Here is a 283846-nt window from a genome sequence, read left to right on the forward strand (position 1 = left end):
TTGGACAAGGTTAAAAAAAAGATGTAATTTTGTCTGCTGCCACTAGACGGTGTGAGCGGTGGTGGGGGGGCTAAATGACTGCCCATAATAACCACCAGACATGACTCATTCAGCGTGGAATACCACAGCAGCTACAGACAGGTCTCTGGCAGACAAGGAGCAGAAATCTGACCCTGTAGCAGAGTTTGTGAATGGGACAGGAATGAGCAAAACCAGGGTAGATTTAATAGAGCTCCAATGGGTTTCAAAGATTTAGGAGTTTTAAAAATTCATCAAGTGTTTGGTTTGGCTTATTTATGAAAGTCAAGTGTCTAAGAGGTTAAATACTGATAAGATCAGTTTGACAAATAAGAAGCTCCTTTCTCTCTCACAGTTTCTTTTTATTTCAATTATTTAATTTCCCCATTGGTTCAACGATTCTCTTGGCAAAAATCCGGCTCATCAAGTCATCATGTAGAGCTCCTAAAGGACAGCACAGGAACAACATATCACCTTGTCAGATATGATTGTAGCTCTGATCATCGTCATTCTTGCCCAGACTTCCCCGTGGAGAGCACCACTCAGTTTGAAGACTAACACATGTTGGACAGTCGAATCCTTATTTGCTTATGTGGAGTCCATCCAAGGCTGGAGGGCCTGGAGGGCCGTGAGTCTAATCTGTGGGCATAACATAGAAATAACATATTGTACAACTTAAAGTATGGCAGGGGAGCACACTGTGAGCGGTCACATTACATGAAAACAGCAGGCAGGAAGTGTTTTGCAACAGCGGAAAATCTTCAGGTCCAGTGTGACCACCAGACGGTCACACTTCATCTGGCCTGGAGGCTGCGGTCAGTGGATGGATACCTTCCCTACCGTAAGGGTTGGATGCTTTGTCATACATTTGTCCATTGCTCCCTCTCACACTTTTTTCTCTCTCCTCTGACAAACTTAACACGTATCTTCTTATAAACCTTTCTCCTCTTTTTATTCTTTCTTCCTCCTTTTCCTCTCAACTTTCTCTGCCTTTCATCTCCTGTCTGTCTGTCTGTCTTTTCTTTCTTTCCTTCTTAGCAACCTTACCTCATCGTGTTTTTGACACCCCCCTTCTCCTACCTTCCCCTTCAAACTTTCTCATTCCTCCCTCCCTCACTCTCTTTCTCTCTGTTTGTGGTCAGTCACACTTAATCTAGCTCCATCCATCTGTTTCTCTTCATTCGTTTAGTCCGGTCTGCTTTCGATTAAGATTACATCAGGCTTTGACCTATTAGTGTGCCGTGATCCTTTTGAAGTCATTCTGTGGTTACAGGTTAAGCTCAAAGCCCACCACTCTTCTTACTCAACATAATACAGACAGTATTTGGAGGGGGAAGGTTCTTAAAACTTTTCAGCCAGGGACCAAAATGACTTTTTTCCCCCACAGGATCATTAAATCATACGATTTCATTCTTGTCATGTGGAGACCCACTGGAGGAGGGCCTGCGACCCATTTTGGGTCCCAACCCATAATCTAACCTAGCAATCTGTGAACTGGAATATATTGTTCATTTAACCTCATATCCTGAGGATTTTGATTATATTTTAAAGGTAACTTTTCCAACCAGAGCATTTCTGTTCCTTATTAGGGTTGCTGTTTAAAGTCGAGTTCAGATTCCGCACTAAACATAATCCAGACCTCTTTTTTTTTGCAGAACAAAATTATGTTGTTTTTTTTAGAGGGAGTCCTGATAGCCTAATGGTTAAGCCACATACCACATCATCACAACGTCCACGGTTTTGTCTACGGTGCATCTATAACCCCTCTCTCTTCCCTTGTTTCCTGTCTACCTCTATACCATCCTATCTAATAAAGGGGAAAATGCCAAAAAATCATCCTCAAAAAGCGTGATTGTTTTTAGGACCCACATAAGGAACATTTTGTGTCTTACCTATTAACCTAATACTCAATAAAACCACTAATGTTCCTGTTGTTTTTATGTGAAGCCGACCAACAATTTTGAGGCTTGCGGATCCTAAAGTCTAGCAGGATATAAATCGGACATACATCCATGTTTTCTAACATCAGCATTGATCCCTTATATTGCCCCCCTCCATCATTTTTGATTAGTCGGCTAATAAGTAAGTCAGCGTTCATTTCCAGATGTAGATCAAGATATCATCTCCGAAACCTTAAAGTTAACCCCCCCTTCTTTCCCTGACTTGGATGCCTTTGAATAGAGATTGACTGAAATGTTAAACTGTACATCATCATTACTCCTAGGTCAAAGCTGGGGTAAGTAGCCAATTGGCCGAGTCGTGATGCTAAACTGACATCTATTGGCCAAGTTGTGGCAGGGTAGGATGTTAAAGTCATTTAGACTCATCAGGCTAAGTGGACACAGTTGACTGAGAGGTCTCGAACCTCCCCACGCCTAGTTGTGGGTAGTTTTCTGTGCCAACAATTCTCATTTAGAGCAGTGGATGAGAGGACATCTGGGCTGCCGAGTCAATGTCTGCTTGACTTATGTATATTAATGTACGCCAAGAGGCCTGAATTCATTTAACAAATGAACCATACATGTCTGCCTTTCTAACAGTCAGTCAATCATGATGGTCAAAGTTTGCACCAATATTGTGTCAATGTCAGAGTAGAGTGAAGACTGACTCGCTTTTACAGTGCAATAAATCTGATCACTGAATATTCTGCATGTCTATTGACCAGGATGAATATTTAGTTAAAGGGACAGTTCACCCCCAAATCAAAAATACATATTTTTCCTCTTACCTGTAGTGCAATTTATCCATCTAGATTGTTTTGGTGTGAGTTGCCGAGTTTTGGAGATATCGGCCGTAGAGATGTCTGCATTTTTGAATATAATAGGACTATATAGCACTCGGCTTGTGGTGCTCAAAGTGGCAAAAAAATACATTTGAAAAACTCAACAGCAATGTCTCTTTCCAGAAATCATGACCCGGTTACTCAAGATAATCCAGAGACCTTGTTGTTTCAGTTTCATGTAGGAACTATTTTCTTTCTACCAATAGGTCCTACATGAAACTGCTCACAACAAATCTGTGTTTATGGTTAATCCATAATTAATGTTTCTTTGAGACACTTTGAATCAAAACACTGAATCTTTTGCTGTAATGTGAGATTGCTTGATAACATATTTTACTGACTACAGGTTAATGACATTCAGTTAGAAGAGACAGTTGTAAAAGTGACAAGATCACAAGGCTGTCACATTTTCACAATAACACAAAGTAGGAAACCAGTCATTACATCATTGACCTTAAAAAGCAGTTTCAGTGGGAGAAGTGGAAAAAATTGAAAATAGAAACAGTTCAAAGTTCAAAAGATGGAATACAGGAAGGTAGCTGAAGTAATTTCCTCCTCCTCCTTCTGCCCCTTCCACTCCTCCTCCCATTTCCTACCGACCGATTCTGATCACCATGCAACTCTCACCGCTATAGAAAATCACCTCCATCACTGTTCGGGTCGCACGCATCCCTCAAACCCTGTTCTGTCTGACTGACTGAGGTGAATGACGATACTTTAAGGGGTGAGTGCTCCACATTTAATCTGCTGGATGGAGTTTATCCTGATAAATGTTTTGTTCACCTCTCTGTCTCCCTGTGCTTTTCTCCTTCTCCGGTGACATTACAGAGCTTGTGTCAGCGGAGATGTTGGCAGGTGCATTAGTTCTGGGCATCATCCTTACATCTTTACCAGGTAAGAGAAAAACACATCTGAAATTATAACTTTCTTTCATCATGAGGTGTAAAACTTAACTGAACAAGGTTTGATTAAATATTCTTATTACTTAAGGGGATGAGAGATGAACTGGCAGGCTCCTTAATTGTCTGATATTTGTATTGTATTCCCGATATTTCATAAATGTGTCACACATACTGTAAAACAATAGTTAAAAATTGAATGACTGACTTATTTGATCCATTATGCACATAAGGTCCTGCAGCCAGGTGCCCTTGCCTTTACGCTCAGGTTATTTATAAGTATTGATTGCCTTTTGTGCAAGGTAGTCAGCCAGGCAGGCAGTTAGCAGCACAGGACGACACCACGGCTGCACACTGAGGCTCACTCTCACTGCTTCAGTTTTATGAGTCACTCTTCTCTGAGCTGATTAGAGCTGTGGTTTGACAAGTTTTTCTCTGAGGAGCCACATTGAAGGAAAACTTTTACTTGTGGGCAATTTACACTTCTTTTCGTCTTCAAGTATGTACTCCCGGCCTAGACCTTTGGTAGCCAATGTTAAATGGCAAGCAATTTGTGGGTGTGACAGCCTGTAGATATGGATGCTTATTTGTTTGGAAACCTGAATTGGTCCTTGATAAAAACATGAGAACAAATGGTGAAAAGTGTGAAAATACTGCTGAGTGTAGACATCTATCGGCCTGGTCTGCTTTGCATACATTTGTAGGTGAATCATAACAAATGTTTGGTTATTGTGTGCATGCTGTGCTCAGGTATACAGAGCAGGTGGAGTGTGTCATTTTCTAGGAGGGAGATCTGTGTGTGGGCAGGAACAACTGTCACTCTGCCCTGCCGTTATGACTACCCATCAGGTATCAAATCACTGTATAAACCTTCTCTGTTCTATTGTGTCATTTCATTTTTGTATTTTAAAAATCTAGTTTTTATTTATAAAGCCAAAAAATGCTCTGGGTGCTACATGTGTCCTAGTTCCAAGCAATTAAGGTGAGCTCAAAAACCTAAACCTTGTTATATTTTGCCACTTTTTTCCTCCATAATTTTTCTTCTTCATCATCATCATCATCATCATCAATACAGTGTTCCTTGCATTAGATACTATAATTTTGGAAGAGTTTGAATTTTGCTGTGGTTTTCTTTAACTTTACAGGTCACACTGTGAAGCGGGTCATGTGGTTCCGTGTGTCTGCAGAAGGTCGCAGGGAGTTCACTCACCACACTGACCCGAACCAGATCAGCCTGTCGTACCGTGGACGTACCCGGTAGGAGAAACATACAGTGGTTTTTGAAAGCTGACATACTGTAATTGTGAAATAATCCAATAAATGTATGACAAATGAATCATGGCTTCCAGCTACATCGGGGGCAGCTATTCAAGCTGTTCAGTCCAGATTCGAGTTGTGAAGCTGAGTGATGCAGGCCAGTACCACTTCAGGTTTGAGACAGACCAACCACTGGGGAGATGGACCTCCCCTAACACCATCACTCTCGATGTAACAGGTAGGCTCATACTAACTAAAACGGCTGTCTCAGCTATGACAAATGTTTTGGCTCATATCAGTCCTGCACTGGACTCATGCAGCCAGTGTTTTTTTTGCATGTATGAATGTCTGTGTGTGTTTCAGACCTCCAGGTCCAGGTGCATCCAGCAAGGCTCGCCAACATGTTTGGCCTCGGAGAGACTGTGTTTGTAGGCTGCCAGGCCAGAGGATGTGCTGCTCCAGGAAGGAGCCTTGCACTGTACAGGTTTGTTTTCGTACATGTGAGTGTATTATTGGTCACCCAGACAGTGGTTCAGAGCATATATTGTAGTTAATATTTAAAAAGCATACTGTGTGTTACACTGTCGATATGATATGATGCTCTGCACACAGAAATGGACTAAACCTCGGCTCCTATGAGAAATGGATGATTATCAACCGCTTTGACCAGCAGCATGCTGGAGCGTACGCCTGTCGACCGATCCCGCCACAGAACGTCCAGTCACCATCCCTCTCCCTGGCTCTGGGACGTGAGTAATCTCAGTCAACCAATCAAGCCGACCAAAACAGAAAGTTTTCACAAAACTTGCTCACATCTTAACAAGCTTTCAGAGGGTGCATCTGGAACTAGTATTGCTCTGATGTGTGTGAACACAGAAGCACAAGTAGCTAAAACTTAGACAGGTAGAGATTTTCTGAATATGTACTCATTTCTTCCTCAAATATCTTTCTTATCTCTCACCCCCGTTTTCACTCTCTTCCCCTCCAGATGGCCCTCGCTCCACCTCCATAGCAGTCTTCCCAGTAGGGGAGGTGTCGGAGGGGGAGTCGGTCACGCTGACCTGCAGTAGTGACGCAGCTCCACCTGTAGAGAGCTTTGCATGGTTCAAAGGTACAGGACAGCATGTTGCCGTTTACCAATTACACAGCACATGATGATACTTACTGTTCAGTGTGCACATTCACTGGCTGTGTCGTGGATTTGAGCTAACTGATGACAGTGAAGGTCCTTTAATGATTTGTTGAAAGATCATGTTTTCCTATGAACAGCTGAAGTTTTGGAAGTTTCCTCTAGAATTAAAGGACCTTTGAAGACAAAAAAGTAATTTTTCAAGTAGAGTATGCAAATCTTTTTATCCACTTGTCTTTAGATTATGCTAGTAGTGTGAATTAATGTGTGCACTAATCTGCACGTGTGTCTTTGTCTGCTCTCCAGACATGGAGAGTGGCAGCATCCCAGACAGTTTTAGGCCTCAGCTCCGCCTGTCCCACCTCAAATACACAGACAGAGGAGAGTACTTCTGTGTAGCACGTAACTCACTGGGAACAGACCGCTCCAAACCACTTCTACTCAATGTCTCTTGTAAGTTTGTTGGATGTATTTATTATTATCACAGGCAGGGTGTCTTCGCTTTCAAACACTTGCACAGTTTAGAATCCAAACTACATGCTTAGATCAGAATTAAATTTTGAAAGCTAAAATCCTTTGGAAACCTTGTTTCTATCTTAGGTCCTGTTGTGTAACTCTGCCAGAGGTTAGTCTGGGTTAAACTGATTAGGCAACAACTCTATTTTAAACTCTGGTCATGATGGGAATGTTCTATCATATGGATTCAGTTGGAAGTCATACAAACAAACAAACTGCTGATTTTTCATACTTTTACTTTACTTTTGTTTCTAAGAATATGCAACAAAATGCAGTAGAGCTGAAAAGATTCATCAGTTAATCTGAAACTATTTTGATCGTCAGTTTTTTTAAGCAAAAATGTCAAGCCTTCACTGGTTCCACCTGCTCAGATGTGAGGATTTGCTGATGTTCTTTGTCATATATGATAATTAACTAATATATTATCAACCAACAGTCAAAAACCCAAAAATATTTACAGTGTTTTTCCTGACTCTGGTCCTGCTTAATGGCTACTTTCCTTACTTACCTTCATACCAATACTAAAAGGTCCGCAGGCTGTCACTATATCTACCATTTTTACTTGTGATTAGCTGACTTTATCAGCCACACAGCACGTTCGGTAGGCAGCAGTGCTGGGGAACATAATAATAAAGGTGCTCCTGCTTTTCCCTCTGTCTGTTTGTCTGTCTGCCTCTTTAGACTCTCCAAAGAACACACGTGTGCTGCTGAGTCCTCCAGGTGACATCAGAGAAGGCTCATACGTAAACCTGAGCTGTGTCAGCCACGCCCACCCTCCTGCCAGCAGGTCTGACAAATACCTCTCCTCCAGGTTTATCAACAAGCTTTCTACCAAGTAATACATGATGCTGATGCTGAACTGAGTTTATGATGCTGTTTTTCAAGTGTTTTGCTGTTTTTGTCATCATTATCATGATTCTTGCATTTGTCATTGCCATCTTGAAATGTTCTCTTTTTCTATCTAATTTATTACATTTTTAAATTCAGACTTTCACTTTCCTTTAAGGTATTGTAAATAAGGACTGGGCATATGGACAAAACCATTTAAATAATGATAAATATTCACCTATATAAAATCCAGCATTATATAATCTAATTATTAAGGAAAGCATGTTAAGTATATCATTGCAAATTGTCCAGTCCAATAATCATTTTCATCATCATCATCATCATCATCATCATCATCATCTTCACCATCCTCCCTCCTGCAGGTATGCTTGGTATCGTATCCTAGGTGACCAGGTGTTGGCTAAAGGAGCCTTCCAGAATCTGACATTCCCCTTAGTGCGTGCTCACCATGCTGGTCAGTACTACTGTACAGCGTGGAACCGGTTCGGATACCAAACCTCTCCTGTTGCTACACTCACTGTACTTTGTAAGTAGTGGCTGTGTTGTTTGTGTGTGTATGTACGTCATCGTTTGGGAGTCTCCTGGATTGAGATGATTTTTATCAGAGCTAGGTTTGCCTGTTAGTTATAAATACATATATTTAACTGAGGGCATGCTACTCAGTGACAGTGTCAAATGTTCTGATACACAGCCTCTTCTCTCCTCTACACATCAATACCTCTAAAGTTTGTCTCTTTCTCTCCCTATCTGTCTTTCCAGCCACCTCTTCTCAATCTCCACTTGCTCTTCTCTTTGTCCTGTCTCTGTCCTGGAGAGATTTTTCTTTCACAAATGATGAGAATCTCCAACTTTCCTTGTCTTCAGTCTTTGTTACTGTACTCTTTGTTAAACCTAAATTCAATACATACTGTATATTATAATCAACATAAGATTTGACCATGGGGTTCCCTCAAACTCCCCAAACAACAGGTGGTATCTCCATACCTTGATCTTCTTCATACAGTACAAATTACTGTCATATTACATTTGCAGAACATAATTTACATGACAAAACCTTCCTTAACCCTCTGTATCTATCTGTCTCTTCCTCTCTCTCCAGATCCTCCTAAGAACACCTCGGTTCTGGCTCGTCCCTCCAGTGTGGTGGATGCTGGCCGACCTTTGACCTTGACCTGCAGCAGTCAGGCCAACCCAGCAGTGGACAACTTCACATGGCACCGCTTAGCTCTGCATGGGGGCTCTGTACAATGTTAGCATCGTAAAAATGTGGTTCCTCTCAAGGTTAACATTACCAAATCATCAATACCTAACTCTATAACCTGTGGTAAATGTTTGTAGTCAGTAAGGTGTCATGCTCTGTGTGCCTGTGGACTGTCTGTTGGTTTGTGTCCTCCATCACTCTCTGAAACAGTAAGTGGATCTTCTCCCTTTCTGTGCTCCGTGCAGCATGGGGCACCAAGTCCGGTCCTGTCTTCACCTTCTCAGAGGTCGGCCCTGGGGAGAGCGGTCAGTACTACTGTGAGGCCAGGAATCGAATCGGAGCCCACAGCTCCCCCGTCCTCACCGTACGAGTCAGAGGTACATAATGATTCATGCACAGACTGTTCTTTATTTTTCAGACTGCCTTCTGTCGTGTTTTGGCAATATGAAAAGAAAGCAATTTTTGTTTGTTAGTAAAGTTATAGAGTGAAATATCTCAACAACAATTGCCAGAGATTGTTGTACAGACATTTATGTTCTCCAGAGGATGAATCCCACTGACTTTGGTGATCCTCTGACTTTTCCTCTAGCGCCACCATGAGGTTCACATTTGTGATTTTGAGTTACATGTCTCTAAAGCTATTGGATGGATTGCTATAACATTTGGTACACACATTCATGTCCCCCTCAGGATGAACTGTGATCACTTTTGGGGTGATCCCATAACTTTTCATTTAGCGTCATCATCAGGTCAAATGTTTAATTTGTCCTATATTTTGGTTTATGAACATAAAGCTTCAAGACTAACAACATTCCCATCAGCCTCAGCTGTACTTTGTGTTCAGTGCTAATTAGCAAATGTTAGCATGCTAACATGCTAAACTAAGATGTTAAACAACACCAACATTATACCTACTAAATATCAGCATGTTAGAATTGTCAATGTGAGCATGTTAGCATGCTGATGTTAGCATGTAGCTCAAACTGTGCCTTAATACAGCCTCACAGAGCCACTACAAGGGCTATATTCTCTTGTAAAATATATACTCCACTAGCTAGACCTGCAAATGTAGCAAACATTAAAAGGCATTAATGAAGTGGTTATATGCTGACTTACTTATTTCAACTGGCAGTAGAAAGTAGCAAATCTCTACTATTTCTATAAAAATGTAATGGTTAAGTTAACAGTAGAAGTTCGGACACTTGCAAGAAGAATGAGGAAACTTTACGTGGTGAGCTCTTTAATATTATAGCAACCTTTGAGACTAAAAAATGTTACAATGGATATATTTATGTGGTGATTTTCATGAGTTGTGAAGGTGTCAGGCCTTTAGTGGTTCATCTCTGCTGACAACTGTTCCATTCCCCTTTACAGTAGAAGGTTGTACCATGACTTTTCTCCTTTTTTCTGAGTCATGGTGCATGACATTGTCATTTTTAGAAGTGTAATGGAAGAGATGAGGTGTCACTGATAAGCTTAGTGAAACACCCCTGCCCCATTTTTATATCTATGTTTCTAATTATCTCAGACAATGACCCAAAAAAAAGTTTCAAGTGTTTCTCTGAGTTTATAGCACAAGGGATGTTTGGATAGGTTTCTGTGCATTTGAAATGATGAGTGATGAAACCTCCCTGTCACTATCGCAGCATGAGGTCCCTAGTCTTGGTTGTGTATGGTCTTATGGTTTCTGACTGTTTTTCTATGAGTCATGGTGAGTCATGTAAAGCCATTTCACTATGAGGGGAGAGGAAGGGGTGATGAGGTGTTGTGGAAAACTACTATTTGGGTCTAGACAGCTGAAGAAGTGGAGTTAGGTTTGGAAATGACAACTGGAAACACAATTCTCAAGTCTAGACGCCTGCAAGATGATGCACAGCCTTTTTCCCGTTCCTCTGTTTCTATTTTTATGTTTATAGTTCTTTTTTTAGCTTGTTTTTTTATTCATCTCATGTTATCTCTCATTCCCTCTCCTTTCTTCTTGTTTCTAGTCATGCTGATAACCTTTATTAACCTCCCAATGGCAGGTCGTCTTAAGGTCATTGCCTTGGCATCAGCAGTAGGCGTGTCTGCTGGACTCATCACTCTCACAGTGGCCATTATGATCAGGTGACAGGAAGCACACTGCTATTTACTCACTGCTAGATGAGCTAGTTCTGTACTCTTCCACATAATAAAAAAAATGTTTGCAGGAGGCTGATCTTCAAACAGCCAGTTCCATGGTTTATATGCATTACTTTTAAGGTAGGAGTCACCATTTGGTAATGGTTTGATAATATTGTCCCTGTGTCTTCACAGTAAGAACATGCACAGAGTAGACATGGAGTCAGGAGAAGTAGCAAACAAGGTAAAGTACTTATTGTTATTATTATTTAACATTTTTATTAAAATTACTCAACATCCTCAGTTTTTGTTTAACCTGCAGCTCATAGTTCAAAAACATGCTTCATCCAACAATAGTCAGGATAGTTTCAGTTATGTACCATTGCAATTTAATCAACAGTTAGACTTGTTAATTCAAAACAACAAGTTTGAACCTTTCCCTTGTTCTATGTGTGTGTGTGTGTGTGTGTGTGTGTGTGTGTGTGTGTGTGTGTGTGTGTGTGTGTGTGTGTGTGACCCCAGCGTCCGTCAGTGACAGCTGACACCATGTTCTATGAGTCAGCCCAACAGACCTTTCCAGTGAGAAAGGGCAAGATGTCGGACATACCGGTACGCAACTCAGTGCAAAATTTGAAAGTCTTATATAACTATGGAAAATAATGACGATATGTTACAAATTATCGTAATTTTTGATGTATCTATGTGTGTATATGTGTGTGTGGGGGGGTGGGTATTACTAATGTTGTGGGACATAAATCTGTTTACACAGTCACATTGTGGGGACTGGCCTTCCTTATGTGGACAAAATGCAAGTCCCCATAATGTAAATCATATAATTCTAGGGTGAAGACTTGGTTTAAGGTTAGGTTTGGTTTAGGCAAGCAGTGGTTATGGTTATGGTTATGGTTAGGGTAAGTCTCCAGGGAATGACTGTCCAAGTCAATGTAATGTCCCCAAAAGTGATGGAAACATCTGTGTGTGTGTGTGCGTGCACGCACGCAGGAGGAGCCAGAGGACTTGAGTGACAGCTCCCACCCCGCCATCGTTCCTCTGAAGGATGCTCCACCAATCACAGAAGTTGAAAGTCACAGTCCTGCCCCCAACTGCGTCACTGTCCACTACTCTAAGTTGTCCAGGTGAACACCATCTTACTCTGTCTCTGCCACTTTCTGTCTCTTCTCCTCTCAACTACACCCATCTCGCTGTCTGTTTCGCTTTCCGTCTTTCTTCTTCCTTTTTTCACTTGGCAACATTCTGTCATTTTTTGTCTCCCATCTACACCAGCTGTCTCCCTACAGAGCTGTTGACCACAGCAGCAATCTACTGTTTCATGTCTTGCATGTCACAGATTTTATTTTACAACTACACTGGCCCTCTTGCTTTCTTCTTTATCTTCCTTTCATCACCTTCTCTCTAGTCTATTCCTTACACGTTCCACTCCTTGTCTTTTCCTCTGTCTTTGCTCTCTTCTGTGATATCCAACACCTTCTCCTGTTTATGACAGGACAGTAAATTTCTCATCCCAGTTTTGGACATTAAAAACATTTTAATGGTTCTGGAGCAAAATGAAGGCCTGTTTTTATGATTTGATCTGAGTCAGATGTCTAGATGGACTCATATGGTTGCTGTTTGTTGTTGATGTTGGTTCAGTAGGGACCAGGTGCAGATCCACAGCCTGCCACTGGGGGGTGATAAAAAGCCAAAGGATTGCTCCAAAGTTGTTTACACTTTACTGCCCCAGCCTCGCCAGTGACCGGGAGAAAAAGGCAAATCAGGTATGACACTTTACAACTCTTAGTTTTGTCATTTAAAAACCTCAGAGGTACAGTTTTGTCTAGTTTTGTGTATTTTTTCACTTGAAATGGTCCCTACATAATTTTTATACATGGGTGTGTCAGGACTATGATCACCCCACATACAGCAGGACGCTCAAAATGGATGAGGTTTTCCATTAATCCAGCAATGTTGTGCTCCTGAAAGAAAAACATGGCGCAAAAAAAGGATTAAAAAAACCTAAGTTTGGCGTTTGACGGAGTTTACCTGTTTAGCATAATAATGTAGAAAATACCTCATTGGTGCAACAACCAAAACCATGCAAGAATGCAAGAATAAAGAACCAAAAATAATTTAAACAGTTTAATGACATGATAATTCAATTATTATGATCAAATTGTGTTTTATTGTTTTGTAATCCAATAATTTGCATTCAGTTGTGTTTCTGCTCTTGTCATTCTAAACTATTCTATTTTCTCCCACTGTCCTTTCCCACAGCTGAACAACACATCAGCCTTTTCTATGTGAACCAGTCACTTTACTTCCATTCACCCAGAGAGGACTGTGGGACAGGAAACGACTCCTTGTGAACTCTGACGATGCCTTACGCTGTTCCGGGTCAGCCATGTTGGTATGGATTTTCCACAGTTCACCAGACCATGAGGACAACATGTGGTCCAGGTGCTGACTAGGAGACCAGCTCCTAAACTATGTTGCATGTCCTTTTTTTTCTATGCATTTTACCACTGTATGCTGCCTGATGAACCAGAAATGCTTCAAAACAATTTTTCAAAACAAAACAAAAAAGGGAAAAAGTAACATTCACACTGTTGGTCATTTTGCTTGCATTCATATCCACAGTACAGGCTGTATCTACTGCTGCTTTTTAGTTGATAGTTGACACTGAAATTCCCAACCAAGTAAATGTAGATGACACAAGTCATCTACATGTGGTTTCTACAGCATCATTTGCATCCTCTGACCACTGAAAAGTGATAATCATTTGTATTCAACATAATTGTCTCCAATAAAACGAAGACATACTAGTGGAAAAAAACCTGTAGAAAATGATTTGACATCTATAAAAAAAATTCAATATTTGAAACATACATATTTCCACACTGTATTCAACAATGTTCTGAATTGTTAACAAGCTTATTTTGATTGCTGATGCTGCAACATGTATTCACTTGATAGGGCTTGCTTCCATTAAACCTTTCCATTTTTATGTGGAGTAGGCAAAGCCAGCAATAATGCAAAGTACATTTCGTAGTTTGTTACACTAAAGAAAAATAAAACCAACATATCTTGTAGCTCGAATGTATGTTGCAATTTTTTTCCACAGCCTGTTGAGAGTGAGGAAGCTGTATGTCAGCAGTTAGATCAGAGGGATTCAGTAAATGGTTTTAGATGAATTTAGACCAGAAATAAAAATCGGATTGTGATTTTCTCTCACAGTAGTAAAGACTTTTTCTGGCTTTGTGAAAAGCATCTTACAGTCATTCGAATCAGCTAAACTTATGCCATATTAACTTAACAGCTTCTTTCATATCAATAAAAGTGACTTACAGTAAATGTTATCTGTTTTGGTATGCTGGTGATATAAAAGATGTTTGGTTGTTTAGCAAGCACTGTTAACAAAAAAATACGGTGACAATAAAGACCTGTTATCAAAAACAGCAACACGCACATTTTTTTTTCCTGTGTTAAATCCATCGCAGACTACTAATTTGAGTGTCACATTTAATAAATGTTCTCTTTCTCCTGCTTCCTCTATTCATTTTGTCTTTCATTCCTCTTTGTTTTTCCAACGTACTACTGATACAGAGATGTTATTTGACCAGTTTATAATGAAAATAAATCCATTGCAAAGAAGTTACTCATGGCAAAAATCATGGCTAATCTACTCATTTAGTACTGATGTGGGACAGAGGATTGTGGCATTTTACCTCACACATTTGAGAATTTTCAGCTCAAGAGGGTGTTGCTACTGTCACGGATACGCCAGGCTCCACCATCTGTTAATCATCCACACCTGCTCCCTATCACACTCCTGCTCCTAATCACGGCCAACATATAAAGCCCAGCACTCACCTCAGCCAGTTGTCCGACCTCGTTTGGTGCAAGGACTCCCCATGCTACACAGCATATTTCCTACGTCCCTTCTCCAGCAATCTCCCTCTCCAGCGATCCCCACACCAGCAAGTCTTCCCTCCAGTGGACTTCCCCATCTCCATACCAGCACACCTGTCTTCACCTACTAAATGCTAATAAAGAACCCTCTGTTTCCATATCGGTGTCTCCTGCCTGTCTGTCCATAACAGAAGGTCGGACCAATACCGAAGGACTAATACCAGCACTCCCTCAGTCACTCCGTCACCTCCCGTTACGCCATGCCAAGGGCCAGACCGGCGCCCATCTTTGATTCGGTGGTGGAGAGCAACAGCGTCCTGTGGCTCTATCCATTGGCGCCAGAAAAGCAGTCCACAGGGCAAAATCCATACCGGGGCACCAGTCTGGCTCAAGGTGGTCCACGCAGTCACCAGATTGCTCTCCGGTCTGCCAATCATCAACCTACACCCCGATCTGCCTTGTCGATCTGATCTGTCTTCAGCCTACTAACCAGCTACTCACCCGCACCGCTGCCCAGCTGCCCAGCTGCCCAACCGCTCGCCTGTATCGCCGCCCAGCCGCTCACCTGTACCGCAGCCCAACCACTCGCCTGTATCGCCGCCCAGCCGCTCACCTGTACCGCAGCCCAACCGCTCGCCTGTATCGCCGCCCAGCCGCTCACCTGTACCGCAGCCCAACCACTCGCCTGTATCGCCGCCCAGCCGCTCACCTGTACCGCAGCCCAACCGCTCGCCTGTATCGCCACCCAGCTGTTCGCCTGTACCACCACCCAGCGGCTCGCCAGCTTCTCCGCCAGCGGTTTGTCAGCTCTGCCAACCCCTCTGCTCGCCGGCTCCGCCGCCCAGCAACCAGCCAGCTCCACTGACCTGCTGGATTGCAGCAGACAGCACTCCCTGCTGAATTTCAGCAGACAGCACCCCCTTCTGGATGGCAGCAACTCCTCGCTCCCGGACTCGACTCCCAGCCGGCTCGCAACAGCATCCTGGCCCCGGACTCCCTGCTGGATCGCAGTCGCCTCCTTTCCCGGCTGGATCACACCTTCCCATCACCAGCTCCCTGTCCAGCTGTCCTGTTGCCTGCTCCCTGTCTGGCTGTCCCGCCGCCGGCTCATGATCTGGTTTGCCGGCCTCCAGAGGGTTCCCGCCTTCGCCTCAGGCCTCTAAGGGGTTCGCCTTCGCCTTGAGCAGACTTTTTGTCTGGCCCCGGGTAGTCCACCCAATGGTCCACAGCTCCGCGCCAGGCCAGTCCCTGGGTCGTCCACCTGAGGTCCTCTGAACCCTCTGTTTCCATATCGGTGTCTTCTGCCTATCTGTCCATAACAGCTACATTGGTGGTTTCATTTTTGATCCATCTTTCAATCACGGTATCTTGCACCACAGACATGATCTTACGGCTATAAACCTGCTGGTCAAACCTGAAAATAAAAACAACCGCACACAATGACTACGAATTCTACTTCCTCCAGTTGTCACAACACAATATTGAAACCTCAATCTTTTTCTCGCTTTACATATCACTCACCATCACAATCAGTTACTAAAGCATTACTTATTGTGACATTTCCTCTCTTTATGTGGCTGCACTGGAAATATTTGGTGCCTAAAGTTATAAGACAACAATAAAAACGTACTTTCTCATGATGTTACAATAATCCATTTCTACAGTTTTTACTCCTCTTTTCTCCATCTCTTTCTCTTTATCAGCCACCTCATATCAGGTAGTGATGAGGAGAGGAATGGAGCAGAGGTGAGGAGGGCGCAAGAGAAAGGAGGCTCATTTGGGACCATCAGGCTTGTGCTATGGTGTTACAGTGTAGAGACCTACACAGATAAACACCTGTAGAATGTGGAGTATCTGGAGGTCATCATAGTCAACACATTAAACATGATGCGAAAGAAAGAAACATCCCATGGAGAAAGATATGAAAACAGGAAGAATGCTCCTGTTTAAAAGTAGTGTTTGTGAATCAGTTGTATTCAGTCAGCAGTTTCTTATTGTAAACCACCAATGATTTGCATTACCTACATCAGTTGCATAGTCCAGTAACACCACCGTGTGGACAAGCATAGATCATGTTAGCAATGACAAAGAGACACCAGCTGCATGGACCTCTGTTTCCTGGCCAGATTAAAAATTACTTTTAAATAACCATCAGTTGAAATGATCTCTCTCATTCTCTCACTCTCTGAGTGTTTCATTGCACCATCACTCTCTTTGACTGGCAGTGGCACATGTCACTACAAAATCGTAAAAATTTGAAGAATTTTGGGCATCTACGATAGAACACTCCTAGACGAATGAGGGACTACAGCGTCACTACAAAATGTTTAATGCATCATCAGTCTGTGAACTTTCAACATGTCCCACAGACACCCAGTAAGGGACATTTGGAAACCCATGGCAGGAGAAACTGAGACTAAATTGTCAGTAAAGTCTCCAGTGAAGCGCCACCCTTAGTTTGTGCATGTAGCCACTTTGCAACAGCTGTGCGCTTTGAGATACTGAGCATACACAGTACTGTGTTGCCTGTTGTGCCTCAATAGCATGGTGTATGACCAGTCTTTTTTCCTCACATCCCAAATACCTTTCATGTCTGTGTGTGTTCAGATTCAGACTGTAGTATGTGAGGCTTTCTAACTAACTTTATTTAATCAGCGCTCTGAATGTGTGACGATATGATGGGAGGAAGCAGAGAGTGGACAACCGCCCACTTCTGCTTTTCACTCCACAAAATCACCTCCAGGAATGTACATAGCAATAAGTCCGCTTGCTTTAGTTGGTGAGTACTAATGACTTTGTACACAGTGTGTATCAATGTGTTTCTATTTTGAAATTAGTATATTAATCTGTGTCCTGTGTCATGATGTTGCAGGTTGATTTTAATAATGCAAAGTTTGATTCTGGTCATTCTGGTAATGATGCCAGGTAAGGAAACATGTATGGGAAATGTGGTGACTGTAATCAAATAATCATACAACTTCTGCCTAGAACTGAAATACAATTACTACATTTCATACAGTCTAATTTGAGTATTTTCTGGATGTTATTTACCAAATCCTGTGGGGGAAAGAGCTACAATTAAACATAATTGACTGCATCTTTTTTATTTTTCCCAAAGATGTCTGGTGTGGAGACTGGAGGATGACTTTCAAAAATCAGTGTGCTTTGAAAGGGACGTCAGTAGTTATAAAGTGCGAGTATGACTATCCTTTGGGTCATATTGTCACTTCAGTCGGTTGGTATAAAGCCCAGCGTGTATCTGACCAGTGGAGGTTGTTTCCCCTGTCAAACCTTCCTTCACCCCCAGACCACTTTAGATATGTGGGCAACTACCGGAATGACTGTAGTCTGGAGATCAATGATGTACAATACACGGACAATGGAGCATATGTTTTTACACACAAGTGGAGAAATGAAACATTTGCTCAATTGTCAGTAAAAGGTAATGATAAAAGAATGGAAAAGGTACATTTCTCATTAATTAAATGCATTTTAGTCAAATTAATCAGTTTCTGCTTCTGTTTCTGAATCAGAGCTGACCACTGTTGTACAGCCGAACACTGTGACAGAGGGAGATAATGTCAGGCTGATCTGTGTGTCAGGTTGTCCTACACCTACAGCCATAGTCTGGTTCAGAGATGGGCAAGCTGTACCAAATTCAGTCTTCCAGGCGAGGAGAGAGGATGCTGGGAGGTACTACTGTGCCGTGTTGGGGCAAGAGACAGTCAGATCTGCCTCTGTGGCTCTGAATGTTCAATGTAAATGCATGATTAACATTTACGCAAAACATTTCAAAGTCATCTCAACATCTCAATTTATGCTATTTTCTTATGTCTTGAAGCCTAAATCACCTTTTAATCTGTCTCCTTTACATCTCCTTTTTGTCTATATAGTTGATTTATTAGGTGAAGTCAACAACTGACCACAGTTAACACCTGGATGTCTACTTCAATAAACATGGAAATTATACGATTACATTAAATTTTTGTAGCATTTAGACATGTTTTTATGCTGCCTTGCTGCAAAATTAATTCCTCTTGTGTTACAATAAAAAGACCTGAACATGAAGACACAATATATTAAAATACTCTGATGTTTTGGCTGAGTGACCCATTAAAATGAAACAATTGTAACCCCTTCTCACAGGGTATGGTCTTATTTGCGAGCAGTTAAACCAAAGGATTTTTTTTCCTACCTTAGATAGTTTCATAAGAAAAAAGCAAAAATAAAGGCAAATTTGTGTATAACCTCTCAGATTTATCCCACAAGGGACCCCAGGTTGGGAACTACTGCTCTAGTAGATTATCTTTTTGATACAGCAGTACTATTGTGAGAGCACTTATGATTTCTCTCTCATTTTGGAAACTGATAACATGTGCAGTGTTTGTTACTTTTTTCAGACCGTCCAGTGAACATTTCTGTTGCAATGGACCCACCACATGTTGTTGAGGGCAGCAGCGTGAATCTGACCTGCAGCAGTGCTGCTAACCCTGCAGCAGACAACTACACCTGGTACAAGACTGCTTCTCCCAGCTCCAGCTCCATGCTCCAGGTGGGCTCAGGACAGGTGCTGTCTCTCCCCTCTGTGGAGGCGTCCCACACTGGACTCTACCTCTGCCAGGCCAGGAACCAACTGGGGGAAAGCAACTCAACTGAGGTGCTGCTAGCCATGAAGGAAGAGGAGCATGGTTTGTGTCACTTTACTGTCAAAAATAATTATTTACAATCATGGACTGCTAAAAATTCCTAGATTTCTACTACAGCTGCTTTGTTCTTATAGAAAACTGAATATTTCATCTTCACTTTGTATTTAAAGTGGCAAATGGCAAAAGTGCTTCATTTTCCAGTGTACCAACAGTGATCTAACCATACAGTGTGTTTGTCCTCAGGTGGCATGTCCCTCCCAATCTTAGCTGGACTTGGAGTCTCACTTTTTGTGACACTTGTGTTAGTTAAATTTTTGTTCTGGTGAGTCAATGAATGATGGAAAGAGTGAGTGTGACTGAATGACTCATGTCATTTTTACTGTTAGCCGCTGACTTATATGTGCATCTTTGAATCATCTTTGCATCTCTTTTCCACATGTTGTGTAACCTTTTGGATGTGTTTCACCCAGTGTTGTCATGGTGTCTATGTGTGCCATCTTAATTTCCATTCTGTTGCCACTTTTAACCCCTTACTCAGTTTTTATGCCACGGCCATCGCTGGCGCGGAGGCATTATGTTTTTGGGGTTGTCCGTCCGTCCCGTTCTCATGAACACGATATCTCAGGAACGCCTTGAGGGAATTTGGCACAAATGTCCACTTGGACTCACAGATGAACTGATTAGAATTTGGTGGTCAACGGTCAAGGTCACTGTGACCTCACAAAACCCGTTTTTGACCATAAGAATTGATGTCCATATTTCACAGTTGGTCAAACAACGAATAGGTGACACTTTTGACTCAAAGGTCATTGTGACCTCAAAATAGGTTTTAGCCATAATTTAAGAATGATATGGACTGGGACTAGCAGTACGGGCTTTCCTCCATCTCGTCCATTCTGCCTTTCACTTCCTGCCTTATTCTGAATTTCGAGCATCACATGACTGCAAACAACGTATTGGAGCGGTCCTAGCTTATCGTGATCCTGTGAGTGAGTTTCACCTACAGCTCATAGAGAGGCTTCACATCTAAAAATGCCAGGAGAAAACAAAAGCACCACATTTTGTGTAGCTCTATAAGAATCCATCTTTACATAGTAATCAAGTACCTGTGTACCTGTTTAGCCAATTACATCTATGATAATACTTCATTAATCAGTTCAACAATGTATATTCACTGGAATCATACATATGTATCATCAATATAGCGATACCTTCCATATAACAAAAAATACACTTAATAGCTTTTTATTTAATTCCTTCCAAGTACTCATAACACATATTATGAGTCTGGATATGGATGTAAAGTGCAACTTGACTGGTTGGTGGAGGCATACAGCCGCAGGGGGGTAATTCTAGTTATACATGCCATTGGCTCAGATTTATTGTTATATTGAATATGTTGATTATGTTTTAAAATTTGAGTTGTCTTTTTTGTTTTAATATATTGAATGATGATCTGAAGTAAGGGGGGAAACTTTTAATGTCAGTTTCGTGAGTATCATGTCATTATAGATATACAGAATTCTGCATACTGTACACTGTGTACTGTATTCTCTGTACTGACTGCATTTGCAAAGAGACATATTATTGTGAAATACGATGGGTTAAGAAACATCTGAAAAAGCTGTTTTTTTTTCCATACACTAATCATTTTCTACAGCTCACCTCTAACACAGTGAAAAACAGTGATGGTCAGTGAAGATCTGTGTGTTCTGAGCAGCAGTTTATAGAAGTGTCAAGCTGCTGGGTTTCCCATTATTACCGAACAACTTCTCTAAAATGTAACATCAAAGATTGAGCAAAAATTAAGAATGCTCTGTTCTGAGTGGTGCAACATTAATGTTTCTTCATATTTATGTATTGATTTATTTTGTTTTTTGTTGTCTTGGTAGCAGGAAACAGAGGACCTGTGCAGAGAAAAAAGTGAGTACATTTAATATAAGTCATTAAATAACTCATGAATCTGATTAAACTCTAATGATTAAGTGTCAGTGTTGATGGATTTGGGGGAATTTAAAGTTCCCTCTCAAGCGCACATCTAGTAGCACTTAAAGCCCCCTTTAAAATGGGGATATAAACCATTTTAATAACATGTTCATTCTCTGTGCTTTAGCAAGAGCCCTAACAATGATTTAAGTGAAATAGCTCATTTTGGTTTTCCTGTGGTGTTTCCTATTATGAATTGTTCTTTCTAACCCAAACTTCACATTATTTTCACATACCAAAACAGAAACTTTAGTTGAGCCAAAGCATGTGCTTACAAGTTCCCAATGGGCACTTACAGTAAACCCAATCTGACTTTTGTTGTGTCGCCTCCAGCAGACTGTGTTTCACTTCAGGCACAGTGGGAGAGGCTCCAGCTCTTCAGCCACTGAAGATCAGTCAAACAGTATTTATGTCAATATCCACATGTTGCCATCCTCTCCTCCACCTGTTACTGACATCACTCCTCATTCACAGAGGAACTCGCGCCGTGAACATGATGTAAATATGGTGCACAAACATGAATGTTCAACATAACATCTCCACTCACAACAGTCAAATGTCCAATGCAGATTTTGAATAAATGGACTCCTCTCCTCTCCCCTCAGGCTCCCACATCTTCTGAAGATGAGGTTACCTACTCAACAGTGACCATCAAACCCAGAAACCCCAGTCTTCCACATGACATAAATACCAGCAGAGCCCCACAGGACTCCTCGTAGGTTCACTGTCCGAACGTTGACCTGATCACAGCACTATAGTGTCACTGCACTTTATTACGCACTGACGGTCAAGTCAAGTTCGTATGTGTAGCCTTTAGTCACTGTACAGTAATAAATAACCAAGTTACGAAATAATACATGAATATGATAAAAGAACACTTCAGGACCTTTGACCTTCACTGAGGAAAATTAATAATTCTCATATATTCTCTCTGTTCATAACTCGGGCTGTAGACAGGAGTTTACAATAACTGAGGTCATGAGTGCAAATTCCTCCCTACCATAACCTAACCCACTGAAGACTGACTGACTGGCCTCAGAAAAACTCATTTCCCTTTGTCTCAGTGAAATCATTTGGGATTAGTGCAATTATTTATTTATTTTTTTGCTCAAATGTTTATTAATTGATCTATGTCCCAATTCAACCAGATTTCATCATTTCCATCACTCGCATCTTTGCATTGACTTTATATGCAATCGCACTGCCTGTGAATCAAATTGAATTTGCTTTACCTTCAGTCTGAAAACACCATAAATCAAAAATATAAAAAATGCTCAGAATTAAACTACAATTGGTTATTTATTCATTTAACTTTTCAATGGTGTTTTTTTGTACATTTTTATCTCCCAACATTTAAGATACTACTAAGATAAGTATAAATATCTAGTCTAATTTAAAATATCAGAATCCACCTTAAAAACCCAGCATGTGCCGTATGTGTATGATCATAGAATGTAAACTTCTCGTCAGGTCATTAAAACCCACAAATTCCCAGAAATATTATTACATAGGACAAGACCTCGGTGTCCTTAATAGTAGCTACAGCCTACCTGTAACAAAAGTGAAATTCAGTGCAGTAATAAAAAGAGTTTATGAGTAAAAAGAATGCTTGGCTGAAGCATCTGTATGTGGGGTAAGGCATCAATGCTGCTATCACCATGTCATATTCACAAATACTATAATTTCCTCCTCAGGTCCAAAGCAGGAGAGAATGACGACTCTGTGATCTACGCTACAGTGGCTAAATCCAGATGAGTTTGATTGAAACCTTTTACTCCTTTGAGTGCAGGTTCATCATCATCAAGAAACCTATGCTGTCTTCCTCTAAAGATAGTTATGGAAAGTTCAAAGCTCAGTCCCTCAGGAAGGTTACACTGAGATCTTAGAGCATGTGCAATATTCTGTTTTCACAAGTTTTATACTACTGTGTTTTTGTAAGGGTTTTTACTTTTTATAGTTTGTACAGTCATAACAATGTAGGTATTTCATTTTACCTTAAATATTTTTAACTAAAAGGATTGTTGTGAAAAGACATCAGATTTCTTTCTGTTATGTTTAGGATTCTTTACTGCAGTCTGTACAGTTAATATTATAGATTTATGAAAATAAATGTGATATTAAGACACAAGCAATTATTTAATTAAGGCTTTATTTCAAGACTCAGTGCGACAATTTACACATCGTAATTGTTAAAAATGTACATACATGTATTTTATTTCAAAGGGGGAACTGGTGGTGAGTAGTTATGAATGCAAATTACATCGTTTAGTCAGGAGCTAAAAATCTGTGCCAGAAAGGGTTCAAATCTATTTTGCATAAAGTTTGTTGTATTCACATACCATCCTTTATTTAGGCCAGTGCAGGATACAGATTCAGTGATATCTACAATACTATTCTACATTACATTTTTGATCATGTATCTTGACGGCTGTATTGTAAATATTGTACAGCATATTTTGTGTTTGATCATGACATCAGCAGGATGCAGCACTCTTCTTTTAATGCGTAAGTTAATTGTCTTGTAAAACAAATACAGTAGTATAGTGACCTCTTTGTGTCCTGATGCCACTGTAATCTGAACCGTACGAGTAAGTAAGTAATAATCCGAAATGTAGCACATGAAATATTTTTTGTGGTCTATGTTAAATATGACTGTAGGGAATTTTAGTATATAACACTGCACTTTGGTACTGGATGAGTACACACTCATGCCAGTTAATGTGATGTCATTAGCATTTGAAATCTGGAAATCTTGACTTTAAGATCTGTGGATCATGAATCATCATCTGTAACATGTCTCAAATAAACATCTACATAAACAAGACACTGACTAATATTTACAAAACAACAACAAATGACTGATTTCAATGTAAGCATTATCTTCACCTATTCATGTGGAAATTTGATAAAGTCAGACATTGTATGAATATTTATTTTTAATACAAAACTCAGGCTACTGCATATAACGACATGACATGTTTCACACAAGTAAGAATTTAATGATGAAAGAATGCTTCCTATGTGAAAAGTTTGATATGTGTAATTTTACTAAATAAAGCTCACCAAGGAATGTTTGAGTTATTCATTAGCATTACTCATAGATTACTGACATTTTAGATCATTAGTTGTCTGCGTATAAGCCTGCGTCTTAGTGTTGCACAATGTAAAAGTACTAAAAGAGTTGAGTTTGCACAAGATTTTTTACTGATCTTTATTACAAATCGACTCATTGTGGCTTACTGCGCACACTGGCTGCAGGAAGTCCGACACTGAAGACACTGACTCATGTGGAACAAGATAAAACCTCCACATAAGGAATGTAAGACTCTTATTGTATGAATCCTTGCAATTGCATCTAGAATGCTTAAGATGAACCTGAGCCTTTACAAGTCTTAAAGGTACTGTGTGGAGTTTTTTACATATATAAATCGCTTTTTATTGCCACTGTGTGAACAGATTGCAACGTAACTTTAAAAATGAGACCTTCCCCAACTTTGGCAATTGCCTATAACTGTGCACTGATTTCTATGTAAAGGACTTGGGACCATTTTTCCACAAAAATCCAATGGATGTGAAGTTTATGAGCGCTCTCGAGTGCCTTGCCTCTCTTCAGCTCCTCTACAAAGCCAACAGTGTGCAACAATAGCTAATGTTAGCTTAGAAATGGGGTCCGCTAAGACATGGGGTCCGCTAATGTCAACAAGCGACTGGCACCCACCCATGACAGCTACAGTAGCTTAAAATAGCTATAGCGATGTGGGGCACTGAATTTGCTGAATTTACTGTTCATCAGACCACAAATGAGACAAGTATTAGTTTGGAAAAATGACAGACCCGGCCCCGGTCCAGCTGTGTTGACTGCAGTTCATTTAATGGCCATCGGTGACATAAATAACAAGGATTTTCTGAAAACTCCACACAGTACTTTTAATGCTCTTTAGCTCATAAGTTATAGTGGTTATGTCTAACTTGACTTCTGGTGACATTGCAGTTTAATGCAACAAAAAAATGTAAGACGAGAAAAAAAAGTTATCCCAGAAAAATAATCTTATTATATTTTACAAAACTGGCATCTTAAATCCAGTACAGTATAGTAATTCTAATGTTATTTCACTTTTGCCCATTTATCAATATTTAACTTCAGAATAAAAAGTTAGTCAACTCCAATAACTCTTTGGTGATGAGTTTAAAACTTCATGTCTCTTAAAGAGCTCTGTCTGTGTATCTCTGCAAAGATACAGGGTATCTATTAAGAGTATGGTATTCGTGGACATTTGACAAGGTTAAATGAGAAGGTTCAGGAAATGGTTAAATCCTCACTATAAAAAGTTTTGGGTAAGAAGGGGAATCTAGAACCATGATATGAGGGGAACATCACAGCCTTTCATCCCCCCGTTGAACAGTCCCCGTTGACATCTAGGAGCTCTGTTGTCATCCAAGAGTAGAAAAAGTAGAAACATGGGAGCAGGAATCTCATGTCCGGGCCATTTTGTGAACCCCCGGTGAGTTGTGATAGTTCTGGAGGAGAGAGATGAGAGCAGAAATTGTTAAAACACATCTGTAATGTTACAAGAAGAAATTATAGATGTAGATGACAAAACTTCAACTCCAATCTTGAAGCACGTATGTAACATTAGTTACATAACTCTGAGCATAATTGTTTGCACATTTGGTGGCGGCAAAACACGTTATTAAGACATTTTGCTTCTTGAATTTGGCAATTACATGTTTTGTGTGTGTGTGTGTGAGAGAGAGAGAAATTTCCATGCTTTATACAAATATTTTTCTGATGCCAAATGCTTTGCTTTTAAAATGTTACAGCTTAATACACCAGATGATATTTTTGTTAATGAGAATGGTACAAAAGTGACTGTTTTGGAAGTGGAGTGCTGTTTTCACAGTGGTCCAAAGGACAGATTCCTCACAACCTTAATATTAACACAGACTGCTTGTATTTGTATGTGGAAGTGTGGGCAATGTCCATACATTGGTGGTGAGTAGAAATACAGTAATACATTAAATATACAATAAAATAAAAAGTGTCCAGTCTGTCACCCTCATGGCCGTAGATATCCAGGGCAGAAATCGGGAGACTCTGGTGTAGACGCCAGGTTTCTTGGCCATGGCACAGCCTGTTCCCCAGCTCACCACCCCCAGCAGACGATACCGAGTGGTCTTAGACAGACAGTCATCTGCCACAAAAGGCCCGCCGCTGTCTCCCTGAAACCACAGAGGATTATAGCAGTTTACACACACTATAACTACCAATTTTAGGCATATTCAGAAATTCGAGTAAATAGGAATGCAATAACATATCAAACAACCTGGTATATGCACTGGGCACACATTCAGGCATTCAGATTATAGGCATAAAGACATCAGATTAAACAAAGTAGACACGCAAAGAAGGACATATCAGAGAATACAGTTCCCTAATTAGAAAGCCAAACACATAAACACAGCCTTTATGCATCAGAATGCATAAGCGCAGGCACACCCTGACCTGACAGGCATCAGTGCCTCCTTTCTCATAACCAGCACAGAACATACTGGTGGTGATCTGATTGTCATAGTAATCAGGAGCGTTACAGACAGTGTCACTGATGATGGGGACGTTTGCTTCCTGGAGAACATCTGCTAGATGACCTGAAAGTGACAAATATCAAACAGTTAAAAACAACAACACTGTGGAGGGGTTTTATCTAAAAAGAAGCATTTATGGATCAATATGTATCAGTTGCTATCTGTCCTATTGTTAAGACTCAATTACTCCATTCTCACATTTCTATGTATTTATGTAGATCAAAGTGTACACTAGTGCTGTTAGTTATAATAGCAAATTGAGCACATTGATAAGTTTAAATCCAAAAAACAACTACTGGAAAACAAAAAGAGGATGGGAATGCAAAAAAGTCAAGGAATGCAAAAAATATCATCCAACATGTAATTTTCTGCACTGTATTACAGTACAGCTGTAATGAAATGTAGACTCACCATAGTATCCTACATTTCCCCAGCCTGTTACTGTTCCCATCTGTCCGTCTATCAGTCTTTGACCGTATGCTGGCAGGCAAATAGGCTGGATGTATTCTACACACAAACATGTGTATTAACATATAAGCAAACACATGTACAAACTAATACTTCACCATCAAACACACACACACAATCATCCAAAATGTACTCCTAATAAAACGCATAAGAAGCCACTGCAACATGTGTCAGGACAGGGCGACAGTGGAAGTGGTGAAATACAATGTTCCTGATCAGTGAAACAAACACTTACATACTCTAAGCATGATAAGTAACAGTGAAGATACATGAGTTCCAGCCTATTACGTTCTTGCATTCAGTCATTGCAAACTGAAGCCTGGAGTGATCAATGGCCTTCAATGAGAGGGACTGGGACGGACTAGACTCACCATTCTTACCATATACAGTATTAATGAACTGAAACTGTAGATGTAGTTAGTTTAGTTAATTACTTCTACTTACTTACGTCTATTTTTAGGTTACCTCCTGTGTGGTTCTCACTCCCATTTAAGATATGTAATATGATTGCTGTTATTGTCATCTGTACACAGGGTAAAACAGAACAATTCTTATTGGACCACGCTGTCTAAGTCGAGGGTGATTTAATGAACGAAATATGTATGAAACAGGTAATTCATCATCCACAACATGAGAAAAAAACAGAAAAGAAAGAAGGAGCTTAAGGCTATAAACCACATGTTTTCTATTAGTCTAGCAACAACATTGAAACAGCGCATTGTACAGAGATTTATTCTTAAACTATCCTTTGTTTTATTTTCACTCCAGTGAACTTCATGCTTTGGTTGCAATTATGAATGTCAAACACTAGATGTCAGACTTGACCTACTGCTTTTAGAGTTTCTACTACAAGTTTCTTCTACAGCAAGATATGACATGTTATCAATCATTATACATTTATTATTTTATACAGCCCAATATCACAAACTTGAGCCACTGCCTTGTTCCTCTACATCCATCTCTGCACAGGGCGTCATCATTTTGTTTTCTCTTCTTGATCAGTCTTGTTATATTTGCATTTAGATATTTATAATTTCCTCGAAATATTTGCCTACAACCCATTAAGTATGTTGATTTAGTTATATTTGCTGGACTGTTAAAAATTTGTGCAGAGCGGTGATATACGCCGTAACACAAAGCTAACCTCTGTCTCTCTCAAACCTTTAATGCTAGTGTAAATCACACGTATTTCTCCTCATCCTTTTGCCTGCTGATGAATCTTGTAAGAACTACTATACCTTTCTCATTATTAAAGTGTGGATATTTTACTGAAGGAGGTGGTTACAGGTGGTTCCATCCTGTTCAGTGCTAATATAATCTTGTTGAATAAAATAACTTTTGTCCTGATGACTGAAATCTGGGAAACAGGAAACCTAAAGCCGGAAATTACCATAATGACTGACTCTGTAGCTCTCTGACTCCATTTCTTTGCCATTCTTCCTCATCTCTAATCATTGTCATCATGCAATCAAATACTCAGGTGTGTGTAGATGAGTGTGTCTCCTATTTGATGAATATGTGTGTATGCCCTTGTGTGCCCTACCGTTGAAAGCGAGTGGCTGGGTGAGGGCCAGAACAGCGATATCCCTGCTGTTGTCATCAATGTTAGCATCTACAAAGGGCAGGTAGCTGCTGTGGTAAACGATGGTCTTCACCTCTGCCACGTTGGCGTTGACTGGCTTATTATAGATGGACCCCAGCAGCACACGCCAGCGGTTAACGAAGCGATACCGTCTAGCATGGAAAGAGTGAATAAGAAAGAAGCGACGATGTCTAGCAAGAGTTTTATCCATTTTAAGCTTTTTCACAAACACAAACGTGTATACAGTAATTAACACGATTCTGCTTGTGTCTCAATCATCATTTTAACTGTGTTTTTGAGTTTGTAGTACACTCAAGTACAAAATTAAGTATACCTAAAAATGCCAGCATGCATTTTATGTATGGCAATTTATGTAGACCCTGAATCTTAAAAATAATCCAATTTGTCCATCATGTGCTTAAAAATTAAATATGATATCTGTATAAATTCAGGCTTGATTACATACTCAGGGAAGCAGTGAGCTGCTGAGATAATCCAGCGGTTTGAGATGATGGATCCTCCACACTGATGAACTCCATCGTACTGCAAGCTGACCTGCCAAGGCCAACTGCCCTGCCTAGCATCCACACCACCAACTATACGGTCTGCTGCAAAACTACGCCTGCCACAGTCTGCCGAGGACAGAGAGGAGAGAGCGATTGACAGAGGGGGAGAACAATAATTTACTGTCTGTGTAAATGGTAGGTGAAAGAATTAAACATATATAGACAGGAGAAACAGAGCAAAGACAGATGAGACAAAAATGAGTGAAAGAGTAGAAAATCAGAGCAATAAAAAGGATGAGGATGACAAGCCCAGCAAGTGGAAAAAGATGAGAGGTGGGTGTAAGGTATCAGAGTATAAAGTGTGCCAGTGTGTCAGACAGAATGAATGCAGATCTGAGCTCACATCTTACCTTGGCACAACAGTGTGAGAACCTCCCTGCTCTCGCAGTCACTGAAACAAAGACAGACAGAGTTAGTAACAGCCTGGCAGAGGAAAAGAAATCATCCAAACTAAGTTACTGTTCAGCTTTCTCTATGTTAACCGAGTAGACAAGTGACAGAAAAGGCAGGAAGAGCAACAGAGAGGACAGTGTAGTAGAAGGTTAGACTGCTGTGAGACAGGTGCAGGATCAAACAGACAGGTGTTTGTTACCATGGGAACAATGAGTCTTTGATTTTCTTGCCGTAGCTGAGCTCTTCCTGTCTGACACAGAAGAACTCCCCACCATCTCCACTGGCCTCTGGCACTGACGTGACTGAGTAATTCACCGCACTAAAACAAACACACACACACTTTAGTCCTGTATCATACTATGCCGCATGAAATCATTGAGATGTAATTGTAAAAATATCTCACCTGACAAAACCCACTTCCTCACAGCTGATGCTAGCTAGCAGCTCATTGGCTGAGGAGGAACACACCTGACGCCACCTCCTCTGGGCGGAGTCAAAGACTCTGAGATGTTGGTCAGCAGAATTTACCTGGACTGCAGGGAATGATGTGGGAGTACTTTTAAAACAAGCTTGGTACAATCACACACACTTTTGCTTACCTGTAACATATATTTCTATTTTCTTCTCTCACTGTGATGATGTTTGTGGGGGGTTTATGAGCCCAGAGATAGTTGTCTGTTTATTTCCTGCTCCTATTGAGCAACATGTGACCTAGAAAACACCACAAATCTAACTTTCTCTTGCTTGTTGTAAACCTCTGAGTTGAGCCTGTTCTAATTGGCAGTGCAGCTACTTCAGTTTCATCTACTGTAGAATCTTGTTTATAAATATCTTAAATGTTTTAATTTTGTTATTTTATTTTGATAATACACATTAAAAAAATCTGCAACTGGACCTGAATCCGCATCAAATGCATATACTGTAGAAAAGACAGTCATTAGATATATTTCTTTTTTTCACTCAAGTAACTACAGTATTACCCTGTCAATGTCAAGAAAATCCTGGATCCGCACCAAAATGAATCACTATTTCTTGGGCCATGGCCTAACTTTCTGAGTAAAGTTTTTGTTTTGTTTCTGCTAACACTCAAACAAGACCAAAAACATACAGTATCCTCCTTGATGGTAGTAAAAAATGTGTAATTAAAGTTCAGGTGGCATTTTCTTTCTTAATATAATAATCCGAAATCTACAGCTCTTCTGTAGACAATAAGACTAGTCTGAGGTCACAGTGACATCTGATGTTTATTGTAGGCCTACCAGTACTTAAAATGTGGTATAACTACTTCCATGAATTTGAAACCATCACCCTGTCGTCTCTTACTCACCATCATACAGTCCTGTGTCTTCCTCCATTGTGCAATACGTAACTACAGAAGGGTTATAAAAAACAACAGGCATTTGTTAACTCAATGATATGTATGATAGCAAATAATGAAACTTTTGTTCATCGGATTTTTGATAGTGAACTACAAAACAGAAACACCATGAAATCAACAAACAACAAGATTATGGTCATCATATGTTGGACAAAAATGTGTGTCTCCATGTGTATGTGTGAAAGCATGTGGTCTGACCTACGGCCCAGACGGCTGCTCCGATGGCTCCCAAGGTCATCAGCATCACACACACGCCAATCACACGGCAGGGGGTCAACACACAGGTCAGAGATATTCCCCTGTTCCCTGCAGACACACACACACACACACATATACATGAGTGTTCATACGCTCATTTGACAGTCACAGAGACACACACATGAATGCATACATGCCAGTGCACATATATAGCAGCACTGAAGCCTTCAACGTTACTTAACATACCAACAAAATCAGGTGGCTGAAGAAAAATAATACATGGCAAAAGTTCAGACTGCTAGTATTTATTTTGGGCTCTTTTTCTGGACTCTTAAGCCACCCTACAACAAACATCAACAAAATGACCAGTTACAGCTCGCTGTCCCAATTTGAAGGGGCATACAGCACATTTCCTGGCACAGACTGAAAAGTACAAATGACACTGATTGGATCAATAGTCCAAAGTCTAGCATTTCTCCACAAAGCAAGAACAAACTAGCATATGGTGCCATGTCTGTCCCACGTACACGTACAGTATGTGTATGCACCCGCATGCGAGTGTTGTTCTCAGTGTGTCCCTTTCTACCCCTGTTATCTATGGAGTTAGATCAGTCTCACTAATAATGAATGCACAGATTTATAAATGACTCTCTCCACAAAAATATTTTTCAATGCACACAAAAATACTTAATGCACCTCTAAGCTTGTTTGCCAACCGCCGCAGAAAAGAAGAAAACATGGAGGAGGAGAGTGAAATCGTAAATACAGAGCAGGAGGAGTTGTTTTTGTTTGTATGGAAGTTCCAAATAAGAGAAGTAATCAAATGTGATGTACGGTATGGTTATTTTAAACTATTTCTTAATTGGCCGAAGTCAATTTTTACTTGCCCCTATACAAATAGTTTTATTTATTAGCAGTTATCAAATAACAACAATAACTAAAGTTAATTGTTAATTAAGTCATGTTTAATCGTTATAAATAAAGTAAATGAATCAGAACAGATGCAAAGCAACAAACACATATCGAAAATGGTATGACAACACCCCCGTCCTTCTCCCCAGAGATGGACTCGTTAACTGTGAGTGAGTGATAAAATATCAAAATAAATGTTGTCTTTACCCACCACCATTTTCTCGTGAGTAGGGATGGGTTTTGTTAAGATGTTATTGATACCACTATTATCGGTTCTTTTTCATTACTAAATAATTGCTTTTTAAAAAACATATTATTTAAAAAAAGAATAAATTCATAACAGGATTAGAATTGAATATTTTAAATATAACTAAATGTTTCTAGAGCAGCAACAGTGTTTACAACAGCAAAGTCACTTTATAAACCTAATAATATCTCACTGGAAACAAATCTAAAATGTCAATAAAATAAATCACATTCCTGACGTCAAAATACTGAGTGATGTCTGTGTTCTTCATTCTGTCTAAACATCAGTCAGTATCCGTCCCTCCTCCTGTCCTCTGTCCTCCTCCCTCGGCTGGTTTGTCTCAGCCAGCAGTAAGTTTACAAGAATTTTCATGGCAAACTAAGCTAAACAGTTAGACTACATACAGACAGCTTCGTTTTAGCTTGTTTGTAACAATTCACTATTAGCCAAGCTAGCTCGCTGTGCTTGTGTGAAACATGAAAGACCGCAGACATGTTTAGGCTTGTTGAACAGGTATATCGATAAAGTATTGGCTTTTTACTCACGGAGGTTATGTTGCACTTACTTACAGTAAAGAGCATAGTTATTGTCAACTCGAGTAATCTCCACCGCAGCCTCTCTGATCTGCTTGCTCTGCCATTATGCGCATTAACTCTTTTTCGAAAAAGGCAAAAATCACCTCAAAAGAGCGTATATAAACTCTGATGCATATATGAGGAAATTTTTTGCCGTTTCCATCAACATTTTCTAATGTGATACTTCAAAATTCCCATTAAAATACATTATGGAAACACGGCTAGTGTGACAGTAAGCCAGCATGCACAATACTAAGAGCCTGAAACTGAAGCAGCTAAATGGAATTCAGCCAAAATTAAATGTATTATTTACACCTGTGTAGAGCCTTTAAAATGTATCATTTTTCCCTGTACCAGTGGTAGACAAGTCATTGTTACAGGTATTTTACACAGCACGAATGTTTGACTTGCATGTTGACTAGCAGGAAAAGCAGGCGTCACTAATATCATCAACGATTACCTTACTACATTTAAACTGTGACAATGAACACGCATGCACATGCCCTGGCCAATATGTTATTAATTACACCTGTGTCAAAATGTCTGCTGTAAAAAAGACCTGCTGGAGTGACAAATTGAATTTCTGTCAAATAAACCTATATGACTAACACTCTCATAAAGAAGAGTTCCAGAGGGTTCGCCACAGAGAAACAGCCTTGTAGCCATAACTTCTCATTACATTGCTTGAGACAGTCAGGGTGGTAATAATAATACTTTCCATCAATGTGCCAGGAAACAACTGGAGATAGTGTATACGAGTGTTTCCTATCGAATCAGAGAAAACATTCTACATGCCTAGTTTCCTTCCTGCCACTGTCTCCCATTAACTTTTTCCCTCCTCTCTCACATCGCTGTCTTTCTCATTTTCTGTGAAAAAAATTGAAAAAAGTAAACAAAATAAAAAACAATTCCATTAAAATGTTTTGATGGAATTGTAACATTAGGCCTATCAAATATAAATGTTCATAGGGAAGGTGTTTTGTGCTGCTGGACAGTTTTTCAGGATAGTACCCATATCAGCAAGTTTTTACCAACTCAAAGACTCAAAGTTTCCTCAGCTTATATGTAGACTCCTGAGTCTCGTGTCTTGATCTGTGCAAGTAAACAACTCAAGAAATGACAAGGAACCAGTGTTGCACAGAACCACTTACACTGCTTGGTCCTATTTCTATGTTGTTATCAAGAAACGTGATAGCTGTGTAGACCTGCTAATCCAGTGACCTTAACCTCCTTCTCAGCTATCTCCTTACATCTGCTCCCTCCCTCTACACTCCAACCTCTCCCTGACCAACTCTACCTGCACCTTAACTGCATTCCTCTGAAATTTCCCTACCTTTCCTTGCCTCCCTCTACACCCATCTCTCTCCTTCCTCTCTTCCCCTCTTTGTGCCTCATGTCTGCTCCTCCTCCCCTTTTGTACCTGTCCTCTCTTCCCCCTCCCATCCTCAGGCTTCACCTCCAAACATCCAGTCAGCATGATAATGGTGTTATTGTCCCTTGGGTTGTAAAATTGTCAGAGAGAGACTAAGTATCTGATCAGTGTCACTGGACATATTATCAGGCGGACACTACAGGCTCGTGGTACATTCTTTCAGATTTTGTTTTCCAGGAAATACCTCAACGTTTCCTCCACACACCTCAACTCCAGCACATACACACCTACACTGATGCTGCCCACCCCCCTTGTTCCCAAACTCCTATTTTCTTCATCATTTCCTGCTCTCTTCCCCCCAACACTGCACTCGTCACAATCACATTGCAGAACAGAACAAGCACTCTATTGTGTCAATGTCTACCTGAGACCACCTTCTCCTGTGTGTATGTGTGTGTGTCTGCATGTGTGTGTTATGAGGCAGGTTCTTTTGAAATCACTGTGGTATTATGTGCTGACGAGTAGACTGCAATAGTAAAAGTTGGTGGACACTTGTGAGTGTACTTCATATGTTGTATATCTTGTTTTATAATACAAATACTAAAGAACTTTTTGCATTATGTTCAAAGATTCAAACAGAGTTCTCCATAGTGAGACAGAGTTGTAAGAGTGGATTAAGTTTATAGTATAACATACTTAAACTTAAATGTTTTAATTTTTAAAACAGCTATAATTTCACTATAAAAGTGAACTAACAGGCACATACTATTTAAGCACTGACCCACAGTGGGTGATGTATTGTATTATAAACGTTGATTAACGTTTTATTCTGGATTAGATGTTGATAACATTAACTCTGTCTGGGTTATGTAAAACAATTCTACTAATTATATTTAATATATGACAACATTCACGTATAATGTCCCACACGTTTCTCTGACGAGTCAGACGACTGTTGACGTTACAGCCTATTCATTTAAAAAATGTATTGCAATTTGGCAGCTTGATCAAAACATATGATCTAATAAAAAAGGTTTCTCTAAGATGCTGTGTCACAATGCTATTAAATATTTGTCAGACTTTCAACAAGCTCGTAAACAACAAACTTACTTAAGCTTAATTAATGCTCGCTGTTGTTCTACTGGAATATTTCACAATGCAGTCAACATTTACGGCTTTCCCACAGGGAGACCGGATAGTTTGTTGCCACTGCGGTAAATGAGGCTGGCACGAGAGGTAAGAATGAATCAGCTCTTACTGTTTGTGACCCATCCACACAGACATACTGTACATACATATATTTTATTTTGGGTTATTTCTATCCTCATCCATGAGTCACATGACCAGCCAGAAGCAGCACGATGGAACAAGTTTACTGTGTCATTACTCATTCTCTGAGATGTTGGGAGGGATACCCTTAACTTTGCACTCATTACGCCCTTCCTCTGTAGCGCCTCACTGTTGGGTGAAAAGAAGCAGCTGTGTAGCAGATGAGATATCTGGCTGCCCACACACTTCCCATACCAAAACTGAGAGAAAAACATGAAAATGCACAGACAACACATTCTGTATTAAGAAAAATTTTCATTCAGCCAAGTTTTCTACTAAATGATAGTTCATCTGAAATTAAAGATTATCAAATTACACAACATAAGGTATTTCTTGAAATCTAATTTTCTTTTGTCTGAAGGAACTTTCTAAACAAGCTAATATCTAGTAATCTAAAGACCTACCCCAAAAAGTGTTACTAATATACTGTAACTGTTTGTCTTTGAAAAAGCCTTTCCAAGGGCTTATAAACAGAAAACGTTTTCTGAGAAGTCATGGCTACAAGACTGTTTCTCTGGGTTAGTCTTATAGGTTTATTTGACAAAACAATCCCAACTAATTGTCTATTTACTAGTTTTTTTCCATCCAGCGCTTCCAACTGTATCACACGGTCTTCATCAGCGGCAGATAGTTTGTTCTGTTGTCATGGAGATGGATCTCCATGACAACCTTTATGACTTCTCGTCCATGTTGGCTTAAAGTTGCGCATGAAAGTTTGTTCTTGACCTTGAAAACAGTAGCTTGACAAATAATTCTAACTCAGGGTACATGTACTATCTTAATAGCTAACTGCATAGTCAGCATCTACTGTATTATCCTTTGTCCTGGTGTATTATCCTTTGTCCTCTTAGAGGCACTGATATTTGGAATTTGGGAAACAGATTCCAACACTACTTTCAAAACAGGAAGATCAGATTTTTATGTATCTGGTCCATCAAAAACAGGGCTGAGCTTAATTCAACATACATTCACTCCAATTTAAATAGGAAAAGGGGCTTAAAGGGTTTTCAAAATGGATACTGAAGAATATCCCCTTCCTAAGTAGACTGAAGTGAACCTAGGTGTGGTAAGAGTGGGGTGAAACAAAGACAACAGTGCAGAAGCAGAAGGAGACCACACACACACACAGATGAAGACACAGCAGAAGCTATGACTCAGACGTGTAGTGGTTGTCATAGCGGGAAAGTAAAAATAAACACAATCATACTGTGCAGTAAATATTAGCCTGATTAGAAAGATACCCTGCCCACAGGAGTGCTTGCGTGTAAATGTGCATATTTGTGTTTCTCTTCTTGTTCACACATGTATTGTGTATAAGAATGCACAATTAAAGTAAACACTGCTTGTTTCTGAAAATAGATGATGTTCCACCTAATCTAAGCACAGCCATACACAAAATAAGCCACACCATATGTGCCACTCCTTGGCTAGACTGTGTTTATCTTGTAATTACACACACCAAAGACATAGCCTGATTCATTGCATCTGGGTGGACTCCCTTCAGTCAGGCATCAGAAACTACAAAACCAAACGTCTAGCTGACCACGTTCAGACACAGAAAGTAACACAAGAAGCACAAGAAGGACACAATAGCCAAAGAAGACCTGTTGATGAGAAGAGCAGAAGATGTGATGATGATGTCAGTTTTCAACTAAAGACTTCATTGTATCCCTGCAATGTAAGGTAGGTACTTATACTGTTGTCTAGCATCGTTACGGGGTAAAAAAAACATATAAAGGGTGTTGTCTCTGCAAAGTTGGAAGATTTGAACGATTGTAAAAAGTTTTAAACACCAGTCGAAAAGGCAGACACAGGCTTTCAAGATACCACAGGAAAACGTAAGTGGGCAACACATATTTGTACACATCACAAGCATAGACTTCACAGTTCACACTGACAGGAGTGCTTTCTAGCAACAGTAAAATACAGCAAGTAATCTTATCTTTACTTCCATAACAGCATCATATAATTAGCAGTTAACTGATTAGGAGTTGCAAAACAGCAGACGCTGAGTAACAGGAGGACAGATGTGGATTCTCTGGTTTCCCGTTAAGTAATGCTGATGGGAGTGTGTTTGCTGGAAAAAGGTAGGAGAGCTTCATATTGACAGTGACGGGGGTACAGTGAGTTGTTTGTTAATGGCTGCCAGGAGAGTGTGTTGTTAATCCTGTACAAGATACAAGATAGATTTATTGATCATTTTACAACACAGGGTTGTATAATGGGATTTTGTTTATATAATGTGCTTCAATGAAGTGTAATTTAGTGTAAAAGACGGCAGTTATTTCTGGTCCCACTTATCAACATCACTACCACATTTCTACTTGGGTTAGGACTCATTGTTATTGGATGAAAAAAATATTACAAGTGTATGTTTTCCAAGCCTTAAAAAAATAAGCCCAGTGAACAGAGAGACAGTCAGCCAGCTTTAAACAAACCAGTTAATGGTTAACTGTCATGTGGACTGATGTCTGGTCCCACATACAGAAAACAGGCAGCATAACCACTGGCCAGCACAGCATTTTAATCTGTGTGTGTGTGTGTGTGTGTGTGTGTGTGTGTGTGTGTGTGTGTGTGTGTGTGTGTGTGAAGGAGTAGGGAGGGGTGGGGCAAATGAGAGCAAGAGCAACGGTGTATGTGATCTGTGCACTCACCCATCTTCCCCTCTGTCACAACTTTCTCAGCATACATCTGTATACAGTATGAAGCAGAGGGCAACAATAGACAATGATCTGTCTCCTTCCTTCCTTCCTTCTTTCTCTCCTTGACTCCTCAGGGCAGGTGGTCTACGCCCTTGGTAGTCACTTTTGCCTGTTAAGATAATATTGACAAACAATCATATTGTAGGTCATACTTACATTTTTTTCAATAAACATTTATCAAAGAGATAGCCAGGTAGACAGAGATATATGAGATTAAGTTTGAAAAACATACATTATATAAAGCGAGAGCACTAACTAGTCTTGCCACAAACTAGAATCTTAATTCATAATACTACACATACTCACTACACTTTAACTAATAGTATTACTTATATTTTTGATTGATATGCTCTAAAATACAAGTAGGTTATATCACATGTTTGTTTCACTTTGTGTTTAGTTAGTTCACTCACTCACTCACTCACTCACTCACTCACTCACACACACACACACACACACACACACACATGCGCCATGCATTTACACTCAAGTCCCACCCAGTCAAGAGCCCACTCCTCCAGATAGCCAGGTCTACTAACAAGTTCTCCTTGTGTAACTAACTGTGTAACTAATTTCTAAGAGGGAAAACTAACAATGAACTTGTCAGTCCATATGAGACATGACTTTGTATTCTAACTGAGCTGCTTTTCCTAATAATTATATCTTAATTTTCCACGTGAACAAGCTTCTTCTGCCACTACATATAGAAGACTTTTGTCTTTAGTAACCATTACCAAAGGTTAAACCAGTTACAGTATTAACCGCCCTGCAAACAGGAGGACAAGTCATATGAGACCACTGGGAGCAAATGAAAAATCATATTCTTATAGGGAGTTAAAGTGTATCTTCAGCCTATAGTTAGTTCATTTAAAGTTTCTATTGTATCACTATACAATAATAATAATTTACAGTTTTATTGTTGTTATATTGTTGATGTATTTATAGGCCTATAAAATCTATAAAATAAAAATGTTGCTATGATATTTGTATCACTTTAGTAACTTTGTTAGGTTAATTTCGACTGCAGAGATCTGAGATGGTTAAACAGGTTCATCAGGTTCAGCAAGAAAGACTGTAATCTTGAAATCATTCAAATGATACAAATGGTAACTTTATTTTACTGAACATTTTTCAATTTCAAACAGCTAACTATTAGTTTTTAGCAGTAGCCTATCGCCTGCAGCAAGGTTACTAGCTAGCTAATGGTTTGTTTTCAGAGTTAGCATAAAATCACAGGGCTGAAATAAACTTAAAGTAGCCTTCCAGAAAGTGACTCACCTGTCTTTTCTTGCCACAGGTGGAGCCCCGGCCTTCTCCGTTAGTGACAAATATTATTTTTTGTTCGCTTTGAAAAATAGAAAAAGAAAACACAAAACTTCTGCCTCGACGACAGGCGACAATACTTTTTAAACGCCACCACAGATAAATCCCAGTTTTCAGTAAAACCTTTTTTTCTTTTTTTTTGCTCTCTTCACAGGTTACTGACCTCAAACATAGAAGGAGGGGGGAAAAAGGTAGAAAAGCGACCGTTTCGATCAACCAAACCCACCGGCGCCCGCTTCTAATAGAAAAGAGAGACACATTTGGAAGAGTGGACTAACTGAAACAAAGTTAGTGAAAGTTTATCCGAAGTTTGTCGGTTTGTGTGGTCGTCCTGTGTGCGGTCAGCTGCGCAGACTAGAGGGGGCGCGAGTGACGTCAGTTTACGTTTCTGAGTGGACTAACGAAGCACGAGATCTCTCACAGGCTGTCTGACCCTGTAGACCTGCTACAGGTGAACACACTGTCCTACAAGCGTGGATAATCATAATATTACACTACTTAATAGGGACTGGAACTAATTTAAGCATGTCAGCTACTGTTTTGGTCTGGAGGTTACTCTCAGCAAGTGTGATGTAAGAAAACACATACAGTGTCCCCCAACCACCACCTACACACACATATTTATAGTTGCCTAAGTTCCCTTTGGTGACATGAAAGCCGAGTCACCCCCAGTTCCTTGTTGGCAAAAGGGAAGTTGGACAATCTGATCTATAAATCTTTGTTCTGGACCAAGAGAAGCACGCACATCACTGACTTAACTAAAGAGTAGAGGAGGGTCGATAGGTAGATAAAGGACCACAGAGTCACAGAGAGGGGTGAGAAGGAGAGAAGAGGTGAAGCCAAAGGAGGAGAGCGGGTGACTGAGGGAGGAAGGTCAGGAGACCACAAGAAAACATGGGTGGACGAGTGGCACAGAGCTGCTGGCTGCTTCTCACACTCTCTCTGAAAGGTAAGACCTTGTTTGAAAGCACCAGCAGCACTCATGGTGGCATCCACTTCAACTGAGCCCAACATCTGTCTGTAGTTTCAACACTGACTGAACAGAATTAACTTGTTGAGCTTGACAGTTCATTCTTAGTGCGACATTAAAAATCATAAAGCTGACGTGTGGTCACAACAGCTTGGAGGATTATTTTAGTGTCAGGTGTACGATAGTGCACTAAGTGTCATGTTATATTGCATATTGTATCTATCTTCTTGTAGGCAGTAAAACATTTTAATATTTCTCCTTGTGGTTTACTTTGTTGCTTTTTTTCCAATCATTACCTGCTAAAACCATCTGTGAAGTACAGTCCAGACACATTCCTATTCCTATAAAGTATTTTTTTTAGAGTTCAAAAAATGTCCAAATAAGCCTTAACGCCTGGAAAACAAAATAAATACAATGTTGAGAACAATGTTGTAACAGTCCTGTAGCTGTAACATGGGTTGTCAGTTATGTCAGTTACTTTGATCTTGTTTTCACTCTGTCTCTGGATAATGTTATTTTAATACTGAAAATAAGTTAGTAAACTAATACAGTAACTTCATAAAATATATATTTTATTATCATTATTCATATATGTCTAATTATGTGTTAAAGTGTTAAATACTCTCACAGTGCAACAGAGATTTTTTTAACCATTAATCTGTAAAATCATAGCACAACTAATTCTTGAGGAAACTTTGCATCATTTGAATGTACCTTGGTGGTTATAACATAGTAACTCGCTATATTTAAACACGTAACCTCTGCCCGTCAGGTATTCTTGCTGGTGATTGGTCAGTTCAACTCCCCTCCAGTCCTATCTGCGCTGTGACTGGTTCCTCTGTGGTTCTCCCTTGTTCCTATGACTACCCCCAAAGTTCTAATGAAACCAAGGAAGAGGGACGGCTCTCTCCTCAGGTAATTCGATAAAGAAGGCATTGTTAGCAGTTGCAGTATATCCTGCAGTGTGTGTTTAACCAGAAAACTTTTTTTCTGCCAGGGCTAAAACCTGTAATCACAATGAATAGAAACATGCAGCTATAGGGGATTGATTAAGGGTAACTGCAGTGAACTATTTCAAGCTTGCAATTAAAGTGGTTTGAACATCTAGAGTCAGGTTAATATAAACATAGCATCTGCTGTTTTGCAGTACTACTTGCTATTCCTATTTTTTTAGCAACTCTGTTTATTTTTCTCTATTAGGGTGGAGGAGGAGAACAAGAACAACAGTATAAAGTTTTGTCTGAGATGTGGTGTCTCGAAGGCAGCCGCTGTGTCACACCAAGGTATTGTGTAAGACAACACAGAAACACGCTCAAGACCAGACCTGCGGTTAATTAGAGCAAAGAGCTCATAGCACAGGGTTTAGACAACCATAGTAAGAATCTAAGTCTGTCTGTCTGTCCTTCTCAGCTATGTCTACCACAGTGCTGGCATCTTCCCAGATCCATCCTACCAGAACAGGGTGAAGTACCTGGGACAGCGAGGAACAAAAAACTGTTCTGTGAGGATTTCTGATCTGAGACAGTCGGACAGTGGAGCATACGTGTTTTACCTCATCACCAGCCACCCTACGCAGAAGATGCCAGAGCAGAATGGTATACAGCTGCTGGTGACAGGTGGGACTATTTCATTTACAACTGATACTACAACGGATCATAATCAACATGATCATCACCACCACCATCATCATCAAAGTTTACATCTGGTCCCACAAACAGGAATCTTGTATGTTTTTGCCAACATGGTGTTTATGTCAATTTATTATCTTAAATACAAAGTAGGGAGCTGATTTTTATCAATCAATCATCTCAAAATCTTAAAGAAAAAGCTGGCAGTCTCAAGTCTGTTTGCACTGACAAACCACAAAGTCTTTTTATTTGCCCTTCCTCTATGTTTTGTCCATCTTTGTGTCTCTCTCACTGGCACACTGTCTGTCTGATGCTCCATGCCTGTCTGCCTGGGAGTAACTGCCCACTTACAAGTACTAGTACAAGCAGTACTAAGTGGAAGCTGTTTAGTAGTAATTGTTCAAGAAATAAACAGAAAACTTTTTCTACTTTGCTAACTTGTATTACTTTAATACTTGGATAACAAGTGTTGGTGTTTTAGCACCATTAACTACTTCCTTTATACAACCCTCTATTTGACACTTTGTGCTATTTATGAGAAGTAGAACCGAAACTGACCACTATATAAATACTGTATAAGTTTAGCTTGACATTATAATCAGTTTCATAATGTCAAAGGCCAGTTTGCAGCAAAATCACACCCAGCCAAACACATAGTGACAAACTGTAACTTGTCTTTACTGAACCTTTTTAAAGAAGGCGGGGGGGATTTAGAGCAATTTAAGGTGTTAGAGCCTGTTGCAAAGCAATCTCATTGGTCCACTCATTGGTGTTGGGAAGTACTGTTGTTTCACCACAAAGATACTCTTAAGAAATTCTTGAGAAACATCTGTGTGAAGTCACATTCTTTCCATTAAATACTGGTAACCTGTTGGATGAACAAAACAACCAAAAATGGTAGAATACAGTAGAAGAACGGCAAAAAAATATTGGAGAAAAGTTGGATACTCTGTATTCGCCTGAAAGATTTTCAACTCAGATCGGGTACAAATTGTCACGTCACATTGTGTTGTTCATGACAGCCGTACAGGAATAGTAAAAAATAAAAAGAGGTTGCGGTTTGGCCATGAAGAGTTGAGTCCAGTTAGTCACACCCAATGATAAGTTAGAGGGTCAGTGAGTGGCTTTGCAATTCAAAACTTATTAAAATGTTAAATGAATAGAGACTTGTGAAAATCAACCTGGTGGCCAGAATTTACTTTTATGGTCAACTAGTCCCCACAGAGGTCATGTCCCCAATGTGGGGTTTTTTCTGAGAATATGCGCACCTGAAGCGCATTTTCCTCTCCATTCTCATTAGTAAACATCACAGTGGGTTTAAAAATGTTTTTTACACCCAGTGACCTTAAATTTGATAAATTTTAAGTCAAGAATAATTCAAATGAGTGAATACAACAGTTTAACCATTTTTCCCACCAGAGTTGGGTATTTCTTGTTGGGTAGAGAACAAAGCAGCTTTTACCATCATATACTATAGAGAAACTCTGCAACACAACTGTTGTTTTTTTTTTAAATGGAACAGTTGAAGGAATTAAACAGGGGGAAATATCCCAAATTTTGTTGGAATTTTGACCACAGTATTTTTAAAATCCTGGCCAGGAAAGAGAGCGCCATACAGTTGTTGGTTTAGGCTCACAAATCACTAAACTTCTGGAAACAGTCCTGCAGAAACATGATTACAAGAGAGCAATGCACTGAATGTCAATATTTCCATAAAGGTAAAATACACACAGGGAATTTTAATTTAATTTAATTAATTTTGTCTACATTTTCCTGTTTTCTCCAGACTCTTCCAATGCAGTCACAGTGTCAGCAAGTCCCTCCAGTTACATCACTGAGGGCACGGCCTTACGTCTGGCCTGCTGCAGCCCTGCCGCTGGTCCTCAGGCCCGTTTCAGATGGTACAAGAGCACAAGCACCAGCTCAAGACACACTGGACAGGTGTGGAACATCGGTGAAGTTACGTCTGATGACTCTGGCAGCTACTACTGTCAGGTACAGACTGGAGATAAAGTGCAGAACTCAACAGTGCTGTCCATAGATGTGGAGTGTAAGTGAAGTTTAATTGAATTCATTTCAAAATTAATAATAAATTCATATTGTCATGCCATGTAATAGAATGTGCTCTGTTCAAATCTACCGTCTTCAAGCTAGGATAAACAGGCATCTACAAAGTCATCCACTAACATCCATTCACCTATCAATTTGTTCTATCATACATGTGACTCAAAAAAGCAGAAGAAAAGAGTAATTTAACCTATTGCTGTGCCTAACATAAACATAAGTTAAGCAAGGTGCTGCTGACAGGGGATTTCAACAAAGAATTTCTTGAAAAATTCATCACTGGATAAAGACACTTCCCCACACAGTCTGATTACTGTGTTCAAATTTAGTTTGATAACTGGGTTAAAAGCAGTCAGTGTTTTGACAGAATCTCATATGACTTGAAGTCAGGCGTAACTGACCTTTGATCCCCTTCCTGTCTAGACTCTCCTCGAAACACAGCTGTCTCAGTCTCTCCTACTGGAGAGCTACAGGACAGGCATCCTGTGACTTTGACCTGCAGCAGCGATGCTAACCCACCTGTCCACGCATACTCCTGGTACCAGGGTGCATTATGTCACCCGACAGCAGACAAAAGCTTTCATCCAGCAAGACAATCCCTGGCTACACCCACAGGAAGAGGCCCGACACTCAGCAGAGCCAACATCACCACTGAGGAATATGGGCAGCACTGCTGTGTAGCACGCAATAGACATGGATCACAGACTTATAGTGTAACACTCAGAAGTTCCACAGGTAGGTGAATGAAGAGCCTGTCTTTCACAGAATATGAGTTTTCAGTGGCAACCATGTTTGCTCCACAATCCTGCAGAAAATAGTCCCAGAGTAACACCTGGCCAAATGTAAACCAAATACAGGGTTGTGCAGGTTTTTACAATTACAATTGCAAATATTAGTACGAAACAGACACTAATTTTAAATTTTTCAAAAAACCAGGCAGTGCTTACATGACGGAGGTGACGGACTGAGTCATAAATACTGTAGTGGGTTTGGCCACTAAGATATTACAAATCAAGGGGGTACATTTTTATTATCCAAAGAGTTTTGTATATTGCGTAATAGACAGGAAAGTAGTAATCTCACAAATCTGAGTTTTGGATTACTTCAATTTGTCCAAAGTGACTTTTTTTCTCCCATGTATAAATGGGGGGCAATTTGGGGTTCATAGTCTTGCTCAAAAACATTTCGATATGTGGAGGGCAGGAGATAGAACCACCAACCCTGCGATTAATGGCTGCCCCAAATATTTTGCTTATTTTGCATTTCATTCAGTAAGAAGAAAAAAACAAATCAACCACAACATTGTTGCATTGTATTCAATTCAAACATTATCTTTACTTTGTACATACTCAGCACCAGGATGTTCTTGGTCCAAGGTCCAGCCATTCACATGCACATGGTATTAAAAAAAAATGCCAGAGACAGTTTGACCAACAGTAAGTTCTGTCTCTCATCCTTTTTCTGTCCACTACAGCAACGGCCCCATCTGACACTGCAGGAAACAGATTGCTGTTTATCGGCGTGACCATCGGTGTTCTACTGGCTGTTATAGCCATAGTGGCCTTTCTCATGACAAGGTGAGTTCTTCACTTTTCCTACAGCTGATCAGTATTATTATATTTATTTATTTCCTGTTATATTTATCTATCAGCATTTCAGCATTGAGAATCATAAGAGGTACTATAGTTAGATTGGTGGACAATATAAGTAAAATAATGCCATTTAAAAAAAAAAAGGGTGCAATAGTCACTGCTTTGGTACTCTAATAAACATCACTAATAACAAAAGACCTCATATTTATCGAAAGTGTGTGGTTCAAAAAGGTCCAGTATGTGACACACAGCCAAACAAGAAGTGATACTGTGTGTGAAATCACAAAAAGATCTTCAGTGTCTGGGTTTGGGTTACATACAGTGTTACATACATGAATAAATGATTTATTATATATCAAGAAAATAAATAAGGATTGAAATCTCACTGTATTTACATGAGTTCTTTGTCTGTCCTTTCAGGAGACGGAAGTCATCCAGACATCAGTCGTATGTCCTCACTGAGACAACTGCTATAACACCTTAAGGACTCAGCCAGACCAGGACTTCTGCCTGTCCTGGTCGAAGTACAAAACAAAGTACAAACCCCTTACAACCACCAAGAACAGAAGAGACCTTTTTATTATATTCAAGTAACTCAAGATCGGTAGAGCTCAATACCCTCGGACACTCTTGTGCATTTACCTTCACGCCTCATGTTGCCACATAAGCCGTTATAACACAAGCAGACATCTTAAAATTAGTATTGTATCACATGCTGTAGCACATTGTGGCCTGCTTGAGTCCTGAAATCATGTACACAGAAGAAAAAACAATTTCCAAGACTGTTGACAATGGTGCAGATTCACAAACAGTGTGAGAACCTGAAGATCTTATGATAAACGTTACTGTACATTTAAGGAAGCAGGACACAACACTGAAACCCCCTGGATTTCAATGCACTGAGCTGAACGAGAATGAACTGAATTTTAAAATCGGCAGAAGTGAAGCGAAGGAAAAACTGTCGGGATATCTTTAATCTGTTGGCTCGTGGCTATGTGATCATTTGTTCTATTTGTTTCACTGCAATTGTACTGTGGGATGAGCTAAATGCTGCTGTCAGGAATTAACCAAGCAATATTCAAGAAATATTTATCATAACATAGAAAAGCTTCTGTTACCGCTTCTCATTACCGAACTCCTTCTACTTTGTGCTCTAGTCTGTTGAAGTGTTGCAGTGACAGATGTGAATTTGAATACACATACTGTATGAAGACCACAGATGACATCCGGAGTTGTTGTTAGCACTGATACTCTTACTGGAGTTTAACAACACGCTACAGAGCGCACCAAGTACTGTAATAATAATAAAAATAATAATAATAAAACTTATTATTACTATTTATAGAGCACTTATCAAAACAAATTACAAAGTGCTTCACAACAAGAGAAATAAAATACCACAGTGAATGACAAAATATTAAGAAATAAAATACACAAAATACACAAAAGCAATAAAATGAACAATAAAATAAACAGCCAGTTCAGGTAAAATCAGGAAATGCTTTTAGATAAAAATGTGTTTTGAGAAGAGACTTAAACAAAGACACTGACTCAGACAACCTAATGTCTTCGGGCAAGTTGTTCCAGAGCCTCGGGGCCCTGATAGCAAAAGCTCTGTCCCCCTTAGTTTTCATCCTGGACTCAGTAACAGACAGGAGACCCCTGCCCGAAGATCTCAAACTCTCAAAATCTTTTGCAATGTTTCTGAGGTGATAAAAACATGATTGGACGAGCTTAGTGATATGTTGCTCAAAACATAAATTGCTATCAAACAGTATAAGCCATGTCCAGAAACAGAAAACACTGAAGCAGCGATTACTGAAAGCCTGTTAGTGATGATGATGATCAGCATGAAGATGATGACAGAAAATAGTCGTAATGATCCAATTAAGAGCTGTTTGCATTTGGGACTGGGTCGCAGCTGTGTGGTTTTGAGTAAACGCTTCAGTGTGATAAGGCTCTAACAGATACTGACCAGAGCCTGAGGAGACGTGGAAGAGGATGAAAACCAAGAGGACAGTGACTCTGACACCAGGACATCCATTTACAAAATGTACTTGTATCTCATTAGTCTATTTTTAGAACTTTGCTTGTGTCTGATTTATCATATTAGAGTGAGAATAGCTGAGTAAAGTGGTGCACACGTCTTCGATTTTCAAATGACTAATTAAGTCATAACAAGGAAGTACAGTGCTTCATTTCCCAAACATTTAAAGAGACAGTTTCACGTATGTGCACATCACTTCAAGAGCTGTTTTGTTCGGTTGCCTTCACTGTACATTTCTAACGTTTATATGATGTTTTAACAAGAAATAGAGGTAATTAGTGGTGCACATATTGTAATGCTACTGATTCCAACATGCATATTAAGCTTCAAATTTTAACTGTTGTAAGCTACCGCGCACGTCATCTGGGATGTTTTAAATGCGATGTATTTAGCATACCGATACCAAGATTTACAAAATGTGTGATATGTTAGATTTAATGAAAAGCTTTTTGTACTTCCCATTTTCCAAGACTTCACTGCTTGAAAAGAAACGTGCCTTGGAAACAAGAGAGTTTATTGATAATCAAGAGGGCATGATAATATGCCTCACAAAAACATGTTCTATATAGTTATTACAGCAGCCAGCATTTATTCAAGTTTAAAATGCTAGTTCTTATGCATTCAGCAGGTGTGAAATGTGTATACAGGTGTCAGTAGTTTTCATCAGAAGGTACACAATAAGACTAATGAATAGCGATCACTGATTACTATCATATTAACCAAAGTTTTGCCATGCCTGTGTGTGTGAGGCACATGTGAAACAAAACAACTTATAAATGCATTGATCCAATAAAAACTATACTGTTGTATGGTGTTTCTGTTGCAATTCAAAACACAGAATATTATAAAATCTAAATATTAAACCTTAAAAAGCCTATGGCTTAGGTTAATAATGTAAATAATTCTATTAAGTTGGTAGACTGAACAACAACAACAACAAAGCATTTACAAGTTCACCAGAACATAATGTGCAGTATATCGTGGTTTGACCACAGTGATTCTGGATACAGTCCGCTGTACCAGTAGTGAACCATTCACACCACTGAAAAATGTTCAGCAACAATAGACACTGTTTAAAATGGGAATGAGAGCTGTTGCAAACTTGCCGCTCAACTCCAGCTGCTTTTTGGTCGAGCTCAGTTGAACTCCAGGCAGCATACAAATCACATCGGTGCCACGTCATGTGTCTATTGTGGTGAAATGCTTAGACATTAGACATTTCTGTCTGTGTAACCCTGTTTTTAGACCCATTAAGCAGTTCTGATGTTTTCATAATCATGGCCGTTCTCCTGAAACATGACAGCAGAACATTAGACATTTTGTGAGAAAATGTCATTAATTTTTTAAAAACAGAGTTGGGTCCTTCTCACTTCTTTGTCCACACAGAGTCTCTGCCTCCTTTAACAATGAAATAAGAAAAGTGTGTAGATTGATCTCTTCATGACAGTCATAATAAAATTGACCATGTCCAATGTTGTGTATAACTTCACTTACCAAGCCCAGACAATAACCAGTGTAAGCAACAGCACAATAACGACTTTGACTCCAGTACCAACAAGGAGGATGAAACAGTTAACTGAGGCAGAAAAAAATGAGAAAATAAACTACCAGGATCTCAGATTTTCCTCTATAAACAAACAAATATTATTTAAAAAAAACACATTGATGTTTAAATTCCTCATAACTGTATTTTCTAAAATCAGCCCATTTTAACAAGCAATTTTGGACCTAACCCCAGATTTATGTTTGCTGCTTTGTTGCTTTCCTTCTCAAATTTCTTTACTGCATTACCTTTCATGGTGGAAACTTCAAATTTTTTCTTTTTTCATTTTCTCCATCAAAACTAAAGCTAAAAACACCAGACAGCTTTTTAAAGGGTAGAGTCTCCTGCTTCAACAGGGACAGCATCTGGAAATCACGCTTCAACCTCATCACTGAGATGTTTATCACTACTTGACATATCAGTTTGGTAGTCAGTCACTGGTCCATGTCAAAAATGAAGGGATGGATTGTCATGAAATTTTGCACAGTAATGATCCCCAGAGGACAATTCACCGGCTTTTCCATAGCACCAACGCGTCAAAGTTTTCAGATATTCAGTGAAACAGACCTACACAATGTATTCTAATAACTTTGGTGATCTGCTGACTTTTCGTGTAGTGCCACTATGAGGGTGACATTTTTAGTTTTGAGTAAAATGTCTCTTGACAACTGTTGGATGCATTGAGGTGAAATGTGCTACAGATAGCCTATTCAAGGTCCCTAGAGCATAAATTCTAATGAGCCCCTGCCTTTTCATCTATCCTGCAAAATACCCTCAAAACTAATTAACATTAGTTGCACTTAAGACAAGTTGGCATGGTAACAAGCTAAACTTAGATGGTGAACCTGGTCGACAAACCTGCCAAACATCAGCACGTTAGCATTAACATTGTGAGTATGTTAGCATGCTGATGTTAGCATTTAGCTCAAACCACCGTTGTGCATAAGTACAGCCTCACAGAGCTGCTGACATGGCTGTGGACTCGTAGTTTAAGCAGCGCCTAAATGTGATCGTCGTCTTTCAACTTTATAGAAAATGTTGTCTCAACATCTAACAATAAACAACACACTATAATTAATTGGCACAGGGCATTCAAACACAACAAGTGCAAGAGAAAGTATGTGGTGAAAAGCGATGCAATTTCTGCTGCAATGGCAGCAGGTCAACCTGCGCGTCCTTCACAAAGAAAGAACTTATTTGAAAGTAAAATTTGTTATCCTTGTATTTACAGCTCTTTCTCCAAGACTGAGAGAAAGTAAGGGAGACTGGAGGTGGATGAGGGATAACAGCTATCTGTGTGTGTGTGTGTGTGTGTGTGTGTGTGTGTGTGTGTATGTGTGTGACAGAGAGAGAAAGTAAATGGGGGAGAAGAAAAGCCTTTCACCCGGCAACTATTATTGGCTCAAGCCAGGCCTGCTCAACCTGTTTGTTTCTCATTCGCAGAAATGCATCTTGTAAATCAGGAAGACGTTCCACGTTCCGTCAGGTGCCTTGTTGTTCCTAACTTCCCACCTGGTTGGAGTAGGAGGATGACGTGAGACAGAGAGAGGCGAAGAGAGAGTCAGAGCATTGTGTGGAGACATTGACAGCATCTGTTTATTGAGACACTGGCAGTAGATATATGTCAGACATCATCTGACAATAAACAGGATTTATTTTTAAAGGACCACTGTCATGATCTTCAAATAAGGAAGCTGCCTGCAGACCTGCTGGGGAATTTACAGTTCATTTTTTGCGGTTAGTGCTAATAATCTCCCAGTTTTGTCTTTCTTTACTATATTTACTTTATTTTAAGGTACTTTTTCCATTTTACTTTATTTCTCATATTTACATAAACCTTAGTCAGATATGGGGACATGAGTCAGGATTATGAGTGATAAGTGAAAAATAAGATGAGTGAAAAATGCATTTGAAAACCAGTAAATATGGATGACAAAAGCTCAGTAAATAAAGTATGAGTGCATATAAAATGGTGATTGCTTTTATGTTTCTCCAAAGCAATGTTGTGACATAAAAGTTTGGTTTAAAATATTCCTATAGATGATACTAGTTCTCTATCAAATCAGTACTGGCAGCTCTTTCATATGAAGTAGTGACATATTGTGTCCGTATCTAAAATCATTTTAGTGTCAATAACCATTTGACTGGTTATTTGCCTTCAGGTAATAGTCATCAACACCAGCCTTTCACATTCAATAATTCACATCTATGTTTTAATCAGAATGAAAACAGAAGGGCTCTTGTACTATTACATGTATTGTATTCCTTTATTATTGTTTGAAAAGAAAAGCTACATTTGTTCAAACGTTTAACAGATTAACCCATAGGATAAGAGAGACTGAGTGGAGACAAAAATGGACAAGAGGAGGAAAGGAGAGATGTGGAAGAAGAGGAAGGTTTCTCATATCTGCTTGCTGCTGCTGGGTCTGCTCCAAAGCACCACACACACCTCAGGTAACTAATCACATCCAGGATTTCAAAATATAAGATTTATTTAAGTCATGCTTAGAGTTTCAAGCATCAGAAGTATCTGAGTAATGTTGTGCACATTGTGTTGTGCAAGAGCAGACTCCATGATGTGTGATCTGTTTGACCACTGTTACACTGGACATTTATTGGAGTCTGTCCTTGGTTCCTTAACTGGTTTCCCTACATTTCTGAGCATGCCAAGCTGCCTGCTTATCTCCATAGCAGTCTAAACAAATTGTATTTTAATGCTCCCTGATGTGATTGGGTTTTGTTGAAGTGCTGCAACAGGTTAAATCTGATCTTCTGTCAAAAATAATGAGCTGGATTCTAATTCAGTTTAGTAGTAGATTTTAAACCAGGTAATAAAAATGCATTTCATTTTCTGTAAATATAGTATATACATTGTTATAATTATTAGTGATTTCATCCAATTATTTCCACATTTTCTTTTTCTTCCTTATCTCTCACACACAAACACACACTGTCAACACTTAATCTCTGTTCCAGCTGTAAACACTACCAGTGCCATCACCACCACCATTTCACCACCAAGCCCTGCAGCTCTCATTTACCGCACGCGCCCAGCTGACGTCACAGTGGCTGTGGGAAAACCTGCAGTGTTTCGCTGTGGAGTGCCCAAAGCTTCTCCAAACCTCACATTCACCTTCTATGGGAGTCACGGCAACTACAGCCTCACCTGCCCTTATGGCCACATGGAAGATATCCCCCAGGTGAGGTGATCGCCGTCTGACTCTGAATTTACTCTAATGCCTCACTTTATCCTCACTTTCTTCTCCTCCTTGGTAGGGGGGAGACTTAAACCATGTGACGTTAAAGACGTGGTAAACATTGTGAAACAGTCGCAGTTTGGTTAGGTTTGGGCAAAAAACTACTTGGTTAGGCATAGGAAAAGATCATGGTTTGGGTTAAAATAAGTAAGTTACTTAAGTTACGTAAGTCCCATACATACAAAGTACGTAACTTAAAACTTTGACTCTCGGTTTCACATGGGACACGAACCGGGTCCTGGGAGAAAATTCTTTGTTTGTTTGTCACATCCATCCACCGCACGACCGCCTGAAGCAGACTTTTTAGTCACCTGTCTTCCTGGTTTGCTCCCGTCACAATTACCACGGCCACTAGAGGTCGCATCCTACATTAAACGTAAACACGGGTCATAATAAGCTGTTTTTCTGGTGAGGACAGTCTGTTATTTCAATATTACAGGTTCCAGAAGTCCATTTGAAATGACACATGTACCACTGGGGGCAGCAAACATACTGAACTCATGATCGAATGTTGTCTTCTGCATTTTGTGAAATGTGTGTCTGCTCCATCCTCCTTTTGTTGAATTCTGTGCAGGAAAGGCGGACTCTGCCACTAACAATGAAAACAATTACAAAATGGCTTCCTTAAGAGCCATTCAATGTAAATAATCTCAAGGAATATAACTTTAAACTATCAACTATTACAGTTGCACTGGCCCTACAGTGGTATTGCTTTTCTTTAAAAGCTTAAAGGTATCCGGAGGTTTTGACGTCTAGTAGTGCTATCAAGCAGTTTTTCTATGAGTGGGTCCCTGTTTTGTTTGTCTTGTGCACGCACAGGAGCGCACACACACACACACACACGTGCACACAAGTGTTACATTCCTGCCAATGGTTTCACACAATTCCACTAATCTACAGGTAGGGGTAATGAAGCAAGAAATACAGCAATGTGCCAATAAAATCAGGAAAGAAGACTGCATGCTAATTAACATTGAATGTAAACAATATAGGTTTTGCAAGTGTTTTATGAGGAAGGAAACACATTCATCAGGTTTGTTAGACCTCAGGGATACGCAAAGTGAGTTTTGGTGAGTAACACTGAATGTAAACACAACTTTTGTTTGTTTTCCAGAAAACTCCACAGGGCACCTTCAATCACATTCGTGCAGTCTCTCTGTTCTGTTCCTTTTTCTCCATGTGCTAAACCACAAACCAAGCCAGATTCCAAAAATACACTTCAAATAGTTGTTGGTTTAGCTGTTGTATAATGTGATATAGTGCTCCCTCTTGATGGAAAAAGGCATGCAATGGAAAAAGCGGCTATTCTTTTCCTAGTGTGATGATCAGATTTCATTTAGCTGCTCTGAGAGCTGTTGTTTACTTCCTCAGCTTTGTGTCTCTGTGTGTGTGGCAACAAGCTAGTGTTACTGAGGGGAAGAATACAAAGAATACAAATCCACTATAAAATCCTCCATAGAACACACATCACTGTGCATAAAATGGGTCTCTCAAACACAGATAAATGTTCAAAATGCACTCTAGGCGCTACAGGCGACTACCCGTCCACCTGTACAACACTTTTAGGTTATGATAACACAGAAGCTTTCCTCAGTCTTGGGTTGCAGCATTCCCATCTCTCCCACGTTATGCATACTTGACAACTTATCCTCAGTTGAACTTCCACCAAAACACGCAAAACCCACACTGGTTGCCCTAGCTATCCCCAAGAAAGTCATCCTCACAAACTGGAAAACAAACAAACAATGTCAGTACCTTCAGTAGCATTTGGACCACCATTTATTCCAGCTGCAACACTCTACCCTCACCATCCATCCATCCGTCATTCATACCTGCTTATCCTGTCCAGGGGGGCTAGAGCATATCCCAGTTCAAATCAAGTTTATATTTCTGTTAATCTCTTATTCTTTCTTCTCTGTCCTCTCTTCTGAGCCATTTTTCACTCCCTTTCCTGTCTCTGTCCTCAGGTTCTCTATGGAAGTTGTGATATGAAGAAAGAAGAGTCGTTGGCTGTGTGGACCCTCAAGGGAACTACTTTCTCTGACAACAGCACAAGAGTCGTATGTCAGCAGTCAAAGAATCCTGATGCACCTGCTGCTGTCCTACATGTTTATGGTGAAGACTTAGTCATTCTATATATACATTAATATTGCCTAATCCCTCTAATCCCCCATAATCAGAGAAGAACACCCAAGAGTGGTCTCTTAGAGGTAGTTATAGTTTCTGACTGATCAGATTTTGTACAAGCTGGTCATTCTCGACCAAAACATCTGTGGTAAATGCTCCCCCGTGCTTTAAATATATTACACACCAGGGTTTGTGCTGCCTGATCTCTGAACACTTGGTAATAGATGTGGCATGATTAGATAAACACGAATGGGATACCATCATGGCACATATCTAAACTCTGCTTTACAGTATTAATAGTGAATATACTGTATCTTATACATTTGTTATACAGTATGTGTTCTCCTTCTCAGCAAAAAAACTTTAAAAACATCCAAGCTTGTTTTCATTCCTCACATCCTTCCAGCTCGCCATTTTTCTTGTTATCTTATTTTCTTTTTTCGCCCTTCTCCTCCCTCACTCTGTCCTGTTATCTTCACTCCTAGATAACAGCATCAGCTATGCCACTCTCATTGGCTGTACTATCGGGGGCTTCTTCGGCATCCTGTTGGTGTTTGGTTTATTGTATACCATGCTGAAGAGATCTGAGACCCTCCAGAAGTGCTTCAGTAAGTACATTGCTTCAATTCACAGGTGAAAAATGTAATGTGTAAGTAATGTGTGATGTCTTTGTGCTTTCAGGGGGAAATGAAACAGAAGATGATATGACTACAATAGTAACAAAGGGCTGAAAGGAGACAGAAAGCCAAGGAAGACGCTGATGCTTGATACTTGATGTTGCTTTGTTAAACATATCCAGAGTTGGGCTCCATTCACCTTCTAACCAACAGAGAATAGAAACAGAAATTAACTTTTCTTGTTTTCAAATCCTTTGAGCAATCTAAGAAAAGTGAATGCTGGATTTAGTTTGAAATGTTTGAGGCTGCATCCAGTCTGACCCCTGATATCTTCACTTCCTTGTTCTGCCCGTAGTAATTGGTCCTTGCATGCATTTTTCACAGCCTAACAGTGTATAATATAGTATCGAGCACTTCAAACAATACACAAAAAAATTAAGCCAGATTGCTTTCTCCACTTGTGCAGGGTCATGCATCAGTGTGCACGGTCTTTACCGTATATACCTTATAAATCATGTGTAAAATGTGTTGTTGGGTTCTGTAATGTGGCTAAAACAATTTAGTGTGCGTGTAGAAAGCAGAAGTCAGACTGTATGTAGCTTTTAAAAGCAATGATTTGAAGAACAGTCTGTCTAAAATATTAGTTTAAATGAATTATTTACTAAATGTTCAATAGTTTTAACAATGTAAGTGTTAAGTGCAGACAGTAGCAGTAAGTGGTCACAGAGATGTTGTGAAAGTGCTGAGTAAGTAAAAATATCGCCTGCAGACAGACGCTGCTTAAATGAGGAATAGAAGAGTAGCTGTTCTTTGTGCTAGCACGTGTTTTACAGCTGTATACCAACAAACTATTGAAGGTAAGATGCTCACTGATGAGGGTCCCAGTTCTGCTTCTGGTTAAGTCCGCTACACTTTCACCGTTTGTCCACTTGAGGGAAGCACTTACTCCACAGATAACGAGCCAGTTAGTTGCTGTAACACTACAGAGAGAAATATTCACTTTAAAATAACTGATTGTAAAAACCAAACACTCAAACAACAATTTCTGTTTCCACCAGAACGTGTTGCACTTTTTTTGGTCAAATTATTCAATGAAGAAATTCCTTTATTTGGGATTTAGTCAGTGAAGTAAGTTAGATGTGATAATGTTGTCATGCCAAGGGCTTTTATATATTTAGATTCTCAAGTAATTGGGCCTGATGTTGTCCGTTTGTGGTTACACAGGCATTGTCTTTGCATAAAGACAAAGCAGCTTATAGTGTTACAGTTACCAGAGGTAAACTCAGCAGTGTGTTGGTTTTTATGCTGTTACTGATGTTTGTTGTTTGTTGCACTCTCTTCTGTCTTTTAATTTCTTTAGATGTCTTTATGATTACATTACTGTAATATGTGCTTGTTTATTGTTTGCTCTCATTTTCTTGTTGCCTATTACAAATCAGAGCTTGCTGTCTATGTGTGGAACATGACCAAATTAAAGTTACGTGATGTCAAAACAAAAACTTAGCACGCTTAACATTTTTTGACAGTTAAGATTCTATCACCTATATGGATTCAAAGTTCCTCTCATGTGCGTGACTCTCCCTTCGGGTGTGCTGTTTGGATCACTCCTGTATAATCCTAGATGACTGGATGTTACAGGAGAGGGGACGTTGCAATATACACCATCATCAGTACATCATCAGATTGACACCTACTTCTTATAGGTCTTTTGCATGTTAAAAAATAAATTGTGCTTTAATTCAGGACTTGGATGTTTCTGTATTTCTATTTCTGTATCCCCTCTTCTTTAGAACTTGGGTGTCCTCTGCGGCAACATTGTGCTGCTGAATGGTGAGTTTCCTCTGGTGCTGCATCTGTACAGGGTTACATAATAAATGGTTTGGTTATTTTGCATGGTCACTTGTTAGGTAGACTTGCAACACCATGTGAAAGAGTAGAGCACATCGGGCAATGATGCACTTCTGACCACATGCGCACAACTTTGGTACGTCTCTTGCTTCCCTCTGGTGGTGAAGTCCTTACATGTCAGGTACTAGACCTTCACAGTCTTTCAGTGTTGCTGTCTTCTATCCTTCTATCCTTAAGTTGTTTTTTTGGTGGTATATTGCACAAAGTAACAAAACTAATAGGAGTTATTATCAGCTGCACGTACTTCAAAATGTAGTTAAAATATAAGTGTGAGGAAATGACTTTTTCCCTTGTTTGTCCTTGCCTCAAAATTATCTGAAGATCTGAAACTAATCTCAAATCCTGCTAATTTGTCCATGTTACACTATACCATCCACTTAAACTATGGTCTTGCACACTTCCCCCATTGTGTTACCACTGCAATAATGCTATTTTACTACTGTGGACAAATACATGGCCATTGTAAAGAAGCACACAGTCTCTACTTTCCATTATAATTCAATTAATTGAGCATTAATATGACAACTGGTACTTGTCTGCTTTTGACATCTCTTGGTCTTCATTCCCCTTACTGTGTGTTGTGACACCTGATAGAGCAGCATGGACAGCCAGAAAGACACACACACACACACGCACACATACAGGGCAATCAGCAGGAGAGAATTCTGCCTCGTCTTTTAGTTGATACAACAGAGGTAGTATGGAGCAACGTGTTGACTCAGCTGCTCAGCTACACCTCGGTTCGCTCCATGATAGGTTTCTGTCGTATTCTGGTGTCTGATTTCTTCATGTTCTCCACAACTGAATATAAAGTCATATAGTGATTAGTATACAGTGTGATTGGCTTTATTTGCTGTTTGCATGACAAAAGATGGAACAAGACAATAGTGTGCTGTATTTACAGCAGGAGTCAGTCGTTTGCTCTCGTCCTGTTCGTCATTTCTTGGCTCTGGTTGGGAAAAAGCCCTGTTCTGTAACCCTGTCTAAATACACAACACTCGTATCATGTGAGGACCTACCACTAACTCCCAAGGCTCTACATCCTTGAGTTTCCAAATGTGACTTTACAAGCAAGCAGATATTAAGAATTACTATCTATTGCATAGACGTTCCATAGGATCTTTTCAGCTCTAAGTGAAGCTCTGTTATCTGCCAACTGACTGGATCCAACTCACCACTATGTAAGCTAATCTAATCTTAGACCATTAGTTGTACTGTTTATGGACAAACACCCTGAATACCACCATGACAGAGATGCATGTGTGTGTGTGTGTGTGTGTGTGTGTGTGTGTGTGTGTGTGTCCACTGATAACCTACATTGTTCAGTGTGTGTTCTCAAGATGACCTTGAATCTGACAAGGAATCAGTTTAACTTGCTACACCTATCAACACCTGAGGAAAAGAAGGAAAGAAAAGGTCAGGACTTCAGTGGGCTTTCAGCCTGCTGTTAGTGGCTCCTCCGGCGACAAAGAAGAGCAATATATAATATTAAGCCTGGGTAATTCATATATATTTAAACATTAATGTCGTACTGTGCCTAATAATGTTGTCCTGAAAATGCTCAGTAATGGGGATGAGTTGATGTGTTGCTGAGAAAAGTAATACTGACAGAAATACCACACTGAGTATCCTCTCTATATATCCACTAGCTCCTCTGATACTATCAGTGACATTGGAACAACGTGACCTTTATTTAACTTCACATATGCAGACAGACACCAGCAACAACACACTGATACAGTGTGGCCATAGAGCCCTTCACTCTTTCCAGTATTATGTTTTTATAGACCAAATTTAAACTGAATAAAAGTCAATTTGAGGTAATTATCCATTTAGATTTAGGTTATAATTGGACATTGTGTGAAGATTAATGCCATAAAATTATTTTAAGTAATCCATGAAATTAAGCCTCTGTAAATTGTATTTCTATTATCTCTCTGCTTTGTCATCACCAGTTGCTACTCTGTCTGCTGTCAAATTATTGGATTATCACTTACACACACACACACACACACACACACACACATACATCAAGAACTATGGTATGTGTGTATGTTTTGTGTCTGTGTCTCTGTCATTCCCTATCTCCTCTGTCCTGACAGTATTATCATTTGTTAAGAGGCTGATGCATGCCTTGTCACAGATCACCACTGTGACCCACACATGCACTCACATATTTCTGCACACGTGCATTGTGCTGCTACATGCAAGAACAAACAATATCCTCCCAATTTAAATATATTCCCTTTCAAGCAAGGTCGTGAGTTTGAATCAGTCCTCATAGTTAATTAAAATCCCACCCTCCTGCCCAGGTTTTAGTACAAAAAGGAAAATGCCTGTCAACCATAAGACCAACACAGTGCAATCTGTTCCACAGAGAGAGGAGCACTGGGGGCGTACCTGCTCTGCACAACAACACACTCCCCTCCCTCCTCCTGTCTTTATCTCATCTAAAATTTACAAATACACTTGAGAAGAAAAACTGTGTTTATTTAAATAAAAGGAAGGAAAAACTACAAGATGATTTCATCTCATCATCTCATAGTTTTTCCTCTCTTCATTTCTTCCATGACTGATATACCATCTGATTTTACTACTTTGATCTGTTGTTTAAAGACTTCATTGACTGTCACTGGTGTGTTAAAGCAGTCTTGCTGGTGAATCACAAGCAGTGTGAAGCAGATTTAATACTACAATATTAATATGAACATCTGAATCTGTGTCTTAGTGTAGTTTTGACAGAGTATAGTGTATTAACTATACAAAATATGCCAATGTTTATGGAATAACATTGCCACTGGTGTCCTATACCTACGTAATGGTGTCACCCCTGCAACCTTCACACATTAACACTGGACATGTGCCCACATAAGTTTATATCCCAAACAAAGAGGAGGAGCAGACGCTACTTATTCAGGTAAAATAGAAAAATACACACTTTTGACCAGGCAGTGTCTTGGAACATTCACACACTCCTCTGCTCCTGAACCGTCAGCGCAGGTAAGCATAGGCAGGGTGGAGTAAGGCAGGATGGGAGTCGAGGGTAGGGCTCGAGGTCACCCTTTTGTGAAAAAGTTGATTGTAAGGGTTGTGATTGTTGTGTAATTATCCCTTGTGCTGAAGGTTTTAGTTTAAGAACAGAATGTTTTGCACTATCAAAGACAGAAGGAAATACATGTGATCGGTAGGGGCCATTTGAGGAATTTACTGAAAGATGAGCTTTTTCCTCCATTTGTACAAGGCATGTGGGGCTTCGGTTTATAATTTTTTTATTTCATTTTTTTAGACAACAGTACTTTTTGATTGGTTAAGAAAAGAGTAAAGAATGCAGGGGATGTTGACAGAACAGCAGTAAGATGTGAAGGACACTGAACTGTAGCGTCCACACTAAAGTGGGCGAAACCTAATTATTTTGTAAAACCACTTTAAACCCAAACAGAAAGTCTATTCTGCTCTATTCTGTCTCTTGCTGCCGTGTCATCTGAGATACGCATGGACGCATTTTAAGACATGGGATTTGAAAGACAAAAGCCTGTCCACAGTTTGACCTTGACTAATGTCACGCTAACTGCAATGACATTTTTTGACAGAGGACAGAGGCTATGATTGAAGATAAGTGACAAAAAATACATGATAAGGAGTCTCTGTGTTATCTTTGTTTTCATTTAATGTCCTTTTCTTGAAAAGTTGATGCAAACTGTATATTGGCAAGAAAAGAAGAAAAAATGCATTAAGCCAGTATTTGTTCTTCTTGTCAGACTTATCAAACATGTACAAAAAGCATGAAACATGTTTTGTCGCGGTCATATATGTCGTTTTGGGAGTCATTGGCAAACAACCTATTCTGTCGTTTAGGTATGAGGACGTTTTTTCTTTAGATACTGTAAAGCACATGACAGTGTTCGGTCCGATGCGATGAAGTCTTTCTGGAGTTTCAGTGGAGGCTGAAGGAAAGTTGTCTGGAAACCTGCTGGGTTTTGCCCCAAGACAAAAAATGATCCTCTGTTTACTCTCCAAACACCCAGAATGCATCCCTGCTGACGATACACTGACCTCTCACACAACAAGGACATTCTTCCTGGGGAGAGGGAGAAGTGTGTACTTTGTTGCTTGTACGCATATGTGTGTGTATGTGTGAGAAACAAGAGGAAAGTGATGGGAAAAAAATCTACACTTCACTTTTCCACTTTGCCTTTTATTCTCTCTCACAATCATGTTCCCTCTCCCTCTTTCTGTCTTTACCTGTTTCTCTTTCTATCTGACTCTCAGTTGTGCTCAAGATGGGACATCTCACTGTTGTGACTGTTATGGCAGGTAAATAAAACAGAAAACTTTGCACATATGTGCATACATAATTCCATGCCATCAGAAACAGAGCTGGCCTTTTAGCAGGAACTGAAAAAAAGCCCTTTGACTGTCTACTGCAAACAAGGATAACATTTGTATGTGGTGTCAAGGTCATGGATCGTTCTCTTTTCTTTGGGAGATTATGTTAGCAGTCAGTTGCAGAAAGATATTATGACGTTTTGACAAAACACTAACTGTACCAATCACTACTAAAACCCAAATCATTTTGAACCACTAAGCATACAAAAGCTCACTTGTTCAAAAAATATTCCATGACCATGACACCCGGCAACATTCAACTTGTTTTTAATAGAAAAAATGGCCATCTTTTCTTATTTCTTAAAACTGCTGACTGTGTGGTGAGACATATTCTAGCAGAGAACTGACTGTATGCATTAAAGCTTTTCATTTTATTATTATTGTATTTTCTTTATTTTATTTGTCTGACTTTCTTACAGTGCTCTTCACCCTTTTCATGGAAGCTGAAGCAAGTAAGGCCAAAATTGTACTTTCACCATATATTTCACTTGTTCTGAGATTGGTTTGTTGAGAAACTGGTTTAGGAAGAAATCAAGCACATTCACTTATTTTGTCTCCATAACAATAGCCTGATAAAGCCACTTTCTTAAACCAGAATTGGTCTTTTGTGTGATTGTTTGAAGAATGTCACTATTTTTTCTTTGCTCCTCCTCCTCCTGTGTTTGGTCTGCAGATCCATTTGTTTACAGTAAGTACAGACACTCTTATCTCCTAATTCTTCACAATATACAATCCATCGTCTCACTCATTTGTATGAATTCTAAAAATATTAGTGCAGTGTATCATGTGTTCAGATTATTGTAAACTGAAAAGGCAACCTCTGCCAATGTGTTAAAAAGCTATATTAAAAAAACATCTGTTATCTCTGTAAGTGTTAGACAGTTGATTCTCCAGTTCATTTTAGAATACATTTGCTTTGGATTTGAATTTTTGTTTTTCTTTGTCAAGTGCACCGGGACCATCTGAACTTGTAACATTATTCTCTAACAGACTATGAAAGGCTACGAATTGCAGGCATGGTCTTTACCGGCTTGTTGGTGGCTGGAGGAATCAGCGTTTTACTTTGTAAGTCCTGAAACCACACAGATAAGAGCTATGCCAATTTAAGAATGACAGTAGTAATAAAGACATAATTGTGTATTGAAGTGTGTGTAACCTCAGTAACACTTCCTACTTTGCCTTCATAGATAACAACTGCTCCAGGAAGAACTCGTATGTTTTTTTCTCTTATAACTAACTAACTAACTAACTCAGTGTGTGTGCATGTGTCTGTGTCTGAACTGTAACATGATACTTCCTCCCCCTTTATTTGTCTCCCTCTCATTGTCTCTCCATCTCGCTCTGTCTTTCTTACCAAACTGCCATGCTAACTGCCGCCCCACCACCCTCCTCTCTTACCTTGTAGAAAAGATGAAGATGGCAACAGTGAAGTCTGATATCATGCCTGACAAACCGGTTTTGGCCAGGACGAAGAGTTGACAGGCATGAGGTGGAGAGATTGAGTGCATGGTGGGCGGTTTGGAGGAAACACACCAGCTCAGATGATTATACCTGTACAGACCCCTGCAAAGAAAGACCATATATTTTAAAAAGTGAATTGCTGCTGAAATTATGCAAGATGTGAAAGCAGTCTCATAGATTGACATGTCATGAGTAAGATGAAATAAATGATGCACCCCTCAGGTTTTCTTGTTGTCTCAGTCATGTTGCATGTAGTTACTGAAATGGTGCATTGTGAGAAACATAATGTGATGTTTAGTCATTATCACCTGCTGTTCATTGCATCTTTTGCTGTATGATAAACTGTAGGGTTAGATTATCCATGTGGTCAACCATTTCAATACTGACAAGATTAGAAAAAAAACTATTTGTTGGAAACCTTCGGTGTGCACATCCAAAATTAAAATAACCGCCACTATGCTAAACCAAATTGTAATATTTCAGTGTTGTTTTTCACAGGTTTATAATGTAGATTAACTGGTTGACCTTTAAAAATGTCTTCTATAATTGAAGGGGGCAGTTATTGTTCTTCTAGAGCTTCCATTAAGTACAATAACTGTAATTGTTATATGTACCATATATTACATTATTATACCATATTATTATTAGTCTACTATGCATCTTTATTACAGCCGAGGTGTCATTTTGTTATGCATCAAATTGTTAATAGCTCATAACTAACATCCCAGTGTGGAAGTAAATCAGCCTAACTCGACAAACTTCGACATCTTCGTTCTCGACAAGCAAACATTACATTAGTGCTCCACTCCTCCTACCGGCTGAGTCCTGACTCTGGATCAGCTTCCGCGCCCAGCTCGTCTCCAGCCGTCTACTCTTCAGCTGCCAGCAGGGCCGCAGAAACCGACCCGGGATCAGGATTCACCGACAAAACTCAAGCATTTTAAACTCAGCCCCCTCTAAAACTAAGCCAACCTGTTGAGTGTCACAGTGGTGAAGGCAGGGTGTTGGCGCACTGTGTGGGGAAAAGTCGCTGGTTCTGAGTCAGATATCCGCCTGCTTGTGAGAAATTTCCTCGTTTTTGTCGCTGCTAAATACAACGTGTTAGAGGTAAGTGTTTTGCAAAGAAATTAGCTCATATTTCACAGAAGATTGTCTCCTGAAGTGTTTTCTTCATTTCTTCAGGCAATGTTTATGAAGTTAAAGTTTTCCAAATATGCTCGTGAGCATCTTTCTGGGCAACTGAAGCACAGTTTAGCTAACGTTAGGCTAATTTTGAGGATACATTTAACGATAGCTTCTAAACAGGTTTGTTTGCGATGGAAAACTTGTTAAATTACAGTATTTCTTACTAACTGGCTCATTCAGTTAAAACTCAAAAGGGCTCGAATAACATCTATACACGTTATTTTTCCCAGAGAAAAGTCTATCATTCTTTAAAATGCGAACGTACAATACAACATATATCATAAGCCAATAATGTTAAACGGCTGACATTGCTCCTCGAGCCCACCGGTGCCAGGTCAGTGGAACTGCACGCGCCCACGGGCCAACGTGCGTAACTGTCCGGGAATATTCCTTCACGCGCTTTGATGACACAGTTCATGTCAACTGGATTTTAAAAAATATACACTGCAGGCTTAAAGTGCACTGATCGACATAAAAAGGTTGTTCGGTGTCAGTTTGCAGCTTCAGTCCTTGTTTAAACCCGAGAAAATAAATCCGGATGACGTAGTCTGTATGTTTATATTTGATGCTAAGCCTTGGCCTCTTTAACAGCATTAAAAAACTAGTTACTACTAGTACTAGTACTATTAGTTAGCACGAGTTAGCAGTTTTGAGACATTTTACACCTCAAGCACACAGTCCCAATGAAGACCTCCCCTTGTAGAATTGTTCAATATTGTCATACAGTTACATGCTTTACGTGTGTGTGTGTGTGTGTGTGTGTGTGTGTGTGAGAGAGAGAGAGAGTGAGAAAAGGCCAGCTGATAAGAGCAGTGGTGATAACAGTTTGCTACTATGTGGCATAAGGACAGATTGGGATGAGGACAGTTTTCAAATTCTGCTGTATATCGTAGAACTGTAAGGAAGAAAGGACTGCAAAATACTGATCATTTGTTGGATTAATCAAGTTAATTATTTGGGCTACTTACAGTAAAAAACAAAACAAATTTACAATGGTAGGAAACAATCATATTCACATTTAAGGAGCTGTAATCTGCAAGAATCTTTATTGATCCATTACTGACTAATTCTTTCAGCACTAATGTAAGGGAGGTTTCTCCATAATTTCTACACTGTTTATGGGGGCACATTAAGGTGTCATTGAGCAATTAACTGATTATATGTTGGGGGGGTTTACATTATCAATGTGTTTCTGCGACCCATGGTTACAGAAACAGAGTGTGCATTGGTAAACAAGAAGCCATAGGTAAACATCAGGTTTTAATGTTCGTTCCTCAGAATCATGGAGCAAAAGTTAATTTCACACCAAAGTTTGACCCTTGTACAGGGAGAAATCAGTTGTACAGGAGCCACAGCATGACCATGGGCCAGAATGCACTGCAGTTGTAAAATATATTGCGTTTTGAGCAAGGGGTGTGGCCATGATCATAGACACTCGTTGGCAAGCTGTCTGCCGTTCTCTACACTGTGGCTGTCTTGCAACAAGTTGATGCCCCTTCTTTGGAGGTTTGTGAAAATTAGTAGCTTCAGTAACTGAAGTAGAACTAAATATGACATAGAGGTAAAGTGGGGGCACCAAAAAAGTAAATTATACCTACAAAACTCCTCATCATAATGAAGTTCTGGATACTAATATATCTCATAGATGATATTTAGCAGTGTAAGAGAAGATACCATTTAGTCTTCTTTGTATCCATGGATCATATATTGATATAAATAACAGGTAGCTTGTCTGCACAAATATTTCTGCCAAAACAAATCAATATTTTGTCATGCAGCATGTGAATATGCTTGATTAGCAATAAACAGATTTGATTTTAGAGTTTCCTCAAGAATTTATACTCAAACTACAGTCTCAAATGCATTTTGGGATATTTTAGTACTGTGAGATACTATGAAAATTGTTTCAGCTAAGATTAACATATATGGAAATGTTTCCCTGCAGTGTAATCTGTACTTGGTGACAAAAATAGACTACATTTCAAAATGACAAAATAGCCCTATAAGGGGCCAGATGTTATATCAGTATTATAGCAGTAAGAAAACTGTATCTGCATAGCATAATTGACTGACAATTTCAAAGAAATGCACAGAGAGAGAAAGATACAGTCACACATCCAACTCACACCTGTCTAACTGCAGAATATCTACTGTGTTTTGCTTATGACAGATTTAAATGCACCTTAATTCTACTCTTATGAACACAGTTTTTTAGAAAAGTAAGGCAGAGAGAGATGAGAGAGGTTACAAGGTGAGAGACAGCGATGGAGAGAGGGTGAACGAAGGTGGCGACAGACAGACTTGTCTTCTCTTTCTCAGGTGAAACAGACTTAGCTCGCTGTCCACACCTCGCCTCACAAGACCACAATTCTTAAAAAAGAAAACCAGAGCGCGTGAGGAAAACAGTTGAGAGAGATGGAGGGGAGAAAGCGAGAGCGCTCTTTGGCAAGTCACGCCTTCTCCTCACCTTTCTTCACATCACTTTGGTGGCTCACAAACACAAATTTAGAAACCTCAACAAGACATTGATTTTATATCAAGGGTGTGACTGTGACCTTCAGTGCTTTCCCTATGTAACCACAAAGCTTTTATTTACAGCTTAGCAGAGACACAGCATTTCTAATTTGTTAACCAGTCCAGATATGTTTATTTACAGCTCATAGCCATGTTATAAGAGTTTAATACAAAACAGTAATCATCTGAGAGTTGTATTAAAATGTGAACATGTTGGAAGTGCAACAAATGATTCAGGTCTTATACAAAGTTTATTAGAGCACTTGCTAGTCAATACGTGCAATATTAATAGTTTTATGGACGGAAAGTCATATGAAATGAGGGATATGTTCTCCATCCTTTTATCTGCTGATTATGACTGCAGAGTGAGGAGCGTGCAGTCTGTTGCTAGCCGCTCACTGCTAGCCTTGCGGTTACCATGTGTGACTCATGGCTCCAGTATGCTCCACTCCCTCTTACCCTCTGTCTGCCTCTATGTGTCCCTTCTCATTCCCTCTCTTTCCCAAAAACACTCTCCCTCGTCTTCCTGCCTCCCTCTCTCTTTGCCCAAGGCTTGAATTCTTCTTCTTCCTTCTCTCCCTCTTTTGCTCGCTCTTGAAATCTTGTTTGTACTTTCCTTTCTCTTTCCCTTTCTTCATCAGTGAACTGCTCCCACTTATTCCCCACCTTCTTCCTGTCTATCTCTCTTGCTCATTTTTCCTTTTACGTGTTAATGGAGTCAACACTTTAGTTGCATCTGTTAAAACTGTGCTTCGTCAATCCCATTTCCAGGCAGTCAGTTCCAGAGATAAATCATGTATTGTGGTCGTAAAATGACACATCTCTGAGTGCATTGGTAAATGGAAGGGAGGAACAAGTTAAGCTAAGTTCAACTGTGTCTCAGCTGAGATAAAAGCAAATTATTCATCACAGAGCGCAAAGCAGGTTCACACTGTGTATAGTGTCGGAGACTTACCTGTGTGTGTGTGTGTGTGTGTGTGTGTGTCTCATAATGGATGTGTTGCATACTAGAATCCAGTGCTGCTAATTTAGGAATAAAATAAGCCACTGAGAATAGGCAGCTGTCTTTGTAGTGTAGTACAGGAACACACACACACACACACACACACACCGGGGTCCAGCATTCAAACAGGTGGGTGGGGGAAGTGTTGGAAAAATAGAAATAGGGACTAAGTCACACACATGCTGTGCACACCACATCCCGTTACACACACAGTCATGTGCACACAAAATAGAGGAAGCACAACTTGCAGCTCTGGTTTTTGGGATAAAGTAGCATTAAGAAGACATAAAATGTGTACTTATATAAACACAATGTGTAAAACATGTAAGTTTTTTGACTTGATGAGTATTACATACACACATACACTTTATGTTATAGATTCCTATGATGCTTGGCACCTGTGACCCTGAACAGGCTAAGCAGTCTTAAGAATGGGAGGGTAACATTTGGCTGTTGAAGTAGAATGTCAGTTATTTAAAGTGACTTGACTGTGCGTGTTTGTGTGTGTACTGTATGTGCACGTAGGGGTGTCTGTATGTGTGCTGTCACCTAACTTAGTCACAAGGGAGAAACACTTGTCTCATATTCAAAGTCCACTGATATAGAGACATCTCAACGGCCGATATGTCCAAAACTAGCACTACAGGTAAGGAGGAAAAAGAAGTATTTTTGATTTTGGGGTGAACTTTTGGTTGGCCTTTTGTCATCTAGACATTCAGATAGTTTTGGTCTTATTTGACCAGATTTAGAAAAGGGTCTCTGATATTTCTGCCTCCAGGAAAGTACAATTGGGGTAAATTGATTTTCATTTGTGGTGCTGATGGAAACTACTTACTAGAGAAGAAGTAGTCTCTGAAAAGTTTTCACAGGCAAATATAAATATTTAAACTTAGTGAGTAAGTAGTGCGTGGATCCCTGACTGAGTGAAAGACAGAGTGACTGACTGATACATAGCTACATTTAAGAGTTATGACTCGTTAGAGGGCCGCGCAGCTTATTGTGTAGCCTTGCTGGTGGATAAGAGAGAAGAAGAGTGGGATGGAAAGAGAAGATAGTGTATGAGCGTGAGACGGGCATAGAGCGTAGAAAGCCTGTGCTCCAGGGAGTTTGTAAGGGAAGGGATAAATGAGTGGAAAAGACTTAACAAAAGGAGAAGAGAAGGAACGGGTGAAGGAGCAAGGACGTGCAGAAGTGTGTCACAAAAGGGAAGTAGTAGAGGAGCGGTTTAAAGAGGTTGGAGAGGAGACAGCAGCTCAACAAAAGCAGAAGAGCAGCATGAAACGGTGGTTTTAAACAAATGGGTGATTCTGAAAGCTTTTTACATAAGAGGAGTATCAGACGGAGCGAGAGAAGGCCAAATGAAAGACGCAGCAGAAGGTGTAGAGAGACAGTAAGAGAGCCAAAAAAGTGGGAAAAACAGTCCTAAAGACAGGAAGAAAAAGAGAAATGCAGCAAGAGCTGAAAACAAAAAACAAGGAACAGTCAGAGACAGGCAGAGTAGCATGACAAAGCCAGAACAGAAAAGTCTTTATCCCTGAACCAGGCGGAGCTGGAGAAGTGGCTCCACAGGAAATTTGTACGCATGGGGAAATAAATTACTCTTTACATGGTATGAGTCTGCAGAACATCTTTGGCTATATTTGTAATAAAGCTTTCTTTGGTATCAGCCCATATCAAACTTTTTGCTGGAGCTGAACATGATACTTGTTTGTTTTGTAAAAGTTGTATAAAACATGAAACTGTAACGATATTAGATCTGAAACAATTGCTGCATTGATTGGTCGATTGACAGAAAATGAATTGCTAATGCAACTATTTTGATCTATTAGTCTATTACTTGTCACTTAAAAGTCATTTTTCAAACAAAAATACCAAAAATGTGCTGGTTCCAGCGTCTCTGGTGTGAGGATTGGTTGCTTTTGTTTGTCTTATATGTTAGTATGCTGAATATCTTTGAGGTTTGGACTTGGTTAGTTGGACAAAACCAGCAATGTAAATATGTTACGTGCGCTCTGGGAAATTGTGATCTGCATTTTACACTGCTTTCTCACATTTTACAATCACAAAATGTTAATGTAGGAACACTTAGCCTTTGTCTTCTTACCTAACCATAAACACAATGATTTGAATACACACCTCCAGCACTCACCTTCTGGCTCCACCTTACACTAACATTTGCTTTAGAATATGATCTTCAAATAAGAAGAGGGAGGCGCCACCGCTTTTATCCCCTGCTTTCTGTTGCTCAGCCTGTTTCTTTACCCCCCTTCACTCTTCTCACTCCTCTCTGTCTCTCCTCTGCCTCCCCTAGTCTCACCCTCAGTTTGCCCTCTGTGTCTTCTTCTCTGTCCCTGTCCTTCTCTCTCCTGTTTTTGTCTTTTCCCTCCGTCTCTTCCTCCTCACTCTCCTCTCTACTCTCTGTGTGTTTTTCTCCTGAGGTAAACCATTCTCTAGTGGTTGTTGGCCAGTTTCCCATCCTCTACATTCCCCCTGCCTCGCCTTGGGTTGCTGTGGAGAGGCACCAGGAGAGAAGCACTAGTCCTGCTCTTCTGTTTCTCCCTCTCTGCCAAACTCCAAATACCAACAGGGAGACACATTGTTTTACTCACATCCTCCTTTATTGGGATGCCTGAGTCTCAAAGGTCACTGTTGTATGAGTATCCTTACAGATACTTTAAAAACTAAACTACCAAAAATGACTTATTGCTAGGAGCTGAATCTGTACTGTAAGTTTCCTCCAGAGAGATACACTGTCAGTCTGATCCTCAGAGCTTAAAGGTGGCCTCTGGAGTTTCATTGTAAACAAACACAAGTTGTGTTTACATTCAGTGTTACTCATCGCAATGCATTGTGTGTATCCTTGAGGTCTAACAAATTTGTTGAATTCATTTTTCTTTCTCATAAAACATTTGCAAAGACAATTTTGCTTATGTTTGAATCCTGCATAGTTTGCATCCATGTTTACTTGCTAGCAGTCTTCTTCTTCACTGCCTTTGTTGGTGCATTGGTCTGTATCTTGGCATAATACCGCCACCTGTAGATCAGTGTGAAACCAGTGACTGTTTTTTTTTTTTTCGTGTGCGTGCATGAGACAAAGAAAACACTCCATACTACCACCCTCCTCAAATAGGAAAAGCTTTGAGCTTCAAAAGAAAGATGAACATTTTTTCCAATTTCCCAAAAAAATTGTCATAAAGCTCAAGTTTAAGCAAACAGAGAGGGCAGACAGATCATACTGCTGTACAGGCTAAGCTGTAACCTCAGCAGGAACTCAGACCAGTGCAAGAGGCAAGCTAATTTGACTAGATACTCCCATACTGCTGGTGGCCAAGGCAAGATGTGTTCTGATCACCTCTTAGATAAAACAGTCAGTCAAACCCAATTTGAATTTGATGTCATCCAAATGATGCATTTCTATGCATGCATGTCAGTGTTTGTGGAGGTTTTCACTCACACGTGACTGTGCTTAAATGCCAGTATGAAATGTGCACAGGTGTGTTTGCTCTCCACTGTGGAGCGCTCTGAGCGGAAAAGTGCAGTAAGTGGAAAATCACTGCTGTGTTACTTGAGGTGTGTCTCCTCCCAGTGCACATGTCACCTCTGCTGCTGCTGCCTCAACATGGCAGCTAACACAGCGTGGACGCAGAGCCACTCATACAGTGAGTGGGATGTAATGGAAGCTGTCTAGAAAAGTACTTGTTCATTAAGGATGATATAAGTGAGATTATTGTAAATTCTGTCTCAGTGTCAGGGGAGAACTCTGACTGGAGAGCTTTTTGTCAGGTTTTAATAATTAGCAGGCAGTGGAAAATAAAAATATCTCCATTGACTGATGTCACTTCCAAAAGTTAAACATCTAATACACTAATGTACACTAGAAATAAGATTAAAATGACATTACAGACAGGAATAGCTTTGGAAGGGTGAGTGCACTTTGATAATATTTTCATGGATTTTTTTCATCAGCAAGTAAAAGCTAATTTTAAAAATCTGGACAGAAGCAGCACGTGACCACATGTACATGGATGCGTACATAGTGTACATTATGTATGGTGGATTACGCCTGTTGTGAATTAAAAGGTAACATTGAAATGAGAAAAAAGAATCTTGAAGCTTTGACGTGGCAGCAGTGTAATGCATTACCCTGAGAGATTTAGTTCTCCTGTTAAGGCTCCATTAAAGCACTTTCTACCCCTCAACATCAGATCAAGTTTCTGTGTGTCTGAGTGTGAAAGAGAGCGGGAGAGAGAGCACTTTGTGCCTATCTGAATTCGATCAGATTTCTTTGTGTGTGCTTCAGAGGGAAAGGAGGCATGTACTGTAAGAGTGACAAGTTCGTTTTATGTGTGTTTAAGACCTTTTAGTGCCCCTCAGAAAACACAGAAAGGCTAAATGTTGCATCAGGTCTCTGTTGACTCTGTTGGCTGGACCATACCAGCTTTCTAACATGCACACATTTAAAAATTGATTATCTGTGCCATTGGGACTGGAGATGAAGTTATTTACCCTGTGTTAATACAACTAGAGCCTGCAAATGGCCCCTCAGTGCACCCAGTTAGTCATTGATGTTTTCAATCCACATGCAAGCATAAGTCAAAATTAAAGGCACAGATTTTTAGTTAATACAAGTTTTAATATCTTTATTAGTGAGGGGTTTTGTCATGGTAACTAACTTAGAATGTAAAGACATCATCAGTGATATCAGTGTCTGTATTTATCATGCAGGTAAACAGCCTCAAGCTTGAAGATGTCAAAGATCTGTGCTTTGGTGTTGATGACACGTGAGTAAAACTCTTTAAAGGCTTTTCATTTAAAAAATCCTCAAGAACTCCTTCTTTAAATTAGTAGCTTCCCCTTTTTAAAAGTCAATCAATTTCATTTTTATCAGTTTTAGTCAACCAAAGAGTCACCTGACACTTAACACTTTTAATGTTACGTCAGTAAGTACTTGTGACCTGTCAGCTCCACATCCTCTTTACAGAGGAAATTCTGCCTGAAGGTCTGTCTTCCATCAGCACATTGCTCAAGTATTTAAATTTCTGTGATGCTAAGTAACATGTCTGAGTTGAGACAAAAGGCAGCAGGTGGATGAGTGGTTAGAGCGATCATCACTGACTGTCTGGTTGCCCCTTCACTCTAACTTTTAAACTGTCTGATGTGATTATGTGTCCTATAGAAAATACTGTAAGAAAGCAAATCCTTAACACTGTAAGTACGATGGCAAATGAAGCGTTCTGCACTTACAGTGCTGAAAAGGTGAGGGTAACAACATCCACAGCTCCTTCAGGTGTTGTAAAAGAGAAAAGATGGCGGGGACAAGGAGGAGGAGAGATGAAACAGACAGAGTTTTATGCAACATTTTTAAATGGATCTGTATTTCCAACAAACACAGTAAACATTTAAGAGCTTTTTAGAGGTGTTTCATTTATTAACACTGTTTAATTTGTCAATGATTCTAAATAACAGACATGGCAATTTACTTTCCTCAAAGTACTGAAAAATAAAAAGGAGAAAGCTACTACAATATTAAGTGCACAAAACCAATATTAATATTAACCAACTATTAAGAGAATTTTAACAGTTTTAAGACCTCATGAATCTGTACTTTCCAAATAAACCAACAGCAATGAAATATTTGTATTTTTTTCCACCCTCATGATCCCTGATATACAAATTGAGATGCCTCAAGCTGTGTTTCACTGTTGTAAAGTCTGTCTGTCCTTCTGAACTCTCGCAGTTGTGTCCGTGGTGTTTGCAGAAGAACAGAACTGTAAGTCCTCTAATATGTCTTTTTTTTTTTCCTCAATCAGCACATCTTAACTACAGTAATTATTTGAGTAATATGGTTAACAGGTTCTATCCAAAAAAGGACGTCTATATTTATATCTGAAAATAAGAGAACCGTAGAACCATAAGAGAGATCTTATTAATTTTTTTACATTTCTGATTCATATTGGGAGTATTGTTTGTTTTAAGTTGAAATGAATTGATTTGATGGTCAGCTATGTCAGTCATTAGCGAGAGAATGAAACTAGGCCATTGTGTTTGGTCATCTCACTTTGTACTGTTGACTTTATTATGTCATAGTTTGATATGTGGATGTATCTGTATATTTTCATTTATCTGCTGTTCAAACAAACTTTCAACTGACCCTCTTCATTTCTGTTCCTACAGTGGAAGATGACCCCTTTACCTTTGGTAAGTCATTGTTTTATAACTTATTTTCACTATCATTTATAAGTTGATGGAACTAGGAAGATGATGCTTTTTTTATTAGTTATATTTACAGTATTTATTTATTTTCAAATGGTAACCATGACCTCTTTGTGCAGACTACCACAGACTGCGTGTTGGAGGCCTGATTCTAGCTGCTGTCCTCTGTCTCATTGGCATCACCATCCTGCTCAGTAAGATGCAAATTACACACACACCCTGTCCACACATACATAGTCATAAACAGACACAAACAAGGCTCAAATACACACAGATATCGTAAAGAAAGCCGATGTGTCTTTTCTCTTGTTCCAGGTGGCCACTGCAGGTGCAAGTTCAACCAGGACAAGAGGTGATCCTTCATATAGTTAAACATGAAACACATTAGAGTAATTGCAGTGGAAACTCTAAAATAGGAACATTTTACATTTAATATTGTTTTGTAAAAGCAACTAAGTTCCAAATATGACTTATATGATTCCAAAAATCATAGAAGTCTACTGCTTTTCTCTTCTCTTACTCTCACCTTTCTTCTCTTTGCAGGAGGACAGGAAGCAATGCTCAGCAGATGCTCTCTGACCAAGGTAATGTTTGTTCACCTACCAGCAAACCCTTCTTTACCTTATTAACTGTCGTGGGTGTGAGATCCTATCTAAAAAAAACCAGCAGCCAAGACTATGTTGATGGCATTCTCAAGAGGTGAAACCTGGAACAGCTGAATGAATAAAAGTTATTCACCGGTTTCACTTCAGTTTACTGTATACTCAGTTCCACTAAAATATTTATTAATCCACAAAGGAAGCTGTGTTTGTAGTTATGGTTTATGAAAAGATGATCACCTGTAACCACAGCCACATGACAAGAGCAGTGAGGGCAACAGCTAAAACCAGAGCTGAGAATTTTTATTTTTCAGGTCACCACACGCTAGCTATTCTAAACAAATATACCTGTTTTCCCACTTCTGCTGTAATGCCTTTGTTTTCCAGAATAAAATACTGCATATGTAGTAGACATGTGTATGTAGACGTGTGTGCAGCAAGATACACAGGTTCTTATCTTCTGTAATATTGAAGATTTCATCACCCAGTTGGCATGCTGCTAAGGTCTAAAGTTATATTTACTCTGTCCATCTGTTTCACTGCAAACGGCCTCATGTCACACACACACTGACATAGTGTTGTACTCAGATGCCATGGACCTCGCTGTTCAACAGGTGGTGGGACTCTGGGTGTCTGGCAGGCAGAGAAGGAGGGAGAGGAAGGGTGGTGTTAGAGGCAGCTATACTCCTCCTTTATGTAAAAGATGCTCTGTTGGGTCTGAAACTTACACACAAATCAAGCATGGAATAGCTTCAGTAAAATATATGAACACATATGGCTTATATCATTGGGGGGGCAGGGTTATGACTTTAAGACAACTTAAGGTAACTTTAAGGTTCAAGGTTAACTCAACTACCTCAGGGCTTTATTGTTTGCTGCTCCAGGATCTTGTAAATGCATGATGGAGGACCTTTTAATATAGCTACTGTACCACGTCAGTAAAACAGCAAAGACTTCTTTCAGTCCTAGCACTTGCATGGGAAACACCTACACCTTTCAAACTCCACATCCCCACTTTGTAATGCAAACTTTCTTTTGTAAATGTGTATTTTCTGAGCCCGAGCTCTGATGACACTGATGATGCCAAATGCTACTGGGAAACCAAGCTAGTTTTATTTTAAATACTCAGGTGGCCCATAAGGAAAAACTGTGTGGGTGTGAGTGTGTGCAGTATGTATGTAACTCAGCAGGGGCCCACAGGGAGTGCACTGCACGCACACCCCTGCTCATTATCTGAGAATGAGTGGCAGTGTGTTCATCTCATTCTCCACATACAGAGAATGATTCTTATATTACAGTCAGTGCAAATTGAACTTAAATGTTAGCCTCACTTATCACGTCGTATATCAGCTAATAATATTTTAATGGTTGTCAGAGCCTAATACAAAAATGTCAATAAAAACTTAAGTAGCCTTCAGTTATGTCCAAAGTTTCTCACAATGGTATACCGTCAAAAGATTCTATTTGCATGGTTTGGGAATGCAAATAATAAATAAGGTATTTATATAACGGAATAAATACTTGAATGAGGTTATAGTGATGTGAGTACAAAAGGCTTGTAACTGTGATTTCTTGCAGGAAAAAAAAGAAGCATAATAACATCACAGATAGTGATATAAAGGAAAAGTCATACATTATAGAGATTCATACATTATAAAATATAAATAAAGCTTTGAATAGTAATGAAACCACAATTTGAATGGCGAATTAATTTAACTGTTCTTTAACTTAATTTTTTGAGAAAAAGAATCTATAAACAACTTTAGGTAGTAGATTCTCTGTTTGTATAACCCAGTGTATTATTGTCACGGATACGCCAGGGTCCACAATCTGTTAATCATCCACACCTGCTCCCTATCACACTCCTGCTCCCGATCAGCTCCTAATCACAGCCAGCATATAAAGCCCAGCACTCACCTCATCCAGTTGTCTGACCTCGTTTGATGCAAGGACTCCCCATGCAACAGTGCATGTTCCCTGCGCCCCTTCTCCAGTGATCTCCTTCTCTATCGATCTCTATCTCCACCGGCGCCCTTCTTCGATTCGGTGGTAGATGACAACGGTGTACTGTGGCTCTATCCATCAACGCTAGACAAGCAGCCCACAGGCCAAATCCATACCGGCGCACCCGCCTGGCTCGAGGTGGTCCACGCAGTCACCAGATTGCACACTGGCCTGCCAATCATCAGCCTACTAACCAGCTACTCGCCTGCACCGCCGCTTGCCTGCACCGCTGCCCAGCCGCTCACCTTTATCTCCACCCAGCGGTTCGTCGGCTCCGCCGCTCGCCTGCTCCGCTGCCCAGCGACCCGCCAGCTCCACTGCCGTCTCCAGTCCCAGCAGCGCTGGCAATCATCACTCCCTGCTGGATCGCAGCAGCATCCTGCTCCCGGACTCCCTGCTGGATCGCAGTCGTCTCCTTTCCTGGCTGCTCGCAGCAGCGCCAACCCCTAGCCAATGCTGGATCGCATTGGCTGGGAACCACCTCCTCTTCCGGTTGGATCGCAGCACGCCACGGGACCGTCTGCTGGGCCGCAGCAGCAGCAGTACCCTCCTTCTCTGGAAAGCCCAGCACTAACCTCATCCAGTTGTCCGACCTCGTTTGATGCAAGGACTCCCCATGCAACAGTGCATATTCCCTATGTCCCTTCTCCAGCAATCTCCTTCTCCAGCGATCTTCTTCCCCAGCGATCTCTATCTCCAACGATCTCCACGCCAGCGAGTCTTCCCCATCTCCATACCTGCACACCTGTCTTCAAATACTATAACCTAATAAAGAGCCATCTATCTCCATATCGGTGTCTCCTGCCTGTCTGTCCGTAAAAATTATGTTATTGATCACATTTTCAAGCAGAAAATGAACCACCTGAATTTAGAAACTCACCTTCCTGTTTGTCTGCAGGTCGTTCCTGCGACTGCTAGATGTAAACCAGAACACACACTGACTTCCCGAACCTGCAACCAACAGATAACACGGAGGAGCAGCAGCGGGATTTGATACGTCCAATGAGAGGCTTGTGTTTTATTGTTAGAGAGCAACAAAAAGTAATCTGTGTGTACCTGCTGGAAGGTGTGATGCTTTCTGCCTGATAACTGAGCTGCTCATCTGCATCCTGCACCTACACACACTCGGACCTACACACACTTTTTGTCACTTTCATTTCAATCACTTTTTGGTATTTAGAAGTTGAAAAGACTTTGACATGAAGAAACGGTCTTATCCAACCTTTTGAAAATTTCCTTCTATAAGTGAGCGTGAATGTTTTGTCATTCATTGTTGATATTTTGGTTGATTGAGCTGAAAGTGACTTCTTACAACGGTAACACAAACCTATTACCAAAAAACTCCTTAAGTGTCCACATACTGTATATGTATGCATACATACTGGTTGTGTCAATGTCCCGCACTACTTGTGTCGTCTGTACTGTGTGTGTAAGGTAAACACTGATGTAGATATTAGTCGCTTACTGTGACTAACCTAACCCACTGTCCATGCCTTCATGTCAAGTAGATGAAATCCACATAGTCATGAGTGTTTAGAGTGGTGTTGATAATTCATGATAATCTTTTAATTCCCATGTTTAGCTTTATGGAGGAAAGTAGTGGATTGCACTGTTCAGAGATACAGAAAGACTGTCATGTTTCTATAAAAGACTTATTAAAACAACTCTGAGCTATGGAATTTTATTTATGCACTTTAATTTTTAATACTTAATTTACGTTTACAGAATTTATCATTTGTGAAATTCTATCCTTCACATTTCTTTTTTCTAATCCTTATTTTTGTACTCTTATTCTAATTATTATTGCACACTAGTATTTTAGCACATCCTCTTGAGTATGCCACCCCATTTCACTGCACATATTGAAAATACGAGTATGCGACGAACAGAATATTTGAATCTTTAATGTACTAGTTTAAGTGCTATTGATTTTAAAGTTGGACTCTTGAAACTGGGTGGTTGTAAACTGAAGAGAGTCATTGCATTGTAACTGGGCTATTTTGAATGTACATTGTTAAGCAGTCATATTCCCCCATCAACTCTGAACTGACTTAAGAAGCGTCTTTTAATTGAACTCAATGCAAAAAGTATTATAAATAAATCACTGATTTATTACAAAACAAATTTATAAAAACTGAATGATAGAAATATTAAGCAATTCAGAAATACTGGCCTTATTTTAAAAAAAAGGAGGATGCCATAGTAATAGTTGTTGAGGATGAGTTGTGCTGTTAAATCACTGTATCTAGGGAGGAAGGTATGCAACCGATTACTTTTATCTTCTGAGAGCTTTTAAGTGTTGGCAGAGAGAGGTGCAGGGAGAGGAGGTCTAACCCGTCACAATAAGTGAAAACACCTGTGTAAGGATACCATGGATGTTTATGGGCTTTAAGTTGGAGCTTAATAGTCCTTTTTCAAGTTCTAATTTTTGTTTGTCATTTCAACTGTAAAAAATACAGTAAATCAGATCAACCGTATTAAACTGACAAAGCTTCAGACAAAATATTAAAGCATCAGGACGAGAACATAAAACATCTTGTATGGGTGTATGAAAGCCTGAGTGAAAAGATATAAATATAAATATGGCATGTAAACTACATGCACTTGTCATAACAGGAAAAGCACAGGTGCAATTATTACCATTTAAGGTGGTTACACCTGTGCCTTTTCTGTCAAGACATGCCTCAGTGTCTGCCTACTAGAGAGCCCTTTCTGTCTTAGAAAGGGCTCTGGCTCCACCTAGTGGACACTGTCATACGTACCTAGTTTCTATTCTATTTTCATACTCATCAAAGCGTTCAGATACATAGAGAGAAAAAAGGCAGCAATGAACTGCATGATGTGTGTAGAGAGGAGCATGACTTGACTGACTGCTTGTCTAAGAGGACTTATACTTAGGGGTGAGTACAAACCACATCACCATAACAGACCCAACGCAGGTTATTATTTGTAATTGTTTTCCAGTTAAAGATAGCCTGATTGTTGATAGAGGCCCGAACTCGCCTCCCTTGGCCACTCCCTCTTGATTTATTGGACCACTGTAATGAGGGAGATAACATCAAGACAGCCACTGGTAGCCAGATTAGGACCGGAAATTAGGCGAATCGGCATTAAAAATAAATGTCTAAAATATTCAAGAATAATTATAATGTGTATGAAATGTGTTGAAGCTACACTGGAAGTTTTATGTCACAGATTACAGGTTTTTTCACAACTTGACCTCCTTATAGTTTGAATTCTTTATATCAGTATCTGCAGTATATGGGACCAGCATCATTTGCATGCGGGAAATGCACATGATAATTTTTCTCTGGATGGGTTATTATTTTCTAGCTTTTTATGCTCTGTTTATTTCATGTTTGTTTCAGAATTACACATGTTTGCTTATGTTTTATGTGTGCGGAGGCGGAGGATGAAGAAGTGCTTTTGCTTATATTTAATTAACTTTAATGTTCTCAAGTGTCTGTTGATGTGTTTCAATGACCTCCTTCAGATGGTTGACTATCTGAAGGAGTTTGTCCTTGCAACAAATCTCATGACACACTACATGTGGAATTTTCTTGGAATAGTGCAAACATAGTGCGGAGTGGATTTAGATAGCAATAAAAGCCAACTGTTGACATTGTCCAGAGCCCTGTAAAAGCCACGTGACTAAACCAATTTTCCATCCCACAAGAAAACCTACTGACATTTTATAAATAAAATAAATAAATAAATTCTAACAAATTCCAAATTATTTTGTACATTTAGTAATCTGTTTTAATGAGTAATACAACTGCAGTAATTGTGGCAATTAGATTTAGGGCAAAATCCATGCTCTGCTATTAATTTTCCCCCTATACTTGGAATATATTCATTAGATTGCTTGTATTTACTTATTTTGCCATTATACTGAATCCCGCACCAGTGTTCACGGAAGGATGTCTTATCTTAGTTCATCTCATATTACCACGTACTGTAGCTTCAATACAATAGTCACCAATTTTCGTTACGCCGGATCGTGCTTTAATTTGAAACTCTTGACAGGAAGCTCCTTATTTACTCTGTGTGCCTTGACCACGGCTTGACACTAATGAGAAAATTTTATCAAGCCTCCTCAGCTCTTGGACAGTTCACCTTGTGGCAGCAGGGGTGGCTTTAAGAAAACTTGTCCGTGGTGGAAATTTTCCGTTAAACACTTAAGAAGAAAACAAGTGAGCCCGGCGGTAAAAAGGGAGATTTGTTTTTGTGAAAGCCCAGAGACCAAGCTGTTGTATTATGGACCCCAGTAAGTCTGCCAGCGCTCCTCCACCAGAATGGTCCACTGATAAGTCCTCCGTGGGCCAGGCGCCCCCTCCGCCCTACCACGACAACCCGAACCTTCAGGCCGGCCTGGGGTACCCACCACAGCCGCAGGTAAGCAGCCCAACACCGGCCCACAACTAACTACAACATGTAGTAATTTCACAGTTCAGTACACAGCTCAGCTTTTTGTTGTTCTTTCCCACTACGATGCTAAATATGATAACAAGCTAATGACTTCGATTTCGATAAAATGTTCTTAAATTTGTATTAATAATGTAACATAGACAAAAAAGAAGATTTCTTAAAGCAATTTGAACTGTATCACAATCATTTATCAATGGAAGTGAATTATTGCTGTACATTACAGTCCTTAGTTGCGGGGACTCCATGTTTCTTTTCTGTCCTATGGTAAACCATTGTGGTATTTACTGAAGTACACGTGAACATGTTAGTCTTGAAAGGGTTTTTGAAATTTCCCCCAGTATTAGGTTATTGTTCTTGGCGGATAAGCGCTTACTGTGAATATATTATTCACTTTGTTTAATTGGTAATTAGACGTGAACTTCGAATTTGGTCTTTCTGTAGGGTCTAAATATCAAAGTAAATGTCTTTTTCCCCCTCACTGTTTACAAAGAAATCAGCAGTAATGTCTGTGGCTGTGACCTGGCGTGTTTAATGTAATCACCACTGTGGTCACTAAAAGCACCAAAGAATCAATTCAAGAGACTTTGTACCTTAGTGGTAAAAATAGACTGTTTTTTACTACTTTTAACTCCACCCTCACGTATTCAATTCACTTTCATTTACTGTGCTCATTCACAAGTTAAGACTTGTTCTTGCCAAATCTGGTATAATTCTTTCATCATTAGCGCCTGCAGATAAACTGTAGTTTTGTTTAATGTCAAGTTTGAATTGTATTCCATGTGTGTGGCCTGCAGGGCTATGGAGCCCCGCCGCAGTATGGAGGTGCAGGACATGGGCAACAGGGATACCCCATGGGTCAGCCGTACCCAGCACAGCCGGCCACCGTCACTGTCCAGCCCACAGTGTACGTGACTCAAGGCCCGCTGGCAAACCCTGTCAACGACTACCTGTGCTACTCCATCTTCACCTTGCTGTGCTGCTGCCTGCCGCTTGGAATTGCTGCCCTCATCTACTCCATCGCAGTGAGTTGGAATCTCTAGTATTCATATTCTTTATGGACTGGTGCACACCAGCGGATACACAGAGCAAAGTTTCCCCTAACCCAGATCCAAGTCATTTAATTCTGAATATAGAGTCCATCCTACAGCTAAACAGTGCATATTTCAAAATACTACACCGTCATAATTCAAAATACATTTAAACTAGTACAAAACCCAAAATCCCACTTAGTGAGATAAACATCTGTATATATATTTCTGTATTACTTTACTTTTTTTTAAATCTAGCCAAATCATTGTAAGAACATAAATAGCTTTTACAAATAAAACTAAGTGCTGAACAAAAAGTCAGACTACTCCAAGGGATGACGGTAGGTCACTTCTCAAAATAAGAGTAAAAACCTACTCCTAATGAATTACTGTCTAATAACTCCAGTAGCACCGATACTGCAATAGTAGTGATTAAAGTACTTGGTGTCTCGTGGTAATGACTGCCAAAGTATGCATTCCAGCTGCAGACCAGATGATGGGTAAAAATGGAAAATCTTCTGTTGTAAACAGTTAATAAAGAGCCAGGATCTAGTCAAAAGGTAAATATGTACATTGTTATTTTGGCCTCTGAATGAGCTCTACCATGGTACTACTACTGTTCAGTTCAATTTCCAACACTTGTAAATTATTAATAGGGGCAACAGCAGAACTTGTTTTCATGAGTGGGTGGATGAGTGTGTGCACAAAGTGTTTGGGGAAGTGAACGAGGACCGTTGCTGGAATGGGTGGCGGTCTGTGAGGAAAAGGGTTGTCCTGTCAACAAAAAAATGGAGAAGCTGAATGTTGTATTAGCTGAGATGAACCCTTGAGGTCACCTGAGTCACGTATATATACTGTATATTGCCTCATGTTCCCATGTTGTTCCAAGATCTAGACTCAGACACAATGCTGACAGAGGCTTTGACTTACCTGACGAGATTATGGCAGCAGTTTTGATCTGTTCCTTTGTCTTTTTGAAAAGTAGTTCTAATACAGTGCAGTTCTCTCCTGTTTGATTAAAAGTCTGATTTCATCTGCCAACCATCACAGTATCAAGTTCCCCCTGCTGCTAAGGTAATTACAGTGGGGGAAATTAGTTATATAATACAAAAGAAATGCTGTTATGTATTGTGAAACTCCAATCCAGAGGTAAGCAAAATATGTAGTTTTGATACTTGAGATGGCTAGAAAAAACCTCACTTTAGGAGTGATTCTTTAGTTGATAGGTAGTCATGTATTTTTGTTGTGTGAGGAAAGTTAATGAGTTTGTTTTTGCACTGTGTCTCATTGGAGTGGTATCCTCCACAAGATATAAGATGTAGGAGGAGAAGTTGGTCGATTGTTTCCATGTGGTCGGGGTTTTATCCTCCGAGTGGAAAAAGACTCTTGTGTGACTTCATACACATTTCGTTAAACGAATTAAGAGCCGGATATAACATTTGTCCGGCCCTCAAACATTTAAGTACATTCACTGAGAGTCTTACTTGCCCGTGGAAAGTAGACTTTTCTCAAGCTTTCAAAGGTGTTATGAACTGTCTTTGATATGGTAAATGTCTCCTGTGGTTTGACTTGTTTCCGCAGTGTGTGGTACGGTGATTTTTTTTTTCGCTTAATGTTGCTTGTTTTCTTGAAACAAATGTAAAACTAGGTGAGATGTTTGTTTGTTTATATACACACGGACATACTGTATGTACTGTATACTTGTAACTAGGGATGCACCAATATATCAGCCGATACTCACCTTGTTGGCAGTGGCCGATGTTTATCTGTTGCTTGTCGCATCAATTTGCGCTAGCTAAATTTTGTATTGGTTATGCTTACTTAAAGACTATGTAATGAAGGGCTGAATGACTTTAAAACAGTTCAGTTATTTTTTTATAATGATTTCTTTGTTTCTGTGGCACAAAAAAACATTGGCATCGGCATCAGCCCAGAATTTCACAATCGGTGCACTCCTTCTTGTAACACATTAATTGCTAGCCCACTTAAGGTCAGTGTACTATACTGTGTTTAGACTGTGTGTGTGTGTGTCAGAGTGGCAAACAACTTACTGTAGCAAAGCTTCTATAACAGCAGTTTTTTTAACTATTTTTAGACTTTGTCTACATTTAGCATCCAGTATTTACCTTGATGTTTGAAAGCAACACACAGAATAGAGTCCCATAGCCAGACTGTTTACATGGCTGTTGTTTCTATGTATCAGTCCTCTGATCAGTAATAACACACAGCCTCTGTTGTTGCTACAGTATATTAGAGAACAGTCCCCTCCTGCTGTTTGTCGAACTCTGGTTGATATATACAGAGCAAAGTCCATTATAGAAGCCATCAATTCTTAAATTATGGGCAGTAGCTCGTTTGGCTGGTGCCCGTCTGCATCTTTAGAGGCAGAATACTGTGACTGTAATTTGGAACAGTCACTCAGTCAGCAACCTAATTTGGCCTCTGCTTCCGAGGCTATTACAGTAATTAACAGATACTATATGAGGCCCAAAGCTGCAGGACTGAGCTGACTAAGCCATGATGCAGTGAAAGGTAAACGAAACTCAGCTATCCCATACTTTGTTTGTGTGTACTACTCATCTATGTTGGTTACTGCATATAGGATTCACACGACTAACAGTTTGGCTCAGTAACAACAGATTGATACTTCAACATCAGACACGGATTTGGACCTAATCTGAATGGATTGTGCATATAAATGCTGTTTTATATATATATATTTAGTACAAATCTGTGAAATAGGCATTTGTATTGTTATTGGTACATCTGCACAAACACACTCCAATTGTAAATTTTATGAAATGACTGCCTTTTCCACAAAAAGTAACTGTGTGAGGCAGCTTTGCAGCTCAAAATGGAAGCAATGAGTAACTGTTTAGAAAACATGAACTTTAGCACGTAGAAAGTTATGCAAGATGATGTCTACAAACTTCACTCAGTATGTTTATATTGACCAGCTGGTCCAGTCTTTAAGTGTTAAAAGATTTAATGTTGGTCAGTCCAGCTTCCTTTTGAGGGAGGATGTTTTGCATTTCTGCATTGCAAGTTTTTGTTTCTTATTGGTCTTATTGAGCCCGATTGTTGTTAGCCAAAAGTTGTTTACATTTTGGCAAATGTGTGAGCTGCTAGCAGTTCCTGTTTGCACTGTTACTATGGATGTACAGATGACAATCCTTGCATTGCTTGATACTGGAGAAAAAGTCAGAATTTGGTCATTCTGAGGCCAGATCTGAAGCTTTAAGGAGCATTTTATTTATGTGACGTGTAAACACCGGACTGTCACTGATTTCAACAGTGTGTGGGTTCTACAGTTTAAGTTCTGATGAAGAAATGTGATTTCGTCATTTGGGTCAGAGTTCAAATGCTTTGTCAGGAGATTCTGTTAAAATGAATCATCTTGTCACAAGGTTTCTAAAGAGCACTGAGCACTTGCTAAGCTATATGTTGTGCTCTATCACACCGCCCACCTCCTCTCTCTCGTCCACTGTACACAGTGTAAAATACAGTGCATGTGGAAAGGCTGATGCGTTGGTTTGGGTGTCTATATTTGACACTTAGTAGATATCTGATATCAGCCTACCATGTAATAATATGTTTGTGACAACATTAAAAACATTTATAAAAAGTACACTTTTATATATATACCGTATATACTGTATATATATTTTACTAATAGTTCAGTTATGTATTTCACATTAATTATCAATTTGAAAACAATAATATGAGCCAGTTTTGATGAAGTGAAGAAGTGGTTTAATGAAGTGTCCCGTAATGGTCCTGAGAGGAATCACATTCAGTGGTAAAAATAAAATATTTATTATTCGGGGGGGCTTAAAGGGATGGTTTGCTGAAATTACAAAAAATGTAGATTTCACTGTCAGCAGTTTTCCGTGGAACTACTTTTATTTTGAAGAAATAATCCCTGTGAAAAGCGCATTCTGTCGTACAAAGTCATGTGGAAAATGTAAGCATCACACCAGAAATTAATTTCTCCTATGTTGTATTGAGGTAGAGGCAGATATCTCAAAACCTGTGTAAATAAACTAAAAGGTAGGTAGATACCACTAGATGCAGGGCTGGGTATCGAAACCTTAAAGCTTTTTGGTAGCGACCAAAACGTGTCCACAGCACAGCGTATCAAAAACTGTCAAATACTGAAAGCTGGCATCGAATGTCTAGTCAGATTTGTAGTGTTACTTATTCTTTAATCAGGGAGTTACTGATTTAAAATCTAAATTTTCATTTTAGAATTTTTTATTTTATTTTTTTTTTATCCAATCGACTGTTTTATATAGGCAAAGATTTTGTCAACTGCTCATGTTTACACAACATTTACATTTGGGAGATTTGACTTGTGGAAAAACATGTTCATATTTCTTAAAATAAAGTTTTGAAAAACGTTTTGGTAATCGGTACTGAAACTCAGGTATTGGAATTATTTGTTTATCTTTTTTTTTGTAATTTGGGTGAACTGAACCTTTGAAAAGGCTTTAATGATAGCTGAAAAGTACTGGTACTGGTGTTGGTAATGGCCTTCTCCACTTTCCTGCATTACATTAAAACAACTCTGTCTTTATTTCAACTGTACTGAAGCCTTTACCTGTCTGAATCACTCCTCCTGAGAAATCACTGGCACACAAACATCATAGCCTGTGCAGGTATAGCCACACATGTTAGTACATGACACTGCTGCGTATATATATCTCAGCAGCTTAGTGCGGGGACTAGGAAATAATCTGAGGTTTAACTCTTCTGCAGCATAGACCAAATCTTTAATTGCTCATCGAGTCATGGCTGTTGAACAGACATGGCAAGATCAAGCATGATCCTGAAAGGGTTAAAAACAGAATTTAAGTGTTGATGTACATTCAGCTTTAGCTCGTCTGAGTTGAGCCTCGTGGAAAACCCCAGTATGACTTAATTTGTTGCTGTACTTACTTATGTACAATCTGGATACCATGCCTTCTTCCTAATCTTCCTAGTTTCTTTTCTCTCTAAACAGTTACTCAACTTGTACTGTTCGATGAGGGCAGATTACATGCATTTAGATTTAGCAATAACAAACATATTTCACAAAAACGATTCATGTCTTTCTACGCTAACTTAACATACAACAGCTCTACCAGTACTGTATTTTCTAGAGATGAAGTCATAAGGTATGGCAGAGTCTCTTTCTACAACCAACACTTTTAATCCTTTAACAGTCATTTTGATTCCACCTACTGTCCAGGCAACCCTGTTTCCTCCTCGCCAACTCCAAAAATAATGGTCCACTAGAAGAACAGGTCATGACAGCAGTTTCTCTTTCATAACATCGCCTTGTAGAGTTAGATATTGGAGCAAGAGTCAAAAACACATGGGAACATCTCCAATATCAAATTATGTGTTTTTAAGAGAATTGTTCCATTCCTTTGGACACCCTCTTTGTAAGATCGTAGCTGCATGAATGAGTAGCAGAGCAGTGTTGAAACAGAACGTGTCCCAGAGTCACCTTCTCTGAGGTATTTTGGCCTGATGTGCCCTCAAAAAATAGATAAACTCACTAAAAGGGACAGTGAAATAAATGGGTTCATCCATAGTGCACATTGCTGTTATAGTAATATAATAATAGTATAATAGCTGATTCCATATGGTTCCACTCATTTAATGTACAGTGCAGAAGTAATAGAGACTAAATTAGATTTGCAGTCTGGGACAACAACAGAAACAATAAAAAGCCGTTGGTACAAAACTGTGTGCATACTTGGCTACTTGGCTGTTATGTACACAGCTGTAACAGACTGCAGTTTCCATGATACATTTACACACTTCATACTGGCTTTTGATAGATAAGACTAACACTTAACATTTCATTTATCTCAGCGTTAAGGATATAGTGGATGCAGGGTGACTTAAGAGCTGTTGTGATTGGGTGATTGGTTGGGAGTCAGTAAAGCTTTAGGTTATCATAGCAGGTGTCATGGCAACATGAATATCTGAAAATAAAAAGGCTATTTTAAACACTGGGATTGAAACATTTATACCTAAGAAACACAGAACTGATATACTGTAATTAATAATAAAATGACTATTACTTTCATTTGATGACTTTCACATGATGTTTTTTTTCATATGCATTAGATTGTGTCGACATTTTTGTTGTCTACAGAAGAATTTCTGCTTAAAATTACACCACCTTTGAGGTGGCAACCAGACTAAGAGTCTACAGCCATGCTAGCGGCTCTGTGAGACTATACTTAGGGTTTAATTAGCTAGCGTTAACGTTTGCTAATGTTGCATGTTAACAAAGTACAGCTGAGGCTGATGGGAAAATCATTAATTTTGCAAGTATTTGATCAAAATATTGGACACTAGATGAAAAGTCAAGGGATCACCAACATGATTAGAAGTTATCATCTAGGGACCTTGAATATGTGTTGTAATGTTATAGCGTTCCATTACAGATTTTGCACTCTGCTTCATTCATTTCACTTATTCTAAAAAAATATTTGGTCACACAGCTTATAAACTGCTATTTTAGCATGAAAAGTAATTGGAAGAAAGTTGATCCACTTATTTTGCTGTAATAAGCATTTAGCTACAACAGTTGTGTGGTAACATTAATGATATTAGGAGAAGGCGTCTTTGTTTCAGTCTTTGTAACGATTGTCCTCAGTATGCAAACACACAGGTGCACAAAGACACAAACATGCTAATCTTCCTGGGTTCCCACCTGTATTTTTTAGTGGTTAAAGGGAGTATATTTTGACATGTCTTCCTGGTAGGGCTGGGTATCGTTTAAAAAATTACGATACCAGTACCAATACCAGTACCCTTAAAGTGATACCGAATCGATACCAATAGAGTACCTCATTCATACCTTTTTTTTCCTACTTCATTCGATACCCATCATGTGAATGGAAGCATTCAGTTGCAATGCATTTTGAAAGTGTTCTCGAGATAAGGGTAGAGAACCTGCACAACAGACCAGCCTTGTTTATCAGAGTGTTGAGTAATGGGAAACGTTAATTCTGAAAGACTCAGTTAATAGTTTGTGTCAAGCGTAGAGGTTGTATTAGGCTATGTGCAGCGGATTGTGAGCTGTAGTTTCTCCGGTAAACACACTGATCTCTTCGCCTGTCACAATCCCTCCTGCCCGGCCTGCCTGCTGCTGCTGCTCTCGCGGTCACTTCTCCTCCAGAGCCTGCTTCGCTGCTTTTATGCTAGTTTATAGTTTTAACCATTAGTGAGGAGGCTGTTACATTTCATGACACTAGCTGTATTTTACGGGTGTGACGCGAGTTCTAGAGAGCTGCTTCTTCTCTCTCATGTGCCACTGTAGTGACAGTGCCCCCTGCTGGATAAATGTTATAGTGACACAAATATATTAACAGGCCTCTCTTTCTGCCTAATATACTGAAAAGAAAAAACTGTTTTGTATCGGCTCATATCGCATAACATATATACGCCAATACCGATTTATATGCGATAGGCCAATATCGGCCAATAATATCGGCTGACCAATAAGTCGGTCTGGCTCTAGTTCTCTCTTTGGCAGACTTTGATAATGTCGAGAATATGACAATAACTTTCTGTCGGGCCCAGGATGAGACTTGAGAGTTGACATTTTCAACACAGCAGCTACTGCAGTGCCTGGACAAGCAATGCTTTTGTCAGGATCAGGCATCTGCGCTCTGTGTCTCGAGCGCCAAGCCACTCCTCGCTCCTATGACGGCGTCATCAAACAGTCCTTTGTTTCCCAAAACATGATCTTTTCCTCACAGCTTATCTCGTATTGACAGTGGATGAACATCCACACAGTGACTTACAGCGTGAAGCCATGACTTGTACTTCCTGTCCCTCTGCTGCAACAATCATGAAATGTATCATAAAGTTTAGGAAAAATGTTTATCACACATTAGATTAGATAATTCACATGCAAAATAACATTTCGGACCTGAAAAAGATTATTCCACTACTGCCAAGAACATTGCTTCGATTTAAAACATACTCACTGCACACAGTTCACATTATTCCAGTAGCATTGCATTAAGGATTATTAGACAAATTTGAAGTGTCTGATGGAACTTAAATTCTAAGTCTGCAAATGATAAAATAACCCCACATCATGGTCCAGAAGAAAGCTATAACTGATAAAAGACATGATTGTTGCATTACACTTTGTTTATATTTCAGGGGTTTGTTTCACCACATTCACAACATGAGATCATTTCCTCTTGTCCTTCTTAACATCTTACACTCATCATCACAAATGCCATACATGTGACCCATGAATGAATGTGTGAGAGCTCCTGTGTGTGAGCTGACTGACAAAGTTTGCTGGCAATGAAAGGCTATCCAATATCACCTTATCCATCATAAGATTACTCACTTTCTCATTTCTAAACTGATGGGATTTCATATTTCCACGTGGATGAGAGATTTAATACAGCCATCTAAAACTTCCCAGCTGAAAATGAGGCCAAACATTATAACACTGAGGAATGCATTGCTTTTCTAGAGCATTGCATGCTGTTACGCTGCCTGTTTTAGGGATTCATGTCCTGGAGGCAGCTATGTGTTAAATCACAGAGCTGCAGAGAACAACATGAAGGCAAACACCTGTTGCCTGCCAGTCAGGATGGCTGTGAGGTCACTGAGTATTCTACAGCATGGAGTGCTGTAAGTGATACAAAGTGAAATGAAATACACCACAACAACTACATAGCAGGCTAAAGATAAAATTTAAGCTAAAGAAAATTCCCCTGACCTTCATAGACCTTGATGAAAAGCTCATCTTAATTTTAAGTAATATTCAACATTTCTCTTGTGTATATTTCAAATATAACTGTACATATTCTGTGTTACAGTTGAAGGCATAGTGAAATACTGAATAAACAAATAGCTGTGACCACAGTTAACGTAAATATTTGTTTAGCAGGGTTTTCCCTTCGTCAATATGACTAACTACCTGACTGCAACAGGATGTCATTGCTTTCCTTGATTATGTGCATTGGAGGTTTGAGATTCTCCCAAATGGAAAAACCCACCCAACCAGTGAACTGCTCTTCATCTGAGCAGTTCAGTGACTAACACTTACTGTAAGAGAGTCGCATTAAAAGCCGTAATCATGTCTTTACTGGAACACTTTAACTCTGAGGTACTGGTAGTGTTGAATTTCTGTTTACATGATATACATGAAATACAATTACCAAAAACTACTGTTAATTTCTGTATTTTCTCAATTTTGATAGGCAGAGAAAACTGCGTTCAACAACCGGAAATCATCAGCTTATGTTATAACTGCCATAAATTACCACTTTAAAAATGTACCCACCATTTATATTCTTATTTATTAAACCTGCTTCAATTGATTTTTTTGGCCAACAGTTGCCTATTTACACACACAGAGCAATATCAGCATTCATTTGGAGACGTGGACTTAATATTTGTGTCCTGACGAATTTAAGTCATATATTACTCAATATTCACTCTCCATTTAGCTCTATTGTAGTCTCACCTTTTGTTTCAGCAAAAGCCAAGGTTTGGCAATGTGACATGACTTCACAGAAATGCTCAGTGATGCTGTGATTTGAAAAATATGCATTTACCTAAAAGTTCATTTAAAAGCCAAGTCTACTGCATTCATTCAGGCCTATTGGTCTATGAGAAGAAAATAGACCTGTGATAGGTCCATAATATGCCCGTCAGTGAATGAGTGTAAGTGAGTGAACTTATGGAAGCACCTTGGACTCACTTCCCTGCAGCCACCACTGCCAGCCGGTAACCTATCTGCCTTTGCCTGTTTGTTGAACTGTCTGCCCACCGGTTTGTCTGCCTGTACCTGCCTGCATGCCACTTCACCCAATAAACACTGTAGTCGTCCGGCTACCTCATCCTCATACTCCTTCCTGATAATCTGCTTTTGGGTCCACATACCACTACACAGCATACGACAGTAGCCTGTTTATGCGGGTGTCTGGTAGATGGATTCGTATTGTCGGGTTGAGAGAGAGAGAAAGCTATGTAAGTGGAACCAATAAGTTGCACATCAAGCTAAATCAGATGGGGAAAGAGAGAGATAATGGAGGCTATGTCTTGCTGCTGTATTTCCTGAGTTTTGCTCATTACTGACTTATGATTGCAAATGATTATAAAAAGAAAAACAAAAGTGTTTTATTTATTTAAAAATACATGCCATACCTTGCCAAACCAAATTGAGGTCCATGCTTGACCTGCTCCTCAGAAAAAGATCTTTTAGCTGCTAAATGCTATGTGTGTTAGGTGCTGGATATATAGCGTACAGTTGGTTTATCAGAGCATTTTTGCTGAAAACAGCTGCCTGCTGTGGTCTGGAAAGGCTGGTGAGAGCTGGGTTAGGGTTAAATTACGCAGTAATCCATTTTTGATACAAAATATTGATTAGCGCAGCTTTAAGGTGAAATGAGTAATCCACTAATCCTAGTTATTTATCACTATGACGCCTGGTCTGTCATGGCCAATGTTTAAATATATCCAGTGTCTCACCCATGCTGATAACAACATGTAGTGTCTTTTTTTCTCTTGGAGCCCCTTATGGGTCTCATCCCAGAAAGCCAGACTATAATAGATCCCAGATGGGGGATTTTAAAGACCTACCTAGAGGACCTTTGAAGTTGAAAATCACACAGAGCGCACTTTGAGGAGGCAGGCGTCCCTTAAATAGGCTGTTTAGCCTACATTAAAAAAAATACCTGCAGAACACAGAGCCTGTGTCCCTGCATCTGTATGTAACTGTTAAGTATGAAAACGGACAACCAGAGGTACAGAGAGCAGTGTCAAAGAGTGGAATGCATTTACCCCGTTGACCTCACCATCAGCCAATCAGATGAAGGCTCAGGGAATCAGGGATCAAACTCGAGTTGGGCAGTCGTTTCTATTTTCATATCATTCAATCGTGGTTACTCAAGATTGCCGATAGGCGATCCGATCACCAGGGGGCGGTGGGAGTAGGAGGTGGTCGGGGGAGGAAAAAATGCAGCGACCGGCGATGGAAAAGTTGAAACAGAATCAACTTTTAGAGAAACACAACCCGACATCACGCTGTGGTGGCCAAACTGGTGATTAGACCGTTCAAACTGCTCACAGTTAGCCTGAAATATTACTGAAACCAGGCGCTATCCAGGCAGAGTTCATGGACCAAACTATGATACTCTCCCAGCTGTGTCCTCGCTTTTTCGTGTGTACCCAGCTTCCGATTGTCAATCGGCACAAGCCTAGGTCAAACTGTGGGAGTGAAGGTTGAGGATGGGGGATGTTTGGTAGACGTGTCGTAAACCCGCAAATGGTCGAATGACAGAGTGGAAGATAAAAAAACATATGACTGGGAGACAGAAATTTTACCATGTTGAATTAACAGGCTTGACTCCTCAGCCATCATGACTTTGTTTTTGTCTCATTGTGTGTGAGAAAGGCCCTGCAGGCTTTTGATATCTGTTCCATCCTCTCTTTCATCAGCTCTATTCAGTTCCGCTCTCTGCCATTTTCTCACCAATATCAGCCCACTGCTCTCTCGTCCCCATCGTTCCTCACAATGACTCAGACCGCTCTCATGCAGAGGAAGAAGGCAGCAAACCACAGACAGACACCCTGACAACCAGACAGGCCCACTCACTGAGACTGAGCACACAGACATGAAGCTAGACAGGCAGCTAATCAGGCAGCAGCAGGAAGGCTGGAGCCAATCTGCTAAAAGCATGCAATGCAATTTAAGCACCAGGCTTGCAGGATATGAAGATGCAATTCTAAAGAAGCACTTTACATTCACCCGAGTCAAGAGCTTTTATGTTCTTTGTATAAAACAGCCTCATTAACTAATACTACCATATAAAACATTTTGCATGACATTTCAGAATATTTAGTATTTTTCAAACGGGAAGTAGGCATTCTTTTATTTTTGTTGTTATTTTTCCTTTTTAACCAGAGATGCAAATAGAAGAGGGATCCCACCTCTGTTGCTCCTCCTGAGGTTTCTCCCCTTTTATTTCCTGTTAAAGAACTTCTTGGTAAAAAAGATTTTCCTAATAATTTCCTAGAAGTTTCTTGGAAAGAGTTCTGAAATTTGATACAAATGATAGCGAAAATGCTTTTTTCCTTGGAAGAAAAGCTCCATTTAAACCTAATATTAATTCATTATTTTTTAATTATCAGAAACTTTACTCTCCATATAGGTCGAATTGTATGCTTGCCTGTGGACAAACTTCCAATTTTTGCATGTTGTATTTCATATTTTTGCATGCTCAGCTGACTTGTTATGCACTTACTAAAGATGCTCTAGGTTATGCTAGCAAATAGTCGGAATTAATCAACTGGAAGTAAACCCATCGAACACTGCCTCTATTTCCCCATCATTAGTACCCTATTGCATACTTCTTAGGAAACCTCAAGAAAATTATTAGAAAATTATGGATTTCTTGGACTATGTAAAGAAAGTGGACTTGACTTGGGATAATTCTGTGATCTGCCGTACATTAACATCCCATTTTATAGTTTGAGAATAAATTTATGTAGAGCATTGGCTCGCATTAGGTGCTCGCATTATTTACTTGATAAAATGTAGCATACATTTTTTAATCTTTGAGCTACAAGCAGAGCTATGTTGAGTGTTTCTGACTCTGACCCCCATCAGATACCAGCTACTTTGGTGTAGAAGAGAAATGACCACACCCACTCACTCGGTTGTCATAACAGCTTTCAAGGGAGAAGTCACTAAGTGGAACTGCACAACTGGTTTTATTGATGGTTGTAAATTTAGTTTCACTTCCTGTAATATTAGCCTTTGAATGGGTAAGGTGTAAACGCCTACGTGATTCCCAGCAGTAGATTATCTTTTCCTTTGGTTCTGGGGTCTTTAATGTTTGGTTTATTCAACAGTATAGTTTGAATAACCAGTTGTGATTTGTAGCTTTTAAAGGGGCCAATTTCAGAGTTCCAGCATAAATTATAGTTTTAAATGAATATGTTCCTAAAACAAATACAGTTTTTTTAATTTTTCAGTAGGTTGTTTTGGCTCAAAGGGTCATTTTCTCTGCATGCAAAGGGCTATTAATTGATAGTCTTTTATTAAGTTTCTTAAAATCAAGTTTCTTCTGCTGCAGAAATAGTTTTAGTACATCACAGATCACTGAATGCAACCACTATTTACACAATGTGTCTGCACTTGTTATAACATTTTTACTTTCTGCAATCCAACTTTAAAATAATTATAGTTGCTGGAAGTGTCCAAAGGTCACTCCCCCCAGACTGTTTCACAAGTGTTTTTATTATTATTATTATTATTATAGGTTGCAATATAGTTTAATGGCAGTAAATATGAAGAATTGCCTGCTGACATGTTCCTGCCTTGTTCCTGCTAGATATTATGCAATATGTCCTTATGAAATTCAAGTCCTTCCTGAGCATTATGAATGGAGGATTGTGAAACAAATGCAGTTTCAAGTGTAGAGATTCTGATTGTCACAATTTTGGGAATTTCCACAACCTCACTGTATAAATACATACTGTACGTAGCAGTGATATACAGCACACATGATGGTCTGATTGCCCCTGACTTTAAGTGTTGCCCTGATGAAAAGACCTTTAACAAGGCTCTGAATACCAGCTCTGGCTGCTGCTGCCCAGCTGCTGACTTCTAAGCTCTCTGTGCAGTGGGGGGAGGGTCAGAGACACACTGATACATTTCTCTCTGGGACTTTCTACAGAAATATGGCTGTGTTTTCCTGCATCAAATTGTAACAGATGCCACAGCATACTCCAATACTGCCAATAATCTAATCGAGCTAACACATTTACTACATTTAATTTATACATTTCAAGTAGCAGTAAATTACAGCTGTAATCCCACTACTGTACTTCATAATCACTGACTACATGTTGTAGTAATGAAACAATGTAAAAAATATAATCTAGATGGAGGATAAAAGGGTAAATTGTATCTAATCGATCCCGTTAGGGGTGTTGGTTTTATTTGATTATAGTTGATGTTATATATAATCATAATTAGTAGGAAGCTTATATTGGGGCTGAATCAAGATGTTGAAAACATGACAATGCTACAACTGAAGACTGCTCTCACTGGGAACAGCTCCAGACAGCATCTTTCCCTGATTAAGGCTTGGGTACAGAATTGCTCTTGTTTGCACAAATTGATTGAACTGTCTAATCTTGTTGAAACATCACAAATCATGTTTAGATTTTTAATATACTGAAAGCAACTGGGAGTTTAAGAAGATAAGAAGAGAGCGGCTGTGACAACTTCATGATCCGGTTGTTGTTATGAGGATATGAGAACGCCCTTTGCCATGTTCCAGCCCCCAAAGATGTCCTTGTTCCTAATGACCATGAGCATTTAACTTTTCTGAAATAAAAAATATAGTCATTGACCAAAACGGTAACGTAGTGTAATTTGCCTCTTTGAAATATATGCTTAAATTGCTAATTTGCTTAAATTGAATTAATAAAGAAAAGAAAATTAGATTAGAGGAACAAGGTGATTGAGTTTGTTAAAGTAATAGTTTGACATTTTGGGAAATATGAATGAAACTACTATGAAGCTACAGCCAGAAGACTGTTAGCTTAGCTTAGCATAAACACTGGAAGCATAAACAGCTAGCCTGGCTCATTCTAAAGGTAACAAATTCTGCCTACCAAAATCTCTAAAGCTCACTAAGGTTAGCAAAGCTCACCATCTCCTTGCTGTAGCTTCATATTTAACATACAAATATGAGAGTGGTCTTTTCATCTAACTCTCAGTGTTATGGCCCAGCTCTGGGACCATTGCAAGTAATGGAAGCACACGTGAGGGATTAACTAAAAGAAAGGAATTTAACAAATGTAGCAAAAATGTAAATTTTAACAAATGAGACTGGCAGGAAAACATGCTAATACTAAATAAACTATACAGAAAATCACAAACTCCAAGGTGGTGCCAGGGGAGAGGAACCCTCTAGAATAGACCAGACCGGCACATACAGTACTTCATAAAACATCATGGCCATACCCCTTTTTGGGGGATAGAAAACGGAAATCCTATAGATGTCAATGCAATTTGATTTGTGTTTGGATTACAGTTTTGAAAAGTTTGTATGCATTCCTTTCGTGTTAAACAAACCTTTGTTTTATAGACATGTCTAATAGTTATTTCACTACCTTGCCTGAACCTGAGCATTCGCGATACCTTAATAAATTAATGATGATCGGTCAGCCGTCATGCCCCTTCAGTCTTCCCCTACCCAAATGGATCAATGACCCAACACAGTGGCCAGATATTGCTTATCCGGACTGTCATGGAATTTCCTACGTTGCACGTGTACTATTCCATTTTTTAAGTTGTTTCCCCTAGGCGTTATTGATAGAAATATGGATAACAGGTGAGGGACAGAAACAAGGCTAAAGTCAAGTAGGGTCAATGGCTACTCTGATGACCTCTGTGCTCTCAGCAGTAGCTCACTGCATTGTCTCCCGGAGCTGTCTTCTCAGGCTGGGAGGGAGCAGCTGGATAGATAGGAGAGGCTGTTACCTTGGCAACTTCAAGGTCACTCATAGAAGCTCTTGTCCTCTCCCATAAAGAGTTACTGATTTTATTTGCCTGAAGAATGCACCACAGTTATCCTGTGAACTCAAGTGTGACCATAGGTGAGATTTATTCTTTACCTTCCAATAGAAAGAGCACACGTATTTAGACTAAAGTTTCTAACCTTGTAAGGGAAGCACCATAGATAGTATAGCGTTGGCTAGGGATAAATATTGTGGGAGGCTTCAGACTTGGTTTGGCACTACACCAGGTTTCACCTTGTACTGCTGATACCATTGTATCCTTGACCAAGCCTCATAAAACATTGCTGTGGAAGACATCCAGAGTCTTCTTCACCAGAGTTGACCAGCTCACAACAATTTTCCATCACATGGACATCTATACATATTTGATTGAATCACCAGGTATCATTTGGCTAAGTGTTGTTTGTAAATAACACACCTTTTAATAGCCACCTGTTGGAGCTAGGCTAGGCTGAGATTTAGTTGGAGACCACAGTCATGTTTACTGACGCTACTATAACATTACTGTATAACTGCACTCCAGCAGCCTCTCACTCAAGCTAGCAGCTATCCATCAGTAGTAACTGTCACCAGCATCATTTAGCTATTTACCACACTGACAGTGAATATTCATATATCTTATGTGCCTCAAATCTGTGAAAGCCTTGGTTATTAATATGGTTGTTTTTAGTTTCTTATTTGGCATAATTTAAATGACAGAAGCTAATTCATATTTATTGTCATCAAAAAGGAATTTACAATGCTGCCAAAATGATGAAATTACCGTTTTTCGGAGGCTCATACATTCGTCAGCAGTAGATAGGTACAGGTTATTCTACATATAAAACCTGAGGGTTCAGACTGCAAAGATTGGGAACCAGAGATCCGGATTCGTATGTTTACTTGGCGCAAACTGCTACACAGCAGCTTCTCAGCATTTTCCTTTTTTCTCTCATTAGCTATGTGAGAAAAATAGCTTTCGGGGCGAAAGGCTGCTTCACCTTTTACCCCTAAAGGTGACGCGGCCTTGGCGCTTGATAACATGATGCCAATTATATAACCTAGACAGTTGCCAGCTGCCTCCATTTCCTTGATGGCCTCCAGCTCCAACCAGGAAGCAGCAACAGTGAAAGACAACACATAAAACACATCTCTCTCTCTCTCTCTCTCTCTCTCTGTCTCAAAACCTAACATGGCAGCGGCGAATGGCCACCCACCATTGAGTCTGGTTCTGTCCAAGGTTTCTGCCCTCTTAAAGGAAGTTTTTCCTTGCCACTGTCGCCAAATGCTTGTTCATGGTGGGATTTGTTGGGTCTCTGTAAATAATATTATAAAGAGTACGGCCTCGACCTGCTCTATAGGAAAAGTGCAATGAGATAACTTTTGTTATGAATTGGAGCTATATAAATAAAATAAATTGAATTTAACAACAACACAACACACATAAGCCCTGGCAGAAGCCCTGGGGCCATCACATTCAACAAGAAAGAGAATAAGTGCATTTCCTGAAATGTGGACCTATTTCTTTAAGATTGTAGATAATGCAAAACTTGTTTGTACATCAGGAAGTAAAGTTCTTAAATATTTTTGAAACTACATAAATACAGATAAAAAAATAAAACATCTACTACAACATTACAATTTAAAAAAGTGAAATCCTACTTGAGCTGCCTTTAAATGGTAAAGGACAATGTTGAATTGCGACAGCATCCTGGATGATGGCCGTGAGGACAGGGCCACAGCTTTAGGAACAGGACACGCAGCCGTGGTTGACAGTGAGCCAGACAACCACTAGTAATCATGACCAGCTGTACTATAGCAGACAGGGCCTTCTCACGACACCTACAAAACACACACACACATTCACAAGTCCTTGTGTTACTATAGTAGTGGGGATCCGTCCTTGTCGGACCCCACAAGGAAAGTAGGCTCCCGGTTTTTGGACCCCATGAATATAGTAAAACAAGCCAAGTCATATACACACAATCAGATACACTCAGAGATGTAATAGGGGTGTGGCCGTGTGAGAGTGGGAGATTGATTTGATTAAGACTGTGGGCCTCTTGTTAAAGGCACAGGACTGACTTATACTCTTTACTCTACACTCATTCTTTTAAAATGGACCACAGGCCACTTGCTTCATCAAATCTACATATGTTTTGATAAAATTGCACACCAGTGAAACCACCTTTACCATTTATTTTTAATAAAACAATCTTCTTATGTCCTTTTATGGAGTTTTGTCCCAATATTGAGGTGCATTTTTATTGTCACGTGTCAGTTTATCTGAAAACATCTGTATTCAATCTTCTCTTGTCTTCTCTCACTTCTATTTGAATTGTGGAAGCTTGGTTCAGCTGTTCAGTTTTTATTGCATGAAAAGAGAAGGCGTACTGTACTGTACCATATCATACCACAGGAACACATAACCAGCAGTGATTACTGTCAGTTCCTCCTCAGCAGCAGTTGGCATACAGGTTGTGTTGTGAGTGGGGTTTCAGCAACACCGACTGACTGAGGAACCGTTTGAACGGTCTGACTGGATTAGTCACCGCAGCGTGATGTCAGGTTGCGTTTCTGAAACCATAGTGTTTTCTATTCATTAGTAAGGAGAGCTTTTTAATATATTTTGTCCTTGTAGCTGTTCAATATAAAGCCATAAAGTCGTCTGCCTGCTACCTTGTAAATTCCACTGAATAAGTGTTTGAGAAAATGTTTAGGTTAGAATCTGGGATTATTTTACGTTGCTTGACGGTGCCAGTGTATGTATTTATTTTTATGCTTGTTGAAATTGCCAGTTTAAACCTACAGTTTTGCACTTTAATATGTAAACCTTTGTATAATGCAGCACAAAACAAAATGTCAACAGTGACATACAGTTTGTCAAAATAAAATGAACTCAAATTAAATGGTCAGTTTGATTTTTTGGAGGAAAATTAATTGTTTAGATTAATCGGTAAATAGTCAATAGATTAATCAATAGAAAAATAGTCGTTAGTGGCAGTCTTATGCAGGTCAGCTCAGACATACTTTGATAATATGATGCACATTTCTGGAACAGAGATTCAGTACAGCAATATAATCCTGTGTTTAAAAAATAAAAAGAACATTAGTTTGATTTTTTTTTTAAATTGCCACATTTTGTTTTTTAACCAAACTCATTTCTAATTTTAAATATTTTTTCTCACCTTCAGGCCCGTGAAGCCAACCACGTCGGGGACCAAATGTCAGCGGAGCGAAGCAGCAGGATGGCCAGGACACTGAACCATGTGGCCCTGGGACTCGGCATTGGGCTCACCATCCTCATCATTGTCTACGTAGTGGTTGTGGCGTCTGTGGTTGCCAACTAAATCTGTTTCACCATCTTTGCCATATTTCTAGTCCCTATTCTCATTCTATATCTGGTAATGAGACCACATTAGGAACATTACTGGTCATCGGGAAGGGTTTTTACTGAAAATTTGTAACCCTGAAGTCATCTAATTGGCTAAAAGTTGTTGATATTATTATCAACAGAAGATGACCATTTATTGTAAAGAGACTGCAGAAGGTCTTTACATGTAGTCCATTATTCTCAACACTGTAGTCAGTAACCACTACAACTTTCCAAAGATTTATAATACAGCAGCATTTTTTGTGTTTGTGATTTGCTTTCTGTTATCACACGTCACATGTTTTGACATGCCTTTCAATTTTGATGCCTTAGGAGTTCAGCCTGGTTCAGTGTTGCTCCACCACACATGCAGACTTCAAGTACTATCCAAAGAGAGTTTCATATTTCATGTTCAAATATTATCAACACAGTTTGTTTGAGTGTTAGATTTCATTTTGTGTTGAGTGAGGAGTTTTGTTCAGTTCTGTAATTGAAAAAAATTTGTCTGATTGTAGATGGATGAAATATTGCTGCCCATTTAACAGAATTGTTGGCTATATATATGCGCTAACACCCTCTAACCACCTTAAAAGTATGCTAACATAGTATTACGTTTAAAAAAAACTAATCAAGGATACTTCAAAAATACTCAGGAGAGACAGCTTTGTTTAGCTCATGCTGAACAAGGGGTGAACCTGTTTGTTTTTCTGATCTGAGATTGCATGCAACAACGGGATCTAGTTATTTTTTATCTTTATTCCAGTTGAACAGGTCTGCACAGCTTCTCACAAAATCAGTAGAGACCTAGCAACAGTGGAGCCAGTATGGCTGACACAGCCAGTTGCTCAAACTTGCCTATTTTGAAAGATGTCGTATGTTATGTATCACTGGCCTGGATGCTGTTTGCCATGCAATGTCTGTATGTTCTTTTCTTAATCAAAGCTAAAAAAGTCAGATTTTACTGTATACCAAATTTCTTTATAAATAAAGTTTTAAGTGTAGTGAAAGAAAAAGCATTTGTACTGCCTGATCTATTTAGACAATTTTTTTTGTCTACTCACCTCCCTCAAATTAATTTATACTACATGTTTATAGTAGCCTACATCGGAAATCCCATCTCTCCTCTCTCCAAACTTACCTTCTACCTTGTCTTTAGCTGTCTGTTTGATCCGTTTGTCTTTTACCCTGATTTGGTTTTACAGAAAGCTAAATTAGAGTTGAGACAGGAAATTGATGAACAGTATTCTTAGGAAAACCCACGTTCAATTTCAAGAACTGCATAAGTGTATATTTCTAGATATTTTATTCATGTGTGTCGGATAGAAAGAAAGCACTTGGCTGATGATGAAGCAAAGGCTGGCTCAAATAGTGGCAGCGGCAGCTAGCAGTGGCACTTCCAATGGCAGCCTCAGCTGCCACTGACCTGCCGCTGTTTGTGGCATCTGCTAGTGAGATGCCTAAGTTTATAGATTATGAATGTTAACAATCAATGTTGCATTAGACTCGCTAGAAGTAGCATTCCCATGCTGTGATTTTTGTCAGTGGCAGCTGCCGCAAACAGCAGCAGGTCAGTGCCACTGCTAGCTGCCGCTGCCACAATTTAAGATTGCTGTCTCTCTGATGATGAGTGGTCTTGACATTTAAAACAAAATGCAGGTGCAGGTCAAGTCTTGAAAAGTCTAAACAAGCATTGAATTTAGTTTCCCCAAGCAAAAGCCTTGGAAGATCTTAAAAAGGCTTCGATTTAATTTACAAAGGTCTGAAATATTTCCTCAAGCCTGCCATAGGGAGTAATGTTATAAAATGTTTTTGTATCCAATTGCAGGCTGTCGGGGGACTAAAAGTGGATTGTGCTGCAGGAGACTGGTCAATCCCTTTTTGTGGAGTTTCAGTCAGCACCATTAGACCTGTAGAAAGCACATCACTACTGCTAGCTACAAAAGCTAGGAAGCTAATTGTCTCATAATGAGCAAGTGTTGATTTTAGAAAAAACTTAATTAAGCTATTTATAATTTTTCATTAGTTAATCCATCCATTTTCTGCAGCTTATCTGGGTCCAAGTTGTGATGATTTAATTAATTATATCATTAAGAATTATAGGTCTACTATTGGGAAGCACTGGAAAAAATACATTTATTTTTGTTTATAATTATAATTATTATACATTTAACTTGAATCTGCAGAAACCCTGTTATGGAAGGAGATTTCTTCTTTTGTCCAGTCAATATGACAGGCCGGCCTGAAGCTGCAATAAGTACCCTTTGTTTTAAGATAAAGCATGTTTAAAGTTCATACATTTAAGCTGCTTCAGTGAGTTTAGTGTCAATACAGAATCGTTTTCCCACATTGCGTCAGATGTGTCAGAGAAAGAACTGACATGACTTCAATACATCAGTAGCTCTACGGCTTTGGAGTAGAGAACAGCCCTGGAGAGAAAAACGTTTGGGATTCATTATAAGTTACTGTGAGTGTGCCAGGGCTGTTACGGTAAATGTTTTGTCTCTTTCTCCTAGCCCCACCCTCACTTCCTCCTTTTACTTGCTCTCCCACTTTTATCACTTTTCTCTCCCTGCTCATTCCAAACCTTCCCCCACATATCATCTCACTCCCGTTTTTTTTACACTCCCCCATTGTTTTTCCTTCTTTTGCCCTCTCCTTACCTTACCTTACTCCATCCTTGCCTTTTCATCTCCTTTCTCTTACATCTTCTTGTATTCCTCCTCGTCTAATAATTTTTTGTAATTTCAAACCTGCCTTTTTATCATGGCCTCCATTCTTCATCGCTCCTCTAGGGTTTCCCTTTACAAAGCCATGACATGTAACTTGATGACTGACACACATACTGGTGAAGTCTTCCTTGGGCACAATTGGAGGAAAAATATACTGGCATAATTACTTTTTTTTCTTAACTTTTTTCTCCTACTTACCACTGTCCTAATCCGCCGCAGTGTTTCCTTTCATTCTCTGCATCCACATCACTATGGTAACCACCGTTAGGCTGACAACACTGAGCTCCAAACTGATGCTACTGTTGGGATTCAGGTAGGGCAGGTTTGGTTATTAGCAAAAATATCAAAGATATTACAATGCTCATAGAACAATCAGCAAGCATATAAGATGTGTGTGGGACAATAGAGGGGGGTGCAAGGAAGATGGCGGGTGTGACCTTGTGGGTCTTTATCACGCACAGAGCCAAAATTGTTGTTAGCTTCCACAGTGGTTAAAGCTAAGACAGTTAAACGTCCCAACGGCATGGTACCGATACAAATGGAACGTGCTAACCACAAAGAAAGACGCACAGCAATTAGGACACGGCGTCCGTTACTCTCCACAATAAACAAATAAACAAAGCACAGTTATAAAATAACCGGTGTATTTCACGTAGGAGTCCAATGAGATCTCGCGTTGGCTTCCAAATAACACACTCCTATGGCGCCAAATAACTCTTAGTGTATTCAGCTCTTCCAGGTAGGCCTGTCTTCGTCTCTCACACGTGGTGAGGCGAGGCGAGGCCCAACACCACGTTTATTACTGTAACACATTGGCTCCCCATTAACTGTCTGATTTAATGTTTTTCCTATTGATTTTAATTCTATCATCAATTTACTGCTGTTTAATACCAGACACCTGACTGGGGTCAGTACTCTTTCAGGTTAATCTTATTATTTTTTGTAGTTACAGTTTTTGCCATCACCCTAACCATAATTAGACCTTTTTGTTTGTGACCAAAAATGAGCATCTGGCCTGTTGACTGCTCAAACATGTTTAATATACTCCTTAAAATGTCTGCTCTGAATTGATTTGTTAATATGAGGAAGAAATGCAACTGGGTTGTCCCTATTTTTTTATGTATTAACAACTTATTGTGACAATTTGTATATGCAGACGTGGCTTTCTCTTTTCAGGGGAAGTTTTTACCCACAGAACTCAAAATGGATCATAACAACATTTAAAATCCAAGTTAAGAGGGGTTTTTTTATCGTGGAGCGTGATCAGGCATGTATTCATGGGTGATCGAGTGGCTTTCCTTTTGATTTAATCTACTGGTGGATTCATTATAATAAGTGTTTTCTATTTAAGTTGTGTTTGTATAGTTGTCTTATATGTATACATTTTCAGCTGCCGTGATATATCTGTCTTCTCTGCTGTGGACATGATTTTTCTTCCTCTTTCACTAGCTCAGTGCAGTTGTTTGTAATGAGTTATTCGCCACAGGCCTGGATCATCTGCCCTGGAAGCCATTAATAACAGCCAATATCTATTATTTAACCTTAAATGATTCAGCACAGGCTGACTGAGCATGCACGAGGCCCTGCTTCTGATGATGTGAACTGCTTTACAAAGAGGAGCAAGTTTCAGTGGTTTCTGTGGTTTGACCCATTTGTTTATAGCTGTGGAAATTTACAGTAAACATTTGTAAAGTACCTTGTAGCTTTATTATAAACAGTGCTTCTGGTTGCTTTACTCCAGTTGTTTTGAGACAGCAAATTTGAAAAAAACTACACTATGATAATAACACTGAACCTTCACACAATTTCAATTCATTTCAATTTTATTTAAATAGCGCCAATTTATAACAGAAGTTATCTCATTGCACTTTTCATATAGAGCAGGTCTAGACCGTACTCTTTATAATATTATTTACAGAGACCCAACAAATCCCACCATGAGCAAGCACTTGGCGACAGTGGCAAGAAAGAACTTCCGTATTAACAGGAAGAAATCTCAAGCAGAACCTACAAGCTCAAGGTGGGTGGCCATCTGCCCCGAACGGTTGTGTGTGTGTGGGGGGTATACAGTGACAATGATAATAGTAATAAGACTAATAATAATAATTGCAATAGCGACAGAAGAAGAGAGGAGAGAGAGACGAGAAAGCACAAAACCGCGGTAGAGAGAAGATGTGAGTTAATAACATGGATAAATGGGATAAGAATGCAAACAGATGGAGAGGGAGAGGAGGAAAGAGGTGCATCATGGGAAGTCTCCCAGCAGTCTAGGCCTATAGCAGCTTAACTAATAGTTCAGGACTCACCCAAGCCAGCCCTAACTATAAGCTTCATCAAAGAGGAAAGTCTTAAGCCTATTCTTAAATGTGGAGATGGTGTCTGCCTCCCGAACCCAAACTGGGACCTGATTCCACAGGAGAGGAGCTTGATAACTGAAGGCTCTGGCTCCCAGTCTACTTTTGGAGACTCTAGGAACCACAAGTAACCCTGCATCCTGGGAGCGTAGTGTTCTAGTCAGGTAAGAAGGTATTATGAGATCTTTAAGATACGATGGTGCCAGACCATTAAGAGCTTTGTAGGTGAGGAGAAGGATTTTAAATTCTATTCTGGATTTTACAGGAAGCCAGTGCAGAGAAGCTAATATTGGAGAAATATGATCTCTTTTGGAGATAACTCCGAGGTTCCTTACGGTGGTGCTGGGGGTCAGGGCAATGCCATCTAGAGCAACTATATCTTTAGATAATGTGTCTCTGAGGTGTTTGAGGCCAAGTACAATAACTTCAGTTTTGTCAGTTTAACATCAGAAAATTGTACAAACTGAGATCAGTCTGATAGACAGGATTTAAACCAGCTTATTGCGGTTCCTTTTACGCCAATTGAATGTTGCAGTCTCTGTAACAGGATGTGATGGTTAGTGGTGTCGAATGCAGCATTAAGATCTAACAAGACAAGTACAGAGACAAGTCCACTGTCTGATGCATTTAGAAGGTCATTTGTAATTTTCACCAGTGCTGTCTCTGTGCTATGATGCACTCTAAATCCTGACTGAAAATCCTCAAATAAACTATTGTTAATTAGAAAGTCACACAACTGATCTTAGAGGATCTTAGAGAGAAAGGGAAGGTTAGATATAGGTCTATTGTTGGCTGAAACCCCTGGATCAAGAGTGGACTTCTTTAAGAACCGGTTTAATTACAGCTACTTTAAAGGATTGTGGTTCATAGCCTGTTAATAAAGACAGATTGATCATATCTAGTAAAGAAGTGCTAAGTGTACAACTTTAAGCAGCCTAGTTGGAATGTGGTCTAAGAGACAGGTTGATGGCTTAGATGAAGAAATCGTTGAAGTTAGTTAAAGAAGGTCGATAGGAGAATAGCAGTCTAAATATATATCAGGTTTTTCAGCTGTTTCTCAGTTGCCTGTGTTTGAAGATAAATCGGTACCGGTTGAGGGCAGGACGTGATGAATTTTGTCTCCAATAATTAGAATTTTATCATTAAAGAAGCTCATGAAGTCGTTACTACTGAGGGCTGTAGGAATACATGGCTCAATACAGCTGTGACTCTCTGTCAGCCGGCTGAAAAGAAACCTGGTATTGTTCTTATTTTCCTCTATTAATGATGAGTAATAGGCTGCTCTGGCATCATGGAGGGCTTTCCTATATATTTCTTTCGCTTCCCGATCCAGTCTTACCATGTGCAAGCTGCTTATTTATCAGGAAATGTTCTTATCTGTGCCTACATTTGCTGTTGTGAACTTCAATGCCACATTGCACACAGATTGACTTCAATTATGTGTGCCAACTCTTACTAATATTTGTTCTATTTTCATCTAGCAAGTACCTTACCCACTAAATGGGATCATAGGTTCATAAAATCATATGCTGATCATGTTTCATAAACTATTCCATACAGGTACAGATTGTAGCTAACAGCTGATGAGTGCCATGAAAGTAATCCAAGTATTTTTTCACCTTTCTTTTCCCAAAACAATCCTTTCATTTGTGCTAATAGGTAAGGTGCCAGCTACCTACATCCCTTTTAGCGCCGACCTTTCTGGGTTTGGCTTTTACAGCTGGTCAGGATATGAAAGGGCTCAGGTTACATCAGTGTTTGTTTAGTCATTATTGACTCCCTGTGCAAAATTTCCAGTAAGGTTTAACTAATATATATATATATATATATATATATATATATATATATATATATATACACACATATATATACATATACACATACATACATATATACAGCAGGGCTGTTATAGAAGAACTGCACAGAACTCACCACATTACTGCCCTTTATCAGAATAATGTAAAATTGTAACATTGCTGTAGTAAGATGACTAAGCGCCATTACAAGTGAGCAGCCAGAGAGCACACACATGCTGTTCATTAACAACATTGTAATCCTGCTGCAGAAAATCTGGGTCAACAATGTGCTTCTGCTGCCCCCTTGTGGCCTATTTAACTGTATATCATTAAAACGTGCAGGTGTCCACCCCCTGCCCATTAGACCAAGACAAACCAAGAGCTTTTGTTTCTAGTCTACATTTTATTAAACATAGGAAAATAAGTACAAATGGCAAAACCAGAAAAAAATTAACTCGTTTTTCTTTAAACGGGCAAATAAATTAAGTCACCCTTTCAACGACCCAGTACAAGAAACATATCATGTGAATCTGTTCAATACTTCAAGTGACAAAACACAGTACATCCTTCAAAGTCATTTGTGAGTTGCAGAAAATGTGACAAATTCCAGTTAGTGGGGATTTCCCATCAATTCTACATCACACACACACAGCTTTGTTTTAATGGAAACCACTCTTATCGCAGCTGCTCTTGAAGCACTTACAGCTGGCACTGATGTTGGTGCTCAGAATCATTCATTACTGCTGGAAGAAGACTAATCAGAAACCTAAAAAGCCCAATAACTCAAACAGCAATGTGTACTTCACTGGCCCGTACTGGCATTTATCCTCAGTGTTCAGTTTTCAGAGAAAGCTCCAGCAAAATGTACAAAGAAGCCATTGTTCCAACAGAAGGGACAACATAATGTGGCTAAATAGATACAAGCACCAAGCTGCTTCATTTGGTTAACATTTATAGTGAAGAACTTATATACTAGAATGTAGAGCTTAAGCTCAATTAAGTCTATCAGCTGATTATCTCCTGAACATGAGCTATATGAAGATGCACTTTATAATTTAGACCACACATGAAAGTATCACAAGAAATAATTATCCAAGACTGAAGGCCATAGTGAGTGAGAAAAGATTACCTCATATTCTTCAACAAGTACATATAGTATAACTCACCATGTTTATTGTACATTTCTGCAATATTTACATACTTAAAACTTCCCTCTGTGGCTTAACGACAACATGTGCATTTCAAATTACAATCATTTCCACAATCTCTTCACTTCAGAGAGCCAAAGGAGAGAAGTTATAATTAAAGATGCATTTAATGCAATGCAAGACATGGAAATGAGAGTATGGCGTCATCCCAAAAGGCCAAGCTTAAGTGGTGCAACACATGTTAACTATTTTTTTGTTCTTCAGCTGGAAGCTGAAAATTCCTCAGTCAATCGCTTGTCTTGAGTGCCTGATGATATTTACAAGACAAGCTCACACAGAGTGAGAGGTCATATGAACCATGTTGCTCGATCTGTTGCAAACCGATTAAATCAAGGCAAAACACACATGAAGGACAGGAACAGGAAGTTGACACAAAAGGGATATAGTTTCAAGACAAGACAGTTTTGTATTTAACCATTCTAAATGGATACACATGTGCAACCATAAGCATTATTTGTCCCAAAATGTCATCTCTATTACAGGAAAAGTATCTCCATAAATAGTAAATAAATGAATGAATTTGATGTGAGGATAGGGGAAGAGAGGGAAAGGGAAATTGGGAGGAGAAGAGAGAATATCTTCCTAGTAGGAGCGGATGGCAGGAGGGACGTGGGCACAGTCCTGCTCATCCAGAGAGTGGTCAATAACAGGGCGGTACTCCAGGGTCACCTGTGATTAGACAAAAACAAAGATAAAATCATATATAACTAACTATACTGGCCTTTAAAAAGTTAACAGTGGTTACTAGAGCAGCCTAATATCCTGCTGTAAGCACCACAACACACACTGAAGGGGACTGTACCTTTCCCGTCTTAGGGTCGACGGAGGACATAGTGTGTTTCCTCCAGTGCTGATCGAAGGGCTTCTTCTCCTGACCCTGAAGGGGCTTTGAGTAGTCGTACTCATCCACACGATCCTGGAATGTAGTAAAGAAAAACAAACTGTCATTGGAGAGACTGTCTGCAATCAAGAGTGAGAAGTTGTACTTGCTTATTTAGGCAAGTATCCAAAGAAGTATACATAAAGAAATACAAAGACAGTTCAGAAAAGACCAGATCAAGAGGGAAAGATAAGAAGAAAAGTTAAGTGCAAACAGTGGTAGATTGATCAAAGGTAAGCAGAGAATAACAGAAAGAAAAGGAGAACACTGGCAATGACAGAAAGATGGATAGACAGAAATTAGAAGCAGAGGAAAACCTTGAAGTCCTCTCTGGCGTGGGCTCCCCTGCTCTCCTTTCTCTGCTCAGCAGAGTGAATGGTCTGGACAGCGTTCAGCATCAGATTCTGCAGCTCCAATGTTTCCACCAGGTCTGTGTTCCACACAATACCTGGAGGAGAGGAGAGGAAGGAGGAAAAAAAGGAGGAGGCTTACTGTATTTTATGACTTACAGTATATCAGAGTAATACTGTGGCACCTTTTTGTATGAAGAGGCGGAAGGAACTGCAAACAGACCGAAACAGACACAAAAATGGTGTAGTACCTCTGTCAAAGGTCTTGATGTCATCCAAGGTCTGGTAAATGGCGTCCATCTTGTCGCATCCCTCCTTCAGAACAGAGCCAGTACGGAACACTGCAGCATGGGCCTGCATGGTCTGTAAGGAAAGGCAGGAAGAGACAGTTGATTTATGTTTGTCTATGGAAGTTTCCATGGGCCTCAGTGAAGTAAACGCAAGATCCACACAGGTCAGGTGATAATGTGAGAGACCTCAAAATCACTTAAAATAGCAGAATACAGCTTACTGTTGCATAGCACCTAATGTACAGTGACTAAATGTGTACTTTTGTGATGTTTGATTACTTCTACCTACACTTTTGTCAAACACATTTCCAAACACTTTTTTTCTTATGCATAATGTTACAGCCTTCTTTAAGTGTTTGTGTGTACCTTCTGCATGTTGAGCCTGATCTCAGAGGTTCTCAGGCTTCCGTTGGCAAACCTCAGCTTGTCCAGGTTGGCCACAGACTCCTCTCCTGCACTGGGCTGCAGAGGGGACAGTTTCTCCCCTGAAGAGAAAACAAAACACCAGAGTCAGCAGTGAAGCAAGCAGACAACAGCTGTTTTCATCAGCATATTTTTATGCACATTTTGAAGTGTTGCATTAGAAAAGGTAGATGAAAACAGCAATGTTCGGAAAAAAGTTTTTTACACTCGCTTGAGGTGGTTTTTGACTTTTTCGAGCAGAAAAAAAAGAGTTAATGCACGTAATGAGAGATGGAAACACCTTTTCCGAATAATTTCTGACGTAGCAAACATTTAACTCACATGACTGATCAGCTGTGTCCGCTCCAGAAGAAGAAGAAGAAGCTGATACCTTAAGACCTCTCTCCATTTTTCTCTTATACAGTGGTGTGAAAAAGTGTTTGCCCCCTTCCTGATTTCTTATTTTTTTGCATGTTTGTCACACTTAAATGTTTCAGATCATCAAACAAGTTTAAATATTAGTCAAAGATAACACAAGTAAACACAAAATGCAGTTTTTAAATGAAGGTTGTTATTAAGGGAAAACAAAATCCAAACCTACATGGCCCTGTGTGAAAAAGTGATTGCCCCACCTGTTAAAACATATCTTAACTGTGGTTTATCACACCTGAGTTCAATTTCTCTAGCCACACCTAGGCCTGATTACTGCCACACCTGTTCTCAATCAAGAAATCACCTAAATAGGACCTGCCTGACAAAGTGAATTAGATTAAAAGATCTTCAAAAGCTAGACAGCATGCCGAGATCCAAAACAATTCAGGAACAAATGAGAAAGAAAGTAATTGAGATCTATCAGTCTGGAAAAGGCTATAAAGCCATTTCTAAAGCTTTGGGACTCCAGTGAACCACAGTGAGAGCCATTATCCACAAACGTCGAAAACATGGAACAGTAGTGAACCTTCCCAGGAGTGACCGGCCGGCCGACCAATATTACCCCAAGAGCGCAGCGACGACTCATCCAAGAGGTCACAAAAGACCCCACAACAACATTCAAAGAACTGCAGGCCTCAGTTAAGGTCAGTGTTCATGAATCCACCATAAGAAAGAGACTGGGCAAAAATGGCCTGCATGGCAGAGTTCCAAGACGAAAACCACTTCTGAGCAAAAAAGAACATTAAGGCTCATCTCATTTTTGCCAGAAAACATATTGATGATCCCCAAGACTTTTGGGAAAATACTCTGTGGACTGACGAGACAAAGACTTGCTGTGATAAATGGAACCATGAATTCTGCTGTCTACCAAAAACTCCTGAAGGAGAAAGTTTGGCCATCTGTTCGTGACCTCAAGCTGAAGTGAACTTGGGTTCTGCAGCAGGACAATGATCCAAAACACACCAGCAAGTCAACCTCTAAATGGCTGAAGAACAAAATGAAGACTTTGGAGTGGCCTAGTCCAAGTCCTGAGCTGAATCCTATTGAGATGCTGTGGCATCACCTTAAAAAGGCAGTTCATGCTCAAAAACCCTCCAATGTGGCTGAATTACAACAATTCTGCAAAGATGAGTGGGCCAAAACTCCTCCACAGCGCTGTAAAAGACTCATTGCAAGTTATCGCAAACGCTTGCAGTTGTTGCTGCTAAGGGTGGCCCAACCAGTTATTAGGTTTAGGGGCCAATCACTTTTTCACACAGGGCCATGTAGGTTTGGATTTTGTTTTCCCTTAATAACAACCTTCATTTAAAAACAGCATTTTGTGTTTACTTGTGTTATCTTTGACTAATATTTATCTCATTTTTTGATGATCTGAAACATTTAAGTGTGACAAACATGCAAAAAAATAAGAAATCAGGAAGGGGCCAAACAGTTTTTCACACCACTGTAGATGGCCAAGGCGACTGGTTTTGTTTCTTCTTCGAGGTTTTCTTTTACTCTGTTTATTACAGCCATGCGTAACGTAGCCTAGTTTATTCGCTCCAAACCAGTTGATGGAAAATCACCTAATTCGCATTTTCTTTTTTGCGGCATTTCATTTCAAAAGTTTACTTCAAATTTGCTTGATAATTAGATGGAAACATGACTAATGTGTACTGAACTCTGATATCACTCATGAACAGAGGTCCTCACCAGGTTTGTGCTCCTCGGCGATGGTGAGGGCGCAGGCTCTGCCGAACACCACCAGGTCCAGCAGAGAGTTAGCGCCCAGCCTGTTAGCACCATGGACACTGGCACATGCTGCCTCACCGCAGGCATACAGTCCAGGAACCACCTTGTCGACTCCGTCAGCATGGGTGATCACCTGATGGGAAAATATTAAAAAGGTGTGTCACTTTATTGGAGAATGCTCACAGTGAAGTACTTAAAAGAGAGTACAGAGGGAATGTGTGTGGATGCATACGACTGTGCACACATTACTTACCTGTCCCTTGTAGTTTGTGGGTATTCCACCCATATTGTAATGAACGGTGGGCAGGACAGGGATGGGCTCTTTAGTGACGTCGACTCCAGCAAAGATCATGGCCGTCTCTGAGATACCAGGCAGCCTTGCGGCCAGCTGCTGGGGAGGCAAGTGGTGAAGCTGCAGGTACACGTGGTCCTTCTCCGGACCAACACCCCTGAAGGAATAAAAACAGACGGGAATAAAGATACGTTAGAGCAGCAGCTTACTCGGTTGTTTCAAGACCAAAACCCTACAAATGGAGTGATGACTTAAGTGGCTGTGAATCATTCCGTTTTTGCATGCACAGTTACATCATACACACACATATTTTGTCCATACCTGCCCTCTCTGATCTCTATGGTCATGGAGCGGGACACCACGTCTCTAGAGGCCAGGTCTTTGGCATTGGGTGCGTAGCGCTCCATGAAGCGCTCTCCCTCACTGTTGATTAGGATCCCTCCCTCACCACGGCAACCCTCTGTGATCAGACAACCAGCTCCGTAGATCCCTGTACAGATTCACATGTTAAAAAGGGATTTGCATTTTGCTGAGTATAAAAGATATAGTAGTTCCACAGTTTAATGCGGGTTACCATGGTGACATACTAGACATCTAACCTGCTCTGGAACAAGGTTTTGTTCAGGCCATTGGATCCAAATGTTGATGAATGAATAATTAAGTACAAGAATGGTTATATAGTAAAATATTAAACAACAGTTATCTTTGCAATGAAAATACTTCATAGGATTTTTAAGTATGATTGATGTAATTGAATTTAAGGTCAACATTGTGAACATAACATCCTCAAAGCTTTGTTATGACACAATACTGTCTCAATAAAACAAATAGTGTTATTTATTGACTGAACAGTGATAAATCTATTTACTTTGGCATTTACACTGTTTACTCCAGAAACCCTCTCAAGCACCAGACAATTGTGTTACTTTTTACCCTCAAATTGTTTTTAGAGCTCATATTCATTAGATGTTTAGAAGTTGTTTAGATTAGTTAGAAAAGGAATACAAACATCAGCAATCCAGTTATTTTCAATATAAAACTCAACATGCTGATGGCATTTTTACACAATCCAATCAGCCTTGTTAAAGGGTAATTCTGGTATTTTTAAACCTGGGTCCTTTTTTTTTTTTCAACATATTTTGGAGTCTAAATGACTAATAGGTACAAAAAGTTTTGGAATTGGTCCAGTAGCTCGTCTAAGCCAGCAGCCACGAAACGGGTTGCAATGGCTGCAACGTCATCCTTGGGGGCAATTGCGTCCACTAAAAGTGCTTGTTTTTGCCACCGACATGCTCAGATTGTTATTCTAAGTGTGTGACGACATTATAGAAAGGATCCCCACAGAAACAGACCTTTTTGTTAAACAGTAAGATGACTTATTGACTCACGTTTCCAACATCGTCTTCCTGCAACTCACCTCTCGCGAGATTTCAGAGAGAGACTTCTGTTTCTGGTTAAACAAATAGGATCTTACTCTTTAACAAAAAGGTCTGTCTCTGTAGGGATCCTTTCCATAATGTTGTCAGACTTTTGATGAGCGCAATGGCCCCCAAGCATCACGGTGCAGCCATTGCATATATTGTAGCTAGTATAAAAAGGTGTGCTGCATTTATGTAACCAGACACTTAAACAACTCACAAAGTTGGTGCATCACATATAAAAAGGCGAGAAAAATGTGCACTCTAAACTTGATGAACAGCCTTTGGTGACCTCCCACAGGCCACATCACTGGGCTACTTCGTACATACATTGGAGCTCAATGTAAACAACCAAGCCTGAACAGACTCATGCACCAGCCCAATTTAAAAAAAAATCGGTACTGCAAATGTATAAATTTGAGTGACTGGGCAAACAGTGTTTCAGAATTTGGGAGGTGAAATACATGTATGTCAGACTGAGTCATTAACTTAAAAGTGTATAATTGAACCAGATGCATTAATGTCCCATATAGTACATGGGACAAAAGGAAATTAATAGTTCTTAAATAATATATTTTCATTATCTCTCCCAGACACTTGACCAGTAAGTTGTCTGAGTATTACACCAGAGATAAATAGTGCTTACATCTCATAATTTGTCTGTAGTAAAATTAAAACTTACAGAGGAACAGAAAATTGCATTAACCACTAGGACCATAAGGACAAACCGACTGAGAATGAAACACAGTTTACACTAAAGTGTCTTATCACATCACTACGGCTCGACAATAAAATAATGGACTTTGAACTGTTATTTATAGATTAGCTTTACTATTTGAAATTACTGAAAGTAATCTAGACATGTGTTAAGTATGCATGCAGCTGCTGTGGAGCTTTCAAGCAACTGTCCTTCCAAACAAGACAAGGTTTTTCTCTGCTGCTTTAACGCTTCAGTAGTAGAACTATTACTACTAAGTTAATGTTTCTTTTTCTCACCAGTGGGATGGAACTGTACAAACTCCAAGTCCTGGCAGGGCAGGCCAGCTCTGGTCACCATTGCATTTCCATCTCCTGTACTAGTGTGGGCAGATGTGCAGCTGAAATAGGTTCTTCCATAACCCCTGGAAGGAAAGATATAACTCATTTATAAACTTTCATACAGTTTTGGTTATTTTTCCTGTTTTTGCAAACAGTGAGTGCGATACCTACCCAGTAGCAATGACAGTATTCTGGGCTCTGAAGCGGTGAATAGATCCGTCCTCCATGCAGAGAGCAATCACTCCTTTACACTCTCCATTTTCCATCAGCAGGTCCAGGGCAAAATACTCCACAAAATAACTGGTGTCATAACGAAGCGACTGAACAGAAGACAGAAGGGCAGACAGATACGTGAAATGCAGTTAAATGGCACTTCACAGAAAAATTGGTTTCCTTATGTATGGACTGAGTGAGAGAAAAGATGGAGAACAAGTGTGTGGACTTACTCGTCCATAAAGTGTATGCAGTAGTGAGTGTCCTGTCCTGTCTGCTACACAGCAGCAGCGGTGAGCCTGGCCTCCTTTTCCATATTTGAGACTCTGACCTCCAAAGGCCCTCTGGTAGATCTTCCCATCATCAGTGCGGCTGAACGGCATACCAAAGTTCTCCAGCTGGGAAAGAGGCACAGCAGCATGAGGCTGAGATTTGCTGTTGTGTCATATATATATATGTGGAAAGAGCCCTTTTGATGGTGTGACACATAAATGAAAATTTGTGCATGTCAAATAACAATACAAGCAAAATATAAACCACAGAAATGTTAACAAACTTTAAATTATATGTATATTATTTTCATATTTTCTTTTTTTTATACCCACTTTTTATACATCTACATTGTGTTAAGGTAAATTAAATAATACTGTGCTGGTGGATGATTTGTGAAAATGTGCTTTTGACTCAAAATATGCGAAATAATCATTCAAAGTATTGTAGATTTTTACACCTAATCTAAATAGGATAAATGGGGAAACTGTTTTTTTCCCTAAACTGTATGCCGCATATTCTAACTTAATGACTTACATTCTCTGGATTTCCTCCTTTTGTGCCAAAAAGCCAGTAATTGTCAGCTAACATAACCACTGATGTGCATGTGTGTGTGTGTAACCATACCTCCACTACAGCTGCAGGAGCCTGCTCTGTCATGTAGTGGATAGCGTCCTGGTCTCCCAGCCAATCAGATCCCTTCACTGTGTCGTAGAAATGCCACCTCCAGTCATCCTCCTCCATGTTCCCCAGAGCTGCATTAATCCCACCCTGTGAACCGGGTTAATGTTCAACCATTCAATAAAAGAGAGCGATACTGTCTATTATACTTATATGAAGCTTTGGAATTGCATAACAAATCTGTATTGTGAGTTTGTTAATTCCCAGTCTAATGAATGCAGAAGGATTTGAGCCTGATGAAATTCTGCAGAAAAACATACAAATATATATCCTCAATGATCATATAAAATATGTTGTTATACCTGTGCAGCAACGGTGTGAGACCTGGTGGGGAAGAGCTTGGTGATGCAGGCAGTGTTGAAGCCAGCCTCTGACAAGCCAAACGCTGCCCTAAGTCCTGCTCCTCCAGCTCCTACCACCAAAGCATCAAACTCATGATCCACAACTGGGTACTGAGTAGAGATCTAAAAACAATGAAGGAGAGAAGTTACGTTTTACAAACGTCCAATAAAGAGCACTTTGTACATAGTGGAAACTGAATCTCTCACTATAGTCAGGGAGTGCTGTGAGTATGCGTGTTCAAGACCAGTTTGAGGCCATTATTGTGTATTATTAAAAAGTAGAAATTTTGACATTGACACCCGATGTTGCAATGAACTAAATTAGTACATAGACTCACATTTCTACCTATGTACAGTGCTGTATCCTATCATGCATCCATACTAATAACCCTATAAAATGCTGCATAAAATCTACATAAAAGAGTAAAATATAACTCACATCATCTGACACTTTGGCATTTTTCTTCTTGCCATAGATGGAGAAGTGAAAGTTCCTGGAACCCTGAACTGCAGCAGCAGGGACCTGGCCGAAAAGAAAAAAATATATATCAGTGGAGAAATCAAACAAAAGCTGCACCGTTGCTAAAATGGGTAACATTAACCACACTGATGACTACTACTACTACAGAAATCATACTCTGCTAATAAGCATATACTACTATGTTTACTCACACATTGAAGGCAGCTTTAAATGTATATTCCTAATAACACTTCCATAACTATCCACAACAGAGCATTAATACCCGTAATCATTTATCACTGATGGTCGTTTTTAGTTACCTATGGTATCACTATAAGACTAATTTTGTCTAAAGTTGTCTTTAAATATATTTGCATTGTATCCTTTAACATTTTGCTAACTGGCTAACATACAGCAGCTAAAACTGTTATCCACAAGGGCAACTGAAGTAGTTAGCTAACTGTTATAAACAAGTTGGGATACCTCAATTATTGGTGACAGTTTACTGAAAACATTACTCTCTATGTATAATGTGAAACAAACAGAGATGATATAGCTAGATATAACATTTTGTTGGAGTTTTTTTTCATGGTGTCACATTGAAACACCCTAAGCTACATAACACAGGTTACGCAAGTCAGAATCGGTCGGTTATGAAATCTGAAAGCGCAGCGAAAGTCTTCCTTTCAGCAATAAAAAGACAACATGCACACATAAATAGAGCACATATGAAAGATGTAATATCCAAATGCTACTACTCACTGCTTTTGTTTTAGATAGCACCCTCTTGGAGAGGAGACGGGACGCAGCTCGAACACACGCCATGTTGTCAGTTGAAGGACCGATTCTGAGGCACGGCGGATGTTCACATATTCTGTTGCACTGGACCAAACCACTCTGCGAAAATAGGGTTTCACTTATGTCACACCTAATTGTTATCCTCTAATAGCATTTATTAACGTGTTTTAACAGTAAAGAAAACTGCTTTAATAATTGAAATAAATCAAAATAAATACACAAAGACTTTAATTTTAACACCTAATGGGACTGTTATATAAGTGAATTCCCATGAATTACCCCCGGTCGGTATAGATGGACTGCTAAAGCGTAAAAATTGTATAACGTGGATGTGCAGGAACAAATGTATAAGTGACCTAGACTTTTCATTCAAGGTGAGACACAGCACCATATATTTAACAGACATACACTGACTTGTCGTTGGGCTTACAAAGCTCTCATGCCCCGTGTTATGTTTGTATGAAATATTCTAGCGAGCATGAGCCAGCAAACTAAAATGTTAGCTAGCTTGCTAGCTCATAGCTAGCCTTGTTTGTGGTTAGCTGGTCTGTCAAGCCTCCAAGTCATGTCAGACTGGTATTGCTGTCGCTACCTGTCGCAGTGTTTTGGTAAATGCTAACAAGCTAATTACTAACGAACTTTTTCATCTTGTGCTGATTTGCAACACCATTTTACCAAGGCCACACATGCTGTCCAGACATGTTAATGTTTTAAATAGCTTATTAGTGAATCTAAAGCCATTTCCTTCTAGTAAGCTACAAAATCAATGGGCCCTCGGACCTTTGTTGTGTATTGAAACAAGAAACTTCGCAATTAACTGCTGCTAACAGTTTCTGTAACTACTGGCAGCCAGTAAGAAAGACCTGGTGGTTACTGCAGTATCAGAGGTGTTAATAATGAAAAGACACTGCAACTTCAGGAGCACCCTTCAGTTTGTGTTGCTACATTTGAACAGTTATCATATCGTACATTTAAAGGACTCAGTTGTCACTCATGTTTTGGTCTGCCCTGTGTTGATGCGACAGCTGCCTCCATGAACAACTTGAATGACCCACCCAGGTGGAACATCCAACCAGACCCCAGAGGAAGGGGGGCGGGGGCCGGTGATGGGAACCAATGGAACTACGCCCTGCTGGTCCCGATGCTGGGACTGGCTGCATTTCGTAAGTTACACAAGAAGATGTGTTTGTGGATGAGGTAACAGACAGAGTAGTAATGTAGGTTATTGAATGTATAGTTAATGAAATCTTGCGTGCAAAGCAAGTTGAGCTTGTGTGAGAGCCACTCTTTACCTCTGAAAAGTTATTTTTTTCATTTGTCATATTAGTAGCCAACTCTCTGGGAAATGTAGACTCTTGTATATGCGTACAATATACATGTGCATCTCCACTGGCCTAGGACTTTTCTTAAGAATGACAAATGAGATTGGTAGAAATGTATTCGTTATTATACCCAGAATCTGGAACAACACCAGACCAAGGATTAAATACCACCTCCTGTGCGATATGGCTGAAAAAATAAAATATTTCAATATTTGTAAAGATTTCTTTGGTAATATCCATCTAATTATGCATTTACTTAGCTTAAATTGATTTGTCAATCAGAAATGGATTAAATGCAGTCTAAAAAAATAGGTTATAACTAAGTGAGTACAAAGACATCAAGTTTACAAAAGACAGTTCTGTATCAGATCTAAACTAGACTAGAGTGAGTTTTTATTAGAGTCTTACTTGTCTTCTGTCAAATGCATGCTCATGTTTGTTTCTAGGTGCTGCCGTTATCATTTTAACTTTTCTAACTCTCTCAAACTTGGGAAACAAGCAGGTACATTGCAGCAACTGTTCTGGGCTTGAGGAAATTCAATTGTTTGAGAGAGTGCTTTAAAATCATGACAGTATAAGTTAAATATCTTCTTGATCCTGTGTCTTATCCCCCACTGTGCATTCAGGTTGGATCTGGACCAAGGAGTCTCAGAGGGAGATCCAGAAGGTTAAAGCCCAGTATGACAAGGATGTGTCCACAATAACAAGCGAGATGGAGGCACGGTACCGGGAGACACTGACAGAGAGGCGCAGGGCAGTGGCTTCACTAGAGCTGGAGCTGGAGAAAGAGAGACAGAGGGTTAAAGGCTACAAACAGGCCCTGATCTCACAGAGCCAGCAGCTGATGGAAGAACGGAAACAGTTACAGCAGGTAAAGACGTAACCCTCTTTGTCGCCTCCTATGGTCTGCATCTAGGCTGCTCAAGGGCCTTTAAGGACTTACGTGGCCACTGAGCAGAAAAAAATGTCTTATTCCCTCTTCATGCATGTTTTCTTTTCTCTCTCCTTACCCGCTACTCATCTGCCTCTCCTTCTGACTCTTTTCTTTGTCTTGCTCCCACTTTGACTGGCCCTCCATTTCTGCTATTGTGGATGTTTCCCTTCTAACCTGTAGCCTCTCCTGCATAACCCAAAAAATAACTGTCTTTTACCTTGCAAGGAGCGTGACGCCTTGGAGGAAGAGAAGCAAAGGCTAGTACAGTCTGGCACTGCAGGGGCTGTGCTGCATCAAGCCCTGGAACGAGAGAACAACTGGTACCAGCGAGCCACCACCACTCTGAAGGAGCTAGAGGGTCAACTTGTGGAGCGCCAGAATGCTTACTGTTCCCTCATCCAACCTCGAGATCAACGGCTGGAGATGGAGAAGAACATGCTGCTTAAGGTCGTCAAAGAACCCATAGGGGAAGAACTGGATCTAGAGTCCGATCTGAAGGATATTTTCAAGAGAGATAAGCACTGTGCGGACCTGCTAAACATGGACAAGAGGAAGAATGGAAGCATCATGTGGGTGTATCTCAAGTACTGGCAGCTGCAGGTCACTGTCCAGAAACACAAGAAAGCTGAAGAAGCCATATTACAAGGGAAAATCTAGTCTCACACAAAGTGACAAAAGAAAAACACAAGCCGGTGTTTGTCATTTGACTTTGAAGAATGTTGTAAGTATATGGATCGGGAATGGAAAATGCATGTATTTTTCAATATGTGTAATTATCTTTACTTGATAGGTATGTTATGGAAACACACAAGAGGCAACATCTGAAAGTTCCTCCCTTGATCGCAATGTTTTGAAAAGAAGGGATATTTTGTCAGGTTTTGAGCATGCTATTTTTTTTAAATGCACTAGAATCATTCAGGTGAATTTCCATTTAGCCCCTTGGAATTTTTTGTCAGAACATTTGTGTCAATGTAACTCCCCTTCTCTGAGTGCCATGAATTACTGCTAGGTGCATATATTGAATGTCTTGAAATTTTTGTTCCACCATCTCGGGTATGAATTTAGGGGCTCCCAATAACTGTTCCCAGCATGATGTGATAATATACACACATGTTCAGGAAAAAAAATCATAATCACAATAAAAACTACTGTGTTGAACAAAACAGCCAGCAATCATGAACACATTGTCAAGAACATTTTTTCCAACAATATTTGGATGGAAAAGTCCTTGAAGTCTTCCTGCGGAGTGTGGTGATACCGTATGTGGATGGACTGTTGTGGGAGATATTTATCATGATATCCGTAGGACTTCATTAGTTTTTACTAACACTTCTGTCCATCAACTTTGGGTTTCCTTCCATCTATGACATCTCTTTACACTTTGATGTGTGTTTTCATTTAGGATACATGGCCTAAAGCCAATGGAGTCTGTTTCTAATCACTGGTTTAAAATGTCCAGTCTTCAGTGAAAGATTGTGGGAGCTTTTTAACTATCAGGAGGCAGGACACTGAAGGTGCATGTGAATCTAAATAAGACAACAGAGCTCAAAGTAGTGCTCAGTACTGTAAATACTGCAACAAGCTAGTCAAACCGCACCCTTTTTACGTCACACTACACCCCTGTAATGACAGGATTAACTAAAGCTGTAGCATTTTTATAAGCTTACAAGCCTCCACACATGTTTTTGTTTTGACCATAACTTGAAGTGCTGGATATAAATGCTAATGTACTGACTCTAACCAAGAAGAACTTCATTTGCAGGCTGTTTTTGTTTTCTCCTTAGAATCTCAAAAGTACTGCTATTTACCAAAGTGTAATATCAGCTCACTGATGGTCCCTTTGCAATGTTGTTGTCTTACCACAGAGGGGTGCTGCCACTGGATCTGTATATTGAAGAATGATAATTTAATACAATAGCTATGTGGAAACTCAGTGCATACATAAAAAAACAGTATGCAATATGAATAGATGGAAACTACAGATGCATTCCAAAAGTCCCAACCTTAACATAGCGCATGTATGTAAAGTTATTTGTTGCATTTTCTCTAACAGGACAATCTTATTAACTTCAATGCCATGTCAAACAGTAGGCAAAATGAGGTTCCAGACAGTGTTTCATGAAGCTTAGTTAGGCAGGGAAATCACTGACCATGACCAAGTGTAATTTCTTCCTGGAACATAGTGCACAATCATCATAAAGAGTCTGTCAGAATGTGTTCATATCAGTATATTGTTACATTTTATTATAGCACATAATTTATGAATTCATCAATTCAACATTATTCCACCTTTTTAAAGATGATCATTTGATTGTTTAATTAGGAGAAAAGAAACCCAGTGAATCTCTCCTAAAATAAGTTAACACTCCTCAAAAGAGGAGTTTTTCCATTTAAGCCTTTTGTTTGCATAATACTAAAAATATCAAGTTACTTAACAGATGAGATATCTAGGAGTTTGTCATACATAGAAACAATACTTGTGAGGCATATCATCATTAGGCATTCTTTTTTTCAAAAGTCACAGTTTAGATAGTTGATTCAATTTAGAAGTACATTTTAATTTAGTAATACTAGTATGTAAATTACAATAACAAAAACTATGTTATATTTTCTGAACTGCGATTTTAAATACCCTCTACCTCCTTGCTTCACTCCCTCCTCTGCACCCAATGAGAGATTTCCCTTGGTGAGGACATCAGGCTCGAGGCTCTGAAGTTCACTCTGACTGGCTTGCTGAGGTCCTGAGTTACGGCAGTCACCTCCTGCTTATCCACTCCACCCTTCCTTAATATGACTGGCTTTTGCTCTGTGCACCCAAAGGTGGTTGTGGTGGTGTGATGCAGGTCCCAGCTGGTGTTGAAGAAGGGTAGCTGGTGCTCTGTCATGGCTCTGCTGCTGTTACTGCCCAGCCTCAGTGTCTGGCTGGGACTCCTCTCGACCATGAAGTGCACCACCTGTTGCTGCTTGTAACTCTCTCTACGAATGCTGTCTGTCTCTGACACGGTCAGCCTGGAACACATTACACACACCAGATAAATGATTTTTAATCCACTCTCTGCAACACACTAAAGTAGAGTGGTGCTGTGATCATCATATCTATTTCACATTCTTATAGACTTTAGGGTAAATCCGCACTGAATTACTCAAGAAGAAAACTGTGGCTTCACTGCCCCTGGTTGGTTGTTTAAAGCTGGTTGCCTTTTTGACCACACCACATTACATATTACAGGTGTTTTCCTTTAGTGGTCACAGGCAACATACCTGCAGTGACATCAGTGATCAGGATGAGGTCATGAAGTGCAACTTGAGCAGTGCAGCAGCAGTTTTCAGCCCTGCTACATGTGCATCACTGTGGATTTTACCCTCTAAGTCAAAATAGAGTGTGTCCATGTCATGTGTTTACAGTAAAAATCTGTCTGTCTCTATCCTGCTGCTTGTCAACAACATGCCGTGCACTACACCATATAAATCTACAAACACTTAACAAAGTTCACATTCACATAACAGAGAGAAAACAGTACATGTATTGTGAGAACAACCTACTTGTATTGCGGTCTCGTTTCAAGGACCAGGCTCAGCCAACATGCTTGGTAGCTCTCATTCTTGCACTGGTTGTCCTCCTGAAGATCACAGTAGGAGTTCACCAGGTAGCAGCCTCCTCTGCTCACACAGTGCATGGTGTGCAACTGTGTCAAGAGTGTGAATGTCAGTGATTTCTATGTAAAAAGCTTGTGCCAAGACACACTCTCCTTTCCCTCGTGTCTGACTTGACTGGCATAAAACAGATACAATGAGCAATCAAATCGTGTGTCATCATCAATGTGTGTATCTCTGTGTGGACCAAGTAGTCTGAGATGTGTGTGTGTGTGTGTGTGTGTGTTGGGCAATGTCTTAAATATCCAGTCTTGTTTCTATTTTTACTCCTTTGCATCACTTTGTAGTGAATGTCCTCACTTCAGGCATCCTGAAGGTTGGTTTTCATTTGAAAATGAGCTTTAGCTCTTTCCATGACGTGAGTCAACCAGATGAATCCGGATGAAAGTTGAAAGCGAACCCCCGCTAATTTCATTTATTGAACGCATTTGTGTTGTAACATGTACCTGTAGATAACAAGAGAAGTCATCAAACAATCTTAACTTGTGCAGCTTTCGGACTTTCTGTATTATGGTTTGGGTTTGATCATGTGCATGTGAGTAGGTTTGTGGAGACCTGTGTGTTTACATCCATACTATAAGTGTGTGTGTGTGTGTGTGTGTGTGTGTGTGTGTGTGTGTGTGTGTGTGTGTGTGTTGACAGAAATATGAAATGACTAATCTCTTTGACTGACGTGAATCCAGGGTTCATCCCATCAGGTCAAAGAAAATATCCTCCCACTCCTCAGATGTCTCTCGCATAGACCACATGTCGCAGGGAGGAAACAGCTGAGGGCAATCAGATCACCGACTGACAGTCAGAATCCAACTCATTAATCCAAAGCTACGGCAGTTCCTTGGCCAAAGTCATGTAAAAGACTGCAGAAGTAATGTAAAGTTCTCTGTCACCACCAACCCCGTGCATTTGATCTGTGAATGGTTTACCTCTCTATGAATGTGGGATAATGAGAAAGAGTGATGGACAGTGAGAGCTGACAATGAAAGAGTCCTGAGCTCAACAGATGTGCTCCCACTTTCGTTTTCAGTTATGATGGATGGATGTGAAAAAAAGGTTGGGAGGCAAGTAAAAGACTGTATTTACACTAAATGCTTTACAGGACAGATTAACATAGCGGGATCAGAGCTGCAGCACCACACTAATGAAGCTATCTAGACTTCCGTGTGTGTAACTAGTTACAAAGTCAATTGATTTGAGGAAACATTCTTCCATACAACATTTCTGTGACGTTTTATTACTTTCTCAAACAACAGTTGCACTTCCACAAGTGAATTGTTTGTTACTTCAGTGCTCTGTCAATATTTAAACCTTGAGTACTCTTGCTGTCATGGGGACATTGGCAACCCCAGTTTCATCAAACTGTGAGGGTGAAACTGAATCAGAGGGCGTATGATGGTGTGACTGAGGCAGTGGACCGTATGCTGGACTCATCCCAGCAAAAACAGTCTGATCCAGCAACACAAGAGCCAGTATTACATGACTTCTGCCTGATGCTGACTAGTAAACGTTGCTGTGGCAACATGAACGTACATTCACAAACAAAAACAAGCATCTCATAACGTTCAGAAGTGGCAAGTAGTTTTCCATTACGAGTAGGCAATTCTACAGCCAAGCCATTTATTTAATATGAATGAATGTTATTATCGGAGCAGGAATCTTATTGTTATGAATCCACTGCACAGATTTAACATTAAATGTGTGAAAAAAATCAGATTCCATGTAGTTTCTCCATCTTTGACTATCTAAGACAAAACCACATTTGTGATTGTGCCTGTCTATTTGCCATCCATTGGACCACACAAATCAAGTTTAATCAAAGGTTGGCAATAAAAGGAGGTTATAGAGGATGCTAACACTCTTAATCCTCCTGCATTATGAGAACAGCATTGGAACACAGGTCATTAAAACTATCTTACTGTTTCTTACTGTATCATGAAGTGGAAGCAGTCGTTCATCTTCAACCAAAAAAAGCCCAAAGAGTTGAAATGTATATAAAACTAAGACTTATTTAAGTAATGCAATTACCCTGTACTGGACATTGCATGGTCTCATTCATTGAAAAAAAAAGAAAGAACAAAGTAGATACATAAGATTCTTTTTTTTAAATAATCAATTTATTATCAAACATTCAAATATACAGTAAATTTCTCTAAGTCTGAAAATTAGTTGAAACAATGACCAAAAAACAAAACAAAACATGATGTCTGATACCAACAACTCCGAAGTCTTTGTGGTTGTGAGCCCTCAATCTTCAGACTTGTTCTACCCACACATTAATGTTATAGAGATAAACGTATGTCCGATGTGCCAGTATTTATCAAGGCTCCTGGTATCACTGCTGATCAGACAATCCTTTTATGGAAACAAAACTGACTTTCATTTACTGAATAACAGACTGGACCCAATCTGCTGTTTACTATGTCAAATAAAGCATCAGAGACCAGACCTGCCTTAACATCTCAGCATCATTAGCTGAACCAGGCAGGCCTCTTCCTGGCCCTCTCCACAATCCTCTTGTCTTTGTCCTGCTGGCTTGGTGTCTCACCCTCATACAGCACGACAGTCTCCACAGTCGGGGCCCTCAGCGGGCCGCCTTCCATGTCTTTAATCTGTTGACGAATCAGACCAGTCTCCCTGCACACCTTAGCATAGCAGAAGCCACACATGATGTGTTTCTGCTTCAAGTGGCCACATTCTGGACACGGCTCGATGTTGGTCTGAGAGAGGGAGACAGACAGTGGAGACTGTGAGTTTTGAAATGACTTCTGACATACCTTTGGCATTTACTGTACTGCAATTTCTTGTTAGTTATAGGCCAACATATATGTGTGACCAGCTAATATCAACCGGTAATGTCGGCCGCCTCTACTCGAGATATTGCTTTAAAATTATGTCAATCAAGCTTGTACACTGAAGAAAATCAATTACACAGAATTTGAAATGTGAAATCTCATCAGTGATTCTAAGAGGTGTGTGCCTCTTGTCATTAACAGTTATTTCCTTGTACTCTGAGATAAGCAGTTCTTGAGCAACTTAAGTTCAAAGTAGTTCTCAATTAAACAGTTGACAACTAAGTGTGCAGATTATTGTGATTAAAGGTATACTGATATCATTTTTCTGAACTGATCCTCATTAAGTGGATCACAATTATTACTGAGGAATATTAAATGAGTAATTCCCTGTATTGAACATGAATTGAATAACATTAAAGTGTTCCTAAGTCACATTAAACAACGGGGGTTCCTAAACATAACAGCTGATGAGTTACATTCAGATTGTTGTTATCTTCTTTGTTGGCTGAAGAATGTTGACATATATCCTGTTATTTATAGACATGTTATTAAAAGCTCCATTAGTTGTGGAAAGCTAATTTATTAATTTGCTGGTGTAGGTAATTTGTTGGTAAACTGTTGGTGCAGCATCTATCCAACTTGTACCAAATGCCATTGAGCTTAAATGTACAGGGGTGAGTTACAGCGGATATCTTGGCTAGTCACTCCCAATCAATCAGTACATACAGTCAGAACTCTAAGCAAGACAAAAGTTTGTGTTAGTTGGGTTCTGGGGTGAAATGACCCTTTGAGAGGATCCAGGGGTGGCCCTAATCAGTGTACCTTGACTTTTAGGAGTTTGCCTTCAGCTCTCCTCCTGGTGCGGTTGACCTCTATGGTGCGTCTCTTCTTGGGTGCTGCCATCCACAGGATGCTGTCTAGGAGGCCAGGGGGCTGCTCCGGGATCTGCTGCTCCACCAGCTCATCCTCCTTGTCGAGCTGAGGCAGGAGGCTGGGGCCATTCACTGCCAGCGCTGGAGCTGCACACAGGAAAAACACTGTTCACTTCTTGCTTCACTTCTACCGCAACCCAGGTCAATCAGCTCAGTATGACCGGGGAAAAGGATGCAAATGTAGAGAGACAGCTGAGGTAAGATGTCAAAGGAAGGTGGAAAGTAAAGGTAGCGAGTTTAAACTCTGGATGAAATCAAATTAAAAGGAAAACAGAGAGAGACACAGTGTGTGTGTGTGTGTGTGTGTGTGTGTGTGTGTGTGTGTGTGTGTGTGTCAGCAACAGAGCCTGTTTCCATGATTAGCAGTAACGTTAGCAGCCGGCCCGAGCTCAGATCAGTAAACTCACCCAGGTGTCTGTCTAGCCCGGCCGACTGCAGAAGCCTGGTTTCAATGTGCAGCAAAGAGCACCTGAGGCTGTGCACTAACGCGGCTAAATTCATCATTTTTGTTGTCAGCACGCTTCTTCTCCATCCAACATGTCAAACAGCTCACGGTCACTGGGATTCAATACGTCATCAAACGGCGACACCAAACCATTTTCTTCTTCTGTTTAATTTCCGGCAGACAAGACGAATTTAGGCGTCTTACTACAATCTAGCGGTCAACTGTCCAAACTGCACTCGTTAGTTTATTCAGAGTAATTTAACTAAACATGGTGAAGCTTTCTGAGATAATTCTCCAAACCAAGCCAAGTCTGTCCTCTATGAGATAGTCTGAACTAAATATAGTTTTCGTCTCCAGTTATTGTCTCGTCTTAGTTATAGTGCCCTTAGCTAGCCTACATGTTTGTCAAAGATCTTGCTAGATTATGCTGTGACATTCAATTTGGAACATATTGATTTCTATCTTAAATGTGTTTTAAGAATGTAAAAGTATATTTCCTTAGTAAAGAAAGGACAAATGTGATCATTTTTAAGTTTTAAATTATTAAAGTTGATAGTGGACGTACAAAAAGACCCACATCAATTTTTAATTGCTCTCTTATTGTACCACCAGATTACTGTCATTGTCTAGCATTGGTCCAACATAATTGATAATTCAAACTGATATATCATTAGAGTAAAAAAAAAAGTATAGCCTTTGTTTGAACATATGCTTCCTCAGTCCCTCAGGTCTATAACAATTTAAAAAAAAATCCGTAGTCCAGATTATGTGTAATTTCAATTTCGGAAGACACAGAAAAATTAGAGGGAGAGGTTTTACTTTTTTACTGATTAATTTAAAGTTTTGGCCGTACGGTCTATCACTCCACAGACTTGGTTTTATAATATTTTATATTCTATATTTACTATATCTAAATATTGTTTGGTTTGTAGGGCCTAGTGACACTCAGAGTAGAGGTTTAATAGGTGGCAGTACACACCGTTAACTGTGTTTGCGACTCTTCAGCCAACACAGAGTAGAAGAAGAAGAACAAGAACAAGATGGCGGAACGAGGCTACAGTTTCTCTCTCACCACATTTAGGTAAACTTTGTCAAAATTGTCCTGAAATTGAAAAGGGCGTCTAAACTTGCAGCATGTAGAGGTTGTTTTTGAATGACAGTATGATAAAGTGTATGCACGGTTTTCCGTTTTGAGAGGAAAAGAAGGTTTTGAGAGCTGTTGTAGTCGATGCACTGTCATCGCCGGGTAGTAATGAATCGGCTAACGTTAACTGTTAACATGTCGGCTAACATGCCTTTTAAATTAAATAGCCAAGTAACTCTTTGCTTCTTATATCAATAATAAAAACTCGCCAGATTTGTTTATTTGTGAGCCTATTACTGAATAGACCGAAACAGGTCCGTTTTACACGCGACTCTTCTAGAGACTAGCTTAGCTAAATTAGCTCAAATGAGTCAGTTGTTTTAGCTTTTACTTTCAGTTTCGTCTTTGTTAATCTTTATACGCTAAATCAGATTTTCAAACTACGGTAGTTGTTGTATCTTCCTATAGTTTAGGTTAGTTTTCCTCCACCTCACAGCATAATAATGCAGCATCGTGTGTTTCTTCCTGCAGCCCTTCGGGTAAACTGGTCCAGATTGAATATGCCCTGGCAGCTGTAGCAGCCGGAGCTCCCTCAGTTGGCATCAAAGGTATGGAGTCCTGGAGATGAGTGGAGCATATTGAACTTTGGGTTTTGGAGCAAAAGTTGGCCACGGGCCTTTGAAGATTATTGTATTGTTGATAAAATAAGTTAAATGCTTTAAGATCAAAGTTTTGATTAAATGGGATAACAAACCACATTAAATGCAGAGGGCAGTGCGCCTTCAGGCTAAATGTGGTAGCGGTGCACAATTCGTTTTTTAATTTTTAAACCTGAAAAAAACAAAACACAAAATGCTTTGGTAAATCTGATACAGTATGGAAAAGTAATACCACGCTGTAGTTTTGCCTTTCCATCGGCAGTATTTTTTTCATAATAGTGAAGGATTTGCGCTCTATCCAGACACGTCAATACGCAGTAACATTCATGGTGCAGCAACCTCAGCAGTCACCAGCATCCTTAAAGGCTATACATATGACATTACATAGTTGAAGCTGGTTAGAAACAATCATCGTCCGTTAGGATTTGTGATGACACTAATTGCAATATTCTCTTTGATTTTCAGCTTCCAATGGCGTTGTCCTGGCAACAGAGAAGAAACAAAAGTCCATTCTGTACGATGAGCAGAGTGTCCACAAAGTGGAGCCCATCACTAAACACATAGGCATGGTCTACAGCGGCATGGGGCCTGACTACAGGTGGTGATTCTTTCTGTGTTTGGAAGAAAAACAGAATGGCAGCAGCTTAGGTTTCTTTCCTAACTTTAGACAAGAAGTATCTTTCTGTGTGATGTCCAACGGCTTCCAAATGCACTATAGAGGAGAAAAAATGTGAAACCAGGCTGCGCTTAGATTGTTCATTAGCAGCTAAAGCAACAATATTCCTGGCCTTATCCAGTTTATTTTAAATGGATATGTTGGGGGCTTTGCATGTTTTAAGCCTTTAACACATTGAATATATTTTACACAACCAATTTGCAAAGCATACCGTAACGTTTTTGGATTGATATCCTGGTTTCCAGACAGCTGTTGATGTCTGGTGCTCTGACAACTTTAGAATCACTTGCTGAAAAGGGACATTTGTAATATAAGAAACCAAATACCTTTAGTGGAGGCCAGTTGGCAGCCTTAAGTGTTTCTTGTGGGATTTTTCCCAGGTGATAATTTTTCTTTTAGTGTTGGTGAGTTACATTTAAAGCTAGTGCTATGCCTTGTGCACACAAACACACAATATTTAGAGTTTAGAGAAGAGTTTCATTCTTCGGGGTTGTGAGTACAGAGCATATCCACATCTTGTGTAAACAAGATTAAAATAAAAAATAAAAACATAATTCAGGAATTTGTTGGCTTTGTATGTGAGAAATCTAAAAGAAGCACCAGAGTTGGAATGGCTACTGAACCTCACATGCACAGATAAATTAATGAGATGTGTTGTCCTTGCAGGGTTTTAGTGCGACGAGCCCGGAAGTTGGCACAACAGTACTTCCTGGTTTACCAGGAGCCAATCCCCACAGGCCAGCTTGTGCAGAGAGTGGCCTCTGTAATGCAGGAGTACACGCAGTCTGGGTGGGTAGACACACTAATACACATGCTGCTGATAGACACATCACCTTTTTATATTTCAGAGGTAAGATGTATTCAGTCAGAATTTTTACATTTAATCTGCTTTGTTTTTTCCTCCAGTGGAGTGCGTCCGTTTGGCGTTTCATTGCTGATAGCTGGATGGGATGAAGACCACCCCTACCTGTTCCAGTCAGACCCCTCTGTATGTTGTATTACTAATGCTCATATTTGTTGAAAAACAATATTTGTCTTCAATTACTATTATTTTGTTTTATTTAATATTTGACAGCAGACTAACTCTGCCTTGCTGTAGTAGTAGTAATAATAATAATAATAATAATAATAATGATAGTAATAATAATAATAATGATAGTAATAATAATACTGCTCATTAATTGTCTTAAAATAATAATTTCATGTTTCTGAGATGTCAGGGTGCTTAAGTGCTTTTAATCTCTTCCAATACCTGTTACAGTTATATCCTTTCTTTAAGTGTTGGATTTAGTTGCACATCTTGTCTGTTTGGAAAGTGCTGAACACTGATTTTTATTCTTCTGTTTCTGACTGGCAGGGTGCATATTTTGCATGGAAAGCCACAGCCATGGGAAAGAACTACGTTAATGGAAAAACATTCCTTGAAAAAAGGTAAGATTTTACAATTAAAGACTTTTTTTGTATAATGAATAGAATAACATTATGTTAGGAACAGCAAATATATAGATGTGGATTTTGATCTATGAGCTGAGCTTGGTACTTGGTACTTTTACTTATCAAGATCAGCAAAAATTATCAAGGTTATGTCCATATATCATACAATATTGCCTGTTGTGTTTACATGCGTGTTTATTTGGATACGAATGTCACCAACATTTTAACCAGAAAAAACAGCAGGGTTTTCCCTACGCACAAGACTAGGGCACAACGCCTGAGCGTTTTTTTCCACAGCCCCTAAGCCGAATGAACAGAAAAAAACTATACTGAGTCTGAGACACGTTATGCTGTGATTTCTGGTTGCGCTGCTTATTTCCTCTTGTCGTCTGCTCTGTGACTGAGTTTCGCCATGGGCAAGGCTCAGACAGCTTAACAGTTCATTGCTCTTTGAAAGGTTTTACTTTATTATGTGAATATATTATCATTATATCAGTGGCATAAAATGGTCTTAAAATGACAGTGATATTGTTTAGTGCAATTTTTTCTGGGACAATGTTATCGTCCAACAAAAGTAGATATTGTGACACACCTAAACACAGGTGTATTACACAGGTGTATATTTTAGAGATATAGTGATACATTCAAAGTTATTAATGTTTTTTAGTATAATCCAATTTGAGCAAAGTCTGAATGGATACAAGTGACAGAATCTTTTATTTCTGATAAACATGAAAACCATGCACACTTTCTACAGTTTAAGGTACTTTAAATGTCAGTGCCGATAGAATCGAAGCCCCAGTTTGATGTATAAACAAGGCTGAAGACTGTGGTTGAGCTTTACTATCCAATTAAATTTGCATACAGGGAAGATGCGCCAGGATCATATTTGCTTCACTACAGTTATGGAAAAGCACTAAAAAGTAATTAAGTTTTGCATGAGACCCAGCATGTAGAACCTGATTTCAACGATTCTCAGCAAGTTACCTAAATGGAGTGAATTTGGTGTCACCCCGGCTCATTATATCATATTAGCACTTATGTCTTGTATTAAAAAGGGTTCAAATTGTAACATACAGTACACCATGGATGTACACAGTTGAGGTGTTTGGTAGGGTGGGCTGTTCTTCTACTTGATGCACTCTACACAGATTTGCTAGATGACCACTTTGCTTTTGTTCTCCAGGTATAACAATGATCTGGAATTGGAAGATGCCATCCACACAGCCATCTTGACATTGAAGGTATGTTGTTTGTTATAAAAGTACCTAAGGTATGGAATCTATCTTCACTGTTAGTGTGTTTCCCCTTTTATTATCAGTCATTTACACTCCGCTCATCTTTGTGTTTCAGGAGAGCTTTGAGGGTCAGATGACAGAGGAGAACATTGAGGTGGGGATCTGCAACGAGGCTGGCTTCAAAAGACTCACCCCAGCGGAGGTGAAAGACTACCTGGCAGCCATTGCGTGAACACACCCTCCCTGGTGACGGGGCTTTCAGGCCACATTTCAAAACAAAGACATAACAGCACAGTAGCCAACAGTCGCATGATACATTTTTGTAAACCACAGTCATTCAGATAGTTTGGCCACATTGTGTCATAGCCGAACTGTTTCGACCCTGAAAACAGGAGAGGATGCCCGCCATTACTTCACTATATTCATGATTATTAAGATGAGCTGGCAGAATCAGACAGCCTGTTTTTGAGATTATGCCCAGATCTATTTACTTAAAGTGACAGCCTTTGTGTGTGTGCAGCTAATGTGGCTGCCACGCTAAACTGCATTGATTAAACTCAATCCGTGGCTGTGAGATGGCAAACTCACGTTATCACATAACTAATTGGCTTTGTTGTCAAACACACACCCAATGTGGCGGTTGGCTGCTGTGCATATGAATCGGAATGTGGGCTGTGATGAGTGAAATCTCAAATCTTCCATTGAATCCTTACATTTTCTTATTTCTCATTACTGTTGCAAAGGCAATGTTATCGGTTTACAAATCAGGCACGGTTTCTTTATGCGTCAAAATTCAATTGCTTGTAACCATTGTGACAAATGGCCTCTTGTTGCACAAAAAGCAAAAATTTAAAATGGTAACAAGGCTAGCAGTCATTAGAGACTAGAAAGAGCTTTGGTCTCTGAGGGTGACTTATTCATCCTGAACATTGACATTTTTCCCATTAATCTCCTGACTGCACCGCATTAGTATCCCTCAGGAATGAGGATCCCTCATGAAGGAGGATCCACAAGTAGGGAGGATGCAATGGAAAGTTTTGAGATTTTACAGGATGTTTCAGGATCTAGTTGCCTGTACAGCAGTTTTACACAATGTTTTTTTTTTTTTTTTTCTCAGGCTAGAAACAATTCTAGAGTTTGTATTTTCTCATCTGGTATCTGTCACTTATTCCAATAAAAGATGATGAGTTGATGGTGTCTCTGTGTTTTTAAATTAATATGCTATTAATTTTATTGTTAAATACCTAAAACATGAATGTGCTGCCAGTGCATGGTTTGTGTACATAATGAGCGCGCCCTAGTACGCAGTTTGGAGCAGAGCGCGCTCTAACATCAACCGGAACACCTTTTCAAATTTTATGCATATCCCTCCGCCTATGTTATATTTAAACAAATACTATGACTGATATAGTATTGACGACAACAATGGCTATTACAATCCGCTGCGTCGTGGGTGTGAAGAAAATAATATTACTTCTACAGTTTGACTTAATTTACAATTTTGCTAAGATATCTATTTTTCCTGGCGGTAGCTCATTAGCTTCTTACCTCATAACCTCTGATGACGTTTATGGCGCCAGAAATCAAGGGTTTAGTGAGGAGGTTGTGCATGCTTGTCAGTTGGCGGATAATCATCGTTGTCTGTGCCATGTTGGCGGTACCGTAAACGTTAGGCATTTTAAGGCAGAATAGCGACAGGTTGTCCGTCGTTCGTGCTCATAAGGTCGGTTTGGAGTCAAGATGGTGATACTACGCAGGGGTAGCAGTGCCGGAGCTGAGCCGGTAGCAGCAACTCCGAAGAGGAGGTCGGTGGAGTTGGATACAAGCTCCGAGTTTCTGTCGCTGCTTCCCGCCTCGCAGAGAAAGTCCGCCCGGCTCACCCGGTCCTCCCGGACCCTGGATGACAGCTTCAGCAGCCTCGAAAACAACACGGCGAATGTGAGCATGTACACCTAGACAGCTGGTTAGATAACTACAGCACCACTTTCTAGGTGTATAAATTATCCCTGAACGCAACTTTGCTCTGCTAGTTTTGTTAGCGTGCTAAGCTAAGTCGCTAATTACCGTGTCAGCTTGTCACTTAATGCATCCAAGGTAATACATCCAATAAGGCTACTGACAAATTATGTGAATTAGCACCCGTAGTCTCAACTAACATTTTACTGGAACTCGCATGTCTGTTGGACATTGTGTTGATTCATGTGTAACAACCATTTATAAACTCCTACAGGCAAAATGACACAGTCAAATCATAGTAGTGTTTAATGTTCAGTGTTATGTGTTATGGCCATGTAACAATACTATAGGTTACTAGACCAGATTGTCAAGTAGCTAAACGTCCCAGATGTCACAAGTTAATTGTCTAGCAAGGTGGTGTCCTTTTGGTAACTTCTATGTTGTGGTGGAGGGTTGATTGGAGGGGGTGAGGGATTTGTTCAATTATTAATTCATTCTTTGATTAACTCAGTCATTCAGTAAGCTTTATCTCAGACTTATCTGTTACTTCATAATCGAAATTAAATGACTAAATGTGCTTAATAGACTGTAACCTAAATTGTCACAGAGGCACTATTTTGTAAAACAGACTGCAGAGCAGTTTTCTGTAGGATTAACCTTGACCTCAATTGACATGGATGTCAAGTTATATTCATCATAAACTAGTATATACTGAGAGTAAATTGGTTTTGCTTACTTTTAGGACCTAATTTCTAATCCATAAACAACACACCCTCTGAAACACATTACAAGCGTTTCAACAAAGTGCCTGCAGAGATGGTGGTCAGCAGCAGCACCCATAGGCAGATAGTTGCTTAGTGGCTGAAGAAGATATTGTCCCATTTGCCACTATAAAAAGCAAGGCTGTAGCTTTCTAATCATTGCACAGTCACTGCCACCCAGCAGACTGGTCTTGGCAGTCACATGATTTTTTTATTTTATTTTTTCATAGATAGAAAAAACAATATTTATTTTAAATGAATAATCCACACATATTCTGCTAAGGAAAGTTCATGTTTGAAATGTAAGTATGTGTCGCATGAACATTTACAAATTGTAAAATAGAATTTCAAATCCAAATATGCTAAAGCAGTCGCAAATGAACTGAAATAAATTAGGTTACTGATAATGTCACATGTGAATAGCGGTGAGCTCGCACAGTTTGCTCCACACTCCTTTAACTCAGTAAAGATTGCAAAGGAGAGAGTCATAGTGGTAACACTTCCGTTTTGCACACTTAAAAGTTAATCAATAAATATTCTTCATCCCAGCCCATGATTCATTTGAGTTTCTAATGCAATCGAGCACACACTCATTGCCTCTATACGTGCCGTAAACTATAAACTCATAATGTGACTGTGCCAGGGACATGCTGATGTGAAGCAGGATGAGGGAAGTGGTCTCCATCACTCTCTGAGGACCCGAGGACAGAGAGTTAAACTGGAGGTCTCTTTTGCTGACATGGAACCAAAGACCAGCTCCCCTGTGAATGAAGACAAGGCTGGAGGATGCTGCACCAGGTAATACAGGCCCACTCAATTTAATAATAGTGGTAATTTTGCACGTTGACTGCTAGCCACGTGACTTACATTTCATGCAGTGGCATTGTCGGGGAAAAACTTTTATCCCAGCAATAATTTCTCCTTATATATGCCTGCCATATCAGGAGATGTAAATCACATGATATGGGGGTATTTCACATTTTTGCAAAATTTGTGCACATAAGTATGCACATTTGTATTGTAATGGTAAAATAGTAAGTAACATGAGGAACTCTTTTTTGATTTTATGTGTCCATCCTCTCTTCAGGAAATCTTCCAGGCTGCAGAGAGAGGGAAAAGCATCCAGTGGCAAGCAGCAAGCAGGTACAGCTTCACAGTGTCATTTCTTTACAAAGAACACTGAAGCTCTTAAATTATATAGCGCACAAAGTATGTTGAGCAGCATTTCATTTTTAGGAGCGTCTATACTACTAGTAAGCTAATAAAAACTTTCTGTTGGTGCCCCAGATGTTCCAGATGAAGTGGAGGGGTCATCCACTCCCAAGAGGAGCCGCTTTAATCTACAGAGCCATACAGAGGAGGAAGAGGAGGATCGCTCAGTGCGACGTAGTTCCCGAATCACTAGATACAAACTGAATTCCCGAAACCAGTCAGTGCTTTACGACCGCCTCATCACCAAGTGAGTTCAGCAATATTCACTCCAGGTCCTTTTGGCTCCTTACCTCACTGCTTCAGTTCAAAATAAAGCCGATCTATCACCTTAAGTAGTATCTAACAAATACATTGTCATATACAGTGGGCTTTGGGTATGGATTATAGAATAATGAGTAATTAGATTAGAGATAAACTTTGATAAAATCTTATAAGTTCTTCCTCCGATTGTCCCTCAGCACTGCTGAAGCTGTTCTCCAGAAGATGGACGACATGCAGAAGATGAGACGTCGACTGAGGAGCAGAGATAGAGACACTAAAGAAGAGGTGATAACCCTCACAGAAAACTTGACTTTTCTACATTTCCTCTACATTGCGTTGTGTCACCCTGCGGGTGACTTTGCTGTTTGATAATGTCTAACAAGCTTCAAAACAGTGAATTAATCGGCATTTGACCTGTTTCCTCTGAGCAGCTCGGTGTGTACACCAGGGGCAGAATGAGAAGCTCTCTGAGGACGAATGTGGAGAGTAAAGACACAGAGGAGGAGAACCAAGGTGAGATGGATTAGGTTTAATAAGCACCTCAGGTACATAGCCGGGGAATACCGTAAAAAGCATGCTGGTCTGGGTTCCATCCAGTTCTGGAGAAAATTAATTCTGAGTTTTATACACCTGAGACCTCAAGTTACTACAAGGCACACTAAAGACAGGAGAAACACCTGTATACACAAGTGTGTTTTCTTCATCTTAAGTTCTATGGGCTATCGCTATATAACTTCATCAAAAGTAGTATTGTTTACATTTTGTTTTATTTATATATACATTTTTTTCGAATTCACAGGAGGGGATGAGGATGATCACGATGAAGAGGAGGAAGAAGATGGAGAAAATGATGAGGAGGAAGATGATGAAGATGACGATGGCGAGGATGAGGAAGAAGAAAATCAGAGGCGTTATGACTTCAGACAGCGAAAGACTGTGGTTCGCTACCAGGCCCCACAGGATGGTACTGCTTTGTTCAACTTCATCATATTGTTTAAATGGCAGATATTCCCGCATGTGAAAGGCTTGAAACACTTAAAAATTAGTCCTAATTTAGGTCGTTTCCACTAGGGCCTTTTTTCAGTTAGTGTTTTCAGTTTCAACTGTAATTCTTAAGCCCCTGTCAGCATTTTCTTAATTTTTTTTTTTTTAAGAACCCAGAGAACCCAGGAAGCGCAGCATGTACTTCAAGGACCACTCGTCTCCTACCAGGCGCAGGTTTAGATTCAGCTCCACGGCCCCCAGGAGCCCCTACAACAGGAGAAGAACCAGCAGGTTAGTATGACAGATCAGCCATCACTCCGAAACTGAGAAATAAAACATTGCCGAGGGATCTGTTTTCTCAGTAACACTGGTCTGATTAATACCTGTGAAATTCTGTTAGATCTTACTGTAGAAGTCAACAAAAGTAGTCTGACTAATACAGTATCCAGAACAGGATCACACCCATAATCATTCTTAAGTTTATATATAATACACGTTACACACACTTTATTACTGAAGCAACAAGGACAAACTTAAGTAATAACACTGGAACAGATACATTTTCACTTTTCTCTCTCAGTTAGGTTTATCAAAGCTTGTCCTGAACTTTTTATCCAGTCACTTCACAATTTGACCGCTGTTACCAAAAAAAAATCCTCTTTTTCCTCCTTTTTTCCCCCCCTGATTCTCTTCATCCCACCCTCAGGAGTAGTTCTGAGAGGTAAGACCCTCACTGCTTGTTCTTGTTGGTGTTTATTCATAGTCTGTAGTTTGATTTTGGGGTACGGTCTGTCTTTGCTAGCACTGTGGTTGTTGATAGTGTGGCACATGTGGGTGACACTATGCTTGAAGTATTGAGACGGTGAACTAAACGCCACTGGAACTTAATTATTGTTTAAGCATTGTTTAACTTTGCAACAAAGAATGGTGTTGTGCGTTTATTTTTGTTTGTTTGTTTGACTTGGTATGTTTCGTTAAAGTTAGCTTTCACTTCACTCACTAGTGTCGATTCTGTTCTATCTCCAGTTTTGTTGCTGAGGGCAACATTAACAAAACAATCTTTTAGTCGCTCAAAAGAAAAAGAATCCCAACCTAAATGTGATTGGGATTCTTTGTTGTGAAGCAGATAGTCTCACATACATACAGATAGGAAGAGAGATAATGTTGCTGCATCTTCTGCCTTTGCAGAAGGAGACATGCCATCCACAGTAGTGACTCCACTTCCTCATCTTCAGACGATGAACAATTCCAGAGACGGAGAAGTAAGAACAGGAGCAGGTCAGTCAACAGGTGAGAGCATCAGCAACAGCTGTCGTACAGTACAGGTACAGGTAGACAACAGCAGTGTTTTTTTTTTTTTTAGCAGATGGAACACAAAGGTGGGTGACAGAAGGATTAAATAGTAACTACTATACAATAATTACAATAGGTTAACCAATTTCAACCAAAAAGTTTGTCACTGTTTTATTAATTTCTCTCTTAATTCATGTGAAGGTGGATGAATAGATAACTCTTCTATCTATAATAAATCTGTATTATTTTAGCAAAGTAAAACTGCCAGAAAATGAATCTGAAAGCTTTTTTCTAATGTTTTCCATGTTTTTCCTGCAGATGTCTGCCTATGAACCTTGCGAAAGAAGACCTGCTGGGGATCCACAAGGACAGGATGAAGATTGGAGCCAGCCTTGCTGATGTGGACCCCATGCACATAGACAGGACGGTAAGCTGCATTGATAAATGGATAGACGCAAACACAGAGAGATGCCCAAAATAGTCTGATAAACAGAGACATGTGTTGACACGAGGGTAAATGTTACTGCACTGACCTTTAATCTAGCACTTCAGGGTGTTTTGTTAAAAATACAGTAGACTGTAAGCCTACTCCATTTTTTTTAATGGTAATTACTGAGGAGAAAAACAAAATCTTGTATTCCTGCTAATACAATACTGATGAATGGAAGATTGGACAGTTTGTAGGTCAAAGATAGAGATGAAACATTAATAGGGCAGTAGTAGTAGTATTATGAGAAAACAATCTAAACATAACACTATTTGTCATCCAGGTGCGGTTTGAAAGCATTGGAGGTTTGAGCAGACACATCTCAGCGCTGAAGGAGATGGTGGTCTTCCCTCTCCTCTACCCAGAAGTCTTTGAGAGGTTCAAGATACAGCCTCCCAGGTAAGCAATGTGTGTTTGTTGAGAAGATAAAATGTGATAATATAGTTTAGCATTTATTTTACATTCTGTGACTCAATATCTCATTTACTGTAAGTATTATTTTAAGAAACACCCAAAAAGAACAGACTTTTGCTGTCAAATAAGTTATAAACCCAACATCCCAAGTTGGAAAAAAGCTGGAATTTTCTCTTATATCAGTGAAGACCACTAATATGAGGCTCCCACTCCCTTAGGCTTTGGTTGGATTGTAGTGCCAGTTAAACCCTAATGAAATCTTGTTCTTCGTCATATTTCTCTTATCTTTAGGGGCTGTCTATTTTACGGTCCTCCAGGCACAGGGAAAACCCTCGTAGCCAGAGCGCTGGCCAATGAGTGCAGTCAGGGGGAAAGAAAGGTGTCTTTCTTCATGAGGAAAGGAGCTGACTGTCTCAGTAAGTGGGTGGGAGAATCTGAGAGACAGCTACGACTGCTTTTTGATCAGGTAAACTGAACTACCAATCAACATACCACGTACTTTTTGGGATGGATGGACAGTCATCGTCAGCCCCGCCCCCCCACCCCCACTCAAGTGTGATTGGTTCCTGTTAACAAAAGAAAGCCATCAACAAAGAATATCAGAAAACATTTATTGTAAAAGCTAACACTATTTTTATATACTATATTTTGACACGTTAACTTGTAGATTAGAATAAAATAAGTTAATGCCTCTACATTATCAAGTATCACGTCTAAAGATAATGCAATCTGTAACTGACTGAATTCCTATTGAATTGTTTCTAGGCATACCAGATGCGTCCGTCCATCATCTTCTTTGATGAGATTGATGGTTTGGCTCCAGTCAGGTCTAGCCGTCAGGACCAGATCCACAGGTGAGCAGCACTCCTGTTCTTACTTTGTGCAGTACATGTATGGTGATTGTACTGAGGTTAGTGAGTGTAAAATGTACAGAGTGGGTTGCCAGAAATGGCTGCCAGATTTCGCAAAAATAAATAAAATAAAATAATCCATCTTAGTCAGCATTTAGCGTTGACCCTCATAAGCCTAAATTATGCTTCACATGAGAACAATCACATAACCAGCATTACATGATTGCCACCAGAATGATGCAGCTGTCAAACGTCATGCTTAATGTTGTGCACCACCTGGAATTTGAGACAACTTGGATGCAGCTGCAGCTACACAAACACTTCTCCCTTTGATAACAAATAAGGTATACAACCCTTGAATCTGTCTGTTGTAACATTCTTGTAAAAACCTCACACACACAAATCATTTGTGGCTTGACTATTGAGGCGATTGGTGACCAATCAGAAAATAAAGCTTCTTTAAGAATATAAATTGTTTTGAACAATTGCACATTTATTGTAGTAGCATGTTTGAATCCTAATTTCTTCATTAGAGATCTTGTATGTATCAGGAAAAGAAAGTAGCTACTGCAACTTTCAATTGGAATGTGGGAGTTCACTATCTTTTTTTCAAGGATACTATGATACTGTCCTGTTACAAGGACTAAATCTGTGACCTTGATATAGTCGTGACTACAATCCAACATAATGAATTTGGCTCAGTGCACTGCAGTTATATTCTATTTGTTACCGGGAGATAGTGTTGACTAGTTAGAAAACGTAATCTTGGTCTTTTTCTGTCTCTATAGTTCCATTGTGTCGACCCTGTTGGCTCTTATGGATGGATTAGATGCTAGAGGAGAGGTTGTTGTGATTGGAGCTACAAATAGACTGGACTCCATTGACCCAGCTCTGAGAAGACCAGGGCGCTTCGACAGAGAGTTCCTCTTCGGTCTGCCAGACAGAGAGGTGAGAAACTGTAGATGCCCTTTATAATGCTCAGCAGAGATAATAAAAGAGAAAATTGACACGTGGGTTGCAGACAATTCTGAGCGCACTTAAATGATTTTGGGCTGAAACGGTAAAAGGCTTTCAGCTCGCAAATGTTGGACCTGAACTTGAAATGCTGTGATCTTATTTTGTATGGCAGGCGAGAAAGGACATTCTGAAGATCCATACCAGACAGTGGACTCCACCCCCTTCTGACACTTTTCTGGAAGAATTGGCAGAAAAATGTGTTGGTATGTTTGCATACAATGATGCAAAAACAGTGGTCCCTAACAGCTTGAAAAATGAACATCTTTTTAAACTTCCCCAGTACAGATAACAGTTGCATTTGATTAAAAATGTCAATCTTTGGTATAAACATCAAAAAAGCCATTTTTATTCTTTAAGTGCAACATCTACTGGAAATTATACTGGTACAAGCCCAGGACAAAACCTGTGTCTCAGAACCAAAATGATCTCCATTCAGATCATTTACACAGGAAACGCATTGTTTTGTACACCTCCAACCGCAGATTGTATACTGATTAAGTTATAACAATCTGTTTCTCTTTGCTTGCCAGGTTATTGCGGCGCAGACATCAAAGCAGTGTGTTCAGAGGCTGCCCTGTGTGCACTGCGGCGTCGCTACCCGCAAATCTACTCCTCATCACAGAAACTTGTGCTTGATGTCAACTCCATCGCTATCACAAACAAAGACTTTATGTCCGCCATGTCCAAGATGGTACCTGCTGCCCAGAGGTATAACCAAAATAACTATAGTGAATTATTTATATAGTGCTGTCTTTTTTTTTTTTTTTTTGAGTGTAAATATTAATTTAAATGTAAAATTAATTAATTTTACATTTCCAGTGTTTGGTTCTTGCATATGGTTCTTAGGTAAATATGATGCTGATTGTGATTCTTAGGGCAGTGGTGTCACCAGCCAAGTCCCTGATACCTGCCATTTGTCCTTTGCTGAGCGCCGCCCTGCAGAACATCCTCCACACAGTCAGCAGAGTGTTCCCACATGCTGAGCAGGGCTTAAAGAGGAAGAGAGAACAAGGTGCAGTCTTGCTTCATCTTTTTCACTTTCTCTGTTTTGCATTAATTTATTCTGGTGCTCATTTGTTCTTTTCATGGTCATGCATTCTTTAATTTAACAAATGAATTTCCCTTTTGTCCATAAGTAATTACAGAAGAGAACATACTTAGATTGATTGTTCATTTACCAACCTCTTTTGGGGCATCAGGAGTAACTGCTGTATTGTGTTTGTGTGTGTGTGTTTATTTCCAGATGTGGCCTGTGGTGTGACTGAGGATGATCTGATGTTCAGTGAGGATGAGGACTCAGAAGTCCTCTCCAATGGACAGACCTCTCACTCCCAACTCAAAACACCTGCTGCTAAGGGACTCCTAAACCTCAACAGGTTGGTTTGCCATCATTCAGGAAGGGATGTTATGCAGGGGGTTCATTTGCTTTCTCATTCTTTCACATATTACTGTTTTTTGTTAATAAATATTATTTCACATAATTTAAAACACGGTTGATTGGGTCTTGTAGTTGTCTTACTTTTATTCTCTTTATCTTTGCTTTACTTAAGAAGTGCTGTGAGCTGTCTGGTTTCCCACTGACCCAAATCTTTTAGGCAAATTAATGAGCTCTTGAAAAGTTATCTGAATGTTCCTACCACTTTACCCATCGCAGTGTCTCTGTCATCTCTCCTTGTGCAGAAGTGTGCTGAGCCACCCGACCTCCTACCGTCCCAGGCTGCTGTTGGAGGGCAGACCAGGTTCAGGTCAGAGTGCCCACCTGGCTCCTGCTGTCCTCCACGCTCTGGAGAAATTCACCGTGTACACACTGGACATGGCTGTGCTGTTTGGAGCCAGCGCAACTGCACCGGAGGAGACTTGTGCTCAGGTAAATGAGATACCACTATTCAAAATAAAAACACTGGTAAATGATTATTTATGTACACATTTAGTGACATATAACAACTCATAAGATGTCTTCAGGTTGGGTCATGTACATTTAAACAGACCCAAGATCCAAAATATCAGGCCTAGCACAGAACTGGGATAAACTAGAGGTTGTCTCTACTCTTGCAGCCTTGTCAAATTCAGTGTGTTCTTTTCAGTGGACTACACTGGCCAAAATGGCTGCCACATAGACTGTAGTTCATGGGCCCCACCTCCTTACATCATGGGCAGTGGGGATAAATATGTACTACAGACAAATAGTCGTATGAAAGAGCCATGATCGTGGCAGAGGTGAATGAGCCGTCACGTTACCAAAAGTGATGTCTGGACCAGTAGTCAAAAAAACCAAAAGTATTCAGTGAAATGGATAAAATCAAACAAATCCTCACTTTTGAGAGAGGCTGTAACCTAGAAAGGGATTATTATTTTTATTTTTTTTGTGTGTGTGTTTGTACTTTGCTTAAAATGCCTTAAACTATTATTAATTGTCAAAATAGTTGGTTTCATTATGCCTTTTGATTTATGCATTTAGCCTTTATTATCCCCTGTCATATTGATGCCCATCTTATGTGAAACTATCCATACCATATATTAATGTTTGCATGTTCTGCAGATCTTTGTTGAAGCGAAGCGGACCTCTCCCAGTATCCTGTACATCCCTCACATCGGACAGTGGTGGGAGACAGTGGGTCCAGCCTTAAGAGCCACCTTCCTTAGCCTGCTCAGCTCCATCCCTGCCTTTGCTCCTATACTACTTCTGGCTACGTGCAGCCTGAATTATGACCAACTCAGCATGGAGGTATGGAAAGAAGAGTGATACACTGTTGACTTAGTGGTAAAACATTAGAGCACAGTGTTTAAAAAAAGGTGAAAATAAGATGTCAGTGCATCTAATTTTCTTGAATATAAAAGGATTCTCTCTGACAGATAGACACAATACTCATCTACAAGACCTCTCTCATCTCTCACCATTCTTCTCTCAGGTGCAGGAGTTGTTTCGGGTGGAGTACGGAGAGGTTTTCCATGTCCAGGTCCCCACCAGCAAAGAAAGAAGAAACTTCTTTGAGGATCTATTCCTGAATCAGGCTTCCAAGGCCCCCGTCTCAAAAAAGAAAGCTGGTAAGAAATAGATGAGTGTAGTAATAAAATACAGATCTAAGCTAGCTTTGTGTGATCTGTAGTGGGCTGTAGTACGTCTTAAACTCAGGGTCAGCATAGCATTGTTCAGGGTTCATACTCGTCCTTATGGAATAAAGCAAATTATTTGAATAAAATAAAATAGTATGAATAAATGTTACTCAGAAGCTTATTTTTAGTGAATATGAGTGGAACATCCACCAGCTCAATGGAAAACACTAATAGGTGTAGAAGTGTGACACACAAGAATGTCTTCATTCATGAGTAAAATGGACTGTTTGATAGTGGAAATCCCGCAGTTACATTGTGTAACGTCTGTTCAGTTGGTTCAGTTCGCTTCTCACTTTGTGCGTCTCTCAACCTTCCACTTTCTTCAGTGCTCCATGCATTGGAGGTGCTTCCTGTCGCCCCTCCACCTCTCCTACGTCAGCTGACAGAAGAGGAGACCCAACGATTGGAGGAGCAGGAGGAAGATACCCTTAGGGAGCTCCGCCTCTTCCTGCGCGATGTCACCAACCGCCTTTCCCAAGATAAACGCTTCAAGGCTTTTACAAAGCCTGTGGATTTAGAAGAGGTAGCTGTTCCGTGATATTCTATTGTCTCATATTCTATTCCCTGATTAAGTTTTACTTGAGGCTGACTCACTGTTGAATAATGTCGTTACTCCAATGGGTTTGTTTTTGTTGTACTGTCTGCCTTCATCCATCATTCTATCCAGCGTTGAGTTTGATCCCTTTTCCCAATGTACTCACAGCAGCCTCTTTGTCATGTGTTTGAGGTGCCAGATTATGCTGAGGTGATCAAGAAACCCATGGACCTGTCAACAGTTCTCTCTAAGATCGACCTCCATCAGTATGGGTCAGTCAAAGAGTTCCTTCAAGACGTGGATCTCATCTGTCAGAATGCCCTTGAATACAACCCAGACAGGGACCCCTCAGGTACACACAGTGAACAGCAAAAAACATACTCGCCATGCTCACGGAGAACATATACCGTAGTAATACTTACAGCAACCGATTAGTACAATGCAACTGTTTGAACATAAAACTTGCTTTTTTGCTCATTTCTGTATGAATTTGTTTGTATGTGTATTTCCTCCAGACCGTCAGATCCGACACAGAGCATGTGCATTGAAAGACACCGTCCATGCTATCATCAGAGATGAACTGGATGAAGATTTTGAGAAGATTTGTGAGGAGATCAAAGCATCACGCAGCACAAGAGGTGAATGCTGTGTGTATGCGTGTATACATGCATATAGTTAGGATAGATTCCGTAGCTTCAGGGATTACACTGACATTCTGTGTGAGCCCAGTTTTAAAATATTAACCAGTGTAGATCACTTTAGTTACCCAAGGGTCAGTGACTAATATTTAGTGGCTAATTTTGAGAACCTTTTTTATGAAGCATCCCGCACTAAGTGTATGCTTTTAATTTGATACTACTATATTCCATTTCAGTTTCCGTATTCACCTATTTTGTCATTTAAGTCACTCAACTTCTCACAGACTTTAGCTTGTGTATTTCTTACCCACTTCTATACTTGCCAACATTTAGGTTTCAAAATACAGGCGTTTGGGTTTTTTTTCATGATCGCCCATCTGCTTGCGCAGAGAGCAGCTGCGCACACGCCCTTAAGATCGGGTTGTGGGTTTTGGGTTGCCGGGTTGTGGGTTTTGGGTTGCCAGGTTGCGGTGACAGATGGGTTGAAATTGTATGTACTGGCAACTTGGGTGACGTAAGACAAACATACAAAACTTGGATACATGTATCACGATTATTCTTAAGTTTGAAGGCCATGCAAATTACGGGAGTTTCCCGGGAGAAAGAACGTAATGGGAGGGTGCTGGGAGATGGCCTTGAAATACGGGAGAAACCCAGTGAAAACTGGCTTGTTGGCAGGTATGCACTTCTCAAGTACAACTCAGCTGTGATTTAATCCAAGGCATTTGCATCCACTTAAACTAGAACTTATGTTTCAGAATGCATAGTTTGTTTAGGTGGACGAAAACAGTATTACAAAGGTGTAAAATGACAAAAAAGCATTGTGCTTTCTTTTTTTGATTACATCAGATTGCTCCACTGTCCGGTTTGCTCCTTCCTTCTACCACGTCCTTCCCAAACAGTCCAAACCTCCTGCTGAAGCCAAGATCACTGACATGACCCCACAAAGAGAGCCGGCTGGACCCACAACTGCAGTTACTCCCAATACAAGTGCCTCTGCTGTTACATTGCCTAAAAACTCACATAAAGACTACTGTAGATAACAAAAATGAAATTATTTACTTCACAATAAATTAGCACAAAAAATCCTTCTCCCCTTTTGTTCCTCCAGCCCAGAAGAAGAAAAGGCGGAAGAGTCGCTGGTCCGCTGGCGTCTATGCAAAGAAGAAGTCTTCCTCCTCTCCTTACATGTCCAGAGATGACACACACTTGGGGACTGATGAGGAAGAGGAAGATGGGGATGATGAGGAGGAGGAGGTTGAGAAGGGAGGAGGAGCAGAGTGTGATGAGCGGACTGTAAGAGTGGAGGATCAGATGGTACCAGCTCAGGAAGGTAGTTTTGGGCCCACTGTGAAGGAGCAGGACAGTCAGGAGAGAAGAGAGGAGAGGAGTCAAGCTGCTAAAGACAAGGTTATCCTGTGTGAAATAAGGAAACCAGAAAACAAAGAAAAGATGGATAAAGCTGTCACAGATCAACCAGGACAGTCAGAGGAAAGCAACAAAGTGTTGACAAAGGCAGGAAATGAGAACAGTGAAACAATTTCAGTGAACACTAACAAGGACAGCCACACTAAGACAGAAGGAGATACCCAGGGACAATCCAACACAGAGGAAAGTGGTGAAACTAATAGCGAAATGCTGAGAGAAACTGAGACTGATAAATGTCAAACTGTAATGCAGGCAGATGACCAGAACAACAAGGTAGTTACTGTAGGGGAGGCAGAGCAGAACAGCCATGCTGAACCAATGGAGGTGGAAGCAACAGAAACCTCAACCACAGATGCCTCTGCAGTTGTCAGAGGAGAGGAGGACACAGGCACAGGTTTGATATTAACGCTGATTTACACTTAAAGCTTGGCTCTTTAACTTAAAGTGTAGAGAAAATATCAAGAGAAATGCAGACCTTAAATCCACTAAATCCTTAGCTAAAGAAAGACAGTGTTTCTAGAGAGCAAGGTGCAATTACAATGTTTCAGAGTGAATGCGTCAGCAGACTGCCATCTATTAGTGTCTAAACGCTTTGTCCGTGTATTTTGTGTCTCAGAGCGGGGCGTGAGGCGCATGACTCGGGCTCTAAAGAACGCTGTGCTGCAGCAGCAGATGATCGATGTGGACAAAGCTCTGCAGATCCTGGACAAGGAAACTCCTCCTCTGGTGGTGGACAGAGACAAATTAAAGGTGTGTGGGATACTGTGGGTGTCAGATGGGTTTTCTGCATCTTGACTTTACTCATTGAAGCCCTAAAAAAACTGACGACAAACACTCCTTGCGAGACGTTTGATCCCTTTAAAATGGAAGCAACGCGCTGCTCTGCCCGTTTCTTATTGGGTCAAAGATGTTATGTATTTCTTAAAACTAGAAAAAAAATGAAATACAAACTCAAGGGAACCCCTTGATAAAGAGTAGGGTGGTGGAACCCATAAATGTCCTATTACAGTAGTGAGCTCCTCCCCCTCCCTTATCTTTTTTTCCTCCTTTCTTTTGTTTGAGTAATTAATACAATTGATTTTATTATTATATTTTCTCTTCTTCACCTAAATTCATTCTGTAATCCTATGGGTGGGAGGGATGGGAATCAACATATTTGATAAACAGTGTGCGTCTTTGTATTTGGGGGATGAGAAGGTGAATTGAAATCAAATATACATTTTGTATATCTTACTCTAGTGGGATATATATATATATATATATATATATACCACAAAAACAAACTGATGACAAGACCAAGCTACTTTGTTTGCTTTGTCCTTCCTCCATCCTGTACTCTTGGGCTTTTTCTCCACAGGAGGGTATGAAGTTTGACAACTCAAAATGTAATCTGCATGTCATTCCTCTTTCTCTTGCCTTTCTTCCTCATCTCTTCAGGAGCTGTTGGAGAGAGCAGTGATCAAGACTGAAGGCTACGAGGTCTACAAGCTGGAGAAACTCTATGCTCTGCTTTGCCAGAGCATCTATAGACACAGACGAGACTACAACAAAACGGCACTACTACAGGTTAGTATTGGACTGTGCTGATGTTACTGCAGATATTCTGACTTATAGCAGGAAAAGCAAAGGTGTAACTAATAGCTTTAACGATGGCTGTCAGTAAGCCTGTGAGCCCAACAGCAGGGTCTTGACACACCTCATCATTAGTGTTACTAGTTACACCTGTGCTTTTCCTGCTATGAGTCAAAACGTCTGTGGTAGAGGACGCTTTTGATTTTCCTGTTTTCTCATATTTAATTATTGCGATGTTATTGAAGAGGAATGAAAGGTAATGATGATAACTTGAAGGCTTATCATAGAACATTGCCAGCGTTATTAAGTATTAATAAAATTTATATTTAATGGTTTTTACATACAGTAGATGGTTAATTTTGCCCAAAGTACTTTAATGTTTCTAATCTATTGTCCTTTCCTGGTCTTCTCATTTGATTAGGAGTTGGAACAAGAGATTGAAGACTTCTGTTGACTTTTCCACAAGAACAATGTGACCATTTTTTAATTACTATGCTCATCATCCTCTTAGCTGTGTAAATATACAAACATTGGTTCTATTTTCATAGAAACCTACAGGCACCTCTATTTGTGCGTTAGCAACATTTTTGTATTACCTCCTTTGTTTATATTTAATTAAATTGTTTTCCTCTAAGTATCATTGTGTGGCTCCTTGTGTGCTCAAGATTTAGACTGACTAGAAGTGTAAAACTAGAAAATGCTACAATTTGTGAAGAATCGTGTCATAGCAGCATAGTGTGACCTTTGCCATAACTTTTAGCAATCCCTGATTCTCTTGGCCACCAGTGTGTAGGGGATTTGTAGTAGAAAGTGTTTTTTCTCCCAATAGTTATTTTGTTACATGCTGTGCTTGAAACATGAAAAAACACATTTGTAACTGAAATGATTGAAGCCTGGACTGGCTGAGAAAACCACAGTGAAGAAAGAATTAACATGCATCCCTGTCTTAGCTCCCATAATTAATAATTTTATTAAAACCAAAATCAGTTTACTATTCAAGAGGAGTTCTACACAAAGTGGGAAAACAGTTGTATAATGTCTGTGGCTGTGGAGTAACTGTCAAATCTGAGAAAACTACTCAAGTGAGATCACTTGACATAACTCTAACAAAAGATAAATTTGAGTTGCATTATGGGATATGTAGGAGCCAGGGTTTTTGAGGTCTGACCCATTTTATAGACTGCATCATTTTTGACCATTTTCTTTTAGTCTCTCTCTAACAACCTAAGTCCTTTCTTTATGATGCACGGTGAAATAAGTGCTACTTTATTTATCTGTGATAGAGTTCAGTTTCTGTGTCTGGGATGTATTTATCAGTTTAGCTTGTATTACTATTTACCTACAAAGTGAGCTATCTACAACTGCATTTTATTTTCGCACAGGTATTAATATATATTAAGGCGTTTGCACAGCAGCTTGTGGGAGTCGTTGGACTAATCAACTGAACAGCAACACAAGACAAGATCAGGTGTACTGAAAAGAAACGTTGCAGTGTCAGCGTTGTCCTCAAGTAACTTCTCAAACTGCCCTGACAGGTCATGTAAGGACATTTTGGCAGACAGCCGGGTGGGGAAACGAATGAGTTAAGGGCCCGCTTTAAACTGTGTTTAATGCCACTTTTTTTCCTGAACAGCGCATAACTAAATCCGCCTCGTAAAGAGTTTAATGTAGTAATATTGTCCATTTTGCTAAGTTTTCGAAATTGTTAGAGCACCGAGAGTCGCCGAGGAATGACGTCAGGACGCATCACATTGAATGATGACGCCGTTTGATCATTAAAAAAAAAAAATCAGCCGTTAAAAAATATCAGAGAATTAGGTCAGCAAACTAACACAGTGCCACGTTATGAATGTAACTACCGTGTTTCTGATTGTGTAACTTTTACAAAAGCGCGACCTGAGCGTAAAATAACCTGCTCCGACGAGGAGAGAGATGTCCGGTGTTTCCAGCATCTGCAGACGGGGGCCGTAGACCGGTAGGTCTGTCTGTCTGCCTCCCTCCGCTGGGTTTGGGAGACCCGCAAGCCCAAATAACGTTAACGCTACTGTAGTCCCGGACAGGCTGGGACTGAATGGTTAGCCGGGGGAAGGAGAGACACCGACCGATACCACCAGACTCTGCTCTGCAGAGACCCAGGAAATTACTTCTCGCCTCGTCTCGACAGCCTGGTAGCAACACTGTGCACATTTCAGTAGTTCCAGTAAGTTTACCGCCAGACATGATCAATAATAATGACTGCCCCGGCTAACACGGGCTAGTTGGCCCACCTCATATACATGCTAGATGCTGTCGAGCTAAGTTAATGTCCTTTTGTGTTAAGTCATTGCTTTAACGTTACTTTAATAATAACGAATTAGCTAGCTCACACCTCCAAATCATTATTAAGCTGCTAACTGTTGATGCAAATGATGGCACTGCAGCACAGCACACTATACACAGTTAACGTTATTGTTAACACCGCAATCTATGTAACAGACTGTACCAGCAATAAGTCACGAACAGCTGGCTCCAGGCATATTGCAGAGGTGTGTTTAGAAGTGGACATAACAGTTGCACATTTGTAACACCTCTATCGCAGTGAATGACCTTGTCGTAAATGAGGCGGTAACCACCAAGTTAAACCATGTCCTGCCGTAAGGGATCACCATTAACACACAAAGACACAAATGAAAATTGAAATCACATATTTCCAGTAACCGGGCAACGTGTGCCAAATGTGTAGTTTAGAAAATCTAAATCATATTTTGGTGTTGCTTAAATTATTCTGGTGATATAATTTGGGCCCTGCTCCTGTTGGAAGACCAATAAACTGACTTTAGATGGGTTTACCCTGTGATACACTCCAATGTATTGTGAATTAGGTGGAATAAGACATATATGAATGTAGGGTTGGGCGACAATTCAGTACTAAAGTTAAAGTCATCCATAAGGATTCATATTGTTGTAGGATTTTTACAAAATTATCTTGGCAGATTTCAAGGAGGGCAGCAACTTGTTCTTGACTTATGAATAATTTAGTGCATACAAAAAAAAAAAAAAAATTCCCAGACACCAGGACACATCTTCAAATAGCTTCTTGTGTCTGACCAACAGTTCAAAGTTATTCAGTTGTATTCAAATTTAATAAAACAAGAAAAAGCAGCAAATGCATGCATCAGGGAAGATGGAACCAGCAAATGTTTGGTGTTTTTGCTTTACTAATGACTGAATGAAAACATAACTGATCATAAAAGTAATTAAATCATTTTCTAGGATTTTTGACTAATCGATTACATAACATTGAAACACAGTTCATTGCATTGCCCATTAAATATGTCTTGCAATTATTTGCATTAAGTTGTATTTATTACTGTTTTTGGTTATAAATGCAAATCTAATGCAAAATTGCACTTGTTGTCGTTTGTTTACATGCCCACATGAATCATGCTGTTAGCCATCATGTTGAATGAAGTGCAACATCATATTGCCTGAGCACTTCATGCAATCCAGTCTCAGTGTTTACTTGTGTGTTTGGCTACGTAAACACCAGGCTTCACACACATCATTCTTATGACACTTTAAACTGTCATAAGACTGAACTGGGTTCATTCTCTATGAATTGAAAATGTGCAGTATTTATTCAATTCCAGAAATAATTGCATACATGTATTGTTGTCTCACTATATTATGGTTATAAGTACGGCTGCAACTAACAGTAACTTTCTAACAGTAACTAACTACTGATAAATCTATTGGTTAGTTTTTACAGTAATTGTTTAGTCTCGTAAAAGTAAAAAATAATGGCCATTGCCTGTCACAAAGCGCGAAAGCTTGCTAAAACTGCTTTCTTTGTCTTAGAACGTCACAAATCCTAAAGGTATTCAATTTCTATTGACAGGAAGCAGAAAACCTCACAGTTGTAAAGCTGCTTTTTATACGACTTATAACACTGAAGGAGCCTTGTAAGGCCAATCGTTGAAAGAAGTATGTGAGAATAAAACATGCCAAAAGTTTTTTTACAGTGTACTCTTTTTGTGACAAATCACTTGTATGACATTTGCGTATTTGATATGTTTCCCCCACCAGAAACACATAATTCAAGGACTCTAGCATGTGAACACAACCACCTAAGACATGTGAGCCTCGACACTTCTGTCCCAGATCTTCTTTACCCTGAGGAGAAGTAAACAGAGTTTGGTTTGACAATGTCGAGCCGCCGGAAATCGACCACACCTTGCATGGTGCTGCCCTCTGATGTGGTGGAGCAGGAAGAGGTGGAGGAGAAAACAGAAAGGACAAAGGAGGAAGAGGCGGGGGAGGAGGAGGGGAAGGTAAAGGAGGGAGCAGAGGAGGGCCCGACTGCAGAGGAGCTGAATCAAGCAGTGGTGGTTGTCCCCACCCCTCCAGAGACAGGTAAGATTCTTCTTGGCCCATTCTCCCACGTGTAGATGACAATGGCATTTTGTTAGCCTGAAAAATACACAAACTTGAACGCAGATGTACTGTAAATCTGAATGACATGGCAAATATAAGTCCCAATGAATGTTGTATTATCATTATTATAATTATTATTATCATAGATGAGCCCAGTGTCTCTACTGTAGACGACAGCGAAGTCCTCAGTCCCTCACTGAAGCGCAGCGCTACAAACCCTCCTGAGGATCCAGCCAGCGACCAGCCGACCCAGGAACAACAGTGTGATACACCCGAGGAGGGAGGAGCAGACCCTGCCGCGGCTGCTGCCATCTCTCTCAGCAAGACCCCCATCATGAGGATGAAGACCAAATCTGAACCCAAGAGGATCGCCGTGTCCCTGAAATCAGCAGACGAGGCGGTGGAGGGTTTTGGAGGGGGCGGCGAGGGAGAGTTGGGCGGAGAGCAGGAGCCCATCGAAGCTCCTCTGGGGCCGATGACACCTGTGGAGATGCTGCTGCACGACTCCATGAAGCTCGGGGGAGGCGGCTTGCTGGTCAGCCCGCCCTCAGAGCAGCAGAGGAAATCTTCCACTTTAAACCCCACAGTTCTACCTGCTGGCCTGGCACAGGTAGAAAGTCTTGATTATACAAGGATTTAGTAGAGTCACTGCAGCAGCATGGGTGTAAGAACACACCTTTTACCCCTATCTGTGAAAAATGAATGCATGTTTTCAGACTCAACAGCAGCCTGGACACCTAAAAATGACTGGGAGGCTTTGGATAATGGGTTGCCGTCATGTTAAACATCCTCAACAGAGAGGTTAGATGTCAACTTCAGCTACAGAACAGCAGCTCTACAGCTGATAGATGTTCATTGTCTTGTTCAGAGGCACTTTGGCAGAGACAGCAGATTGCCATACAGGGCTTGGGTAGTGTCTCACCTTTGCCACAATGTAGCATTATCAGTCCAGACCTTTCTTAAATCCTCCCTCTCTTTCTCTATTTCAGGTGCTTTCTGCTTTCCAGGCCCAGCAGAGTGCAGCAGCTCAGTCTCAGCTACTGATTCCCCTCAGCAGCATCCCCTCCTACAGTGCAGCTATGGACACCAACCCCCTGCTGGGCAGCACATACAAGAAGTTTCCTTACCCCTCCATGGCTGAGATCAGCAGCCTGGCAGCCCAGACACAGTTCACAGAGGAGCAGATCAAGGTAGATGAAATTTGTTTTGGGTAGATTACCTGCGCTGACCCTTGTCTGTTAGAAGATAAGATACCTCAAAAAGCTACAAGTAGAAGCTCCTTACTCTGTATATTGTATTACATAAAAAAGCCAACTCAATCTTAATTTAGACTTAATTTAAGTCTGAAATATATTAAATATTGCCCTTTTGCTTATTTTGTAAATGGTGGAGTTAAATGTACTTGATCTACACCCAGGTGTGGTTCTCAGCCCAGCGGCTGAAACACGGTGTAAGCTGGACTCCAGAAGAAGTAGAGGAGGCCAGGAGGAAACAGTTTAATGGCACAGTGCACACAGTGCCTCAGACCATCACTGTCATACCTGCTCACCAACTCTCAGCAGCTGCCAACGGCCTGCAGTCCATTCTTCAGACCTGCCAGATAGTGGGGCAACCCGGCTTGGTGTTCACACAGGTAGGTAAGGAAAGAAAACACGCCATATCTAACAAGACTCGGCTTTGACCTGCCTTGCCTTGAACCCACTCAGCTTAAGACGGGTATGACTTTGACAGTTTGGATTAAATCGACTTGGATTGCTCGCTTCGGTTTGAGCACACTTTGTTTTAGCTGGTCTCATTTGACATGACTCAACTAAAGTCAGCTTGCCGTGACTTGACTTTAAGGTTATTTTATATAATTTAACTTGAATTTTGTTTAACTTGATTTGACTTGAAACAATTTCATTGACATTCATTGTATTTAGCAAGTTTTGACTGGACATGGAGATGACTTTGACTTTTCCTGCTGTATGTCTGTCACCTTGCCTTAAATATATTGAACCAGCTTAAATAGGCAATAATGTCTTAAGAGTGAAGCCATAACAGATCACATATAGAGGATACTGCTGTCTCTCGCAATCAGTGATGTAAAAGCAGGTGTGTCCCATGAGCTGTGAAAGTAAACATTCGTTTTGGTTGCTTTCATTTACAGCGGTTTTAAAACTACATGATTTTCTGTTTGTTTTTGTTTTTTACCAGGTCACACAGGGTAACAAAATGCTAACCAGATTCACTGTAAGCAGATAGGTCTAACATTTTGTGGTGTCTCTATAATTGACTTTTAATGATCTTGCAGTAGGGCTGGGCAATAGAAGTGATATACTGTGTATAGTTTGCTCAATAACAAAAGACTCTCTGTAATGTATCAGGACATTTACAGTAGGAGATATAATGATATTAACTATGTGCTAGAGAGAAACTTCCCTTTTCAATTTAATTTTATGCTGACCATATAACTGTAATGACAACAGTTTCACAGACCACACCATAAACGCTGGGTCAGCTTATAGCCTAGCAGCCAGTATATATGCTACATTCTCTGCTGGGAAACAACATCTATGGAGTTTATGAAAATAACATCTTACACACGCACACGAAAACTGTCCTCATGCCACCACACCTTACACTGAAGATGTATCATATCTCGTGAACCGAGGTCTTGTACCAAATAAATGCGCACTGAATAGGTGAATTATTACACTCATTTGCTGTGTGGACAGTCAAGTCTTTTTACTCATCTGGATGTTCTGATCTGTGTTGGTTTTGGTCTCTGGCCAGACTCATATTTTACAAATTCGAGGAGAGAGGAAATGTAATCTAAAGTCCAGTGACACAAGTACATGAATACATTACAGCAGTTACACACCACAAAGTTTTAGGTCCCTTTCCATACAGTAAAGTGACTACAGTCGCTTTAAACAACAAATACATCCCTGTGTGGTTATATGTCTCATCCTCACATTCTGTGTGTCATTATTTTCTGACTGTGTGTAGGTCGGCCCAGGGGGGAACCTTCCAGTGACCAGTCCAATCACTCTGACAGTGGCAGGGCTGCCCAGCCAGTCTCAGAGCTCCAGCAGAGTTTCCTGCCTGCCCACCCCAACAAACAGTGAGCTGAAACGGGCTACCACTGTCCAGCCTCCCTCTCTTTCTCCACAGGTGGGGACAGCACTTGTTGCTGCCTTTCAGACAAATACTTTTTTGCTCTTGTGCTCTCAGATGCTGTCAACAAGCAAGATTTAGTTGTTTTTTTTTACCTCAGTCAGTGCACAAAATTACCACACCGTGTCTCTGTCAGTTGTATGTAATGTAGGTGTGAACTCAAAGAAGCTGCACGCATCTCATCTGTAGCCAGTTTGTCTTTCTCCTAGAAGGTACTTGGTACCTCTGTGTCAAAAATGGCCATGTGGAAACCCTTGTTTAATATATAACTCTTCCCTTTCTAAGGAGAACTCGGCCCTCAGCGCTGACACATTCAGTTTGCGGCCTAAGAAGTCCAAAGAGCAGCTGGCAGAGCTGAAAGCCAGCTACCTGAAAAACCACTTTGTCACTGATGCAGAAATCGCCCGGCTAATGAAGCTCACCAACCTGACAAAGGGAGAGATCAAGAAATGGTTCAGTGACACCAGGTACAACCAGCGCAACTCCAAGAACAGCCATGTCATTGTTTTCCATGACGGAGGGGGCAGAGGAAGTGGCGGCTGTGGTAGCAGTGCTAGCACCACCATTGTTATTGACTCAAGCGATGAGACCCCCACATCCCCCCATCCTCCACGCACCCCTCCTGTGAAGGAGAAGGAGACTCGGCCCAAAACATGGAATCCATTCCCAGATTTTACCCTGCAGAAGTTTAAGGAGAAGACTCCGGAGCAGCTGGTGGTGCTGGAGGAAAGTTTTGAGAAAAGCAGCACCCCATCAGATGAAGAACTGAGTCGCCTGAGGACAGAGACTAAACTGACGCGGAGGGAGATTGATGCCTGGTTCACAGAGAGACGAAAAATGCCATCTGTCAGTACTTCCTCCCCGGATTCTTCAGACGGAGGAAAGATGGAGACAAACGGAGCAAAAGCAGGAGAAGGAGCAACGGGAGGCAGCTCTTCTTCTCTTTCTGCCTCCTCATCTCGTAAAGGAAGTCAAACTCCTCCCGGCGGTCGCAGTAAGCAGTTCCCCACCAGCAGCAGCAGCAACAAAGACACGAAAGATAGGAGTAAAAAGACTCCGGAGCAGCTCCATATTCTGAAAAGTGCCTTCGTGCGGACCCAGTGGCCCACACCAGAGGAGTACGACCAGCTGGCAGAAGAGAGCGGCCTCCCTCGGTCCTACATCGTCAGCTGGTTCGGGGACTCTCGGTACTCGTGGAAGAACAGTAACCTGAAATGGTTCTTCCAGTACCAAAGCGGCAACGTCGAAGGGCCAAATGGCGGAGGAAGCAATAAAATGGGAAGCAGCAGCAGCACCGGTCGAAAAAGACGTGTCCGAAATCGTGGTTGGGGGCGGTCCCGTACCAGAAAGCAGCCAAGAAGGTCGGCCTCTTTCAGTGCAGATGTCGACAGATCCCCCCCGTCAAAGAAATTCAAGAGTGGGAGGGAGATTCTGAAGGAGTACTACCTGAAGCACCATTTTCTCAATGAGCAGGACCTTGATGAGCTTGTCACCAAGACCAACATGAGCTATGAACAGGTAATGACATTATTTTTATTGGGATGTGAGAACACTTGTGTGTGTTTCATTGTTATAGTTAGCTTCTGACCTGTCAACCAGCGCCTTGTATCCCAAAAGCTTCTTAGGGCTGAGATAATCGTAACATCCGTCTTGTTGGGGACATTTTTAAGCTTAAAAGGTGTTTCCCAAAAGCATCATAATTTGAGACGCTCTTTGAAACGAGTACCTCATACCCACTTGTAGAAGGCTAAGTGTGACTTGACACTTGCAGGAGTAACCTCAAACTACATATTTCATTGACGTTTTTATTGTTTCTGTTAATTTTTAAGTCTATACTTGTATCAAATGAGTGATGATGTTTAAATAACAAAAGAAAAAGCAGCCACAAACATACACACGTACATTTTAACATTTGATTTGCTCAAATTATCGGCCACTTTTCAGTTGTTGTCATTGTCCTCCTCACCCTCTTTTCACCTAATATATTCATCTCTTCTAGCCAATATGCCACTTTTCTGATGTTTTGTTTTCAGTTTCCAGATGTCCTCTTTTCTTTTGGTGTGTGGTGCGCATGTTGTTTTCCAGTTGCTTACGCTGTATACACATTAAGCTTTGTTGAATACTGGAATTGATGTATTATTTTAAACATATACCACAGCTTACAGACAAAATAAATACGCCACATTACTTTGAAGTGTGTTCATCGTTATCTTCAGCCCCTAGGATAGTCAATGTAAGAAGCTCTTAGCGGCATGCGCATGAAGTCACACTTAGTGCTTTTAACTCCTAAAGATCGTTATCGGGAAACATGACTCATAGCCAGGATTTTAGAAATACTGAGGTCATGAGTTCAAATTCCCCCAGCAGAACTCCAACCACCAACCCACCACGAAATGTTTGCTCAACCAAACTTATGAGTATTTAAAAAGGAATTTTATATTGATTTATTTAACCATTCAATTCTATTTCTTGTACATTTTTATTATTGTATAAAGGTTATGTCAAAGTCTTCTCTAAACTGCCAGAATTGGCCCCTTAAAATCTATAAAGTGTAATATGCAGAATGCAAACTCATCTTCATGTCATTAAAACCCAGCAGTTAACAGTCACTACAAAGTCTTATGGAGAGGTGCTTCGGATCATAAACTCTGACTGTGAAAGAACCAAAAAATCCCAGTCACAATCGCTGTCAACACGCAGTGACAGTGTTTCTCTCTCCGTCAAAAGGTGAGGGAGTGGTTCGCCGAGGTCCAGCGACGCTTGGACACGGGGGCAGATCCCTTCCTGGAGCCGGCTGTAGGAAGGACAGATGGAGACAGAGGAGGGGGGGAGGAGACGCAGGGAGAGCCCTCGACGGCCACCGAGGAGCAGACCGACACAGGGATGGGAGACGAGGATGATGATGAAGGAGACGAGGAGGATGACGGTGATGACACGGACGACAGTGAGGTTTGGGAGCCGTCACGTAGCGTCAGGAAATCCTTGTCAGTTTCTGAAGACTAATGATTGTGGGAAGCGCGGTGAAACGTTACAGAATGTGGTATGATCAATGCTGGAAGACAGTCAGCTAAACCAAGTCTTGATTTGCATGTGTACTCCTTTGCAAAATGAATTCACTGTTTTTTCAAACTGTTTCTAAATCACGTCTACATGAGACTAACAGATGGACTATTAGCTTTAGCTCACTACTACTTATCTTATATACTGTAAGTAATGTGTAACAGCTTAGGCAAGAATCACAGTAAAGGAGTTGTTAGCAAACCCTACGAATCTTAAGTGGCACACCAAACTTTGATAAAGCTTAAAAAACAGCAGTTACACTATTTCATCAAAAGGAATACCATGAAGGGCAATCTTCAAGCTGAAGATGAAAACTGTTGTGATGAAATAGTTACCCAAAAAGATGGTGTGTCCCGACACATCCATACATCCTTCTTTAGAAGCAACTGATGAATACCGACTGTTGTAAATGAGAGATTTTAGGAGGAATTGACAGTTTTAATGTCCACCCTGCCCCTTGTTAAATTTGCACTCCTTGCTTGCAACACATTTATGCTGCATTTCCTTGAGAAGGAGTGTTTGTTATGCTGTTATGAGCACAGGCCTAATTTCAAATTTCTATCTCCAATGTTATGAATGTTTCACCCATGGTCCCAAACCAACAGCGCACACAGAAGAAAAGTTGTGTTTACAAAGGTGCTTAAAAACATATCACAGCTAGATGTCACTCCTGAGAAATGTCCCCAACGAAACTAGAATACATCTATTTGTGGAGCTGGTTTATTTTAGCTGTTACAGTATCTTTTTTTTTTCTAGCACCTGTGAAGATCATCGCAAGGACCAGATATGAATCAGCAGGTTGTTTGAGCTGACATGGACTGATAATGACACTGAAAGTCAGGCATTTTATCTCTCAGGGATAAACGCCTAAAACGAAATGAGAGAAAGTACCTTAATGCTGAATGAATGCCATGCTTTTAAACATCACAGGATGTCTACTCAAGTCTTCCCTTTATAGTGGCTTGTAGTTTCATGATTATTAGTAGTATTATAGATTTTTAACTGAACACCTACAGATCTGATGGAAAAATGCCACAGTATGCGTTTAATATGCACTGCTATTAATGTTTTTAAACTAACTTTTCACCTTTTGATAGAACACATGTGCTATTATGACCTTTTTAAAGGGTGTAATGTAGATTCAGACAGTGTGCGGCTGTTGTCCCAAAGTCGAATGTGTTGTCTACTGAGCAGTGAGCTACAGGCGGAGGCACATTTAGTGAACTAAATAATGGCCACTGTGAGGCAGACCTCTGGGTCCACTGAAATAGTAATAGAAACAGAAATATTTCACTGCCGTGTTTCACTTAGAATTTACTCGTTCACTGGTGGGCCTCTGATGGGTTGGATGGATGGACTGAATTTTAAGATGGGGATGCATTTTCCCCAAACCATGTAAAAAATAAAGCACCAGCTGCAGCTCCAGTGTAAATTTAGACTAAGTCAATCCACAAGTTATCACTTTGACAAGACTGCAATCGCCACCAAATCACCGACACCTTGCCTTTAAGTTTGGGCTCATCTGCTCATGTCAAAAACAAGGCCTGTGGATCATTCCAGGTCTTGACCAGTACTTTAAGAAAGACTGTTTAACTGTATTTCAAATAATAATTTGACTCCAGTCTGCACTGAAGAGAAAAACGTGAAGCACCTAAACTAAACTTTTTTTAAAATGCACTTTGTCCACTTGTGAACATAGTGGACTAAATCCTGATTAGGCACCTTAATCACTTATTATACCATTAAATGGCTCTGAGAGACCATCTGTTTTGTATTACTACAAACTGAACCAGTATTTTGCCTTTTTTATCCTCAGTGTGTTTTCAGGAGGAGGAATCAGTTTATCCACTTTTCTAAAAATGTGTTGTTTCATAGTTGGATGTTTATAAGGCTCAAAAAAACTAGAACAATCACCCACCGCTTTCTTTCGCTAAATTGCACAATTTGAGCCCCATTTTTAATATTTTCTCCTTTTGAAAATGCACACGTGTTATATTTGTCGTTGTTTTATATTGTTGCTTTAAATCGTGGGAATTGTCTCCCATCTTTCCTTCTCTGCTCCCACATACCCCTGTCTGACTCTTTAGCCCTCTCCTCCAGGCCACTTTTGTAAAATGAATGCCTAGACTCTTGATGTGCACTTGTCTACAACACAGGGAGACAGACAGACAGACAGACAGACAGGGCTAAAGGGACATCTTCAAAAGGCTGAAACTGTCTAGAAATTTTAAACAGACATTCTTGGAAAATTCATTCTCTCTCCTGGAAGGAATTGTTGTGATGCCTGAAGAAACAGCACAGCATTCCCTCTGTGGTCTATCTACCAAATAACGCTCCTCTTTCCAACTGTTTCCTTCACGCTTTACGGCTTTAAATTGACAGGACAATAGACGGAAAACTGTCTCGACTGCAGCTCTTCACAAATAGGGGAGAGACTCTGATGAAGCTTTGCAGATAAACCTATGTGCCTACACGGCTCGTATGCTTGTTTGAACAGAATTTCACCAACTCTCAACAGAAGATGATGAGAGAGAATCTGTCAATGCTTTGGAAATCACATACTGTTAATACTGTGTGGCTGAAGCTTGTTCAAACTAAGTTGTGATGCATGACTGAGCTCTGCTTTCTGCTGACGCTAAAAGATGCCATGATACTCTGAAGTTGACATTGGAAACTTCGGTTGTAAGTCCTCAAACGAATACCTTGGTGTTCTGAATTTTATTGTATTTTTTCACCAGGCACTTGTCATACTACATGTTGGCACCTGTAGCTGTCCAAAAAGCATTTTAATGAGTATCTTTGAAACCACTGTTGTCTGCTAGCCTTATGCTAGCTAGTTTATAGCTGAGAGCTGAAACCTTGATACGTTTTGCCATGATGTGACAAGTGCCTGGCCATGAAAGATAACAAATTCAAAATGTTAAGGTGTACCTTTTGTCTAATACTGCATGCAATAACCAAGACGAACAATTGCTCATTTTGTATATACAATATTTTGGGTTGGCATACTTGGCACAGTAGAAGCCTAATCTAGGATTAATTCTTTGTGTAGCTTTAATGGTACCAGTTACTTTTCTTTACCAAGTTGACTGCAACTGTTTTCTTTTAAAATGGTTTTCCAATTCATGGACTCTAGAAACATTTATTTAAGTCTTGTCGCTGTTAGCTTGGACAGGCTAACTTCAATTAGCTAGCTTCCCTTTGCTCAGAACTATGATATTGCGGTCATTCTATGGCGGCCATTTGAAATGGTTACAAAAGAGGACTTCACGTGCAAAAGGGGACTTCACGTGCTAATTTCTTCACATGCTAAAAACTGGCTGTCCGCAATTAGCTTGTTTTAGTCCACAGGTTAGGCTTATTCCTGCCCCCCCAGGTATCCAGCCCACAGTCTTTTACAGTGTGCTCTTACTTTACTATAGTCAGTCTGTTTTGAATGGTTTTATATGTTTCTATCTATGAAAACTGTGTCATTACAACTCTTTCCGGACATCAGTGGATTGTTTGTTAACAAGACAGACTCATACAATATGTACAATAGAGTAGTGCTTTTGAAATAGAATCAGTTTTAGAGTTCAGCCAGTGTTGCCCAAGTGGCTTTTTGGTACTTTGGTTTCAAAAAATATAGAATCAGAACTCAGTAGAAACGACATGCACTTCGTTGAAGGAATTGCAAAAAACTAATTTGTGGCTCGACAACTAAGCTGTTTCTAAAGTTAAATTAAATGTAACAGAAAAATGATTTTAAATGAAACAATATTAAACAAGTGGCCATTTAGAAGGTAGGGAGAATCTAATTAAAGACACAAATCTGTTGCATTATGGGATATGTAGGATCCAGTGTTTTTGGCGTTTGACCCATTTTTTAATCTGTCTCTTATGAGTCACCGAACTTTATGGAATGGCAATACTAAATCGCTGGAGTACCTCTTCATGATTTTCTGAAGCTGCTACTACAGTAACAGAATTCACCCATGTTAACAGTTAATATTAGGACCATATTAGGTGAATGAGAAGAGTATTGGTAGAAACACACCCAGCCTGGCTCTACTACAATATAACTGCCTAATAAATGTATAATATCTTTTTTTTAAAAGCCATTCTATTTTAAATATTAATAATGTATTTAAATAGTTTTCCAAGGTTGCTGAGGTGCCATGTCTGCTCCCTGAGTTGTGATTTTATATTCAAAATCATCATGTATCCCAGTTAACCTTGTGCAGTAGAGCTAAGAGCTAACATTGTGATCTGAGTAGTTTACCTGCTGTCTATTGTGCACATATGTCATATCTGTATCCTTCGCTATACTTCTGCTATAGTCCTCACTTGTTTTCTGTACTTAAACCGGTAGTTGGTTGAATGTTTCTTACAGCAATCAGAGATTCAAATGTTGTCACTATACAGCTGCCAGCTTTTGTGGGAAAAAAACACAACACCTTGTCAGAATTGTATTATACTATACCTAAAAATGGAATTTTTTTTTTTTACTCATTTACATTGGATTTTTCACCTTCTGGTTTTTATCTGTTGACAGTTTTTACCCCAAGTTACTGCTTCTAAAGAGCGTGCTTTGCTTTTAAACATAAAATGAACACTTTTCTCTTTGTTCCCGCTTCGATACAACTCATATTTCCAGACCTGTTTTACTGAATGATGACAGTGATCTCTCAGCTCTTGTATTAAGTTACAGTTGGATCTGTAGACACAGAGCCTGTGGGAAGAATACAGTGATCTAACTGTATACTCTACCTTAATACATGGGTAAGTGTTAATTTAAAGACAACAAATATTTACTGTGCCATTTTAAATTGTCACCCCTGACATTAACTGACATTTGGTCCATTAGACCCAGTTTTTAAAAAATAAGCTGCAATCTCAGTCTTGTAAAAATCTCCCATGAACTGATACGCCTTACCCGGTGCACCTGATTAATGACTATAGGGGATTCTGACTTACTTGAGGTTGGACTTTTTGCAGCCGATGCAGGCAAAGAGGATGTTTCCGCTCATGACTTAAAACTCCTCAGCCAAACAGTTCAAAGTTGCGTTGTTCTGTGTCTACGGAGCTGACATTTCCATCTACACTAAGTTATTTCTACACTGCCTGTACATCTGAAATGTGTTAAAAACTGAGAGTATCTGTCATAAACTTTGATTAAACTTGGTATGTACTGTATGTGCGATCGCCTCTGCAGGCTTGCTTTAGAGAGCTAAAAATTCCTTTTGCAGCCCCTGCAATCATCAGCTTGTAGCTAACAGCTGTGAGGCAGACAATTTGTGCAATGTTAATTTAAAATCCCAGCTGTTATTGAGGCTCTGGCTTGATTTCTAGCTTGATTTAGAAAAGATTTATATTTTATACTTGTTTGAGGACAAACCCCAATAAATTTTGATCAAAAGATCTTGTGAGCAACATTTTGCGTGCTTTGTTTTGATACTGTATGAAGCAGTCTGTACTAAATGCAGATGCAGAGTGGAAAGTAGTTAACCAAAACTTTACCCAGAAGCAGGGGGAATAGATTTATAAGTGAAAATAACAGCTTTTTATACACAGCCCTTCCTCTGTTGAAAGAAGGAAATGCAGAGACATTAGCATGTGTGTGAATATTTGTCTGTAGGTGCTTTGACTGCCACAGTAATAGCTGGACTCAGACCAGGAGAGATGACGTTGCTTCAGATTGATTTATTTTAACATAGGCAGCAATCAGGGAAGGGAGATAAGTACAAATGCAGCTGTAGCTGGGAGAGGGCCTCATATTAAAATCATTGTGGAGAGAGGAAAAGGCCGACAAGATAAGTGAGGTTTGTACAACCTAAATTGAAATTGAATGCTTTTTTTCTGATTTCAATTTATTCATCTGTGATCACTTGTGTGGAACATTTAACTTGTCAATTGGTGTTGCCATACTTTCTCCTCCACAGTAAAGATGCTGCGGAGTCTGTTGTTTCTCTCTCTGACTGGTAAGCAGCTCACTTGATGCACATGCATGTCAGTGCTCTTTTAAATGATTGACACACAGAATGAGGTGGAGAGCAGATCCACAAAATTGTGAATCATGGATAAAATAGTTCACTGTGTTTGACTGGAAATTGCTCTACACTAAGTATTGATGGACGAGTGTTGTGTGCTTACCGCTGTGTTACCAAGCAATAATATCATAGCTGCCAGTAACTTTGACATGACAAAAATAAAAATAAAAAACTGAAATGGGCACAGGAATGCTTATATAATCCTCCGGCGTTTCACATTTCACCGGAATTGCACACTTGGTTCCTGCAGGCGCAGGTGGGACTAAATGCATCAGTTTAATTTCTCATGTCATGTCCAAAAACAAAAAAGGAAAATAATATAATATGTAAGGGAAAACATTTTGACGTGAATTATTCTACTGTTCTTTCTTCTGTTTTCATATACAGCTCACTGCGACGGACAAAACTGAACACTGAACGGGACGACAGCTCAGTCATCGGACTACACAGACGGCGCACTTGTCAAATACACTTCTGAACGAGCTGTTGATGGGAACGAGATGAAGTGTGCTAACACCAAGGAACTGCCGAACCAAAGTGACCTGCTGGGTGGCTACAACATTTCTTCTGTCATCATCTTCAACAAAGAGTCTCACAAAGGGACTTAACCAATGCTCAGATCCACACTGGGAACTCCCGTAAAAACAACGGCACCGCCATCCACGTGTAATACCTTCATGTTACTTAGAATATCTTTATTTCACATTTTCGGGCTTCGGCATGTCCAATGTGTGTAAAAAAAAAAAAAAAAAAAAAAAAAAAAAGCATATGAATACAAGAGCAGATATTATTATGGCAAACATTAAGCAAAAACCCAATGCTAAACGGACGGGCCATGCTGTAGTCCATAAATGACATCACATGGGGTCATCTCAGTGTCGCACCTTTCTGTTTTTCTCTCAAATGTTCACTTTTAGGAACTCTTCCCATTTCATGGCCTCTCTCTGTTTTGCTCTGTGTTTTATATTCTGAAACTGAAGAAGAGTAGGCTATGGGCTGGAGTGAGTAAGAGTCTTAGTGAGTCGTCTTTGTCATCATCAGAGGAAAATATTTGTTTCTTCTAAAGTGGATGACTCCCAGGTGACGCAGCTCATTAGTTGGACCCTCTGGTAGATGATTGCACACTGTTTTAAAATCCGTGCGTGTTCGCCCTAACGCTGCTCAACATTGCTTGTTCACTTATTTAGTTTCAATTCACTTGAAAAATGCCACGCTGGTGTTTGTTTGTTTCCTAGAATCACAGTTTGTGCTGATCAGAGAGAACAAGACGTGGGAGGACGCCCTGTGCCACTGCAGGGACAAAAACACGGACCTGGCTTCCATCCTTGACCCAGATACCCAGGCCTGGGCTGAGCTGCTGGCAAAGGAGGCCGACACTCCCTTTGTGTGGCTGGGCCTTCACTACACCTGCACCCTGGAGTTCTGGTTCTGGGTCGCGGATCATCGATTTCAGTCGCTGGGCTCCAAATAATAAAACAGAACATGAGTGGTGCCATGGAGACACGAGAGGAACATATGTGGTTCAGCAAGTCTGACTACGAGACGTTTAATTTCATCTGCTGTGTTGTAACATGTGTCGCAGGCGATGATTTGATTGTTTTTAACCCTGTAACAGTTTATAGAATTAGTTGTTTTCACTATACTTGCAGGCACTCTCCCTGTGTGCCATTTTTGTAATGTGTTTGGAGTTGTCTCAGTGTATTCTTTATTTGTAATTCATGATACTGTAATATGACGATTATATGATACTAAAACCATTAGCTGTTGTGAGACTTTTGTCCATTTTTTGTTGACTGTAGTTACGCTATGAAAAAATATAATTAAATACTTTTGGGATGTCTCTGAAATTTCTACATGTCGATGTGCGCTGCATGTGTCACCCATTTTCACCACCGGTCGGAACCTTTCTACCCGGACCTATTAACACTGCACACTGTATTAGTCGTGCAGACTGTGTATCCACGAGTGTGTAAACAAACAGTACACGAGCTGCAGTTAGCTGTTTTTCGGACAAGCCTACTTAGAAATCTTTGTATTTTCCGGCTCCGGATGGAGATATTAGGAAGCACTTTTGACGACTCTGTGTTTTCGGAGGCGAGAGACCGAGTCTCGGTGGCTCTGTCTTCTTACAACGCCAAACTGTGTGAACCAGAGGTGAGAGCTCAGTACAAACTTCACTGGTTAACATTACAGACCGCCGCATATGCCGTAACGTTATATGGACTAAGTGAGACTGTCTTGAATGCATAATGACGGAAAAGATAAGAATAATAAAAATACGCTGCTAGCTAGCTAGCTAACGTTAGCTGAGGTTGATTTGTCTAAATATTCACATAAGAAAAAAAGGAAGGAAACAAAAACTGAGATCCGATCCAATATGGGACATGCGAAAACAAAAAATATAACAAGAAATTAAAATAACCAGAACTTTAGATAGCATGTAAAAGAAAGTGTTATGCATATAATTGAAGCATAGACACAGGATTAATGCTAGCGGGTATATTTAGCTGTAAGATAAAGTACCTAAAAAGATCCAGTTCCTCCCATGTTGTTGTATCTAAATACTTCATTTTAAGTACATGACATTTACATGTCCAGCGAATTAGATGTAATATCTTTGTTTCTGGAGTCAGTGAACATTTTTAGTATTGCTTCACATTATATTTGTGGCACTGTATATGTTAATAATGCACTGTGTATGCACAGTAAAACTCAAGGAAAGTGTCCACCTCCATGAACTGTTTTAAAATTGTTGCCCCCCCCTTATTTTTATTTTTACCTCTGCAGTGGTTTTGTGAGAGTACTGCTCTCGATACAGATGATTCTTTGGAGAAGCAGAAAGTCTATAAGTTTAGAGGTGACTTGGCTGTGAGACAGGGGAACTATCAGGTAATGAAACAATCATTCAACAGTTATTCAAATACTTATTAATGACCAATTTTTTTTACTAATGCTGACAAATTACCAGTGAAGTTGGTGGCAAGTTGAGAAAAAGAAGTGGCTCATTGTCCTCCATTGTCCAAATGTGTATGTCCACTGGGACTATTATGCAACACTGTTGTCCTGTGACATTATTTGTTTCTGTAGAGCTGCTGTTGGAATACAAACATTCAGCCATACACATTTAGCCATATCACAATGAATCTTTTCATGAAATAAAACCAGGCTCAATTGTTGACATTAAATATTACATATACAGCTGTTGCCTTGTTTTTATTCTCATGGTGCGGTGGGTGTAGAAAGCCTTGGATGCATACAGCAGCTGCCTGGTGTGGATCGCTGACAACAACCTGACCATCAGAAGAGATGTACTGGAGGGAATGGCCCGATGCTGCACCAAACTGGGACAGAGAGACAGGGCGCTGGACTTGGCTGACTTACTGGTAATTCTTCTTTAAGCTTTTCCTGAAAGGTTTTCCATGCAGAACAGTGCCCTATACAAGTGACTGTAACTGGAACAACCTGCTGTCACTGTGAAATACTTTTTTTTTATATACCACTTGCTGTTACAGAAAAAAATCCAAAATAACTACACTGATTGCTATTTTGTTCATTTAAATAACATTTATGTTTGTTCTTACTGTCTTAAAATACTATTAGTACAGAATACGATTATTATATGATAACACAATTTTGACGTACTCCACTCTGGTGCCACTAATGGTTGTTAATTTTTGAAAGATACTTGTTGGAGTACAATCAGCCACCTTGCATGCTATGCACAAAAGGTTTGCGCGTGATCTATCTCATCCAGTCTACAACCGTTAAAGACAAAAACAATAATTCACCATTCAGATATTTTGTCTGAATAGGAAGGAAGTGAACAGTAGATCAGTAAGGTAGAGTTTTTTACTGTACAAATACAGGATGTGTATTATATGTTACAACACACTACAAATATAAGTTATACGTTTATAACACAAATCCTACAACATTTACATAACAATATTTATATTGACAATATTTACATAACCATGACCAATTGTGAAAATGGTCTGAGAACTGTGTTCACAATTGAGAGTGACTTCCGGATGGGAGCTGAAACGTCTTGATTCTGAAAACAGTGTCCAGATGACTACGATTGAAACCTCTTCTACGATGGAACACTCATGGACGAATGAGGGACTGCACCATCTTGTATTGGATAACCATGACCATTTCTCAAAGTCCAGCATCGTTTTGTTAAAAAAAACAAAAATATTAGTCTTATCTTCTAGGCAGCCATTGTTTTTATTAGTTTTTGGTTTTTATTTTGGTTATCATGTGAAAGTCAATCCCTCCTTGGGAAAGCTTTTACTTTGTAATTTACTTCAGCTTCATGAGCTAATAAAGATAAATGTGTTGGTGCTTTTATGTGTAGGAAGCTCCCATATTAAAAGTCGGCTGTCAAACAGGAAGCTTTTCATTATTGCAGTCTGTGTGGGCAGTTGTCTCTTAAATTGTGGATGTTCGTTTCCCACTAGCACATGAACGCACCAACCCTGGAGACTTTTTCATCTATGAAATAACATGAATAAAGCTAAAGTTGATGAACTGTTTGCTGTGATAGATGACCTATCTGAAGGAGCAAGTTGCATTTCTTAGTCTACTAAAATGACGGTAAGAAATCAATCTGAACTCAGTAGTAATGTACACATGATCTTTCTCCAGAGCAAAGAAGCCTCCAACACCAGTCACCTGACCAGCCTTCTGCTGCTCAAGGTCAGCATTAACCAGAACACACACACCAGTACAAACACATTACCCCCTTTTGTTGGTTTCAAATCATTCTATGGAAATGTCATGTCAACATTATTATTTAATTGAAATATAAACTTTTACTAAAGGTTAGCATCTACCAGCATTTTGGAGGCGTGGGATCAAAGATGTCGTCTCTGCAGCAGCTGTGTAGCCTGCTGCCCTTCAACCCCTGGCACTGGTACAACCTGGGACAGACATGTCTGCAGCTGCTGGAGAGCGACAGAACCACGGGTAGGATGGACGTCCTTTCCTGTCTCATTTAACACCCATATCATTTCTTAAAAATTAATTATAAAGGTGAATTGTTGATTGTTGTTGTTTTTTGTTATTATTTCTATGGTGAGTGAACGCTCTTGCTCTTTTTCTTTTTAACAAGTTATTGAAACAAACACATAGATGAAAATGAAAGGCTTTGTCCTCATTGCTGTATTGACCTTTTACTAGGAACTGGTTCCCCACAGAGGTGTGAGTCAGCAGAAGAGCAGAATGATGGAGAGACTGAGGGACAACAGGAGGCGGCAGCAGAGCTCGATGAGGACAGAATCTGGCTGAAAGCTTGCACCTGTTTCATCAGGACGAGGTACAGCATAGTGATTGTAATCACAAACAATATTTCTTAAAACTAATGTAATTAAACATCATCTCAGTGATGAGGTAATCTGTGATGCCACAAAAGAATATGTGCGCAAATGAGAGATTTGCTTAAGAGTATTTATGAAGAGCTTAAATGTAAATCATCGTGTCTGAATTATCTCCTTGTCTCTTGTGTCTCCGTCAGACTCCTGTTGAGAATCCTTCGGCAGCAGCAGTCCTCCTTTGTGTTGCAGCGCAGTGAAAGCACCCTACAGACGACAGATGAGATGCTACAGCGGCTAAATCCCAAAGAAACAACCCTGCAGGCTCTAACTGAGGTCACTACACGCTGTGTCCAGGCCTGAATTTCAGGCAGTTTAGGGTTTAGTTAAAGTCAGCGGATAGTTTTTTTACACAGTAACACACTTTCAGTTTCTCTCTCTTCCGTCTCCCAGGTGATGTCAGAGGACCTGATCACGGAGAAGATGAGGGAGGACTACCAGGATGGGGAAAGTCTGGCCAGTGTGTGTGTGCAGAGCTTCAGGGATCGCTGGTGGAACAAGATCTTACTGACTGGAGTGCTAGAGACTGATGGCCGTCAACATCAGACGCAGAGAGAGACAAAGTCCTGATGCTCCACTGATGCCTGTTTACAGAGAGGTTGGCAGACAGGAAGGGACTGAAGAACATGCTGAAGATGGTCTCGCAACTGTATAGATCCCATCAAAGAGCAACAGACTGGATGAACTGAAAGCCAGATGCAGCTCTTAAAACACAAGTGGACATTGAGTCTACGGGGCCTCATGGATACATGTGGAAATACACAAGTCACAAATACAGGTCAAATGCTAACTTTTAATGTTGACAATCTCAAAAATAGCAAAACAAAGCACAATATTCAAAAGTATAAATGCCACTCAAATGTACCAGAATGTTTCACGTTCGCCTCCTCACATAATTCAAGCACAGTGAGAACTGCACAGTGAATGTAGTCATAGTTAATCCTACAGTATCAAACACAGACCCATTAATGTTTCATCCACTTCATTGTGAGTTTTATGATAGTGAGTCTGTTCTGCGTTTAGACAGGGGCAAAAATTTGACATTTTAAATTCTTTGAATGTTCTGCGTAAAATGTAGCTGATGCCTTAACATGTTCATATCATAAAAATCATTTTAATAAAACAATTACATTGAGTTCTTTTTTGTTGTGAAGAAGTAACCTAAATGGGCTGAAAACAATTGATAGGCTAGCAGACATGTTGACATGTCATAGCAGGAAAAACATGGGTATTATTAATAAGAGCTCCATAGGTGTGCCTGTTCCAGTGCGTAGCTGTTGTGCATGCAACACTTAAATTTAACAAAGCCATCGCTAATGTTATTAGTTCCACCTGTGCTTCTGCTATGACAAGTGAAAAAGGTCACTGTGGAAAAGGCATAAAAGGCCTATTGCTGTAGATGTTAGCAATATCTCCACAGTTTAGAAGCTGTCTGCCTCCAACGTTAGCTGCTTCCAGAATTAGCCGTCACCCCTTTACTCACCCCTCAGTAGCTGGACAGTTTTCCTCTAAAGTAAACTTTCCGCTGTAACAGAAAGATAGCCAGGTGGTCTTAATGGTTTTTATAGCAGAATAATAAAACATGGCATTTCTTCAACTGAAATGTAAATTATAAAATGATTAACAGTTAAAGAGCAGTTGTAAGGAGCAACTTTATTCTCTTATTTTACATGGCTAATAAAAGCCCTTACACATGGTACACCTACACAGGTGTTTTCACTTAACTGCCTGATTAGACCTCTTCAGTACTGTGTCGGTGTGTACTGACTGCTTGGTTGACATCTCCCCTCACCCTGTTCTATCTGTGATAGCGGGACAATTAACACAATTATTTTGATTTGGTGACATCACACAACTCCCAGTGTAGCTCCATCCAACCTCAACCTGTCATGTCTAATCAGCTGATAACTGAAAACACCTGTGTGTGTGTGTGTGTGTGCGAGCGTGCGTGCGCAGGGCTTTCGACAAAGGAGCAATATGAAATCACCTTAATAAAATTCTACAGCCTTTTCAGGTTTAAAAACATATAGTAAGCCAACGCCTTGATTTTTTTTCTAAATTAAATCAACATTTTGTTTTTAAGAAAATAATATAGCCCTACATGTATTTTGTTTTAAATGCTACACTCTAAAAATAGTTCACACATCTGTCTTAACTTAAAGAATAAACTAGTTTAATATCATGCCATAAGCTTTACACAGTAGAATATACTGTATATTTCACATGAAAAGATCAATGCTATGTTTCATTGACGTGTATGATTATGTCTCCTGTGCGTGGGTGAATCATTCCACATGTCCAGTCTGTATATTTCTGTCAGGTCCTGGTTATGTTTGGATTAAGACCTGCTCCTTTGAAGCCTGCTGAGGTTCTATCAGTCATGCTCTTGCTCCTTCCTAATGATGTATTCATGCTGCTTTGAAACGGCCTCCAGCCCACCTGTCTGCCTGTATTCTGTCCCGTCCCGTAGGTGGTGGTGAAGGAGTTGTGGCGAGCCACAGGTCTGGGTCTTGCAGCGTGATTCTGGGGCATCCAGTTTAGTCTTGGAGGGGGCTTCACCTGCTGGTAGGTGTGGGGCTGTAGATGTAGTTTGGGTCCTGTACCTGTTAAGAACAGCTTGGAGTCTGGCTGGAGGTGAGGTTTAAGTGGACTTCCCATGGCTGTCAATGCTGACTTTGAACCTGGAGCCTCTGTGGTTGGGTGTGACTGGAGGGGGGGTTGGTGGTGCCTCTGGGGCTGATCTTGCCCCCTGGTTCCTTGAGTCACTTTTGTTTGTAGCCCAGATGTGTGTTCTCTTGGATGGGTTAAAGGGAACTGCAGGCTTGTCACTACTTGTTTTTGCTGTGATGTGGAAGGAGACAGAACGAGACAGGATAGAAAGTCCACGTTTGGTTTAAAGTTTAGCGAGCAGTTCCATTGTCGTCTTTGTGTGTTTAGACCTACAGCAATCCCCGAAGGCTTTGCCAACATGTCTCTGTTCCACTGCTGAAAGAAAAGACCTTCAGTATGGTGCTCGAGATTTGAATTTGTCTGGAAAGGAGATTGATAATGGACAGTCGTGTGCTGTCCGTGTGCGGGGGAAGCAGTGTGTAGAGGGTTTGACTCTTGAACCCTCGCATTCTTTTCAGCTGTATTGTTAATGGTAAGGCTGGTAAGCTGAGACTGAGCATGTGAGACATGGGTCTGACTGAGAGGGTTTGCGTGACTCTGGATGTGGTTTTGATTCTTCTCCAGAAGTTCCACATTTGATTGTGCATCATACTGGGTGCAGACAGCTCCCACTGTATACTTAGGCTTTCCCACAGATACACTCTGCAGTGCTCCTGGTTGAACCAGAGGTTTTGGGTACAGTTGTGGAGGTTTTCCATGCATCTGTGTACCAGTGCCTGCTCTGTGTAGAGGCTGGGTATTACCTTTGCTGCACTCCAGTTCTGCGCTTTGTGGATTGGATAAAACCGGCATTTTTGCTTTTGTCTGAGTGTTTTGAGCATCTTCATCCTGAACCCTGTGGCACATTGTTTTGGTCTGGTTTGATTTTGACTTACTGACATCAGCGTTATCGTTTTGAGCTGCATGTAATGTGTTGTAAAGAGGGAGAGTGCTAGGTACAGTGATATAAGTGGCAAAGCCGGGGACTGGTTTGGAGCTGGAGTATAGCCTGTGGAATTCCTGATGGAAAGGTATGACCGCGCTGCCCTTTACAAGAACAGCAAGACTACGATGGACCTGCCAGGACAGCCAGGAAAAACTGAGGAGACAACACACACACACACACACACACAGCATTAATGCTAGAGCTGAAAACTAAAAAGAGAAGAGACAAAAGGTAAATCATTAGATATACCCATAGAAGAACACAAACATTAATATAACAAGATCTGCTATTTGAATGTGTGTCCGTGTGCATACACACACAGTGTGTGTGTGTGTGTGTACCTGTATGAGCCAGTCAGCACCTCAATCCAGTCAGTGACAATAAAACTCTCAGCGATCTGACCAGTCAGCTTCCTGCCTGTCTTGGCACAGTAGGTCTGTCCATCCACACTGCGTACTGACAGTTTCTATGCACACACACACACACACACACACACATAGCAAGACAGCAATTATTCAATATGTATAATTTGTCAGTTTTTCCACTGGAAAAAGCAAATTTCCTTTGCTGTAGGCAGTATATCCAGCTAAATATCTGAGAAGTTGTGATGGTAGTTTGATAGTTTGGTTGGTTAAATTAGTATATATAGAATAGTATAGTTATTTTGTACTAAAGAAACTAGATGTTTGCAAAAATAGCTTGTGACTGCAGCAGCAAATTAAAGATTTTACTTTTTTTATATAAAAAAAGTGTACATTTTTAAATATGTTAAATATGAAGCATAACCATGATGGTACTGAAAATATACTTCTGCACTGTAGTTTAATAGACAAATGTTTATCACGTGCATCACAACGGTCGGTGACTGCTAGAGTCCAATAAAATCGGGCACTTATTTAAAATTGTCCCCTAACACATTTGGATCCCAGACTATGGTTGAAAAAATGGACTTTGCACATTTACTTGTAATCAGCACATATTAAGGTCCAGCTGAATGGTTACATGCATTAGTGGCAGCACTGTGTTCTCAAAAAATCCCCTGCTTTTCCAAGCACAGACTCCGGTGCTTCCACACGGTGCTGACGATCAAAGGTCAGCTTGTGAAAGAGAGCAAAAGACAAGAGGCATCTAATGAGACCAAGACGACAGCAGCATGGCCATCACGTACAGTCTGCTGCTTTCCATGTACAGTATGTGTCTAGTGTTTGCAGGGAAGCTGTGGCTGTCTGGTTAGTAGAGGGAGAGGATGACTAAATGACGCTAATGACCTTCAGTGGATGGAGGGTTCTGGCTGACCCTCACATCCACTTCTTTTTTTCTGCAGGAAGTTTATGCAGTTAAAGGTCCAGTGTTTTACATTTAGGAGGAGCTATTGGCCGAAATGGAATATATTATTTATAAGTATGTTTTCATTAGTCTGTAATCACCTGAAAATAAGAACTGTTGTGTTTTCATTACCTTAGAATGAGCCGTTTATATCTATATAGGGAGCGGATCCCCATGTTCTACAGTAGCCCAGAACGGACAAACCAAACACTGGCTCTAGATAGGGCTGTTCGCATTTTACGTGAGTTTTGCAGCCACCATAGTTTCTCCTACGTGCTTGGAAGGGGTCCTGTCTAGATGGTAAACCTGGATTTGCGGAAACTCTCACAAGATTTAGGTTTAGGCAACAAAACTACTTGTTAGGTTTAGGAACATGCACAATGAAGAAACAATGCGTACAAATCTCGCAAGTATTTCACAAATCCAGGGTTACCATCTAGACACACCCCTTGGAAGAGGAGGGTGAGGCGAGCTGTCGATGCCACTAAATCCTACACACTGGACCTTTTAAAGCAACTAAGTTTTTAAACTTGAAATCCTGGTGTGTGTTTGTGTGGGTATATTTGGGAAGACGAGAAGACGAGACATGTAATACAGCTGAATGACCCTCCAGTAGAGATGTGATGCTGTGCTTGCAATGGAAAACCTGGTTTGATTATTTTATCTAAGGGATAGAAGTTGAAGTACAGTATTTATAGACCAGGGCTCCTCAAAGTATCATACATTTCCAACAATTTTGATGCAGTCTGATTATTATTTAACAAGACCCATGTTTTGGTAAAAACAGAATGCAGCCAGGCTCAGACAGGCAGGAGGATGGAAGGAGGAAGATGAACAGACTCACAGGGAAGTTTTTGCTGTCGAGTTTGAGGTCCTGCCACATTCTGACGAACAGGTTCAGGTTGAGATGATCCAGCAGCAGGTAAACAGACACGTTCCTCTTCCTGCTCGCCTCCAGAAGATCACACAGCAGCTCTACGTCACTGAAGCTGTCCATCACTATGGCCAGGACCTACACACACGGTCAAATGTCACTAAAGCTGTCAATCACTATAGCAAAGACCTATACAGACAGATATAATTCACTGTGTATGACTTTTCAGCACACAAGGTCCAATACCAACATTTTTTATGTACAGGCATGCATGTCATGTTCCTTTTTACATGCAAACACATGCATGTGCAGGCGCATGAAGGAACACACACACTGCTCTCCTCACACACACATCCTTGTACTTCTATCTTTCTCACATAATGAATTCCCTAGCCCCTTACCCTAACCTTAACTATCACAAATAAATGCCTAACCATAACGTAATTCTAACTTAACCCTTAAAACCAAGTCTTAACCTTCAAACAGCCCTTTGAAGTTGTGAGGACCGGCCAAAATGTCCTCACTATGTAGCAAGTACAAAAACACACACACACACACTCTACTTACCATTCTAGCCTTTCTGATGAACTCTCTGACCAGGTCTTTCGTGCCAGCTGCCATGCTTTGAGACTGGAAATAAACCTCAACGTTGGGCTCATCCAGGACAGGATCAGTCCACTTCACTGGAAGTGGAAGGGATAAAAACATGATCAGACATTTGCTGACAAAGTACATTGGTCTGACTCACAAAAGTCAGGAAGAAATGATTTGCTTCCATAAAAGTTTCCTACTCCTGTAATACCTTTTAGGCTGCTCAGGTCCAAACCTGCCACAGTAGGATCACTGTCTGTGGACATTGCAGGACATCGTGTGGCAGACTGGTAGCCGGGAGACAAGCTCTCTAACTCTTTGTCATCATCATCAGATGCACCAGGATCAGCTGCATAAGCACAAAACCCCGTATAAAGCTATGATAAACTAAAATACAACCAGCAATCATTTTCTTTTTTACCCAATGAATCAAACTGATGGCTATCTTGTGTTTTCGAACAGGCTGCAAAGAGCAGGACAAAATGTGTATAACCAAACAGTTACAACCTGTGCTGCCATCCCTCCCATTTTCCAGGATGTAAATCTTCTCCAGCTCTGACAGAAAGTCCACTTCTCCCTCTGCGTTCAACACCTCGTGGTATGCCTCTAAGCCCTGGCTGAGCAGGGAGTCCGCTGCCAGCCGAGCGCTCTCATTGTGGCTCAGGTCCAACGTGGGTCTGCTGGCTATAAAGTCACAGTAAGAGGAGGAAGAAGAAGGGATGCGGAGGTCTTGAACCCGTCGTCTCACCTTCCCCAGTGGTTTTGACCTCCTGTACCACAGCACAGACACACTGCTGGCATCCATGGACGATGGACTTAAATGCAGGTCTTGTTTACTTATCAATTAGTTGAACCACAAGTAGGCCGATGTTACAGCTGTGCATGATCCTCAGAGCCTGAATGAGACAGTTATCTGCATTTCTCTGACAGTAATGAAAGAACTACTGGTTGAAGCACACATAGAAGAGAAAATGGTAGACCCGCCCCTGCTTAGGGCAAGATGCTTTCACCAGTGATGAGAGGTGACAGGTGAGAGCTGAGAGCAAAAGTCATGCAATTATATGTTGATGTGACCTTCCAGGATCTAAAGACAGAGAATACACAGGAAAACATGTCTGTAGCAAATGTAGCAAGTGTAGCAAATATTCACACATAAGTACGTGCATGGCATCATGTGTGACGCGACAGGTGTGTTTTTGGTTGTTGATTAACCAGGTCAAGAATGATATAACAAAAAATGGACTGATTTTGTTGTTTTCCTTCCAGGACCTGATTCAGAGCAGGTGAGCACAGATAAAAGATGGGTGGAGGGAAAGAAAAGAATGAGTGACAGGAATGGGGATGGCTGTCATTTCAGCTCATGTCAAGCAACACCTGGATGCTTATAGGACCAAAAGCAGCCAGTTACAGGCACACCCAGGCAGAAGCACACAGGCCCTCATCTGTTTTACAATAATTACACTTTTACTTCTTGGCCGTAGAAAAGTCTAACCAGATCTGTCTTTTGCCTGCCTCTCCTTTTATAAACCAAATTGCCTATTGTGTTGACATAAGCAGAAACACAGACCATGAAGACCCTGAACCAAACTCCCCAAAGTATCCAATCAAAACATGATACATCTAATCTAAATTGCATACCTAAATAATACAACCTAAATTATAAAGCCTGTGGTGGAAGGCCCTAGGAACTGAATTTGCATACTACATGTCTATTTGTACTAGAGTATCTAATCTATGCATTCTGTATACAGGAAATAGCACCTGGAGCTCCTTTCCTGCAGACGTATAAATTACCATTTTCATTCATTTTTGAAATAGATTTGAATGGATACCAAGTTTTGAGTTTGAAGAGATGCATTACAAATCAACATCAATTACTGCTACAATCACTGTACTGTTGCTTACCAACAATAACGGAGATAAAAACAGAAGTGACGCACGTATACATCTTAAAAGGTACAATGAAACAGAAGATTGAGTCAGGATTTTTAAAAACATTTTATCCAAAACTGGTTTTAAATAAGACAAATCATATAAAATACATTCAAAATAAAAATTCAAAATGGGGCACCAGCGCAAATATTTTAAAAATGACAACCATGAATGTATAGTGTACAACTGAACATTAAATGAAGGTGGTATGAAAACAAATTCAGTGGTGTGATAGATAATGTGTACCACAGTTGTTATACTGCACTATAGACACAATAGAACTAACAGATGTTTCATCATACAGTTAGCAGAGTTAGAGTTAGTACCTACAATATTATATGTTGCATCAGACTGGTCACACAGAGTCCCCCGGCTACAGATGGACTGCGATGATACCGGATTGGCCTTTTTGAGGCCCTGGCCATTGTCTGTCTGGAGAGGCCACAGACAGAACTGAGCTACAATCAATGAAACTGTTGACTGTTTGTAGGGATATTATCAGAGAACCCACCCATGCATTAAAGGTTGACTTGGATCCTAGAGTTCTGACACGAGCTGAACAACCATGTGCACATCACATGAAGCAACAACACAGCCAAAACCTAAAGGATTAACCGGCTTGTGTCCTTACAGGGAACCAGTCAGAGGACTGGTGTTTTAATGGACTGTTTTCATGAGATCATGGTTGATGATGTTCAGTTAACTTGTTGACTCTGGTTGCATTAATAATCTGTAGTTTGAGATAGAGCGAGGATGGTATATAACCACATAGAAACAGATTGCGGCTAGCTGGTATGCTCCTCAGTCTGAGTCATTGTTTCTGTTGTTTTAACTTGCTTGAGACAAGAATATGTATTTCTCACACCAGGATGACAGAGTGGAGTTTGTGGTCACTGGGAGACAGAGGACAGTGTGTGGACAGACTGTGAGGAGGCAGAGCTGCCCTCTCTGGCTCTGGCCGCCAACTTCTGTCTCAGTTCTCGGATTTCCTTCAGCAGTTCTCTCTCGCTGCTGTCCAGCTGGGCCCGGCCTCTATCCAGGGAAACTGACAGGAAACAAAGAAATGATGGCCACATTATGAAGAGCTGCAACAATTAGTTGATTAGTTGACTGAAAGAAAATGTATTGGCAATAAGTCTATAAATCAATTTTCAAGCAAAAATGCCAATAAATTTAATGGTTCCAGCTTCTCCAATATGAGGATTTGATTCTTTTCCCAGTCTTATATTATCGTTCAAGTTCTTTTATTTTCATATGCACAACAATTACAGTGAAGCAGTCATCCTCAGGCTCCCTCGAACAATGCTCAAACAATAGGTATTAAAAGAAAATCATGCAAGTAAAAAAAGAGAATATTTTAATCTGTATATATAGATAATATAATATTATTATTATTAATAATAATAATAATAATAATAATAATAATAATAATAATCATCATCATCATCATCATCATCATCATTTAGAATAATCATTTAGAATATATAAATTATAGTAAACTGAATATCTTTGGGTTTTAGACTGTTGGTCGAACAAAAAAAGCAATACTCACTTCTTTTTGCTGTTTTACAAACCAAACAACTGATTGATTATTTGAGAAAATAATCAGCAGATTCATTAATAATGAAAATAATTGTTAGTTGCAGCCCTAATATTAAGCATATTCTTGATGAAAAGGAATTTTAAATGGCCCTTTTCAGAAAGAGTAGAAGGAAGAACGCAAATCTTTTCCATGAGATACCTTATCCTGGTCAGGTTTTGTCTAGTGGTCTTGCTACATTCATTTTGCGGTCTCTGCAACTGATCATTATCTTGCTGTGGTGGCACCAGGAGAACACGCAAATGTGTCACAGATCATTATCTTGCAACACGGTTGCAACACTGATTACACAACAGAGCCCTGTGCTGCTGTGCATTGTTTCATAAACAATAACTGTACACCAGAGAGCCCTTTCAACAGATACAAACTCAACAGAGGCAGTCTTTATCTTCTCTTTTTAGCATAGCCTTTAGAAAACAAGATCGTGACTACAATGACTCACAGTTGGTGGAGGTGCTCTCTGAAGGTGAACTGCTGTTCAGACACACTGTGTTGGTTCCTGCCTGCTTTGGAGAGGCGGCAGAGCTGGTTCTGACTGCTGGACCAACATAAACAGCAGCGGTGGCACCAGGTCTACGAGGAAGTCCTCTGGTTGAACACGGTGACCTTCTCCTCGTCTGTCTCTGCCCGTCTGGCACAAAGCAAACACTGTAATATTAGATCCACGTCTGGATAATGGACAGTTCAGCTCAAAGGACACAAACAAGTGGTGTGTGTGTGTGTGTGTGTGTGTGTGTGTATGTGGAGTAATACCTGTGTCTGCTGAAGACAAGGGCTGTCGCTGCTCCTGTAACTGGGCTCTGGTACTCATCACTTCATCCCACTGCAAATTGACAAGTACTCATTTGTCTAATTGAATTGCGTATTTTTCCAAATCCCACAATTTGTCTTCAGTGATGTTTCATATTAGTATTTCAGACATTCAGATATATGTTTCTTAGTGGGACACACATATACACATTTAATGCTTAAGAGCTATTTTTGTTTTATTGAATTTAAAAGGTAACAAAAAAGCCCATAAATCATGTCATAGTAATTGTACATAGACAAGCCAATACATCATGCAAATTGATGTGTTGACAAACATACTCTTGTTGTTCTCACCTTCCTTCCTGCCACATCTCTCACAGTGTCAGCCAGTCTCTCCTCCTCTGCCAGGGTTTGCCTGTGAAGCTCTGCCAGTCTCTCTCTCTTCCTCTCCTGCTCGGCATCGACCTGCTGCAGGCGCTCTGCCACCTCTCTCTGCCAGTCCGATTCCAAGCCCAGCTGGCACGCCTCCGCCAGGGACTCCTCCAGGGCCTGCGTGTGTGTGTGTGCGTGTGTGTGCGTGTGTGTATATAGAGAAAATGTTAATGGATACGAGAGGAGAAGATCATAGGTACCTGTGCCGAAATCAGTGTTTGGATGACTGTGTGGCTTTGATAATTTCTTGTGAAGTCAGACGGATGTATGAGTGCATCAAGATTGTGTGCTGACATATGTCATAAATGCTCCATACTGGAATGTGTCACTAACCTGCATATTTGTCTCTGTGTTGTGTAGCAGCTCTGTGTAGCTCTCCTCCCCTCTTTCTGCCCCCCTCATCCTCATCTCCACCTCCTCCTCAACCTCCCGTCCCGTGCGCTCCTGCTCTTTCAACAGGTGCTGAGGTGGGTGGTTGTAAAAAAAACAAACAAACAAACAAAAACTTCAGACTCACAATTATTAAAAATTCACTGTTTGTGACTATTACAACAACTAAATCTTTCTTGTTTGACTGATCCCAGTGTTTGATTGTAAGAATCTTAATGCAGAATATGTGTTTTATTCATTGATTATGATTAAACCCTTGTGTCTAAAGGAGGAGACAACACTGGGAAGTCTTGAATTGTGAGTAATTTTGCCTCCTATGACTTCATTTTGTTCAAAGTGAGACAAAAACTCTCAAGCTTAGAGACTGACCTGTAATTGTTTTCAGACATTTTGTTTATTCACTGTCCAGTGGGAAAGCAGTGGTAACATTTTATGCTTCTAGTTATTTCAATTGCAAAATGTGTATTAGGTTTAGGAGGGGAATAAATGGAGAAACAAGTCACACAGAGAGAGAGAGAGAGAGAGAGAGAGAGAGAGAGAGAGAGAGAGAGAGAGAGAGAGAGAGAGAAATTAATCAAAAGAGGAGGCTGGGAGAGAGGAAGGAAGGTTGAATGCACCTGTTCAAGTCGTCTCCTCTGAGCCTCCAGCTCCATCTGTCTGACTTCTAGATCCTGGACTGCTGCAGCTGTTTCTCGCTCCCGGAGATCCATCTGTAGCACAACATAAAAGGTTATTGTTGGGTTAGTACTCAAACACAAAGGTTGTTAAGTCCATGACAGATTCTTTGGTAGAAAAATTGCTAATCATTTTAACAAATAGATACATGCACATTAAGCATGATAAACTGTGACCAGCAGAGCTTGGGATTACATAGCCCTGCTTTGACAAGCTTCTGCTTTGGTAACCAAATAAAACTCAAAATGATATGGTTGAATGAACAGTCAGTCATTGCTGTGTCTAAAAAAACACATTCAGTAAAGCTTTTTTTTGGGGGGGGGAGTTGCTGTTGGTTACATCTAAAAACACAGTTCATCAAGGAGAGCAGCTTGAAATAAAAATGCTTTGAAAAATATTTTAGTGTCTGTGGCAAAAAGAAGAAAATGCCACAACATGTAACAGATGCCTCACTAGCTAATGTGGGCTCCTTAATATAAAGATACTTTCAATCTTAATCATCAGGTTACCTTTCTACTGATCTCCTGGTCTAGTCCTTGGATCTGTGAGGCTCTCATGTCCTGCTGGTGTTTAAGGAACCGTCTTCTAGTTGCGTCCAGCAGCTGTAACTCCTTCACCTTCAGCTCTCTCTTCATGGCTGCCAACCTGCAAAGGAAGGAGCAGTGTCAGCAACCAATTGTGCTAAATCACATCATTCTTTTTTTCTCATACTGTAACTCAACAATGGAGGTGTGAAGTGTCTTGTGCTTTTACTTTTCCCTCTGCTGTGTTAGTTTTTCCTCTTCTTGTGCCAGGATGTTTCTGCGCTGTTCCTCTGCCTTCTGCAGCAGCTCCTTTCAAATCAAAGTTCAAACCAATCAAAATACTACGATTCAGTTCACTTAATTTACATTGTAGGCAGATTAACTATATGAGCAAGGCAAAAATATACTTAGGACAAAATCTTTGTTTAAAATGATTTTTGTGAAAAACCACATCTACCTGTTGTGCATAATAGGCCTCCTCTTCAGCTTGGCGACGCACAAAATCTGCACGCAGGGCTGACACCTCCTGCCTGATGAGACAAACACACACATTTTATCTGTTGCATAATTTCTCACTAATGACTTGTACATGTATTATCTAACATTAATTTTAGCTAATTAAATAAGCATTTCTGTTAACTGATTAACACTGTCAATACACTATCTGTAATCTCACCTCTCGCGGAGATACTCAATCTCCTGCAATCGTATCTTCTCCCTCTCCTGGCTCTGGTATTCCACTATGAATTCTGGGTAGTGGTTGAACACGGGGTACTGGCCTTTGGTCAGTGGTATAAAGTCAGAAAGCATAGTCCTGGGATGGATGTCAGGTGGTGTGCTGCCAATGAGCCGGTAGGCCTCCTTTATCATGGCTCCCACATCCAGGTTGTTACGATGGTGGAAAAAATACTGAGATGAAGAGAAACAGGAGAGATGAGAGAACATTTTATGGAGGGGAGACAGAAAAGTTTACTGACTGACTACGGGGCTGACTTTGTTTTCAGAGGAGAGGAGAAGGTAGTTACCTCAAAGTCCTGTTTCTGGGAGCAGAGCAGCAGAGGCTCACGGCAGCAGGTGATGTAGGCAACACAGGCCATGAGCAGGAATGATGGATGGTTAGAGAAGACGTTGTCAAAGAGTCTGAGCCACTCATCACGAGTCAAAACTTCTGAGAACAAGGTCTCCAGCAGGGGCCACACATAGAGCTGGGACAGGCATAGAGATGCACTATAAAATGTGTAAACGTAAACAGGGCGGAGACATGTGATCACATGGGTGTGAAAGTGTGAGCCTGGAGTTCCAGGATAGCCTGTCTGACCACGCCTCCAGTTGTGTGTAGCTGTGTACTGCAGTTACCTGTGAGGTGATGCCGCAGTCCATCAGGTGCTGCAGCACTTCCTTGTCGTGATGAGCCAGAACATTCTCCGCCATGCTCAGGATGTTCAGAGGAGGGTTGGGGAAGTACTCGAACCAATGCTGACACCAATTCACTGTACAACCAAACAACAGACTGATAATACCTTGACTTTGCCTCAATACATTCAGATGCCTAATAAACAGAGCCACAAGTGAAAAAGTTTTAGAATTAAAAATTTTCCAATTTTTTTTCTTTACCTATGACAGTGGCCACCACCTCGAAGCAGAGCATTGGGTTGTTCTGGAAGAGCTTGACAAAAGGGAAGGCTACCAGGGGAAGGTACGCCACCTCTCCAAAGATGGCTGCCCAGTGAGCTAATGCAGACAAAACCCTGTGGAGCGGAGAAAAGGACCAAATAATTGATCAGTTGAAAATCACGTGATTTCAAAAGTAGATTAAAATGCTGCAATCAAAATGTGTTTAAGAAAATGTCTGTACTTATAATGAGATGCAATTGTGTGTGTGTGTGTGTGTGTGTGTGTGTGAGAGAGAGAGAGAGAGAGGGTACCTCTGCAGTCCCCTCTGTAGCTTGTGACTTTTGATGGGGTATTTATCATTCAGAGTGAGGTAGGCTGAATGCAGACCTTTATCAGTCAGACTGCTGTACGCTGCATGGTTCTCTGGGAGACATAACAAAGACCGCCATACAAACATCCTGCAACACAGATACACAAATTAATCATGCAAATCTTTAAAACACATAAGTATTATTAAGTAGTCATTGAATACATGTATGAATCCTTTTCCCATAAAAGTAATCTTTACCTGTATTTAGCTGGATATTCTCCAAATGCCTTGAGCAGAGCCACCAGTCTCTTCTTATTCAGACCAGCAGGTAGTTCATTCTGTTGACAGACACAAAAGCTTAACACTATTAAATTACACACTCGTTGCATTTAGTCAGAGGAAGGGAAATGCTTTGTGTGTAATTGTGGTTGAACATCTCTATGATAACTAAAAATCAATCACTCTACATAAAGTAAATGAAGAAAAAACAACAACGTGTTAGGACATTAGTGTGTTGTTCACACCTCTTTATCTTCAGCTGTAGACCCAGGAGGGGGTCTAAGTATCTTCACCTGTGTCCGCCTACCCGAGCTCTTGGCTGGTCTCTGAATGACCTCTGACCTAACCTTGACCTTTAGGTTAGACAAGTCCTGATCAGCTTCACCGCCAGAGACTACTGCCACCTGGGAGGGAGGAGGCTGGGTGAGGCAGAGAGAGAGAGGCACATATGTATGAATACACATACAGAACAATATCTCTTTATCAACAAATCAGATAACTTTTGCCACCTTGTACATCGTTGTACTGTTATCACAACTGACTGTCACCTTGTTTAATTCCTGTGTGAGACTCTGAACGCTGTAGACATTGATGCTGCCATTATCCATGATGGCCACAACATGTCGGCCGTTAGGGCTGACTGCCACTGTAGTGATGGCGTCATCGTGGGAGCCCATGTGGAATAGCAGCTTGCAGGTGTGAATGTTGATGAAGCGCATCACGCCGTCCTGGCTCAATACACCTAGTGTCTACACAGACAAACATTTTTAAAAAAGTCTCATCCAGGGGTGCACATACTTACTGTTTGAGAAAAGTTAACATGTAGGCTGTGTATCTGTGCATTACATGCACAGATACACAGACAGAGCCTCTTCCAGGTAAATGACATCAAAGTTGTCTAAAACTGAGACAAACAAGAGTCCACTGCAGGAGAGCAGAGGAGATGACAGAGATGTCCTGTTGTCTGTGTACCTGGCTGGCTCCTCCATCAAAGCTGTCGGGTAGGAATTCCAGCTGTCGGACGGTTCGGACCTGTGTGGGCATCTGAATCACCCTGACCAGCTGTTTGCTGTCCAGACACCACAGGTGCAGTAGGTTGGAGCGCCCACCAGCAGCAAGGCTCTTACCATCACTGCCAACACAAGTCAGGTACATCAGTGTTTGATGAAGCCTTCTGATCCTTATTTGCTTTCACTTTTATTGTGCTTATGAAGTGTTAGTCTAAGCAGGGTGGGAAATGCAGTCATGAAGAATTACACTGAAAAGCTACATAATCACCGAGATAGTTAGTGGTCATGATGTGAGACCCACCGTGTGACAGCGAAGGCCTTGTAGGAGAGTTTGGGTCCGCAGTCAGGGACGGGAAGCTGGTATTTGCAGAACAGTGTGTCGCTCTCCCATGCAAAGATGGAGTCATCGCTGAAACAGCTGAGGATGGTGTTACTGAGAGGCAGGAAAAACACCTGCAACACAAACAACAGTGTGGCAAGACCATGACAACAATGAAAAGAAAGAACAAATTTAGTGCATACCATAAATGTACTAGATAAGATAGTATTATCAGCTTAAAATTAACCAAAAACCTCAATCCTTATTTGACAAAATGACAGACAAAACTTCCTCAATTCTCAGATGAATGATTACCTTCATAAAGTGATCAAACTACGCTTTGTAAATGTTGATTTAATTTGGTATGTCTGCATGTTTACCCTCTGAATGCCAACAGACTGTCTGATGTTGAGCTTCCTTTTCCTCTGGAAGGTGTCTAGGTCCCAGAGCTGAGCCGTGTCTGAGGACGTGCTGATGGCGTAGCGACCTGAGCTGTGGACAGAGATGGACGAAACTGCTCCCTCATGGCCCCGCATCCAACTGACCAGCTGCTTTGTGTCTGTGCAAAGTTAATATATAGTTAATACGTTGGGTGACAGACCGAAGCTGATGACATACTTGCTTTTCGTTAAACTGACCAGCTGTTTTGTGTCGGAAAGAAAGACAATAAAACAACAGCAAGTTTCATTGAACATGAACTTGTGTCAAAAAGTCCTGAGAACCTAAAAACAGAGTATACCCCTAAAAAGTACCATTAAAAGAACAAAGCAATGTGTGGATGTGTCCATCCTACCTTTGTCAAAGCACTTGATGGTGTAGTCAGCCAGGGCCACAAGGAACTCTGTGGTCCTGCGGAGGCTGAATGCCAGAGCAGTGCAGGCCTGTCCTGTTTTCTGCACCAGACGAAATCTGCCCCAAGAAAGAAGCAATGAAAAACACAAGCTCAGATAAATGTGAAAGCATGCTGAGTTTAAGGGTAAGGACTGCTCACTTTGAGGTCATGTTCTGCTCTAAACAGAAAGAAAGACCATTTATGGCTGAAACACGGTCATGTCCTTGTAGATGAAAAGAAAAATTGTGAACAAGATTGAAGTATGCAAGTATTTTTTCCATCTTTTTCTGCTCTAAATGGAACATTTTCAGGTGAGAGAAGAGACTTGTCAACACTAAATGGCTATGACTTGCATTAATAGAAAATGTGGGCACAGTAATGACAGTAAACAGACCATAATATTTGTGAATATGTCATCATTTGCATGTAGCTAAGTGTCGTAAAGTAAATCATATTAATAAAATATAATACAAGTGATAAACAAACACTTAAAACACAAAATTATTTTGGGGCGTTTGAGCACAGTCAATCACCTGTTTCTACTGATGTCAAAGACATAGATGTTGCCATGGTGATCTCCAGCCAGGAAGGAGTCTCCTGTTGTGTCAAAGGCCACATGGAGGAAACGCACTGTCTTGGCCTGCTGAGCAGTGCGGACCACCGTCACTAACACACTGAGGAAGACAAACAACACACCTTAAATGGGAAACACACACTCAGACAGATGAAAAGCAACACATTTCAGTGAGTCATGGCTGCTCTCTAGTGGTTACAATACACCTTGAAAAAAGTGGCAGAACAATTAAATGCTGTTTTACTGAAACAGCTTCTCTCATGGCCAAATACCCTTTGAGGCTGCTCGGCGGGATGCAGCTGCAGAGGTGCTACTCAGCAGCACAGATTCATCAAATTATCAAAATTAATTAATTTTCTTTTCGGATTGACAAATCAATTAATTGAATTGTTCAGCTCTGCAACAACTGTCTGATTACTTACCCATGGAGCTATGAGATATATCGAATGATAATGTGATATTAGACTACATATCGACTGTGATTGGATTTGCTTTTATTTTCCTGGTCTCAAAACAGTGAAGTGACTTTCTGGACTTGATTTGACTCTTACAGCTTTAATAAAGATTTCTATCAACACCCACAGTCTAGATTAGACTGCACACTATATGAAAGCACTAACAGTTATACGAAACAGTTATCATAATAGTCATATCCAGGTGCTGACTAGAATATATTCTGATAGTTTATTTAGTTAATATTGACCAGGATGCCGTTTCCCAAAAGCATCTTAAAACCAAGTTGATCTTAGCCCATATACTTACTTACATTGAGACTAAGATTATTTTAGCCTTAAGATGCTTTTGGGAAACAGGGTCCGGTTCTACTCACACTTCTAGACAGGTGGTTCTCAAAGTGGGTGATGAAAATTAGGAATATATCTTTACTAAACATAGCTTTGATATTTTCAATCTTCATCCTCCAACCTAAAATATAGTCATTTATGTCTATAGGTGAAATTTCGAAACATAATCGTACAAAGTCAGCCAAGAAGAACAACGACAACAAAAATCAAACAATCAACAAAAAAGTGGCATCCTTGGGAGTTTACAGTATAAAGTTAACTTATATAGAGAATTTTTGCCATACAAGTATTTAGAGTTGTTTACTTGTATGAACGTTCAAGGTGTGCAACAAGTGTGACATACATAACGTAACTAAACTGCAAGCATTTAGCCACCTTGTAATGCTATTTTACACTCAGAAGTAAATGTCACAGACAACTCTTACAACATAATCAACATAAATGTGTCACTCCCTAATCAAGCATCACTTAGCTATTTCAGACCTACCCCTTGCCTGGTGTTGGTTTTCGATGCCAGACTTTCCCCTCTTGTTTGTTTCCGATGTCCGTCACCTCCATTTTAAAGACGTCTGTAGAAACTCGGCATACATTTAGGGAACAGAAGAATATCCCCCTTGTTTAGTTTTATGTGACTGCCCTAGTTTACAGTCGCATCGCTAGCTAACGGGCTAGGCTAATCTCTTTACAGGCGGCGCAAACAGCGCGAAATTTGAAAGAGCAACATTCAGTTTATTTCGTTTTTACGTCCAGAGAAGCCGTAAAACTCTGCACCAATTAGTGTTTGTCAGAGTTCAACAGTCGCCTAAAGGTTTAACGGACACTACGCAAACGGTTTTTTTTCAACTTCAGGAGATTTTTTTGTTTGTTTTGAGGACAGTTATTTCTGTCGCCCAAAGTTGACGTAAAAGGTAAACTGAAGCGTGCGTCTTCTTCTTCTTCTGTTGAGTTTTATGGCGGTTGGCATCCCTAATTCTGCATTACCGCCCCCTACTGGATTTTAACAGCTTCACAGTTTAAACTACAGTGTCCACCCAAAGTGATCCCAGGCCACAGTCCATTCTCTAACCCAGACCCAGTTGTCTGAGTTGGTGCAACTCCTTCCCTCAGTGTAACATCCAGATCCTCTCCAGAAATGTCCACAACATTCAAGAACCTTCTTGCAGCATCCAGCACCATATTAATCATTTCCGACTTCCCCTTTATTTCAGCAGCACAATTTATAACCATGGCAATAAATGCCAGAAATTCTTGTCCATACTGATGCTCTGATCATCTCCATTTCCTTTCTGCTCCTTTTCCTTTTGCCACTGCCACCATTTCACCGTTTCTCTCCATACTCTTAGCAGCTTCCGCATATGACAATCCCTTTTCTGCTCTGATCATTTTCACTTCCTTAATTCTTTTTGGGCACTGTGCTGATCCCGTACGATGATTTTCTTTGCAGTGCAGGCACTTTGCTTGCTCTTTCTCCACTTTGCACTCTTCCACATTACAGTTGTCTTTCCCACATCTCCTGCCTCCTCTACATCCTGCAGCAACATGTCCATATTCCTGACAGCAGAAACATCTGAGAGGAGCTCTCTCATACGGCCTCACCTGTAACACACATAATCTAATCACACTCTTTCCGGCAACTCCCCCTCAAAAGTCAAACACACCGAGTTACTGTCCTCCTCCTCCCCTTTTCTGAATCTTGTCAGCCTTCCCGCCTCACACACATCTTCAACCTCCACTCTTCAACCTCGGCCTCCACTGTCAGTGGCACGCCGCTTACTACTCCCTTCTTCTTTACTTCTGCTCCAAGTGGGAAGCAGTTCACACTGCTGTGATCTCTAAACGCTCTCTCTCTCTGACACTTTGACACACATTCAATGATAACCATCCCACTTCTTGTTATCCTGACCGCTCGTGCATCTCCAAACTTTCCTCCTACAAACTTTCCAACCATGTGGATTCTTGAAAATGCCGTCTGTTTGTGTCACAGCTTCCATCCCGACAAGATACTTCTCCTCTTTCTGACTGGATTCATTCTGACAGTTACTCTTCTTCCTTTTCTTTTTATTTTCAAATCCTCTCGGGTCCCCGTTTCCAATTTCGCGCTCCAATTCCTCCTCTGACTCCATTTCCCGTGACTGAAACGTGCATTGTGGGAGTTGTAGTTCAAAACACTAATAACTCAGCTAGGGCATAAACCAAAATGTACGTTGTTCCATCTCATTACTTCACTAAAGTCGATTTAAAGACAGCTGTTGTAAATGCAGATTGTAAGAAGACACAGAGAGATCATGTTGTAAACTGAGAGGAATATTAAACTGTACATATTTTAGTTTAGTTTTTTAAAGAGTTTCCCCTCGGGGATCAATGAAGTATTTCTGATTCTGATTATGTGTGTGTGTGTGTGTGTGTTTACAATAAATCTGAGCATCTCCACACTAACAAATTTCTGGATACTGAATGAATCCTTTAAATTTTTTTGGTCCAAAAGTTGGCCAATTTCAATGTATCATATATCCTAATATTTAAAAAAAAAAAACGGGGTTCAGCCTATAAAATACCCACCAAGTCTATATTTTTAATTGTAGAATGTAAACTGGCCCCAACTTGCTGAAACCACCAAATTTCCAGAAAAAGACCTGAGCACATCAGGACACTCATGTTCCTGATGTTCTCAGGGTTCAGTGTTCCTAGAGGAATAGCTACAGCATTGACAGTGCCATGTGTAGGATTTTTCAGAATGGCCTTTTAATAATTTACATTTTGAGATAAATATATGGTATATGCTACTTTTTGCCTCTATGTGAAGATATTGCTTCAAAAAAAGCATACTATCATGTCAAATACATATTTTACAGTATATTTACTTCAGTTTTCATGATGTTAATTTTCTGAATTGTGTTTGTATTATATAAAATAGAGTCCTAATAAAATGCCTCATTTTCATGTTTATGACCAGACCACCGAGTCATTTAACAGGGTAGGCTCGCTGGCCATCGGTGATTATGGGGGGCAGTCGGGTCGAGAGGAAGGAAACAGTGGAGCCTTACAGGCTTGACACAGCAAACATGTAAAGTTGGGTAACATGCTCATGGTTTTCTGCTGTGTCTGGGTTGATGAGTAAATTTGCAGGCTGGAAAACCAAAACAATGAGCTGAAAGTTGCTAAAATGCCCCGTAGAGCTGAGGAGAACAGCAGAGTTGGGTGATAATTCTCTGTGTCTATGAGTGAACCCTTTCACATAACACATGTTCATCTGACCCATTGTTTATATAAAACATATTGATTAGAGCAGCTTTAAACTAATAGCTAATGGCTGAAATGATGTTGTGAGCCGCCTGCTGCCAATCACAACCCAGTCTTGCCAACATAGAAACCAAAGCACAATGCTTCCAACAGCAACATAGTCATGAACGAAACGAAAACTTTTGTCTAACAGATTAACTGTTAAGACAGTATTTCAGAATATTTATTCTGAAAAACAACTACAACAAATAAAAACTGCACATACAAAACAATGTGCAGTGGTGTAAATGGTTAAAGATCTCAAAGATATCTTTCCTGTTTTGCATTATTACTATGCATCATTATGTTTAATGAATTAGTAGAACAGTTATTTCACATCTCTTCATTCAAAGTGGTTCCCAAAAACCTGAAACCCAAAACCTAACTATTGAGTTATAGAGTGAAGTGAGAACATAAGGTTTCATAAAAACGGATAATTTGCATCAGTATTGTTTCTCAGTAATCATTATGCTTCTTCTTATTTACATTCCTTCCTTCCTTCTCTAACAGATGTGGCTGCCATACAAACCCTACTCTCCACAGGTGGCTGCTGTAGAACATGTAAAGTGTCGCGCCTGGCACGCCTCTTACTGTTGCTGGCTGCCTCTGGATGGTAAAGTGGGAGCTTTTGCAAATTCCACAGGAAGTACCATAATAATATAAAGCAAAACCAAAAGATGTTGGTGTGAGATGATAAAAGTACATCCGGTTCTAACATTTCTCCTTCTAACTGATGAACATGATATAAACCAACCGAAATAAATAAATGAGGTAAATAAACTAATAAAGCAAACAACTTAGATGCAGGCAACACCAATGACGGCCTATCTACTTCTTATTTATTTGTCCGTTGTCAAGTTAGTGTCCATTGTCAACATCCTTATCACAATGATTATTATCACGTGTGTAATAATGTCTGATAAGGTAAAAAGCCCCAAGACAAAGGAACCTGCCAATTTACTCTAGATGTGATGCTATTGTCTAATTACCATTATTATTGTTATTATTATCATCATTATTATTGGTCGTAGCAGTAATAGTAGTAGTGCATTTGGTTTTACTTTGAAAAGCTGAAGCGGATGTGTCTGCTCTGACCTCACTAACTTATGTAAAGCTAGCTCCCTGCGATTAGCCACGTCATGTAAACTTAGCAGTGGAGCAGTTCTGATATAAAGGCAACGAGGGGTCGCGGTTTTTGGGGGGTATTAGTTCATTTTCAAAGAGGAGCGTTTATTTCAGGGTTGTAACTCGGCAGGAATCGTATGGAAAGATGTCAGATATCGGGGACTGGTTCAGAAGCATCCCTTTCATTACCCGGTCCTGGTTTGCTGCATCGATTGTCGTTCCCTTTATTGGGAAACTAGGATTGGTAGATTTCAGGAACCTTATGCTGTTTCCGGAGCTGGTCTTTAACAGATTTCATGTAAGTTTTTCTTGACTCTGTTTACCTGTGTGTGTTGGAGGAGCCGATAAACGCTATGGTTGTTGTGTTTTGTGGTCGGTTAGTTAGCAGGTGGCTAGCAAGGCTCACTCAGCAGGCCTGAGCTGTATGACAGCCAATGAGAGAGCGAGACGCAGGAGGCTACGACTTCCGGACGCTGTCAAAATGCTACTTAATTTAGCAACACTGAAATAAGGTGTAAATATAACATCAGTGCTAAAAAAGTATTTTAACTACCAGAGATGGTAACGTAGCCGTCGCCGAATTGTTGCATTTTAGGTATTTGATGGGATAAAAGCAGATCGTTTTCAGGTGCTGTAGTTGTACATGCCACAAGGCGGAGAGGAATTTTTGAATATTTTACGAATTGTAAAGGGACTTTCCTACTCTGAAATGAGCCATTCTGGCATCATTCGTACTGTAAATCACTCCGGCCACAGCAAGGTTAACAGTGAGGTTGTACAAGGTTAGGATGCGGGATGTGAATATGTATCCTAAAAGTCTCACTCAGGGCAAAATAGCCCCGGCGAACTAGTTACTTGCTGTGGTGGAAAGTTACTCACTCAAGCACTTATTACAAAGTTGAGGTGCATGTACTTTACTTTTAATAAAATATATATAAATACATTTAAAATGTATTTTACAGCTATAGTTAGTGGTTACTTTGAAGAATAAGATTTTATTATTACCTAAAGATATATTGTCAGTTTATAAAATCTGATGCATTGTTAGAGATTAAACTACTTAACAATATACAGTATGTAGTAGTTACAGTGAGCTCCACCTTCACCAGCCACAGCAGTAAAATGATATTTCCACATTAACAATGTGGAAATTCAGTAACAATAACCCATTAATATAATAGATATAAAATTTAAATCAAACTCACACAAGCCACTTGCAAGCATAATAGCAGAATTACTGTGTTTACTTTTGATACCTTTTTTAAGTACATATTTCTGTTGACACTTCTGTACTTTTTTTTAAAGGTAAGGTTTTGAATGCAGGACTTTTACATGTATTGGACTATTTTTATGTGGCATTGCTATTTTGACTTAAGTAAAGGGTTTGACTACTTCTTCCATAACGTGAGTAATCATTACACTTTCTGTAGTGTGGTGTGACAGCTACAATAGGTTACTGATGTCTCAAAGAAACACAGGCAGTGCTGCAGCTGAGTAGCTTATTATTGTATTACTCTGTTTGCTTCGAGTTGTTTTGTCACTTGGCAACCAAATAAGAAATTGAATCTCAACCTTGTGATATACTGTAGGCTATTGATAACATGATTAATTTCTTTATTACTAAAAGGCTGTTCAGTCAGTGCAATATATAAGCTCCTGAATATCTTTCATAGACCCTTGTAGTTTCCTCTGCCATACTTTAATGTCATTAAAGTCCTGCTGTCTCTGTGGTGGTAAAGGAAAGAGGATACCTGTTCTGTCATCACTGTAACTATTATGCTGTCTCATATGGCTTCAGAGGGGAGCTGGTGGACGAAGAAGTCAGCTTTTTAACTAACCATGAGTGGAAGTTTATTCCAAATTCAAATGCTGTAAAGCTGAAGCCATATCCATATCCATCTATTGTGGAAATATGGACAATGTCAGTAAATAATAAGAAATACTCAGTTAGCAGCTGTTGGTATTTTGATTAGGGCCAAAACTAACGGTTATTCTAATTATTGATGAATCTGTTCAATATTTTTTCACTGTATTGATTCATTGTTTAGTCTATGAAATGCCAAAAACAAAGTGGAAAAATTCCCATCACAAGGTGCGGGAGCCCAAGGTCAGATTTGAGAGGCTAGACTTGGAGAAGGTTTGGCATTTTTGCTGAAAAGATTCGTCGAATATCAAAATTGTTGCAGTTTAATTTTCTATCAAGTGAGTAAGTAATTAATCAACTACATAACTGCTCTAATATAATTGTACTAAAATAAAAATGTCGGAATTGTATCCTGTCATTTTCCCCTTGATTAATTGTAATTTAACACAGAAAATGCCCATCAACCCTTGAGTCACTACTTAAATGCTGTATTGATCTGACGTCTGTTGCCATCAAACAAACACATTTGAATCTAATTGTGAGTTAACGGACTCTGCAGAGGAACACCTTTTTCAGTGCTTAGAAGACGTCATGTGTGTTACAAGCACAGCCTTGAAAGTCTGGATCTGCTATGTTGATGTCTTACTACATTTGTAGTAGATTAATGTCTTTTCTGGTTGTTTCAGATCTGGAGACCAGTGACAGCCACCCTGTATTTCCCAATAACCCCTAATACTGGGTTCTTGTACATGGTCAACCTGTATTTCCTCTACCACTACTCCTCTCGGCTTGAGACAGGTGAGACTACTGGCCTCAAAGACTTGCACGCATGCAGTCACACACACTGAATGCTATTTTTGTCAAGCTAATCTTTTTCTTGGTATTGTTTTCCAGGGGCGTTTGATAGCAGACCTGCAGACTACATCTTCATGCTCTTCTTCAACTGGATATGCATTGTTGTATCCTTTTTGACTGGCATCACAAAATACCAAACCCTTTTAAAACCTTCAATTTTATATGAGAAATTGCAATCTACCTACAGTAAATCATTCCTTCAATACCTAGGATTACATCCTTGTTAGCCTGTTTTCCACGCCACCATTGATTCTAACTCTCTGCTGCTTTCTTTGCCCCTCTGCATTACTCTTTCATCCATCTTTTCTGTACCCCTCTCTCTCTCTCTGCAGCACTGTGCCATGTCAGAGTGGCCCTGTGCCAGTGGCCCAGTGTCAGTCTACCCCTGCAGAGCTGAGAAACCTAATCTAGGTCACATGCAGCAGCAGCAGTACAGCCCGGCCCACATCTCGACACAGTGTCGTTTTGTCAGGAGTTCAGCTCTGATTGTCGGCTTGTCTGGCTTCAGACATTTCTTGTTTATAAGATCAATTTGGGCAAAATCCTGTTCTCCTTAAACCTGATTTAAATCAAGCATTCAGTTTTTGTCACCACAGGCAAATTGTGGGAATGGGTGCAAATAAAAATAAAAAAAGTGGGAGTGTGAGAGGTTAGCCGAGGTCTGTTTGGCCAATGTCAGATGCCTTGCTAAAGGGGAAGAGGCAGAAGTGGTGGGTCACAGTCAGGCAGTGTGGGGATTTGAACTGGCAACCTTCCAGCCATCAGCTGCTCTAATCTTAAGGCTCCAGCTGTCATTGTATTGAGCCACGAGGTTGTTGTCCTTGACTCTAGCTGTAGATAGTTGGGCTGCTGATGAACATGCGGGTGAGAATCCTCTCTCTCTGTATTTAGACCACAACATGAGATTATGACCAATGTATACTGTATATAAAGCTTATAGCAATTGTTTGCAATTATCACTTAAGATCTAAGGAGTGTTTCATGATGAAAAATTACCACTTAAACTGGGCTTACTTAAAGGAAAAGTTTGACATTTTGGGAAATGCGCTTATTCACTTTCTTAAATATGTGATCGATATCACTCTGTACACGTCTGTACGCAGAGTACGAAGCTAACACCAGCAACTTTAAACCTCACTTAGACGCAGTTTTACGGGGGGGTATGTACTGGACTACAGTAGTTCTTGGTTGGGACCAGTAGAGTCTCCACTGATTGCCTGGCAACTGGTCACGGCCAAGAAATAGGCTGTTTTTTTTTTTTTTTGTTGTACGGATTAAACAAATAAGATACGACATGTTAACTCGTGAATGTTAGAGGTGCTGGTAAGCAGAGCCAGGCTCGCTGTTTTCCACTTTTTCCAGTCTTTGTGCTAGCTTTGTAGCTTCATATTTGTTGCCGTACATCACTGTTGTGAGAGTGGTATCGATCTTCTCATCTAGTATTAGCAAACTTTTAACTCTCTGCCAGAAAGCAAGTAAGCTTCTTTTTTTTTTAAATTACAAAATGTAGAACTATTCCTCTAAGTCAGTCAGGCTGATTTGGCTAGTTTTCAGTCGCCTCAGGCTTAACCAGTGTTACAATCAATCTGCCCAACTAAAACTAAGAGTGTTTTCTTAAAAGTTCCTCCCTGAATGTTCCCCCATACTGCTGCACTGTGACCATGTGTCAGTTATCTGCACAGTATTCCGGTCAACATTTATGCTTTTAAATGCACCGCAGTTAAAATAAGCTGATAAATATCTTGGCTAATTAAGTGCCATTTTCACCATTTGTTTCATTTTTAAATGTCACAATTAATTAAACAGACAAACCAGAAATACGCCTTTTTAAAAAAACAAAAATAAATCACCAGGCTGGGGTCCTATTTGATATGTCAAAGTTAAGCTGCTTCATAAGTGTCTTGTACATTATTTTTCAGGACGTACAATACAAAGAATGTTCATATTACTTGCACATCAAAAACTAGCAGTTCTTCAACCAGGCTTGACTTTGTCTGATCACATTAGCTCTGAGTCGGCTTTATGAAACTGCTTAATCCTGGTTCAGTTTGTTAGGCTTATTCAAGACAGGCGTTTCACAATAAGCCCTCCTTTTGCGGAGCCACATTTATGAAACACCCCTCAGATGTTATGTGATATTGCACTTGCAAAAAAAATCAGGTGACCAAAACTTTGGTCCCAAACCCCACGCTTTGAAAAAAAGTTTTCCACAGCTGTCTTGTTGATGCTGTTTGGCTGGACTGAATCTCATACATTGTTGTTCATGTTGTTGTTATCAGCTGCTGATGATCCCACTGATCATGTCAGTACTCTATGTCTGGGCTCAGTTCAACAAAGACATGATTGTGTCCTTCTGGTTCGGAACACGATTCAAGGTACCTCATGTTTTATCACCAACACTCGTTACATCACCAGTTTTATCGAGTCTTATTAAATCTCATATTTCACAGTAATATCAGAACACATAAAATAGCATGTTTACCATGTGATTATTATTCCACATAATATTTACTACCTGAATGTGAAGCCCTGTGGAAATAATTTTAATAGTCATATTAATGATGATATTTTCTGTTGCTCTGTCCTAGGCCCATTATCTACCTTGGGTCATCCTGGTTTTCAACTTCATTATTGGAGGCTCGTAAGTAACTATTTTTACAAGTAACTAATTTTAATTAACTATAAATGTAAATTCACTGTCTTTAAATTAATAAGGGTCTCTGGGTATAGCCTGAGAAACCCTCTTATGCAGTATGTTTAAGTGTTTAAACTGAATGTGTTCGTGTTACATCAGCACTGTGTAATGTTATTTCTGTACGGTTCAATTCACCTTCTTCTCTTTGCAGGTTTGTGAATGAACTGACAGGGAACCTGGTGGGTCACCTCTACTTCTTCCTCATGTTCAAATACCCCATGGACCTGGGGGGACGCTCCTTCCTCACCACACCAGAGTTCTTGTAAGTTTTTTTTTTTTTTTTTTTTCAACCCAGGTTTTATGTTTTGGCCTCTATTCGCTTTAGTTAGAACAATTTACTCACCAACTTCATTGCTGAGATTTGGGAATGTCGAGGATGTGCTAAACACAGCTTTAAAGCAAGACTATGTAACGTTTGAGTGAAGAAATAACACTTTTTTTCCTCTTACACACGAAAATTCATAAGCAATAAAATACAGCCTTATGTCATCACACTCAAGTGTTTTGCTGCTTCAGCCTTACTCGGTCTCATTAGCTTATTGTGGCTAATATTAGCTAATGTTTGCAAACGTACGATAGATTTTTATGTGTTACTGAGCTTCTCTAATTGCACTGCTGTTACACTATGTTTTAGGATTTATCATTATGCCATAATTTCTACCTGGGGCTGCTGTTTAAAGTTACACAGGCTTACCTAAACCACTTGTTTGGAAGACAAAAACAAAAATGAAAGTTAAGTCTACCATCTGTTCTTTGTAAAAGTGCATGCAGGAACAACTGCATAAAGAAATGGATCTGGAATGGACCAGATCTCAGGATAGAATTACACATTGTTTTACTTAAAAAAAAACAAAACAAAACAAAACAACAACACTGCCACTAAGTTTTCTAGAAATTATTGCTTGATCACCTGCTTACAAAGTAGTGTTAAATTCCTCCACTTCAAATCTGTTTTAAAGATCATACACCTCCCGTCTCATTCCTTTGCATATCTCTCTCCTCCTCTCTCCAGGTATCGGTTCTTCCCTAACAGGAGGGGAGGGGTGTCGGGCTTTGGAGTCCCTCCCAGCAGGAGACCTGCTGCCCAGGAACCAGCGGGAGGAGGCGGGGGAGGAGGACGTCACAATTGGGGCCAAGGCAACCGTCTGGGTGGTGAATGAGCAGAGAGCCACGCCCCCCCTCCCTTTGCTCCCAATAACAAATTGTGGAGCAGTTGCTGTTTATTCACATTCAGTTTTAAAAGATACAACAGGATGAAATTTGAGGAAGCACGCATTTTAATCAGGACCGCACAGCAGGACTCAGACTCTGTCTATAGGCTCAATTCACCAAGTAAAGCCAGCTTTACTATTACTACTACTGCCGATGTGTCCATGTGAAGCAGATAGAAGAAAATATGAATAAATAGATTTTTTTTTTGAATGTAATGATTCTTGATCTCCCCTTCCCTTCTTCCTTTCTGTCCTCTTCTTTTCACCCCCTGCATTTTCTCCACACCCTGCCATTGGACTGTCAAGACAAGAGATGTTGCAGCTGCACACCAGCACGCTGTGGATTTGGATTCTTGTGTTCCTGTTCTCTCTGTGATGCCATATCAGATTACATTGTAATTACCAACGCACTGGCAGTGTGCTCTCAGCAGAACATGAGCAAAGCTATTTAGAGAGCACTGTTTCCAGGTCTGAATTTACATGTGTAAAATGTTTTTTAAGCCTTTGTGGCACAGACTTGATCTTTCTGTCTTAAGATCTGATCTTAACCAAAATGAGGTGACGATGGGATTTTGCTCTTTTTTTTTTGTAAATATAACAATTGTTTATTGAAAGGATGAGCGAGTCTGAGTGTGTAATTATCTGTGTACTATCCATGTTTCCTTAATGCAACACAGAGGCAACACTTGGATAAAACCTTTTTATTCTCAGAGCTCAGCCAATTATATGCCAGTGTGGCTGGCTGGCTCACTATATGTACAATATACAATTAGGGCTGACACTATTATTCTCTATCAATTATATTTGTGATTAATCACTTGTTCTGTCAGTCTTGTTCTATTGTCAGAAAATGGTGAAAAATGCTTTGCTAGTTTGGTCTGACAACAGTCCAAAACCAAAAGTTACTAATTTTACTATGACACAAAACAAAGTAAAGCTGCAACTCCTCACAGTTTAGAAGTCTGATCTAGGTAACTGCTAGGTGCCGATTATTTTTCTGTCAATCGTTTTATCGACTAATTGTTTCAGCTTTATAGACAATATGTATAGTTTTATTCTCCAGTTTATTGCAGTTCATGTTTTTTTTTTTAATGCAAATGCAATGACGCAAACGTGCTCCGACTCTGTTTTGGTTGAATTTGGCAATTGCATTTGAACAATGTGCACATAAAGCTGGAATTATGCTTCTGTGAACCTATGCACAGAAGGGTGCTAATGGGTAAACCTAGGTTACAGAGGAGCTGATGCGCACACCTAAATTTCGACTACTTCGTGTTGTGCGGACCTGCACGTCAAGCAAGTTGATAGATTGATTCCACTCCTGCCAGGAGTCGGGTTTGACAAATGTAAATGTACTACATACAAGTATAAAATAAACTGCCAGACATCTATCTGAGCAACCTCCAATTGCCTACATGCAGCCTGGAGAAGCAGCAAACATCCCTGATAAATCATTGGAAGTTGTGTTGCTCAAACTTAAATTGATAGTTAATGTTGTATATGCAACCTACAATAATTTACATAGTAGGCTGATGGAAGTGAGGAAGGTTTTTGTTATGTTGTTCCACTGACAGTTATGGAGTTGCCACTTAATCTGCAAATAGCAACAGACTAAAGGTGTACAACGACCCCTAACATTTACAGTGTTTTGCACTAACATGTTTCCCATGGTCAAAATCAAGTCCTATTAGGGACTCTTGACTAACAAATTGTGAGATGGAATAATTGGAGCTGCTTAAGCGTGTTTGATTAAAAATGGGCTTGAACAAATGCACCGCTTGATGTGAAAAAGACCCTGTCGAGTTCAACCAAACCAGATATATAGTTGTAACAAGTCTAAGTGACCTGATAAGCCTGTGTACACTGGCTTTCTGTCTAACTTGTTTTGCACAAAATGATTTTGTACTGAAGTAAACAATTAATGTTAATCAGTCTCCCTGTACGTTGTCCAAACTCAGGTTTTTGAAGCATACAATTTACAGTGGAAGACCAAGATGTTTTACAGTTGGTTGTGTATTTATTGACTTACAGCAGACTTAAAGTAGAAAATGAAAATGCAAGCGGTTTTCCGCACTAGCCAAACAAATGTACAGTATCCCAGATACTTATCTGAACATGAAACTAAAGCAGCAGCAACAAGACGTTCAGCCAGCAAACAGCCATACACCTGCTGTTCAAACCAGTTTTAAATGACAGTTCAACTTAACTTAACTTGCACAAATATTGCAAGCACTTGCAATTTGAGCCATACATCACAGAGATCCCTTTAAATCATTTTAGGAAATGAGTTGGTAAAAATGAAAATTGTTGAAGCACATGCAAGCAGTCCATGACAGCTGTGGCTGTTGTGATATTCCAAATGCTTTTTGCTGTTTTTCAGGAAATTAGCACAGGTTTGATCATTTATCTCTGTGACTTGCAGATTCATTAACCACTGTTTCAGGTGTTCTGAACTGACGGTATAGAAATCAACTAAAGCCAATCCAGCTTTGAATCGAAGGACCCTCCAAAGGCCAGAAAGTCTAGAGAGAAGAGGACACAGCTGAGCAAAATGGATATCTGAAATGGCTCAAATAAAGGAGCTTCAGTTATTTTATCATGCGTGGAACACTTTAGCCAGAATGTTCTTGGTAAGTTCAGTCAAGAATATTTCAAGTTTTTAAAACAAAGAAGTGATAAACTGAAATTATCATCACCAGTCTGTACTGTACCCAGGTCTGAGACAGACAGCAAATGTTAGATAAGAGAGCTGAAAAGGCAGCATGGTGTGATCAAACAGACACTCCACTCTCTTCTCTATGTGATTAATCATTTCTATATCAGGAAAGAGAACATTCTGTACTGTTTAAGCCTCTTCAACATGCCTCAGGCACTGATGCAAGAACCAGCGGATTAGAAAAGATTCCAGAAGTATAGTACGTACAGTGCATTCATTCATTTCGCTCTTGTCATTCATTTGTCTTGGTCTGCCCATGTGGCTGTTTGTGTTCATTCAGTCTGACCTCTCAGCAGTGAGGCTGTAACTGTGTTCAGATTACCCAAAGCACTGTCACTCCTAACTGCACCTGTCGCACTTTTGAGTGATTTCCACCTTCACCAGCGTACTTCTATGAGGGCGAGTCAAGGTGACGCTGCAGGAGAAAAAGGAAAAGTAACTGTTTCCCAACAGTTTGAGATGAAGTGGCCTAGCATGTAAATATCTATCACTACTATGGGGATATATGCAAGTGCCATCAAAGACTACTCATAATGAGTAGAGCGCAGGTATGATTCTCAAAAAAATAAGCAAATAACAGACTATCATAGACTTTGATCTTAAAAACAACAACAAAAAAAAAACATTCCAGATTTTGGGGCACCAGTCAGACTTTTTTTTTTTTTTTTTTTTTTTTTAAATGTAACAAAACTTGCCCTCCCAGTGAAACTGTACAAACTTTTTTTGTAATACAGAAAAATATTTACAAGGGTGCTTCTTTAAAAAAACAACAAAAAAACAAAACAAGTGTAGTAGTAGTAGTAAGAACAATGCATCAAGTCCAGCTTTGGCACTCCTCTTAATGTCAGCATCTGCACCACCTTCAGTGCTTGAACAGTGGAACCTACAAAGTCCCTGGCGCTTTGTGATGACATCATAGGCAGACAGTTACATCACTGGTTCCACATTTGGTCGTCTTGAATTGTTGCATGATGGTCGGTGACTCAGCAGTCAATGATTTACTCGACCTGGAAAAGAATCGGACAGAAACGGACTGAAATTAAACACATGGGTCAATTCCTCTTCTACACATTTTTTAAGTAAAACTCACTGTTCTCCCTCCTATGTTCAAAGGAAATGCATTTCATTGTTTTATTAATTTTGTTTCCAGATTATAATTTAAAATACTTGATTATTTCTAACATTATCAGTGACCATCACAATCAAACTATGTGCAAAATACCATCTTTTTGGCAGTAAATATTTTATTGGCTACAAAAGTGCAAATTATTCTAAAAAGAACTAGAAATTAAACTACCCTTCGTTCTGCCTTCCTGTGACAGTAACGATGTGTATGGGTGTGTGTGTCGGCTTTCTAATGATGGTGTGGTCCAAATATCATCCTGCCACCTTTTTGAAAGACCAATCAGAGGTAATTACATCCTAATAACTTCCTGGGTAGATGGAGGCTGCAGCTGTGGCATCTTAAAGGAACAGTTCATTATTATTTATGCGAGGCCTCCCTCCATCCATTCTCTATAGCCAGTTATTCCTGTCAGGGTTATGGAGGGTTGGAGCATATTCCAGCATGCATTGAGACAACGGCAGGGAAACACCACAGCCTATAGGACAGCAGCAGCCATGTCCTACTTCCTACTACTTCTTGGTTTCACCCACATTTAACCCTTTTGCGATTGGTACAGAGGTAGTAAAATATTTATTACAGACTTTAAAGCTGCACTAATCAGTATTTTTATGTGTGTCAAATGATAATGTGCTATGTGAAAAGAGTTGCTCCTACAGACGAACCAACAGCGAATTATCCCTCGACTCTGCAGTTCCCCTTGGCTCAATGGAACATTTTAGCATCTTTCAGCTAACTGTTTTGGTTTTACGATCTGAAACTACTGTTTTGGTTCACTTCTATCAACATCAGGTGGCCAGAAATACAACTTTAAATGAATGCGATTGTTGCTTTATGTCTGCTGAAACTGTAAACAGGCAATAGTTTGCTAAAAAGTTAGCCATATAAGCTTTAAAAGCCCACAATATGTCAGACTTAAGTAAAATGGTCACAGCAGTCTGATGGCAGTAAACTGTTTCAGCTTCCACAATCACTGCTCCTCCTGGTGGATAGATAAAGCATTGCAACTTCCACACATGGTGCTTAGGGGCATAATGAGTCGGGGCTGCATTCACTACGTCATTGGGGGTCTTATTTCTCATTGCAGTTGGCTGCATCTGTACTAGTTTTCTTTAGAAGGATATTTCACCAGTTTAACTTACCATCAACCAGTGACCCTGCCAGGTTGCTCCAAGGTCAGAACGTCTGTGTCTGTTGCCAGCCTCTGTCTTTCCATGCCTTCTTCACTCTCCTCCCCCACTGCCACAGTCACCTTTACCCACCTGGCACAGAAACAGACATAAAGTTTAAACACAAACAGACTCCTTCTAGGAACTAGAAACAAAACTCAAAAGGAATATTTTTATTTGCACATTGAATGGTTCAGTTAAAAATGCCATAAACCTTGCATGAAAATCTAGTTGATGCAACAAATACCAAGTGCAAAGAATGGAGTAATTCAGCAACCCAAATTGCGATGCCCATACAGTGCTGTATTTTTAGACTGTTTTCACAAATAAATCTTAAAATAACTCCTCAGATATTCCTTTAAAAAAAAAATCTAATATTAACAGTAAGCTGATTTTTTTTGTCTTTGTAACATGAATCTCACACCAGAAAATAAATATAGGATAAAAGAAATGTTTCCCTTTCTCCACCCACCTCCCTTTGTCAGCAGTGCTAGAGCTGGTCTGGTCCAGTCTGGTCCGGCTCAGGTCCGTCACACTGTGGGCTAATCTGTCAGTCAACCACTGGACTTTGTCTTGGTCAGACAGCTTGGAGTGCTCTGTAGCTACTGCTGTGTTCTCACCAGCCTCCTCCACTGCACCAACGGTTTTAGAATTAGAAATGTGCACAACAACCGAGAAAACAAAGTCAAACAAAGGTATAAAACACTTTGCAAAATGATATTAAGAGGGAAAAAACAAACAAACAAACAAAAAAAACCAACTCTACTCCATGTTCTCCTCCAAAACTCACCTTTCACAGCCTTGACTTCCAAGGAAACACACTGTTTTTTCTCAGAACTCTGGCCATTCTGTTCTTGGCCAGCTTTCTTCTGCTCTGCAAGGTTTTGGTTTTGGAAACCTTCCATCCAATCCAGAGTTTCACCGTTCTTCAGTGCTGAGCGGTGGTCCTTGAACCAGCGGACAATGTCGGTGCGCCCTAGGCTTGTTTGGACCTCCAGCTGGCTGTACTCCTCAGGAGATGGCCACTGAGTCCGACAGAACATCTGTCAAGACAGATTATGTGACCAAACATTGCACACCATAAAAAACATAAAATTCACGGTTACATACAAAAACAAATTGCGTTATTGTTCCTGTGTAATAAACAAACTCAAAGCTCTGAATTCGAAGATCTGCAATTGGGTAAAGTAAAAGATAGTTTGTGCCTTGCTTTTCTATAAAGAGCACATGTCTGCAAAGTCTTTTGCCAAAGTGCATGGTTAAGAGATACACTCATAATTGATCAACAACAGCTTCACCTGTACTTTGAGTTTAGTGCTAATTAGCAAATGTTAGCATGTTATCACGCTTAGTGGATGGATGGATGGATAGATAGGTGTATTTTCCCTCACCTTTAAGTGCATATCGCTAATAATACTTACATGCATTTACTCAAGTGACATTTTCAATGAAGGACTTTTACTTGTAAAGAGTATTTTTATATTGCAGTATTGCTACTTTCACTTAAGTAAAGGATCTAAATACTTCCTCCACCACTGAACATGCTAAACTAAGATAGGAAGCACGGTAAATATTATACCTGCTAAACATCAGTATGTTAGCATTGAGAGCATGTTAGCATGCTGTTAGAATTTAGATTAAAACAATGATGTGCCTAAATAGAGCCTCAGAGAGCCACTAGCATGGCTGTGGACTCATATTCTTGTTTAAAAATGTTTTATGTAATTTCTTCCTACCTAGATACAATTTTATTGATGGAAACACAATGTAATTATAACAGTCACAAACACTTGCCTCTTTTACTTTCATATACTTTACTGCAATGTGTCAATTCTTGCCAAATTCTCTCTAGCAGTAAAACATAGAACATGCTCGCAGGTGCTCACAGGAGAGTAGTTGACGTAGCCATCACATTGGTCATTTTTAACAATTCAGCTGTTTACCTTAATGTACTATGTGGGTTTGGATGATATGATAAATACATTGGCTATTGTTGATAGGCTTAATATATGGCTGATGGACTTTCTTTTTGGCAGGTTTAAATCCACACATGCAAAGAAATCAAACCATAGATGTCCATAAATTAAGTTATGTATAATAATGTTATATGACACAGGGAAAAAGTATTTGAACACACTTACTGAAATTCATTTAATACTTTGTACAAAAGCCTGTGTTGGTAATGACTGCTTCAAAACGCCTCTTGTATGGAGAAACGAGTTGCATGCATTGCTGAAGTGTGATTTTGGCCCATTCTTCCACACAGTCTTCAAATCTTGAAGGTTCTGGGGGCCTCTTCTATGAACTTTGATCTTTAGTTCTTTCCATAGATTTTCAATTGGATTCAGGTGTCAGGTGATTGGCTGGGCCATTCTAGCAGCTTTATTTTCTTGCTCTGAAAACAATTGAGAGTTTCCTTGGCTGTATGTTTGGGATCATTGTCTTGCTGAAATGTCCACCCTCGTTTCATCTTCATCATCCTGGTAGATGGCAGCAGATTTTTTATCAAGAACGACTCTGTACATTTTTCCATTCATCCATCCTTCAATTATATGAAGTTTGCCAGTACCGTATGCTGAAAAACAGCCCCTCACCATAATGTTTCTACCTCCAAACTTGTAACTGTTGGTGTGGTGTTTTGGGGGTGATGTGCAGTGCCATTTCTCCTCCAAACATGATGTGTATTATGGCATCCAAAGAGTTAAATTTTGGTCTCATCTGAACATATTCTCCCAGTGTGTCACAAGCTTGTCCAAATGTTGTGCAAAACTAAATTAGCTTCAACATGCTTTTTCTTCAGTAACGGAGCCTTGCGTGGTGAGCGTGCATACAGGCCATGACAGTTGAGTGCATTACTTATCGTTTTCTTTTAAACAATTGTACCTGCTAATTCCAGGTCCTTCTGAAGCTGTCCACAAGTGCTCCTTGGCTCTTGAACAACTCTTCTGATAAATCTTTTCATTCCTCTGTCAGAAATCTTGCGAGTGCTCACTGGAACATTCAGAAGTTTGGAAATCCTTCTGTAACCAATGCCATCAGTATGTTCTGTAACAATAAGGTTGCGAAGGTCTTGGGAGAGCTCTTTGCTTTTACCCATCATGAGATGTTTCTTCTGCGACACCTTGGTAATGAGACACCTTTTTATAGGCTATCAGTTGGGACTGAACCAGATGATATTAATTTGCACTGACAAGGGGCAGGATTGCTTTCTAATTACTGAATGTCTTGGCTTTCCATGCCTTTTTGCACCTCCCCTTCTTCATGTGTTCAATATTTTTTCCCTGTGTCATTTAACATTATAACACATAACTTAATTTATGGACATCTATGGTTTGATTTCTTTGCATGTGTGGATTTCATGAGTTGTTAACAACATCTGGTGAAAATTTAATTTCAATAGCACCTTTAGAAATATATTTACTGAGAAAAATGGGGACGTGTTCAGTACTTACTGCTGTATGTTCCATTTATAGGCATTGTAATCCTATGGGATACTGCTGTTTTCTAGACACAACACTACTCCTGCGCCTTCTCTTTAGTTTGTCAGATCTGACCGTGTAGTCACCTGCTGTCTTATCTCACTTCTAATATTCAAGTATCAGCAAATCTCATCATGTAGTGTCAATCACACAGCTTTTTCTCAAGTACCTTCTCAAGATGAATCACTTCAGATTGTATTAAAAAAGGTGCCATCTCATCAACTAATCTCTTTACAGTCACAACTAATTAAATGTCATGATTAAGCAGTCCATCGTCAATTAAAAGAATATTCATCTTTATTTCACTATGGTTTGCATTAACGTTCTAACTTGTGTTATATTTGAGTACATTGTCATCTAATCAGTGCTGATGTTGACATGTTTTCGTCAGCTTTTCTTACCTCTCTGAGCAGGGTGAGGGAGCGGCTGGTGATGGGTGCTGGGCTCGTGGAGGCCGACAGGATGGGAGGATGGGGAGAAGAGGAGGAGGATGAAGTGAGGATGGGAGGTGATGCTGAGCAGGACAGGGTTGGTGGATGAGGGGAGGAGGCTGCGAGCACAGGAGGGGAGGATGAGGAGGAGGAAGAGGAGAGGACAGGTGGATGAGGAGAGGAGTGTAGAGGTTTCCCATCCTGCTCCCGATGAGAAGCCCCGTTCAGCAGCGCTCCTGGCCGGTCTACTCTGTCCTCTGTGTTCTTTGAAGCCATGGTGAGTAAAGCCTTCTCCATGTTGTCCCTCAGTCCCCTGCGCTCTGAAAACCAGCAGTCCACCTCCGTCTTGGACAGCCTGGTCTCCTGGGCCAGCTGGTCTGCAGCACAACAGAGATCAGTGGATCAGATGAGCTGTGCTACCCTGAAGTGGAAGGTTTTTTGGAAACCTGGGAAACCTTCAGTCTTTCTCCAGGGGACTTAAAAATGGGCTCATTAAAAACATTTCTGCTATTCCTGTCAAGCAGGAATCCACCAGAGACGGGCCTGCCGTTACTTTGGGGTGAAAGAAAATTAAGTCACATGCTGTGAACTAGTATAAATAGAAGAAAATACTATTGGACTTCTTTAAGTAATTTTACAGAGTGAGAATATTGAACTTGACAAGAACCCACTGCTAATTTGATCAGCTGATTCTCACCCAGTATCCTACTGCAGTCACAAAGTTTTTAATAACTAATTTAGAAGTTCTGTTATATTTTTTCTCAGAACTTCACAACATAAACTGAGCCTAAAAATAGATATGGCTGGCAAACTGATTTTGTGCATCATTAGCTACAAACCTGCAGGAGGGCCATCTTGTGTTTCTGTAGGCAAATATAATGTGCTCACATCAAGCATCGGAATTTAGGACTAGGGCTGGGACCACCAGGAAATATGTAAGTAAAATGACATTTGTTTGAATATACAGATAAGCATCCAGTAAATGGCAGTGGTTTGACACATTTAGTAATTCTGTAACTCAAAGGTTTAAGTCATTTTGACTAATTAGAAAAACTTTATTGATCTTTGAGGTTGCTCTATTACTTCCCTCTGGTACAAATTATAACCACAGAATGGGATGTAGATTTTTATACTAATCCGTATATTACAAATGATTTAATGTTGTGGTTTTTTTTTTTACTTATCTATTGTTACCTCAAAATTGCCACAGCCCTTGATATCACTTTTCTTTAAAGATAAATACTCTGTTTTTAATACCAATTTGATAATGATATGGTTTATCCACAAAAAAGTTTTTACCTTGTTAAAGATTCTTAAAATTACATCTACTCCTTCTGCCTCATTGGAAAATCCAGAATCAAGGGGAACTTTAATGCCACTTTCTTGCCACTCTTATGTTATATCCTACGAACCAAAATAAGAATGAGCTAACACCAAATCGTGACTTGAGTTATGTGATGAAGTTAATTTGCTTGTGAGAGGGTTGGTAGAAGGCTTTACCTAGATCTGCCTCTGTTGGAGAGCTGCTTCTCTGGAAACTCTCCTCCAGCGCCTTCAGCTGCTCTGATGATTTCCCCTTCACCCTCTCCAGCAGGGGAAACTGGCTGGGAACCGCTTTCTTTACAGGACCATCTTTGGGTGCTGGTGTCACCTCTGCTTTCACCAGCACTGGAGGTGGAGGCACACCTTCAAGAGAGACACACACAGAGACAGAGAGAGAGAGAGAGACAGAGACAGAGAGAGAGAGAGAGAGAGAGAGAGAGAGACTGACTTAAGGACCAAAATATGTCATATATTTTTTTTCAAGACATCATGGGTAATTGATATTAGTGCTTACAAATCATTATTGATTACTGACTATGATTTTAGCAATTAAAACCCACCTCTGAGAACCAAAATAAGCTTGTTTAAAACATACACAAAGACATATGATTAATCAGTCACGGTGTTTTATCATTTTAGATGTGTGGCACTGAACACACCACATACCTTTCAGATTAAGGAGCCTCTGTTCACTGAACCACTTCTTTATCTCTCCTCTGGACAGGCCGGTGGTCTCTATCAGCCTGTAGATCTATCAACACAAAATGAAACAATAAGTGTGGGTGTTTATCCGTGACAGTAGTGTGTTTATAATTTAGTGTCACTGGCTTATTTTTATTTATTTATTTATTTTTTTAAAGTAAAAGCAGCTACAAAAATCTCAATGCTAAAAATCCCTCAAATTTGTTTTTGACTTTATAAGGCATGGCACAAAAAGAAACGTCATTTCACTCACTTATTCTTACCTCATCTTCCTCAGGGAAAGGACACTGTGTGTAGCTGGACCTCAGTACTGATAGCTGCTCAGCTGTTTTATTGGGGTCAACTGTGAAACTCAGCAATTTGGGTGATACCATCTTGGATGTGACCATGGGCGCCGAGATGGTTTGAATGATGGAGGGTCGTTTACTTTCTGTGGCAATCACAGGAGAGGCCAGGGGTCGTTTGAGCGACTGTGCCACCTGTGGTGAACATGGTGGAAAGTTTGACTGCCTCAAATCATATATGTCTGTCAAGTTAAATCAAGCATGTCACATGTACATCCATATTTTTCTTATTTTCATGAATTGAACTGATGCAGTTGATGCAAAACTGTTAAATTCATAGTTTTACATCAACATTCACATCAGGAGAGGTGAGATGTGTTCAGACTCTTTACCAGTTTAGATTATACTACATGGGGCTGGGATTTAGACTAACAACCTTCTTGACACAAGTCCACCTCTCTGCCCTTGCGAATGCTGTGGCCCACAGTTGAATAAATACTTAACTTGGTTGTGTTCCTGTGTCTGTACAAGTTCTGCCCCATGTTTTGTACCTGGTTAGCCACGGTGAGTGCGAGCGGTGCACAAGTGACAGTGGAGCCGTTAGCTACAGGAGTCAGCACCAGGCTGGTCTGTCCCAGGAGCTGACAGGGGAGGGACTGCAGGACAGAGGCTGCCGGCTGCATGTGTTTGGAGGCTGAAGTGGGGACAGGCGGGTGGGTGGATGACTGGGAGTTGATCTGAGGTGCTACCACGGTGAAGGTCTGAGGCACAGAGGAGATTGTGCCATTGAACATTTTCTTCCTGGCTTCTTCCACCTGTCATAGAAGGAAAGGTACTTGTTATACTTGTATGTTTTAAAAACAAACAAAAAAAAAAACCCTGAAAGCCTTATGTCTCTTAGCTGTATATATGACTGCCAAAGTTGTGGATAAAATTATACTATTATCGTCGTCATTATTAATTAGAGTACCAACAGTATTAAACGCCTCTTCTTCCCAACATCTTGACTATTTTCAAATTATACCAGATAATCAAAAGGCTGGTGAAATTACATATTCCAAAATGGACAATGCAATATAATGTTTTAATTAACTTTGTTGTTTATTACCAAAAACATTCATTTAATATTAATTTTGCAGGCCTTTGAGAATGCTGGTTGTTTGTTAGTTAATGTACTAAAATGAACAGTGAAAATTATGTATAATTTAACAACAAGGATCAGTAATCAAGCAAAACCTGATCAGTGGTTATTACAATAGACAATTAGCGTACTTGGAGCTATAATTTGCTTTAGAGTGCATAGCCAACTTAATATGTAGCCCAGGCTAATTATTCTCAGTATTTGGAATCTGAATGCAGGTTCATTAAGAGTATTCCAAACAAAAAGGTGTTAGAAATACAGTTTCTATCACCATTATTATTTTTAGTCCTTGGGAAACCAGCTGATGCCTTATTTGAGCTTTGAAAGACCTGGGAAAATGCACTAAACCACACTTGAGGGAAGAGAATTGAAAGAGTGCCTAAAATGTTATTATTACTATAATCCCTACCTCCTCAGGGGACCAGCTAATTCCCTGTTTGAGCCTTTGTGTGGTGAACCAGACTTTGATTTGCTCCTCTGGATGTTTTGAGGCTGCGGTGAGCCAGGAGAGCTCAGCCTGTGTTGGATAGGGGAACTTGTTGAAGGAAGAGATGAGTGTCAGGTTGTCGTCCAGCGTAGGGTTGTATTTGGTTGTGTTGAGGGGCACTGCGATCTTCGGCACCTGAAATAATACAGCCATGGCGACTGAATGACTTTTTTGTTCTTGTGTTCACAAAAAAGCATAAAATTTAGCATGGTGGATATTAAGAACAGAAATGGTAACACTTTATTTTATGGGTCTGTAATTTCCTGATAATGTCCTAGGGAAATCCTGAAAAGAACTATGTAATTTGGTACCAATTATGGGGAAAATTAAAATTTCCTTGGAGGGGAGAAGCGAGAGACTCAATTTAAACCCAAGTAAATATTAATTCATAATTAATGTATTATTGTTAACTTTATCTTCCATATATGTTAAATTGTATGCTTGTAGACAAATTTCACATTTTTTCATGTTTAGCTGACCTGCTGTGCACTGACTAAGACTCTCTAGGTTACACTAGCAATTAATTGGAAATAATTAACTGAAGTACACCAATTTTTAAAATTAGCTCTAAATTGCATCATTCTTTCCAGGAAACTTCCTAGGAAATGATTAGGAAATTACAGACCCATAAAATAAAGTATTACTAGCAAAACATTAAAATGTTAATTTGACAAATTGCCAACTTCTCTCCTTTTAAAAGCTGACTCTACCTTGGCTCTGTCCAAATGTAAAAAACTAACAAAAAACAAAAACCCTACTACCACCTCTAAAGCTCACTAATTAACATGTTTTTAAATCTGTACAAAAATTGAATGGATAACATGTCACAAGTATATTTCCCAAAATGTCAAACAATTCCTTTAAGTGTACAGGAATAGTACATAAAAGATAATTAGTATCCTTCCTCCACTGTGTGTCCTACCTGGGTATAGTTTAGAGGCCGCTGTAGGGAAGGCATGATGTGAGAAAGGCCGTCTGCTTTGAGTAGAGTCGACTCAGGGATGATAACTGTCCCATTCACGTTGACCGCTGTGATTGGTTTCTTGGCCATATCGGATGTCAGTTTACACAACTGGGATTCTGTCCGTTTATTATCCAACGACATTATTTTTTGTTTACCGATCTTGACTGTGGTGGGTTTGCCAAGTGGCAGTGTGCCTAGTTCGTCCCCTTTACCAGAAATGACACTGGAAGTGTTGTAAATGACTGCATTATTACTGCAGCCCTCTATTGTCTGTTCTAAGATTGTCTGATTGTTCATTTTGATGCGTTTGAATTTAAAGTTGCTCTCCCCTGGGTGACACCTCTCGTTGTGTTCCGTCAGGGTGTCGAACTTCTTTGTGTTGAAGTTACAGACAGCACACAGGTACAGGGGGTTGAGAATGACGTTAGGGTGGTTGGCGTCGACATGTTCTTTGAAAGTGTTGAGGTTCTGTGTGGAGAAGGGGCAGTATTTACACTCATAGCCCCCCTGCTGCCTACGCTGAGGCTTGGAAAGGTCCGGTGGCTCGGTTGTTGGTTTGTCTGGAGCTGACGGAGGGTCCGAGGCCTTACCCATCAGGTCTAATTCCACAGAAGGCTCTGCCTCTGTTGAGAGATCCGTTTCCATAGGTCCCTCTTCAGTATGGTTCTCTATTTTTGTCTGATAGAGGAAGAAGGCAGTTTTCAGATGAAAAGGACACGACTAGAAATGGCATTTTTAACCCTGTACACATCAAACACACATCAATCTTAATTGTGTTTGCATCATCTCATATTTATGAATTGAATCCTTCTGAAATCACTACATATCCACTGAAATATACAGAAAAACAAGAAAATGTATCCAAGACAAGAAAAGGATTAGGATGAATTAAAATGACAAATTAAAGTGCAGTATAATACACAAACCTATTTTAAATCTCAACAACGAATTGTTCCAACATTAATTCATGAATTTAATTCATAGGGTTTTAGTTCTGTCGTAGATATAACGGGGTGTGCATTTGTAAAATAAAACTATAAACACAAGCTATAGAATAATTCAAATCCTCACAAGGAAGTACGAATTATTTATTTACTTCGTTAAACCTATTAAAGAAAAGCCAGATGCTCTTGCCAGACATATTGAAAGTGTACCTCCATGTCGTGTGATTCTTCTGCCTCATCATCCAGCTCCACCATGGTCTGCTCTGGTCGGATCATACAGGGAGTGGAGGCCTTCCGTCGACTGGACATGATGATGGTAGGTCCTGGGTTTGTCTGGGTGGACAGCTGTCCTCACTTGGTGCCTGTGCTTGGCCAGTGATGATATAAAGGAGACTGAGGTGCCCAGGATGCAGGACTACTCTCACAGAGTGGTGGGTGGACAGAAGATATAAGGTACAGAAGAATAACCAGGAGGACTGGCTTGTACTAGGACCCAAATACAGGCCTCTCTTTTATATTAAGAGAGGCAGCGAGCACAGGACAGTTTCTGGGATGGGAGTGAGCAGCCAACAAGTCTGAAGAACAGTCTTCGCTTGGGGTAAGATTAGTGGCTGGAGAGAGAGGAGGGCAGTGAAAGGTGAAGGTCTGGTAGAGATGGGACTGTTGTGGTGTAGTGCAGGCCGGGCTCGCTGAGGGTGTCAGCTCCAGTGCTGTCCCTCCCGGAACTGCATGACAGGATGCTACCTGGATGGAAAAAAGAAGACAAGAGCCAGAGTAGAAATACTGATTATTTTAAACATTCAAAATACATTTTCATTTTGGCCTACTTTTGTTTAAAAACCCTTATTTTACCCTTGTCTCATCTAGATTGACATGGTTACTCAATACAAGTCATGGAAACGAAGATAGAGCAAATAGTTTGTATAATGTATGCTAGGACTGTACAAAAATCACTATAAGAGCTTTGATGCCTAATCAGTTTCACCACATAAATCCATTTTATGGGGAGAAATTGATTAAAAAAATGTTTGAGACAACTAAGACATTGGATCATACACAAGGGAGAATGAACAAAAATTAAACATGGGCAAGGAAAAACCATAGATAACCTTTTCAAGGGCACCAAACAGGTTGGTTTGAGCATGTCAAGAAATGCAACATGCTGGGTTATTTAAGCTCAGCGGTGTCCCATGTGGATCTGCAGCAAGCCACCACCCAAAAGAGGTAGAGTCAACAGTCAGCCAGAGAGCAAAAAATGGCTTAAAATGAAAGAGGTCAAAGGAAGCTGACAAACAAACTCCTCAGTGGGCTGAGGAGCAAAATCACTAGACACTGGAGGTCTGAAAAAGCCTTGCCCTGCTTAATGAGTATTTATTGTTTCATGCTGATGGAGGGGAACAACAACAACAACAACAACAAAAACAAAACAAAACACTGAGGTGATTCAAAAACCTCACAGCTTGACCTGCAAATCTGGGAGCAAAAAGGGGTAAAAGGCAGCATTATCAATGATCCCGTGTTATTATGATATGTGTATATGACATAATTTCAAATGAATGAAAAAAACCTCAAGGACGAAGTGACAAGCAGATGCGATGGAGAAGAGACATTACACAAGTTACTCATTATTAACTGTATAGGTGATCTTTTAAGCAAAAATGCCAATAATTCACTGATTCCTGCTTCTGAAATGTGAATATTTGCATGTTTCTATAGTGTTCTATGATAATAAATTGAGTATCTTTGGGTTTTGGATTATGGTCAGACAAAACAATTTGGGCTCTCACTATTTTCTGATATTTTGCAGACTAAATGAGTAATTGTCAAAATAATCATCAGATTAATCAATAATAAAAATAATAATTAGTTGCAGCGGCTGTTGTATGTTCTGTGTTATTTCTGCTTCATTTATATTATCTACCTTGAGTATGTATATTAATGTCTCCAACGTTTTTTTATCCATCTCATGTAGTGATGGAAAAACAACTATTCATATATTTTGGATAAATTAGGCTTAACTATTCACTGATCAGTAAGTACGTTGCTAAAATAAATAATGCAACATTAGTATCAGTCAACATACACTGGTAATTCCATTTTTTCTAATACATTTCTAAAAACAAGCGGTTGCACAATCAAGACAACAACATGAGCAACAATCTTTTGCCATATGAACTTTGACCACCAACACACATCTGATATAATTACAGATTGCCAGTTTTACTTGGCTGACTGCAAGAGTTCAGGTGGAAGCTGTATTTTGCAGCTTCACTTTGACTGAAAATGAAAACAACTTTTTTTCCCCTGTTATGAGTTTTACAGAAGAACTCTTCTAGTGTCTATTTATGCAAAGTGAAAACTTTTCTCATCGCAGTTTGGTAACAGTGGTTTGATAACATAGCTGTTATGCAAATATATGCAGTTGACAGGTCTGCGGCTGTCAGTACGACAAGTCGTCCTGAGAAATATTGACTAATCATAAATCAGATCATGCTGCGGAGTGTGAATAGAGTGAGAAACCAGAGACAAAGCAGCTTCAGAGACATATCTTAATAAGCCAAAAGCAGCTTTATTTGGGTTATGTAAAATGACACCTCATCAAGAAAAAGCAGTTACGAAAAGCTGAGGGAGAGTGAGCAGGGGAAACTTTCCTAGGGTAATATTATAATGAGAGGAGAGAGAAAAGCTTATCTGACTGAAAAAGTCTATTGATATTCTGGAGGCCTCACGCTGAAGCTTCATACTCATATCCACATGAGTAAAAATCAAATGAGTCGATGCAGCAGTGGTGCTCTTCTATCAGGACATAATGAGGTTCCATAAAACCGAGTCAGCACAGAGGACCAGGGAAAGTCCTCTTCCAAATTAAAATCTCCTGCATACAACACTCCTCAAATATGTGAATGCTTATGAGTAAATATTGACAGAAGGGATAGGTTTAATGCCACCAAACAAAGATCCTGTTTATGTACGATCATATTTCAGCCTGGAAAAGGGTGGGGCAACAGTAAATATGTGAAAAGTAAGACTTTAGGGTCTTCTGTCAGCACAGCAGGTTAGGACTGTACTTTGTAATCTCACCAAAGTGTCACATACTTAATTTGGGCCTCTCCAACAGCTACGCATTAATCAAATGGCACTGCACCCTTCCAGGCCCGAAGGCTTTCATTCGCTAGTCGACTCATTGTCCCGAGATATCTCAACTCCTCAAACAACCCACTGAGGCATTATTAGAATGCAGACTCATTACCATGGTGTCGCTATAGCAACCATGGACGTAGAGCTGTAGTCAAGTAGCTGCTACATCCGTGTCACTGACAGAGACTGTATATACAAGGATGACCCGACTGCATGTGGGACTGTGTTTGGTGTTTTTAGAGAAAAAAAACACGAAAAAAAAAACGAAAAAAAAAGAAGAAATCCTTAGGAAAACCGAAGTCTTGCAGAAATAACTGACAGGCCACGTGTCTTGAAAGCCTGGAAAATCCCATTCCTGCAGGATGCAGAGTGGTGTGGTGCATTTGTGAGGTTTCTTCGACTTCACTCACTGAAAGTCGATGGGGAAGGTTAAGGAACAGTCACACGGAGAAGAAAAGACTAACTAGTCACGAACAGCACATAGAAAATATTTCTCAGGTAGCAAAAAAGCTTAGAAGCTTCCTGATTATCCTACTAACCCTGTTTTGGGTACTGTATAGATTAAGATATAGACTTCTGAGAGCACACATGGTGTAAACACTGCAGTGTACATACTCATTCTTCCACGCAGTATCACTCTGTCGCAAAAAGTCTGCCCAAAATCCAGCAATGTAGCCAGCATCTGGTAAGAAGGAGCTGGAGATGCATCTGTCAGCTGCATCTGAAGTGCCACTTTATACGACCTGCTGAACCTCTGGAGCCTCACTGCCGACACAGCCTGAACACTTTCTGGACGTGCCGATGGCCGACAGTGGCTGGAGGAGCATCTGACTGAACAGAACGGAAGGGAGAAAGCACCAAGCTGTAGCTGGACTGTGTTACCTCCTACTGGTGTGTTGAACCCACACGAGCAGAGGGGGAGAGGATGAGCAGTTCCACTTATGCAACATCTATATTAGTAAGCTGTAAACACAACTGCTATATAGCTTAACAATGTCGGTGTTGTCAACTGGTTGCACATAAAAGCTGCCAGTGGCTCCTTAAACATTTGCTACAAGTCACTGGATGACATCAGACGCTGCATATTAAAGAAGTGCCTACTGACTCATTTATAGAAAAGTGTTCACAACATGACAGTTTTTTGAGCAGAGGTTGACTCAGAGAAAGGAACATTATCTTACACAATATATACACAAACAGCTCTACAGTTTGAGATGTTGCAGTCGAGTAAAACTTGTGTGCGCTGACTATCTCAAACAAAGAGAAAAGCCTGTGTAAAGAGTGCTGAACACTGAGGATACACTGGCACCAAAATCCTCTCTCTGCTCCATCATTTCCAGTGGAGGAGGGAGGGGCTGCTCTCCCACTGCCTTGACTGGCTACTTGGAGCACTGAATGCCATCATGGAAAAGATAATTGGTACAGTGTGTGATTAATAACAACGGCAATGTATAACTCTATTAAAAGGGTCACTGAACCTTATCAAAATAGCTTGTATAATAACATTACTAATAGGCTCCAGTCTCATGGATAGAAAATAATCATTTGGAGAAGAATTGTATTCTCTGAGCTGTGGAGCTGAAAGAAACTAATGTTTCAGATTGTTCGTCAGCCATCTAAGCTTTTCACATAATTATTTTCACTTTATTTCCAGTATAAAAACTAAATAACTTGTGGACTTTGTAAACTTGTCTGCTTATGTAACCTGGGTCAAACAGTCAGTCTCCCACCTTTTCGTTAGTGTCTAACCTCAGTCAGCCAGTTAGCTTCTGTGTGCAGAGTGAGCTCTGTGGTGGAGCCACAAACTCCCTACTGTCTGGATGCTCATTAAACTTGTATGAATGCTCAGCTTGGCAGCCCCTTGCCTGCCCGTCTGTCTGTACTCGCCTGTTGTCTGGCTGTCTGTCTGATTGGTGCATTATATTAATGGAGGAATCTTTCTGAAGGAGTTACCTTTAATGCTGCCAGGCAGCAAGTACATTCATCAGCCCTGGCAATAATCAGTTTAGGCTACACACTGGCATACATACTGGAGAGAACACAGGGGAAATCAATACAAATCCTCTGTACCACTGAGCCTGTCTAATGTATGAAGACAGACAGATGATCTAATACAGCGGAAATATAGTGGTGCTATAGGAAGGATATCTATCCAAGCAGCAGTGAGAAGAGAATGACACTGAACAGATGAGTCACAGCAGCGCACTCCACTCAGCTCCCATTTCTGTGTATCATTAATGTAATCTCAAAGTGTAGTAGGGAGGAAAATGTGACTCAGACTGCTCTCAGAAAATGGAATTTTGGAAAAGCAGTGTGGCCTTCTGCAGATATCCTCTGTATAAAAAAAACAAACAAACAAACAAACATCTATCTGAACCAAATTACCCCAATGCCAGCTTGTCAATACATGTATCTCTGGTTAAACTTGTTATGATTGCTGTTGACAATGATGTAATCATTGGGAAACAACTTTGGAAAGCATATGTGAGGTTAAAGGCTTGCCCATGCTTCATGAAGATATGTAAGGCAACAAGTGCAAACACTGCTGAAATGATATTCAGTAAATATAAAATCATATAATTCAGCCAGACTGATCAGGTGCACTTGAGTCTCTTGCAAGGCCATGCCATGCACTGCCTGAAATGTGAAACAATAGGTCTTGTGCCACAGCAGAAAGAATAGGGCTGGAGAAATGAATGTAGAGACACAGCCAACCGAGTGCCAGAGTTTTCAGGCATGCAGTCATCACAAACACAAAGGCATATGAATGGCAACTTCTGTGGCTCCCGCACTTGAAGCCATGCATGAAGTACAAACCAACCAGTTCCACTAGAGCTCTTAAAAAAAAAAAAAAAAAAAAAAAAAAAAACTAGCACAAGACAAGAAAGCAGCACAGAAACCACAAGCTGCAGAAACACTGACTGTAACAGTGACGTGACTTTACTGTAACAATCAAAACTTGAAGCTCCATCACACATTTTATATTAAGTAACAAAAACATTGCACAGAGGGAGTGCACACACTGCTTTGTTGGCATTGCTGTATGTTGGGTGCGTTTTCCCCCCTGACTGCTTGTTACACAAGTCAGCCACTGCAGTGAGCACGGCAATGTGTGTGTCTGAATTGTGTGGGTGAGGAGAAGCACCACCACCATTAATACGTGTCCCAGCAGGGGTGGAAGAGGCAGAATTTCGGACCATCGCAGAATTGATTTAAATCTCATCACGCGGCTCCTCTAGAGTAAAGCAGTGCTGCACTGTGTTTGAGAGCTTGGTATGTTCTGCATAGCAACAGAGCAGCACTACTTTTGCTGGGCTGGGATAAAGACTAAATGTGGATAAATGATGAAAATGGTTGTTTTGTCACTGGAGCCCAACCTATACTGGATTTCTGAGGTCGTTGCTGGTATGGATATTGAGTAGGGTTGGGCGATGTCCACATGACCAAATTGGCATATGACGATGTCCACAGTGAAACATCGTGACGGACGATGATATCGTTAAGGAGATCATCTGATAAAATATTTAAAATACTAGTCATGATGTAACTGCAGAATATACCAGTGAATAACAAATAAATGAAAAAGGGTAAGTCAGCCCAGTGGATGTGATATTGATCAGTGACAGTGGCACCATGGCACTTTGCTTCATGTTTGGTAGGCGCATTAGTCTGACTTTGGAAATTTGGATTCCTAGGGGAAAACGGGAGAGTTCGATCTGTAGGTAAGTATTAATCCTCAATTTTGCGATACAAATAAAAGACTCACCCCCTGATTTACTAAGGCGGGCACAAACCAGGTAGATTTAAAAATATTTTTATGTTTGCGCCTAAATTAAAACATGCTTTCACTGGGTAGTAAAGAGTGATTAAATAAGCTGTTTTTCCTTTAGTAAATCAGGCTCAAGGAGCTATTATAACAATTAGAATAAACCCATCCTTAATTTCTGTACTCTCTGGCTGACACAGACAAATAACAATGTTATGATGGTAGAGGGCTCAGTGGTCGATGACTGTCAGCCGTTGGCCCAACCCTACTATTGAGTGGTAAAAAGAAAAAGGAAAAAAAAAAAAAAAGAATTGTTAACAGTATATTGGACAGATGAAATTGTTTTACATAAAAGACATAACATAAGCAAACATTTAAAATAAGGACACCTTAAAGGAATAGTTTGACCTTTTGGGAAATACACTTATTCACTTTCTTGCTGAGAGTTAGATAGATTGATACAGCTCTGTCTGTACGGTAAATATGTAGCGGGAGCCAGCAGCCGGTTAGCTTAGCATAAAGACTGGAAAACGGGGGGAAACAGCTAGCCTGGCTCTGTAACAAAATCGGCCTACTAGCACCTCTACAGCTCACAAGTCATCATGTTTTCCCTTGTTTGTTTTAAAAAACCAAAGCGTAAAAACTGTGCTGCACTAGTTCTTGGCTGGGACCACTAACTTCCTTGAGTCTTCACTCCACACACAAAAACAGAAAATTGTCGTTTTTATGCTTAGTTTTTTTTCTTTTTAACAAGATATAACATGTTAATTAGTGAGCTTTAGAGGTGCTGATGGGCAGATCTTGATACCTTTGCTTTGCTGAATCCAGCTACATACTTACCATACAGACATGGGAGTGGTATCGAACTTCTCTTCTAACTCTCTGCATGAAAGCGATAAAAAGCGTATTTCCCAAAATGTCAAAATACTCTTAAATTTGGGTTATTGAAGAATTGTGACCAAGATATGTAATGAGCAGGACTTTCTTACAGTTCAGGAATAATCTTGTCAGGGCTCTTTAGTGGACAAACTAATGGCAACAATGTTTCTAAATGACCTCAAACGTATCTTTCGCATTTCTGTCTTGTCACTGACATATACGCTGATACTAATATATGTATCAGAGTGACAAAGCAGATTTCACTACATGCTCTCAATTTTTACAAGATTTGGTCACATAAGCAAATTTTAGCTGCTGTAAATTGTGTATATTGCACATCTTCACTTTTCTGGATCAACACTTTTTTCTCTACGGTACTGTATTCAATCTACTAAAGTCGCAGGGACTTCTTTTGCAATATCACACACCCGTCAGCTTTTGTGACAAGTTGCCAAACTTTCACATGGAAGTTACAGAAAGCTAGATTGGTCATCACTGCTATGACTGCATCCGATCAAGAATCCAGTCTTACGTTTATTCTGGTTCATGTAACATTGAACACAGACACTAATCTCACATTGCCAAACCTGTGTCCTCACCGAACACACACAGGTGCACCATCACACACACAAAGGGCAAGCTATAAAAATATCCAAGTGTCACCCACTCTGTGGCTGAAGGTTGTGTTACTATGGTAACACTGTAACCAACAGAAAGTGTGTGTAAGTGTGTGCTTAGATCCAGGAGCAGAAACCCAGCAGAGGTCAATCAGTGTCACAACAGCAGGGATGTTTAAAATCCAGCTCAACTTCCATTTTTCTGCATGACGGGAAGGTTTACACCATACAACTAATTCTGTGCATGGTAACAAATTTTTTACATTATTAGTATGTCAGAATGACATATTCAGGAGGTAACCATGTGTAAGCCAGAGAGCCTAGGGACTACCTCATCTTCTGAATGCATTTCCAGCAACAGACTCAAAATAAGCTGTTTTTTAATGTAGTTTTAGAAAACATGAGAGTCTAACTATGGTGGGCTCAAATTTTGCATTGCCTGCTGAACATCAACTGATGTGTATCCAATGTACATAGTGTCATGGAACATTTAAGGCTGTCTCAATTCAATTTGTTCCTGCAACCCCATATAAACTCACACAAAGTGACCCCAATGATGAATGCTAACAGCACTAACTTGATCCAAGGGCTGCGAATGGGAATGAAAAGCAGATGGGGTGCGGGGCAGAGTTTCATTACAGCAAACAAAGTAATACAGGGGAAAACTCTCTCCCTCTTGAACATTTTTATTTAGCTTCCATGATAATGGCCCCCCTTGACTTAATCATGCTGTCCTATTTGCACCCCCCTTGTCCAGCTCTATGCTCCTCTCTTTCACTCTCCCTAATGGCCTTGTGCAGAAGACAGTCAGCCACACTAATAACAGTGTATCACTCTCCCATGGAAGCCTTGCACTCCACACTGTTAACTTTAAAAAAAAGGTCCAGTGTGTAGGATTTAGTGACATCTAGCGGTGAAATTGCAGTTTGCAACCATTTGAATACCGCTCGCCTCACCCTCCCTTTCCAAGCATGTAGGAGAAACTACGGTGGCAGCGAAAAACGCGAAAGGTCCTATTTAGAGCCAGTGTTTGGTTTGTCCGTTCTGGGCTACTGTAAAAACATGGCGGTGCAACCCCGAACTTCGTGGAAGGGGACCCGCTCCCTCTGTAGAAAAAAACCCGGCTCATTTTAAGGTAATGAAAACACAACGATTCTTATTTTCAGGTGATTATACACTAATGACAACATACTTATAAATATTAGATTCCATTTCTGCCAATAGCTCCTTCTAAATGTTACATACTAGAGCTTAAACCACAGCTAAAAGTGCTCTTGAAATGTTTGTTTTTGTTTGGGCAGGGAAACTGCGTTTTTAATTAGAGTAAAGGCACTGTGGAACACAAGTAGAATAGGGCAAGGGTTATCTTGCACCCAACCAACAGCCTGTAAATTAGGCCAACAATGACAAGGGTCAAGGGAGGAATTCTGCAAAACTTCAGTCCAATGGATACCACATTGTAATCATTGCAAATGATATCACATATTAATGTGATTAATGATTGGGGGAAATATTTATATAACTGTATACTATATGTCCTTTACGTCGGTGTGCACGCATGAGGGGGAGAGAAGGTTTTATGTCTCGTAGATTTAAAATGAGAAAGCCTGGAGACTTTGGAGCTCTTTATTTTGTGTTTGTTAGAGTCTCAGTGAGCAGTTAGTGCTACTGTAAGGCCAGATTTCCAACCTGTCAATCAATGCCTTCCCTGCAGTGGGTGTGGCTTGTGAATTGTCTCCAGCCTCTCCTCATTGGTCTCAAGCTGGCAGGAGGGGCGTGTCTGTGCACTGCCAGCGGCTGACGTGGTGCAGTGCAGAAAGCCTTTTAGTAAGCTCTCTCTTTCCTCCTCCCCTTACTTTTTTTTTTCCAAACTTGAAATTTGGAGGACACAGTGGGATGGGAGAAGGGGAGCTACTCTACACACATGCTCACACAGGCATGAATGATCTACATGCCACACAGACACTGATTGTGTGCGAGGTATGAAACTAACTTTTTCAACAGTTGCACGTCGTGGTTATGTTCAGAATTTCACCAGAGGATTTAATTTGTCAACCACAGAAGTACTTTCAAGTTCTGGCAACGAGAAATGAGCCATCTGACTGGTGGATGATGTACACAAGGTAGTTTAATACATGCTGCTTACACATACAGAAGCCCAGCACTGTATAAACTGCTATGCACCCACAGACTTAAATAATAATCAATGCAGCAACAAAGCAGTGAAGTCTTTAATAAAATACACATCTTATGAAACGACTGACTCTAGACACTAATGGTGTACCCGCTCTTTCTTCCACACATACACACTTATCTTGCAGCCTCACGATCCTAGGCCGTCTCCTGTTCACACTGCTAAGATATTCTGTCTCTCGTGTCTTCTTTCTTTTCTTTGCGACACCTGTAGTTCGGTTGGATTTCTGACATATTAAGTACCACAAGAAATACCTTAAATTCTTGATATTCTACTGCAATTTTTCGTTAGATATTCAAGAGCACAATCTTGCGACACAATCTCCAGTGGAACACCAGAGAGGCGGATTGTCATTGTAGACACATCCTATGTAAGAGCGTTGTGACCTTTTGTGTGCTTTACCTGGAAGTGTTGCTGCTCTGGTTTCCACTGGGGCTAGTCCTGAGCTAGCAAATCGCAGCCTTTTACACCAAAAACTGACATGACACCAACATGGAAAATTGCTTTTACAGGTAAAGGTGCATGTGGGGCTTAAGTCTGATCAGCCTCTCATTTCTGTCTTTCCCTCTCATTACTCTCATGCAGTGTCACTCAATTGTCTCTTCCTCTGTATCACTCTGTCTCTCTCAGACATCACACGCACTCTCTCTTACAGTGTTGATTTCATGCTCCCTCTCCTTCTGTCCCTATGTAACTCTTCAGCTCTCTAATTGTCTCCTTCCCTCCATCACGATCCCTCTCAGCCCCACCTACAGGTGATGAGCTCATCTCTGTGGTTGCCTTAGTCACCTAACAACACGCCTGAGATGCCGGCGGAGGCACAGCGGAGAGAGGATCTGAACCGAAAAGTCTGGAACAAAGCACAGCGTAGATGGTGGTGATGTCATCACTGAGCCAAGCTGAGCACGACAGGCCGTGATGACAACAACCTCCGTCCTCCAACCCGTGATGACTCATTCCAGTGTTTCACCAAGAGAATGGACAGTCATTATATAGCTCGGGATTGGATGTGGAAGTGTTACGTGGAGTCAGGAAATGCTAGACGTTCTTGATGAATGTGAAAAACAAAAACTTGTTGAAACCCACCACAGGTCAGCTAGTGCGACTCTGAAAATAACAGCCCCAGGAATAAATAGGTGTGAGCATAAGACAGACACACAAATATATAGTACCAATAAATGTATGCTTTGGTCTCACATGCCTAAATAAACCCTAAACAAGTAGTGAAAGTAAAAAAAAAAAAAAAAAAAGGAACATGGGCTTATGGTTCACTGTAATACACTGCTATAAAACAAACCACAAGCCCATTATCAACAGCCAGGGTTTGAGCAAGAGTGTGCCACTGCGACAACGACCACTTTAAAACATGAAATGTCCCATTACTTCAACCTCTGTGCCCAAATTCCCCATAAAAATCAAGGGCATGATCAATGCTGTTAGCATGTTTCAGATCTTTTAGATTTTATAAGCTGTGTGAACATATTTTGTGAGTTAGCCAAACTACAAAATGAACTGTTGGCTGTTATCTGGTAAACCTGCATCACAAGCCTGTTACCAGTACTTGTTTTTGCTGTTAACAAAAGAGTGATCAGTCCATTGGTTCATAAACAATATAGCGTTAGCTTGCGCATGTCATTTTCTAGCAACAGCAAGACAGCTACGCAACAGCTGTTGGACAGCTAACGCTAGCAGATAGAAAACAATAATTGAAATCCCTCAGTTGTACATCACGTTACTATTTTTTAACTTTAATTAGGATCTTTGGACATTCAGAGCTGAGGAACAGCTTTTCCTGTCAGTCTGTGAAACTGTAACATTAGCTAATGTAACGTTAGCTAAGCAGCTAAAGAGGAGACTGAGAGCTGTCAACAGGATGAATTTCGATGTTGTCTGACTTACCAGCAGTTTGTCATTATTACCCTAAGTGGAAACTGCATAGCAGTCATCACTTAATATAATGACACTTTTAGAATAATGAAAAAAGTAATTTTATCAGTTATCACTAAATGTGAACTACAGCAAATTGCTCTGGTTTTCTAGACACAGATCAACTTTGAAGTTGACTGCAAGTAAAATACTGATAAAAGTATTTGTCAGTGGCAAAGCTGAGCACAGATGAAAGCAGGATACCCTATTTTTCATCCACGATTTTATAATGTCTTAGAAATTCTCATTTCTTTAGTGTAACTGAATTCACTAAAATTAATTATACATCTAACATTATATGTCTAATATTAAAAAAACCCAACTATTTTTCTATTATTATTTTGTAGCACTAACCGGGTGTAGAGCTTTTGCAGTATTGTTAATTGTAAGAAAAGGACTAATTGGCCAGTTTGACGCCCTCTCAGGCCACCCTGGCTTAAACACTGGACAGCGATAACATTAGCCACAAACACACCACATATACTTTCTCCCACAGAATAAAAAAAACAAAAAAAACAAAAAAACAAAACAGGAATACCTGCCACCTGCTCACTTTAATGAATCAAAAACAAACAATTTCTCAGTGTTTTACTGTCAATCTTCTGCTCCAGGTTAATTCCAGTTTGCAGTCAGAAACTGTGTCATACAATTTCATTAATTCTTGCTAGCATGATTGACACATGCAACATCTGGCGGCATGATGACTGTCAACAATCAGCTCTCACACGTCATTTAAACAAATGATACTAGACTATATTGCACTCTCTTCGCTGTCAGACCATACCAATGGTTTCTATTTAAATGAATTTGACAAGATTGAGTCTTGTTTGTTTTCCATCATCTGACTACAGTAAACACAAAAGACGCATCTAGGAACAAATAGAGAGAATCACCTCACAGCTGGATGTTTTGGCTATGACATTCTAAGAGTTCACAGTACACTGAAAAACACTGCATGGTTGGACAAGACTGGAAAAACAGGCAATTCAATGAGGGTAATTTATTGCCACTTCTTCAAAAATAATAGCTGCCAAACTCCTCACTGTAAATAAACCAAATGATTTTAGGCTGTACATAAAATCCCTCTTCACTAACATGTTCTCTTTCTCTCCCTACTGCCATCACAGTGTAGTGATGATGGAACAATCACTGATGTTATGGACCACAAGGTAGGGTGGTGACATCTGTGCATTTCTCTAATCTCTTGAGCAATACTGAGAATAACAATTTCCCAAAACAATATCTAAAAACTGACTTAATCTAGCATCTGTCAAACTATAAAAACAATTCAGTAATGTTGTCCTATATAACCAAAACACTGGACAATATGCATTTTAATTTTAAATTGTCATCCTTTACATTCATCACTTCTTTCTAGTACACTGACTTGGTAACAGTCTATTTGTTAGAACAAGCAAAGAAATGTTCATAATCCAAAACATGATTAATTTTATTTAGGCAGGTTAATTGCATATGTTAATTTCTTATACATTAATAACACCTATTTTTGACTGTATTTCCTACACTGTTCTGCAAAAAAGCTTGGCTACACAATAGGCTAAGCAACCGTCTGTGTGTGTGTGTGTGTGAGATTTGAAATATGACCGTTTACTTTCATCAAAAGAAACCCTTTGATTGTTCAGCCACCAATAAAAATGAGCCGGTTGTCATTCCAAATTATATAACATTATCTGTGATTTGGCAGATCACAAGTGGAAACCATGTGAAGAACAAACATGAGCCACATTTTTATTCACATGGAAAGAGCAAGAGAGCATGGCTTAGTGAGCGAAGCCAAGTTTATACCCAGAGGAATAGCTGGTAACGGGTATAACAAGGGGGGTTGACTGCACTGTGATCAAAATCACTTACATCTTTTACGGATTGGGCTCCACTGTTGATCAAGGAACGTTTAGAAATGCAACATAATAGGTCATCCCAGGTATGAAGCGAATGTCGTTTAATGACCAAGATCTTTCATCAGACACACAGTACCACAGCTTTACTTAGAAAAGCAGTAAATGTAACACTAAATGCCTTTCAGTGAGTTGGCCCACCTGTAGGGACTGAGTGTGTAGACCTGTCAGAGGTCTGAGGCTGTATACTGGTAAACAGGTGCACTGAATTACAGCATAGTAAATCTGTGCCAGGGGGTGCTTATCATAACCAGCAATATGTAAGATATGAAATGCTACTTTAAATCTCAACCTACGTACTATCACAGTCAATATCTAGCTAATTGTAACTGGCATTGGGAGCCAGCTTTCCCTGAGTGCCTCCTTTCTTGGAAATGTCATGGTCAGGTGTTACTTTTTCCTTGCTCATCATTTGTATGTTGTTTATGAAAGACTCAAAATCAAATCATAATTATGTCCATGCGCAATACAGAATACAATTACAGGCCAATAAATGCCAGATGTATGATATGTAGGGTATGTACAAATACCAAGTACACCAGTGCTATCCTTTTCTAAACTTTAAAATTTGTATACCTCACTGCACAGAACTCATTGGAATCATTTTTGATGTAAGGTAACGTGAGGCCAGGGACTGCTATGGTACCAGAAACTACAGTTGGCAGCAGTCTGACTAAATGAGTGTAACTAATAAGAGGAAACATTGAATCTTATAATAACATTGACAAATAAACTGTATTTAATGTGGATTGGTCAAATCATGGCCAATACCAAAGATGCTTAATAAGGTCAGTATCAGCACAATTGTCTCTTGATAGTGTTTAGTACTACTGTAGGAGTATATGCCCAAATTATGTCAAATCCCCAAAAAGCAATAAGCCAAATTATGTAGGGCTTGAATAGAATGCACTCAGGTCTGATGGAGACATACGACTCCCAACTTACTGAAAAGTTAGTGCGTTTACAGTTACTGAAGAAACTTCATGACATGGACTCCCAATAATAAACCTATGACACATTACTGTATATGATGTTTACTGTTATATGACACAATGGCAGAAGAAACTAGAAAATTAGGCAGCAGATGTTATACATTTGGCCTACATTTTAAAAGCAAGCAGAATTCCCCTGTTTGAAATATAGCACTGGAGTATTTGACTGTATAATAATGGCATATGCTATGTTTGACCCTCATCCTGTATCTGTCTTGTTCAGCTCTCTTGTCAGCGACTTCACTAAAGCTATCTTATGCAGAGCAGGAACAACATGAAGGATGCAACGCAATGACATAAATCAAACAACCACTATCCCTCCAATAGGTTTTACTGGGTGCACGGAGGACACGTCTTCCCCTGGTTAAAGCAGAGTGTGTTGACACTGAGGAGTGCGGCACACAGACCGCCTACAGTCCGGGGCACTGGGCTCATAACCAAAGTTGATATAGTCTGAATAGAAAGAACCACGCCTGACTTTTTACAGCAGTTACAAGCCTACTGCAACGACAGGATATAAGTCAGGTCCTATGCTACAGCACTGTGTGTCTGTCTGCATGCAGTAAGAGCCGCGGTCTCGGAGGGGAGGAGGCATCACCAGGGGTAACGTTACGCCTACATCACAGAGTCGCACAAATCAAAGTCTATAAACAACGTCGGACTCCAAAAGTTGCACTCAAACCTCCGTACCGCGGAATCTGAGCGGGTACACCGGCGGCGGTGCGGAGTTTAACGGCCGTTTCCACCGGCCAACCCGAGATGTGACAGAGGGGCGCAGAAAAACACTCTCCCCAAATATTCCCCCTCTCGCCATCGACGTAACAACATGTCGGCAAAGGACGGCCATGTTTTGCTGGTTATGTCGACACGGGGAGGAGGAAAAGTAGACACGATGTTTCTCCTCTCTGCGTTCTCCCACCACGGTCACAACGTATCAAAGTGAAACTTAAACACGGGGGGGGGGGGACGTCCAAATAACAACTTGGCGGACACATTGTCTCAGCAAGCAGGTGTAAACGGCAGGGGCAGACAAAGTTCATGCGGCTAGACAAGTTAAAATATTTATACAGAGGCGTGTGGGTGTTTGGGAGCCACGCGAAGGCAGGGGAAACCAAGAGAGGCACAAAATAACAACTACACGCAGTTTTAACTTGAAGGACTTTAGGGGGAGGGGGGGCGTTTGAAAAGCAGAGGAAGAGTTTATCTATTTCTTACCTGCCCACCGTTTTGGCGCGATGCTCAGGTAGTGCAGTACAATCCCAAAGCGACTGCTGAGCGAAGAAATAAGCCAAATGTGTTTTAAACACTCTCACGGCGGTCCAATAACCGAGCAGACAACAGGCGACAGGAAAGAAAAAATTGGCGATCACAAGGAGGATCTACGCCAAAAGCCACATGATCGCCGACGTCAGAGTACGTATTTGCATGCCGTACCGGAGCGCCGGTCTCTGTCCACAGCGGGTCCATAGTGTTATGGCCGTGAAAAGTTAAGAAACAGGCTGAGGAAAGTGAAACAACTCTTTCTCCAGACGGCAGGAGCAGTGCTGGTGGCTCCATGAAGCATGCCTGCTGGTGTAAAAATGAATGAACAGCGTCTTGTTGCCGTCAAGTTGTCCCTGTGCTGATGTCTGCCTGCCTCTTGCTTGGAGCTAATTGAATATTAAAGTATCAGAGGGGGGCGTTTGTTACCCCAAAGGTCCCACCCTCCCTCTTTCACTCCGCCTACTCCTCTTTCTCTCTCCTCCATCTGACAGTATGCATGTGCATGTGAGGTGTGCAGTTGCTGCAGTGCTTTCTCAACTGGAGGCTGCTCTGCAGTGGAGAAACTGCATACATCCCCGCCTTTCATCACACGCAGGAAACATACTCACATCTGGATCCACAAAGGTTAGTCAGAGGTCAACTGATACTCAAGTTATATTGGAGAGAGAGACTGCTCTGAAGTGACACAGACAGCTCAGTGAGCTCCCACACAACAGTGACCTCCACTGGATCCACTTAAGAATTGATTCTGACCTTGGCCCATGCATGCATCACATCCCTCATGTGGCGACGGTGGAGTCATGTACAAAATTTGTACTGCAGTGATGCCTCCGGTATTCACAAAACTTGTGTCATTCATGAATAGAAAATATTATCAGATCACAGAGACAAGGGTTATTTTAATAACCTGTTTTCATTTGGTTTCAATTGGTTCAATTACAGCGCAGTGACCCTGGACTTGGATGGTATTTATTCTGTTGCTCAGGGACACTTCAGCACCGTGGAGGTTTGCTGCCATGTGGCCTGAACTTTGGCTGCAGTCTTGGGATGACACAGTCTTTCTCTAGTCCTTAGGGGATAAGCAAATGCACCAATATTGCTTTGCAAATACAGACATGTCACTTTAAAACAACAAATTCACTGATTTCTCTTAGTTTCTGAGGCAGTGATTTGTTTTCTGGAGATGCAAGGTTTCAAGAGTACAAAGCAGGACTGTTTTATCTTAAAGAGGATCTTCACTAATTTAGTATTGCACATCCATAAAGTTGGGGAACCTTTTAGAAACAGATTTTAAAAAAGTTGTTTAGATCAGTGCTGCAGAGGCTGAGATATGCTGACTTTTAGTCCCTACAAAAACACTGGATCCTACAATTCCCATGATGCAAATCAGTAGCGTCTTTTGTTAGATCCTCCCTGCCTGGTAAATGTCTTGCCTCAGTTTATAACGCAGGGTTGCCTGATGACATCATGTGAGTTAAACTGACCTTGATGTGTAAAATTGCCCCTTTAAGTTCAGTTGGATCCAAAATCACAAGAATTATACATTCTACTGTATCTGTATATAGGCCTTTAAAGCATAACTTGGGCCTTTTGTGTCAAGTTTGTATGTTTTCCCAGTGGTTGTTTCCTCTGGGTGGAGCGGTTTCAGCCAACACCAAAAGACATGCATGTCAGGTCTTAAGAATACTCCTGGCCCTGAGAACTGGAGTCGGCCCCCTGCCCCTGTGCTGCTCCTAAATAATTAGGATGCATCAAATGCAGGTGATAAACTAAAATAGAGTATAATGAACTGATTTGTTGATTGAAGTGAATACCATTTGTGTATATTTTTCCCCAATAAAACACTGGAATGCTCTAAGCAGGTTCCACAGACATGTTGGTGCCAGTGACGTCAAATAATGCAGTTTGTACCATTGAACCTATTACACAAAGCCTGCTTCTCTGTGTGTCATTGTTAATAATGTGTCTGTGTGTGTCTATGTAAAGTCACTAGTGTGTTACTTATACATATAACCTAAACAGACGGCCATTGGGTGAATTCAAGCAAAAATGTAAGTTTCCTAATTGATTTCCCCAAGTCTAATGGCAGTATAGAGAGCTGGTCATATCATTACACCAGGGTTTCTAAGCTTTAAGGTAATAGAGATAACTGAGACATCACTCATGCAAAAGGTAGTGCAGATGAAATGTATGAATATGTTGCATAAACTGTTGTACTTTTGTACTGTCTAGGCTAATGTAATTAATCTGGTTTGTTCAGTTCAAAACTGAACTAAACAGAGTACACAGTCATCTGCTCTGCAATGTCTCTATTATTGAATTAATATTAGCAGAGTTAGCCATCTCTGGCTGCTGGGAGGTTTGGGTTCATTTGAAATGGTGACTTTAGCTGGATTGGTATTTCAATTTTGACCACAAATCACTTTTAAAATGAAGAACGGTTCCAAGGTTAGGAATACCAGCTGCTTATCACAATATCCAGTGGCAGAGAAATTGTTGTTTGTGCAATAACAGCATGCCTTTTAGCCATTATTTATCTAATATTGCTTGTTCAGTTTGTGATTGACCAAATGTAGTGTAGCTATCCCTGATCCCTGAAGTCAAACTGAATATATTGTTGTTGATAATCTGCTTGAGTATTTTTAATGCTGTTACTTGCTCTTAGACCAGAACGTCAAGACAAATTCCCCTCGCTGGATGAAAACAAATATAAAAAGGAAAGCTGATAAATTGCATGTCTCCAACGATAATATGAATGGAAAATGCTGAAACATCAGAACATAGTTAAGATCAAGAGCAGTGAATTTCTCCAACCTTGTTTTGAAGGACTGTTTTACCTCCAGAATGCTTCACTATGTTGATTGAATTTTTCACGTCTCTTTTGGTCCTGCGTTGAAACCTTATTAACATTCAGGTCTCTTTTTTAGTGACCAAAAAAAAAAAAAGATAAGAAAGCGTAGTGTCTCTGATGAAGTTGTCCACCTGTCTGCTCTGATCCTCTCCCACAAAAGTCCTTCACAAGCTATTTGAATGAGTTAAGGTGATAAAGTTATCTCTTAAAGTTAGATGTCAGTTCACTGATGTTTCTCCTGCTAGTTTAATCGTTCCTTGCAGTGGTTTAATTGAGTCTTGATACCTTATCTCCAATAAATGGTTTTGATCCACAAAGGCATCTGCTTAGATGATCACACAATCAGGGCTCAGTAGAACACAGTTTACTGAACGTAGACCAATCTTCTTCTCCTTTTAAAAAGGTACACCATATGTGATTTTCTTTCACAGATAGGTGAAAGCAATTGAGTTGACAAGTCACAAGCCTTCTTAGTCTCCAGCAGAGAGGTTTTCTTGCCAGTCTGTGAACCTGTCCATCCAAACTCAGGCCAGACAGATCAGAGGACCCTACTCCCTACTGGACCAGTGAAAGCCAACATGGTTGAGACTACTTAGGACAACCCCCCCACAGCTGAGGGTCAGATTTCAGCTCCACAGATCAGAGCAACCATATACAATTTTGTCAGAACACTTTACATGACTTGAACATGTGCATTGTTCTGAAAATATCAAATGTAGCAAAGTAGTCTGTATGTGTGCACAGTGCTGTTTCAGTCATGGTCCAATATTTTGCTGACTGAGGGATGCTGGCAGCATTATTACACCTGCAAACACAAAGGTATGACAAAACCTATTTGTGTCTTATAAAATAATAAAAAGGCAAGCAATGTAAAAGCTGTGTGTTCACCAATTTTTGCCCCCATTTCACACTGGCTTTCATACTAATCCTGAAGAGTGGGCAATAGTGAAAACAGAAACAACACCAGGACTCAGTGTTATACTCGAAATATTGCAATAATTATAACATTTAAGACAGAGTATGGAAGACCATTTTTCTTTTTGTCCACATATTGCAATCAGTGTTTCTACTTTACAAAGTAAGAAAAAAACATAAAAGAAGGCTTGAAAGAACAAAACCACAAGGACAAGATGTGCCAGTACACAAATGATTGAAGTTACACTGTGTACTGTGGAGACTTGTTTTGGAAACGTACAAATCCCCTTCAGTTTCTACATAGACAATGTTAGGTGACATGGCATCTTGGGCACTTTCAAGGCTTGGATGGGTATGAAACTCTCCAGGTTAGATCATTAATGCAAAAGATGAACAGCTGTGTTAGAAATGATCTGGTTCTTTGATAAAAAGTCAAAGATACAAGCCTATGTAAATAAAAAATGGTAAAGAGAGTAATTAGCTGAGGTGCATTTTTGTATGAAACATCACCATCACAAGTTTAAAATTACGTGTGTACGCTGCCAACTGCGAGCCAAAGCTTAAGTTTATGTTTTGTAGAGACCTGAGAATACATTCAGCAGCATAAATCAGTTCACTCTCAGATTCTGGGTCAGTTTTGGATGACAATGGCACACTGTTTTGTTCTGATTCGCACCAGATTTACTGTAATACAAATAGGCTACTTTAAATTTCCTTAATGAAAATTACTTACAGTGAATTCTGTATAAAAACAAACTCTTTGAATCATAATCATAAATGGAATCATAATCTTTTCATTTCAAATGGGTGACAATTTTCAGTTGCTCCACTGCCATTTCTCACCCCACTTTTATTATCACAGACTGTGAATTCTGTATCAAGAGCAAAAGAGCATGACCTTTTCTGAGGATAAATGTGATTCAAATAAGAGGTCACTAGATGGTGCCAAGTGGCTGTATAATCACTCCTGTGTAGACTTCCTTAACCTCCTATATGGGACTGGTTGTATGCTTGTTATTTGAAGTGCATATACAGTGGAAGTGCTACAACTTTCAGTGCATATATATATATATATATATATATATATATATATATATATATACACCATCTTTGAACAGACTCATAACCACTGTCACTGAAGGTATTTCATATAATTTACAGTATGTCTTTACAACAGTCTTCAACCACTATGTTTGCTTTGGTAAAAAAAAAGAATAGCACTGTATGGTAATATTCACTTATTACTTTACTTACTAACATGGCAGATTCTGACAGGATTAGAATCACCAGAGGAACTGGAAAGGTGAAACAACTTCGAGAATAAGAGAGAGAGAGAGAGAGAGAGAGAGAGAGAGAGAGAGGCAGGTAGAAGTAAAGAAGGTGGTCACAATAGTTTATGAGGAGTTAAAAGTGTCAGTGTGTGGTCAGCAGGAAGTTGGCTTGGCCCATAGTAGATGGCATGCGCGTGAACATACAGGGAATTCCTGACTTGGACAACCTCTCCTCTCCTTTCCTTTTCTCTCCATTTATTTGTCCCCAGGATGTTATCAGTTCAGGACTTTCCGTTTGTTCATTTGTTGATTTATTTATTTAGTTATTTAGTTTGTCCATCATGTGATTTTTCTTTTAGACACTGCTGATTTCTAGTTGACTGTTAGCTAAACCCCTCCTGCGAACCGTGAATGTTTAGCAACTTTAACTTTGTGTTTTTTGTCCAAGTATGTTTTTCCATTGAAAGCATCTAAATGGGCTTGGAACAAAGGAATTGGAAAAGGAATCGGATTTTACATTTTTCTTTATAATACGGTACAACACTAGAGCTAACTAGCTCTATCCTACATAAACAATGCTGTCATCAGCGTCCTCATCCTCTAGCTTTTGCCTGTGATCTGTTAGCTTAAGCCTCAGTCTTTTTTGCAGTCAGATGGTGTAAAGTTAGCATGTTGTATGTAGCTAACAAATGCATATTTAAGAACCCTTTTCAGGGTTTTCCATTTTCAAATGACGCAGCTGGAAACACTGAAAAGTCAGCTGAAGACAGAGTTTTAAACCAGCTCAAAGAGTTCATGTTAACCGGCTAGCTAGCTAAATCGGATAAAAATCTGCTAGTGCTGGTGAGAATGAGAAGTCTGTCTCTATCTGAAACATTCTCTTGTTAGAAACCTGCCACAGTTACTGTAACTGTGTATGTGTCGAACATGCAAATGGCCCTATCTAGAGCCAGTGTTTGGTTTGTCCGTTCTGGGCTACTGTAGAAACATGATGGTGCAACATTGCAGCCTCCGTGGAAGGGGACCCGCTCCCTCTGTAGATAAAATGTTGAGATTGCACTATGTAATCGAGATGCTGTAGTTCAAATGAGTTTTGGCGAGTTTGCATTTGTGAACGTGTGTGTGTGTGTGTGTGTGTCTGCAGGTTGTACATGTACTTCCCAGTGAGCAGTTTTGGCCCATTCAGACAGTAGACAGTTGGAATGTAGTCAAGAAGCTGTTTGGTAACGATGCATTCACAGACAGCTCATCCAGTGGGGGTTTATAAATCCTGTTATCACTGCTGCAACCTCAAACCGACTTCCCTTCCCACGTTCAGATTCATCCATGACACAACCATGATACAGCAAATGAAGAGGAGGAGAAAGAAAGACTGGGAAAACTGTAGGGAGGGAAGAAGAGCAACAGGAGAGAAGGAGAGGAGAAGCAATGAGAGAAGAGAGGATTAGCATCAAGGACCCCGATACAAATGATTGCGACTTTTCTATTTATGCACTGTATGTGCATGTCAAGGAGCTCAAGGAGAATTGAGTACAGCAGACTACATTTTTGGTAAAAGACTGTAGCACAAACCCTCTCTCAGTCACAAGAGAGGAGCACTTAATTAAGTCCAGGGATTCTGGAGGTCAATTAAGTTCACTTTGCTGGTAGATTTAGTAAATACACAGAATCCCTGAAGGCTAGTTTTACAGAAAAGGATCAAGCCTTGTGTTGGATTAAGTTATTTTACAGTGGAGTTCTTTTTAAACAATAGTGAAAATGGTCTTGTTGGCTCAGGTGAGGAGCTTGAATCCAACTCTTGGCTCATCTCTCTACTGTGCACTGTTCAAAGGAGCAGTGTTTCTCAGATGATTTCCTTGGATAGCAAAATGATTTCATATAATGTGAGAATATACAAATACATTATTACATAGTGTTTTTATCCCATGTCCTTCCATTAACTTGATGAAGAAAATGTGTAACCTGAAAATCCTTACAAGAAACCAGATCACTGTTCTTCCTCTTCTCCCACTCCCTCTGCTCCTACCTCTCTTCCGTCTTTGACTCTTTCTTTGATTTTAGATCTACGTAATTCTTTTGTTTTGCAAGACAAAAACAGGCATTCTTTCTAATTGAGCAAGGCAGCAGCACAATGCACAAAGCTTGGCACTATTAAGTTTTCTCAAGGGACACGAAAATAGGAAGAGGTCCATTTACCAGACGGTTCATCACCCCATTTCCATTTCTGTGAAACACTTATCCTTGTGGTTTAGGGTATGGTCACTTCACAAAACCATGATATGAAAATATTTACCACAATGACATAAATTGGGAAGAGATTCTTTGAAATTGCATCCTCTTTCTGGCATGATGCAAGAACATGTGTGTGTCTGTCTGTGCCACCTCTGTGTGTTATAGTAAAGTTTCTCAGGGTCTGACAGAGCTACCACTGTAATCATCAAACACACACATGGTTACAATTCAGCCATATGGCTTCAAGTAACAGAAGGAGAGAGTGAAGTTAGAGAGAGAGGTAAGTAGAGGGAGGTGAAGAGGAGAGGAGAGAAAGAGAAAAATAAAGAGGTAGAGTTGAAGACATTGGAGTTGAGATGGAAAGATAAAGTGAAATAGGCAGAGGAGGACAAGCAGAGAACAAAAATAAGAAGACGGAAGTTCGAGAGAAAATAGGGCCAGCTGAACCTCAAGATGAAGCTCTGGATGTAATGGTCAATCTTCTTTCCAACCCTAACCTAAGATCATGAGATCTGGGTAGTGACCAAAAGATTGAGATCGCGGATTCAAGCGGCCAAAATGAATTTCCGTCACAGAGTTCACCCTTAAGGTGGGAGTATGCTCGAAACAAATTAATTAGGTTGATGTCATCCCACCATGTCAGAAGACAAAAGTCTTCATAGCTGTTTAGAACAGCCACACTCAAAGGTTGCGTGAAAAGCCTGCGTTCACAGAGAGACACGTCTTTCCTGATAGGAATTCATAGGCGTTGCTTTTGTTTGTAGATCTGAAAAGTTGTGTGAAGAATGAAAAAAGAGAGCTTGAGAGTTCAAATCGTGCCTGCTTTCTCACCTCCACACATCTGACTAATCGCTGTATGAAGTGGGCATGAATGTTGGATTGTCAGTTTCAGAAAGTTACAGAAATTGTTGGACGCAGTCCCGCTGATTCTGACATCACAAAGGTGTGGCTGGAGGGGTTTTCAGACACAGTGTGGATTAGTGCCACATCAGCAGAAATGCAGACACTGTACATGATTGTTGGTGAAGGTGAAGCTCTTGGTTTACCAGTTGATCTATGTTCCAACCCTCACCTATAGTCATGCGCTTCGGAAAACTAAAAGACTGCAGATATAAAGACCAAAATGAAGGTGGCTAGGCTCACCCTTAGAGATAGGGCTAGAAGATTAGATATTCGGAGGGAGCTTGGAGTAGAACCGCTGCTTCTTTGTGTAGAAAGGAGCCAGTTGAGGTGATTTGGGCTTCCGATTAGGATGAATCCTGGACACCCCCCCCTTGGAGGTATTCCAGAGACGTCGAACTGGGAGGAGACCCTGCAGCAGACCGTGCTGGAAGTATTACATATCTCATAAGGCCTGGGAACATCTAAGGGTCCCCCTGGAAGAACTGTAGAACATGGCTAGAGAGAAGAACATAGTGTAACCTGCTGCCACCATGAACCAGACTCAGATAAGCAGTGCAAAATGGATGAATGAAAGCTTATTCAGAGTCCAGGATGAGGATGCCACAGTGAAGAAGGGGAGGAGGAAAAACAGAAAGAAGGTGATAAGAAGGAACATAGGAAAGAACAGTAATATTTCTTGCACTTCACTTTTATTTACACAGTATGATAATAAATAAAGTACCTGTAGCGCAATTTGATTAAATGTATATTATATAGATGCCTCCCAAGACCTCCCTTATTTTATATACAATTTAATGAACAGCTTTCAACTTAAAAACAGCATTAAGCCAAGTATGGTTCCAAGTACAGGAGGAAAACAACATGCACACAGTAACAATGATCTTTTTAGCTGAGTTTCCACCCAAAGTACTACTTCAAGGAACTAAAATGTTCCTTTAGTCTGTTGTTGTCTGTGTTTCCACCGCGGTCTAAAGACCCTCGAAGATTAGGCAAGTCTACACCCATTAGGTTACACCCATGTACCATTTTTTTTTGTCAATAAAAATTGTCACAGCTGCAGAACTCCATTGTTTTAACTTATTAAACACACATCATCTGCAATTCATCATAAGAACCTTTGCTTATTTTAACATATGCACTCTCACCTGTTTTAAATAAAACTGCGCCAGAGAAGGCCGGCTTGAGACCCAGCAATGCATCTAGACGGTCAAACCACTTGCTGGTCTGTCAGATGGCGCTCGACCAATCACAAATGTTCAGCGCAGCAAACCCCACCCCCAAAGTTCCTGTACTTTTGGAAAGTACTACCCCCTGATCAGTGACTTTTTGGGGGGTAAAATAATGTCCCCGGAACTTAATTTAGACTCTGGTCCCCCAAAGGTTCCTGGTCTCTGGGGAAATGTCCTGCAGTGGAAATGCGGCTTCTGTGGCTTATTCAGTGCAGCAGTATACACATGCCTGAAAAAAAGTTATTGTTTAAAAGCAAAAATGTTAGATCAAATCAAAACGGGTGTATTATTTTGTTGTGCATGTATCCACTTTGTCACTGATACTTTGTTTCCTGCCCCAAGTCATGACATTTGTACATGCATATATGCACCTTTTCCCTTGGTTTCAGTGTGTATCTGCCAGGTTTACATATGCATGATGCACTTGAGCTATTGGTCTGTAATCAAAGTATACAAGACCAACAGCATGTAATCTGTAGCAATATGCTGGCTATTATGGGGAAATGTTTCCCCTTTTATTTCTGTGTATATAGTGTTTCAGAGAGCCTCTTCTTGCTTGTCTGGTACTTAACATGCATCCAGAATTAAGACGGGGCCGTAAACAGTGGTAGGGATACAGTAAATAGTTTAGATTAAGTTCATATTGCAAAGCTTGAGAGTAAGGCTATAATCTCCTAAAGAACACTACATCTTCACAGTGTTTCTCCAGCTTCTCTTTCTTGCTGTTTCTACCTGTTCTTGTATATATTTCTCAGTGAGTCATTAAAGTGTTTCCCTCTCTGTCTTCCTCTCTCCTCTGTTATTTGGAAGCCACAGCATTTTTTAGTCCTTTATCTGTTTGTCTGTGTTATAATTGTGGTCCCTGATTACAGACTCAGTTTCAATCAGTTTCAACTTTCACATCCTGTTTCAGTGATGTCACTCCACAAGAGGCAAGAAAACATTGCACCCATAGTGTTACTAGAAGATCCATTTGAAAATACCATCTATATCACCTCTGTAATCTCTTATTTCTAAACCTGCTTCATTTTGCTTTTCAATTCCCCTCATGTCTTGTAGATATTAAATGAACAATGCCGGTGAACAGGCATATCAGGATGCTGAAAAATCCTGCAGTAAGACTGAAAATATTGAAAATTACCTTGGGGTACAGAATGAAAACAACATCAAAGTTCTGTTTCACCGCCTCACTTCCTCTCCTCTTCCTTTCCCACTCCTCCCTAACTTGCTTTAACTTTTTCGATCTCACCTCAACTGACCTTTCTCCTTCTCATTTCCTCATCCTTCCTTTCGCTCCTCATGTCTTTTTCATCTACACCATAGCACTAACTGTGGTAACCTCTGCACCAAGAGACAGTCATGTCTGTCTTTAATTAGTACACCGACACCACACAATAATAAACCTTGTGCTAAATGCAAGATGAAAGGATGTAAATGTAAAAATATTTCCACATCTTGTTCTCCCCTTTGTCTTCCTCTCCTTTTCTCTTTCTCTTTGCAAAAGCCCAAACATGCGACATCCAGCTGGGTGTGTTGCGTGTAAAGTAAAGTTAATTGGCCTAAAGTGGCTTAACAACCCAACCAGCTAATGGTGTCCGTTTACAGCCAAGTGAACCAAACGCAGCAAACGAGTGAATGGGGGCACTGCTGTGACCGCAGCCTGAGCCGGTCAACTTGAATTGGACTCACCTGGGATGCAGGATTTATTTCAGCTTGATTCACTCAGATTTACTGGTTTAATATAATGACTGACCCATGGTCACAGACACAGGTTAAATAGCTTCCCTGAATAATGGACGGGAACAAGAGTGAATGGATATGTGGTCGCTGAAGGGGAAAATTGTTTGAACTCTGAGAACATTGTTTGATGTCTAGTATGGAATCTGGAGTGCTACCTGATTTCATGCTGTTTTCTCTTGGTGTTTTGTAACAAGTTCAGTTTTGGCTGGTCATTTAGGAGGTTGCCACAAAGCTCAGAGGGATGGATACTATGTACCGTACACTTCTATTATACTGAAGTTGGTTTTAAAGGCGTACACTTTCGCATATGTGACAGGTGTATCTGTGTAGTTTATCCGCTGCCACCTTGTTGTGCATGATGGTTCAGGTTTTAAATCTTGTTGTCATTTGATCCTGTTAGAGCAGTCGTAATTAAATATGCTTGATCTTTTAGACAACGTGAAGATATTGTAATGTACTCTTGTAGTATCTATATAGAACACACTGGGCAATAAGAGGTGAGTGCAAGAGGAGTTAACAAAAATGCAGCATAAGATCTCATATTTTGGTGGTAGTTGACCATATCACATGGCCTTCTGCTGATGAAGACCATGTGATATGGTCAAAAGTACGAGAACAAGCGAGTAAGTGGACCTTGATTGGAGATTATTTTTAAGAATAAACTGTCAAGCTTAACTAAAGGTGCTAATAATAATGGAAGCAAACTTCATCTGCTGATGAAGACTGTGTGATACAGTTACAATCTCCAAAACAAACAAGTAATTGGTCCTTGAGTCGAGACTGTTTTGTCAGTATTTTACAAGTTTCCCTTCATTCGTGATTAATTGTTTAGTCCATTTCTGCCTGAACAGATTTACTGGCATTTAGATTTTTTTGGCTTGCATAACGTATTTTGATGACCCTGAAATAAAATTTGTTATTTGATATGCCATAATGATTTTCTGTAAGTGGTTGTCAAATTCTTCTAATCATGGCTTTTTGACATAAACTGCACTGTGCAGTCACAGCCAAATTTAGAAGATGGATGGACAAATCTACTCTGACTGCAAAATTTGATGGCATTCATCTATTCAATCTAAAATCACTGTGTTTTTTGATGCAGATCCGGATCCAGATAGACAACAATAATATAAATTTTGCGGTTTCTGTGGCCTTGGTGGAGGTATGTGCTCTGGGGTGATTTCTAGTTTGGCTCATATGCTACCATATTTTGACCAAACTCAGGGATGGCGCCCTGAAAACATCTCACTTGTGACATAACACATGTCATTAATCCTTGACATGTTTCAGGGCCCATGTCCAGTTCTTGTATCATTGAAGGCCCCCTCCAACAGCACCCTTCTCCAAAACACATTACTGTCACATGCTGCTCCTTGTCAATCATTTATATTTCCTTAGATAACATAATCAAAAATCTTTCAGGAGCTAAAATCAGAGTATTTGTGCTTAGTGGCACATTCACTAACCCAAAACTGAAATATAATCCCTCATAAATCTGCCTGGCAAACTGAAACTGTAGGCTGCTGTTGAGTAGAGTCTTCTTGTAAATGACCGCAGTCAGTCCCCTCCTTATCACTTTTTAGTGACATGTATGTCAGTCACTGTGTGTGTGTGTGTGTGTGTGTGGTGGCTAGAGGAAGTTGAGTGGCATTCTGGTTTCCTTTTCCCGTCTCTATAAAAGCTAGGAGACCATTTGTTAACTGTCAGTTGGTTATCCTCTGTCCCCACTCTAACCCGAAATAAAAACCACTGGACATCTGTGCCAGCTTTGAGAAGGTGAACCACACAGCTGTACCTTCACCATCTGCAGGCGGGAGCATTTTGTGCCATTTGGTGGTTTCTTTGATCCAAAGTGCTTTCTCAACATTCAGTTAATCTTGTCCACAGGCGATGCTGCAGTTTCTGAATGTTGAAACAGAGACTGAGCATTAATGAAGAGTAATTCACATCCTTATTTAGTAAAAAAAAACCCAACCATAATGGTCAGCCTCTGGATGTCTTTTGGGCATTGTGCTCTTTACCAAAAACATGTACTTCAGACTTATTTCTGGTCAAACCCAATTGATGTCAGTGGATAGCGTAATGGATGTAGAGCTCATTGCATGAATGTTTCTAGTTTCCTGTAATAGTTAACTGTTTGTATACCACATTTTTTGCTTGAGCCATTGTGGTCTGTGGTCTGGGACAGACATAATTTAAAATAGTCTGTACAACACAGACACATGACAGTTTTCTCCTTCACTCAGACATCACCACAAACTCTTCCTACACCTGACTGAACAAAGTTACACCTTGCTGGGCTGTCATTGATCTTTGCTTCCAATTTCCAAACTAGAAAATCATGGTAGCTGTTCTGGAAATGTTGTCAAATTTCTCCCATGCAAGATGATTTTCATATTGTATTGAAATAGATGGCAGCCACTTGCTGCCTGGGATATACATCAATCTAAAAACACCTAGGAAGTAGGCACGATTTGTTGTGTATGAGCTAAATCATGCTAAACCAACAGCATGGGCCAGTAAATAAAGTGTGCACAATGTATCAGTGGACTCATGCCCAACTTTTCGTCCTGTACAAACAAGAAGGAGAAGGAGAAACTTGGGATTTATGCTCCATCACTCATGACTCCCTAAAACCTTGCGTGACTAAGTCACACCTGTGTCAGACCAACTAAAGCTGGATTTTGTTTAGCAACTGTTCATCTTGTTGTTTGATACTATTGACCTCCATAAGTTCCTATTTAATAATAATAGGAAGTTTATAATTTATATGCTAATGATTTTTAGCTATGCTACCAGTGTGGCTCTAGGGACAGCAATGTCGGTCTGTTGGTTGGTCCACCACCATACTGAAATAGCTCAACAACTAATGGATGGATTGCAATGAAACTTTTGTACAAACATTCATGTTTCCCAGAGGATGAATCCTACTGATTTTGGTGATCCCCTGACTTGTCACCTAGCGCCTTCGTGAGGTTGACATTTTTGGTTTTTAGTGAAATTTCTCCACAACAATTGGATGCAATGCCATGAAATTAGGTAGAGATATCCATGGTGTCTAGATAATGAATCTGTACTTTTAATCTGGTCAAAGAATCTGGTCTATATTTTCATTTGTTCAATATTTTTGTGGCCAAGTACCTGCAAAACTAATGGTATTCCCATCAGCATCAGCTGTACTTTGTGTTTAGTAATAATTAGCAAATGTTAGCATGTTAACATGCTAAACTAAGATGGTGAAAATGGTGAATATTATACCTGCTCAACAGCATGTTAACATTGTCACTGTGAACATGTTAGCATTTAGCTCAAAGCACTACTGTTGCTAAATACAGCCTCGCAAAGCTGCTAGAATGGCTGACACTTGTTTACCTTTTCTGAGGTTCTACAAAGCAAGCTCTCTTTACCTTAACAAAAATGGTTAGCATATTTAGCAACCACATACCTCAGATTCTCAATTGCATTAATCTTTCAAGTTAAGACTCGTGACCTTTTCTGTTGATATTAAATATTGATGGAAGAGATACAAAAGAGAGGAAGGGCGTGATGTGCAGCAGGTGTCAGAGGTCATGTGCAGTATTCATCATTGGGTGGTCTGACAGTATAAGGATTCCAAATGACTCAATAAGAGCTCATCCTGAGGGGACACCAGGCCAATCAGAGTAAGTGCAAACACCAGCAACCAAGAGAGAACCTAAATTAATAACTTGACCATGCATGTGTGTGTGCAGAGTGATGTCATCTTGACATGAAAGGTCACAGCAGTTTAAACAACCAGTTAGCGTGTCACTTACGGAGTCACGTTGTGTAACACAAACACATTCCCATACCCTCACGTGGAGAAATGAATTATGATGACATGTCCATTGACCAAGTGCATAAACATGTGACCTTATTACTGTTCAGGACTGACTTTATTGGCTATATTGGTGTCAAATTAAGGAAAGTAATACTGTCATTTACACATATTTGTGTTTGAAATATTCACAGTTATACCTAAGATTCTACAATTGAACAGCAAGACAAAGTATGGTGCTGTTTCTTTCATGTGAAAATGGATCACCATTGAGCTATCTTTTGATCTAACATGTTGAAATCCCCATAAGTGCTCATTATGCCTATGCAGCTAAGGGAATATGTAACCATTTACAAACCTCAACCCCTGTGCAGCTCAGTGGACTGACTGACTAACTGTGAGGGCTTTGTTCAGTCTGTGAGTATGTGTGCTTATGTCTTAAAACAGGCAGGGGGGGACTGCTTTGGTGGTGGCCTGTTATGGAAAAAAGCAGCGGGAGGCTAGGTACACACACACACACACACACACATACAAATGTACCTCGAAACGGACGCAGATACACATGTGCATTCACGCACGTAGTTGCTTTTTTCTCTTACACACAGGCAGCCTGATCAGAAAGGCTACTGGAGGTAATCGTGTCAGAGATGTATGGTGTAGGAAGCAAAGCGAATGGTGGGGGTTTCCAAAGCGAGAACAGAGGAGGCAGGGAAGGAGGGAGGTAGAGAAAGAGAGCTGGAGTTAGGGGGGGCTGCATGTTAATTGGAGCCAAATGGGCAGCAGATTAACTGAAGTGGTTTGCTATGTAGCCTGCACACTCACTCTCTCTCACACACACTCTTTCTTCATTACTCCTTCTCTGTCTGTCTTTTTCAATATATTTATACCTAATTAGTTTGTGCTTTATATCTACATTTCCTCTTTTGTTCTCTCTTGACATGTGATATACTTACCTATATATCACAACAACATTAAAGGACTTCAACCTGTGCTCAGTTTAATGCAACTAAACACTCACTTAAATAGATTTTTTTGCCCACGTGGGGGCAGAACAACAAGCTGTAAACACAACAATGTCATATTATCACCTTATAAAGTTGTTATGAAGAATGTGTTAGCAAACAGACACATAGCTCCATTAGCATTTGGAGTTTTTTGCCTCACAACAAATGTAAGTCCAACATTATTTCCTTTTTAGCCCTGTTTTGGTCTCCACTAACTCCTGAGGAAAATATCTGCCTCTTTAGTTGCTACATGCTCCACTATGTTCACCAGCTAGTTGCTAACATAGTCTGTCGTTTGGTAAACCAGATTGATGAGAGCGGTGAAAGTGAATCAAAACGGTACAATCAAAATAATGAGCTGAAAGAAGCTGAAACCCTATAGAGCTGAGGGTTGGGTGATTATTAAATGCAAGCTTGTTAGAGGAGCTTATTTGAGCTAGCATTACTTTTATGCTACTTTTATTCTATGCTATTAGTTGTCACGGGATAGCAAGCCTGCTATTGAGAGCATTAGCCTAGCCTCTTTGGCAGCTGAGGCGGAGTTTATTCCTGTTGAGTGGCATGCAAAGGCTCGAATGAGCATGCAACTGGTTGTGTGGCCTGCTTTGCAGTTGCCCTCCTGACTGCAAATCAGCTTTCGTCCCCCACCAGCCCCCATGCCTCTACTGCCTCCACCTACAGGGTTAAACAACGCACGCTAGTAATAGGGGACTCCATTACTCGCAATGTTAGACTAGCGACGCCAGCCACTGTTTACTGTTTACCTGGGGCCAGAGCTTCTGACATAGAGGCTAATATTAGGGTGTTGCCATCACGTATGGAGAAGGTTACCCAGGCACACACCACCACCACTAGCTTTAGCAACACTGTAGTCCATGTCGGCACCAATAACGTCAGGAGTCTGCATCGATTAATATTGTCTCTGGTCCCTTACCTGTGTAGGGTAATGATGACAATAGGCTGACTTCACTGAACCGCTGGCTGGCTCTGTTACAGTAGGGAGCAGGACTTGTTTGTTTTTTTGGATAACTGGCCTTCTTTCTGGGGCTGCCTGAGAGCAGACGGCCTTCATCCTACTGGAGTAGGCACTGCTATTTTATCCAGTAATATCAAAAGGTATCTTGTTCCAATCAAGACATTATCTACTAGCAGCAGTCATTGGCAATTGACCTATTCTGTCATTTAAGTATGAGGACTAGTTGCCCATGGGATAGAGATGTCTGCCCTGGATGTTTCTTCTGTCTCATCCGCGGTGTCGGACCACTTTCTAATTAAATTTGAAGCAACACTAGCCTGTCTAATGTTGGCACCAATGTTTTTACTACAAATGAAACACATGCTCTTAAGCAGACCTGCAGGAGATTGGAGCGTAAATGGCAAAAATCAAAAGGAAGAAATGGAAGTTTTCTACCTTGCATGGCATGAGAGTGTCTTGAACTACAGGCATGCTCTTACTGCTGCAAGAACAACCGATTTCTCTTGCTTAATCAGTAAGAATAATCCCAGATTTATTTTTGGTACTGTAGCTAAACTTACTCAAAAACAGTCGTCTGTCAGCTGCTCATCCTTTAGGGCTTATGACTTCTTCAATTTTTTCTGTAGTAAAATAGATGAGATGAGACAAAATTACTTCCTCATCTCCAGCTACCTCTGCAGAATCGGCCGTACAATACTCACATGCTGAATCCCAGCTAGTTTCAATACTTACAAATTTTTAAACTATCTCTCTTGAGACATTGTCTTCACTGGTTTTAGCTTCAAAACTACCTGTCTCCTTGACCCTCTTCCAGCTAAACTTTTTAAAGATCTATGGCCATCTCTGGGACCTACAATGCTGAATATTGCTAATTTATCACTTACAATTGGTACCCACCCTTCCACTGAAATGGCACTGACTAAAGTAGTAAATGACATTTTGCTTGCCATTGATTCAAATTCCACTTTGGTACTTCTATTACTGAACCTCAGTGCAGCTTTAGATACCATTGATCACGGCATACTCCTAGATTGTCTCGAAAACTACTTTGGAAGAACACAGTGTGTTTCTCCATATTTTACATCAGAAAATAACATTACATTATTTTCTGATGTGAAATATGGAGTACCTCAGGACTCTGTACTTGGCCATCTGCTTTTCTCTTTATATATTACACCTCTTGGCCAAATTATACGCAGTTTTGGAATTAATTTCCACTGCTACGCTGATGATACTCAGCTGTATGTGCCTGTAAAGGCAGATGGTGATGCTCAAATTACAAATCTAGAGGCCTGTTTGTCAGCTGTGAAATCCTGGATCTCCTAAATGAAGATAAAACTGAGATGCTGGTCATTGGCCCGGCTCGACATAGACACCCGTTTGAACAAGTAACAGTAACTCTCGACAACTGTGTAATCTCTCAAAGTTCAACAACCAAGAATCTTGGTGTTATGTTTGATCCTACCCTCTCTTTTGATCAGCACATCACCAAAATCACCTTATTCCACTAATGCAAAATAGCTAAAATTAGGTCTTTTCTGTCATTGGCTGATGCAGAGATCCAAATTCATGCCTTTGTTTGATCTAGATTGGATTACTGTAACGTTTTGTAGTCTGCCGTACTGCGCACTACTACTAAAAGTTTTCAAGTGGTTCAAAAGGTTGCAGCTAGGATCTTAACTACAACCAGAAAACTTGACCATATTTTACCAATTTTAGCTTCACTTCATTGGCTCCCTATATATGTATCAGCTTCTGATAACTTATAAAATTGTAAATGGGCTCACCCCTTCTTATCTCTCTGATCTCATTAAACCATCCTGTGGTCTCTGCTCTCAGAATACTGGGCTCCTGTGTCCCCAGAGTTAAAAAAAGTCAGCTGGCTGCAGGGCCTTTTCCTATTGTGCCCCTTTTCTCTGGAATAATCTTCCTGCTGACATCAGACAGTCTGACTCTGTTGAGGCCTTTAAATCTAAGCTGAAAACTCATCTTTTTGCTTTCAATTAGTAGTTATCCTTCAATACTTTAGGCCTCATACCTGTTACCACTATACTTCTGGCGGGTCGGTCTCAGTCTCAATGAATCTATTAACATTAGTACTTCTAGTCCATGTTTATCCTGCCGACGAGAATTCAACTAACAGACTGCAAATGTTTTATTATTGACTGCATTTCTCTAACCCTCTGATACATTTCTCTGTCCTCTCTCCCTCCCCTTCTCTCTCCCTAGCCTCTCCTCCTTCTCCTCTCTTGGACTCAGGCTTCTCTGTGCTGGACCATCTGCCGTCCTTGGACCTCTCTTTCTCCTGGCTATCGGTGCCTCATCCAGTTGTTGATCTGGATCTTCGTCCCCCAGGAGATTCACCCTCTTCCCTTCTCTCCCTCTCTCCTTAGTTCGCATTTTATCATGGCTCTCTCTCCCTCTGTGTGTTTTTTCGTTTCTCCTCTCTGTGTGAAAGGTGTTGTTCTCTTCTGTGTTTGTGTGGCTTGTTCTCTTTCCAGGTCTCTGTGGTGGAGAGGAGGTGGTGTGGCTCAGATCCATCTTAATGGGCGACACCTGAAGCTGCTCAATTGTCCTCCTGGATACATCCTCTTCACTTATGTTTTACAATCTACATTTTGTCATCATAATTGTATATACTATGACTTTCTGTTGTGAATCTATTCTGTACACACAAAATCTACTACATGTCTGCCTGTCCTGGATCCCTCCTCTGTTGCTCTTCCTGAGGTTTCTTCTATTTTTTCCCCCTGTTTTTGGGGGGAGTTTGATTCATTCGAATCGAGGGTCTAAGGACAGGAGGGTGTTGTATGCTGGACAGATTGTAAAGCCCCTTGAGACAAATTGTGATTTGTGATATTGGGCTATATAAATAAAATTGACTTGATTTGGCTTGTCTAGGAGTGACACCTTTCACATTACACATATGTAATTTGTGTGAAGCAGTGACGAGTTGCTGTGAATATTGTGAATTGACCCCAAACTTTGCTTGTTAGGATATTGGTTTTATTGTTGAAAATATAAATTATCTGGTAAATATATTGTTTAATTCTTTATTAATTTAAGATTAATAGCTACTGAAGTAGCCTGGTGGTTTGCTCTGGATGAATTAAAAGATTTTTTGGGGGGCTTTTTGCCTTTATTTGATATGAACAGCTGAAGAGAGACAGGAATGTGCTGGAGAGAGAGAGGAGATGACATGCAGCAAGGGGAGTGGATTTGAAACCCAGCCGCTGCGGTAAGGATTCAGCCTTGTACATGGGGTGCATGCTCTACCAGGTGAGATACTGGGACGTCCCTAAAGTCTGTTTTTATGCATATTGCAACATATGTTCCAAAATACAGAACAAGTAGGTTAGGATCCTAAAATATATTTTGAATTATAAATCTTTACAATTTTTTTTTGCAAACCACTAATAAAAAGGGGAAGAAACAGCAGCAGAAATATTTAGATGTTACAAGTGACATCTAAATGTCTCTCCCAGAGACTGGATTTGATTTCCAAACTATGCCATAATCTGTTTGCTGCTTTTATAATAAGAATTCCTAAAACACACAGAGCATGCAGACAGAGCAAGCACAGGAGGTAGGGCAAGAAAGAGACATGTTTGTTTAAGTGAAAGAAGAGTACAAACAAAAACATGAAAATGCAGAGGAGAGAAAAAAGGAAGCCAGGGGGAAAGACTGCTACATATAAGACATAAGTAATGGGTTGTAAAAACAGTCAAATCAGAGAGCTGGTGAAATATTTGACATGTTGGTTTCCTAGTTATGAAACTGGAGTTGAAACAAGATTTCCTACAAGCTTCAGCTGTCAGCAAAGCACTTACCTGACTATTTATCTTAACCCCTCTTAAATCTTTACTCAACATATAAAATTACAACTTTCTGCAAACCGCTTACATCAACCAAATATACGACCAATAGTATGAGAATAAGATCTAGGTCAGCAATTACAATAGCATTTGTGTGTGTGTATGTATAATTGTGTAGAAATGTTTGACTGCATGTCTGTGTTTGTGTGTTTTCATGGGTTTCTAATGAAATTCAACACATGAAGAAAACAAGAATGTAAGTAATTGTGTTGATCCAATTAGCTGCTGGCCTGCAGTGTCAGAGCCAATCAGGACACAGAACACCATGGGGTCGTTAGATTAAAAACCAAAGGCCAAATACTAATTAGCCCGCTAGCTTTTAGTTCTAGCAGGCTCTGTGTGATGAGGAAGAACAGGCAGCAATACACGCACACAATCAAATAACAGACACACTTCCTCTTGCACAGACACAGACACACTGGAAGCAATAAGTGTGCACACACAGCGGGTGAATACTGTGATGTCTAGGAAGCACGTATAATCCACCTGTTAATGCTTGATTTGATGATCAAGGTGAACAGTGGAGTGCAGCCACCAAATCAAACAGAACATCTATACAAAATACCCTGCTGTGACTAAATGAAAAATGTCAAAATTGTATTAAAGAAACTGACCTTGTCTGTGTGTGTGAAAGCAGATAATCCTAATTATTTAATCAAGTTACAGTCATATGTCAAGTGACTTTGTCTACTATAAATAATTGTATTGAAACCAATATAATAAATTAACAATGTAGCCTAATACGTATAAATATGCGATTTAAGGTAGCTAAACACCAAATCACATAAACTTCCCCAAGTCAAAAGCTGAGATGGTAGCTACTGAGATATGCTAAACTAGTTACTCTTAGCAGCAGTTTAGTTGTGATTGGATTTAGTTACTGCCCTAGTTATGTGAATTAACAAACTAAATTACTATTTGTCATTAATCAAAATGGATATTTTTCATTTACAGAAAACAGCTAGGAAAAAAATCAATAAGTATATTTAGGGTTGGCTTTAGCTAAGGCCAGCCGTCGCTATCTCACTAGCTATAGCTTTAGCTTAACATCTCTTGCATAAGCTGTCTAGTTGCCTGTCTCTCTGTAGCAGTGAGTGCAATAAGTGCAACAGCATTTTCTAGAGTCTACAGATTACAGAGCCAGAATGTTTTGTAGTTACTGCAAATTCAAATGTCTATTTTCACAGATATTTAACATTTCTGCGGCATAATATTTTTTATATTGTAAAACAGACATCAAAAAGTCAGACTTAGGTCTTAACTCCATTTTGACTAAATGTGTAGTTAATGCTTTTTATTTTAGTAGGGTAGTACTGCTCAATAGCACACTGAATACTGACCACACACACACACACACACACACACACACACACACAGGGGAATTGATACTGGGGCTCTTGATAAAAATTATGGTTTTCAGTGTACTCCCTTGTCAGATCTAACTCTAATATAAATATAAATACATATCCATTGTCGGAATAGGCTCAGCACTCCAATAGTCCAATTAAACTTCAACATATTGGATAAATTCCTTACCTTAGCTCTGACATAAATTACAAATTTGTAGCAAATGTGATAACAAAAAAATGGTATAGTGATTCATGAACTTTCAAGCTAGCTTGACATTCAGTGTATGAAATGTAAAGTACTTAACAAAAGATTAAAGATTATTGCTTTCCAGCTGCTAACCTCCTGAATGATGAGGTCATCATGACAATGAAGCCAAGTAAGATGTTGAGAGTTTCTGGCAGGATCAATCTATTGTGGGAAAACTTCTCGAAAGTGCATTATTAGTGATTGATTAGTGCTGAAAAAACAAAACAAAACAGATGTACATGTGTATGTCTGCGTATTTTTATATAGTGTGTGTGTTGTGATATGATATATATTGATCTTGCAATAGTGTTAATAACAGCAGATGGATTATTTATTTTGTGACATACACTTACAATAAAACCATCAGTCAGGGTTTTATACTAGCTGCATTTTTACATGAAGGAAACATTTATAAATGATACACAAAGTTAGAAATGTTCTGGGTTGAGAGAAAATTCAAGGAATATTTAAACTTGATTGTTGCATTCTGTTTTTGAGCAATCTTGTAATGTGGGCAACATAAAATTACCTTTTTAAATGTCATTGACTGTTCTGTCAATACTTTGCATGCTTAAATCCAATGCCAGCCACGGACACTGGCTCTAACATTCCCTTGTCACCAATAATTTCAGCCAAGGCATTTTTCCTGCAAGGAAATCCATTGTGGAGCATTGTACTCCTGTATAGCATATATGGCTGTTACCTAGTAATATTTAGTAGCTCTGACACTGCTAGTTGAGTCCTCAACATTAACTCTGACGTCACACTTCCCATTTCTCAGCAGGTACTCTGAAGTAAGTTCTGTTTGATTTAAAAGATCTGTTCACTCAAATCCCACCCCCCCACCCCCTACATTTTTCCACTTACCTCTAGTGGTATTTCAATACAATTGAGGCAAGTGGAATTTTGCTTGTGTTGCTCAAAGCACTGACAAATGATAATTAAAAAACTGTAACATGTCTTTCCAGAAACAATGTCCCAGTTACTCTGGATCTTCCACAGACCTTGCTGTCAACTGTTTTTATTGGAACTATTTTTAACTGAAGAAATAGTCCCCAAAACTATGTGCATGGGCAAATACGTCTAGTGATAAGTGAGAAAATATGTTTTTTGTGTGATTTGTGAGAACTGACCCTTTAAGGACCGTTCCATCCAACACTTCACACTGCACTGCTTCACTTGGCTAAAACTTTCCTCTGAGTTCACTGAGGCCACATTGCCTCTCCAGGGAGATCATTAGTGACGTTGCCAGTCCTTTAGTGGACACATATTCACTTTGAGCATTTTATGAAACAAAATATATCACATTAGTTCAGCAGTTTGCAGATGGCGCTGGTTTTCAGTGGTTAAAAAATGCACAGTACTGGCTGTAACTATGATGAAATCCCTTTGCAAAAGAATAAATATCTCCTGACTCTAAATTCTCTGATTTGTTTTGGATGCAAGTTCAGTATTTTAACCATTTTCCCTGTCACCGTCTATTCTCCAATACTTGAGTTGAGAAAACCATGACTGCACATAATTATGTTTCGTGTATTTGATGAGTCCCACGGCTGTCATTGTTTGTGTTATCAGCCTTAAGCTTCAGATATCAATTATGGCTGGACACCAGCAAGACATTTTATCACTTAAAAATAACAATATAGATTATGATGATGGTGGTTCCATTGGCTTCTCTGCCTCTGTGTCTCCTCTTTCTCTTTTTCATATCCTTTGATGTGTAAGGATGCATGACTGGCTTTCCTCCCCCATGTCTCTAAGAAAACATCCAGGACACTTCAGCCAATTACTTGCTCCCTGACTTTGAAACAGAGATGCAGCCCATGGAGGAAGTGGAATAAATCAAGTTAAATACTCAAAATTCTCAGTCTCTGGCCACTAAATACTTTGATTCAAAAGGGAGGTGATTCACAGTGACATTGTACATTAGCAGTAATATGAATACCTATCACCCACTGTGATAGAACCTGCAAGCGTCCTCACGGTACTTTTAAGACTGACCATCCTTTCAGCTTTTGGGCCTCAGGGTCAGTTTGGGAGAAGTCATCAACAAACAGCAAAGAGCAACATTTGCTACCAATTTACATTTATAACCTTTATCAGGAAAACTATCTAAGAACTAGGTTTTGGACTATTATGTCTGGCCAAGTTTTTGACATTTTCCACTGAAAATCTGTCATTAACTAGAGGGTGTGCATACAAAATGAAATTCTAAGACATTTATTACTGAATACAAATGATACCGGCCTTCTGTTCACATTGTGGAGTTGTTTGCTGCAAAGTCTTAGTCAACAAAGAAGAGAAAACTCATGTATCTTTATTGTTGCAATTTCCAATTTTCTACTAAAAAACTTTTTAGTTTGAACTCTGTCCTCTTGCTCAACTCTGTTCCAAAAATGCTCACATCCAACAATGATCTCTTTTCTAAAAAACACTTTAGTTTGTTAACCCTTAAATGCATACCTCAGGTCTTTAGCAACCCGGGACTATATTACACCCTGTCTAATTCATGCATTTCATTCAATTAAACATTCAGCTCCCTGGTAGTCCTCAAATTATTTGTCTTTAACAATGTTCTGGTGTCAAAATGTCAAAAATTATAAAAAGCATTGTTTTTCTAATAGTTTCACTAATTCACTAATCTCCAAGATTTGAAAGAGAAGAAAGAGAGGGTGATGTGGTTTCCTGTTTGGCCTCATGATGGCGCTGTTGTCTCTCTGTTACTATGAATAAATACAGACGCAATGATGAAAAAGTTTGTTTAGATTAGCTTACTGACACAGTAACTTGATGGTGCAGCACCTGGGTGCCAGGTTTAGTGCAGAGCAGCATTTTCTTTGATATCGGAAGCAGTAGGCGATTTGAGGGGGGATGACGGGGGATGCCATTCCCCTTGTTAGCAAAATTACAAAAATCCATCCCCCTTGTTAACCTGCACAAAAGATGCTCTGTGCTTTGTCTCGTAGTGGCGCTTCACATTGCTGCTTTTAATAATCGCCACAGTCTCTGACTGATATGAGACATACTGATTTGAACTGCCTGTGGGAAGATTGAACATGTAAGAGTCTGTCCATTCTTGATTAAAAGCTCCCATTGGGCCATCCCCTCCCTGTCAAAAATTAACAAATTGCCTACTGATCGGAGGGTTTTGATGACAACAGCTCTGGAAATGAAGATCAACCTGAGGAATTTATTTTTGTGCCATTTATTGAAGCAGAACTGGAGCATGAGAATGGCGAAGCTAGCTCAGACGACGTGAGCTCTGAATGTGACAACATCAAGATACCTTCCAAGTAGCGGCCCCAAGAGAAGGTAGGACTGATGAGGGAACCTTAATTAAAAAGTTAGAAACATACAAATATGAAATCTAATCACATAAACATGACATATAACAAGCTACGCTGAAATTTATTAATGAATATTAGAAAAAACCCAAAACGTTTTTCTGATATCTATAAATGATTGTAAAAATGCCACAAATGGCAAAAATATACTTTTTGTGTGTTTGTTATTGTTTAATAATACATTCTGAAAACTTTACAAGCAATATGATTTGAATATATGGCTTAATCTGCGCTATGTAAGTGCTGGGTCAATAAAGACCAGAGATACTGTATGTAGGAATGTTTGAAAAAACATTTAAGGGTTAATGTTGTATTTTTACTACCATGTATGAAGGTACATAGTGGGTGCAAACATTTACTTAAATGTGCTGACTTTAATAGTTGTCCACTCCAACTAACATTTTCCCATGATGGGTGATGAGGGATGTTGTGGGAATATGTTAATGAGCACAGGCACCAAAAGCAATCTAGTGGTGAGACAGTGATGCACAATTTAAGACAGATGCCATTCTTTTGGAGACTTTCTGAAATGTCATTGGTGCCACTGACTGCACACACGCACTGCACTTAAAGCATCACAAGAATTTCTAAGGAATGAGAAATTAATGTATTTGAGTAAATAATGCTTTTTGGCACACCTTAAAATTTACTTTTAAGATTTCATGCATAATGATGCTGTTTGAAAAACCACTTTGGGCACATTTAAAATTCAATTCCTTTCCAGCATGGCTTAGTTGGACTTAACAAATAATTCATTTGTTCTATGTTCTAATTTTTAAAACTGGTTTTGGTTGTAGCAAATCTCACTAAGCCCTGCTGTGAATAAGCCTCTAATGATCATAGTTAATGATGCAGCTAGGGCTGGGGGGTCAGATAATTCCTGGATGCCAGTAATTTGCTGCTAAGGAGTTGGACAGGCAAACGAATTGTTAAAAGGCAGAAACAGGAGCGTGAGGTTTCGGAAGCGGGGGTTGTGTTTACATCATGATCAAGTCTGACCGACGGATTAGTGACTTCCTGCAGAGATTGGGGGAGTGGGTGGGTGGTCACAGACGGAGACAGTGAGGACTGTGTGTGAGAGTTTGTGTGTGTGTCCATCTGTGTTTATGTGCGTGAGTGAGGGTCAGGGTACTTGCTGTTATCACTACCTGGATATCATTCCAAAATGATGCCATGAATTAAATCTAATACGAAGTCTATAAAGTTCAATGATATTGAATGATATTTGCAACACCCCCACTATTACTTTTTATTCTCATATGGCACATATGCATCAATGTTGGCAGATTTACCACTCAAAATTCAGAGTAATGCAGGGTTGCCAACTTTCAGCTGCCAGCTGGCATGAGATGGGTGGTGGTGGCTGGGGTGGGATCTCAATTTTTTTTCCCAATACAGTGGAGATGCAAACAGATCTCACTGTGAACAGTTTCTTCAGTAGAAAGTTTTCCCATGAAAATTATAGACCCTTAATTCTGTGGATCATTTATTCAGCCCTATGGACACTGATTCTGAAAAGAGATGTTGAATTTTAAATGCTTTTTAAAATGCTGTGAGCATCACAAATGAAACTCCATTAATCTACAAATCTACAAAACCTGAACAAAAAACCCAAATGGATAGATATAACAGTAGGTTATTGAGAAAATTGTAACTTTGTTACTAATTTGATTCAACCGTGAAGCATGAAGTCCCACAACACAAGACCCCGAATAATTATTATACATCACCTCAAATATGATGTCTGTGCTGTTGACAAAATCTTTTTATTAGTTGAATTTATGATGTTTTTACTGAAATTCCTGTAACTTATGGAATTGTGTTTTCATTGTTCATTGTCCTGCCGACATATTTTGTTATTTACTTTTATGTCGCGTGCTGTATATGGGAACGATCCATGTGCACAATAATGCCACCGATGTAAATACGTCACCGTGGGAAGTAGGGGTGCTGGGGATGCTGCAGCATTACTGCCAGTTAAGCCCCCCCCGCCCTTTTTTTCCAGCACCCTGTTCAGAATACATTCTTGCTACGCTATGTGCAAACACTGTGAGAGTAAATGGATCAGACTTTTACATAAAATAAAAATGTCCCAACAGCTCTAGCTCAGGATTTGAACCTGAGGACAGCCGCTGTGTTACAAATGATTTGACTGTAGCCTACAGTATAAACTTGGAATCTGTGTGTGACAGCTTACCTGTGTTGTAGAAAAGTACAGAATCTCATTCGCCGTTAGATCCTGACCAATCCTGTCGCCATGTCAGGGATAATTAATAATTAATAAAGTTACCACAGCTTTGCCATGTGCACAGCCCACCCTGATGTTTAGACTTTGTGCTGTGTGCAGAGAAAGCCTATATTTAAAACATACAACTATAATTTTTTTCATGAAGGAGTAGCTTTGAAGCTTAATTGGCGTGAGACAGAGACTGAGAGCGGGTAGTTGGCAACCCTGGAGTAATGTTTGTGGAGACAGAGTTAGACAAGAGCAGGCTTCTCATTTCTAGCTAGCAACTGTCGATTTTGTTGGCTGAAATGATAACCATCGCTAAGTAGAGTTTATCAGCTGTAGCCAGCTAGCTAATGTACACCCCGGCTGACTTTTTAATTTTTCCTGCTGGATAAAGTCAGCATCCTCACCTTGATGATCTATATAGAAGACATGGTATTAAACAAACCACATTATTGTATTGCAGTATAGAGCTAGTTAGTCTAGGAAAAATGTTCCGTAGCTTACATACTTATGTTTTCACTTTTACAAGAAAGGTATGGAGCCCGGGAGGTGTCATGGAGAAAAACAGAACAAATTTGTGCTCTTGATTTATTAATTCGTGTTCTTGATTTAATAATTCGTGCTCTGCAAGTCCTGCAGACTTTTTTTCACCTCCCCAATGGAAGAACATACAGAGGCCGACTGTGAAAAAGTGATTATAACACGTTAAATGCAATGTGAGGGATTACAATATTTGTGACCCAGCAGAAAAACACACAAGCTGGTTATACATTTTAACTAACTAACCATAACTGGAGTCTCTTTCATCCAGGGGTAGCGTTAGTCGAAGAAAACGACTAACAAAATCATTTTATTCTTGCAATTTGGAAACTTACTACTACTTCTCTAGCATGAACACATGCTAAATGGAAAGCTATCCACAGCCTCACACTAAAACATACATACGGTGTGCAAGTTGCCCTGGATGTAGATCCCTATGCTAGACATAATGGCCATTCAGGCAGTTTCTTTCTGTGTTTACTTTCGGTCAGACTCAGAGACAAGTGTTTGAAATGATTCATGTAAAAATCCTACTTATCTGGAAAGCTGTTGGAGGCTCGCACAGCTTGCCCAGATATATGTTGTTTTGTGTGAGTCCTCGTTTCCCCAAATCAAGGTGGCGAGTGCATAGCACGACCCATAGATCCACAATAGTCAAATTTATGGGAAATACGGCAGGTTAAAATAAATTGGAATTATCCTTTAACTAGGCTGCCTCCGGACAGAACATCTGAAGGTCATTTCCAAGACAAAAGCCACAATTTGTGTGGCTTTAGTTGGTGGAGGCGCACGCGCACGCGCACGCACGCGCACACACACACACACACACACACACACACACACACACACACACACACACAGATCTCTCCAAAATTATAAACACCTTCATGTTTGTTGAGTTACTCCTTTTTCACCTAGGTCTACAATTTTACAGTCTGTTAGATTAATAAATCTTACTGATGACTGAACGATCCGTTTATTTATATTGATTTTTAAATCACACTGTAGCAGGAACGATATGAGCGTCTTTAAATTAAATGGGCATTTTTACGCATGTGACACACCAGTGGTAACTTCATTAATTTAATAATATTTATAATTATTAACGTAACTGTGTCCTGAGTTGGACACTTTTAAAAAAAATTTAAGGGTGTAAAACTAAAGACTAACTTATTACCGTTCCAAATGAATATTGTTTTAACCATTTACTTTAGCTTTGTCTTTACCAGAGTTGGCAAAAGGATGCTATCGCACATGATAAAGCCGTGCGGGTGTATTAGGTTGTTCCTGAATCAGCCAAATCAACATCAATGCTGTAAACATATCCGGGACCGCAGTTCCGTCCTTCACAAAGATAACATGCTTCAACAACACCAAATTATGTAGTAAAGGCTCCTCAATTTCCATTCTGAGTGTATACCACCACCGGCTGGATGTTTAGTTAAACTCTTCTCATTTCAATGACTTTAAATTTAGCAATTATGCACACATATATGTATATACAACAATTACCGGTAATACACACAGTGTATACTAAGATTTACAGTACAACTACAAACACAAGTGGGCCCCCTCTTGGCACAGGATGCCCTCCCATGGTTGATGATGACTGGGATCTGGGCAGTAAGGCGATGGAAGTGCTGCTTTCTGAAATTGATCCAGCACATCTGGTCAAGCATTGTCTTTGCTGCGTCTGGGTGGCAGAGGTTGTAGATGGCCTGAGTGTGGGCTAGGACCAGAGGCTTCATCAGTTAAAATCTGTGACTGGCAGATACAAACACTACTACACCAGGGAATTTTCATCTTCAGGGGTGAGGAATGGCCTCTGACTATGGACATAGTCTCTCTTCTACTTACTCAGTTACCCAGGCTGGACTTCGTGACCTTTTGGCTGCCTGCCATGCAGAGAGCCTGCCTGCTTCCACCTCCTGTATGGCCTGTCCCATGGCCTCTGGGGTCCACTTCCTTGTCTTCCCCTCCCTCTTCTTCGTCTGGCGGATGTTAGGCATCTGAAAATGCATTTACATTTTTACAATACATTACCATGCATTGACAGGTATATTTACCACATACATAGACACAGATATATTTACCTTAAACCAAAGCAGCATTACAATTTCTATATCCACTTTTCTTTTAACATCTTGATGCTCCTGTAAAGGAAATTAAAAAATCTCTCACATACACACACCTTACCTACCTTTCTTACTTAACTCCCTGTCTCGTCTTCTGTCTCCGTCTTCCTGTCTCTTTTCTCTGTGTCTCTTTTCCAGTCTCTCCTTCAGTCTCCTTTTGCCTCTTTGGCCTCCCTTCTCTCTGGCTTCCACAGAAGAGCACAAAGTTGAGTGTCAAAAACATTCAATTTTGGTCAACCTTATACATAACTTAGCAATGTATTATATTGGAGGTTAATCTAAAACACATGTAATCCTACACAGACATTCACACACACCCAGCAAAATTATTTATTTGATCATGGTGCATGAATATACTTAGCTATATATACACACTACTGCAAGAAAAAACATTTGAATAGCTAATGTGAAAATATTTTAACATTTATTACATTTGACGGTGTAGTGCCTCATTCGTCCAGGAGTGTTCTATCGTAGAAAAGGTTTCAGTCGTAGTCATCTGGACACTGTTTTCAGAATCAAGACGTTTCGGCTCCCATCCGGAAGTCATTCTCAATTGTGAAAAAATTGGACGGGAACTGGAAATTTAAGCTAATCTGAGTTACATAAGCATAACCATTTCTGTTCAAAGAGGGGTTCTCTTTGTGAAGAAAGAGAACCCCTCTTTGAACAGAAATGGTGGTCTGAGATTTAATCTGCCCAAAGTCTATCAGAGTGTATTATCACCTTGGTCACGCCTATCACATGCTAATCAGGCACTTAACAGTGATGAAGTAGATGCAGCCAGAGAACAATAGGCCTGATTACTGATCACTGGGCCATCTTGAAACTATTAGGTCAGTTTCAGGTGAAACTAGCTATTAACAGATACTCAGGCAGATTCCCTCCTGAGGGCAGGGCTTATGTAACTCAGATTATCTTAAATTTCCAGTTCCCGTCCAATTTTTTCACAATTGAGAATGACTTCCGGATGGGAGCCGAAACGTCTTGATTCTGAAAACAGTGTCCAGATGACTACGACTGAAACCTTTTCTACGATTTATTACATTTATACTTTATTTATGTATATTGTGATGACTCAGAAATAAGAAAACACAGCTGCATTTAATCCTACGTGATTCTTTGTTAGTCTTTCCTGCGGTGACAACTTTTTTTCATGACATGACATCCAAAATTCTACCTTCCTCCAACTCAACAACAGGTTGTGTCAGGTAATCCTATATTTTCATTGGCTAGGCAAAGCAGTGTAAAGCTAGCTACAAAATGCAGTCATATGAGTGCATGACTTAAGCAGCACAGTGAAGATACAAATACACTTTTAAGGGGGAAATTGTGTCACCCAAGCCCGACTTAGGTGTTCTTACTGCTTTTGTTAATCAAAGTCACTTTCATGTAGTAATTAGACATGTAAATGTTCATGTATACATATCAAATTTGATATGTAGATTCTTAAATATGTATAAATTACTTACACTTAGGTGCAGATTGTCAAAAGCAATCCCCGCGAAAAGACCGATAGGATGTGTCCGAGCCATTTTGTAATTCAGGGTGCAGTGAAAATATTGCGGTGCTCAAGCCCTTGTCTATGCTGTATAGAAAATATATGAAATGTTTAATAAAGTGAAAAAGTAAAAGAATTACCAGTTTATAATGACCAGACCAGAAAAATCATTTTGTAAATCCATTTCATCAAGGCTTAAAATATGTTTCAGCCAACTGTATTATTTTGCTGTATTAAAGGTCCAGTGTGTAACATTTAGGAGGAGCTATTAGCAGAGATGGAATCTAATATTTATAAGTATGTTTTCATTAGTGTATAATCACCTGAAAATAAGAATCATTGCTTTTTCATTACCTTCGAATAAGCTGTTTTTATCTACAGAGGGAGCGGGTCCCCTTCCACGGATCCGCAATGTTGCCCCGCCATGTTTCTACAGTAGCCCAGAACGGACAAACCAAACACTGGGTCTAGATAGGGCCGTTCACATTTTTTGCGACTTTCGCGGCCACCATAGTTCCTCCTACATGCTTGGAAGAGGAGGGTTACAAACTGCTATTTCACCATTAAATGCTACTAAATCCTACACACTGGACCTTTAATTAAGCTTGAAATGAGCCATGCGTGTATGTAGCGAGTTGGAGCTACCGTGAGTCCCTTGGCTCTGGAAATACACTTGGATGCAGGGCTTACAGGTAACGTTCTTTATCGATTGCTTAACCCACACAATGTTTCCATGTAATCCAAGCCGCTTCTCTTTTTCTTCCCGGCTCTGGCGCTGGTTCAGCGGCTTCCTTGTAAGTCCTTCTATGCACAGGGAGACCAACCGCTCTGTCGGCTGACGTGGCGCTTGTCGGTGTGTGATTTTCTCCTCCAGGTCTAGCATGCTACTGAGTATTTGGGGAGAGTATAATTAGTCGGTTTCAGCTGTGACAGTTACCTCTCCCTGACGCTGCTCACCTGAGCCACTCCCCCACCTCTCCCTCTGCAGCTGACGCTCTCCATGCCTACCTCCACAGTGTATTACACACATGGGCCTGGACAGGTGCTGTGCTTGTTACAGTTCTTAGTTAAAAGCATATATGTAATATTGTATGTATATTATATGTAATTTTTGGAGGTTCCTTTTTGAGTTGCTTGGTGACCCAAAATGTATTTCATATTTTGTTGTCAGAATTTAATATTTATACTCAACAAATTAAACACCAGCTATAGCTCCTTCAGTATTACTGTATGATAAACCCGTTAAGTTTATGTCAGGTGTTTGACTAAATCCTTTGTCAAAAGTAAACAATGTAAATCTTTAGCTCAACTGTGATAACTTGCCAAACATTAGAGACAAACTAAAAACTGATGACAAAGTACAGTTTCAACTGATATGTTTAAAGATTTTGAAAGACAATGATAGGATATCAGAGTCATACATTCTCTGGAGATGAGTTGTTACTTACTAATTACTGTAAGTACCCGTAAACTTCTTCTTTGTCATCCTCCTCCCTTGTCCTCTTCCCAGATCCTCCAGGCACTGTGCTGGGCTATCAACATTTTTTAACATCTAATAAAATGTCACTGAAAAATATACACTCATTAACAGTAGAAAATTTGTTTGGCTTTGTGAGAAGTGTGCAAGACAAAATAGAAATGTTAATTTAACAATTAACCAGTAATTAAAATTCCCGCCTATAAAGTTATTTTAATACTGTAGATTATTCACTTAACTTATCCATACTTCCCAATATGACACGCTGCTTGTTAGATCTTTCTCCCAGCTGTCATTTTATTAAGTTTACTCAGTTCTGAGTTCTTATTTTCTCCTAGTTAGGCCTTTGTAAAGTAAGTTCCACCTTCTCATTAGTTCACCTTAACCCGTAAACACCTTGAGTTTCGATTTTGTAATAACACTCACTCATTGCATTTCCAATTTAATACCAAATTAAATAAAATACAATTCAATACAGTATCAAGGTACAAAACCCAAAAGTCACAGATGAATCGTGACATGCTAATGATGGCAGCTTATGTTACAGCAAAAACAATGCTGAATCCATTTCTTACACCTTTGCAAATTGGCTGGGGTAAAATGTCACTAATCTCTACCATTTAATTTGCTTGTTTTCCCATGAGGTGAAGTCTTAGTTTTGGGTTTTCTTGTTTATGTGTTTATTTGTGCTTGTGTGTGTGGTCTGCTCTCTTGTTCCTAAAGTAACACTTCCAGGCTACAGAGGTCATCAGCAGTCAGACAACAGACAATCAGCCATTGTGTGGTGATTACTTGTATTAATGTCTTTTTATTGTTAAATGAATGAAAACAAAAATTAATGAACAAATCCGTTAATTATATGCCTAATCTAGAAAACCAACTCATCGTCACATGATTTAATATTCAAAAATTAACACTACAAGAAAACAATTATAGGAGATATAATGAAACATTTTTAATGTAGTCGACAAGCATAGGCTGTAGCAGTAGCAGTAATGATGCTAAATTTATGTAAATTACAGCCTAATATATTCACATGAACCCTTACTTCTTAAAGGCTTCTGCCATCTTAAATTCCTTTGTACAAGAGGGAAATAAACAAATATGCCATTGTGTAAACCTAACATTATATTCATATAATAGCAATAAAAGCATTATAACAACCTTTACATGCAACTGTGGTTCTATGAACTTGCTACAAAGACAAACAACAGATATACTGTCAGTGGGAATGATTTTAATACAGAGGTAAATGGGTGCATTTGCAACATATAAACAACCTACTTGGCAGAACGCATGAGAACATTCGTGTTTATGTTTGTGTGTGTGCATGTGTGTGTGGTGCAGCATTGTGGACCGTTAAATAGATCTGGATGGAAGTCTAATCCACTGTATGCAGCCATGAGGGAGCGAGAAAGCCAAGGCAGAGATGATGGGAGGGGTAATGTGAGCCATTACAGACAAAGTACTGGGACAGTGTGGTAACATTTGGCTTCTTAGCAACATTTGAGGTTCTAGCTCAATTTCTTTTTCATAATCACTTTATTGTTATGCAGTAACAAAATGTGACCAAGCTGGTTCAAGTGCTTCAAGTAGTGTTCTTATTCATCTTACAGCTTATTTATTTACAGGTCAGCTTTTTGGATATGGAACACTTTTTTAATGTACCTTTGCAAACTGATGTAAAACCTTTCAATCTCCCTCTGTCCCTCAAGCTTTTGACTTACAACTCATAATTAGCTGTACACAAGTTACCATGCAGTTACCATGCAAGCTGCTGGCTTGACCATCGGGAGCAATTTGGAGTTCAGTGTCTTGCCTAAGGACACTTCGACATGTGGACAGGAGGAGGAGGGGATCGAACCCACCAACCCCATGATGAGTGGATGACCTGGTCTACCTCCTGAGCCACAGCCACCCCAAAACATATTTCCCCCAAATGTCAAACTAGTCCTGTGAAGCAGAAGCAACTATTTCCTCTATTGTCTGTCATCTCTGTCTCCCAGTTAGCTTGTTTTATTAAAATTTCTAATTGATTTTCATGTCATCTAATCCATGTTCCCACATTTGTATGAGCTGTTATGGCTTTGAAAAGGCACTGGCACTCTGCTGTGGATTACTCTTACAGTTTCCATCAGCCAAGCATTTTCTCACCACATGGAATCGAGACAAAAAGTGTCTCTTTTGGTCTATTTATTGCAGCCACAATCTGTCAACTGGTCGTTTAATCAAATTTGCATTAACAGTTACAGCTCTGGAGAGTCTGCTTTTGGTCAATGTTCGTACAAGCAGTCTGCTTATTGTGTCAACTGCACAAAATGGTAGTTAGGCTGTGTGTAATATATGCAAGCATAAAGCATACACAGCTTTTTTTGTCTTTTGTAATTTCTAAAAGCAAAATATGTGTCATCATTGTATTAGGATATAAGAAACACACACATATCACTATATTTCTGACAATGTTGCATTACTAATATGAATTATTAGTTTTAACTTTAACTTAACCATTATCAATGTAAGTGTTACCATAACCATTAAACATCACTGCAAAACATGCTAACATACAAAGTTACATAAGTACACACTTTCTCCTCCTGGCTGCCCCTCTCAGTGTGTATTTAAACCACACTGGAGTGCTCTGCCATGATTGCTTAATGGTGATGAATTTGTGCAATAACACACAACAAGGCCCTCAGAGGACTAGCCTTCACTACCAACAATACAGGGACTCACACTGGTTCCATACGGTTTAATGGGCTGAGGAGACTGTAACCACACTGTGTATACAACCCACTCAGAGTGAGGGGCGAATGGATGAGTGTGAGGCAAATGAGAGAGAGAGAGAAAGCAGGGGGTAATGAGGGGATAGGAAAAATATGTGTGTGTATGAAAGGGAGAGTTTAATGGCTACAATAATGGAATTAAAGGACACGTCACTCTGCCAAATAAGGCAAAGGCTCTTTCACAAGTAACCATCTATTTCCTGCCAACATATACATAACATTAGTTCATCTGCAACACCTTGGGAGGGAGATTGTATTGCATACTCGTGCCAGCTGTTTCAATTACAGCTACTCATTTAACTGCTTCATAAATTTTAAGTTTTGTTTATAGATTTTTGCATAGTGTTGTGTTCATTCCTCACGATCATTTTAACATTGATTTGCTTGTGTAAGGCCAGAATAGAGACTTATAAAGAATAAATATGTTCAGCTCAGGTGTGCCATTTCCCATATAATGAGTTAACTTAAAGCTGCATCAGCTAATCTAATGATTTTTTGGCCACTTGGGGGCAGCAGAACAATCTGAAAACAGATCATCTGACATATCATTTTATAACGGTGTTTTGATGGACGTGTTGGAAAGCAGTTGCCTATTTACAAGCCACAGTACCATAAATGTGTAATCACATTCATGTTAATAATGTAAGTCAAATATTTAATAACTCACTGGTCCTCCTGTAATTAAAATCCTGTCCGGATCAATGTCCTTTTGTATATTAAAGTGATTTTTATGGATGTTTATTCACAATGGACATCGGGGATAATGATATACTTGGGAAGTTACACCGAATTATATCAACATGTGTATCATGTCTGTGTGTTAAGATTTGACTCAATTTTATTCCCCATCTTCGCCTGTAATGTTAATCCCATCCGAATGGGGTTTAGAAAAGACTAAAACTCTCTGTAGAGCTGAGAGGTATTGCAAAGTCGGGTGATAATTATTTGTAGGTTCGTCACTACAAACAACATTAAAATTATACATAAAAAATGTGGTCTGAGAAAGACTCTCTTGAGGAATTTTCAGTTTGGATGAGACAAAGTAGGGGCGGTGTAGCAATAAAAAGGCTCTTTTAACAGTGACAGCAAAGCTGACGTTGTCAGTGGTATTGATGATGACACACCCTCCTTAGTGACAACTGGAACTTCCACACTGTGATAAAACCTCAGCAGAGTAAATGTTTATAAAAGTAGAGTAACTTTACTCCCTCTCTCTCTACTCCTCCCTGGTATTTCAATCAGAGGATTAAATGTTGCAACATCAGCTCTGGATTTGGACAATATTCCCTTTATCACTATGGAGATGGTTGCTTAATAAACAAAGAAAGAGAATGTTGGCGTCTCCCTAAAATGTCACACAAGAGCACAACCACCTCATTTGCTGAGATTAAATAAGAAGGAGGAATTTTGCAACACTAATATTGTGTGTTTAAAGAAATCTAAACTAAAAATGTACAATCAGATCGATATAAATTTTGGCAATTTTATGCAACAGTGCTTTCTCGTTCAATGATAAAGTCTTCATCTGGGCCACTAATATGTAACCTTGTTGTGAGCTGTTTCCTCTTGGGTCATTTTGTTTGAATGCTGTAATTCAGTGGTGAAATTTATTTTTTTTCTAAGGTTTTGTCAAAACGGGAACACAAGTGCATCAGATGTCCCAAGTGACACATGCATGAATTACCAAATGTAGCATACTCAGCTTTGAAATGCTAGATTGTAAGTGTAAGTCCAATCATATCTGAGATATACTGTATTTTATGTCTAATGCACAAAAGAGACTGGGTCCAATACAGAATCATTGCCCTAAATCCATTGTGGGGGACAATTTAGTTCAACTCAGCCCTTTATAACAGAGACTCCTTATCAGAAAAACAATAGCATTGTTTGTTTGTTCAAAAGTGTAAAACAATCCATGTTTATGTTTTCCTGATCTGTGACCTCTTGAGGTTGTGTAAATACTGACTTTCTTCTCTCAGTAGCAGATGTGTCTTTGATTATACAACTTCTTGCTATTTGTTATCCTGTTGCAAAAGCTCCTAAGGAGGAGATTGGGGTACCTACTTTAATAGAATATTACACTAATGAAACTTGTCACAACCTCCACAAATTTCATGATACACCCTTGAGATGAGTGGGTGGAGTTGTATGGAAATTTGCAGGCCCTTGCAGTTTGTGTAGTGTGTGAATGTGTGTGTGTGTGTGAAAGATAGGACAAATATGTCACAAACAGCTTTTAGTGTGGCTGTATGGATGGCAATGTCAGTCTGACGGCTGCTTTGTCCACCACTTTGATCCAGACTATTTTTGTTTTTTAGTGAATTGTCTCCAAAGCTTTTGAATGGACTGCCATGGAATTTGCTACAGACATTCATTTAACTAAGTCCTATACTTGGTTTATGACCAATACCTGCAAAACTAATGACATTCCCATGAGCCTCAGCTGTACTTTGTTTAGTGCTAAATAGCAAATGTTATCATGGTAACAGGCTAAACAAAGATGCTTAAGATAATCATACTGCTAAACATCATTGTGAGCATGTTGGCATTCAGATGCACAGCAGTGCTTACAGCTAAATGCTAGCAGTGTTTGTGTGTTACGAACAGACAGGCAGGCAGACACCGATATAGAGATAGATGGCTCTTTATTAGGTTATAGTATGTGAAGACAGGTGTGCAGGTATGGAGATGGGGAAGACTTGCTGGCATAGAGATTGCTGGAAAGGGACGTAGGAAATATGCACTGTTGCATTGGGAGTCCTTGCACCAAACAAGGTCGGACAACTGGCTGAGGTGAGTGCTGGGCTTTTTATGCTGGCTGTGATTAGGAGCTGATGGGGAGCAGGAGTGTGATAGGGAACAGGTGTGGATGATTAACAGATGGTGGAGCCTGGCGTATCCGTGACAGTACCCCCCCTCCACGGCCAGCTCCCGAGGGCTGAAAAACCCCACTGATGGAGCAGGTTGATCCAGGCGGAGGGCCAGGGGTTGGGCATGAGCAGAGCTGGGAGCCTTGGACGGACGAGCTGGAGCCTGGAAAGGTACGGAGCTGGATGCCGTGGACGGATGACCCGGAGCCTGAACCAGGGTGGAGCTGAGGACCTCGGGCGGATGACCTGGGAGCTGAACCAGGGCGGAGCTGAGGACCTCAGGTGGACGACCCGGGGACTGGACTCGTGTGGATCTCACCGCATGAGGTCCGTGACAAAGATCAACATCATCTAGAGGCCAGACGGAAAGTCGGCGGTGAAGGCTGGTACCCCTTGGAGGCCTGAGGTGAATGCGGAGACCGTCTGGAGGCCGGAGGCGAAGGTGGGAACCTTCTGGAGACCGGAGGCAAAGGTGGGGATCCTCTGGAAACTGGCGGCAAAGGCGGGGACCCTCTGGAGGTTGGCGAACCAGATCAGGAGCCAGTGGCGGGACAGCCGGTCAGGGAGCCGGCGACAGGGCAACAGGACAGGGAGCCGGAGACGGGAAGATTGGTAGAGGAGTGGGCTGGACCAGTGGTGTCCGGGAATCCGGAGCCTGCCACTCTGGCAGAGAAGGAGGGTACTGCTGCTGCTGCTGCTGTGACCCAGCCGACGGTTCAGCGGTGTGCTGCGACCCAGCAGACAGTTCTGCGGCATGCTGTGATCCAACCGGAAGATGAGGTGGTTGCGAACCAGCATCGGCTAGGGATTGGTGCTGCTGCGATCCAGCCGGGAAAAGAGGCGACTGCGATCCAGCAGGGAGTCCGGGAGCAGGATGCTGCTGCGAACTGGTAGGGAGTCCGGGAGCGAGGAGCTGCTGTGAACCAGCAGGGAGTGATGATTGCCGGGGAGGCCGGCGCCGCTGGGACAGGAGACGGCAGTGGAGCTGGCGGGTCGCTGGGCAGTGGAGCAGGCGAGCAGAGGGGTGGCAGAGCTGACGAACCGCTGGGCAGAGGCGGTGGTACAGGCAAGCAGCTGGGCGGCGATACAGACGAGCGGCTTAACAGCGGTGCATCGGTTCAGGCGAGTAGCTGGTTATTTGGCTGATGATTGGCAGACCGTAGAGCAATCTGGTGACTGTGTGGACCACCTCGAGCCAGACGGGAACCCTGGTAGGGATTTTGCCCTGTGGACTTTTTGTCTGGCGCCAATGGATAGATCCACAGGCCGCCATTGCTATCCACCACCGAATCAAAGAAGGGTCCGACCTTCTGTTACGGACAGACATGCAGGAGACAGTTATATTGAGATAGATGGCTCTTTCTTAGGTTATACTACGTGAAGACAGGTGTGCAGGTATGGAGATGGGGAAGAATCGCTGGCATGGAGATCGCTGGAGAGGGAGACCGCTGGAGAGGGGACGTAGGGAATATGCACTGTTGCATTAGGAGCCCTTGCACCAAATGAGGTCGGACAACTGGCTGAGGTGAGTGCTGGGCTTTTTATGCTGGCTGTGATTAGGAGCTGATGGGGAGCAGGAGTGTGATAGGGAGCAGGTGTGGATGATTAACAAATGGTGGAGCCTGGCGTATCCGTGACATTGTGATGGGAAAAGCTGGAAAATCAGTTTTTTAAAGATCCACATGGTTGTCCAATTGATTTCAATATGTTCCAGAGAGCTCTCTGGCACGTATAATTAGTTTTATGTGTTGTGTTATGTTGTAGCTGCAACTGCAGGTATCAGCTGCTGTGGTGGTATTACTCTAACAAAAAGTTCAAAATGGGTTATGAATAATTTTTGTCACAGAATTAAAGCAGTGGAAATTCAAAAAACACACTTCAGGAACTGTATGAGGTCATCAGCAGTCACATGACAAAACAACCAGGTGGTGTTTTTATTGTTGCTGGTGATTTTAAATCAAACAGACCTCAGAACGATTTTACCTAAATTCCACCTGCATGTCCACATCACCAGCACGGAAACAAATACCCTGGACCATGTGTACACAAACATTTCTGGCAGCTACAAAACTCTCCCTCGCCCCCATTTTGGTCAATCAGACCGTATTTCCCTGCTTCTCCTGCCTACTTACACCCAGCTGACAAACATGATCAAACCATCAGTAAAACCAGTTAAGTGTGGACAGATGAGGCTACAGCACCTCTACAGGACTCTTTTTGAGTACACAGACTGGCTCATGTTCAGAGATGCCACCACCCAGGAGAACCACATCAACCTTGAGGAATATACATCATCAGTGACATCATGCATCAGCAAATGTGTTGATAATGTGGTGATCAGAGATACACTAAAATCATTCCCCAACCAGAAAGCCTGGATGAATGGAGAGGTGAGGGCTCTACTCAGTATATACTCAATATGATTAAAGCTGCTGGGTCTGATAACATCCCTGGCTGTGTACGAAGAACATGTGCCAGTCACCTAGTTGATGTCATTACTGACATTTTTAACATATCGCTGTCTCAAGAGTGTTCTCACCTGTTTCAAGACAGCCACCAACATCCCATCGTCTAAATGACTACAACCCTGTGGCTCTCACCCCCATTCTGATGAAGTGCTTTGAGAAACTGGTTCTCCAGCACATAAAGAACAACATCCCAGCCAGCCCGGACCCTCACCAGTTTGCTTTCAGAACCAACAGATCCACAGAGGATGCCATCTCCACTGCCCTCCACTCAGTCTTCACACACCTTGAGAGCAACAACACCTACATCAGAACGTTGTTTGTTGATTTCAGCTCAGCATTCATCACAGTCTCCCCCATGAAACTGATTGGAAAACTTAGCACCATGGGCTTTAGTACCACACTCAGCAAAACCAAGGAGCTGATCGTTGATTTTAGGAAAAAGGAGGCAAAGACACACACCCCTGTCTACATCAGTGAAGCTGAGGTGGAGTAGGTGAATAGTTTTTATTTCCTGGGAATCAGCATCACAGAGAACCTGACATGGTCCTCTCACATCTCCACCCTGGTCAAGAAAGCTCAGAAACAACTGTATTTCTTAAGGAAATTTAAGAAGGCAAAATTCCTGTGCCAAGTTCTTATTAACTTTTACAGTGGAGCAATAGGAAGCATCCTGACTGGAAATATCACAAACTGGCATGGGATGGGCTCTGCAGCGGGTGATTAAAACCGCTCAGAAGATCTTTGGTACCAATCTACCGAGCATCAGTGATATTGGTGAGGTGCCTGCCCAGAGCCCAAAGGGTACTAAAGCACAGTACCCACCCCGACCACAGCATGTTCACCCTGCTGCCGTCTGGAAAGAGATACAGAAGTATCCGGTGTCGTACCACCAGACTACAGAGTAGCTTCTTCCCTCAGGCTGAGAGACACCTAAATTCATCCTCAGCACTCCACCATGTAAAATAGTTTTCATTTCTATGACTTATTATTTATTCACTGATCTACTGTATATAATATTTTTGAGTAGCATAAAGAGAACTACAAAACAAAATCTCATTATACAACCCTGTGTTGTAAAATGATCAATAAATCTATCTTATATCTTGTATGTTGCTATGCTGGCATTAGCATTTAGCATGGCTGTAGACTCTTGCTGTATTGTTTAAATTACACTAAAGGGATACCATAACTCAAAGTACAGTATACTTGGTGGAACATAACTGGTAATTCACAATTGTTTGGTTTTGATAATTGGGGACTAGGCTCTTAGTGGACTCCTTGGAATTTAAAACACTTAATATTAACCCCAGACTTTTTTGTCTCCAACAGTCTGTCTTTCTCACCACCATCAGTCACTATCACTGGATAAGTCATGGGAATGCTCTTTGATGCTTGATGATTTTTACTGCAACTTAAGTGCTGGAAGTAATCTGAGAGAGTTTGTGGTTGCAAAGTAACTTCACAAGAATGATGTGCATTTGGCCCACCTGTGAGAGTACACACACACACAGTTTTTTTATTCTCCTTTGTGTATCTTTTTTTCCTGTTTCTCAAATTTTTTCTCTCACTTGAATGTGAGCCAGTTAAAGCTGTAGTTCTCGTCAAAGAGCTAATCATACTCTCTCCATCTCACACACACACACACACACACACACACACACACACACACACACACACACACACACACACACACACACACACACACACACACACACACACTGTAGGTCATGGAAACTAGGGCAATGGAAAGCCCCATTTCTCCCTTTGCTCTCTCTCTGTCTGTGTCATTGTATCGACTGCAGCACTATCACTCTTGTGAATCAGAGCTGCTCACACTAATGCTTCAGTTCCACACTGGCAGCATGGTGGAAGTTCTCCAGCCTCCATCAGTGATGCAGAGACCTCTGCAGCCTGCTGCTCATGTGTCTTATGTGTTTCCAGCTGAGACACAATCTGATTTTATGAAGAATTCCTCTGTGAGGTTGGAGAGGTTCAATATAGACAGAAAGACATACAGTGGTTACATCTGTATAATGTAATTCTATAGTGCACAAGTAAAGCAAAATGCTTTGGGCAGTTGCTTTTTTCAGCACAGCAATGTAACATATGGAGCTACAGAACAGTATGGACATGTGGTTGCTCAGCAGGTCATTTAAAAAAAAAAAAAAATTTAGTTAAAAATCCTCTTAATTGCTTTTATTCCCATCTCTACTCCTTCTCATTTGAGCTAATCAGGTATTAAACCACCTATCCTAAAAAAACTGCAACAAGCTATTGAGAATCTCCTGTAACAGCTTTCACTCACAGTGAGCTTTTGAATCCTCCCATATGCTAATATTGAACCAATGTTTTGGCACAGAGTTTTGTGGTCAGCATTGTTACTTTCAACAGATGTTGAGCAACATAAACACGCAGGGAGAACGTAACAGTTCCATATGTGCATCCAACCCAGCTTTGGGCTTCTCTCTGATGGAGACCACAGTGACACAACAAAGGACGCCAATCCTTAAAACAACAAACTTCACTGTACGACTGTCCAAGTTTTGATGCCCCTGCTGCTCCTGGTTTTGCTGGGTTTGATTTATGATAGAACATCACTTAATGAACCTCATGCCCCTTTCCCATATTTTTTTTTTTAGCAATTCTACTGTTTAGTTGAGTAGTTTTTGTACAGATGAAAAGGACAGTGTTGTTGGGAAATGTAACGATAAATCTTTATTCCTGCAAATTCTCACACGCAATTTTCAAATAAGATCATGATGTCATTACCATAACTTTGACATGAGATTGCACAAAACCTTTGTTTGTTCAGTGGAGCCAAAAAAGTAGAAATACTTAAATGTATCATTCACTCACTATTATTCCCCAGCATGCAGCTGGTCTGGCAAATTCACACAATCCAAATGTTTAAAACAGTTGAACCACATGCCAATTTGCACCACACAATCTTACACAATACAAAGGTCTTTTCTCTTCCCTTTTTATTTAGTGTAAAATTAAAACAAATTTGACCTGGATATACCTGGACAGTCTCTGTCTTGTAAAGTGCATGTGGTCTTTATAACTTGTGTAGTCAGTGTAGTTAGTCAGCAGGTCTGGCTTGTATCTCTGATAAGCTTGATATATTTTCATGGCTGTTAAACTGGACTCCTTATCTCATCACTTCCCATGACGCAGTGTTGCGGGTCAGCGGTTGAGAAGTTCTGATTAACAGCAGAATAGGTATTAGTTTTTCCAGAATTAATAATGACACATCTAGATTTCTTTCAGCCCCAGATCCATATCTGGGGCTGACTCTGAGATGTATAAGAGCCTGAGAATTGTGTGACCAGACTCATACATTTAATAAACTTCACCTCTTCAGCTGGTCAGCTGGCCTGGGTTGTCTTTCAGATAGGCTCTTCACCAGTTTCAGTGTGTTTGTATATTAAACTTAGGTTGATCAATATTATCAGACTACTTCCTATGACTCACAGTGTTAGGTGACAAGGTTTTAAGATCATTAACTTCTTGCCAAAACACAATGATCTAACCACCATGGGAGAGACTTCTGAAACTGAAGTCTACGATAGGAATGATAAGACAACTGCAAAGATTGCCCAAAGAACTTTGGATACTATTTCATTATGTCCTAAATTAGCTCCGCAAATACAGGAGTTTTGCTCCTGCTTGGAAAAATGATGCAATACTTGACTTTTATTGCAACCGTCATCGAAAAACTATCATTGCTTTCCATTAAATCAATTAAACACATTGATGAGACATTGTTACATCAAAAATCACAAGTCATTGATATAAACAAAACATTTTTAGAGAAAATGGATCTATATACTCTCCAAACTGCTTTTCCTGTTACAACAATTCAACTGTAAATTACATACTGCATAAATCATCTACAACTTTCTGAAACTTTTAAGCATGTTTCTGGACACACCTCAGTGATGTCACAGCAGGTGTTTTTCCTTTAACAGCTGATGGGAAACACCTGTAGCCCAAAACTGAATCAGGTGTGGTCAGATGTCAACATTTCTGCCCTCTGTGGTTCAGTGTTGATTTACCCTTTAAAATGGACATTGTGTCGAATTCATATATACACGATGCATTAATTTATGGGAGGGAAAACATATTATTTGTAACTATACAACTGTGCAATTCCTTGTCATTGGTAAATGTTTTAGTCACCAGGCTACTGTACCCTGTGATCCCTAAACCTGGCAAAATGTGTGACAGATAAACTGCGTATCTGTCCACTGTAAACTAAACTAATGTGATCTTCCAAGTAAACAGGCCAGTTTTCTGTGAACCTTGTCAATCTACAGCACTCTGTAGACAAACCACACAAAGACAAGTTACCCTTGTTTTTTTGCAGCCTTTCACCGTCATATGAAGCTTGCAACCTGCCATACATTTGGCTTGTTGACACAATAGGGTATTGTTGTAGTCGAGCACTTGAGGGTGTTGCTAAATCTGTATCTAGAAAGAGAAAATAAGAGGCAGAGGGAAAGAGAGTAAAGAGACGACCACATTTGCTCTTTCCTCTAACATGCTTTTATTTATTAAGATATGCACACTGACTGCTGTAGTTGTGTGACTCTTTAGTTTCTTTAGTTCAGTTTTTCATTGAACTCAGTGACTCAAACACATACAGCACATGCACAGAGATTTTAGGGTTGTAGGTCAGTCAAACAACTGGAATAATTACCGTCTCAGATGAGAAGACTCTAAACCCATTCTAGTCATAAATCACACATTAACATCAATCAGTATTTCTGACCCTTTCTTAGATTAGAGGAAGCAAAGTGGTATAGAGATCTCCTTTATTACACCAACAGGAGAACTGAGTTGCATCATTCCGCTGACTTTCACCGTGAGAGAAAATTCATAAACAACTTTATTCAAGATTACTGTTTCCTCAGAAAAGTTCTGATTGCTAGCGGAATGGCATGGTAGGGATAGGTATATCAGGAATATGTTGGTTGGTTGGTCCACCACTTTGGTCCAGACTTAAATATCTCTTGGATGGATTGTCATGAAATTTAGTATATTCATCCTTGTTCTCCAGAGGATGAATCCTACTGACTGTGGTGATCCTCTGACTTTTCCCCTAGTGCCACCAGCAGGTCAAAGTTTTAATTTATCCAGTGAAATATCTCAACAACGTCTAGATGGATTGGCACAAACATTTGTACATTTTGAGTGAAATGTCTCAACAACTACTGGATGTGTATTGCCATGGTTACAGACATTTAGACTCAGTAAATGTGTGTACCAAATTCAGATGCCTGAGATATGTTATTGCTGATCCCTTCATTTTCCTTTGTTGTATTTCTATTTTTCTAGGTCGCTGGAGGTGAGTGGTACCGCCATTCTGTCAGTATCACTTATACTATAAATATCTTATGTTACAAAAAGGACCCCTGGCACCTACAGAGGGTCACAGAAAGGGTTTCTGCACTGGGGGAGCGTCAAAGACAAGACTTCTGACAAGAAGGTAGGAATAGATGCCAATTTTATTCAACACAAAGCCAAATCCAAAATCCAAATCAAGGATTTCCCAATGCTTAGCCCATATAAACATTGACCAAAGAGGTCAAGAGACCAGATAAAGCAGAACCAGAGTCATTTACATCGAAATGTTTGCCCATTGGAGTGTATTATATTCTGGGGGCTTTCCACCACTGTGGGGTTCCCAAATCACACACATGTTGCATTGTTAAAATCAATCAAGATGTTTTTCATCTTGGCACATTTTTTCTCTCAAACTCCATAAAGAGCTGTACAGCCAATTGTGACTGATCTGTTTACTTCTGATCTGTGCTGTACAATTCATGTGAATGTAAATACTATATATGTTCTCATTTAATTCAGCAGATGTGTTTCATTAAATTATTCTTCAAGGTTGAAATAGGCACAAAATGAGATTATTCATTGCATAGAAACATTACATTATCGTCTCGTGTCCTTGTGTTGAGGAAGAGCTAATGTTGAAACAACACAGAATAGTGCATTCAAGTTTCATCTACCATTCATTAAACCTTGTGTGCGTGTGTCTGTGTGTGCATGTGTGTATATGCATTTTTGTCTAAAAGGCTCTGAAATATTTGGAAAGAAGCGAAACCCCCTCTCTGATTCCTTTCAAAACGTGCCACATGCACCCTTTTCATAGATGTCTCCAGATGATTAAACCAAACCATTGCAAATTTTGGTGTCATTTAAAACACATAGGGTTTGCCCAAATCCTATAAACTAAATATTTCTCCTGAACAAGGGCCATGTTGTATCACTTATAGATCCTGACTACAAACAGAATAGTCCTTACTATGATCAGATACAATATGCATTTGTTAGTATGAACCAAAAAAAAAAGACTATCTGTACGTGTTCACACAAATGCACTTGTGTTAATCAAAGGCAGACACAGTGATTATGTGTACAGACACTATTCTCTGTTTTTCACAACACTAAAACACACACACACACACGCACACACAATCAACTGCTGGCCTGTCCTCATCTTTTTCCCTCCTGCATTTAATGAATTTAAGCCTTCCTCACAATTCTTCAGTTGGACAGCTCAACCAGGGTCCCAAACCATACAAGCAGGGTCTCTGCCAATTTCAAAACAACACACTCACATACATGCGCATACACAGGCACACGTCACTTAGAGTATGAGTGAAGTCATAGAGAGTGAATCGTCAGGGAGAGAGCTCCTACCGACGAAACAATTCCAGCATCCTGCTCCAGAGAGAGAGAGAGAGTGAGAGTGTTACTAACACCTTTGTCCATGAGCAAAATATATCATAAAGTTACACTGTTGCCTTTGTCACTCTGACAAATGCCCATAAACTCTGTAAGGCCATTTCAGGTGTTGGCAGGGTATGAAATTTATTTTCCACTCGCACTCTCTCACATTTCTCATATGATACGAGTTCATGCATCACAGTGGCAAAAAAAAAGAATCTGCAGGTTCAAATCAAAGTCACGTGTAGCCACGTACAATGTGGCATAAGCAAGAAATACTGCTAATGAATGTCCTTCAAATTCATTCACAATAATCAGGAGACATATGTTGCGTATGTTTTGGGTGGTTTTATACAACAAAATCTATTTTATACTCAGAAGTGACAGAATGGGGCAGGAATTTCCAACGGCCTCAGGCCACAGCAAAATCATGTCTGCATTGTAAAATTTGACAAAAATATTTCTGTAAATACAATTTCAATATACAATCCTGTTTTTGAATATGTTATATATACATTTTCTTTACTGGGCTGCATTCACAGTGATACCGTGACACAGTTTTCAGCAGGGCTGTACACTGGCAGCTCATTTAGGCAGAATGTTACTCATATGAAACTAAAAACCCTCAATGCCAGTTGATCAGGGCTGATTAAGGCTAATAGTTTGCTCTGTGCTGACCCTGTTTCTCCTAGACTTTTCCCAGAGTAAAAAAACAGTGCATATTATAAAATTCTAAATCACTTAATCATTTCCAGCCACTGGGTATGTTATCCACACCCTCCAGGAATTGCACTCTTCCATTCTTTTTTAAATCCCTCTTTTCCACACACTTTGCTCTCTGTTTTCTAGACTCCTTTTCTTGATTTACCTGGTATATTAATATAATGTTGGTCTGTGTGTCCTGTGACTTCACAGAAGCAAAGCCTGTGACACTGCTGTTATTATTGTAGCTACCACTGTTTCCACTGCTCTCACTCTCTCACTTTCTACTTCTACACACACACACAGACAGACAGACAGACAGACAGACAGACAGACAGACAGACAGACAGACAGACAGACAGACGTCACTGGATGCCAAGCAATAGATTTGCTGTGTGAACAAAGCTTGGCAGGTATTTAGAAATTAAAGGACAAAGTTGGGGAAAACACAAAGCCCTGCACTGGCTTTGGACTATAGTGTGCACAGTGTCTGGACAAAGGAACTAAAAACTTTGCACATCAATCATCACTGCATGACTGGTTTAAAACATCACATTTGTTTGTGTTATTTTGAAGGAAAGATTCTCCTTTCCTCTTCATGTGTTATGTTTACCTGGGTCATCAAACCTATCGGCAGACAAAAATGTTGATATTAGACGATTCTGCAAAACCCCAGATCACGTTCAGTTGCAAAGTTTTTTTTATATTCACTGCCAATGTTTCTAAGATTTCTTGTTCTCTACAATATCTGTGCATGCTGACTATGGTGTGGTTAAGGTTAGGGAACTAAACACTTGGTTAAAGATTTGAAAAAATTGTGGTCACAGGGAATAAAAAGGCAAACGTCGCCACATTTCCCTCCTTGCTACATAAAGGTCACACTACTTGATGATCTTAATGTGTCTCTGCAAGTGTGGATTGTA

At 40.1% G+C, this 283846-nt stretch overlaps 19 protein-coding genes, 4 long non-coding RNA genes and 1 other non-coding gene across 41 annotated transcripts; 14 read left to right on the forward strand and 10 right to left on the reverse strand.

Moving 5' to 3' along the window:
- The first annotated feature begins 3166 nt into the window (after window positions 1–3166).
- si:dkey-33i11.1 (sialoadhesin) lies at window positions 3167–14259 on the forward strand. Of its 2 annotated transcripts, none has more exons than XM_044206641.1 (19): window positions 3167–3524; window positions 3629–3694; window positions 4450–4548; window positions 4845–4956; window positions 5049–5194; window positions 5320–5440; window positions 5569–5705; window positions 5945–6067; window positions 6392–6538; window positions 7283–7388; window positions 7813–7976; window positions 8550–8699; window positions 8897–9028; window positions 10640–10757; window positions 10947–10995; window positions 11274–11360; window positions 11754–11887; window positions 12402–12526; window positions 13023–14259. In XM_044206641.1, the coding sequence occupies exons 2-18, from the start codon at window positions 3646–3648 to the stop codon at window positions 12502–12504; spliced, it is 1977 nt and encodes a 658-aa protein (XP_044062576.1). In that variant the 5' UTR covers window positions 3167–3524; window positions 3629–3645; the 3' UTR covers window positions 12505–12526; window positions 13023–14259. The 2 variants fall into 2 exon arrangements, with proteins under 2 accessions (XP_044062576.1, XP_044062578.1); XM_044206643.1 differs by having other exon boundaries at window positions 10676–10757.
- A 3141-nt stretch (window positions 14260–17400) lies between these two features.
- Window positions 17401–25322, forward strand: LOC122881014 (carcinoembryonic antigen-related cell adhesion molecule 6-like). The gene is made up of 10 exons (XM_044206644.1): window positions 17401–17436; window positions 17530–17582; window positions 17776–18099; window positions 18191–18415; window positions 19058–19345; window positions 19547–19625; window positions 21196–21226; window positions 21623–21787; window positions 21895–22004; window positions 22984–25322. The coding sequence occupies exons 2-10, from the start codon at window positions 17543–17545 to the stop codon at window positions 23042–23044; spliced, it is 1323 nt and encodes a 440-aa protein (XP_044062579.1). The 5' UTR covers window positions 17401–17436; window positions 17530–17542; the 3' UTR covers window positions 23045–25322.
- Window positions 23422–40072, reverse strand: hpn (hepsin). The gene is made up of 13 exons (XM_044206645.1): window positions 39873–40072; window positions 38547–38703; window positions 31458–31565; window positions 31209–31250; window positions 30285–30414; window positions 30081–30200; window positions 29839–29879; window positions 29389–29554; window positions 28884–29074; window positions 27284–27379; window positions 26793–26935; window positions 26345–26509; window positions 23422–25807 (listed from the first exon to the last, which is right to left on the reverse strand). The coding sequence occupies exons 2-13, from the start codon at window positions 38581–38583 to the stop codon at window positions 25763–25765; spliced, it is 1284 nt and encodes a 427-aa protein (XP_044062580.1). The 5' UTR covers window positions 38584–38703; window positions 39873–40072; the 3' UTR covers window positions 23422–25762.
- Window positions 40073–40729: 657 nt separating this feature from the next.
- LOC122881016 (B-cell receptor CD22-like) lies at window positions 40730–49025 on the forward strand. The gene is made up of 8 exons (XM_044206646.1): window positions 40730–40866; window positions 41660–41802; window positions 42088–42170; window positions 42298–42503; window positions 44302–44565; window positions 45003–45314; window positions 46054–46156; window positions 46592–49025. The coding sequence occupies exons 1-8, from the start codon at window positions 40812–40814 to the stop codon at window positions 46653–46655; spliced, it is 1230 nt and encodes a 409-aa protein (XP_044062581.1). The 5' UTR covers window positions 40730–40811; the 3' UTR covers window positions 46656–49025.
- A 2233-nt stretch (window positions 49026–51258) lies between these two features.
- Window positions 51259–57261, forward strand: LOC122881017. 2 transcript variants are annotated; one of them, XM_044206648.1, is made up of 6 exons: window positions 51259–51498; window positions 52089–52215; window positions 52738–52961; window positions 54986–55133; window positions 55631–55753; window positions 55827–57261. In XM_044206648.1, exons 2-6 carry the CDS (start codon window positions 52116–52118, stop codon window positions 55874–55876), a joined length of 645 nt encoding a protein of 214 aa, XP_044062583.1. In that variant the 5' UTR covers window positions 51259–51498; window positions 52089–52115; the 3' UTR covers window positions 55877–57261. The 2 variants fall into 2 exon arrangements, with proteins under 2 accessions (XP_044062583.1, XP_044062582.1); XM_044206647.1 differs by having other exon boundaries at window positions 51260–51498; window positions 52077–52215.
- LOC122881018 lies at window positions 57101–59242 on the reverse strand. Its single transcript, XR_006379083.1, has 2 exons — window positions 58988–59242; window positions 57101–57615 (listed from the first exon to the last, which is right to left on the reverse strand). It is a non-coding gene; the product is annotated as an uncharacterized LOC122881018 (long non-coding RNA).
- Window positions 59243–64470: 5228 nt separating this feature from the next.
- LOC122881020 (phospholemman-like) lies at window positions 64471–78699 on the forward strand. 2 transcript variants are annotated; one of them, XM_044206651.1, is made up of 8 exons: window positions 64471–64624; window positions 72945–73000; window positions 73957–73989; window positions 74394–74417; window positions 74552–74626; window positions 74748–74784; window positions 74976–75016; window positions 77934–78699. In XM_044206651.1, the coding sequence occupies exons 2-8, from the start codon at window positions 72967–72969 to the stop codon at window positions 77951–77953; spliced, it is 264 nt and encodes an 87-aa protein (XP_044062586.1). In that variant the 5' UTR covers window positions 64471–64624; window positions 72945–72966; the 3' UTR covers window positions 77954–78699. The 2 variants fall into 2 exon arrangements, with proteins under 2 accessions (XP_044062586.1, XP_044062587.1); XM_044206652.1 differs by lacking the exon at window positions 64471–64624 and adding an exon at window positions 68842–68865.
- A 2405-nt stretch (window positions 78700–81104) lies between these two features.
- si:dkey-33i11.9 (synapse differentiation-inducing gene protein 1-like) lies at window positions 81105–102429 on the forward strand. Its single transcript, XM_044206650.1, has 3 exons — window positions 81105–81430; window positions 82258–82485; window positions 101238–102429. Exons 1-3 carry the CDS (start codon window positions 81293–81295, stop codon window positions 101391–101393), a joined length of 522 nt encoding a protein of 173 aa, XP_044062585.1. The 5' UTR covers window positions 81105–81292; the 3' UTR covers window positions 101394–102429.
- LOC122881021 lies at window positions 101864–104752 on the reverse strand. The gene is made up of 2 exons (XR_006379084.1): window positions 104344–104752; window positions 101864–103842 (listed from the first exon to the last, which is right to left on the reverse strand). It is a non-coding gene; the product is annotated as an uncharacterized LOC122881021 (long non-coding RNA).
- Window positions 104753–108678: 3926 nt separating this feature from the next.
- sdha (succinate dehydrogenase complex, subunit A, flavoprotein (Fp)) lies at window positions 108679–119191 on the reverse strand. The gene is made up of 15 exons (XM_044206653.1): window positions 119064–119191; window positions 118281–118364; window positions 117803–117964; window positions 117447–117590; window positions 116783–116947; window positions 116508–116656; window positions 116295–116419; window positions 114202–114370; window positions 113842–114037; window positions 113550–113721; window positions 111390–111508; window positions 110985–111096; window positions 110701–110831; window positions 110306–110419; window positions 108679–110172 (listed from the first exon to the last, which is right to left on the reverse strand). Exons 1-15 carry the CDS (start codon window positions 119124–119126, stop codon window positions 110086–110088), a joined length of 1992 nt encoding a protein of 663 aa, XP_044062588.1. The 5' UTR covers window positions 119127–119191; the 3' UTR covers window positions 108679–110085.
- Window positions 119091–125232, reverse strand: zmp:0000000930 (telethonin). 3 transcript variants are annotated; one of them, XM_044206660.1, is made up of 3 exons: window positions 124899–125232; window positions 123995–124364; window positions 119091–119198 (listed from the first exon to the last, which is right to left on the reverse strand). In XM_044206660.1, exons 1-2 carry the CDS (start codon window positions 125030–125032, stop codon window positions 124004–124006), a joined length of 495 nt encoding a protein of 164 aa, XP_044062595.1. In that variant the 5' UTR covers window positions 125033–125232; the 3' UTR covers window positions 119091–119198; window positions 123995–124003. The 3 variants fall into 3 exon arrangements, with proteins under 3 accessions (XP_044062595.1, XP_044062594.1, XP_044062593.1); XM_044206659.1 differs by lacking the exon at window positions 119091–119198 and adding an exon at window positions 122682–123239; XM_044206658.1 differs by lacking the exon at window positions 119091–119198 and having other exon boundaries at window positions 123246–124364.
- On the forward strand, window positions 119319–122535 carry LOC122881023 (coiled-coil domain-containing protein 127-like). 3 transcript variants are annotated; one of them, XM_044206655.1, is made up of 4 exons: window positions 119319–119473; window positions 120125–120262; window positions 121048–121292; window positions 121581–122535. In XM_044206655.1, exons 2-4 carry the CDS (start codon window positions 120133–120135, stop codon window positions 122010–122012), a joined length of 807 nt encoding a protein of 268 aa, XP_044062590.1. In that variant the 5' UTR covers window positions 119319–119473; window positions 120125–120132; the 3' UTR covers window positions 122013–122535. The 3 variants fall into 3 exon arrangements, with proteins under 3 accessions (XP_044062590.1, XP_044062591.1, XP_044062589.1); XM_044206656.1 differs by having other exon boundaries at window positions 119353–119473; window positions 120116–120262; XM_044206654.1 differs by lacking the exon at window positions 119319–119473 and adding an exon at window positions 119521–119707.
- Window positions 125233–127098: 1866 nt separating the features above from the next.
- On the reverse strand, window positions 127099–129331 carry mrpl32 (mitochondrial ribosomal protein L32). Its single transcript, XM_044206665.1, has 3 exons — window positions 129138–129331; window positions 128621–128817; window positions 127099–127723 (listed from the first exon to the last, which is right to left on the reverse strand). The coding sequence occupies exons 1-3, from the start codon at window positions 129232–129234 to the stop codon at window positions 127475–127477; spliced, it is 543 nt and encodes a 180-aa protein (XP_044062600.1). The 5' UTR covers window positions 129235–129331; the 3' UTR covers window positions 127099–127474.
- A 775-nt stretch (window positions 129332–130106) lies between these two features.
- psma2a (proteasome 20S subunit alpha 2a) lies at window positions 130107–135458 on the forward strand. The gene is made up of 8 exons (XM_044206664.1): window positions 130107–130256; window positions 130791–130867; window positions 131384–131516; window positions 132261–132383; window positions 132501–132582; window positions 132952–133025; window positions 134215–134272; window positions 134382–135458. The coding sequence occupies exons 1-8, from the start codon at window positions 130216–130218 to the stop codon at window positions 134496–134498; spliced, it is 705 nt and encodes a 234-aa protein (XP_044062599.1). The 5' UTR covers window positions 130107–130215; the 3' UTR covers window positions 134499–135458.
- Window positions 135459–135810: 352 nt separating this feature from the next.
- Window positions 135811–151423, forward strand: LOC122881025 (ATPase family AAA domain-containing protein 2-like). Of its 2 annotated transcripts, XM_044206661.1 has the most exons (30): window positions 135811–136204; window positions 137627–137781; window positions 138071–138126; window positions 138271–138442; window positions 138654–138741; window positions 138888–138969; window positions 139256–139420; window positions 139611–139731; window positions 140147–140161; window positions 140629–140730; window positions 141052–141160; window positions 141504–141619; window positions 141926–142100; window positions 142400–142488; window positions 143274–143433; window positions 143615–143705; window positions 144033–144210; window positions 144378–144514; window positions 144746–144878; window positions 145183–145369; window positions 146042–146227; window positions 146412–146547; window positions 146943–147139; window positions 147344–147503; window positions 147667–147789; window positions 148639–148779; window positions 148901–149611; window positions 149834–149967; window positions 150655–150783; window positions 151211–151423. In XM_044206661.1, exons 1-30 carry the CDS (start codon window positions 136007–136009, stop codon window positions 151241–151243), a joined length of 4479 nt encoding a protein of 1492 aa, XP_044062596.1. In that variant the 5' UTR covers window positions 135811–136006; the 3' UTR covers window positions 151244–151423. The 2 variants fall into 2 exon arrangements, with proteins under 2 accessions (XP_044062596.1, XP_044062597.1); XM_044206662.1 differs by lacking the exon at window positions 140147–140161 and having other exon boundaries at window positions 135812–136204.
- On the forward strand, window positions 145553–145687 carry LOC122882331. Its single transcript, XR_006379344.1, has one exon. It is a non-coding gene; the product is annotated as a small nucleolar RNA SNORA5 (small nucleolar RNA).
- An 876-nt stretch (window positions 151424–152299) lies between the features above and the next one.
- Window positions 152300–169216, forward strand: LOC122881030 (zinc fingers and homeoboxes protein 1-like). Of its 5 annotated transcripts, XM_044206671.1 has the most exons (10): window positions 152300–152989; window positions 154855–155181; window positions 155349–155812; window positions 156192–156392; window positions 156620–156835; window positions 158194–158358; window positions 158647–159879; window positions 161089–161310; window positions 167343–167381; window positions 167838–169216. In XM_044206671.1, the coding sequence occupies exons 2-9, from the start codon at window positions 154974–154976 to the stop codon at window positions 167343–167345; spliced, it is 2712 nt and encodes a 903-aa protein (XP_044062606.1). In that variant the 5' UTR covers window positions 152300–152989; window positions 154855–154973; the 3' UTR covers window positions 167346–167381; window positions 167838–169216. The 5 variants fall into 5 exon arrangements, with proteins under 5 accessions (XP_044062606.1, XP_044062605.1, XP_044062602.1 ...); XM_044206670.1 differs by lacking the exon at window positions 167343–167381; XM_044206667.1 differs by lacking the exons at window positions 167343–167381; window positions 167838–169216 and having other exon boundaries at window positions 152301–152989; window positions 161089–166833.
- Window positions 169217–169359: 143 nt separating this feature from the next.
- Window positions 169360–173960, forward strand: zgc:101716 (uncharacterized protein LOC492784 homolog). 2 transcript variants are annotated; one of them, XM_044206674.1, is made up of 8 exons: window positions 169362–169604; window positions 170238–170339; window positions 170690–170833; window positions 172101–172151; window positions 172277–172421; window positions 172635–172770; window positions 172969–173101; window positions 173219–173960. In XM_044206674.1, the coding sequence occupies exons 1-8, from the start codon at window positions 169500–169502 to the stop codon at window positions 173393–173395; spliced, it is 993 nt and encodes a 330-aa protein (XP_044062609.1). In that variant the 5' UTR covers window positions 169362–169499; the 3' UTR covers window positions 173396–173960. The 2 variants fall into 2 exon arrangements, with proteins under 2 accessions (XP_044062610.1, XP_044062609.1); XM_044206675.1 differs by lacking the exon at window positions 170238–170339 and having other exon boundaries at window positions 169360–169604.
- A 499-nt stretch (window positions 173961–174459) lies between these two features.
- LOC122881031 (protein FAM83A-like) lies at window positions 174460–181045 on the reverse strand. The gene is made up of 6 exons (XM_044206673.1): window positions 179719–181045; window positions 179423–179560; window positions 179188–179303; window positions 178591–178758; window positions 176762–176886; window positions 174460–176573 (listed from the first exon to the last, which is right to left on the reverse strand). Exons 1-6 carry the CDS (start codon window positions 180014–180016, stop codon window positions 175142–175144), a joined length of 2277 nt encoding a protein of 758 aa, XP_044062608.1. The 5' UTR covers window positions 180017–181045; the 3' UTR covers window positions 174460–175141.
- Window positions 181046–181190: 145 nt separating this feature from the next.
- Window positions 181191–192192, reverse strand: tbc1d31 (TBC1 domain family, member 31). The gene is made up of 23 exons (XM_044206666.1): window positions 191743–192192; window positions 190412–190552; window positions 189840–189955; window positions 189427–189605; window positions 189029–189180; window positions 188690–188849; window positions 188266–188466; window positions 187963–188136; window positions 187697–187776; window positions 187440–187586; window positions 187129–187262; window positions 186871–187004; window positions 186540–186719; window positions 186191–186423; window positions 185972–186044; window positions 185744–185823; window positions 185500–185635; window positions 184933–185025; window positions 184259–184387; window positions 183848–184042; window positions 183497–183566; window positions 183186–183374; window positions 181191–182188 (listed from the first exon to the last, which is right to left on the reverse strand). Exons 1-23 carry the CDS (start codon window positions 191811–191813, stop codon window positions 182034–182036), a joined length of 3222 nt encoding a protein of 1073 aa, XP_044062601.1. The 5' UTR covers window positions 191814–192192; the 3' UTR covers window positions 181191–182033.
- A 3416-nt stretch (window positions 192193–195608) lies between these two features.
- Window positions 195609–202901, forward strand: derl1 (derlin 1). The gene is made up of 8 exons (XM_044206678.1): window positions 195609–195957; window positions 198210–198321; window positions 198418–198482; window positions 199216–199242; window positions 200658–200753; window positions 200967–201019; window positions 201225–201335; window positions 202086–202901. The coding sequence occupies exons 1-8, from the start codon at window positions 195805–195807 to the stop codon at window positions 202231–202233; spliced, it is 765 nt and encodes a 254-aa protein (XP_044062613.1). The 5' UTR covers window positions 195609–195804; the 3' UTR covers window positions 202234–202901.
- Window positions 202902–204279: 1378 nt separating this feature from the next.
- zhx2a (zinc fingers and homeoboxes 2a) lies at window positions 204280–234100 on the reverse strand. 2 transcript variants are annotated; one of them, XM_044206677.1, is made up of 13 exons: window positions 233691–234100; window positions 217258–217791; window positions 216062–216781; window positions 215062–215274; window positions 214063–214326; window positions 213491–213706; window positions 213192–213276; window positions 212703–212888; window positions 211173–211579; window positions 208083–208335; window positions 207765–207924; window positions 207266–207385; window positions 204280–206007 (listed from the first exon to the last, which is right to left on the reverse strand). In XM_044206677.1, the coding sequence occupies exons 2-12, from the start codon at window positions 217354–217356 to the stop codon at window positions 207268–207270; spliced, it is 2721 nt and encodes a 906-aa protein (XP_044062612.1). In that variant the 5' UTR covers window positions 217357–217791; window positions 233691–234100; the 3' UTR covers window positions 204280–206007; window positions 207266–207267. The 2 variants fall into 2 exon arrangements, with proteins under 2 accessions (XP_044062612.1, XP_044062611.1); XM_044206676.1 differs by having other exon boundaries at window positions 214015–214326.
- Window positions 234101–261170: 27070 nt separating this feature from the next.
- Window positions 261171–266762, reverse strand: LOC122882226. Of its 3 annotated transcripts, none has more exons than XR_006379309.1 (4): window positions 266602–266762; window positions 265851–265966; window positions 264444–264563; window positions 261171–264252 (listed from the first exon to the last, which is right to left on the reverse strand). It is a non-coding gene; the product is annotated as an uncharacterized LOC122882226 (long non-coding RNA). The 3 variants fall into 3 exon arrangements; XR_006379307.1 differs by lacking the exon at window positions 266602–266762 and having other exon boundaries at window positions 261171–263972; window positions 264101–264252; window positions 265851–266139; XR_006379308.1 differs by lacking the exon at window positions 266602–266762 and having other exon boundaries at window positions 265851–266139.
- On the forward strand, window positions 265352–269707 carry LOC122882227. Of its 2 annotated transcripts, none has more exons than XR_006379310.1 (3): window positions 265352–265589; window positions 266754–266921; window positions 268080–269707. It is a non-coding gene; the product is annotated as an uncharacterized LOC122882227 (long non-coding RNA). The 2 variants fall into 2 exon arrangements; XR_006379311.1 differs by having other exon boundaries at window positions 268704–269707.
- The last annotated feature ends 14139 nt before the right edge of the window (window positions 269708–283846 follow it).

Source organism: Siniperca chuatsi, linkage group LG9 (genome assembly GCF_020085105.1).
Source record: "Siniperca chuatsi isolate FFG_IHB_CAS linkage group LG9, ASM2008510v1, whole genome shotgun sequence".
Classification (NCBI taxonomy): Eukaryota; Metazoa; Chordata; class Actinopteri; order Centrarchiformes; family Sinipercidae; genus Siniperca; species Siniperca chuatsi.

What these genes read in the sequence shown, in the direction of transcription:
- LOC122881017 (XM_044206648.1), top strand. Translation starts at nt 52,116, where the DNA reads ATGGACAAGAGGAGGAAAGGAGAGATGTGGAAGAAGAGGAAGGTTTCT. An exon ending in AAGCACCACACACACCTCAG is followed by an intron (nt 52,216 to 52,737) that starts GTAACTAATCAC and finishes TCTCTGTTCCAG; the next exon opens with CTGTAAACACTACCAGTGCC. An exon ending in ACATGGAAGATATCCCCCAG is followed by an intron (nt 52,962 to 54,985) that starts GTGAGGTGATCG and finishes CTCTGTCCTCAG; the next exon opens with GTTCTCTATGGAAGTTGTGA.
- LOC122881031 (XM_044206673.1), bottom strand. Translation starts at nt 180,016, where the DNA reads ATGGATGCCAGCAGTGTGTCTGTGCTGTGGTACAGGAGGTCAAAACCA. An exon ending in TGGGAGGGATGGCAGCACAG is followed by an intron (nt 179,561 to 179,718) that starts GTTGTAACTGTT and finishes GTGCTTATGCAG; the next exon opens with CTGATCCTGGTGCATCTGAT. An exon ending in TCATCAGAAAGGCTAGAATG is followed by an intron (nt 178,759 to 179,187) that starts GTAAGTAGAGTG and finishes CCGTGTGTGTAG; the next exon opens with GTCCTGGCCATAGTGATGGA.
- mrpl32 (XM_044206665.1), bottom strand. Translation starts at nt 129,234, where the DNA reads ATGATGAATTTAGCCGCGTTAGTGCACAGCCTCAGGTGCTCTTTGCTG. An exon ending in CGGGCTAGACAGACACCTGG is followed by an intron (nt 128,818 to 129,137) that starts GTGAGTTTACTG and finishes TCCTGTGTGCAG; the next exon opens with CTCCAGCGCTGGCAGTGAAT. An exon ending in GCAAACTCCTAAAAGTCAAG is followed by an intron (nt 127,724 to 128,620) that starts GTACACTGATTA and finishes TCCCTCTCTCAG; the next exon opens with ACCAACATCGAGCCGTGTCC.
- zhx2a (XM_044206676.1), bottom strand. Translation starts at nt 217,356, where the DNA reads ATGTCCAGTCGACGGAAGGCCTCCACTCCCTGTATGATCCGACCAGAG. An exon ending in GACACAGGAACACAACCAAG is followed by an intron (nt 213,707 to 214,014) that starts TTAAGTATTTAT and finishes TGTTCACCACAG; the next exon opens with GTGGCACAGTCGCTCAAACG. An exon ending in CCCTCACCCTGCTCAGAGAG is followed by an intron (nt 208,336 to 211,172) that starts GTAAGAAAAGCT and finishes CTGTCTTGACAG; the next exon opens with ATGTTCTGTCGGACTCAGTG.
- si:dkey-33i11.1 (XM_044206641.1), top strand. Translation starts at nt 3,646, where the DNA reads ATGTTGGCAGGTGCATTAGTTCTGGGCATCATCCTTACATCTTTACCA. An exon ending in CATCCTTACATCTTTACCAG is followed by an intron (nt 3,695 to 4,449) that starts GTAAGAGAAAAA and finishes TGCTGTGCTCAG; the next exon opens with GTATACAGAGCAGGTGGAGT. An exon ending in ACTTCTACTCAATGTCTCTT is followed by an intron (nt 6,539 to 7,282) that starts GTAAGTTTGTTG and finishes CTGCCTCTTTAG; the next exon opens with ACTCTCCAAAGAACACACGT.
- si:dkey-33i11.9 (XM_044206650.1), top strand. Translation starts at nt 81,293, where the DNA reads ATGGACCCCAGTAAGTCTGCCAGCGCTCCTCCACCAGAATGGTCCACT. An exon ending in GGTACCCACCACAGCCGCAG is followed by an intron (nt 81,431 to 82,257) that starts GTAAGCAGCCCA and finishes TGTGGCCTGCAG; the next exon opens with GGCTATGGAGCCCCGCCGCA. An exon ending in CCCTCATCTACTCCATCGCA is followed by an intron (nt 82,486 to 101,237) that starts GTGAGTTGGAAT and finishes TCTCACCTTCAG; the next exon opens with GCCCGTGAAGCCAACCACGT.
- LOC122881020 (XM_044206651.1), top strand. Translation starts at nt 72,967, where the DNA reads ATGTCAAAGATCTGTGCTTTGGTGTTGATGACAC. An exon ending in TGCTTTGGTGTTGATGACAC is followed by an intron (nt 73,001 to 73,956) that starts GTGAGTAAAACT and finishes GAACTCTCGCAG; the next exon opens with TTGTGTCCGTGGTGTTTGCA. An exon ending in GTTTGCAGAAGAACAGAACT is followed by an intron (nt 73,990 to 74,393) that starts GTAAGTCCTCTA and finishes CTGTTCCTACAG; the next exon opens with TGGAAGATGACCCCTTTACC.
- psma2a (XM_044206664.1), top strand. Translation starts at nt 130,216, where the DNA reads ATGGCGGAACGAGGCTACAGTTTCTCTCTCACCACATTTAG. An exon ending in TCCCTCAGTTGGCATCAAAG is followed by an intron (nt 130,868 to 131,383) that starts GTATGGAGTCCT and finishes TTTGATTTTCAG; the next exon opens with CTTCCAATGGCGTTGTCCTG. An exon ending in AAAACATTCCTTGAAAAAAG is followed by an intron (nt 133,026 to 134,214) that starts GTAAGATTTTAC and finishes TTTGTTCTCCAG; the next exon opens with GTATAACAATGATCTGGAAT.
- sdha (XM_044206653.1), bottom strand. Translation starts at nt 119,126, where the DNA reads ATGGCGTGTGTTCGAGCTGCGTCCCGTCTCCTCTCCAAGAGGGTGCTA. An exon ending in CTCCTGCAGCTGTAGTGGAG is followed by an intron (nt 116,948 to 117,446) that starts GTATGGTTACAC and finishes CCTCTTTCCCAG; the next exon opens with CTGGAGAACTTTGGTATGCC. An exon ending in TGCATACACTTTATGGACGA is followed by an intron (nt 116,657 to 116,782) that starts GTAAGTCCACAC and finishes TCTTCTGTTCAG; the next exon opens with TCGCTTCGTTATGACACCAG.
- tbc1d31 (XM_044206666.1), bottom strand. Translation starts at nt 191,813, where the DNA reads ATGGAGGTGACGGACATCGGAAACAAACAAGAGGGGAAAGTCTGGCAT. An exon ending in TCACACAGGAATTAAACAAG is followed by an intron (nt 188,137 to 188,265) that starts GTGACAGTCAGT and finishes TGCCTCACCCAG; the next exon opens with CCTCCTCCCTCCCAGGTGGC. An exon ending in CTACAGCTGAAGATAAAGAG is followed by an intron (nt 187,777 to 187,962) that starts GTGTGAACAACA and finishes GTCTGTCAACAG; the next exon opens with AATGAACTACCTGCTGGTCT.
- LOC122881023 (XM_044206654.1), top strand. Translation starts at nt 119,665, where the DNA reads ATGTCAGACTGGTATTGCTGTCGCTACCTGTCGCAGTGTTTTG. An exon ending in GCTGGGACTGGCTGCATTTC is followed by an intron (nt 120,263 to 121,047) that starts GTAAGTTACACA and finishes CTGTGCATTCAG; the next exon opens with GTTGGATCTGGACCAAGGAG. An exon ending in AACGGAAACAGTTACAGCAG is followed by an intron (nt 121,293 to 121,580) that starts GTAAAGACGTAA and finishes TTACCTTGCAAG; the next exon opens with GAGCGTGACGCCTTGGAGGA.
- LOC122881030 (XM_044206667.1), top strand. Translation starts at nt 154,974, where the DNA reads ATGTCGAGCCGCCGGAAATCGACCACACCTTGCATGGTGCTGCCCTCT. An exon ending in CCCCACCCCTCCAGAGACAG is followed by an intron (nt 155,182 to 155,348) that starts GTAAGATTCTTC and finishes TTATTATCATAG; the next exon opens with ATGAGCCCAGTGTCTCTACT. An exon ending in TACCTGCTGGCCTGGCACAG is followed by an intron (nt 155,813 to 156,191) that starts GTAGAAAGTCTT and finishes TCTCTATTTCAG; the next exon opens with GTGCTTTCTGCTTTCCAGGC.
- hpn (XM_044206645.1), bottom strand. Translation starts at nt 38,583, where the DNA reads ATGTATGCTGAGAAAGTTGTGACAGAGGGGAAGATGG. An exon ending in GAGGAAGTGGGTTTTGTCAG is followed by an intron (nt 30,201 to 30,284) that starts GTGAGATATTTT and finishes TGTTTGTTTTAG; the next exon opens with TGCGGTGAATTACTCAGTCA. An exon ending in GCAGCTCACTGCTTCCCTGA is followed by an intron (nt 29,075 to 29,388) that starts GTATGTAATCAA and finishes TTTCCATGCTAG; the next exon opens with ACGGTATCGCTTCGTTAACC.
- zmp:0000000930 (XM_044206660.1), bottom strand. Translation starts at nt 125,032, where the DNA reads ATGCACTGTGTGAGCAGAGGAGGCTGCTACCTGGTGAACTCCTACTGT. An exon ending in GAAACGAGACCGCAATACAA is followed by an intron (nt 124,365 to 124,898) that starts GTAGGTTGTTCT and finishes AATGTGTTCCAG; the next exon opens with GCTGACCGTGTCAGAGACAG.
- derl1 (XM_044206678.1), top strand. Translation starts at nt 195,805, where the DNA reads ATGTCAGATATCGGGGACTGGTTCAGAAGCATCCCTTTCATTACCCGG. An exon ending in TGGTCTTTAACAGATTTCAT is followed by an intron (nt 195,958 to 198,209) that starts GTAAGTTTTTCT and finishes TGGTTGTTTCAG; the next exon opens with ATCTGGAGACCAGTGACAGC. An exon ending in CTCCTCTCGGCTTGAGACAG is followed by an intron (nt 198,322 to 198,417) that starts GTGAGACTACTG and finishes ATTGTTTTCCAG; the next exon opens with GGGCGTTTGATAGCAGACCT.
- LOC122881025 (XM_044206661.1), top strand. Translation starts at nt 136,007, where the DNA reads ATGGTGATACTACGCAGGGGTAGCAGTGCCGGAGCTGAGCCGGTAGCA. An exon ending in CGTCAGGACCAGATCCACAG is followed by an intron (nt 142,489 to 143,273) that starts GTGAGCAGCACT and finishes CTGTCTCTATAG; the next exon opens with TTCCATTGTGTCGACCCTGT. An exon ending in ATGGTACCTGCTGCCCAGAG is followed by an intron (nt 144,211 to 144,377) that starts GTATAACCAAAA and finishes TGTGATTCTTAG; the next exon opens with GGCAGTGGTGTCACCAGCCA.
- LOC122881014 (XM_044206644.1), top strand. Translation starts at nt 17,543, where the DNA reads ATGCAAAGTTTGATTCTGGTCATTCTGGTAATGATGCCAG. An exon ending in CATTCTGGTAATGATGCCAG is followed by an intron (nt 17,583 to 17,775) that starts GTAAGGAAACAT and finishes TTTTTCCCAAAG; the next exon opens with ATGTCTGGTGTGGAGACTGG. An exon ending in CATGAAGGAAGAGGAGCATG is followed by an intron (nt 19,346 to 19,546) that starts GTTTGTGTCACT and finishes GTTTGTCCTCAG; the next exon opens with GTGGCATGTCCCTCCCAATC.
- zgc:101716 (XM_044206674.1), top strand. Translation starts at nt 169,500, where the DNA reads ATGGAGATATTAGGAAGCACTTTTGACGACTCTGTGTTTTCGGAGGCG. An exon ending in CCAAACTGTGTGAACCAGAG is followed by an intron (nt 169,605 to 170,237) that starts GTGAGAGCTCAG and finishes TTACCTCTGCAG; the next exon opens with TGGTTTTGTGAGAGTACTGC. An exon ending in TGGACTTGGCTGACTTACTG is followed by an intron (nt 170,834 to 172,100) that starts GTAATTCTTCTT and finishes ATCTTTCTCCAG; the next exon opens with AGCAAAGAAGCCTCCAACAC.
- LOC122881016 (XM_044206646.1), top strand. Translation starts at nt 40,812, where the DNA reads ATGGGTGGACGAGTGGCACAGAGCTGCTGGCTGCTTCTCACACTCTCT. An exon ending in TATACAGCTGCTGGTGACAG is followed by an intron (nt 42,504 to 44,301) that starts GTGGGACTATTT and finishes TGTTTTCTCCAG; the next exon opens with ACTCTTCCAATGCAGTCACA. An exon ending in AACACTCAGAAGTTCCACAG is followed by an intron (nt 45,315 to 46,053) that starts GTAGGTGAATGA and finishes TGTCCACTACAG; the next exon opens with CAACGGCCCCATCTGACACT.